Genomic DNA, 283728 nt, shown 5'->3' with positions numbered 1-283728 from the left:
CGTTCATATAATGACATGGGCAGAGTGATGACTTTAACTAGGTGTTTGTTAGTAAATATTTTGTTTCTAACCTCCACCTGAGGCAGGATTGCCCCCCCCCTTCCCTGACCTATACAGCAAGCTCAGGGCTATTCAGTCTCAAAAGCGTAGCGCTGGCATGTAAAGTCAAAAGACAACTTGGAGGGGTCAGTTCCCTCCTGTCACTGTCCCGGGAATCCAGCTTGGATTCCCAGGGTTGGCTGCAGGAGTCTTTACCTGCTGAGCTATCTCATTACCCATCCTTGATTTTTTTTTTTTTTAATTTGCTCCAATCGTTTTACTATTAAAATTAGTAAGTGAATAAACAAAGCTTTAACTAAATCCTACAGCTTTTTTATTCTTTTTGAGATGGGTTATTGCTATGTTGCCTGCCCAAGCTGTAAGCCCAGTTCAGCCAGCTACGAAGCTGGGACTACAGACGTGAGGCCCAGACTTAAGTCATGCACGTCTGAATGCCAGTGGAAGCGTTTTGTTGAAATTTCATGCACTTAGAGAAAACAAAGCAAGCAAGTAAAGTAATTGTTAACTGCAAGGAAATAAGCCACGAGAAGACGCTAGGAAGGATGCGCAGTCAAGGTTGCGAACCGGACTTGCGTAGTAGTCTTAGTTACGACATGAAAGGCTGACTAAGCAAAATGCGCACCTAGGGAAACTGAAGGGATGAGAGAGGGGGAGGTGCGATGGGGCCTGGTGGGAGTGGGAGGGGAGCGCAGGCTCCAGCTTCCCCCGTGGAATGTCAGTAGAGGATTCTCATGAAAGAGGTGGAGACTCGGCAAATCTTATTTAAACATCTGGAAAGCGTTTCTTTCTATTTGTTAGAACAGGGTTTCTCTGTGTAGCGCTGGCTGTCAAATAACTTGCTCTGTTGACCAGGTTGGCCTCGAACTCAGAGATTTGTCAACCTCTCCCTCCCCTCTGCTACTACCGCCAGCCACCCAGCCTGGGGAGGGCTTCTAACACACTCTCATTAGGTAACTAATGCAAAAGTTTTTGCTTTGGAAGTTTTGTTTTGTTTTAACATCATTGCACTCTTTTATTCTTCAGATGGTCAAGACTCTTCCCCCAGGCCACCAACACATACCCTTTTAGTTTCTTGAGACTGCATGTCATGTCATCCAGGATGGCTTGGTTTTGTAGCCTAGGATGACCTTAAAGACTTTGTGTTTCGGTCTTCCAGCCTGTGCCTGCTCAGCGCTGAGACTGCAGTTGTGAGCCACCACGCCTGCTTTTACTATTTATGTACTTACCTTGCTGCTTTGCTTATTTTATTCTCTGTGTGTGGGTACTTTGCCTACATGCACATATATGTATACTATGTGATGCCTGGTGCCTCGGATCCCCTGGAACTGGAGTTATAGACAGTTGTAAACTGCCCTATGGGCCCTGGGAATTAAACCAGGATCCTCTAGAGGAACCGCCAGTGCTCTGAACTGCTAAGCCAGCTCTCCAGCTCCATTTATTAATTTATTTATCCCTAAGACAGGGCTTTGTAATGAAGTCCAGCTATGGGCCAGGTTGCCCATATGGATCTGGTGATCCTTCTCTTACTAACTACGAAGATTACAAGCAAGGCCGGCCACACCTGGCCCCATTTTTATTCTCAAGCCTCTAATGCAATAGAGCCTTCCTAGTGCTTCCATCCTTTAACACAGTTCCTTATGCTGTCGTGACCACAACTAAAAAATTATTTCATTGCTACTTCATAACTGTAATTTTGCTACTTTTATGAATTGTAATGTAACTGATATGCAGCCTCTGTGAAAGGGTCCTTCAGCTCCCCACCTCCCCAAAGAACTTGAGATCCATAGGTTGAGAAACTCCGCTCTAAGGCCTCTAGAGAAGAGTGATTGGGTGAGGGGCCAGGGTAGAGGTGGACCTGCCCTTCCCTGTGTACTCACTCACTGAGCTTCTTAAGATCCACACTTCATGTGTTTTCTTTCCAAAGGTGAAAACAAACAAAACCTATCGCTTCTCGGCCTTTTGGCTAAGATCAAATGTAAAAAACAAACAAACAAAAACCTTAAACAAAATTAGCTCTAGTTTTGCTGGGTGGTGGTGGCGCACTCCTTTAATCCCAGCACTTGGGAGGTAGAGGCAGGCAGATTTCTGAGTTCAAGGCCAGCCTGGTCTACAAAGTGAGTTCCAGGACAGCCAGGGCTACACAGAGAAACCCTGTCTCGAAAAAAAACAAAACAAAACAAACAAACAAACAAAAATTAGTTCTAGTTTTACTTTAAGACAGTTTTTTATTTGTTTGTTTGTTTTTAGTTGGCTGATTGGTTGCTATTTATCTTTGAGACAGGGTCTCTCTACATAGTCCAGACCAAACTCCAACTCACTATGCAAGCCTCGGCTGGCTTCAAACTGGCTGTCCTCTTGCCACCACCTCCCAAGCATTGGGTTGGCTGGCAAGTGCCACCACACCTGGCAAACATAGTGTGTTTATGTGTGGGATTTTGGTGGAAGGTGTTCTCCTTATTTTTTCCTCTTTACATTCCCATTGTTCTCATATACACTTCTGGACATTTGAGTCTAAGAAGTAACGGAAAGTTGAGGTATTCGCCAAAGCAAGAATAAACATTAGGCTGCCCTTTTGTCCCTCTTAACTTACTCATTCGCTACCACTGCGGGGTAGCTTAGCAGGCTGCAGTCAGCTGCTTATCTCTGGAACCAGAAGCCACTCCCTTCAGAGGGCTGCTCATCTTCTTCCTCTGCTCCTGGTAGGTGGTTCCCCTTTCAAATTTAAGAAGCTGCAAACTAGTTATCCTTAATCCTGGATAGATGTGCTGTGTTTCCTTTCATTTCTTTTTGTTTCCAACGGTGGGGCCCTACCCGACAGCCTGAAACGTGCCAGGCAAGCACTCTACCTCTAAGCAACAGCCTGGATAATCACACAGCTTGGCCCTAGCTAGGATGTTGTTCAGGGTAGAATGCTGTCTAGAATGTGTGAACCTCTAAGGTCAATCCCTATTGTACTTGAGAGTGTGTGTGTGTGTGTGTGTGTGTGTGTGTGTGTGTGTGTGTATATGTAGACTCTTGTGTGCACGTGTACACACACACACACACACATATACATATATACACACATAGCATACACACACTCCAAACTTGGTGGGCTAAAGTATGACAGTCATCATGAGTTTAAGGCTAGCCTGGGCTACACAGTGAGTTACGATTTCAGTAGGGCTAAAGTGAGAACCTGCCTTAAAAGAAGTAAAACAAAACTCCTTTTCCTAAATGTATCCTTTAGAACAATCTTCAAAACTTAATTTATTAGCTTTATTAGCTGGGTGTGGTGGCGTACGCCTTTAATCCCAGCACTCGGGAGGCAGAGGCAGGCGGATTTCTGAGTTTGAGGCCAGCCTGGTCTACAGAGTGAGTTCCAGGACAGCCAGGGCTACACAGAGAAACCTTGTCTCGAAAAAAACCACCAAAAAACAAACAAAAAAACTTAATTTATTATTTTTTGTGTGTATGAGCATTTTATTTTGCCTGTATATATGGCTGTGTACCACGTGAATGCAGTGCACATGGAGGCTAAAAGAAGAAGGTGTGCGATCCCTGGAACCGGAGTTGATGGAAGGTTGTAGGCCATCATGTGTGTGCTGGGAATCAAATCTTGGTCCTCCGGAAGAGCAGCTAGTGTTAATCACTGGTACTGGAGGGACGGCTCAGTGGTTTTAGTGCTTCATTCAGTTCCCAGTAGCCATCCCAGGCAGGGAACAGCCACCTGTAATTCCAGGTTCGGGTGATCTCGTGCACTCTGTTGGCCTCTGTAGGAATCAACACACGTGTAAACACATAGACAGATGGATGTACACATACACAGAAACAATAAAAGATTTTTTTAATGAATTGATGACTCAATACCACAAAAAAAGCGAGAGAGAGAGAGCGAGAGAGAGAGAGAGAAGACACTGTATAAAAAGGGCTGGAGAGATGGCTCAGTGGTTAAGAGCACTGACTGCTCTTCCAAAGGTCCTGAGTTCACTTCCCAGCAACCACAAAGTGGCTCACAACCATCTGTAATGGGATCTGATGCCCTCTTCTGGGGTGTCTGATGACAGCTACAATGTACTCATCGTGTGTGTGTGTGTGTGTGTGTGTGTGTGTGTGCGCGTGTGTGTGTAAGAAAGAAAGGAAAGAAAAGAAAAAAATCTGGACTGTCAATAAGCAAAACAAAATCCAAAAAAAACATAGATATAAAAACACAGGTAAATATATTAAATGATAGTCACGTTGGAAAACAGTTTAGCAAGTCTTCAAAAGTTAAACTTTTTTTTTTTTTTTTTTTTTTTGGTTTTTCGAGACAGGGTTTCTCTGTGTAGCCCTGGCTGTCCTGGAACTCAGTCTGTAGACCAGGCTGGCCTTGAACTCACAAATCCGCCTATCTCTGCCTCCCAGGTGCTGGGATTAAAGGCGAGCGCCACCACGCCCGGCTTAAAAAGTTAAACTTTTGAAGTACCTTATAACCCAACATTTAATAGATAACTAAAATCTACCCATATATATAAAATTTATATGTGCATGCATGTGCGTGTGAAGTGTGTAGTATATGCACACATATGCATACAGGTGTGCACGTGCACAGTGACCAGAGGAAGATGCTGGGTGTCCTGCTGTATCACTCTCTACCTTACTCCCCTGAGACAGGGTGTTTGTTTAGTTTTTTAAGATTTATTTATTTTATTTTATGTAATTTAGTACACTATCGCTGTTGCTGTCTTCAGATCTCATTACAGATGGTTGTGAGCCACCATATGCTTGCTGGGACTTGAACTCAGGACCTCTGGAAAAGCAGTGCTCTTAACGGCTGAGCCATCTCTCCAGCCTCTGAGACAGGGATTCTTTCTGAACCTAGATAAAGGCAGTGGTCAGAAAACCCTGAGATCCTCTGAACTTGTGGCCCTTCTGTCCCAGCTTCATTAATAGCTGTCATTACAGGCACATACCACTGTGCCTTGCTGGACACCTTCACATGGTATGTATTTTAGTATCATCGTCGTCGTCGTCATTATTATTGTTTTTAGACAGTCCTATATAGCCCCCGACTGCCTTGGACTTCTGGTTCTCTGCCTCTACTTCCTGTATGCTGTATTCTCTGCCTCTACTTCCTGTATGCCGGGATTCAAAGCACTGACCACCACACTTGGTTTAAATGGTGCTAAGGATTGAACCCAGAGCTTCATGCATGCTTATCAAATACCCTAGCATCTAATCAAAATCTCTAGCCCGCTGGTTATCATTTTTTCAAAGAGTAGATTTTTATGATATGTAAAATGTGTCTCCACAGGAGAGTAGTGTGTGATACAAGCAATGGTAGTAAAAATTCCTGTTGACTTACTATGTCTTATCTATGTTCCCCTATCTACTTGTACACACAAGAAGTTCTTTATTGTCAAGTAGCATATTTAAAGTCCTTTCTACAGTATTTGGCCTGTGACAAACAGCAAATATTAGCTACTAATTTTGAAAACATCATATAACTTTATTTAATCTCACAGTGACCCTGTGAGGTGAATTGAGAGAACACTGTCCACCATTTTACATATGAAGCTATAGACTCACCGAAGGACTCATTTGCTCTGGGTTTTATGTCAACAGTGTCTAGCTGGGCATAGCGGTGCATGGCTGTACCATCTGCTCCTCACAGAGCTGAGACAGGACGATCACAAGCTCAACAAGTAAGCCTAGATATCAAAATATAACAATACACAATCGAAAAAATGTGTATTTATTTTATATGCTTAATCATAGTCCATGAAATACTTTTATTTTAGCTCTGAATATATAGACCCAGCCTGGCTTCACCATGTCTGGGAAACTGTCCAAGGAGTCAAGGAAGCCATGGTTTTTAGGCCAAGGTTTGACCAACACGGGGAAGTGGCTTTAATGTTGCTAATTTTGGAAAATGCTACAAAGTCACAGACAGCCTTGCTTCTGCTCTGGTCAGCTCACCTATATCAGTGTCTCCAAGATCCCCCCCATGTTGTTGGGGTTTTTTTGTTTGTTTATTTGTTTGTTTTAATGGGTTTTGTTTTGGTTTGGTTTGGTTTGGTTTGGTTTGGTTTGGTTTGGTTTGGTTTTGGCTTTTTAAGACAGGGTTTCTCTGTATAGCCCTGGCTGTCCTGGAACTCACTTTGTAGACCAGGCTGGCCTTGAACTCAGAAATCCGCCTGCCTCTGCCTCCCAAGTGCTGGCATTAAAGGCGTGCGCCACGACGCCCAGCTTGTTTTAAGGTTTTACAGTCTAGTTTTTATTATTTGTAAGTGGCCTTCTCAGTGACATGGCTCTGTTAAGGATACAGGGCTGGAGATTAGAGATGGATGTCACAGTCTATAGAGAGGCCATGTGTCTAAGCACTCATTTTCCCATCTCTACCTCTGAGGTATGTCTTGCTGTCCTTGGCACCTGACAGTCACTGGTGGCCTGCTTTATTTAGTTCTCATTACCCTTCTGTGTGCCAACATCCAAAGAGCCATCATGGCAGGATGTGGTTACAAGTCCAGAATCTCTGAGGAACTACAGTTCTAGTCCACCCAGGACTTTGTAGCAAAACACAATCTGAAAACAACAGCAAAGGGCTGGTTGACGAGGGTTTGTAAACCTCAGCCCCAAGGAGAAGAGGGCATCGGATCTCCTAGAGCTGGAGTCACCGATGGTTGTGAGCCATGCAGTGGGTGCTGGGAGCTGAACCTGAGTGTCTGCGAGAGCATCCAGAGCTCGTAACCATGGGGCCATCATCCTAACTGCAACTAAACAAAAAAAAAAAAAAAAAAAAGAAAGGTAATAACCCAGTAATGACAAGAATACAGTGAGGTGGACAGTGGTATACACTTGAACATTCACATTGGAAATTACAGAGAAAAAACGCAAGGGATAAAGCAGGAACCAAACAAAACCCCAACAAGCCACGAGACACTGTAGACGCCCTGGGAAACAGTTTTAAGTCATGACATTCTGGCCACAGTGGGACTCCTTAGGTCAGCAGCCACCCTGGCTGAGAATGTAGTTTAGTGGTATAGCCCCAGCCTAGCAAACACAAGACCCCAGGTTCAAGCCTCACTAACAGGAAAATTAACAGTAGCTCTTGCTGGCTATCAGTCACCATCTCAGCTACAACCCCACCTTCATCTTCGCAATGATCTTGAGATGCCGAGAGTTGTGTCCCCATTTGCCTCTTGGTCCCTGTTCCCTTCAGCTAACTTCAGCTTATGAGCCTCGCCTGAGGGCTGGTTGCTCCCTGCTAGAGTGAAAAAGAACCACTACTGCTGTGGCCCAGATAAGGGCTGCACGAAAACCATCAAGTCGGGTATTTTTTTCCATTTTCCTTCAGGCTTCCTGGTTCCCCTCTATATGACCTTCCTCCGAGCTCTGAGGTGTGGAGGGCTCTAGGATGGACTGAGATAAGATATGCGCTAGGAGGGGAATCAGGAATGCTGACTATGCAGTATTGTCTTCAACAGAGCAGTTATATACCTGGTTCCCATTGGGAACTCTGGGACTGGGTGATCTCTGCTATCTGTAGGGCCAGGCCACACCCGGATTCCCCAGACCATTAAGTTTATCCCAGGCTCTTCCTCCCTAGACTCTGCAGCATTGTTTCTGATCAACAGACCCTATCTTTTTTGTTTGTTTGTTTTGTTTTGTTTTTGTTTTTCCAGACTAGGTTTCTCTGTATAGCCCTTGCTGTCCTGGAACTGACTCTGTAGACCAAGCACTTCTTGCTTTTGGGTTTTGGTTTTCAGCACCCACATGTGGCGACTCACAGCCATCTGTAACTCCAGTTCCAGGGAATCCAACGCCCTTTTCTGACCTCCATGAAATTGTTTTCTTTCTTTCTTTTCTGTTTTTGTTTGTTTTGTCTTGGTTTTTTTTTTTTTTTTAGATATTTAGTTTTATTTATTATATGTGTATGGGTGCTTTTAAAAGTCACAGAGGGGGTTGGAGAGATAGCTCAGTGGTTAAGAGCACTGACTGCTCTTCTGAAGGTCATGAGTTCAAATCCCAGTAACCACATGGTGGCTCAAAACCATCCATAATGAGATCTCATGCCCTCTTCTGGTGTGTCTGATGACAGCTTCAGCAAGTGAGTGGGCCGGAGTGAGAAGAAAAAGTGTCTGAAGACAGCTACAGTGTACTTACTTACATATAATAAATAAATAAATCTTTTAAAAAAAAGTCACAGAATGAGCTCTTTAGCTGATTCAGCAGACAAAGATATTGGCCACCAAGCCTGACAACTACCCTTCAACCCCAGAATCCACATGGGAGGAGAGGACTATCTCCTGTAAGCTGTCTTATGACCGCCACTCATGGGCCATACACACATAGACACACACAAATAAGTAAATAAATGTCTTTTTTAAGTTCCAAAATATACATATTTTCATACAAATGAAGTGATGTGATTTACAAATTTTCTTAGTCAGGTATCAGAAACTGAGCTAGAACTAGTGTTGAGGTGTTAGCTCTCTGAATGTCTCCTTTTTTTTTTTTTTAAGACATTGTATTCAGTTTGTGTGTGTGGGTGTTTTACCTGCATGTATGTCCATGCACCGTAAGTGTGCAGTGTACTCAGAAGCCAGGATGGATCTCTGGGACTGGAGTTAGAGGTAGTTTTGAGCCACCACGTGATTGCTGGACATTAAATTTGAGTCCTCTGGAAGAGCAGCCAGTGCTTTTAACAGCTGAGCCATCTCTCCAGCCCACCGTCCACCGGCTCACTCTGGAACTATTATCACAGTTTGTATAGTCACCGGGTTTGAACTCATCCGACCTCCTTAGACTCGTGCGGGAACACTTGGTCTCCAGTTGGTGGCGCTATTCGGAAAGGTTGTGGAACATTTAAAGATGAAGCCTTGCTGGAGGAAGTATGTCATTGTTAGCTAGCTTTGACTCATGTGTATGAAAGGAGCCTCCTCCTTTTTCTCCTCCTCTTCCTCCCCTCCTCCTCCTCAGCCGTCTCACTGTCCAGGTGACCTGCTGTCACCCACACTTGGCACACAGACCCTTGCTTAGCCTGGATCGCCCTCCACCCATTCCCCCGCTTATACTGTCAGGGTGCCAGCAAGTTAGATCATCCCAAACACTTGCCGTCAAAGTCTCAGTTAATTTCCACCCTCTCCACCTTAGCCTGCTTCAGTTCTCTGTGTCGCTTGAGAGTTACCTGGTGCTGTCCTGTGTTTATTTGTCACTCTTGCGGCAGAATACTACCTTTGTACAGAATGATGCTTTCTGCCCTCGTCTTTGGTTTTGTTTTGTTTTGGGGTGGGGGGTGGGGTGGATGTCAAGATATGTGTTCCTTTGAGGTTATTTATTTATGTATTTATTTCATTTTAGGATTTGGAAATATTTTTGTTTGTGTTATTTTTGTTTTGGATTTTTGTTTGAGATAAAGTCTTACTATGTAGCCCTCACTTGCCTGGAACTTACTATGTAGACCAGGCTAACCTCAAACTCTGCCCAAATAATATATATATTATTTGGCCCTATTGTTGTTGTTATTTTATTGGTTTAAGATTAGTTCTAGTATTTTGATTTATGTGTGTTGTGCATATATTTCTATGTGTATGTACACCTATGTGGATATGTGTACACTTAAGTTTCTGTGGGGAGCAGGGCACTGGGATTCCCTGGACCTAGAGCTTCAGCTGGTTGTAAGGCAGCCATTGTGAGTACTGAGAACCGAACTCTGGTCCCCTGGAAGTGCAGCACACAGTGCTCTTAACCGATGAACGAGCTCTCCACCTCCTGTAAGACTAAAACAGGAGTGATATACTACTAACTTTCAGGTTACGGTTACTGTTTGCAGAAAAGACCCTGAAGAATAAGTTCCTGTGCACATTAAGGTTCCTGTTTGTCCTGTGCAAGTTAATGTTTCTATGCATAACTAAAAATAAGTTCCTGGCCAGGCAGTGATGGCGCACGCCTGTAATCCCAACCCTCGGGAGGCAGAGGCAGGCGAATTTCTGAGTTCGAGGCCAGCCTGGTCTACAAAGTGAGTTCCAGGACAGCCAGGGCTACACAGAGAAACCCTGTCTCGAAAAAACAAACAAACAAACAAACAAACAACAACAACAATAATAATAATTTGCTGTTTCTTAGATCTGATGTAAATTGTAAAGCATGCTTTTCGCCCTACATTAAGTGTGTGACCTCATTTGCATGATGAGTCTATCCTTGCCTTACTCCCTTTCACTGTTTATTTGATTGATTAGTTCGTTGGTTGATTTTTTTTTTCCCCCGAGACGGGGGTTTCTCTGTATAGCCTTGGCTGTCCTAGAACTCCCTCTGTAGGCCAGGCTGGCCTTGAACTCAGAGATCTGCCTGCCTCTGCTTGCTGATTGCTAGGATTGAGGGCAAGTGACACCCTATCCCATCCCCTTCTCCACTCATATTTTTCTGAGACTGTATAACAGCCAATACCCTGCCTCTCACACTTTATCACTCAAATAAAAGAGACCTCAAGAGGCCAAAAGGGGTGGCTTTCCAAAACCCCAGCTTAGGGAGAAGCAGTTGGTCACAGGTGCATCCCAAAATACAGCTTGCTTTACTCAATGGTGGCCTTGTTTTTCTTCTTGAAAGTCTCAGGTAACATCCCCTCATTATTAGTTTTTTAAGATGGTGTAGTATAGCCCAGGCTGGCCTCAAACTTGGAATGTAGCTGAGGATGACGTAAACTCTTGGTCCTTCTGTCTCCTCCTTCCGTGCCCAGTTCTTTTTTTTTTTTTTTTTTTTTTTTTTTTTTTTTGAGACAGGGTTTCACTCTGTAGTCTGGGCAGGCCTTGTATTCTACGTAGCCTAGGCTGGCCCCGATTTTGTAATGTTCCTTCTGCCTCGGCTGCCTCCTAAGTGTTGAGATTTTGGTGTGCCCCACCATTCTTGGCTACTGTCTGTCTGTTTGCTTTATTTTTATTTTTTAATCTTTTTTTCTTTTATCTGAACAGTTTAGTTAATACTAAAAGAAATTTAAGGTAAAAACACCTAATCTCCACTTGATTAGTCAAAAAGCTGAAACACCACAGTAAAATACCCAGTCTTAAATTCTGACTTCCTGTATCTAGATTTTTCTCTTCTGTACTGTGGATAGCACTTGATCTGTCTGAGGCTTGATGCAAATTGTAAAAGTCGAGTGAGTGAAATGATTTCCTCTCCCTATCACATCCCTTTGGAGGGGTCCCTATCCTCCTAGCAAGTCTCTCCTGGCCCCTCCCCTCTTGTAAACAGAGAATTGTTTATTCGACTTTATTTTCCTGATGGCCCAAAGGTCCAGAAGGTAGTTGTGGTAGTCTGAATATAAATGGTTCCTGCAGGCCCATAGGAAGTAGCACTGTTAGGGGGTGTGGCCTTATTGGAGCGGGTGTGGCCTCACTGGAGGAAGTGTGTCCCGTGGAGGGTGGGCTTTGAGATCTCAGAAACTCAAGCCAGACCCAGAGTTTCATCTCTTTCTGCTGCCTGACGATCTGGACATAGAACCCTCCAGCACCAGGTCTGATTGCATGCTGCCATGCTTTCCACCATGATAATGGACTAAACCACTGAACAGCAGTGGCCATGTTGCCTCTTCACAGCAACAGAGCAGTCTTCCTAACAGCAACGGACGCTAAATCACAGAAGGCCAGGCAGCCACTTTCCCATCCCATTCATACTAACTGATACATAAGTGGCTCTGTGACTCTATCAGCCACCCTGCTAACAGAGTTCCCTCCTCCCCCAGAAAGCTGATAATCAAGGACAAGGAGAGAAGTAGCCAGTGGAGGAAGGACAGTAGATGACAAGGAGCCTAAGACAAGGACATTGCTGTCTCGAAGGAAAGAAATCACTTAAAGGCTCCAAAGGCACCTAGCTTGGCTCCAACCTTGCTCATTTGAGAAACAAAAACTCTTGGTTGCAGAGAGGTGTATATGGGAGGGCAATGTGAATGAGCTTAGCATAGAGGCATTGATGTGTGTCAAGGCCTGGCGGAGGGGTCACATTTCAGTTCCGTCCCTCCTGCTGACCACTGTCAGGTCACTGTGTCACAGCTGAGACTGTGGGGACCACCTACTGATCTACTTTTAACCGCCCACATACGATTTATGGGCTGTGACTTTTCTTATGCCCTTCTCTGATTTTTGTCAAATATTTGTGGTCTTGGTATCTTGTTGATCTTAGTTTCCTTTTTGTATTTTATTGATTGATGCTTCGACACGAGTAATGAGACAGATAGTCCAACCAACCAACCTTAAGTATCTGAAGCAAAGTCACTCGAGATTTAGGATGTGCAAATAGGGGCTACACATAACGGCTCAGTGGTTAAGAGCACTGGCTGATCTTGCTTCTGCAGAGGACCTGAGTGTAGTTTCCAGCACCCACATGATAGCTCACAGCCATCTGCAACAACACTTTCAGGGCCTCTTCCAGAACCCTTCTGACCTCTGTGTATAGCAGGCATGCATTCAGTGCACAGACATATGTGCATGCAAACATTTATACACATAAAAATAAATCTTAACAAAATGTATAAATAGAGCTTGGTGGATTGAATAGCACTTGCTTGGTAAACACATGATGATTAGAGTTAGACTTTGGGGGGTTTTTTCTATTTTTTTTTTTTTTAAGGTTTACTTATTTATTTTGTGTGCGTGCTCCATCTGCATGTACACCTGTGTGCCAGAAGAGGGCATCAGATCCCATCACAGATGGTAGTGAGCCACCTTGTGGTTGCTGGGAATTGAACTCTGGGACCTCTTAATGGCCGAGCCAGCTCTCCAGCCCTGCTCTTTCCATTTGGACAGACTGACTTGGAGATGGAGCTAGCACACAGTGGTCAGCTCTAGTCTAGTGTGTAAGAGACCCTAGCCAATCCCTAGCTCCCTAAACAAAGAACAACAGGAATAAGAGCAAGGAGGGAGAGGAAAAAGAAACTCCTCTCTAGGGGCTGGAGACAGGGCTCAAATCTGTCCTTACAGAGGACCCAAAGTTTTCACCTTCCTCAGGCAGCTCATAGTCACCTATACCTTGAGCCCCAGGGCATCTAACAGCGTCTTCTGGCTTGCATAGTCCCCACCCACCCACCCACCCACCCACACATATAACTAAAATAAATAACTGATTTTGTTTGGTTTTTTTGGGGGGGTTGTATGTAGGTGTTTGGTTTTGTTTGTTTGTTTTTATTTATTTCATGTATGTGAGTACAATGTAGCTCTCTTCAGACACACCAGAAGAGGGCATCGGATCCCATTACAGATGGTTGTGAGCCACCATGTGGTTGCTGGGAATTGGACTCAGGACCTCCAGAAGAGCAGTCAGTGGTCTTAACCACTGAGACGTCTCTCTAGCCCTTCTTTTTCTTTTTCTTTTCTTTCTTTCTTTTTGTTGTTGTTGTTTGTTTGTTGGTTGGTTGGTTGGTTGGTTTTTGGTTTTCCAAGACAGGGTTTCTCTGTATAGCACTGGCTCACTTTGTAGACCAGGCTGGCCTTGAACTCAGATCTGCTTGTCTCTGCCTCCCAAATGCTGGGATTAAAGATGTGTGTGCCACCACTGTCCAGCTATAACAATTCTCTAAGAAAGTAAATCTCTTCTTTTGTAGTCCAGAGAAGAAGACCGGAACCAGGATGGAAAAATGGATGTGCTGTACTTTAAACTTGAACTTCCCCTGCAACCCACAGAGCATGTCCTCGGTGTGCAGCTAATCCTGACCTTCTCCTACCAACTGCACGTGAGTCTGTCCTCACATATATGTCTGCATGTCAGAAGAGGGCACCAGATCTCATTATAGATGGATGTGAGCCACCATGTGGTTGCTGGGAATTGAACTCAGGACCTCTGCAAGAGCAGTCAGTGCTCTTAACCTCTGAGTCATCTCTCCTTCTCCTCCTCCTTCTCCCTAGGGAGAGCCACACTGCAGATGGCTCTTCTATGGAAAGTGACTAGGAACTTAACATAGACAAATTGAGTATTCAAAGTAATAGGCCTTTCTGGGCAGAAAGTTCCTGAGTGGGCTAACACACTCATGCCGGGCCTATCATCTTCAGCTGCTGACAAGTGAGTTGTGGACCCCCAGGCTCTTCAGACCTGACAATGTCATCATCTCTCTCCCTAATGATTTTAGAGGATGTCAACATTCGAGATGCAGAGCATGGCCTTTCTCCAGTCCTCCTTTGCTGTCCCTGGGTCACAGTTATATGTGAATGGCGACCTGAGGCTGCAACAGAAGCAGCCACTGAGCTACCGTGGCCTGGACATCAGATACAACGTAAGGATGCCCTTGTAGTCCAGCACCTTCAGGCCTAGGCTTATCACAGCCTTCAAAGGACAAGAAATTTAAGCTTAGAAATATAGCATTTAGTTCTTCTTATGTGTACGAGTGTTCTGCCTGAATGGATGTTGGGCACCATAAATGTGCAGTGCTGGACCCAAGCCCACGTCCTTAGAAGAGTAGTCAGTGCTCTAAACCACTAAACCATCTCTCCAGCCCCATCATGAATTTTCTTTCTTTCTTTCTTCCTTCCTTCCTTTCTTCCTTCCTTTCTTTCTTTCTTTCTTTCTTTCTTTCTTTCTTTCTTTCTTTCTTTTTATAAAGATTTATTTATTATATACACAGCATATATAGTTCTGCATATATATCTGCATGTCAGAAGAGGGCACCAGATCTCATTATAGATGGATGTGAGCTATCATGTGGTTGCTGGGAATTGAACTCAGGACCTCTGCAAGAGCAGTCAGTGCTCTTAACCTTTGAGTGATCTCTCCAGCCCAAATTCTTAATGTAGGAAGGGAGTTGGAGGGCTGGCTCAATGGTTGAGAGCACTAGCTGTTCTTCCAGAGGACCCAGGTCTGATTTCCAGCATTGAGGTAGCAGCCTACAACTGCTTGTAGTTCCACTTCCAATGGCTCCATCATCCTCTTCTGGCCTCCTCAGGCACTGTGCACAGATGGTGCACAGAAACACATATAGACAAAACACACATACACATAAAAAATAATAATTTTTTTTTTTTTTTTTTTTTTTTGGTTTTTCGAGACAGGGTTTCTCTGTATAGCCCTGGCTGTCCTGGAACTCACTCTGTAGACCAGGCTGGCCTCGAACTCAGAAATCCGCCTGCCTCTGCCTCCCGAGTGCTGGGATTAAAGGCGTGCGCCACCACGCCCGGCGATAAAAATAATAATTTTTTAAAGGTTTATTTATTTATTTTATGTATATGAGTACACTGTAGTTGTCTTCAGACACCCCAGAAGAGGGCGTAGTTGCTGAGAATTGAACTCAGGGCCTTTGGAAGAGCAGTCCATGATTTTAACAACTGAACCATCAATCTAGCCCCTAATTTTTTTTGTAGAAGTAAAAAAGGCACACCTTGGTTTATACCCGGAGAGAGAGGGGAAGCATTCTTACTAAAGAACCAAACTGTCTATTGCTTTCAGGTACACACATTCCAAATGTATTCTGTGTTAATTTTTGTCGCTGTTTGTTTGTCTTGTTTTGTTTCTTTAAAACTGTAGCCCTGGCTGTCCAGGAACTTGCCCTGTAGACCAGGCTGGCCTCAGACTCAGGCAGGGATACACCTGCCCTGTTGGGATTAAAGGCATTCATCATCACCAGGCCAACTTCTGCTAGTTTATTGCTTGCTGTGACCATTCCTGACAGAATAACCTGAAAGGGGAAAGATCTATTTTGCTCACAGTTTCCTCCCTGTGGGAGGGAGGGGAATAAAGAGCTCCTCATGCTGTGTCCTGAAGGAAGGAGAGTGAAGCAGCTTGGGACCAGAGCAAGATGCAGCCTGGAAGGACAGGTTCCCGTGCCTTGCTTCCTCCAACCAGATCCCACCTTCCACAGCTTCACACCCCCTTAGCATCCCCCCAACCATCCAATATCTGCTCACATTTTGAACCCATCAGTGGGTCAAACCACTGATCAGCTCTGAGCCCTCCCTTCCTAAAGTTCTCTGGAGATGCCCTGTACCCAGCGGTGTGCTCTACTAACTCTCCTGAGTGTTGCTCAAGCCAGGCAATGACAGTCAATATTGACTGTCACACCTTCCAAGTGATCTCATAAAATGCCTATGTAAATATATTTTTAAAAAATACTAGTCACCATTCATTGAACAGGTGACATATGCCAGCCCAGAGTGAAAGAGTTTGCCAGTGGGTGTGGTGGCATGCCTGTCTTGGCAGCCCCTGCTTGGGAAACCGAGGCAGGAAGATGACTTGAAGCCAGGAAGTGAAGGCTAGCCTGACTAACTGAGCAACACCCCATCTCAAACAGAAATAAGAAGGCGCCTTGCTCCTGTGTCACGCTTTTCAGTCATGTCCATGTAAATGAGCAACGCCTAGTCTCAAACAGAAATGAAAAGGAGGTTTATAAATGTCACGTTTTTCAACCAGGACAGTGACTACCTGAGGCACCGGCTGGCTCGGGGCCCAGCATTGTTTGTTTGAGAGCCCCATGGCCATGGCACATGCCAACAGGACCAGGGGTGGAGGGAATGTGCGGACAACCACATGGTTAGCATAGCCTGTTTTCCTAGAACAGGAATTGGAGAGAAACTGCTGTTTTTACATAAAAGCCAACATGGACACATGGCAGGGGTGGGGTGTGTGTGTGTGAGGGGCCATCTCCCGTGCTTTCCTCATGCCCTTAACCCCACAAGGCAGTCTCTCTCTCTCTCTCTCTCTCTCCCTCTCCTCTGTGCGTGTGTGTGAGAGAGACAGACACAGAAACCGGGCATGGTGGCGCACACCTTTAATCCCAGCACTTGGAAGAGACAGACAGGTGAAACCTGTGGTAGATGGACATTGGCCCTTATTTCTATCTATATAAAAGGTAAACTTGAGAGCAAAATGATTTAAATTACTACAGAGAGTTTACTCATCCTCGAAGAAATGGTTGCTGAAACAGGGCTGGTGAGATGTTCGGTTCCCAGCATCCACACCAGATTGCTCACAACCACCTGTAATTCTTAACTCCAGGGGCATCCGATGCCTCTGGCATCCATGGGCATGCGTGCTCACATGTACGTGTTTATCCCTACCCTCTGACACGCTCACATACACACATAACTGTGATCAATAAAAATAAAGCACTATAAAAGTGATTACTGAATCAGGGCTGGGTCTCTGGGTCAGGGTGGCCTCCAGGACTGAGCCTGGGTGAGCGGCTGGGTGGGGGAAGGAGCAGAGTGCTCACAGCTGTCCTCCTGCCCCGCCCCAGGTGTCCGTGATCAATGGGACAAGTCCTTTTGCCCAGGACTACGACCTCACCCACATTGTTGCCGCCTATCAGGAAAGAAATGGTGAGTTGTGGACCCCGATAATTGAGTTATCTCTCATAATATACCTGTAAAAGAAGTCAGGGACAACTTCCTGTCCTCACTTCCCAGACAGCGGCGGATGGTGTGTAGGCTGGTAGAAGAGAGGCGCCCGCAGATCTGACTGTTCCCTAAAGGAGCAGCCTTAGGCTTGAGTCAGTACACCAGGCTGGCTGGCGGTCTGACATTTTCCCTAAAGGCATCACAACTGTTTCTGGCAGCAAGGCATTCTAGATGATAGACACAGATGTTTCACAAGTGGTGGAAGGGGAGGTTGCAATTCCAGTATTTCTTCTTAATTTTATGCAGTACAATAGCAGCAATAAGCTAGCAATACAATTCCTGAAACTAAATCTGACAACTGCTGGCCTGAAAATCAATTCTTTCCCTCTTTATTTCATTCACTCTTTGTCTGTATATAAATAGTTTCATACAACCTTCATTCTCTTCATTCTCATACATTGTTCATTAAGCCTGATGACATGAGTTCTATCCCTGGGATTCACATGGTAGAGGGAGAGAGCTGGTACGCCTACACACACACACACACACAAACACAAGCACACAATAAATCTTAAAAACAGAGAAGAAACACTTTGGGATCTGTATTCAAAAATATTTTGGGCTAATGACTGTTTGTGTTGCAGTTACCACTGTCCTCAGTGACCCCAACCCGATCTGGCTGGTGGGCAGAGCCGCTGAAGCTCCGTTCGTGATCCATGCTGTCATCCGCTATCCCACGGAAGTCATTTCATATCCTTTCTGTTAGCTGCCCCGTGGTCGCTCATTTCCACTAAGAAAGGAGAGCTTCTTTAGCTACCCCAAGTAGGAACAGATGTGGGCCTCACAAGATAGGAAATTGCTGCAGCCCAACACAAATGACTGCCGTTCCCACAGCAAAGAAAAATCAATTTCCTGTGCCTATTTCTTTCTAAGCAATTCTTCTGAGGCAGAATTAACCATATTTATATCTTAATAATCTCTGGTCATCCATTTTATCTGAAGAGTATTTGAAATATTCTTTCTATTTCCCATCTGACCTGAGCTCCGGGGTAACGGCGTCTTACGTGTAGCTGTTGCCTCCTTCCGGGTAACGGCGTCTTACGTGTGTAGTCTCCTTAGCGCCTTGTACTTACCAGCCAGGGTTCTGGGAGATGATCAAGTTCGCCTGGATCCAGTATGTCAGCATCCTGCTGATCTTCCTCTGGGTGTTTGAAAGAATCAAAATCTTCGTGTTTCAGAACCAAGTAGTGACCTCTATCCCTGTAGCCGTGCCCCAGGGAGAGATACGGAAAGAGCACTTATCCTGAGAAGATACCCCGTCAGGAGCCCGAGGGACCGCGGCTACCTCATTCCTGTCTTCTGAGACCTGCCATCTTACAACATTTCTGCGAAGAGCCCACCGGACACTTTCAGGCCTGCATGTTTCACTTCAGAGACAACGGTTTTTCCAGGGCTGGACTGCACAAAATCCACGCCTTCAAAGCACCGAGGGAACCCACAAACACTAGTTTGTGGAAAGGTCTCAGGGTGGCCGGAGGCTGTGATTTTCGTTTTGTTTTGTTTTGTTTCTGGTTTTGCTTTGCTTTGCTTTGCTTTGGCCTTGAATTTCAGGGAGACAATTACTGTGAGTTCATACATCTTTGAAAGAGCCCCACCTCCGGTCAAGCGAAGAGTCTTTTGAGCTGGGACGCCCTGCGCACTCCTATCTCCTATCATAAGCTAGCCGCTTTCTTAGCCTCCCCAGGGGCTCTCACAAGAAACACGCAAGCCCCGAGTACATTCTACTCCTAGGTATCTACACAGTGCCCATTCAGAACTTTGATTTCCAGAACTGAAGCCTCTTAACTGGAGACCGAAAGGGGGCAGGCCAGGACCTAAATACAAGCGGCTCAGAACCGCGTGCTTGCTGGCGGGTAACTTAAGGGCAGGAGGACCAGACACCTGCCCTCAGGCTAATAGGTGGGGGTCTGTCATCAGCTCAGCTGAACGGCCCTCTGTTCCTGGTGCGGCTGGCTCTGTGCCCTGTTTCTTGCCCTCTGTCTGTGCCCCTGGGATGGCGGCTGGAGTCAGAAGCGCCTGCTTCATTCAGTCCGTCCGCCTACCCCCTCCCTGCACCAGGGGAGGATGGTGGGCTTCTAACAACTGGTTCTTTCTCCCTGGCTCTCACCCAACAGCCTGGCCACTCCTCCTTGATGGCCTTCCCCCTTTCTGAAAGGATGTGGGTGACAGAGGGGTTGTTGTTGGCATTGGCTTCCACTGCCTGACAACCGCAGGGTTTATTTGGAGGCTGAGCTGAAAACTCAGTTGTTTTGCAGTTCCCTTGATTAAGGAACAGAGTACTTAACAGAGGGGAGGCTCTGGGGGAAGGCATGAGGAGGGTGAGGAAAGAGGCTGAGCAGAGCATCTAAGCCAGCCTGGCCATTAAAGGAGTGACAAGAAGCCTAGCCAGATAGCCCTGTAATCTATAGAGGTATGTATCTACAAAGACATCTACTCTGCATCCAAAACTGTTATTTGGCCCCGTTCCTTCCCCTAGCAAGTGTGCTCTCCTAAAAAACTCTGCCACATCATTAGCCCTGCCCTGAAAGGACTTCCCTACCCCATCCCCCATGCCTCCAGGTCTAACCACAAACACTCCTCACCACGTGCCTCAGTTTACCTTGGAGACATCCTTCTGTCAGGCTGAGCAAAGTAAGAATTTTGAAAATAAAGCTATTTTGAGTATTCAGGGAGAAAAACTCTCTGGTACTAGTTTCTCCGACTTAACACAGCTGATTATGTGCCTGAGTGGGGTTTTTTTTTTTTTCTGAAGATATACATGAAAAAAATGGTCTCTGATTTCAATTTCAAAAAGGTTATGAGATGTGGCTCAGTTGGAAGAGCGCTTGCCTGGCACACTTGGAGCCCTGTGTTCCATCCCCAGCTACACATAAACCTTTATGGTGGTGCAAGCCTATAACCCCGGTGCATTGTGGGTGGAGGCAGGAGCAGAGAAATTCAGGATCATCCTTGAGTTAGAGCCCAGCCGGGGACACTTGAGACCCTATCTCAATAAAATAAGGAAATGGGGTTGGGGCATGATCAGAAGTATATTGTATGGAAAAAAGATAGCAAGACACAGAAAGATGACCAAAGATACTTTGCATTAAATTAAACTATCCTGTGCAAAAATTGTACTGAGAACTCAATGATGTTTTATAACTTTCTAATTAAAATATTCCAAAAGAACGTTTCCCTTGGCTTCTGAACGGCAGGGACCCTGGGTGTGTGTGGGGTGGTGACGGTGGAGAATAGGGAGAGAAGAGCTTCCCCGTGGTTCTGACTGACTGACTTTAATAGCCGTCCTCTGCCAGTGCCCTGCCTAAAGACGCTGGCGCTTTTGTTAGGTCTTTGGCAAAAGTCCCCTAGTAACAGAAGATTTTTTTTCATTGGAATCCATATGGCAAGTGGGAGGCTCAGGCTGGAAACTTACAACTGTGTTTGGTGAGTATCAGCTTTTCAGATCAGATGTTGGGTGGTTCTAAGCCTACTTGGCACAGAATGGCAAAAGGAAAAATAGTGGAAATATATACAGAATTGCAGCTGAGCTCTAACCCAGAGTCTGAGTTGATTACTCATCCCGGGAAGGTGGATGGGGAAAGGTCTGATTTTGTCACTTGATCCGTTCAGATTCTGTTTGAGTGAGGTGAGGCCTGGGTCCCCCCTACTCTGTTCATTTCTCCCCCCCCCCCCCCACTTCTTCACATTCATGCATTTCAAAGTAAGTTTTGTACATTTTTGGCCAGGTAAATTCTAAAAGTGTCTCCTGGAGAAAATATGTAAATCTCACGAGCCTCGATTAAACTTATTTAATGTTATGGAAACAGGGTCTTGGAATGTAACCCAGGGTGGTCTTACACTTCAGGTAATCCTTCTGCCTCAGTTTCTCAAGTGCTGGAATTAATTACAGGAATGATTCACCAAACCTGACTTTAAATTTTTGTTTTACTTTTCAAAACAGGGTTTCTCTGTAGCCCTGGTTGTCCTGGCACTCACTCTGTAGACCAGGCTGACCTCGAACTCAGAGACCCACTTTCACATCCCGTGTGCTGGAATTAAAGGCCTGTGCTGCTACCACCCAGCTCTGAAGAAAGTAACCGCCATCTAACTTTACCCAGAAGTTAGTAGACAGCATTCTCTTAGAATGCAGCTATTTATTTATTTATTTGTTTATTTATTTTTGTGCTCATTGTAGCTTCCCCGCCCCCTGTGGTAAATACCACTTCTTTGAAAGTTATATATAAATCTTCATTGTTGGTTTATTTCCTTAAGATAGATTCAGAAAGAAGTTACTAGCTCAGAAAACTCATGGTCATGGTTAAGGATCCTAATTTTATCTTGCCAAGCCGCAAGCCCGGAAAGGCTCCCAGAAGGGACTTGAACCCCCACCACGGATTTACAAATCTCCCACAAAGCCCTGCCTTCTGCATATGCTTGGGCTCTGCCCTATTACTTGTTAAGAGGAGAAATCTCTTTTCTGCGATGTGTCCAGTGTTTATCTGGACCTGCACCTCTGGGTAGAGGCGTGTACCCGAAGGGGATGGCAGCTGCAAAAACTACCTGTTCCCTCGGCCCCTCCCGACTCCGCTGTTGTTTAGGAGGCATCCTGGTCCCCCTGGCATCAAGGTGTCTGTTTGGATAGTTGCAAAGATGCCACCCTCAGAGGAGGGGGCAAGATAAAGATTCAATTTCCTGCACAAGGGCCTTTTGTCCTCTGGAAGCTTCTTCCCTCGGGACAGATATTTTCGGTCCATTAGTGGGGCCGAGCGGTGGCTCTGCCAGCAGGCTTGATGATCCATCCACCCCACCCCGTGGGGGGCGGTCAGTGTTCCGGGAGCCCACCTGTGTCCTCCACCTTCCTGCCCTCGCCCCCCTCCCCCGCCCCCGGGCGTGGCCCACCACGGTCACGCCTGGGAAGGATAGAGGAGCCCTAGGCCAACTGGCTGCCTCCTTGCTCCGATCCCGCCCTGGCTCCCGCCGGCGGCCCCAGGCAAAGAGCCACCACCGACTGAGCGGCTCTTTGTGTGCGCCCTGGGTGCGCAGCGCAGAAGCGCAGCGGGCAGCGCAGGTAGAGCGGGGCCGGGACGGGGGAGGGGACGGGGTGCCTGCTCCAGGGTGGGGGGCCCGGGTCTTCGTGATAACTAAGGTTAAGGATAACTAAGGACTCCTGCACCCCAACATCTCGTTCTTACTGCTCTTCCGGGATTCCTATCTGGTTTTCTCCAAGTGTTTCTTATATGTTAGTACCCCATCGGTGCCCTCTAGATTCCCGGGCCGATGTCACTGGATGTCCCTTCTTCGCTGTGGGATCGTAAGAACGGAGTCTGTCCCCGTGGATTCCCAGGGAAGAAGGACTGCTTGTGGGGTAGAAATCGGAAGGGACCAGTCCTAGGAGTCTTTGTTGAGCCTGGGGAGAGAGCGGTTCTCCTCTGGGCGGCAGGGCCAGTTCGTGGGCAAACTCCAAGCTTTCGGGTATAGATGAGTAATCAGGTCTCCAGGTGGGATGTTCCATTTCAAGGAGGGATTTGGACTGAACTGGAGACGCAGCTCTCGTAGCTCACCGGTCTGACAGCTTAGCCAGGCTTGGTGGCGAGAGTGAATTGTGTATAATGTGTGTCATAGTGACAAGTTATGGTTCGCAGGGCTCTTGGAAATGGTCAGTCCGCCAGGGGCTTCACCCCTCCTTTCCCTCTCCCATCCACTAGTAGTGCATCATTTTAAGCTTGCTCAAGAGCTTTGTCACAGAATGCTGAAGAAAAAAATTAGTTTGCAACCAGATCTAGAATTTGGGTCTAGTGGCTTGGCTTTTCGATGTTCAGTCTTGGACACAGCAGTGGGTTTTCTTGGCCGCAGTATGTGCTGTGCGCACCCCAAAAAATGTTCCTTTCTCTTTCCTCCTAATACATAGCAGGAAGGGGAAACAAATTCAATTCCCCCCACACTTCGGAAGGAGGGCTTAAGGGTTCTGGGATTTGAGGCCTGATTACTTGGTACGGTCCAGGCTGTCACTGTAGCCCAGGGTGGCCTGGCCTCCAACTCATAAATTCTGGGATTACAGGACTGTGTTGCCATGCTCTTAGCTAAATACACCAAATGCTGTCTTTTTTTTTTTTTTTTTTTTTTTTTTTTTTTTTTTTTGAGACAGGGTTTCTCTGTGTAGCCCTGGCTTTCCTGGAACTCACTTTGTAGACCAGGCTGGCCTCGAACTCAGAAATCCACCTGCCTCTGCCTTCCGAGTGCTGGGATTAAAGGCGTGCGCCACCACGCCCGGCTAAATGCTGTCTTTTTAAAGATGAGGGAATTGAGGCTCGAACACGGGGGGGGGGGGGGGGGGGGGGGTAGGGGGGGAGGCTGGGGCTAGGCTGACTGGAAGCCCGGGTGCAGAAAGAGCTACATACAGGGAAGAGAAGACAGTGGGTGGGGTGACTCGTTCTAGTCTCATTTTACGAAGGAATCTGACATAGGCTATGAACCCAAAAGCCAGGCTTCCAGCCATGATTTCTCAGTCTTCTGTGTTGTGTGCACTTGTGTTTTCTCTGCCTGTACTAGCTGCCTTTTGTTAGAGTCAGAGGGTCATCAAAGTCTGTCTGGACTGCTGTGCTAGGGGTTTTCTTATGTGAGGAATTTCTCTTAGGTTCATAGAATAATATAATTATGACTCAGATCACAAGATCACCTGACTAGTGGTTTTGTTTTTTGTTTTTTGGGGTGTTTGTTTGTTTGGTTGGTTGGTTTTTTGTTTGTTTGGGTTTTTTTGTGGTTTTTTTTTGGGTTTTGGTTTTTTGGTTTTTCGAGGCTGGGTTTCTCTGTATAGCCCTGGCTGTCCTGGAACTCACTCTGTAGACCAGGCTGGCCTCGAACTCAGAAATCTGCCTGCCTCCCAGGTGCTGGGATTAAGGGCATGCGCCACCACTGCCCGGCTAAGACTAGTGTTATTTTAAGTGCTTTAGAAATATGAGCATCCCCGTCTTGAGTCGGAGCCCGTAAGTTAGGGATACTATGTCCTCTGTTTTATCAATCTAAAGTAAAAAACAGGCACAGAGAGATTAAGTAACCTGGTCCCTCCGATGGAACAGGGTCCAGCTTCTAGCCTCACTGGAGGACACACGCCATGTAGATTTGCACAGACAGGAGTATACTGGATGGTACTGACAGCCTTCAGCATCACCTAAGACAAGTCCATATTGAAATTTCTCCCATTATCTTTAAGATAGCTTCTAGAGATCATTTTGTCTTGTTTTGTTTCAAATTGAAGTATGTCCTACGACACCGTTTGACTGTTTCAACTTCCTTTCTTCTCAACTAATCCTTTTTAGTGACGTCATTGACTTGGGCAAATACTTTGCTCTTTTAAACATAAAGTCATTTAAAAATTACTCAGAAGGCTGTAGCTGGTCTTTTGCTACTTTTGGGGTTCTTTTCCCCACCCTTCATCCTCTCTGCCTTCCCCAGTTTCAGCCTGAATCACTCCATAGGAGAGAAAGAGAGAGATCCTTGAATCTAATTTCTTTTTTCGGTCTTTGCTCATAGCTGGTCTTTACTACTTTGTGGGGTGCTGCTTTGTCCCACCCTGTATCCCCCACCCCCAGTTTCACTCACTATTGCTAGACAGAAGAAAGAGAGAGAGAGAGAGTGTGTGAGAGAGAGAGAGAGACAGAGAGAGAGAGAAAGATCTTTGAATCTAATTTCTTTTTGTTTCTGCTTGGGGCACGACTATTAACAAACCACAACCAACCCACCTTGAATGACTGCAACCCCCACCTAGTGGAGCTCTAGTGTTTATAGACCCTCTGAAAAGTTCCCAGAATTCCAAACATCACACAATCACAGAAACTATCTGCAGCTGGTTAAACCACGCCCCTGCTAGAGCAGGAGGCAAATCAGAGTCAGCCACTGGGAAGCAGCTCCACACGTGATAGTAAAGCAAAAACACGTTCTGGTTTCTCTCTGGGGTTTGCTTTGTTTGTTTTTCCAAGACAGGGTTTCTCCAAATAGCCCTGGCTGTCCTGGAACTCTGTAGACCAGGCTGGCCTCAAACTCAGAAATCCGCCTGCCTCTGCATCCCGAGTGCTGGAATTAAAGCCGTGCGCCACCACCGCCCGGCTCTTTCTGTGTTTTTTAAAGAGCCTAAAATTCCAGAATTCTCATCTCAAAGGGTTGTGCATGGCACAGGTCTTTAATCTCAGAGACCCGAGCAAGATGAACTGAGTTGGAAGACAGACCACTCACTCCACAGCATAGCACATTCCAGGCTAGACAGAGCTACTGAGTGTGATGCTGTCTCTAAGTAAATAAACAAATGAACAAACAAACAAATATGAATAAATAAATCAGAGAACATTCTAGATGCTCTCTATAAGGGCTCTGCCAAGGAAGCACGGGGATATGTTAAATGTATACTCCCTATATAATATCCTGTGTTGCTATGGGAAGGAGCTTCACAGTTCAGGATCCCTCTATATGATTCTATGATTTTTAATAATTCTTTTTTTCTCAAAGATTTATTTATTATTATATGTAAGTACACTGTAGCTATCTTTAGACACACCAGAAGAGGGCGTCATCTCATTATGGACGGTTGTGAGCCACCATTTGGTTGCTGAGATTTGAACTCAGGACCTTTGGAAGAGCAGTCAGTGCTCTTAACTGCTGAGCCATCTCTCCAGCCCCTAATAATTCTTAAAGATATTTATTTTATGTGTATACATGCATTCCTGAGTGTATCTATAGGCATCAAGTGCATGAAGGAGCCAGGAGATTAAAAAAGGCATCTGATTCCTTAGAACTAAGGTTAGTTCTTCCCTACCCCCCCCCACCCCACCCGCCCCCCCCCCCCCCCCCCGTGTAGTCCTGGCTTCCTGGAACTCTGTAGACCAACCTGGCCTCGAACTCAGATCTGCCTGCCTCTGCCTCCTGAGTGCTCTGGAGTATACCAGCACTGCCTAAGAGATTTTGCTTTCATTGACAATTCCTGACTCAGAACAGCTTCTCTAAGGCAGATCAGATATCATATAAACTAGAATTTCTCTTTTCTCCTCCCAAGTCAGGTCATAAAAGCTCAAACTCACCTTCCCCCCCTCCCCCCCTCCCCCTCCCCCTCCCCCTCCCGCAGTGCACCTTGGAGCTTCTGGTTGTCCAGGAATTGTCTGAGTGCCTTGTCTAAAGTAGACAGAGTATCTTGAGGGGTCTTGCTCCATACCCCATGCCCTGGAGAAAGGAATGCTGCACAGAAAAGTCAAAGAATCTAGACTGACAGGCTCTGCTGGGTTCTGCACACCATGTAGCAGAAGACGTGCAGGGGAGGGAGTGTGTCTAAAAGCGGGAAAGGACAGAGTCCAGAGAGATTACTTGAGGTCTGTGCACCTGGAGAGGACCATGACGTCACTTCTCCTTTCCCACCCGAGATGTATGTTTTTATCTGTATCCTTTGTATGAAAATAAGTCTCCCCCTGAGTTCTGTGAGGCAGTCAAATAAATTAACCGAATTCCGGGAAGGAGTGAGTCATGGGAACTCCAGTCTTTAGCTGGTGGACCAGTCAAGCAAGCTGGAACTTGTTAACACACACCTAAAGAAGAAAGAAGGGTCTCAGAGCATGGTCCTTGAACTTGTGTCTCTAGGAAGCCTGAGTCAGAACTGAATTGACTTCAATGATCCACCGTCTCCTGAAGCTTGAATTGAATTGACTTACAAGAGGCACAGCCACTGCAGGATTGGTCGCTTGTATGGTAGTAGAATTCCCCACCATTCTGTAGGTCGCAGGGGCCTTCAGTGCTGATTGTGATATGAGAATAGGGGGAAAATAAATCAAAATCCAATATTTTTTCTCCATAACGCCCCCCCCTTTTTTTTTTTACTTCTGAGAATGGAACCTAGAGTCCCATGCATGCTAGCCAACTGTTCTAAAACCACTGAGCAACATTCCCAGTCCCAGAAAACTGTTTCTCCAAAGCAGAATTCCAGATGCTCAGAACTAAGGAAAGCAGTGCGTGCGTGCGTGCGTGCGTGCTTGTATGCGTGGGTGCATGTGTGTTCGCGCGCATGTTTGGGGTTGTATGTTTTGGTATCGGCTCAGAAATGCCTCAGGGTCTTGAGGAGTTTTTCAGTAATTGGGATTGAACCTAGGGGTACTTACATGCACGGGCTCTATCACGGATCAACATCCCCGGCTATATCCTAAACTTTGAGGTCTGTCCTGGAATTTGTGATCCGCTTGCTTCAGCCTCTAAAACTCCTAGGAATATAGGCTGAGTCACCAGCCCTGGCTTTCCAGACTGATGCGTGCACGTGTGATGTGTCCAAGCAGAGGCTTATTCATATACCATGACCCACATATAGAGGTCAGAGGACAACTCCAACTCCGGGGAGGTGCCTCTCTCCCCCCACAGTGGATTCTGAGGATGGAACCCAGGTTATCAGGGTTACACAGAAAGAAGCCAGCACTCACACCTGCTGAGCCATCTCCTGGGCCCTTGGCTGAGAATTTTCTGTTGTGAGGTATACAATCATTTTGCTTATCAGTCGATAGATATTTGAGGCGTTTCTGCTTTGAGTTTATCTCGCACGACGCCGTTGTGAAAGTTCCTGAGCAGGTTTTCCGTGGACATATGTTTTCTCTATTATTGGGTCTATAGTCTGGACGGGAAGAACAGCATCATGTGCTGACTCCGTTCAGCCCTCTGAGGAACTGCCAGACTCTTCCACGGCACCATTTTTTTCCATTCTCGTCAGCACTGGATCAGGGCCCAATTTCTCTTATTTCCAGTAACACCTGTAATTTTAAAAACTCCTGGCTCAGCCTTGTAATATCAGAACTAGGGGAATGGACCATGCACTCATAGTCAGCCTTGGCTACACAGCAAGTTTCTAGGCCAACCTGGCTACATGAGACACTGTCTCAAAAAAAAAAAAAAAATTCCGGGTGGGCAGGGGAGTGGGGGTGGGTGGATATGGGGGACTTTTGGTATAGCATTGGAAATGTAAATGAGTTAAATACCTAATAAAAAATGGAAAAAAAAATTCCTAAAAATCCTCCCAGCCCCTCTCCTTGCCTCTCCTCTCCCTCCCTGCCTCCCATCTGGCTTAGTACCACAATCTACTGATCACTCTACTGTGTCCCTAGCTTGCACTATCTATCTCTTTATATATATATATATATTGACAAGCTCTCACTATGTAGCCTTGGCTAGCCTGAAATCAGGTATGTAGACCAGGCTGGCTTCAAACTCACAGAGCTGCACCTTCCTCTGTTCGCAGGTGTATGCACCATGGAAGTCAGAGCCCAGCTATTAGAAGTTGGGTCCTGGGGCTGGAGAGACGGTTTAGCAGTTAAGAGCATTGGTTGCTTTTCCAGAGGACCCGGGATTCAATTCCCAGCACCCGCATGGGTGCTCACAACTGTTTCTAACTCCAGTTCCAGGGCTTCTGACACCCTCACACAGACATATATGAAAGCAAAATACCAATGAGCATAACATAAAAATCAATTATTTTTTATTTTATTTACTTTTTTTTGAAACAGGGTTTCTCTGTGCAGCCCTGGCTGTTCTGGAACTCACTCTGTAGACCAGGCTGGCCTGGAATTCAGAAATCCGCCTGCCTCTGCCTCCCAAGTGCTGGGATTAAAGGCGTGCGCCACCACTGCCCGTTTTATTTATATATATATATATATATATATATATATATATATATATATATATATATATATATAATTTTACATATATATGTAAAACATAATATTATATGTAAAAATATATATGTAAAACATATTATTATATAATTTTATATTTTTATATTTTATATATATATATATATATATTTTTTTTTTTTTAAAGGAAGAGGTTGGTTCTCTTCTACTGTAGAGATCTCAAGGATCGAACTCAGGGTGTCAGGCTGGGCAGGGAGCACCCTAACCCACTGAGCGATCCTGCTGGGGCTTCCCCTGCTCCTTTACCTTAGCAGCTGCCCTACTGGGAGATTTGCATTTCCCTGGTGACTAGGATGTACTTGTCAGTCATTGGTGTGGCTTCTCTGGAGGGGACGGGAGGTCTTCTTAGTCCTTCACAGGAACAACTCTTTACCAGTGTAGGGGTAAGTCGCTTTCTAGATGTTATTTGCAGCTGTCTCTCCTTCCATCTGTTTTTGCAGCGCCCCCCCCCATGCCCCCTGTATCTGTGCATTTTTAACACAATTGGGATCACCTGAGGTTAAGTTTAGGTACACAGCAGCAGGAAATGTGGGCTAAGCAGTCTATGAATCAACCCCCTTTGAGCCTCTGCAGGAGTTGCTAGAGTCCAGGTTCTGACTCAGCTGCTGTGTGGATCCTAAGGTGAGTCTTAATTTCCTAAACTTCAGTTGCCTCCTCTGTAAAATAGGGGCAATAATTGAACCCGCTTCCTCATTTCAAGGATCATATCAGAAAACAGACAGGGCTTGGCCTGCAGGAATCCCTCAACAAGTGGTATTTACTAGGCTGCCTCTTTTTAATACCTATCTATCTATCTATCTATTTTGAGGCAGAGTTTCTCTACCTTGTCCTGGCTGTCTTGCAGATCACTAATAGACCGTGCTGGCCTTGAACTCACAGAGACCGCCTCTCCAGGATGTAAGGCATGTTTCACCATGCCACTGCACTGCCTCTTGACCCACCACAGGTCCAGTTCCGACCCCTCTTTCTTTCATCTCTTAGTTTCCCTTTCTCCTCCATCCTCTTTCCCACCCATCCTTCTCCCTGAGGGACATGCTGGCTCTATCACAGCAGTCCTGCATCGTTGGACATCCTTGAGGAGTGATGTTCCCTGATCTCCTCGCCTAAAAACTGATGTGCCCAGCCACTGGGATTCCTGAGCAGGGCTGGCCTCCAGCTGACACCAAACTGAGAGAAATCTGAGCCTGCCAGTATCATGTGTCACTCTCTTAGATTCCACGCCAGGGCTGGGACAGGCTGGTGACAGGAGCAGCTGTCCGGTGGAGCTTGACTGGAAACTCCTGGGCTCCAGCTCAGTGCCTGCGATGGCAGACACCCCTTGTCTTGTATCTCAGGTTTCCCATCTGTAAACCAGGCAGAAAGCAGCCACCCAGGCCATGAAATAGCCAAGGATGCCTAGGAAACTCCACTGAAAGAAAAGGAGAGGGGGGCATGGCTAAATAATTACTCCTAATTAATTAGACTTGAATGGCGGGTGGTCTGATTTCAATTCAGTAAACATTCATTTATGTCATGGACTCATTTGGACTTACCCCACAACCCAAGCTGTCCTGAAACTCATCATTTAGCCCAGGCTGGCCTGAGACTTGCATTGGTACCCAAGATTACAGGAATAACTGGTTTCAAACCTTCTGGTGATCCTCCTGCCTCTGCTTCCCAAGTCCTGAGGTCAACAGCCATGCACTGTCTGCACTTGTTTTGTTTGAGACCTGGTCTTGTTTAGCCCAGGATGGCCTGGAACTCCCTGTGAAGCCCAGGCTGGCACTTTCTGCTTCTGGCCTTCCTGCTTCCACTTCCCAAGTGCTGGGATCGCAGGTGTGCCTCACCACACTAGACTGATGAACTATCATTGCTACATCCCTGTATTTAGCTCCCATATGGAAAAATAGTATGACCCAGAAGCTCTGTGTATCTGCCAGCACCCACTATCTAACCAGAACTCCTGGTTGTCACAGAAACTCAACTTGCACTGGTTTAAGCGGAAATGGAGTGCTTTCTCCAGTGGAGAATCTGCACCCCTGGCTCCAGAGGTTCAGATGATGCTGTTGGCTTGCTTGGGGCCTTCATTACTTCTCTGGTCAGTTCTCTTCTTTTGGCATTCCTCCCCCACCCCTTGGAGATTGACAGGTGTTCTGTTCCTTTTTAACTTTATTGTTTAGGTTTACTTATTTCATTTTATGTATGTGAATGTTTTGCCTACGGTGTATTTCTATGCCTGGTTCCAGCAGAGGTCAGGAGGGGCGGGGTCAGATCCCCCTGAACTGTAGTCATGGATAGTTATGAGCCTCCAAGTGGATGCTGGGAACTGAACCCAGGTCCTTTGCAAGAGCAACAAGTGATCTTGACCTTTGAGCCATCTCTACAGCCCAGGCGTTCAATTCTTAAGGTATTTCTAGATGAGGCCAGGAGTTGGAAAGGTAAGTATATAGACAAGCCAATCTTGAACTACATGCCCCCTTAGCAACCAAGGAGTACTGGATCAACTGCTTCCAAACTGTTGATGGATATTCTCCAGTTAAGACTGCCTGGGCATGGGTTTAAGCCAATAGAAAGTCTTTATTATCTGGCTGGCAACTACACTCTGGGTGTTGAGGACCCCAGTGTAGCCCCAATCCTTTCTCAGGGTGAGTATTTAAGCATAAAAACTATGTCCTAAGTTGACATACTTCAGTAAACAAGAACAGTTAGCCAGGAGTACAACTACAGAAGCCAAAAAGCAAGCTTAGTACATTGAGAGATGTTCCTAGAACTACAATCCCAGCATTTGGGAGGCAGAGGCAGGCAGATCTCTAGGAGTTTGAGGCCCTCTGGTATGCAGAGAGTTCCAGGACAGCCAGGGCTACACAGAGAGAATCTGTCTTGAAGAACAAACAAAAACATCTTGACTCCAACATTAACTTGTTAGCTTTCTTTCATTAAACTAGCAGTAACCGCCACAGATCTTAGACTGGTGAGCCATCCTATGGCTATGGGACCAAATCATTTGGACAGGTATGTCACAGGACATTTTACACCCCAAACTCGGTAAAGACCCCTTTTGTCTTTTGTCTCATGGACAAACAGATGAAAAGATTTTGAGACATCTGGCAATTCCAGGGCTGGAGCCAAAGCCAGAGCTGTTTTTAAAGCCTCAAGCACATTTTGTTTAGCCTCAGTCCAGATGAGGTGCTCAGTGCCCCGCTTTGTGTTGATGTATAGAGGCCTATCCATAGGCAACAATATCTAGCCATACCTAAGAACTCTTGAATCCATCTCTTGGTCTTTGGAGTCCAGATCTGAAAGAATGTAGCAATCTTACTCTGAGACAGACTCCTCCACTACCGCTGTTTATCTGGTAGCCAAGATAAGTAGCTTTCTACAAAGTTAGCTTTTCTTTCTTCCTTTCTTTCTTTCTTTTTTAATTAGGTATTTTCTTCATTTACATTTCCAATGCTATCCCAAAAGTTCCCCCCATACCCCCCCCCCCAAGTTAGCCTTTCTTTTTTTTTTTTTTTTTTTTTTTTTTTTAAAGATTTTATTTATTTATATGTAAGTACACTGTAGCTGTCTTCAGACACTCCAGAAGAGGGAGTCAGATCTCGGATGGTTGTGAGCCACCATGTGGTTGCTGGGATTTGAACTGCGGACCTTCGGAAGAACAGCCGGGTGCTCTTACCCACTGAGCCATCTCACCAGCCCAAGTTAGCCTTTCTTAACTGACATTTTGTAGCCCAATGTCTGTAATTCTAGCTGCAGTCCCTTAGTGGCCCTTTTATGATCTGTTTTTCCAGGACACCTTTGATGGAAGGACAGGAAGTCTGCATTTAGTGTCTTTAAATCCTGGGGCAACCTGGTCCAGGTCTATTGCCTGCTTCAATCTCACACTGGGTCTGTCTATTTAAAATAGCAAAGATGGGTTGACTCACCTCTGCCAATGGGTGGCTGAGGAACACATTTTATAGGTCTAAGAGGGTATATATAATCTGTTTCTCTAGAAGAAACAGACTCATGAGAATCAAAGGTTCCAGGTACCTTCATAGGTAGAAGAGGCCTGTTCTATGGTGACTGGCAGGGCACCGGGATGCCTGTCTCTTTAAGCCGGGCAATATGGACTGCAATTCCCCTTTTTGTTTGTTTGTTTTTGTTTTGTTTTTTTCAGAGACAGGGTTTCTCTGTGTAGCCCTGGCTGTCCTGGAACTCACTTTGTAGACCAGGCTGGCTTTGAACTCAGAAATCCACCTGCCTCTGCCACCCTAGTGCTGGGATTAAAGGCGTGTGCCACCACGCAGGGCTGCAATTTCCCCTTTTGTTTCCAGGATCGTTGGGTATTCTTTAATCTGGAAGGACACAGATGGACTGGTTGGTTGAACAATCCTGGGGAGTTGGTTTCTACCTATAGCCCTCCTGGGTGGGGAGGGGGGATCTTTTTTGTCTGTTTGAAAGATAAGTTTAATTGTATCCTTTTGATTGAAGGCAGAACTTTGAGCTAGGAGATATTCTCTGGCAGAGAGTAAGACACCAAAATTTTACCTGATGTCTGTTAAGTCTGAGTCAGAGAAGATGCGTGGCTTTCAGTTGCTTGGGGACTGGTCTGGCGCTGTGTATATAAATGCTGAGTTCTGAACCCCAAGATCCGGTTGTCCACAGGCAGATTCTCACAGTAGGTCAGCTTTGTGTAACCTAGAGCTGTCTCTCCGGGAAGCTCGACCCCTTTGGCTCTTGGAGCTGTCTCACCGGAAGTTCAACACCCTCACACCCCCCCCCCTCTGTTCCCGCCGCCAGCTGCCAGCCATTTAGCTCTCTTCCAGTGTTGTTCTGGGGAGAAGCCATCGTTTGGGCATAGACTCGGTCTTCAAAGGCCAAGCCTGGCTGCTAATCTCTGAGGTTAAGCACCTTCCAGCTACCTCAGACAACTGAGACCTATTTATTTTTTATTTATTTATTTATTATATGTAAGTACACTGTAGCTGTCCTCAGACACTCCAGTCAGATCTCGTTACGGATGGTTGTGAGCCACCTTGTGGTTGCTGGGATTTGAACTCCTGACCTTCGGAAGAGCAGTCGGGTGCTCTTACCCACTGAGCCATCTCACCAGCCCTTTTTTTTTTTTTTTTTTTTTTTTTTTGAGACCTATTTATACCTTTCAATTTTTCTTTTTTCTTTTTTTTTTAATTTTTTTATTACGTACTTTCCTCAATTACATTTCCAATGCTAGCCCAAAAGTCCCCCATGCCCTCCCCCCCCCTCCTCTACCCACCCATTTCCACTTTTTGGTCCTGGCATTCCCCTGTACTGGGGCATATACAGTTTGCAAGTCCAATGGGCCTCTCTTTCCAGTGATGGCCGACTAGGCCATCTTTTGATACATATGCAGCTAGAGTCAAGAGCTCCGGGGTACTGGTTAGTTCATATTGTTGTTCCACCTATAGGGTTGCAGATTCCTTTAGCTCCTTGGGTACTTTCTCTAGCTCCTCCATTGGGGGCCCTGTGATCCATCCAATAGCTGACTGTGAGCATCCACTTATGTGTTTGCTAGGCCCCAGCATAGTCTCACATGAGACAGCTATATCAGGGTCCTTTCAGCAAAATCTTGCTAGTGTATGCAATGGTGTCATCGTTTGGAGGCTAATTATGGGATGGATCCCTGGATATGGCAGTCTCTAGATGGTCCATCCTTTTGTCTCAGCTCCAAACTTTGTCTCTGTAACGCCTTCCATGGGTGATTGTTGAGCGTGGTGGCGCACGCCTTTAATCCCAGCATTCGGGAGGCAGAACCAGGTGGATTTCTGAGTTTGAGGCCAGCCTGGTCTACAAAGTGAGTTCCAGGACAGCCAGGGCTATACACAGAAACCCTATCTCGGAAAAAAAAAATTTCTGGGACTGACTGGATGACAAAGGAAATCTTTTTAGCAGCTGTCTTTAATCTCTTTTAAAAGAACCTCGGGGAAAACTTTTAAAGTCTCCCTCCCTGGTCAGTACTGAACAGAAGGGAAAATATCTGTTCTGTCTGTCCAGGCTCTATTGTCTGGCATCTGTCACCCAGGGACTTTTTATCTATCTATCTATCTACCTATCTATTTTTTATGGACTATTTTTTGTTTGTTTTTGTTTGTTGTTTTTTGTTGTTTTTTTTTTTTTTTTTTGAGACAGGGTTTCTCCCTATAGCCCTGGCTGTCCTGGAACTGGACTATTGGTTTAAAGGGTGACATAATTGTAAATCTCGAAAGAGAAAGAAATGGAACTTTGTCTTTTCCTTCGGGCTCAGTCCAGGGAACATTTTCTCCTTCCCCGGGGTTGCTTAGAGCAGCCATGATGAGAAGAGCAGGGACTTCTCGTTGGGGGATGAGTTCTACCTCCCTCTGTGCGGTTTGCTTAGATGGCACGGGGTCCCCCAATTGCCTCACACAGGGGCCAACCTCAACAGCGACAGCGAGCAGGAGCCAAGCAACAAAAGAAGCAAGCACTCCTGCTCCTGAGGTGGGACTGGTGGAGGTTTGGGACGAATTTCTCTGGGTGATCTGGCAGAGCCAAAAGGTTTGGGTCCCCAACAGGAGAGGACAAAGGACTTAAGCTGGGTTGGGGGAGGGTCTCACACTGGACAATACAGGTAAACAAAACTGACAGAAACACATAGAAACACACACACACATACACACACATACACACGAAAGGAAGGAAGGAAGAAAAAACGGTGGCTACCATACCTTCATACATAAACAGAGGGATCCAGTGACATTTCGCATGGCATGGATCCAGCCACATACCTGTTCTTTCGAGTCCAAACAGCCACATACCTGTTCTTTCGAGTCGCCTTAAAGGAACTCACTTTGTAGACCACTTAGCTCCACAGGTGGCAGACCAGGCAACTTTCTAATTTCGGGAGGTGGTGTCAGATCCCTCTGAGGAGTTAGGCAGTGATTGATCAAAGGGAGCCCTGGGAACCTGGACCATCTCCGGCTGCACACCTCCTAGGAGTCCTCTTACTACTGCGTTCTTCCTTGCTTCAAGGGGCTCGGAGACCCTGTGTCTCAAAGTCTGGTCTCTGGCATCTTGCTGGGTCTCCAGAAATGTTTTAGGGTATTATCCACCAGAGAAGACTATTCCGACATAGGTTTAAGCCAATAGAAAGTCTTTATCAGCCAGCCAGCAACTATATTGGGTGCTTGGAATCCCAGTGTAGCCGCAAGCATTTCTCAGGGTGAGCTTTTAATCACAAAAATCATGTCCTGGGTTGACATACTTCAGTTAACAAGAACAGTTAACCAGAAGCAGAACTACAGAAGACCCCCCCCCCCAAAAAAGTTTAGTAAATTTAGAGACTTTCCCAGAACTATGGACTTCGATGGACTAGGTCTTTGTTTTAGTTTTGGCAGGTGGTGCTGTCTGTGTGCTGAGTTTTACAACCTGAATGGTACTTCCATCATGGAGTCAGTTGTGCTAAGGTCTAGGGCCCTGTTACAAAAGCCTGGGCACTTTTGAATGAATGAGGAGTGATTCCTCATGGAAAATCTACAGGTTATTATGTGTCTGGCTGTTTTTCCTCTTTTTGTTTTTGTTTTTTTGTGGGTAGTGGTTTTGTTTTTATTATTTTTGAGATGGTTTCATTTAGCTCAGGCTAGCCTTGAACTCCCAATCGATCCTCCTGCCTCCACCTCTCAAATAGTAGGATTACAGGTACATGCACCACTGTGCCTGGCTTAGAGGCTGTCTTGCAAAGAACGCGTGCCCAAGACATACAGTCATGGCCAGACTGCTCATGCATTGCCAAGCCCCATACCAGATCCCTGCGAACTGACAGACACTTGAGAAAAAAACAAAACCACAATCCCGACCCTCCTCCTGCCTGCAGGCAAGAAGGAGAAATGGAGAACAGCATAGGCAGAGTGGCTTTCCTTGAGAGATGACGGGTAGTAGGTTACATCAGAGGAAGCTGAAATGATTCTATGTGAAGACAGGGCTGGAGACTACAGAGCCGAGGGAGGGTTTGGGGCCTTGGAGCCTGGAAACTCTTTTGACAAACCATGAAGTACAGGATTCTGGATGGGAATTAGCAACATATTTGGAAAGCCAAGCGGCTTGGCACAATCAGATTTAGATAGTCCTGGGGCACCCGTCCAAGGTTTGGCAGAGGCAGAGGGGTAGATTAGTGGCCCTTCTAAGTTTGGATGTCTGGGCCATTCACTGGTCTTTTGATCATCCATAGATGAGTCCATCCCCCCCCACCGTTTTGTTTTGTTTGTTTGTTTGTTTTAGATTGACTTACTTTTATTTTATGTGTATGGATGTTTTGCCTGAATGCATGCGCACCGTATGCATGTGTGGTACCTGTGGAGGCCAGAAGAGGGAGCCAGATCCTGTGGAACTAGAATTATGGATGGTTGTAAGTTGTGAATGTGTGGCCTAGGAACCAAACCCCAGTCCTTGTATGGTCAAGGGCCTTGCAAGAGCAGCAAGTACTCTTAACATTGAAACCATCTCTCTCGCCAAACCCTGCCGGGTGAGTCCTAATGTGCGTAGCTAGACTGTCAACTCCACAGTCGGGGGTGCCTCTGCATTAGACCCTTTGCCCTGAGGATCTGGTTTTCTGAGTTCTTCCTTTCTTTCTGCTTCCCACATTTCTTCTTCTTCTTTTTTTAATCTCTTGCCCCCTTTATTGTATAACTTTACCAGCTAAGGGGCTTTAATACCAAAGAAAATGTTTTGTTTTATTTTGAAAATGGTTTTATTATAGCTTTTATTTGGGTTTTGGGGGTTTTTTGGTTTTGTTTTTATTTTTTTGTTTTTTCAAGACAGGGTTTCTCTGTGTAGCCCCGGCTGTCCTGGAACTCACTTTGTAGACCAGGCTGGCCTCGAACTCAGAAATCCACCTGCCTCTGCCCCCCGAGTGCTGGGATTAAAGGCGTGGCCACCACTGCTTTTGGTTTGCTTTCTTGAGACCAGGTCTCCTGTACCCCAGATGGCCTCAAACAATCAATCCTCCTGCCTCATCCTCCCAAGTGGAAGATTACTGCATGAGTTAACAGGTGCAGCTTTTACTTGTTTTATTATCAAAGATAACAAACAGGCTGGCGAGATGGCTCAGTGGTTAAGAGCGCTGACTGCTCTTCTGAAGATCCCAAGTTCAAATCCCAGCAACCACATGGTGGCTCACAACCATCCGTAATGAAATCTGATGCCCTCTTCTGGAGTGTCTGAGGACAGCTACAGTGTACTTATATATAATAAATAAATAAATAAATCTTAAAAAAAGAAAAAAAAAGAACAGATTATCTTTAAAAAAAAAAGATAGGGCTGGTGAGATGGCTCAGTGGGTAAGAGCACCCGACTGCTCTTCCAAAGGTCCAGAGTTCAAATCCCAGCAACCACATGGTGGCTCACAACCATCCGTAACGAGATCTGACTCCCTCTTCTGGAGTGTCTGAAGACAGCTACAATGTACTTACATATAATAAATAAATAAATCTTAAAAAAAAAAAAGAAAAAAAGAAAAAAAAAGATAACAAACATATTAAGGTGCTAGAGAGATGGCTCAGTGGTTAAGAACACTGTCTGCTGTTCCAGAGGTCCTGAGTTCAATTCCTAGCAACCACATGGTGACTCACAACCATCTCTAATGGGATCTGATGTCCTCTTCTGGTATGCAAGTGTACATGCAGATAGAGCACTAAATAAATAAATAAATAAATCTTTAAAAATAAACATATTAAAAGGAAACATTAAGTACATTGTGTGTTGTAGCTGTTGTACCTTGTAAAATCATTTCTTGTGCCGGGCAGTGGTAGCGCAGGTCTTTAATCCCAGCACTTGGGAGGCAGCGGCAGGCAGGTTTCTGAGTTCGAGGCCAGCCTGGTCTACAGAGTGAGTTCCAGGACAGCCAGGGCTATACAAGACCCTATCTCGAAAAACAAAAAATCATATCTTGTACATTTTTAACACTGACTTAACCATAAGTTATAACAGGCATTTAAGACAGAAAAAAAAAGTATATATGTGTAAAACGGCAAAAGGCCAGAACAGGCTCTAGCTGGTTGTCCCCTAAGCTCAACACTATCTGTGAGCACACAGATGGCCCAATGGTATTTGTTTGTTTGCTTGATACAGGGTCTAATGCCTACCTGGCTGGCCTCTGGCTCTCTGTGTAGGAGATGGTTATACTCTGGTTATACTCTGTTTGCATCAGTTATGAGCTGGTAAGGGCTGGGAGTACAGACATTTGTCACTTACCACCTTGCTTGGGTTATGGGGGCAGGGGAATCAAACAAGAGTCTTGCTTCTTGCTTTTTTTTGGGGGGGGATTGAGGCAGGGTTTCTCTGTATAGCCCTGGCTGTCCTGGAACTCACTCTGTAGATCAGGCTGGCCTCGAACTCAGAAATTCACCTGCCTCTGCCTCCTAAGTGCTGGGATTAAAGGCGTGTGCCACCATGCCCAGTTGTGGTTTAGATCGTGCCCCTCCACTGGCTTTTATGATGGTTCTAGGGATGTAAATTTAGGTCCTCATGCTTGCTCAGCAAGCACTTTTATTAAAATAATAATAATAATAATAATAATAATAATAATAAGCCCTGGACTTATTTTTGTTTTTATTCAAGTGCTGGGCTGCTGGGAATTGAATTCACTTTCTCTACCACCCACATCAGCACCAGGCTCAGCTGAGCACTCTACTGCTCAACTACAGTCCTTTGCTCGTCTTTGCTGACTGGGCATTCCTGTGTCTGAACTCTAGTTGCCTCAGTGAAAACCGATAGGGAGAATTAGCTCCACCTTCTAGGAACATTGAGAAGGGAATACTTGACCGTAAAGATAAAAACCACGTACCACTGCCTCCAACCTCTTGCAGTTAACCTGTGTGGGAACAATGGAGTCCCTAGTCCCTAGGAGATAAGCCTCGTAGGACTTGGGCTCTGAGACACCCTGAGTGGCTATTAGAAGTTCTTCCTCATTCTTGAATTTCAGTACCAGGGTCAGATGGCACTGCTTCTAGTACACAAGCCACTTAAGAAGAACTCCGGCTTTCCTAGAACACAGGTGACAAACACCTTGGCTTGGGTCAAGACGAAGTCCTGGCCAGGCATCTGCCTTTGGTTTGGGAGAAAGCAAGAGAATAATCTGAAGTGGAGTAAACCTTCAGACTGCCATGGGAAGTTCCAGGGACTTCCAAACTGGAGTCCTGAGCTAACCCTGCCTGCATCTCCCCTCTAAGCCTCGAATCCTCCAACTAAACCTCAGAGGTCATAAGGTCTGCTGCAGGGGCAGTTATGTTAAATCAATGGCTGTGCATAAAGCAACAAGTGCTTGCTGGCACATCTGGCGCCTCGTGCAGAGCAGACAGGGGGCGGTTCCCTGTCTTCCGGGTTTTCTAGAGCTGGGTGTGTGATCCAGGAAGACGCCCCGGAATCAGCAGGAAAGACAGCCTTTAAGTGTATTCCAGGAATTTGACCTCTGCTTGCTCTGGTCTTGCTCGCTCCAGCCCAAAGATTTATTTATTATTCTATGTAAGTACATTGTAGGAATACACATGATGGAAGGACAGAACCCATTCCCCCAAATTGTCTTTGTCCTTTGACCTCCTATATACTCACACCCACACTTCCCCATACACACAAAGAACAGAGGGGAAGGGACCAGAGACCGTGTATCTTAGTAAGCTGTGCATCTCAGGCACAGCACAGCATCTTCAGACTCACCAGAAAAGGGCATCAGATCTCATTACAGATGATTGGGAGCCACCATGTGGTTGCTGGAATTTGAACTCAAGTCCTTCAGAAGGGCAGTGAGTGCTCTTAACCGCTGAGCCATCTCTCCAGCCATCCTGTTTATTTTATTTTATTTTATTTTATTTTATTTTATTTTATTTTGGTTTTTTTGAGATAGGGTTTCTCTGTATAGCCCTGGCTGTCCTGGAACTCACTTTGTAGACCAGGCTGGCCTCAAACTCAGAAATCTGCCTGCCTCTGCCTCCGGAGTGCTGGGATTAAAGCCACCACGCCTGGCTTCACCCTGCTTGTTTTTAATAACAAAAATAGTGCTGTTTGCTAATAAAAAAAAAGTCATACAACACGGAAGCACACGGTGTTCCAGTCTTAAACCACGGGTGTTACTACACTCTCCTTCGCCTAAGCTTCATTGAGTCGTCCCCCGCAAATCTTGGAAGCCAGATGCTTGTATTATCCCCCTTTAACAGATGAGTGAATAGAGGTTTAGTGAGATTGCCTGGTCCTACGATCACAGAGCAGGAAGCAAAGAGGCAGGACCCTCAAAAGCCCGGGCAGCTCAGACATGGCCAATCACCCAGCAGTGACTCCGTAAGAGGGATTCTTAAGCAAAAGGCAGGAACTTTGTTTGAAAAACTAGTATTTGCTAAACCAGGTGTGGTAATACATACCTGAAATACCAGCACTTAGGAGCCAGAGGCAGAAGTAGAAGTTTAGGGTCCTCTTGCAAATTCACACAGAGTGCAGCTTGCACTGGGCAGAAGTTCAGGCCACAGTTAACCTTACCCCTCCTTTTTTTTAGGCCCTAGCCAGAGGTATGCGGCTACCCCGTTTCTCCAGCACTGTCATGCTTTCGCTCCTGATGGTACAGACTGGCATCCTGGTCTTCCTGGTCTCCCGGCAAGTGCCATCGTCCCCAGCAGGCCTTGGGGAGCGTGTGCACGTGCTGGTACTGTCCTCGTGGCGCTCGGGCTCGTCCTTCGTGGGCCAGCTCTTCAGCCAACACCCCGATGTCTTCTACCTGATGGAGCCGGCTTGGCACGTCTGGGATACGTTGTCGCAGGGCAGTGCCCCCGCACTCCACATGGCCGTGCGTGACCTGATCCGCTCAGTGTTCCTATGCGACATGGACGTATTTGATGCCTACCTGCCCTGGCGCCGCAACATCTCGGATCTCTTCCAGTGGGCGGTGAGCCGCGCATTGTGCTCACCTCCGGTCTGCGAAGCCTTCGCTCGTGGCAACATCAGCAGCGAGGAGGTGTGTAAGCCTCTGTGCGCAACGCGGCCCTTCGGCCTGGCTCAGGAAGCCTGCAGCTCCTATAGTCACGTCGTGCTCAAGGAGGTGCGCTTCTTTAACCTACAGGTGCTCTACCCGCTGCTCAGCGACCCTGCGCTCAACCTGCGCATCGTGCACCTAGTGCGCGACCCGCGGGCCGTGCTGCGCTCCCGAGAGCAGACAGCCAAGGCGCTGGCACGGGACAATGGCATCGTCCTGGGTACCAACGGCACGTGGGTGGAGGCGGACCCCCGGCTGCGCGTGGTCAACGAGGTATGCCGCAGCCATGTGCGCATCGCAGAGGCAGCCTTGCACAAGCCGCCGCCCTTCTTGCAAGATCGCTACCGCCTGGTGCGCTACGAGGATCTGGCCCGGGACCCACTCACCGTAATCCGTGAACTCTATGCCTTCACCGGCCTGGGTCTCACGCCGCAGCTCCAGACTTGGATCCACAATATCACGCATGGTTCAGGGCCAGGCGCGCGCCGTGAAGCCTTCAAGACCACATCCAGGGATGCGCTCAGTGTATCCCAGGCCTGGCGCCACACGCTGCCCTTTGCCAAGATTCGCCGGGTCCAGGAACTGTGCGGGGGTGCACTGCAGCTGCTGGGTTACCGGTCTGTGCATTCGGAGCTTGAGCAAAGGGACCTCTCTCTGGACCTCCTGCTGCCAAGAGGCATGGACAGTTTCAAGTGGGCATCGTCCACGGAGAAGCAACCGGAATCTTAGAATTTTAGTGGAGAGACCCAGCTATAACATTAGGGTCTATTGGAGTATGATAAAGAAAGGGCTTGGAGAACCCAAAAGCAAGTAGCTGGGAGTGTGAGTGATCTTGTCCTGTACTAGGAAAGGATGGAGTCCAAATCCCACATCTCTTTCTGTCCAGATTGTAGTTTTCGGTTGGGTCTTTTAGGATTTGGATTCCCACCAAGTACTATCGAATGGAAAGCAAAAGCTGTGCCCACTTCCTTCAGAGAGGCAGCCAGCCTCCTACTAAAGCACTTCCTTTCTCGTTGACTCTCTCCCCTCTTTGATCATACCATGCAATCGCAGAGAATGGGGTCCCAGGCCTGCTCTGGAGTGCGGGAAAGGCGCGGCTGTGGGCTGGCTCCTAAAATCTGTGCACCTGCCTCTCGTTGGCTCACCCAGACCTCTGCTCACTGCCACGCCCTAGTATCTCAGTCCATCATAGACTTGGACAGTTATGGGCCTGGTCAAGGAGGAAAATGAGACGATGCTTCCCTCTGTGATTCTCTGCCTGACCTTCTAGAAGGGAATCCAGGCACACACACAACCATACCTGAGGAGGATGGCTTTTTAATGAATCTTTGATTTGTCCTGAGATGAAAGATCCTAATTTATGGAAATAAACATAAATATGCTGCGTGATCCAGATTATAGCCTATTGTGTTTGAAAAGCATCTTAAGAAGTAAGAGGAAGGGCTGGTGAGATGGCTCAGCGGTTAAGAGCACTGACTGCTCTTCCAAAGGTCCTGAGTTCAAATCCCAGCAACCACATGGTGGCTCACAACCATCCGTAACAAGATCTGACTCCCTCTTCTGGAGTGTCTGAAGACAGCTATAGTGTACTTACATATAATAAGTAAATAAATATTAATAAATAAATAAAATTTTTAAAAAAGTAAGAGGAAGCCGGGTGTGGTGGCACATGCCTTTAATCCCAGCACTTGGGATGCAGAGGCAGGTGGATTTCTGAGTTCGAGGCCAGCCTGGTCTACAGAGTGAGTTCCAGGACAGAGAAACCCTGTCTCAAAAAACCAAAACCAACCAAACAAACAAAAGTAAGAGGACTTATTCAAGGTCACATTTTAGGAGAAATGAAGGAAGGAGCTGGATTAGCTCTTTGCCCTGGGGCTGCAGTGGGTAATTCAGGTTTTCATAGCTCTGTGTCCTAGCAGCAATAATCTCTAGCTATACTTTCCCCCTAGAAATACAGCTAGGGGGAACAGGAAATGCTAAGATTCTGGGTCCAGAGCCAAGAATCCAAAGCATAACCTGGAGGAGCCTAGAAGAAGACAGAGAAAGGAGAGAGCTGGGGAGGTCTGGGCAGCAAGCCAAACACAGCCAATGTCTGGGAGGCGCGTGGGGGCAGGTCGTGGGGTGCCTGGAACTCAGGCTTACTAGGAGCTTAGAAGAAAAGATGGCTTAAGGGTGTGTTCTGCCATGCCTTCATCCTTCCAAACAGAGTAAGATTACTTCCTGCAAACCACACCCAGCTCTGACAGCAAAGGGCACATTTAAGGGATGCTGGGCGTGCTGAAAGCTTAGTCCCAGGCTCAGGAGATGAGAGCCAGCGAGCGTAGAGTAAATGTTTAAAGGAAGAGCAGGCTTCCTTCCTCAGGGGAGGGCAAGGGAGTGAGTGGGTTTGAGTCCACATACCAAGCACTCACTGTAAATCACATGGGGGCACACACGGATCCAGGAACTCTAATGCTGTTGCCACAACACTGTCACCATCCTGGGTGCTGGTTCCTGATTCTCAGCATAGGTGTGACCTTCAGTAAGTGGTGGAATTTAGGACAAAGAATAGGACAGATGATCTGAAGACTTCAGACTTTTTTTTGGGAGTTGGGGACAATCATGTTCCCCAGGCTTTCTTGAAACACATTATTTATCTAAGAACTTTCCTATTACCATGATAAGACAACATGGCCAGGGCAACTTATATAAGAAAGCATTTAGTTTGGGGCTTATGGTTCCAAAGTCCACGGCCATCATGGCAGGAAGCATGGCAGCAGACATAGCTCTGGAGCAGTAGCTAAGAACTCACATCTGGAGAAAGAGAGAGCTAACCAGGAAATGGCTAGGGCTTTTAGAACCTCAAAACCCAACCCTCCTCCAGCAAGGCTACACCTTATCTTTCCCAAACAGTTCCACCAAGTATTTAAATATATGAGCCTCTGGGAGTGTACTGGCTAGTTTTGTGTCAACTTGACACAGCTGGAGTTATCACAGAGAAAGGAGCTTCAGTTGAGGAAATGCCTCCATGATATCTAACTGTAAGGCATTTTCTCAATTAGTGATCAAGGGGGAAAGGCCCCTTGTGGGTGGAACCATCTCTGGACTGGTAGTCTTGGTACTATAAGAGAGCAGGCTGAGCAACAGGGGAAGCAAGCCAATAAAGAACATCCCTCCATGGCCTCTGCATCAGCTCCTGCTTTCTGACCTGCTTGAGTTCCAGTCCTGACTTCCTTTGGTGATGCTGAATAAACCCTTTCCTCCCCAACTTGCTTTTTGGTCAAGATGTTTGTGCAGGAATAGAAACCCTGACTAAGACAGGGAACATTCTCATCAAATCACAATTCGTGTGTATGGCTATGGGTGTGTGTGTGCCAGAGCATGCATGTAGAGATCAAAGCACAACCTTGGGTGTCCTCTCTTTCTACATTTTTAAAATGTATGATCTCTGTATGGGAGCTCACAGGTGGAGGTCATAAGTCAACTTTGTAGGTTCCAGGGATCAAACTCAGGTCACAAGCCTTTTGTGTCAAATGCTTTTACTCCATGAACATTTGGGGTGTGTGTGTGTGTGTGTCTTATGTACTTGTTAGTGTAGGTGAGTGCATGTGTTGTGAACCAGCATGCAGGTACTGGGAATTGAACCCATGTCCCCTGGAAGAGCAGACAGTGCTCTTAACCTCAGAGCCATCTCTCTGCTTCTTTAAAACAGAGTCTTAGTTTTTCCATGGAGCACATCAGACTAAGCTGGTCTGTGAGGTTCTGGGGACTCTCCTGACCCTACCTCATATCTCACTGTAGCTTTTATGTGGGTGCTAGAGATTTGAACTCAGGTCCTGTCCTCAGGACGGGCAAATACTAAAAATGTAAAGATCACTGAGCCATCACCACAGCATGGTCTAGAACTCACGATCCTCCTTGTTGTGAGGTGGAGACCCAGAGACCACTCAGCATGACCAAAGTTCGAATTGAGAGTCTGTGTTAAGCTGACTAGTGACTGCCTGGAGACTAGCAATGTGTGTATGCATTCACAGAGTAACCTGGAATGCATACATATTACAGGGAGCTCTTAAAGACGAGGCACACAGAAAAACTGCATTCTGGTCGGCAGTTGCAGGGGGAAGCAGGGAAACGGTTTAAGGATTAAGGAGAACCAAGAACAAGAAGTTACTTGGGACATTTCAACCATGGGTTTCTAGAACAGTGTTGGGTGCTTTCCCAGGGGACTTTGCAGGGCAGGAGGCAGAAGCCAAAGACGGCTTCAGCTGAGGCAAGATGGGAGAAACCTTTGCCCTGTTACACTGCCTTCACCTCCTGAGTGCTACGATGAAGGGCTCTGTGCCTCCACATCCGATTTATGTGGTAGTAGGGTTTCAGACTGGCTGGGCAATTAATTATGCTACCAACTGAGATGTACACACACACCCTTCATCTTTCAAGCTACAGGTCAGGCCACATAGAAATCTGTTTCTGCCCTGATGACAATATGAACATATTTAAAGCCCTAATTTTATCTACCAACAAATCTATCTATTATCAACCTATCAATCTATCTACGTTTGAGGTAGGGTCTCTCTACACAGCCTTGGCTGTCCTGGGTCTCACTACGTAGACCAAGTTGGCTTCAGACTCAGACATCTGCCTGCCTTTGTTTCCAGAGTACTGGGATTAAAGACGACTAAATTCTAATTTTATTAATGAGCAGCTCAGAGAATGACCTTCACCTACTTAGGCAAGAGTAACAAAAACGCCTCAGACTGTACCTGTGTCACTTTTCTCACAGCCATTCAGAAAGAACGACTTAAAAGGGAAAGGACCAGGGCTGGAGAAATGGCTCAGAGCTTCTGAGATGCCGTTTCATTGTGACAGATAAGTTATGGTGGAACAGAGCAGTTCACATCATGATGACCAGGAAATAGAAAGGGTCTGACCCACTTTATGGGTCAGACAAAGGAAAAACCCCGTGAAGTGTTTGTATGTTTCTTCCAGCTAGCTCCTACTTTTTGATGACTTTCCAGTAATTCCATCATATTGGGAGTCATTGAAGTCATTCATTAAGTCAGAGTCGTCATGGTCTAATGGTCTCAGGTAAAGCCCTCACAGATGTACTAGGGGTGCATAGACACACCCAGAGGCATGCTTTACTAATCTCCTACATAATGCCCAACCCAGTCAAGTTGACCATGAAGATCCGTCAGCATAGACAGTGTAACTTATAAGCAATAGAACAGCCTGGAGCGATGACTCAGTGGTTAAGAGCAACTGTTGTTCTTCCAAAAGACCAGAGTTCGATTCCAGCACCCAGATTAGGTAGCCATCTGTAACTCCGGCAACAAGGGATCTGGCTTCTCTGGGCACCTACAGAAAGTGGTGTGTATACATATAATTAAAAGTAATATAAATCTAAGCCGGGCGTGGTGGTGCACTTGGGAGGCAGAGGCAGGCAGATTTCTGAGTTCGAGGCCAGCCTGGTCTACAGAGTGAGTTCCAGGACAGCCAGGGCTACACAGAGAAACCCTGTTTCAGAAAACCAAAAAACACTAGCTAGCGTGTTTAAAGAGAATAGTGCGGGCCAGGGTATGGCGTCATGGTACAGCACTTATAGTCTACACAAGGTTCTAGGATCTCAACCCAGTACTCCCTTCCCACCGCATCACAGAAGAGCACATTTGTAGGCCCAGCAAGGTCGGCTCAGTGGGCAAAAGGACAAAAAAAAGGCCACACACAAGCCTGAGGACCTAAGTCCCATCTCTGGATCCTACAGTGGAAAGGGACGACCAACTCTGGAAGGTTGTCTTCCGGCCTCCACGTGCTCCCTGTGACATGTGGACAACCACACGCATACACACTACCACTAATAATAAATACGTGATAGAAATCAGAAACAGCACTCGGGAGGCAGAGGCAGGCGGATTTCTGAGTTCGAGGCCAGCCTGGTCTACAGAGTGAGTTCCAGGACAGCCAGGCTTATAGAGAGAAACCCTGTCTTGAGAAAAACAAAACAAAACAAAACAAAACCCAAGAAACAAAAAAAATCCAGAACTAAGAAAAACCGTTTCAGGCTCACAAGGGTGGGGTTCCGTGGAAGACAAATCTGTGACAGGAAATGAATGGTGTAGCGTTTGTTTGCAGATCTCCATGGTTCCACCGTGGTTCATGCCTGTGAGGCCAGCAATCTCAACTTCAAGACCTAGTGAGGTCCAGGCCAGCCTGAGCTACCTACAGAGTCAGACCTTGTCTATTGACAGAAAAGGCTGGGTAAAGAAAGTTTTTTTGGCATTTACTATTTTTTTTTTTAAGATTTATTTATTTATTATATGTAAGTACACTGTAGCTGTCTTCAGACACTCCAGAAGAGGGTCTCAGGTCTCATTACAGATGGTTGTGAGCCACCATGTGGTTGCTGGGATTTGAACTCTGGACCTTCGTAAGAACAGTCGGGTGCTCTTACCCACTGAGCCATCTCACCAGCCCGGCATTTACTATTTTTTATTATTACATTTATTTGTTTGTTTTTATTTATTTACTTGTGGGGCACGGAGTGTTGGGGAGACAAGTTTTGGGGGGTCCCAGGATTGAATTCAGGTTGTTGGGCTTGCATGGCAAGTACCTTTGCCCCCTGAGCCACTTCTCTGGCCCAATGGCACTTACTAGTTCTTTTCAGTGTTTACTCAAGGTCTTAACCATGTAACCTTGGAGCCCTGCAACTCCTGTGGAGACCAGACTCACCTGGCTTCGCTTCCCAAGGACTGGGATTAAGGGCCTGCCACTGCACCTGGTGGTATTTGCTAATTCTTAATTGCCTTCAGCTCAAATTTAATGTTTGCATAAGAAACCTCTTTTTATTTTATTTCGTGGGTATGTGTGAGTGCCTACATGTATGTATGCGCACCACCTGGTGACAGGTATGGAAAATCCTTTTGTTCAAACCTCATTTTATTATAGACCAGCTTGCAAACAGGTGACAATGAGTGATGTCCCTACATCAATGAGCGGTACCCTGTTCCCAGAGCCCCGTGTGCAAAGGCTGCCTCCCTTCACCTGGAATCATGCTAATATTGTCCTTGTTCGTGTCTAGGATAGTGATTCTCGACCTGTGGGTCTCCACCCCTTTGGGGGTTGTCTAAGGCCATTGGAAAACACATATATTTACAGTACAATTTGTAACAGGAGCAAAAAACACAGTTATGAAGTAGCAACAAAATAATTTTATGTTGGGGGGGCAACATAACGTGAGGAACTGGATGACAGTATTACAGCCATAGGAAGGGTGAGAATCACTGATCTAGGAGTTTGGCTAGTGAACAGCTCTAAATTCCTAGTATGTGACTGAAGAGAGTACTGGCAGCTCTTGCAGAGGACCTGGGTTCAACTCCCAGCTCAAGACCATCTGTCACTCTAGTTTCAGGGGAACCGATGTCCTCTTCTAGGCTCCATAGGAACTCCACACACATAGTACTCATTCGTGCAGGCAAAACACACACAGATAAAGTAATAAATAAACACATCGGGCTGGAGAGATGGCTCAGTGGTTAAGAGCACTGACTGCTCTTCCAAAGGTCCTGAGTTCAAATCCCAGCAACCACACGGTGGCTCACAACCATCTGTAATGAGATCTGACGCCCTCTTCTGGAGTGTCTGAAGACAGCTACAGTGTAGTTACATATAATAAATGAATAAATAAATCTTAAAAAAAAAGAAATAAACACATCTTTGGGGGTAAAAATGCAGGTCAGATGGCTCAGTAACTAAACCCATTTGCTGTCAAGTTTGGTGAACTGAGTTTAGTCTTCAGCACCCAGGTTGTGGAAGAAGATAACTAGTTCTTGAAAGTTGCCCTCTTGGGGGCTGGAGAGATGGCTCAGTGGTTAAAAGCACTAACTGCTCTTCCAGAGGTCCTGAGTTGGTGGCTCACAACCATCTGTAATGCGATCTGATGCCCTTTTCTGGGGTGGCTAAAGACAGCTATAGTGTCTTTAAATAAATAAATCTTTGGACCGGAGTGAGCAGGGCCAGAGAGAGAAGAAAGTGTCTGAAGACAGCTACAGTGTACTTACATATAATAAATAAATCTTTAAAAAGAATAAATAAATAAATAAATAAAGTTGTCCTCTGACAATCCTCCTAATGCCATGAACATGCACACAAGCATACACACACACACACACACACAAACAACCAAAACCCAAAGCAACACTTCATACACTCTATTGTGATGCAATTGATATACACCAGCTGCACGTTTTAATGTATAAAACTTGACTGGCAGCTGGGCTATGGTGGCACACTCCTTTAGTCCCAGTGCTAGGGAAGCAGAGGCAGGCAGATTTCTGAGTTCGAGGCCAGCCTGGTCTACAGAGTGATTTCCAGGACAGCCAGGGCTATACAGAGAAACCCTGTCTCAGAAAACAAAACAAAAAACAAAACAAAACAACAAAAAAAACAAAACAAAACCAACCAACCAAAAACAAAACAGAACCCAAATACCTCAGTGGGCTGTGCATTTGAGTATAGGAAGTCAAGCCAGCACATTCAGACTCCATTATACGTGAGCTCTTTCCCTATGGCTTCTGGATTTGGTGGTTTTCTCTGAAGTCTTTATCCTGTTCAAGATTATAAGCATGCCTTCATGCTTGCTTCCAGGGGGGTTTAATTTCCCACCAGCAGTCATAACGATATGGAAACATTCCTGGCCAGAATCAAGTGAGAGGCAGGGTTCCCCCACCCTTCCCAGGCAGGCCTCTGTCACACTGCCCTCTAGTGACTGACCTGGTCCTTAGCGTTAGCTTGAACTGGAATCTTCCTGGCCCACTCTTCTACCCCACAGAAGTGAATTAACAGGACCATTTGTTTGTTTGTTTTTTGAGACAAGGTGTCTCCATCTAGCCTTGGCTGTCCTGGCACTAGTTCCTTAGACTAGGCTGGCCTCCAACTTAAAGGTCCACCTGCCTTTGCCTCCTGAGTGCTGGAATTAAAGGTGTGCACCACCACCTCCAGGCTCTAACAATATTTTCTTCTTAAACACAGCCTCACTGTATATCCTCACTGACTATCCTGGAACTCAGCTGTGGATCAAATTGGCTTCGAACTCACAGAGATCTTTGGTCTTCCAAAGATCCTTATTTGGTCTTCCGAGTGCTGGGATTAAAGGCATGTGCCATCAAGTCTCACAAAATATATAGCACAGGCTGACATCCAACTTCTAATCCTTCTGCCTGTTTCTTCAGCATATCCTATGAGTGTGTGTCACCACAACTGACTCTTTATGATCTCTATGCCCAAATCAGATGGGCTGTCCTTACCCTTATAAGCTACTTGATTTAGCTTTAGGTACTACTATCTCCCCATGGAAGGTCTCTCTCTCTCTCTCTCTCTCTCTCTCTCTCTCTCTCTCTCTCTCTCTTCCTTCTTTTCATTTTCTCTATTCCAACTTTATCTTTGGGATGTGGGATGGAGAGATGACTCAGTGGTTAACAGCACAGACTACTTTTCCAGAGGAACTGGGTTTGATACCCAGCACCCACATGGTGGCTCACAGCTGTCTGTAACTCCAGTTCCAAGGGATCTGACACCTTCTGGGCTTCCAAGGGCACCATGTGGTACACAGACATATGGATAGGCAAAGCATTCATACATATAAAAAAGCTATTATTACTGTGTGCCTGCATATGTGTGTGCATGCGTGTGCAAGCACACTTAAATTTATTAGGTTTATTTATTACTATACATAAGTACACTGTAACTGACTTCAGACACACCAGAAGAGGGCATCAGATCTCATTATGGATGGTTGTGAGCCACCATGTGGTTGCTGGGATTTGAACTCAGGACCTTCGGAAGAGCAGTCAGTGCTCTTACCCGCTGAGCAATCTCATCAGCCCCATTTCCTAACTTAAAGTAAGTCAGGCTTTCTGCATAAGTACTGAACCAGTATATGATTTTATCATATCACGAAGGACCAAGGTTTTGTTGTTGTTGTTCTTGGTTTGGTTTGGTTTTTTGTTTTACCAGACAGGGTTGTTTTTGTTTTGTGTGTGTGTGTGTGTGTGCGCGTGCGCGCGCGCGCGCGTGTGTACATGCACGGCTAGTATTTTTCAGAGTGTATTTTTTTTTAAGTTTATTTTAAACTGTCACTGTCTTCAGACACACCAGAAATGGGCATCAGATCCCATTACAGATGGTTGTGAGCCACCATGTGGTTCTGGGAATTGAACTCAGATGTCTAGAAGAGCCATCTCTCCAGCCCAAGCTCTTGTTTTTTAATTTGATTCATAATTGATTCTGGCCGGGCGGTGGTGGTGCATGCCTTTAATCCCAGAATTTGGGAGGCAGAGGCAGGCGGATTTCTGAGGTCAGCCTGGTCTACAAAGTGAGTTCCAGGACAGCCAGTGTGGGGAGCGGGTGTGGCGGCAGTCCCAAAGGTGCCAGGGACTGCAGCTAAGTCATATGACTTGCACCTGACTTCCTCATATAAGACACAAACATCTTGAGTGCTGCGCAGGTGTACCAGGATACAGGTGAATCCAATTTGGTGGAGATTTGCCCCTGCTGCCCTGATTAGCTGAAGCCTCGTGACTGGCGAGGGGGCGTGGCCTGCGGTGCGTGGATGAGAGAGAGTATAAAAGGAGTGAGAGGCCCAGGGTTCGGGGGAGATATAAACAAGAAGAATCAGGACTGAATAAACTGCTGTTAGAAGGACTGGTGGTCGTGTCGTTCTTGCTGGTCGAGAGCGGACGCGACAAGCCAGGGCTACAGAGAAACCCTGTCTCGAAAAACCATAAAAACAAAAACCAAAAAAACATAGTTAATGCTGCATTTGAAAAAAAAATATATGTGTGAGGGGTAGGGGAGGTGAGAGGCATATATGTATAGGTGCTCTCAGAGGCCAGGAGAGGGTGACGGGTCCTCTGGGTTGTTGTGAGCTTCCTGGCAGGTCCTCTGGAGGAGCTGGAAGCACACTTAATCACTAAGCCACTTCTCCAGCCCCCTCCTCAACTTGAGACAGCTCAGGCTGGCTTTGCACTTACCAGTAATCTTCCTTTCTCTTCCCAGATTTGAGATTACAGGTGTGAGCTGTCATACCTTACACTCTTATGCTCTCAGAGCAGTTTCTGTTCCTTAGACTCTTCTTTTGTGCTTATAAAGATATGGAAGGGCTCCATGAATTTGTGTGTCACTCTTGAGCAGGGGCCGTACGAATCTCCACATCATTCCAGTTTTACCTATGTGTCATGCAAGAAGCCACTCCTTTCCTTTCATTCTTTCATTAAAAAAAAAAAAAAAGTAATAGAAGCCAGATATAGGGCTGGTGAGATGGCTCAGTGGGTAAGAGCACCCGACTGCTCTTCCGAAGGTCCGAAGTTCAAATCCCAACAACCACATGGTGGCTCACAACCATCTGTAATGAGATCTGACTCCCTCTTCTGGAGGGTCTGAAGACAGCTACAGTGTACTTACATGTAATAAATAAATAAATAAATAAATCTTTAAAAAAAAAAAAAGAAGCCAGACATAATTTGCACAGAAAGTTGCAAGCCAGCCAAGAGAACGCAGCAAGACTTCATCACAAACCAAACCAAAAAGGTAATAGAAATTGTGGGAGTTTATTCCAAAGGAGAAATGAGAAGATTGGATGACCAGAAAAGGCAAATACTCAAAAGTCTCAAAGTACATTTTCCCTACAAAATATCGATGCTTTGCTTTCTAGGTCCTTCCATTTGGCTGTCAAACCACCAAATTTTCATGTCTATATAGGCAATCTACAGATTCTCCCTGGAAGGCTTCTTAGGGACCTTTGTGAAGTGCTGGGGATCAAACCCAGAGCTGCAGGCATATGAGGCAAGGCGTCTCTCAGAGCTATAACCAACCCAACTTTAACTTCTTTCCTTTGGGAGGGAGGTGAACATCTGGGCATTAATGGATATAGCACACTTATGGGAAAGGGCTGTTGGCATTGTTCATGCTATCCTGTAAAAGCAAAAATCCTACAAAATCTAAAATGCTGACAAGATGTCTAAATATACTGAAAAACAGTTGCTGTAAAAGGTTTTAAAGTTATTGATTTATTATATATGTGTATTAGTCTGGATTCTGCAGAGGGAGAGAACTTAAATATTTATATTTATTAATGAATATGTTAAATTATTTATTGAATGTATCATATATATATATATATGTATATATATGATTTATAGAGTGGCTTACAGGAAGTGGTCCAGCTAATCCAGCAATGGCTGTCTACTAATGGAAGGCCCAGAGTCCAGGAGTTGTTCAGTCCATGGGGCTGGATGACCCCGCTGGTCTTTCAGTATACACTGGAATCTCTAAATAGGTTCTAATGCCAGTGTCTTAGTTTGGGTTTTACTACTGTGAGGAGACACCATGACCGAAGCAACTCTTATAAAGGCAAACATTTCATTGGGGCTGGCTTACAGTTTCAGAGGTTCAGTCCATTATCATCATGACAGGAAGCAGGGCAGCAGGCATGCTGGAGAGGGAGCTGAGAGAATCTCAGCAGGAGAAACTGTCTCCTCCGCACTGGGGTGGAGCTTAAACACTAGGAGACCTCAATGCCTGCCTACCCAGTGGCACACTTCCTCTAGCAAGGCCACACCTCCTAATACGTGCCACACTTCGCATGGGCTAAGCATATTCAAACCGGTAGATGGCGTGGTTCAGATCAAAGGTGGATTTTCCACCTCAAAGATCCAGATTATAGGTATTGCTACTTTAAATCCCTCACAGGTTTCGCCAGCCATTGCGGTTTTAGTTCATTCCAGGCGTCGTCAAGTTTACAACCAGGGAGAGCCATGGCCATATGTGTGTGGGAACCTGTGCAGGTCAAAGGACAACTTGCAGTTATGGGTTCTCTTTTACCACGTGGGCTCCTGAGATGGAACTCAGGTCACAGCTCCTAAAAGTTTCAACTTCTGTGACTTAGAGAATTTCTGGTCCTTTTTTTCTTTTTGGTTTTTCGAGACAGGGTTTCTCTGTATAGCCCTGGCTGTCCTGGAACTCACTTTGTAGACCAGGCTGGCTTCGAACTCAGAAATCCGCCTGCCTCTGTTTTGGTCCATTTAAAAAGTCTTATTTTTGCTTGTTGGTTGTTCGGAAGTTGAACCTACAGTCTTTTGTTTTGTCTTGTATTTGCTTTGGTTTTGGTTTTGACAGAGTTTCTCTATGTAGCTCTGGCTGTCCTGGAGCTTATTCAGTAGAGCAGGCTGGCCTCGAACTCAGAAAGCTGCCTGCCTCTACCTCTTGAGTGCTGAGTTTAAAGGCACGTATCACCACCGCCCAGCGAACCTATAGACTTTGACAGGCTAAGCAACTGGGGTTGGAATCTAGGGATGTGCAGCTAGGCTGGTTCTCTGTCAATACATATTCAGTCCTACAGAGAAATTTGAGTAGGCTAGTGGTCACTTAATTTTTATTTTTGGTGATGTATCCTTGTATACTATTTTAAAATGTATGTGAGTCTATGTGTATGTGAAGGTAAAAAGACAACCATGGGAGTTGGTTCTCACCTTTCACCATATGAGTCCTAGGGATGGAAGGCAAATCCTTCATGCTTGGAGGCAAACACCTCGCCTCTACCCGCTGAGCAATCTCACCGGACTTGTCCTACTTAAAGGTGGCACTAAAGAGGGCAGAGCCCAACACACCCAGATGGAGCAGAAGAAACTTGCCACTAGGGGCGCAGCATGCCGTGGGTTTCTCTAATCGAACGCAGCGCCAGGGGGCGGGAACAACCGTTACCCCGCCCCCTCCATCTGCGGCGCCCTGTGATTGGAAGGAGAAACGATTACTCTAGCAGCGCCGTTGGAGTGGGCGGGAGAAGAGGGCCGGCCAAAGGTGACGCCGTGGCTGCGGAGGTGCGGTACTCCGCGGCGCGGCGGGCGGTGGATGGCGGCGGGATGGAGCGCGAGGGGAGCGGCGGTGGCGGCGGCTCAGCCGGGCTCCTGCAGCAGATCCTCAGCCTGAAGCTCGTGCCGCGGGTGGGCAACGGGACCCTGTGCCCCAACTCCACTTCGCTCTGCTCCTTCCCAGGTACGCCCCGCCCCGCGCCTGCGCACTGCGCACCTGTCGCCTGCCTCCCAGGGCGAGGCCGAGGCAGCCCTGGAATCGCACTTGGGGCGACGGCTGTCCAGTCCTAGTGACTGCTAGTATCCTTCCTCTGAGAGCCTGTGTGCTGACGCTGTCCTCTGACTCTGTCCTACACCCACTTTCCCACCAGCCTGCTCAGACCTGTTGCGGATTCCCCCACCCGCACCTAGAAGAACTTAAGACAGAACTTCTAAATTGCTCTTAGCTCTTACCCGGGCTTCGCCGCCTTCTGCCAGGAGGGCTTTTAAAGTTACATTTACATTGTAGAACTGCTACAATTCAGAAAGTTGTGGAGAAGAGAATGATCCCCTGAGGTTATTAATAAAGGCCCTCAGGGGAGGGCATGATTGCTTTGGGTTTTTGAAGGCAAGACGACAGAGGCGGGGGTGGGGTGGGGTGTGGGGGGGTAGGGGTATTAGGACACTGCCGCAAAGAGAAACTAACCCAGTGACGTTGTAAAAGAGGATGACGGGTGGGATTGCTGACTGCAACCTTCGACCAGACACCTGTGAGTCTCATCTACTGGGCAGCGACTGCCAGGCGCCTCTCGGTGGACACCTGGGACCTGCCTGTGTAGTAGCTGACAAGGTGGCTGCCTTTTTGTTTTGTGGCAGCTGAAGATGTTAGCTTGTGATCCTGCCCACAAGAAAAGAGTCTGGGAGTTCAGATTGTTTCCAGAAGTACTAGTGTCCCACCTGACAGTGATTACAAATAAATACATATATAAATAAACAAACAAATCTGAAAGTGATTACAAATAAGTAAACACACAGACACACAGCATTCTGGCGACCTTCTCCAAAAGATGAAGGGTTCTTTCTTTCCTAGGATTCAGTGAGTCTGTTCTAACTCATTTTCTTACTTCTCTCCCAACTATTAAGGAGATTTCCAAACCTGAGAAGGCGAAACAGAGAATAACAAGTACCCATATGCTTAGTTCGGGTGGTAAAAGTCACATGTCTACTTAAAAGCTGAGGCTCATTAGGCACTTGTGAGACCATCATAGGTGGGGTTAGGTAGGCCTAGATGGTAGGCTAGATTATGGGGCCACAGTTGTATATTTGGCTGGTGTTGATGGATGTCTCATGCAAAGCAGGACTATTCTGGTTTTACAGCCTTGGTCACATCAATGTGCATGTGTGTACACATCACAATTTAACTTCCTGCACTGCGGAAGACGAGACATTAGGATTCTTGAGCTCAAAACTTCTGAACCAGGGATGTGTGTCCTGTCACTGTCACGGTGCCCCCAAGTCAGATCACTTCTAAAATCCATAACACGGATAAAGGGATGTTATTTAAATAGGCCTTATTTAAATTTTTCTCTAGTCAACCAAATAGCTTTTTTCTTAAAAACAAAAAATTGCCGGGCATCGTGGCGCTCGCCTTTAATCCCAGCACTCAGGAGGCAGAGGCAGGCAGATCTCTGAGTTCGAGGCCAGCCTGGTCTCCAAAGTGAGTGCCAGGACAGCCAGAGCTACACAGAGAAACCTTGTCTCAAAAAAAGAAAAAAGAAAAAAAATTTTAAATATATGCATGTGTTTGGGTGTGTGGATGTGAGTACAGGTGCCCACCCAGGCCAGAGGCCGGGAGTTACAGGTGGCTGGGCTATCTGACCTGGTTGCTGGAAATAGAACTCAGGTCCTCTGAAAGAGCAGCAACCACTCTATCTCTGAACTGTTTCTTCTTTGTGATTCTTTTTTTTTTTTTTCATTTTGTTTCTGTTTTTATTTGGTGAGAGAAAGAGTTGTTTTACCAAGAAGGAAAAAAGGCAGATGGCCTGTGAGCTGAGAAAAGGGAGCCGGTCAGAAGCCTTACTGAAGTCCAGATGCTAATCAAGAGTCAGACATGAGCCATAATGCGTCAGCGCTCAGGGCTCACTGGGAACTGAACTCAGATCCTCTGGAAGAGCAGCAGCCGCTCCCAACTGCTGAGCCATCTCTCCAGACTCTCCTGAAAATGCTAATCCGCATGATGTATTTGGGTTTTATTCCTGCTATGGCTGTGACAAGGGTACCATTTACCAGGACTCATTCCTTCATCGGGTCACCCTTCTAGCCGATGTGGGCTCCTGACTGGAGGTATAAACCTGGGTAGGATCACAACAAGCTAAACACTAGGCTAATGCAGAACAGATAGCCCTTGACCTCAAGTTGACCAGAGTGCATCATGAGCACGCCCCATCCCCGCAGTGTCTCATCTTCATTTGGAATTCTGGTTATAATGCGTACTTAAAGGTTTCCCCCTAGTTAGAGACACTAAGGCCCTCTTACTAGGAATCTATTCAGAGTCCTGAGCCTGATTCCCTTTCTACTTTGGTCACACAGGAAAAGTTAACTTGTACTTTATGCTAACTCATGGCAGATCATTGCCCTAAAATATTCTGTGGTTTCTCTACACTAAAAAGCTTTGAATTGATTTTTTTTTTTAAATCCACTTTTGTAATTTGGACATCTAGAGTTCTGCCAGAGTCTCCTTCTGACTTGCTCTGATCTCTTTTGCTGTTTCTTTGTGTTTGTTTGTTTGAGACAAGGCCTCATTGTGTAGCCGAGGTGGCCAGAGAACCTGAGCCTTCCAGGCGTTGGTGCTGAGATTCCAGGCCTGCACCACCGAGACTGGCTTTTAGTTGTCATTTGTAATAATCAGGAATGACATTTGTTCTCTGAACATAGGGTTTCACTAAATTAATGTCAAATTAATCACACCCAAGAATATTTTGATTATGCTGTTGCTGGAGTCAAGAATGGATCCAACTTAGACAAGTCAGTAATACATTTACAGAATATGATGTATCTGTTGAAGGTTTTTTAAAAAATATTTTTTTATTTATTTTATGTATATGAGTACACTGTAGCTGTCTTTAGACACACCAGAAGAAGGCATAGGATCCCATTACAGATAATTGTGAGCCACCATGTGGTTGCTGGGAGTTGAACCCAGAACGTCTGGAAGACATCAGTGCTTTTTTTTTTTTTTTTTGCTTTTTTGAGACAGGGTTTCTCTGTGTAGCCCTGGCTGTCCTGGAACTCACTTTGTAGACCAGGCTGGCCTCAAACTCAGAAATCCGCCTGCCTCTGCCTCCCAAGTGCTGGGAATAAAGGCGTGCACCACCATGCCCGGCTGACAGCAGTGCTTTTAACTGCAGAGACATCTCTCCAGCCCTTAAGGTTTATTTTTATTTATGTGTATGAGCATATGTGTATAGGTGCCCATAGGGAACAGAAGAGGCCATTCAGTCTCTGGGAGCTGGAGTTACAGGTATTTATTTGCCCAATGTGGGTTTTGGGATGTGAATTCCGATCCTCTGTAAGAGCAGTAGCAACGGCTCATAACTGCTGAGCCATCTCTCCAGTCCCATTGTGTTGGGGTCCCTGAGAAAAGGGCCTTGACTGACAAAACAAAAGCCCTCATTTGGATCCCTCATTCTATGGAGACATGGAGAAAAGGACACCATACCTGGGAGAAGCAGGAGAGAGGGCTGGGGCATGTCAAGGGATGGAGCGCTTGTTTTCCACAAAGTGATCAGGTGTGATGGCAGACACCTGGTGACACAGCACTTGGATGGCTGAGGTGGGACAGTTGTGAATGTGAGGCCAACCATCCTGGGCACAGGCCTGAATCCAAGGCCAGCCTTGGCTATTGTTTGAAAAAGAATATCTCTACCTTCATGGGCTCATACGTTTGAATGCTTAGTCCCTGGTTGGTGGAACTGTTTTGGGAAGGATAAGGAGGTATGGCCTTATTGAAAGAGGTATTTCATTGGGGGTAGCTTTAAGGGTTTTTTTTGTTTTTGTTTGTTTGTTTGTTTTTTTGAGACAGAGTTTCTCTCTCTCTGTAGCCCTGGCTGTCCTGGAACTCACTTTGTAGACAAGGCTGGCCTCGAACTCAGAAATCTGCCTGCCTCTGCCTCCCGAGTGCTGGGATTAAAGGCGTGTGCCACCATACCCGGCGGCTTTGAGGTTTCAAAAGCCCACATCAGGCCCTGTCTGTCTGTCTGTCTGACTGTCTCTGTCTCTCTCTGCTTGGTGCCTGTGGATCAGGTTGTAAGCTCTTAGCTACTGCTCTAGTGTCTTGCCTGTTTGCTTCCTACTATGGTGACAATGGCCTCCCCCTCTGAAATTGTTAACATGCTTCTGGTTAAATGCTTTCTCTTAGAAGAGTTGCCTTGGTCATGGTGTCTCTTTACAGCAATAGAACAATGACCAAGACAGGGAGAATCAGGAGAGAGGTGCCAGGCCACAGTTGGTTGTCCAGAGAGTAAATCACTGTTAGAGCCGAGGGGATGGTAGCACCTGGCAGATAGGAGACAGTTGGCAAGCAAGGAGTGTACTATTAACTGATGTAGACTGCTGGGCCAGGAGCATCCAGGCAGCCTAGTACCAGCAGGGAGTCACAGGAGCGGGCAAGACTCCAGTCCTCAAGGGGACAGATGTGATCTGCTTACAACCCCAACTTTACAAAGGTTCACCCAGGAACAGGCGTTTACCCAGCTGTTTGACCTAGGTCACAAGGTTGGAGAAAAGCCAGATGAGAGGATGGCTGTGGCCTGCCCGGCACCCCCATTCCTGTTCTTTTAGACTGGAGCTGGTCTTGGGGCCCAGATGATCCATTTTGGGGAGTTAAAGGCAGAGAGCTGGCCATCAGCAAGCCCTTGTGTTCATTCAGTGTCATTCGGAGAACCCAGCTCTCTACATGACTCTGCTCTTACACTGTCTGAAAGCTCTGTGTGTATGCGCATGTATGTATCTCACTCAAGACTGAACCCAGGGCTTTGATACCACCAGGACCGGAGTTTGAATCTCCAATACTGACATAAATGCTGTGTGAGCATGGTGGCCAACTTGTAGTCCTGGCGTCTGGAAGGTGAAGAAGGGATCCTCAGAACAAGCTGGTTAGCTAGACTGGCTGGATCTGGCTATCTAGACTGGCTGGATCTGGCTATCTAGAATTGGTGAGGTTTGCATTCTGAGAGGCTCTGCCTCCAAAAATGAGGAAGAGAGCCATCAAAGAGGCACCCAATGGCAAACTTTATCTCCACAAGTGTGCCCATACACTTGTAATCATACACACACACACACACACACACACACACACACACACACACACGGGGAGGGGGGCTGTAAAAATGTAAAAAAGAAGGGCCCCCATAGATGGTCTTGGACTTCCCAGTTCACAGAACCTTGAGCCAAAAGATTGTGTGACAGCGGCAAAAAACCTACAATACAACTGCCAAGGAAGCCCCAGCTGATACTGCGCTTGGCTTGAAGTAGTGAACAAGGACATGCCAAAAGACAGAGAAACATTTTTGGCAGCATGTTGAGCCAGGGAAGCGAAAAGAACTCTATATCAATCGATAAATAGCTATTAAACAGTTGGCAAATTAAGGTGCAGTAGATTAAAAAGAAATCACTTAGGTTTTTTTTTTTTTTTTTAATGTTTTATAGATCCAAGTTTGTGATAGCTTTTAAAGTCTCATAAATACTCTCATCCTGAGAGTATTTTTATAAACTACTTGGTTTAATATAATAAAGCCTTTCCCCCCCTCAGAGTGTTCTAAGTGATACTATATGTGGACACTCAAGTAGCTAACATATGGCTTTGGGTGGTGGTGGGTAGGCGGGATTTGGGGGTTCGGGGTGATAGGTGGGGTGGATTGTCCCTGTGTGCTGCTGCTCAGAATGGTGCTGGCCGGATCCTGGTGGCCCTTGGGTAGGTGCTATGCTGCAGGGAGTTAGCATGGGTGAATGTGTGGGTGTTTGTCACAGCCAGGCTGCTGTAACACAGTTCCACAGGCTAGACCATTGAAACAGCTGTTTGCTTCTCCATTCTGGAGGCTGCAAGTCAGATCTGGGTGCTAACCAGCAGTCGGGTTAAGATGAGAACTTCCTTCCTACCTCTCCTGGAGCTGCCTTGATACTGTGTCTACACGTCTTTTTTTTTTTTTTTTTTTTTTTTTTAAGATTTTTTATTATTATAAATAAGTACACTGTAGCTGTCTTCAGACACACCAGAAGAGGGCATCAGATCTCATTTTGGGTGGTTGTGAGCCACCATGTGGTTGCTGGGATTTGAACTCAGGACCCCCGGAAGAGCAGTCAGTGCTCTTAACCTCTGAGCCATCTCACCAGCCCGTGTCTACACGTCTTATAAATGAGTCTAAATAAGTCCTGGTGTATTTAAACAGCTGAGAGCCTGTAAGTGAAAGTTTTTGAACCCTTTAAAAAAAAAAACCACAAACACACACACACAATAAAGCTTAGCATGGTGGCAAATGCCTAAAATACGCAAGGGAGGCAGGAGGATCAGAGTTCAAGACCAACCTCGGATACATACTGAGTACGAGGCTATTCTGGCCACACGATGAGACCCTGTCTCCCAATAACAAAACAAGGTTCTGGGGAGGTGGCTCACAGGTTGAGAGCATGAATGTGCTGCTCTTGCCGAGGACCCAGGTTCAACTCCACCACCCAGCTGGTGGCTCACAACCGTCTATAACTCCAGTTCTAGGAGATCCAATGTCGTCTTCTGACCTCCATGGGCACCAAACATGTACAGCAAAACCCACTAGAGACAACTTCCTGCTGACAAGAATGGGAATAGTGGGTGCAGGGGCTGGGACTGGGTCCCTTGGCAGTGCCTCACTGGGGAAGCTGGTGACTCAGGCTTCGCCTTTCTCTCCCCTCACAGAGATGTGGTATGGTGTGTTCCTGTGGGCACTGATGTCCTCTGTGTTCTTTCATGTCCCTGCCGGACTGCTGGCCCTCTTCACCCTCAGACACCACAAATATGGTAGGTTCATGTCTGTAAGCATCCTGTTGATGGGCATCGTGGGACCAATTACTGCTGGAATCTTGACAAGTATGTTAGACATTAAAATACCGGTCAAAAACGTGTAATGTGGTTAGTCACGTAGTTCTAGGACTCATTTTAGAAATGGGGGCATGGGGTAGGGCTGGGAATTTAGCTTGATGGTAGAATGCTTGCCTGACAAGCACAAAGCCCTGGGTTTGGTTTCTAGCACTGGGAGGGGGAAAAGTTTTGTGTGTGTGTGTTCATGTGCACACACACGCACATACAATGAGTTTTAAAGAGTTAGCTTTTGGGGCTGGTGAGATGGCTCAGTGGGTAAGAGCACCCGACTGCTCTTCCGAAGGTCCGAAGTTCAAATCCCAGCAACCACATGGTGGCTCACAACCATCTGTAATGAGATCTGACTCCCTCTTCTGGGGGGTCTGAAGACAGCTACAGTGTGCATTACATGTAATAAATAAATAAATAAATCTTTAAAAAAAAAAAGAGTTAGCTTTTAAGTGTGGGTCTTATTTTTTAATGATTCCTTTATTGGATTTTATTTTGTTTTTTAACTTTCAAGCTCCTTACCTGGCTAATCTCTTTGGCATTCCAAGTCAGATTTGAAACTCTTTGAGATGGGCCTCTAGCAAAATAAAAGCATTTACCCATGGAAGCCTCTGCACCTCTCTGATCCCATCTCCCTTGACCTGGGCTCTGCAGAATGGTTCACTGATTGCTTCCACTCTTTCGAGTGTGGCTCCTTTAGAGATGGAGACTAAATCTGTTTAGGGAGATAATTGAGGGCTAGGCATGCAAAGTGGCAAAGCTGACTTAGCAAGTCTGAGGCCTGGGTTTGACCCCAGCAATGCACACAAAGGAAGTTAAGTGTCTGATTTGTGTTTTTCAATCCCCTATGTTCCCGGACCCAGACTTCCTGACTAAAGACTGGAGTAACATGGAAATTAGAAACTACTCTTAAACCCACTTCTTTCTTTTGTCTTTGTTTTGTTTCATGTCCCTGACACAACTAGAGGAATGAAAACTTATAAATCATTTTTAAATTTATACTTACACAGAAGCATGTATATTTATTTTCTAGAAATATAAACAAAATGAAAATGAAAGTCATACTGGGCATTAGTAGTCACAAGTTGTATTTTGGTGTGGTTTTTTAAAAAAATAATTATTTTTATGTGCATTGGTGTTTTGCCTGCATATATGTCTGTCATATGCATATATGTCTGCATATATGTCTGAGGGTGTCAGATATTGGAGTTGTAAACAGTTGTGAGCTAGCTCCCTTGTGGGTACTGGGAATTGAACCCGGGTCCACTGGAAGAGCAGCCAGTGCTCTTAATCACTGAGCCACCTCTCCAGTCTCAGATATTAAAAAAAAAGGAATATATATTTATATCATAAAATATATAAATACATAATATATTCATATTATAAAATATATAATCATAAATGTATTTGTAAAACATAGGAATGTAACATTTCTAATTTGTTACCTTATTTTATTTCACTGTAAACTTAAACCCTTGAGCTTTGAGCAGAAAGGTCCATTTGGTCTCTTTGACTGGCTTGCTTTCCCTCTCTTCCTCCCTCCCTCCCTCTCTTCCTCCCTCCCTCATTCCCCTCCAACCCCCCCACCCCCCATCTCTCTCTTTCTTTTGACACTGTTTCTCTGTGTTCTGTATCACTAAATGTTACCCTGCTGTATCCACTCAGAATTTCTGGCCCCTGAGGCAGTAAGGCAGGGGTGGAAGGACCCGACCACACCCTTGAACCCTGAGGGACCAGAGGCCTGTGTGCTGCGGACCTGGCACCATTGTCAGCACACAGTAGCTGAGCACACACTCACTCGTTTCTGTTCCAAGCCTTTCCGGCAGTGTTTCCTCTTCCTGCTCGCTTGGATTTTCCTTCCTTTCCTCCTCTGAATCTTGTGAGGGCCCAGGCCTGATTCTTCAGGCTTCTTTCTTTTCTTTTCTTTTCTTTTAAGAAACTTCAGTTACAGAGACCCCATGAGATTTGTGCTCTGACACTGTGGTGACATTTGATGGCCGCTGGAGACAGTCAAATATTTGTTCTCTGTTTGCTTCTCAAAGCACATTAATAATATCTCGTGTCACTTTTTTTCTTTTTTTAGTTTTTTTTTTGTTTTTTAGTTTTTTTGAGACAGGGTTTCTCTGTGTAGCTCTGGCTGTCCTGGAACTCACTTTGTAGACCAGGCTGGCCTCGAACTCAGAAATCTGCCTGCCTCTGCCTCCCAAGTCCTGGGACTAAAGGCATGTGCCACCATGCCTGGCTTCATGTCACATTTTAAGAATGTTTAGTCTTTATTTTGAGGTGCTGAGAATGGAACCCAGAGCCTTGTACATCCTAAAGTGAATGCTTTGTCACTGAGCCATACCTTCTGTCTACCTATAGATAATTGGATGGCGTTGACTGTGTTTCTTCCTGAGAGTCTCAACAGAGGTCTGGGTGTAGAAGATGCGATAGGGTCTCTGGGTCCGCACCAGTGTTTCTGTGCTGGGCTCCTGTTCTCCACGAGGTTGTAGTGACTATAGAACGGGAAATAGCAACCTGAGAAAGAGAAGGAACCCTTTGTCCTCTCCTTAGTGTCCTTTGAATCGCGTGTTGGTTTCTCCCTCTTTTCTTTCTTGAACGGAATCCTCCATATAATAGCAAGTGGAGCTAGGTTCCCCTGTGCCCTGGATCTGTCTCATTTCTTGATCTGTCTCAGGAGATTGTCATCCATTGCCAAGAATGTATTTGGTGACCATAGGCATGGGGTCAGCTAGCAAGAGAGTGAGGGGAGATGATGGACCAAGAGGGAGCTGCTGTCTTGTCATCTCAACTGTCACTTCAGATCATTCAGTAAATATGAGATGCTCAAGCTAAGGGAGTCCAAAGCTAGATACAGACTTGCAAACAGCATAAAGAAAGTTAGCATGGCCACCAGAAAGGACAGAGAGCACTAAACTGTTCGTTCATTACTAGATAATAAAGTCTATCTCTAGACAGGGAAAATTTTAAATCTTATATTTTTTGTAATGTAATTAATTTCAGGTTTGTTTTTGTTTTGTTTTGTTTTGTTTTTTACTAATTATTATTATTATTTTTTCTCCTTCAACACTGCTTGAATTTGAACCAGGTGCAGCAATTGCTGGCGTCTACCGAGCGGCAGGGAAGGAAATGATCCCCTTTGAAGCCCTCACCCTGGGCACCGGGCAGACGTTCTGTGTAGTGGTAGTCTCTTTTTTACGGGTTTTAGCTACTCTATAGCCTCCGCCCTTTCACTGTGATGGCGTCCCTGAGTTTTATAGACTCTCCTCAAAAGGAATGGACAGTGTCATGGTTTCTTCTTTCCTCAAATGGAACCAGCTAGAAGGTGTGAGAGTGTGAAGACCACCACAACCCTTTCCTCTAGTTGAAGCTCCAGAAATTGAAGACCCTGTGGACGCCCGTCATCCTCCTTGGCATTTCCTCTCTTGAGGCAACTTAAGTTTTACAGGCGCACACTTTCACCTAAGCCAGCAATGCCTTGGAGTCTGCGTCCTTCCTGTGCAAGAATGTATCATTGCCGTTTCCTAGCAACAGTGGAGATTGCTGCTTGATTTCAAGGGGGCAGGCTACACTCTACTGAGAGCTTAGCCAAGCTGGCTTGGGTTGGTTGAGAACAAACTGCTGGAATGTAACAGGAAGAAGAACTGAAGTAGCGTTCAAAGCAACAGCTTTGGTTCCACTGTCAAAAGTAGGTGACCACTGAGAATGTGACATGTTATGGATAACTATCTTGACCTCTGATTATTTAATATATTTCAAGAGATGTGAATTTATCATTTGATCAAAATAAGCTAGCTAATTGAGGGTTTTTTGTTTGTTTGTTTGTTTGTTGTTGTTTTTGTTTTGTTTTGTTTTCTTTTAAAGACATGAAGTCTTGCTTTGTTGCCCAGGCTGGTCCAAACTCCTGGGCTCAAGGCATCCTCCTGCCTCAGCCTCCTGAGTAGCTGGGACAATAGGCATCACTATCGTGCCTAATCGAGGTTCTTTTTCCCAAAGAATGTCCCTGACACCTTGTCATCTTTAACACTATCCATTTTATTTACCGTCTCTGAAAACACACAGACTTTCTTCAGTGGCTTGACTGACTTGAACTTCAAAACCAATTAGGCTGGGACACTCTTTGGACATTCGGGCACAGATAAGATGCTTGCAGGATCCTGTTAGGGTTTTTCTTGCTGGTTCCGTTGATTGGATGAGCCTGTGCTCGTGCAGTGTGCTGAGGGGTCAGTGGCTATTGGTTTTCCTCACACTATGTTTACCTAGCAGTGGCTCCTTAGCCCGCTCATTCTTGCAGTATTTGCATATCCATTCCCAGAAAGTGCCTAACACTTCCTCTTCAGATAGAACCCCTCCGGCCTTCTTATTTTTCTTCCAGAGAATTGATATCCTTAAAGAGTAGTAGTAGTTTTTAACTCAATTTCTAGCTATTTTAATGTTTACCTCTACTTCCTAACTTTGTTTTTCCTTAAAAAGGCCTCCAAACTGTACCTTTGGAAGGAAAGGGGGTACAGAGCCTAAGCACCTGTCATCAATCCAGTGGTTTTGTATAAACTACAATAAAATACAACAGCCGTGTTGTAACCTGTTTTCAAAGTAGCTTCTGGTGATGAACTGACAGTTTTAAAAGAAAATTTTCATTGTGAGATTAAGGCTCCCAACCTATGAGGAAATAAATTTATCTTAAAGCAATATGCGCTCCGCTTCTGGTTAAATAGTAGCCAGGAGGGGCTGGCAAGATCATTCAGCATGAAAGGTAGTTCTCAGGGTCCACGTGTTAGATGGTGAGAACCAACTCCTGCCGTCGCCTCTGCTCTCTACATGCTGTTCACGTCACACATAAATAAAATTTCTTTTTAAATATCCAAGACTCTCTGTGGGCACTTGCACCCATATGCACATAACTTCCTGTCCTCCACGTACACATGATTTTAAAATTTGATAAAACAGCCAAGCAGATCAATTTGCCCAGTAATGGCATCAGGGGAAACTGCAGGGATGGCTCCAAAAATAATTGGCTCTTTCCTTTTGACCACCACTTGTCAAAACTGTAGTGACGATCAGATTTGGTGGGCAACTAAAATGCAAATAAATGGCTCTTCCTATCCCCCAGCAAAAAGAGCAAATCTTTCTTCCAAGGAAAGATTTCCATTTTCAGTCTGAGAGACTTTGAATTTGGAAAACATCCTTCAGCTGGAGAAACTGGAATATTGTACCGGGCCTTGTGGGCGCGGATGGCATCACTGGAAGGATGTGGGATGTAATTTTACACACTAAGCACATAGGTGAATAGGTGGTTGGCTGTTCCCCTAAACAATAACTCGTGAACGTATTCATCCATGAATATTTGTGTTTCTAATCAAGACACACAAGTTCGGGTGTTTTTGTTTCTGTATGTTTCAACGGCTCTAAAAACAAACACTTGAACTTGAAATGTATCTTCAAATTACTTAGTGTTTTATCTATCCCAATATGTGTGAAGCATTCTTTTTTTGGGGGTGTGTGTGTGTGGTTTTTCTGGTTTTTTTTTTTTTTTTTTTTTTTTTTTGGAGACAGGTTTCTCTGTGTGAAAACTTTGGCTGTCCTGGACCCACTTTGTGGATCAGGCTGGCCTCGAACTCACACAGAAGATCCACCTGCCTCTGCCTCCCAAGTGCTGAGACTAAACACATGCACCACCAAGCCGAGCTGTGTGAAGTATTCTTTTGTGGATAAATGTACATAGAGTCTATAGACTGAGCTCTGTGGCTTGAAATGTTTTCAGGAAGAAACCATTTGAATGATAAAGAGTGTGTTCCACTTGGACGCTGTTTCTGCTGTCTCTCTTGCTCTTCTTGTTTCAAACTCGAGTTGTTTGCCACAGTTTATTTTGAACACATCACCTTGAGGAATTTCCTCCCAGTAAGGACTTTCTTGGACCATGATTCCTGCATCTGAGTCTCCCTTCTCATCCTAAGTTCTGAGATAGAGAGGCAACCTCCAACCAAAAGCTGATTTCTTGATGCCTTAGTGGGATTTTGAGGTTAAAATTAAGTTCCTGTGTAAAAGCGTAATGCTTATGAGCAAGATGCTTCTCTGGGCTGCACACTTCCTTTGCAGCAAGATTTCACTTAGGAAATGCAGGAAGTGGCGAGCCAGCAGTTCATGCAAGTAATAGTGTCCATCCTTCCTGCGTCCTTTAGGTTTTTAAATTGTATGTTGGCTTTTGATTCCAATGTCTTTTATGACTGCCCTGGTTTCCTGTAAGTTATTGTGACAGCCGGGACATGCCAACCTTCCCTGAGGAACTCTTTCCTGGAATGTGAAGCCCTGGTGCCATTAATGGTCCACGCGCAGAAGGTTTTGTGAACTTGTATTTCTTTCTTGTGTACTGTGTAGGGCTGGTTATGACCAAAATCAGTTTAACTTTTTATATTAGGTTATTGCACTTAACTGCTATAGTCAAAATGATCAAATCTTTGTACATTAGAGATTTATTTAAATATTATTTTTCTACTGACATTTCTAATGCTAGTATAAATGTTTATTATCAATAAAGAATTACTTTAAATTCTTTGCGTTGGGAACCTTGATTTGTTTGTTTGTTTTTAGATTTCATTTGATGCAATGTCTTGCTATGTATCCTTGGCTAGCCTCCATCTCTTCATGAAGCCCAGGCTGGCCTTGAATTTGTGGCAGTCTTCCTTTCTCTGCCTCTGAGGTACCAGGATTGCAGGCGTGCCACCACACTCGGCTCTGCAGTTGCTTTTTCTTTTTTCTCCCGACTCCCACCCCCCACCCCCCCACCTAGTACTACAATACTACTGTTACCACCACCACCTCTTCCTTCTCCTCCTCTTCCTCTTCATCCTCCTTTTCCTTCTCTTCCTCCTCTTTTTTTTTTTTGTTTGTTTTGTTAGTTTGTTTTTTTTTTTTTTGGGTTTTTTTTTTTCGAGACACGGTTTCTCTGTGTAGCCCTGGCTGTCCTGGAACTCACTTTGTAGACCAGGCTGGCCCTGAACTCAGAAATCTGCCTGCCTCTGCCTCCCAAGTGCCCTCCTCTTCTTAACTTTAGATTTTTCTCTATTTATTCGTTTCTGGACAGGATGTACTGAGCAGCCATGGCTGGCCTGAAACTTGTTTAAGGCTGTTCTGGAGCTGAAATCTGCTGGCCCCAGCTTCCCAAGTACTAGGACTAAAGGCGTGAGCTACCATGCCTGGGTTCCCCCACCTCCTTTAATTTATTTACTGGTCGGAGCAGAGGTTAGAGGACATCCATTTTAACCACTTGGCCATCTTGCCAACGCCTGGGATTATATTTCTATTGCAATCTTTTATAATGAAATTTTATATGTTTAACTGTATCTCTCTTATGTTCAACTTTATAGCTCAATTATTTTTCAGAAAACGTGGTGGTACTGTGCTTAAAGTGAACATCACTCATTAACTCTACTGATCAGGTCGTTTATTCACATCAAGCGGCTTTATATGGGGCCTGGAAAGATGGCTCCGTGGATAAAGGGTTTGCTGAGCCAGCACAAGTCCCAGAGCTCAGATTCCCCTGCCTCACTAAATAAATATCTCGTGAGGAAGATAACTAATGTCAGCCTCTGCCCTCCACATGTATGCCTAACGCCCACTAGAACATCCATGTGTACCATATATGTGGAAAAAAAAGCTATATGACCCTATGGGAGGGTGGCTGAGTAGTATGAAAATAATTTACAGTTTCAGTGGTTTACTGGAAGAACGCCACAGATTTCTATAATTTAATGTCCTCAGTGACTAGTATACCTCTCCTATTTCCAGCAAGTTTGGTCACTCAGTTTGGGGTAATTTATCATCCATTCTTTGGTTTGAGACAGGGTCTCACTATTTTCTCTGTCTTCAAACTCGCTGTGTAGACCAGATTAGTCTCAAACTCAGAGATCTGCCTACCTCTGCTGAGATTAAAGGTGTACGCTACCACACTCAGATGTAATGTGTGTGTTTGTTTTGAGACAGGGTTTCTCTGTGTAGCCCTGGCTGTCTTGGAACTCACTCTGGCCTCAAACTCAGAAATCCTCCTGCCTCTGCCTCCCAAGTGCTGGGATTAAAGGAATGCGCCACCACCGCCTGGCCCAGATGTAATGTTTTTAAGCAGTACATTTGTGTACAGTAAGTACAAGAATGTTGGCTTACAGCTTGGTAATTTTTTACATGTGTGCACTATGTGACTACTGGTCAGATCAAGAAACATGTGTCTGCCGTCCTGGGAGGATACAGAGCATCACATATGGACCATCAGGGTTTAGCCAGAAATCCGCATGTGTCTGCGGACCTGAGACGTATTAAAGGAGCTTCCAGTTTCCTTAAGTGACAACCCACACTTGAAAGTGGAGTCTGGAAAAAAAAAAAAAAAAAAAAAAGCCGGGCATGGTGGCGCACGCCTTTAATCCCAGCACTCAGGAGGCAGAGGCAGGCGGATTTCTGAGTTCGAGGCCAGACTGGTCTACAAAGTGAGTTTCAGGACAGCCAGGGCTATACAGAGAAACCCTGTCCCGGGGGGGAAAAAAGTGGAGTCTGGAAGCTGAAGAGCTGAATTTGGCAGGATGATCCCTTAAATTATTGCCAAGATAACAGGTTGCCCAGCATCTGACAAGAGCTGGAGACTGAGCACTGGTCTAACAGCATTACCCCTGAGTAGAGGGCTTGTCACCTGGCTCTAGCCTATTTTTGTTCAGCTGGATGCTGACCTCATGTCATATTTAATCATTTTTAAATGAGAAGCCGAGACTCTAGACTATTTGAAACCCATCCATTTTTAAGTGCTGACACCCCCCCCCCCTTTTTTTAATCTTTTTTTTATTTTTGTTGCTAGAGATCAAACTCAGAGCCTTGGACTCATACTACCCCCTTGAGTTATACACACTTGAATGTAGAATGCTTCTAGATGGACCAATGCATGTTTTAGACCTGCCAAGAACCACTTTACAAAAGCATCCGGCTGGACGTGGTGGCGCACGCCTTTAATTCCAGCGCTCGGGAGGCAGAGGCAGGCGGATTTCTGAGTTCGAGGCCGGCCTGGTCTACAAAGTGAGTTCCAGGAAGCCAGGGAGGGGGCTTAGTTAGTAAAACGCTTGCTACACAAGCACAAGAATCCAAATTCAGGTCTCCAGCATCCATGTAAATGCTGGGCAGGCTCAGGAGATGGAAGGAGGGGGTTTCAGGATAAAGTAGCTGGCTCTGGGTTCGAGTCAGACCCAGTCCAAAATAAGATAGTGAGATTGAGGAAGACATCCAATATCAACCTCTACTCTCTACAAGTGTACACACACACACCTGCACACCCACACTTACGTGTACACGTGTACATGAGTCTACATAACTCAATAAATAGCGAGGCATGGTGAATCAGGCCAGTGATCTCAGCATTCTGAGCCTGAGACGAGTATTGTCAGTCCAATCTGCCCTGCAGAGGCTCTTTCTTAAAAAAAAAAAAAAAAAAAAGACGTTATTACTTGACACTATGCAATAGTTCTCATACTGGTTGGGAATTTGACTTCCATGCAGTGTTAGAAGAAATGGGGGAGGATTGCTGGCAAATTTCAACTTTTCTTCTTTGGGGAATCCCTGTGTGATGGGCTACACACCCTGTTGGTCACAGGAGTGGGATGGGGTATATACTATCCAAGGAAAGCAAGACCAAGAATAGTGAAATTCAAAAGGCCAGGTTTAAATTTTGCTAATGTCTATTACTTTCAGATAAAGTCTGCTTTTAGGACCAGCAAAGTATCTCAGTGGGTAAGAACACTTGCCACCACGCCTGATGACCTGAGTGCAGTCCCTGGGACCTGCAAGGTTGAAGGAGAGAACTGAGCCCTGCACTGCAGATTGTCCTCTGATCCTGCATGTTTATGATGCAAGCACAAGCAAGGGGGCATACACACCAAATAAGTTTTAGACCCAGTGGCGGCCACGTATCTTTAATCTCAGCACTCCGGAGGCTGAGGCAGGTGGATCTCTGTGAGGTCCAGGCTAGCCCCGTCATAGTTCCAGGACATCCAGGGCTACACAGAGAAACCATGTCTCCAAAAAATACAGAACAAAACAAGCAAACAAAAAGTTTGTAAAGAGCTGGAGAGATGACTCAGCAGTTAGAGCACTGACTGCTCTTCTGAAGGTCCTGAGTTCAAATCCCAGCAACCACATGGTGGTTCACAACCACCCGTAATGAGAGCTGATGCCCTCTTCTGGTGCATCTGAAGACAGCTACAGTGTACTTATGTATAATAATAAATCGTTTTAAAAAATGTTTTTAAAAAGGAATGTCTGTTTCAAGGAATCACAGGCCTAAATGTAAGAACGAACACTCGGATCCCAGAAGGATACTAGGGGAAGAGTCATGATCGTGGCTTAGGCGGCTTTGTTAGAACACCAAACAGACACAATAATAGACCAGGCTTAATCAAAATTAAAAATTCATGTTCAAAAGGAATTACCAAGAAGTGCAAAGAGGCCTGGGAAGGTTGGAGAAACTATTCTTTAGATACCGGGGTGGGGTGGGGGTGGGGTGGTTTGGGGGTGTGTGTGGACAGATACACAGAATACAGAAAGTACTTATGCTGTCAGAAAAACCAGTTGTAAAATAGTCTAAGACTTTGAGGAGACTTTGTGTGTGTATAAGAGAAAGAAGGTCTTGCTATGTAAATCAGACGGGGCCTGGAACTCACTATGCAAACCAGGCTGGCCTTGGAGTCACAGAGATCTGTCTGCTGTGCTGGGGTTAAAAGCTTGTACTACCGCACCTGATTAAAGAGGCTTTTTAAATTTTTTTAGAGCATATACAATGAGCATTAGGGACATGATATTTAACATCTGTTATTGAGGAAATATAAATCAGGAGTATACCCAGATGCTATTTCATAGTCTATGAAGACAGCATAGGGTGTTGGCATGGATGCAGACAAATGACATCCTCATACGTTGCTGCTGATGCTGCTACGTGTTCTCCCCTTGGAAAACAGCCTGGAAAGTTCCCCAGAAGGTAAAATATTATTATAGGAGGGCCCAATTCCACATTGGGACACGCCATGCTAGGTTTAAAAAGGCAAGCACCACAGACCACCTACTGTATGATTCTGCTTGCATAAAATGTCCAGAACAGGCAAATCCATAGATACAGGTGATTGGGTGGAAGCGGGGATGATGCTAACGGAGAAAAGGGTCTTTGCTTGGGTGTGGTGAAAGCTTCCTAACACTGATGGGGTAGGGACCTCTCAAATGAGCTATGTGCTTTCAGCGGGTAAGATTTTGATGTGTAGATTGTGTATCTCTATAAGCCTATTTTCTTTAAAAGTTTGCTGGTACCAGATTACCCTTTAATCGCAGCTATGCCTTTAAATAATTCTAGAAGTGGGTGACCCAGACTCTGTAGTCAAAAGCATCAGCATAAGGGGGCAACTTGGGGTTGGAAACCACGTGCTACTTCACTCAAATAGCCAATAGTCCTCAATGTCTTGCTTGTGTTTGTCTCTGGTTATTGTCTCCCATAGTGGATCATGACTATATTTTAATCTGAAAAGTGGGGCTGGAAAAATGGCTCAGCAGTTAAGAGCACTGACTGCTCTTCCAGAGGTCCTGAGGTCAAATCCCAGCAACCTCTCACAACCACCTGCAATGAGATCCGATGCTCATCAGCTGGTGTGTCTGAAGAGAGCAATGGTGTACTCATATACATAAAATAAATCTTTAATCTGAAAAATGGTAGTTTATATACAGTTTTATGGATTCAGCTGAAGGAAAAGACTAATGTGTCCATGTGTGGTCTAGAACTCGGTAGATTGAAGTTACTTACAGTTGATATGGTAAAAAGGGTTATCTAATGCTGAATTAGAAAATACCGAATGCCACTGGGTCAGGTCTCTGTGAGTCTCTAGTCACTTGTCAGGGGATCAACACACAAGTGTGTGTTAGGTTGTTTTGTTCAGATGCCTTATAAATACAGGACACTTTCTAGTAAATACATTTTACTCGCAGCATTTCGATGTAAGACACTGTCCTGTGCTGAAGCTGTACTTTTTCATAGTCATGAGGTAATGAGAAACAGTATAGAAAGCATGACACAGGCTGGAGAAATGGCTCAGCGGTTAAAGAGCACTGACTGTTCTTCCGGAGTTCCTGAGTTCAAATCCCAGCAACCACATGGTGGCTCACAACCAACTGTAATGAGATCTGATGCCCTCTTCTGGTGTTTCTGAAGATAGCTATAGTGTACTTACATATATTAAATAAATACATTAAAAAAAAAAAAAAAGCTGGGCGTGGTGGCGCACGCCTTTAATCCCAGCACTTGGGAGGTAGAGGCAGGCAGATTTCTGAGTTCGAGGCCAGCCTGGTCTACAAAGTGAGTTCCAGGACAGCCAGGGCTATATAGAGAAACCCTGTCTTGAAACAAACAAACCAAAAAAACCTAAACAAACAAAAAAAAGCACGACACACTGTGCAGTCCTCACAGTAAGTACAGTGGTGTGCACAAACGAACTCCAAGAAAAAAAACAACCCAAAGAGTAAGCACTTAAAACGTTATATATAAAAACATTGAAAGCTCGCTGTTTGCTGGCTCAGCGGTTAAGAGAATTGATCCAAAGATCCTGAGTTCAATTCCCACCAAACATAGGGTGGCTCACAACCAACCACCTGTAATGGGATCCGGTACCCTCTTCTAGTTTGTATGAAGACAGCTACAGTGTACTCATATACATTAAATAAATAAATAAATAAATCTTTTTTTTTTAAAAAAAAAGATTTATTTATTATATGTAAGTACACTGTAGCTGTCTTTAGACACACACCAGAAGAGGACGTCAGATCTCATTACAGATGGTTGGTTGTGAGCCACCATGTGGTTGCTAAGATTTGAACTCAGGACCGTTTGAAGAGCAGTCAGTGCTCTTCCCCACTGAGCCATCTCACCAACCCCCAAATAAATCTTGTATCTTTGTTTGTTTGTTTGTTTGTTTTTCGAGGCAGGGTTTCTCTGTGTAGCCCTGGCTGTCCTGGAACTCACTCTGTAGACCAGGCTGGCCTTGAACTCAGAAATCGGTCTGCCTCTGCCTCCGCCTTCGCCTCCCAAGTGCTGGGATTAAAGGCGTGTGCCGCGATGGCCCGGCTCAAATAAATCTTAAAAAAAAAAAAACAAAAAACAACAACAAAAAAAGTAAGAAGTAAAACAAGAACCAAACCAAACCAAACCAAAAAAACCAAACTTGATGCCGATGTTCGGCCGTACTGCAGGATGCAGAGGGTCAGCTAGCCCACTGTGGCTAACCTGCTCAACTTTGGCTTGCTTCCTGAAAACCAAGGGACACATAGGTGGTGCTTATTCTGCTGGAGAGGAAGAGCGAGACACGTCAGCATCCAGCGGTTCTACCCCAGGTGTTCGGTTCTCGCGGCTTGATGAGGAGATGACGTGATGACGTAAGCATTTTCCCCTCCCTCCCAGTCCTGCCTGAAAATTTGCATCATTCTTTTCTGCTTTGTTTCCTGCCTCATTCCTTTATCTTTTCTTTTTTTTCTTTTTTAATTATTTTTTAAAAATTGAGTATCACAGCGAGGCACAAACCCAAGTCTTTAATCCCAACACTCAGGAGGCAGAGACAGGCGGATCTTTCAGTTCACCGCCAGCCTGGTTTACATAGTGAGTTCCAGGACAGCCAGAGCTGCACAGAGAGACCCTGTCTCAAAAAATCCTACCCCTGCCCCTCTAAAAAAGAGTATTACTATGTAGTGTTGACTGACCTGGAACACTTTATGAAGATCAAGCTGGCCTTGAACTCACAGAGATCTCCCTGTCTCTGTCTCCTGATTGTTGGAATTAAAATCGTGTGCCATCACCACACAGGGCTTTCTGCCTCATTCTGTTAAGCATCTCAGCATAAGGGCCAGAGGAGGTGACATGCTTAAATTTGAGGGCACAATTAAGCATTGGGTCACATTCTTCTACGTCACCTTCCCCAGCCCCCTTTAGATGTATTCCACACTGATATTTTGACGGCTGTGAACTCTTAGGCTGATTCCCATTGCCATCCCATTGGTCAACTCCCACCAGGTTTTACCCACTCATCCAGAGCATTGGTTGGTCCTCCCGATGTCTCTGCTAAAATTTCCTATTGGTTGTTCCTACGGATTTCTCTGCTAAGATTTCCTCATCTTCCTCCTTCATGTGCTCCGAGAGTTCGATTATTCTCAGTACAGTATGCATTATATTCTCATCACAGTTTTAAAAAAATGTGTGTATATATATATATATATAAAGGCGTGCGCCACCACGCCCGGCAGAAGGTGATTTCTGAGGGACTAGGGGCATGGCTCAGTGGGTGAAGGTGCTTGCTGCACTGTACTACATACATGCCTGGTGCCTATTGAGGTCAGAACCAGGGCGGTAGTGAACCGCCATGTTGGGGATGCTAGGAACCAAACCTAGTTTTGCTGCAGAAGCAACAAGTACTGTTAACCTTTGGGCCGTCTCGCCAATCCTCACATACTCACAAATTTAACTGCTTTTCCATCCATCTTTCCCGTTGTTTCAAAAGTGTCAATCTAGCACTTTGTGTAGTGGCTTCCCTCACAGATAAGCGGATTTCCTTTTGTCTTTTAGTGATTATCGGATTGTTGATTCATTAATGCTGAACTTACTGCCAACAGTACTTGTAACTCAGGCCTGAATGTAGCTTACTTAACAGGCCGAGTTTCTCAGGAAAGAGCGTCGCAGTCTTCTTGCGCTTAGAATATTAGACAGAGTTTCGGTAGTGTTCTTGGGAGCAATTTTAGGCAGAAAAAAAAAAAAAACAAACAAAAACAAAAATGCAGGGAAAAGGCACAAAAACTGCATTAAAGAATTCGATTCTAGCGAGAGAATTGAATCAAAAAGGCAGAGCCTCAGCCTTGCTCAAAAGTTGATGGGAACTTTAGCATCTATCTATTCAGCTTTCAGTTTTTACTCGCTGAGCATATCCGGGAGCGACATTTTAATCTCTGATTTTAGAGTTAGAAAAAATATTAGCTTGTGAGCAAATTTCAAAATAAAAAGACAAGTATAAAGAGAAAGTACTATTTCCGCAGATAAGCCATTCTCCATTAAGGACGCACGGTACCGTTGAAAACTACAAGCCCCAGCATGCATCGCTTCTGAGAGGTGGGGGTCCGGAATCCCACAAGGGCCCGGTGAGTGTAGACTGACCAATCGCAGCAGCCGGAAGTGTCGTCTCTGACCACGTGGCACTGCCTGCGCATGTGCGCTCGCCTCTAGGGCGGCCCTAGCTGCTGGTCCTGTACCCCTATGGTCTCGCCCTATATCTAGCTTCGCTATTTTGGGGCAGTGGCCGCAGTCGTGTGGGTAGCAGGCCCCAAGTGACAGCAGCATGGAGGAATTCGACTCCGAAGACTTCTCCACATCGGACGAGGATGAGGACTACTTGCCGTCCGGTGAGCGATTCGGCCTGAGGCGAAAGGAGGGTGGTTTCCACGCTTCACACCTCACTCGAGACTCTCCCGGACGGTCCCCAGGGCGTGGGCCTCGTGATCGCGAGGTCCCCACGGCCCGTGGGCTCCGGAGTTCGGGTTATCAGGACCCCGGCCCTCAGGCGGCCTGGAACACGCATGTGTCGGTTCTGCATAGCTGCTGTCCTGGGCCGCCGCCCCCTCGGAGCGCGGGAACAGGCGCGTGAAGCCCGCAGGCTGAGCGTACTACCTACCTACCGGCTGGTTCTGGAAGCCGACCCGGACATTGGAGATTGTTTTTAGGGAATTGCCAGCTTCCTTCACGTCCGAAACTCAATTGTCCGCCTCTGGGTTCGGAAGGGATCGGCTTGTTAGAAAGTTGATGTGATAATGTGTTTTCCCTCTTTGCAGGAGCTACCCATCGTCCTCTTTTAAGAACTTTTTCAAAAGTTTTATTTTTAGAGATTTTATGGCACGTATATCAGTGTTTTTTCCTGAATGTCTGTCTGTCTCTGTACATCATGTGTGTGCCTAGGGCTTCTGGGACTGGAGTTACAGGTGGTTGTAGAGCTGAGTCGTCTCGCCAGCCCCTTATTATTTTTGTGTATGTATGGCGGTGCATTCAGGTGGCCAAAGAGGACAGAAGGGGGTATCGGGTCCCCAGGTGAAGGAGTTACACTCAGTTGTGAGCCGCCCGACTCTGGAACCAAAGTCAGATCCTTTGGAATGAAGCGCACACTCTTTTTTTTTTTTTTTTTTTTTTTTTTTTTTTTTTGAGACAGGGTTTCTCTATAGCCCTGGCTGTCCTGGAACTCACTTTGTAGACCAGGCTGGCCTCGAATCCACCTGCCTCTGCCTCCCAAGTGCTGGGATTAAAGGCATGCGCCACCACGCCCGGCTGAAGCGCACACTCTTAATGGCCTAGCTATCTTTTTTTTCTTGGGGTGCGGTAGAGGAGCACACTAAGAATCCAGCTTATGCGAGGTCCAGACAAATCTTTTAAACATTTATGTGTGTGAGTGTTTTGCCTACATGCACATCTATTTGTATGTATCTACATGTATATTTAGTGTCTTCAGAGCCTAGAATAGGTATTAATATCCCCTGGAAGTCGAATTATAGACGATTGTGGACCCTTGAATCGGGGCTAGGGATTGTAAGTGGACCCTTTGAAAAAGCAACCCGTGTTCTTAACTTCAGCCAGTATGTCTTTTTTGTTTTGTTTTGTTTCGAGACAGGGTTTCTCTTTGTAGCCCTGGCTATCCTGGCACTCACTCTGTAGACCAGGCTGGCCTTGAACTCAGAAATCCGCCTGCCTCTGCCTCCCGAGTGCTGGGATTAAAGGCGTGCACCACCAATGCCCAACTACCAGTACATCTTAATACCAAAACATACTCCCTTCTCATCTTGTACCTTGCCCTGGCTTAGGCGTTTCCGTAAAGTTATTTATTCCAGTGTAGTTGCTTAGGCGAAAAGTAACTCTAGGCGTTGTGGATAAGAAAGCTAGCTGTGCAGCTTAAGATCCTGAGTTCAGATGCCCAGCACCCACAGAAAAGCTGGAGGTATCTTGTGGGTGCCTCTAACTGTGGCCTTTTGAATGTTGACAGGAGCAATCCTCGGATCTCACTGGCTTAGTGAGCTTCTGTCCAGTGAGAAACACTGTCTCAAAAACATTAGGTAGGGCTGGAGAGATGGCTCAGTGGTTAAGAGCACCGACTGCTCTTCCGAAGGTCCTGAGTTCAAATCCTAGCAACCAATGGTGGCTCACAACTACCCGTAATGAGATCTGACGCCCTCTTCCGGTGCATCTGAAGACAGCTACAGTGTACTCACATATAATAAAATAAAATAAATAAATCTTTAAAAAAACAAAAAAACCCAAAAACATTAGGTGTAGAAAGTTCTCTCACCAGTGTGGCCTAAGGCCATCCAGACACAGATGTTTATATAATAATTCATAACAGTAGCAAAATTAAGTTATAAAGTAGCAACAAAATAAAGTAGTAACAAACAAGTCATAAAGTAGGCATACAACTGAGTTTCAGAGTGGACGAAGCTGGCAATTCCCTAAAAATGTATGGTTGGGGGGGTCACCACAACATGAGGCTATTTATTAAAGGGTGGCAGCATTAGGAAGACTGAGACCTTAAAACAAGATGCCTGCCTACATCTTCCTTTAGCACCACAAACACACACACACATCACACATCATTCTTATCCATCCAATCAAAAAGTTATGTTGTGCCAGGTATGGTGGTATAAGCCTATTATAACCCAGAAACTTGGTGGGTTCTGAGACAGGAGGATTGCTGAAAGTTTGAAAATAGCCTGCTCAACGTTGTGAATTCCGGGCCCGCCAAGATAATGTAGTAAGACCCTGTCCTGGGAGAGCAAATGAGTCTGGGGAGATGCTTCAGTTGGTAAAATGTTTGCCTTGCAGGCATGAAGACCTGAATTCAATTTATAGGATCATGTGGTCAAAATGCCTTGCTGTAAATGCTCATCACGTCCGTATACTATCAGTGCTGGGGAGAGACAGACGGGAGGGTGCCCTCCCGCCAGCCGTCCTAGCCTAATCTGTGAGCTCCAGCCCAGTGAGAGACCTTTCTCAAAAGAGGCGGACAGCTTTCTTAGGGGTGACACTCTAGGTCGGCCTTGGCAGCGCAGGAAGGCATGCACATGAGTGCCACAGGGTGTGGGGTGTTCAGTAAGAACGTTCAGATTCCTTCCAGGTGGTTGTCATGGGTGGGAAATGGAGCTCCACTTCTTTCTGTAAGAGCAGCGAGGGCTCTTGACTGCTAAGCTGATTTTTAAATTGCATTTTATGTTCACGAGTGTTTTGCCTGCGTGTGTGCCTGTTGAGTGTCATGTCAGATATTTAAAGTCCGTTTAAGGAGACTGCTTTCTCCTTCCGTAGTCTGACTTTGCTAGTTTCTTTTGACTTTATTCATACTTAATGAGTTTCTTTTTAGCACTCAGGGCTCATTCTCCTGTTTCCACCATCCATTCTTCAACCTTCAGGCCCTCTCCAATTCTCCTACCTGCCATTGTCCCTGTTTTGATTAGATAAGTAGTCCCTGTTCATCTTCTTGCTGCTTCTATGGGCACCTTGTTCATTGCTGACCCACGTGATTGCTGTAACTGGACTACCTTTCTCTGGTATTAATGAATGTTTTGTTTTACAAGTTGTGTGTGTGCACGTGTGTGTGCCAGGGTGTGCATGTACGAGTTAGAGGATAACATGGAAGGATTGGTTCTCTCCTCCCACCGTGTTGCTTCCAGAGATAGAGCTGTGGTTGTCAGGCTTGGTGGCAATGCCTATTGGTATGTTCACTGTGCCATCTTTCTGTTCCTGTTTTAATTTAGCTGCCCATGCACTTAGCGTTACTTTGACCCTAGGCTTTCAAAATTGCCAAAGTCATCTCCTAGCATACTTAGATTCCTTGGGTTTTTAATCTCCATCTCTTGGAAGTTGATCTCTGCCTTGGCCTTGCTTTATCTTGGTGTGGTTTCTCTCTGCCTTTTGGAACCTTAAACTTTGGGTCTTTCAGTGTCATTACTACTCTTTCAGGTCTCCTTTATTCCTTCTCTGTATTCTCATGTTCTCTGTCTCTCTGTGTCTGTGTCTCTGTCTCTTTTTGTCTGCTGGTCTGTCTCTGTCTCTCCCTCTTTCTCTCAACAAGGTGTCATGTATGCCAGCTGGCCCTGAAGTCCGTATGTAACTGGTGTAACTTTGAGTTCTGATCCTCCCTCCTCCACCTTTGCAAGGATTCTAGGTGTGTGCCACTGTGCCAGCCTCAGATCTCCTTGTGTTTACTGTGCCTGGTCTTGGTTTTTGCTGTGTTCTACCAAGATGAGAAGAGAATATGTAATGGCTTCCTGAGGAAGGATGCATGGCAGAAACATTATCCTGAGACCTGGAATGTCTGAGCATTACCTCAGGCCTGTTTGATGGTTGGTTGATAACAGGATTCTAGGTTGGAAGCAATTTTCCATCAGAATTGTGACCGTGTTGCTTCACTTGCTTGATGCCGGTGTTGCCATAAGTCTGTCTTGTGGGCTGGAGCTGCAGCTCAGAGATGGAGGGCTTGTCTCGCCTGTGCAGCATCATGGTTTGATCCCTAGTGGATCTGTTGGTCTCAGAAGAAATCTCCCCTTTGCTCCCATTTTCCTGATGCTAGAGATCGCTATCATCACCATCCTCAGACACTGTGGCATGTCTTTGCAGTCAGGGAGCCAGCTTTGCTGCTCCCCAGACTTTTGTTTCTGTTTAGTTTCTCTGGAATTTTAGATTTTGTTTTTTTAAAGATTTATTTATTTCATGTATGTGAGTACATTGTCACTGCCTTCAGACACACCAGAAGAGGGCATCAACTCTCATTACAGATGGCTGTGAGCTACCATGTGGTTGCTGAGAATTGAACTCAGGACTTCTGGAAGAGCAGACAGTGCTCTTAACCACTGAGCCATCTCTCCAGCCCTGGAATCTTAGTTATTATGTTGAGCTAGGTTAGACCTCCTGCGCTATGGTAGTTACTGTCCCCTTCTCCCGGTACTTTGCCTCCACCCAGACAGGTTCTCTTAGGGCTCACCTGGCCCCAGTTGCTCCACAGATGCTTGCATGGATTTTGTTGGGCGTTGTACTGAGTCTGTAGGCCAGTTTGGGGAGAATTGATAACTTAACAATCTTTACCAGTCTGTGAACACACTGTCATGTCTATGTAGGTCTTTTATTTCCAGTTGCTTATTGGTTGTTAAAACATGAGAACACAATACTTTGGCATGCTGAAATAAAGTATTGCATTCTTCAAACTTGTTAAGCTCACCCGTCAGTTCAGGAGGGTTTTGTAGATTCCACAGGATTCTCAAGGTAGATAATGATGTCAAGGCTAAATTTCTTGTGATTCTCTTATGTGTCTTTAGCTTGACATGCTGTACTTGACACCTGTATGGTGATGTTGCGTAGGAATGATGAGAAGAAACATTCTTCTCTAGCTCTCTGCTCTCAGCCTGAGGAAGCTCAGAGAAGGACCTCAGTGATTTACCATTTAGTAAGAGGTTAGCTAGTTCCCATTCACGAACACCCTTTGTGTGCACATACCTTTTAAACCTTCACTGGTAACTCACTACTAACTCACACAGTGCTTCAGGACGTGTGCTTTTGCATGTCCATTTTGAAAAGGTTGAGGATCAGAAAGCATAAGCAAATAGGGCCACCAGTCTGGATGCTGGGCGTGGTGGCTCGTGCCTCTGATCCCAGCACTTGGGAGGTAGAAGCAGGCAGACAGAAGGCTCAGAGATGAATTTGAGGCTAGCCTGGTTTACATAGTGAGTTCCAGACTAGCTGGGGGTGCTTAGTGAGACCCTGTTGAGAGGAAGGAAGGAAGGAAGGAAGGAGGGAGGGAGGGAGGGAGGGAGGGAGGGAGGGAGGGAGGGAGCAGCTGAGCTAGCTGAGCAGGCGTTACTTGGGCATCTCCCTGTAGCGCTCCTCACAGGTACCTTGCAAAGTTTGGGAGGTGAGCAGCAGCTGGAGAAGGCCTAGCCACATGTGTCCAGGGCTCCTTTCACGCTCTCCCTCCTGCTCCATGTACACCCTGTGAGCCACAGCCATAGCAATGGGTACCACAGCAACAAGATGAGAAAGGAGCGGAGAAAGAACACTTGTCATAGATGGCTGCAGATGATGAAGATGATTTATGGCCATGCTCCTCTGAGCCCCATGCTTCCTCTGTCGTGGAGGACGAGATGAGGGATGAAAGCTAAACCTTGGGCAGTAGAAGCGGGAATAATGGCATGGGAGAGAACCTGAGGATTCTTGCCTGCATGACATCATGCAGCAAAACTCTTACATCCAGTTTTTAGTTTAATAAGTCCCATTGAGGACATATTGAGAAGATTCTGTCGTGAAAAAGCTGGGGGCAGTGTTACTTGGCACCTGGGTGTGATCCCACACTTCTGCAATCTTAGCATTTGGGAGATAGAGGTGGAAGATCAGAAGTTCAAGGCCAGTCTCAGCGGCATTGTGAGTTTGAGGCCAGCCTGGGGTACATGACTGTCTCAAAAACAAGACCAAACCCAAACAGAAATACTCTTGGAAAGAAGGGAAAGGAAAGAAAGTGTGTAGCTAGAAAGGTGTATTTTATGGTTCCAGGACTTTTTGTTCTTGTCTCTTCATTTGTTCTCTGTGAACGACAGTACTCTTAGCCCCATTCATCATGCTTTCTTGCTGACTGATTTTTTGTTTGTTTGTTTGTTTGTTTTGTTTTGTTTTTCGGGACAGGGTTTCTCTGTGTAGCCCTGGCTGTCCTGACACTCACTCTGTAGACCAGGCTGGCCTCGAACTCAGAAATCCGTCTGCCTCTGCCTCCCACATGCTGGGATTAAAGGCGTGCGTCACCACCGCCCTGCTTGCTGACTGGTTTTATGTCAACTTGGCACAAGCTAGAGTCATTCGGGAAGTGGGAATCTCAATTAGAAAATGCCCCCAGCAGATCAGTCTGTTGGCAAGCCTGTGCTCTTTGATGACTGAGGGGTGAGGTGGGTGGTGGTACTCCTGGGCTGGCGGTCCTGGGTGCTATAAGGGAGCAGGTCAGTAAAACGCAGTTTTCCATGACCTCTACATCGGTTCTTGAACCCAGGTTCCTGCCCTGACTTCCTTCGTGGTGGACTGTAAGTTGTAAGATGAAATAAGCCCCTTTCTTCTTCAAGGTGCTTTTGGTCATGGTGTTTTATTTATCACAGCAATAGAAACCCTAGTTAAGACAGCTTCCAGGATGAATGAAAAATATGTCTGTCAAAAACAAAGAAGTCTACTCTGAGTCTGGACAGATGGCTCAGAGATTAGGAAAGTGAGTTGCTTTTGTGGTAGACCCAAGTTTGGTTTCCAACATCCACATGGGGCAGCTAGCAATCCCCTGTACCTCCAGCATCTGCACTCACACATGCACATAGCCCTACCCCCCCCCCCCACACACACACACACGCGCGTGCGCGCACATAACATTCTAAAACGTCTTTTTAAGAAGTAATGTGTATGGTACTACCTCTAGAGCTTTTGATGTGCCCAAATGCCAGCAATGCTGACTTTTGTCAACAATAAATTTGAAAAATGAATATAATTCCTATTCATATTATCACTTTTCTGATTTGTTATCTGACAGCTTGATATAACTGAAGTTTTTACTTCTCCTTTTTAGAATGTTTTTTTGTGTGTGTATATGTGTGTGTGCTTCTGTGTGTTTCTCTGTCAGAGTTTGGGTGTGTTCACAGGAGTGTAGATACCCACATGGGCCAGAGGAGTTGGATTCCTCTGCAGTTACAGGTGGTTGTGAGCCTGGACAGATCTTGGGAATTGAACTTGGGCCTCCGAAAGAGCTGTCTATGCTCTTAACCTCTGAGCAGCCATCTGTCTCTTCAACCCTCTTTTTTACATAATTATGGAATCTATGATATGTGATCCTATGATTTTTGTTTTCCTTGAGATGTTTTGTTTCGTTTGACACAGGGTCTCTCTACATAGCCCTGGCTGTCCTGAAACTCTCTCTGTAAACCAGGCTGGCCTCAAACTCACAGAGGTACACCTGACACTACTTCCTGGGTGCTGGGATTAAAGTTGCGCACCACTAGGCCCAGCCCTGATTCTTAAGTTTTTGTTTTGTTTTGTCTTTTTTAGACAGGGTTTCTCTGTGTAGTGCTGGCTATCCAGGAACCCACTTAGTAGTCTAGACTGGACTTGAACTTAATATGACATAGTTTTTTTAGTTTTTTTTTGTTTTTTCCCCAAGACAGGGTTTCTCTGTATAGCCCTGGCTGTCCTGGAACTCACTCTGTAGATCAGGCTGGCCTCGAACTCAGAAATATGCCTGCCTCTGCCTCCCAAGTGCTGGGAATAAAGGTGTGCGCCACCACTGCCAGACTAATATGACATAGTAATATGACATAGTTTTAACTAGTGTCCTGACTTCTGATACAGCTGGATGTTGTCTCCACCTTTTTTTTACTTGCCTGAAATAAGCTAACTTTTTTCCTCCCCTCCAGGAAACCCTTTATATTGTAAATCATATTTTGAAACTACCACTTGAATTTCAGTGATGTTCACTGTTACTTCAGTGACATTGCTTCTGCATTATTTAATAAATAACTATTTATCTTTTTTGTTTTGTTTTGTTTTTCAAGACAGGGTTTCTCTGTGTAGCCCTGGCTGTCCTGAAGCTCATTCTGTAGACCAGGCTGGCCTCAAACTCATGGACATCCCCCTGCCTTTATGTCCAGAGTGCTAGGATTAAAGCCATGGACTACCACACCTGGCCAGAAATATTTATCTTAAAAAGAGGATGAAGGTTTTTTTTTGCCCTTTTTTAAGGTTTATTTATTATTTATTTTATGTATATGAGTACACTGTAGCTGTACAGATGGTTGTCAACCTTCATGTGGTTGTTGGGAAATGAATTTAGGACCTCTGCTTGCTCTGGTCAGCCCCACTCTCTCTGGCCCAAAGATTTATTTATTACTATAAATAAGTACACCGTAGCTGTCTTCAGATGCACAAGAAGAGGGTGTCAGGTCTCATTACGGGTGGTTGTGAGCCACCATATGGTTGCTGGGATTTGAACTCAGGACCTTCGGAATAGCAGTCAGGGCTCTTACCCGCTAAGCCATCTTGCCAGCCCTTGTTTTGTTTTATTATTACCGTTGTTTTAGAATTTTTTGTTTGTATGTTTGAGACAGGGTCTCATATAGCCCAGGCTGGCTTTAGCCTCTCTGGGTAACCAAGCACAAGTCTGAACTCCTGGTTCTCGTGCATCTACCTCCAAAGTTCTGAGCATCAGGTGCACATACCTGGCTCAGACTTCATTCTTAATATTTTGTGAAAAATCCTTCATTGCAGTTGTCTGACTGCCCTATTCTTTGATTTCAGGTGGAGAGTACAGTGAAGATGATGTCAATGAATTAGTAAAGGAAGATGAAGTGGACGGTGAAGAGCAGGCTGAGAAAACCAAAGGGAAAAGAAGGAAGGCTCAGGGCATTCCAGCCAGGTGATGCTGCTCTGCAGAGAGTGCTCTCATGACAGATAGCTGTCTGTCTGTCTGTCTGTCTTTTCTGTTTGTTTGTTTGTTTGTTTGTTTGTTGTTTGAGACAGGGTTTCTCTGTGTGTCTCTGGCTGTCTTGGACTTGCTCTGCAGACCTGGCTGTCCTTGAACTCACAGAGATCCATCCACCCCCCTGTCTCTTCCTCCTGAGTGCTGGGATTAAAGGCCTATGTCATCCCCGCCCCTCTCTTCCTCTCCCCCTCTCCTCCTCCCTTCCTCCCTTCCTTCCTTTCTTCCTTAACATTTTATGTGTGTGAGAGCTATAGCACAGGCTGGTCTGTGTAGCCTAGGCTAGCCTCCAGAATTGTAGGGATAATAGGCATGAACATTTGCTCCTAGCTTTATTGCCAGGGTTTTTAACCCCTTCCTGTATGAGGGAAATATTTGTTGATACTCCAAAATTAAAATCAAGGCCTTCAACCAGTTTTAAAAAGTTTTAGGCCTTAATTTAAAAATCACTAAGTAAAATGTGCATGTGGTTAAAACAGTCTTGTTGCTATAAGATATAACCTCTGGTCTTACCCTGACAAGCTGTTACCTTAGATGCTGTCATCCTCAGTGTGGGTACATATTTCCTGCTCTCTCTGTTTAAAAGTAAAAATGGCAGCATATTGTGAATCATGCTCACGCTCACTATTGGACAGGTCTCACTATGTTGCCCAGGTTGGGCTACTCGTAAGCCTCTTGCCTGTCTTCTGAGTAGGAGTGTGATTCCAGGGAGGCCTTACTGTGGCAGTTCTCACTTAGCCCATTGCTTTAAAGGCAGCATGGCAGCCCATTCAACACACCCTGTTCTTTCAGGGACTTTACGAATAGAGCTGGTTTGACTTAACCATCCACTTACTGAGGAACAATTAGATTGTATAGTCTTGGGCTGGAGAGATGGCTCAGCGGTTAAGAGCACTGACTGCTCTTCCAGAGATCCTGAGTTCAATTCCCAGCAACCACATGATGGCTCACAACCATCTTGTAATGGGCATCCGATGCCATCTTGTGCTGTGTCTGAAGAGAGTGACAGTGTATTCACATATATGAAATAGAAATGGCTGGAGCAGGGCTGGAGAGAGAAGGGTCAGAAAAAATAAAATAAAAAGATTGTATAGTCTTTGCTACAGCAAAAGGTTGTAGAAGACACTGTTAGAACATGTTGTTACATACTGGTACAAGTTTTTTTTTTTTTTTTTTTTTTAAGATTTATTTATTTTATGTATATGAGTGCACTGTAGCTGTCTTCAGACACACCAGAAGAGGGCATCGGATCTCTTATGGGTGGTTGTGAGCCACCACGTGGGTGTGGGAACTGAACTCAGTCGGTACTCTTAACCACTGAGTCTTCTCTCTAGCCCATGGTACAAGGATTTTTTTTAAAGTCAGATTTAAAGGTGTAGAACTGTTTGATCTAAGGCTATATAAATTACATTCTTTTCAGTTGAACTTTTAAATTACCTCCTATCCCCAAACAGGCCATGTTCTGAATCACAGACACACAACAAATTAGAAAATCATGATGGGTTATAACTCAGATGAAGGCATCTTCTGTAGGATGCCTGTAGACTCTTGTGTTGCTCTTGTTTCTGTCTTGGGCATTGAAGCAAAAAGCAGATTGCAGTTTTGAAAACAGAGAAAGTGAACATTAAGTGCTATATAGTATATCCACAAGTTGAAGTAGTAGAAATGTACTTTTTATAAGCCCTGGGCCCAGTTCTCTTTCCCTGTGTTAGGATTTTCGTTTCTTTTGCCAGTGGCATGAAATGCTGTATTGTTTAGGGTGTTTGGGAAAAAATGGTAACAGTGAACTTGAGAGTCAGTAGACTTTGTTTTAAATGGAGTGGCTTTTAGAAGTGAAAAATATTTAGCACATATGTTTGTTAAACCCTTTTTCTGAAAAGATTAATGAGGTAATCTTGGGTAGCTGTTGGGTTTTTTGTTTTGTTCTGTTTTGTTTGTTTGTTTGTTTGTTTTGTCTGTTTGTTTTTGTTCTTAGTGTGTAGCTTGGCTATCCTGGAACTCACTCTGTAGACCAAGCTGGCCTCCAACTCACAGAGATATTCAAGCCTTTGCTTTCCTGAATACTGGGATTAAAGGTGTGCACCACCATGCCTACCTCAGGTGTTTCTTAGTAAAAATATCAGTCTAGATACAGGATACTAAATTTAAGTTTCAAGTGAACTCAAACCACTCCATTTTATTTAATATGGGAGCAGGTAATGAAAAGACACTGCTTGCTAAAGAGTTCACACACACAGTGTATACATATATGTTGTATGTCATGTAAGTTCTTCGATTGCTCTCAAAGTACTATACACTTGCAATGCAAAGTAACTCCTTAATGGGGAGTGTCCATGTATGAGTTTCTGAGGGGCTGTTATCTACGGGGAGACCTGAATTTTAAATTTTCATTAAATATTCCTGTTAGGATATAGTTAAACTTTGTAAGTACGACTAGACTCATGTGTTTTATTATTTAAATAAGAATTTCAGCTATCCAGATTATAGACTGAAGATTGAAATATGTTTAAAATAAAATATTTAACACTCCAAGAATGCCTAGGGTATTGATTTATTGTTCCTGAGTCTCAAAGAGTAACATCCCAAGAACTTGAAAACACAGAAACGTGTAGGTATTCTTTTCACTGTATGGTATAGTTCTAAATTGTAACATTGTTGCTGAAAAAACATAGTTAAAAACAAATTTAGTCAGGGCTGCAGAGATGGCTTAGTAGTTAAGAATAGTTACTACTCTAGAGAGGACCTGGGTTCAACTCTCAGCATCTCCATGGTGGCGTGCAAGTGCTAGTGACCTTAGTTGACTTCCACAAGCTCATGTGCTTACATACACACAGGAACACAGACATACACATAAATAAATGAATAAATATCTCTAAAAAAATTAAATCTCAGTTTACCGTCTCCATCTCTCTTACTGTGTTATTAGTAATCCCAGATGTAAACTTTGAGGTGTGTAAGGTGATCCATGGATTGGGGAGAGGCAGTGAGTGACTTGCATTCTGTCTTGTCTTCCTTTTCCTGGGTGGCTGTTGGTGAGTAGGAAAAGGAAACAAAGTGGCCTCTTGTTAGAAGAAGAGGAAGATGGCAAGGAAGACTCTGGAGGTAGTAGCAGTGAAGAAGATGAAGAGGAGCAAGAAGGAGGCCTTGGGTCAGAGAATGCAAGGAAGAAGAAGGAAGATGAGTTGTGGGCCAGCTTCCTTAATGATGTAGGACCAAAGTCAAAAGCAGCCCCAGGTTCACAAACTAAGGTAAGCTTAGAGTTTGGTGGGATAAACACCTTTCCAGAAACGCCCTCACTTCCCTGGGAGCTTCCTATTGTTTTAATTCGCAAACTGACTTGAAATTTGAATCTCAAATCAAAAAGCAAACTAGATGTCTTCACTAAGGGAAAAGCAAAGCATTGCTTTCTTTCTTTCTTTCTTTCTTTCTTTTTTTTTTTTTTTTTTTTTTTTCCGAGACAGGATTTCTCTGTGTAGCCCTGGCTGTCCTGGAACTCACTCTGTAGACCAGGCTGGCCTCGAACTAAAAAAATCTGCCTGCCTCTGCCTCCCAAGTGCTGGGATTAAAGGCATGCACCACCACTGCCCGGCACAAAGCATTTCTTAACAGTTGAAAAAACGAACCGTTTTAATCAGGTAAATTTCCAGCAGACCAGTATAAACCTTTAAAAAATTTATTTGTTGGGCTGGAGATGGCTCAGTGGTTAAAAGCACTTATTGCTCTTTCAGAGGTTCTGAGTTTAATTCTTAGCATCCAAGTCAGGTAGTTCACAGAAGCCAGAGGGGATCTGATGCCTTCTCTGGCTTCCAAAGGCACCAGTAAGCATGTGGCTCACGGACACACACACACATCTAAATAAAAATAAAGTAAAACTTTAAAAAGATTTCCTTGTTATTATTTTAATTATGAGTCTATGTCTGTGTCTGTGTATGTCAGTAAGGTGTCTACACTGGCCAAAGGCATCAGCTCACCCTGGAGCTGGGGTTACAGGCAATTATGAGTTGCCAGACAGAGGTGCTAAAAACTGGGCTCAGGTTCTCACTGAAAGCTCTTCGCTGCTAAGCCATCTCCCTCTCCAGCCACTCCACTATATCTGTTTTATTTTATATTATTTTTTATGTGTATAGATGATTTACCTGCTTGTATGTCTATGCACCACATGTGTGTAGTACCATGATAGCCAGAGCAGGGCATCAGAATTTTTGAACCCACCTATAACTTATGGGTCCTGGAAATCTAACCTGTGTCCTGGAAGAGCAGTCAGTGCTCTTAATCATGTCGTCTTCTCAGGCCTTCCCGTAGTGTTTGACTGATTGGAGATGAAACGTGAGAACAACCCTAAGCAGCATGTTCATGCAGTTCTTTTAGCCTTATGCTTTGGTGAAAGTGATCTCTGGCTGTCTATCTTTTACTTTATTTTATTTTATTTTATTTTCAGGTAGGGTTTCACTCACGCTCAGAGATCCTTGAGTCTCTGTCTCCTGGGTGCTGGGCTTCAAGGTGTGTGCCACACAGGCTTGCTTCCATTTCTTATTATCTTTTTAGGTAGCCGAGGAGACTGAAGAGATTAGTTCGAATAAACCGTTGGTCAAAGCAGATGAGCTGGATAAGCCTAGAGAATCAGAAAAGGTGAAGATTACCAAGGTGTTTGACTTCGCTGGCGAAGAAGTAAGGTGAGAGGGTCCCCGTGGCTGGAAACGAGTGCTTTCTCAAGGCAGTGCTTCAAGTCCTCTTCCCATCTGTCCTTATCCCCACCCGGCTTGCTGTTTTGGCTGCGTACGTGCATTTGGAAGTTTGTGTTTCCGTTGCTCATTGCCATGCTTTGTGCTCATTTATCTCCTTCCATTGCTGAGAGTTAGCAGCCCTGGTGAGCTCCCTTAAGGCAGCCAAGGATGAGAAATTTAGTGTCTGTATCATTTTGTCCCCTTAGTATGGTCTGAGCTAGTTTATGAGTTTATTTATCTTAGTTTATAAAAGCAGCTTATTTTAGAGGCTTCTGAGTCATTCAGGCTCCTGGATGCTTTGTTTAGAGGTATGTAGCCCTTGCTATCCTAGAGTTCACTATGTAGACCAGGCTGGCCTCAAAGTCACAGAGATCCACCTGCCTCTGCCTCCTGAGTGCTGGGATTAAAGGCGTGTGCCGCTAAGACCAGCTTGTTGGTATTTTGTTTGATTGGTTTATTTTGGGGGGAGTTATTTTGGCTGTTTTAAGTAAGAACCACATGCCTAGAATTCTCAGACCCCTCACTTATTTAAAACTATAATATAAAAGCTGTAGTGCTATAATTTAGAGGCACTGAGAACAGAATTCAAGCAATAATTTTATAAGTTTATTTTCTTTGACAGTAACAGGTTAGATTTAGATGTGGTCTGATAATACAGTTTCCTCTGGGTTTATTGCTTTCAAAAGCAGCACCTGTTTCCCAGTTGTTGTATTCTTCCCTCTCTGTGTGTGGTAAGATCATAGAACCCCTCGATGATGCTGGAGTCCTCAAATTCTCATGTCCCATATATAAAATGACACGGAGTCAGTATATAACTGTCTTAGTCAGGGTTTCTATTCCTGCACAAACATCATGACCACGAAGCAAGTTGGGGAGGAAAGGGTTTATTTGGCTTACACTTCCATACTGTTGTTCATCACCAAGGAAGTCAGGACTGGAACTCAAGCAGGTCAGAAAGCAGGAGCTGATGCAGAGGCCATGGAGGGATGTTACTTACCTGCTTGCTTCCCCTGGCTTGCTCAGCCTGCTCTCCTATAGAACCCAAGACTACCAGCCCAGGGATGGTCCCACCCACAAGGGGCCCTCCCCCCTTGATCACTAATTGAGAAAATGCCTTACAGTTGGATCTCATGGAGGCATTTCCTCAACTGAAGCTCCTTTCTCTGTATTGGTTGATCCATAGAATATAATCCACTAATACACAGTGTTGCCTATTTTTGTCCAGTGAAAATACAGGGCAGACTTTTGAAAAATTGAAGTTTTGTATTTTTGGTTTTATAAATAGTATGGAGCACAACTCTTTTTTTTTTTTTTTTAAGATTTATTTTATTATTATACATAAGTACACGGTAGCTGACTTCAGACAGATCAGAAGAGAGCATCAGATCTCATTAAGGGTGGTTGTGAGCCACCATGTGGTTGCTGGGATTTGAACTCAGGACCTTCGGAAGAGCAGTCAGTGTTCTTACCCAGTGACCATCTCTATAGCCCCGGAACACAACTCTTAAACTTTGTTTAGACTGGGTCTCGGTGTAGCCCAGACTGTTCTGGGAACTTTCTATGTATCCTAAAGTGGATGAAGTTGTGATAATCTATCTGCTCAGCCTCCTAAGTGCTGAGACTATGTGCATAAGCTCCCCCGCCCAGCAACACTTATATTTAATTATTTTATGTGTGTGGGCCTTTTGTCTGGGTGTATGTCTGTGTGCCGTATACACACTTGGTGCCTGAAGGTGTCAGAGCCCCTGGAACTGCAGTCACAGCAGTTCTGAGCCACCGTGCAGGTGCTGGGGATAGAACCCAGGTCCTCTGGATGAACATTCGGAGCTTGTAGCTTCGGAGTCATCTCTCCAATACCAAAGTCACTCATTTGAAAATTTTTCTAAAAACATTTTCTTTTTTGAGGTATCTTTAGAGCAGTGTTGTAAGAACAGGATTACAGTGAATGCCCACATGGTGGACACTCTCACTCAGGTTCATCCATGTTCAGTGTTCTGCCTGTCCTTATGTGAAGGTGTGGGCATGCCTGTCACAGCGTGTGTATGAAGGCCAGAGGACAGCTTGTGACAGTTGCTTCTCTTTCCTCCACGGGGTCCTCAGGAGTCAACTCAGTTTGCCAGGTTTGGCAACCTTTACCTACTGAGCCATCTTGGCAAATCTTGATATAAATGATTCACCTTGACAGTTGGACTGTCCTTTTTAATGCAGTGATTATAATGGCTAAGTGTGAATAATGTGACCTGTCCAACTGATGTCCTGATGCTCATAGTTACTGTACCTCCTGTCTTAAGTCAATAACAGGTGGCTTTTGTTTAACAGATAGTTTGAAGGCCGTATTTTGAGTAGATCTATGTATGATTATGTTACAGCCTTTTAGGCCCCAGTTATCCCATTGATAGTCTTTCTAGTTGTTCTCACGCAATCAGGACCCAGTTCAAGATTAAATAATGCATTTGGTGTTTTCAGGGGGCAGACCATTTGTATTGGAGAATCAATTTAGATTATTGCTTGCCTGGCATGTTTAGTTTCCAATTAATCACCTTAGATTAGAAGTTCTCCGCCTTCCTGATGCCGTGACATTAGGAATATAGCTCCTCATGTTGGTGAGACCCTAACCATTGCTACTTCATAACTAATGTTGCTACTGTTATGAACTGTAACATAAATATTTGATATGCAGGATACCTGGTATGTGACCCTGTGAAAGGGTTGTTGACTCCACCTTCCACCCCCAGGGGTTGTGACCCACAGGTTGAGAACCACTGCATTAAACAAAACTGCGCTGGCAGCACTAGCTATTCAGTATCCCAGCATTAGTGTTGAGCTGAAGAACATGGGCAGCATCTGTCAGAACTCCCCATTGTAAGGCACTCCCGGTAATTAGTCACTTTGAGATCTGTCACATAATTATTGATGATATGAATTAGTAATGGATTTTGCCTTTCAAAAATCATACTACAGCTATCCAATACGGAACTACAGAACATTAACAGAAGACCATCAATGTTTAGCAATGGGTCCCAGAGGCTGTGTTGTGTGCCTTTAATCTTAGCATTTGGATGGCAGAGGCAGGCAGATCTTTGTGAGTTTGAGGCCAGCATGGGGTACAGAGTGAGTTTCAGGACAGCTAGGATTATGCAAAAAACCGTCTCAATAAACCAAAAAAGAAAAAGAAAAGGAATGAAGCAAAACTTTTTTGGACATGGCAGGGCATTTGCACATGAGAAAGCGCAGCAGCTGTGACAGCATGCACACAACCTGCACAGGACCATCCAGTCAGAGTCCCAGTGTGGGAAGTGGGTCACAGAGTTGAACTAACTAAGAAGCTGCTGGCCATTGATGGCTGCTGAGAGAGGCAGGGCCAGTTTTCTTTAAGGATGTGGCCCCTGAAAGACTACCTATGTTTCAGTAGGTTCCCTATACCCGGGCTTACATTAGCAGCACTGAGTGGGCTCTCTGGGTTTTAAGAAAGAAAAAATAAATACACAAGGAAGTTGGGAGTGGATATGATAGAGCGGTGGTAAGAGAGTGTCTAGAAGAGAGGAAGTGGGGATAAACTTAGTCAAATCACATTAAATGCCTATATGAAAATGTAGAGTGTATTAACATACCACAGAAAATACAAGTTAAAAGCCAAGACATTTAGAGGCAGAGTTGAGGACCGGCCAAGTCCATAGAGCAAGTTCCATCTAGGACAACAAGGTGAGACTGTCGCAAAGCCTGTGTTGGCTTAGATCACTTCGCACATGTAGAGATCTACAGGACGGTCTTAATAAAGAACAAAATCAGCTGGATTACTGTTGCTTTGAGAAATCAGTAAATTTCTCATGAAATTATGAATTTCATAAATTTGTTTATAAATGTTAACATTTAACATGTCCCTGATTTTCTTTCTTTCTTTCTTTCTTTCTTTCTTTCTTTCTTTCTTTCTTTCTTTCTTTCTTCTCCTTCTCCTTCTCCTTCTCCTTCTCCTTCTCCTTCTCCTTCTCCTTCTCCTTCTCCTTCTCCTTCTCCTTCTCCTTCTCCTTCTCCTTCTCCTTCTCCTTCTCCTTCTCCTTCTCCTTCTCCTTCTCCTTCTCCTCCTTCTCCTTCTCCTTTCTTCTTCTTCTTCTTTTTTTTGATTTTTCAAGACAGGGTTTCTCTGTGTAGCCCTGGCTGTCCTGGAACTCACTCTGTAGACCAGGCTGGCCTTGAACTCAGAAATCCGCCTGCCTCTGCCTCCCGAGTGCTGGGACTAAAGGTGTGCACCACCACGCCTGGCTTGATTATTTTTCTTTTTTGAGATAGAATCTAATGTAGCCCAGGCTGACACTGAACTGAGTCTGGCCTGTTGCTTCCCAGGTGTAGGGATTACATTCATGTGATACTACTCTTGACTTTTTTGTTTGCTTTTTGAGACAGGGTTTGTCTGTAGCCCTGGCTGTCCTAGAACTCACTCTGTAGATCAGGCTGACCTCACTCAGAGGTCCACCTGCCTCTTTGCCTCCTGAGTCCTGGGATCAAAGGCGTGCTCTCTCTCTCCACTTTTGTAAATATTGAAGTACTCAGGGAGCCTGCATGTGTACAGTTTGTCAGAAGAGGGCAGCACCATCTGTCAAATAAAACAGGATAAAAGCACTTTCTTTTCATTAAGTACACACTCAACACATGCATCTTGTTTATAGTTCTTAGTAAAACATAGTCATTTAAAAACATTATATATTATTGAGATTTGTAACAGAACAAGTGAGTGTCTTCTCAAACTCCTTCCCCATAAAGAATACAAAAGCAGGCTGGAGAGATGGCTCAGCGTTTAAGAGCACTGACTGCTCTTCCAGAGGTCCTGACTTCAATTCCCAGCCACATAGTGGCTCACAGACGTCTGTAATGGGATCCAGTGCCCTTTTCTGGTGTGTCTGAAGACAGCTACAGTGTACTGATATACATAAAATAAATAAATCTTAAAAACAAACAAAGGAACAAACAAGAAGACTAGAAAAGCTTGCTAAGGCCCGTGGTGGCGGTCCACTCCTGTACACGAGCCCTTGGGAAGAGGAAGCAGGCCGATCAAAGCCAACCTGGAGCATGCATGTCTAATTGTTATATACAACCGTTATATTATATGTTACATATGTTATACATAGTATATATATTTAAACCTGTTAATAGTTGCTGTGTTGGCCAGACTTTGTTCATTTGGTTTTTTTGAGACAAGATTTTTTTAGGCTGGCCTCAAACTCAGATCCACCTTCCTCTGTCTCCCAAGCACCAGAAGTAAAGATGTGTGCCACCACTGCCAGGCTATTGGCAAGACTTTTTTTAAAAAAGCACATTATTTAAAATACCATAAAGAACTTTCTTGAAGGATCTTAGGAGATTTGAACTTTGACTACCCAGGCACAAACTTGGTGTTTGTCTTTGAGCATATCTTTTAATTTCTTGACATCTTTGTTTCTTTCCTTTTTTGTCATCACTGCATCTTTAAGAAGTATGAGAGAGCTAATGGGAGAAGTTTCTAAGTGTGAGAATGAGGGAATGTGAGCTTGAAGTTAGTCGTCTAGTTTCTCTGACTTTGTTGTCATGTTTTGTTTGTCTTTCCTCAGCGAGAGCTATGTAATTCTTTCAGCCTTGGGGAAGGGAGGAAGATGACCACTCTTACCCTTTTCTCTGGCACAGCCAGCTGACCCTGTGAGCTCAGATTTTCCTAAATGATTCACCTTTTGGAAAACTTCAGTCATGGGGAAGTTCCATCCAAATAAAGACTTTTCAGGAAGTTGAGTGAGTGAAAATGAAGTTAAAATGGAATTTCTATAGAAAAACAGGTGGATTAATTATTGCTAATAATAGCCTTTTCCTATCAGGAGTCCCTCTCATGCATGAGATGATGATAAGAACCATTCTCTTATTTAAAAGTACTGTGATAGCTAAATCCTTTACTGCTTCCTAAAAGTGAAGTTACTTTCTGGCCCCAGGGGAGGCTGAGCACAGGAGCGGGCCAACTTGGAGCTCTCTTTGAGAGCCTGTCTTGGAAAACAAAATAGCAGAAAGAATGGAGTTGCTCTGGGGATGTGACCAGCAGAGAGCAGTCTGCTGTTTCTTTGTGTCAGCTATCAGGGTCCTTAAGAAGTACCTCAGGCTACACAGTGTTTCCCGGTTGGTGCTGTAGACACTGGCAGGGAGATTAAGAACGGCATTCCCAATTGGTGTGTGTCATGGATTGTCGTGTTGCTTTTGTTGTTGCTGTGTTTCTGGACTCTGAGTTTCTAGTGGCAGAAGCCATATCGTGTTTCTTCATGTGTCCCGTTGCATCTGGAGTGCTTTCCAGAACTTGTTTACCTACGCGTCTATCAGTCTTGAGTCTTGTCAGCCCTGCTATAAAACAAGAGTAACAAAGGCAAACCTAAGTTCATGCTTGCTGCTTTCTTCCCTTTGTTACTTGGGCCACTTGTTGTTCATATCCTGGCATTCTTAAAGTTCAGCTGTGATAGTGACCCTTTGAAATTTGCTGTGTCAGTCAGGTATTGTGTGGCTCTCTGCTGAAGCTCATCCTTCAATTCTAGGCTTTTTATTGTTATATTTTTCCCTTTTCCTGAAGTGTGTATTATTTGAATTTAGACTAGGCTGTACTATAGTTGGGCAACAGCTGTTCCTCAGTAGCAGGCAGTCAAGTGTCTATTCCTTGGTAGTACTATGAACACTATGGGTTGGTTAGCACTTGGCCTTGTCCCTCAGCCCTCTGGCATATACAGCCTGTAAAGGTGGTTTTGCACTTAATTCCTTTAGTTTCAGGATGGGGCTTTATTCATCATGCCTGTCCTCCTTTGGAACTCATTTTCTCTGAATGTACTGGATCCCTCAGGATCAGCAGTGGTGGGACACGGCCCATGTTTTGATGTAAGAAAGGCTTTGTTGTTCCTAATGCAGACTTTGAGCTGGTTGTGGCTGCCTGCCTCCTCTCTTCCACCTTTGATCATTAAATTTAATTAGCCTTTCTAGGGTTCTGTAAAACAAATCAGCTTTCTTGTTGTCATCCATTCCACATGGCTACAAGCTCCAGAGATCAGAGGAAGCCGGTTAGTACTTCCAGACTTGCTGCTCTTTTTTTTGAGTCAGAATCTCATTTGCCTGAGGATGGCCTTGACCTCCTGCACTGCTGCTCACTGTCCTTGTGTGAAGATGTCGCAGGCATGTACTACCATGCCCAGCTGGTGTGTTGCCTTCTCAAAGTTATATGGACGTCTTTCTCTGTTGTTCCTCTACTTATTACTGTTGTGGAGTTGGCCGAATTTATTTGTCACTGTTAGTAGGACTTTTGCAGGAAGGAGACGGTAAAACTGTGTTAGTTCTTCATTAATCTCTCTAGTCTTCTCTACAAGACAAGGACGCCCAAAGGATCTATCCTGAGTCTGGTATTTGAGTTCAGCATTAATCCCAAAGATTTTGATGCAGGTTTACTTTGGGTATTGATTTAGCAGAATAACAGATGACCCTAAAATTTACTAGCTTGCATGAAGCAGCTAGCTGCTCTATTGCAGTTTCTCACGGTTCCAGAGGCCTCTAGGTCCAGCTAGGCAGTTGCTCAGCCTCTCTTGTTCCCTTTAGCCAGTGTTGGGACCATCTTAAACAGCACTTCCTTCTTGTCCTGATGCTTAAGAACTCAGATACCTTTATGCTAGGAGTGGTTCCTCAGAATTCCAGGTCTGTGCCTTTCCATGCGATCTGTGCTGTCTAGTGGATGGAGTTCTAAAGATACATTCTCAGGGAAGAAAGGCTGCAGGCCTGGAGTACAGAGTCACTTTACAGCCACTTGCACAGAACTCTCTTAGGTGACAGTCATAAAACCCCATCCAGTTTGAAGGAATTTGCTTGATGCTCTGGAGGAGCACATGGGACAGGAAATGTGTGACAGCCTGTTTGGAAAATAAACACAATCTGTTGGCAGAATTTTCACTAGCGTTGCTGTGTAGACTCCGGAGAGTTGAATAAGTCGAGTAACTGCTTAGATTTCAGTTTTAATCCTTAGGGATGTAAATGAGCTTCTTGTCAGGATGACAGTGCTGTAGGCAAACCTTCCCAGTATCAGCTATAAGCAGCTGTAGGTAAGCATTGGGCTGTTGCTGGTATGTCTCCACTGTTGCTGGTGTGTCTCCGCTGTAGCTGGACTTTGGTTTGTCTCAGCTTGGCTCCACACTTAACTTTGTGCCACTTACAGAACACACAGTATTAAGTACAGCAGAGAGGTAGCCTTTGTTAGGAAATGTATCCTTGAAGGTGGTAGAGACTGGTATACTCTCACAGATGGATTTTATAGGATTTATTCTATCATTTTTGGCTAATCTTTGGTTGCATATTTATAATACATTAACTGTAGTTTTGGATCTGCCTACTGGTAGATTGGAATTTAAGGAAAATTCCTCAAATGTTTTTGTTGCTCTGGCATGTCAAAACAGGCATCACATATTTCTCCTCTTTACCTGGAATATGGGGCACCTTAAGTTTGTTTGTTTGTTTCTTTCTTTCTTTTGAACTTTTTGTGGGATGCAGTGCTTTCAGTTTGAATTGAGGTAGGATTGTTTCACATTCTGACACTCCCTAGGCAGTTCTACTTTGCCCAGTTTAAAGAAAGTGCGTTTTTTGTCTTGGTGTTTTAGGTGCAGGGCAGGAAGGAGCTTCCGTGGGGTATTTCCATTTGTTTGCCTTTCTTCATGAAACGATGGCAGTGCTTTTGTCCCTGTGTCCCATCTCCACCTCACTGTTCATTGGCCGTCTGAGTCAGTGCTGATCTGGGTAGTGAGGAAGAGTGCAGGCAGAGAGTGCAGGCAGGGTCTCTGTAGATCCGTGTTAGTAACCAAGTGACCTGAGACGGGGGTGGGGTGTGTGTGGAGGGAGTCTTCATGCTGGCAGGTGGAATGGGAGATTTGAAGGTGAACATTGAACTACATTTGTTGTTTTGTTTGTTAGTATCAGTCTGGGAAAATGCCTATTTATAGAACTGTTAGAGTGAACTTTAATCATAAGACTCAGTGGCCAGAATTTATTGAAAACTCAGTGGTATGTTCCTAGTTTTCATTTATTTCATTTGCTATAATTTTTGCTTCCTTTTTAAAAAACCTATTAATTTTATGTACATTGGAATTGCTGGCATGTATGTTTGTGTAAGGGTGGATCCTTTAGAGCTGCAGTTACAGACAGTGGTGAGCAGCCATGTGGGAGCTGGGAACTGAACCTGGGTCCTCTAGAGGAGCAACCAGTGCTCTTAACTGCTGAGCCATCTCTCTATCCCCCCAGTTTTTGTTTCTTATCCCATTTGTAAGCTTGTTTCTCTTTCCTTGAACTAGGGTGACTAAGGAAGTAGATGCTGCGTCTAAGGAAGCGAAGTCTTTCCTCAAGCAAACAGAGAGAGAAAAACCGCAGGCTCTTGTCACTTCACCAGCGACACCACTCCCTGCTGGGTCAGGGTGAGTATGTGCCTCCGTCCCAGGTGTAGTTGGCACACTGGGAAAACTGTTAGCTGTGCGAGGACTGGCTTCTAACTGCTGCTGTCTCTACTTCATTGTGATATAGGGAATGAAACTCTGCCTTGACAGAAGTATTTATTTACCCAGATGGAGTTTGCTAGAAAAATTAGCATGGATTACTTATTTAATAATCCCAGCCTGAAAGAAGCTAACCATAAAGCTGAACATGTAAATTGCATACCTAAAAATTATTACTTTTGCATGACAATATTAGCAGTTCACCAGAACGTTTAATACATTTTGAATTGAGTACTTAGTTCCAACCCCCTGATGGCAAAGGAGCATCAGAAGGTCATGTGGGCACAGAGATCTACATCTGTGGTCCCAACTACGTGGAGACTGAGATAGGTAGATCACCTAGGCATCAGAGTGAGCCCCTATCAAAGAAAACAGTCAAAAAATTATTTAAAAAAAAAAAAGTTCTTTTGATCTTTCCGTACAGTATTTTAGTTGAAGATTAGAATTCCTTTCTCTTTGAGAAAGCAAAAGTTCCTACCTTAACATCTGTAAAAAGGAAATAAGAGGCGCCCAAGGCTGTAGGCTCTAAGGAAATGGCCGTAGACTTCATCACAGGGCATCTTTGACCAGCCAGCAGGGAGTTCTGAGTAGGCCAGGCTTCTACTAAAGCTGATTTCTGTGACCTTTTAGATGGGGACTGTCACCTCATTAAACATAGTCACCTTTGTTTTGAACAGGAAAGTTGGTGTTTGTTTGTTTGTTTTTAAGACAGAGTTGTACTGTATAGGCATGGCTTTGCCCTGAGTTAACTATGTAGACCAGGCTAGTGCCAAACTTATCAAAATCTATCTATCTCTTCCTCTTGAGTGTTGGGATTAAAGGTGTGGGTTACCATACCTGGCAAACAGGAAAGTTTTATTTTTTACATTTCTCCCATTAAAAATCCACCAGATTTCCTATTAAACTGTGTAGGTAAATTTCCATCTCTAGCCTGGCTCTGAATAATGGTGTTAAAGTGGTGTACATTGTAAGTGAGGGTACACTTACCTAGCAGAATTGATGACAACGGTATATTCAAGTCATTTATTTATGTGAGAAATGGTTCCAGGGAGACCCAGAGAGTGGGGTGAAAGGAAGAGAGGCCTCTCTCAGATACTGCTAACTAACTGCCTTTTTTGTTACATATCAGTGGTATTGATTGTCCTGAAGACTGGCTAAGCAGACTCTTTCTAAACAAATCTGGGCTGACTGGATATCATCAGCATAGGACAGTCTCTTTAAATTGAAGAGGATTCCTCCCAAACCTGAGCTGTACAGTCCTGGCATAGCCAAGGGTCAACATGGAGGCTCTGCTGACAAAAGGGCTGAGAAGGGTGACTACAGGAGGAGGGAGCCATCCTCAGGCTGCACGGAAGAGCTCCTGGGGTAGAGGGCAGCTGGGGAAAGGTGCTGTCACTGGCAGCTATTCTAGTGACTTTCTTACACAGGGGGAAAATGAGCTCTGACTGTGAAAGCTATAGTGGAATATACTAGAGTATAGAATATCTAAGTGTCTGAGTAAAAGCGCAGGAGTATGGGACATTTAAAATCTCAAGTGGCCCTTCAGGGCAGTCTGCTTGTTTTTCTGACCTGTGTCAGAAAACTGCTTGGAATGCCAAAGGAAGTCATCTGCTTTGGTGATTGAAAGTAGACGGTTTTTATCCTTGAAAACTTGAGAATCTGCAACAGATCCCACATGTATGGAAGGTCTTTTCGAGGGAAGAATTTTCAGGAGTCATCTAATATATAAGAGAAAAGTAATACAGTAAAATGTTTGCTTCCCCCAACCCCTTTGGGAATGGCTTCAGTTTATAGAAACTGTTTTCCTTTTCTCTAAACAGATTTCAGCAACACAGGAAAACCAGAGCAGACGAGTAAAACATCCTGTCGCACGTCCTTCAGTAACAAATATGGACAGATGCAGGGTGCAATGTTTGTAACTGAAAATGCATTTCCTCTGCATGTTTAAAATAGCCTGCTGCTTAGGCTATAAAAAGCCAGCGTTTGTGTGTCAGGAATGGAGCAAACCCTCTTTTAATTAGAGGACAGTATCAGGCTGTTACATTTGGTAGCGCAGTGCACAATGCTTACTGTGTCTAAATTCCTGTGGCTTCATCATCTAAGCCTCTTGATCTCTCTCTTCCTCTGCGCACTGAATTCTGCATCTAGCTTACACCAGCTGGCTGGGCTTCAACCCCACACTTGCTCTTTTCTTCCACTCTAACATGCGTTACTTACCCCGTTAGTCTCATTGGAACTCACAGTCCTTGCGAAAAGCACTGAGTTGTTTTTCCCATGTGGTTTTATCTTGTCTTGCCTCTTGGACATAGAAAAAAAGGCTTTATTGTTGAATCTCAAACAACCTCCTGGTGGTATCAGATTAGGCAGTGTTTGTCCCAAAAACAAAAGATTTGTCATAGATCCGTATGAAGATTTAAGTCTCAAATTGGATAATGGACTGGATAATGGACTGCAATCCTAGTATCTAGAAGTGAAGGCAGTAGGATCTGTGAGTTCAAGGCCAGCCTTGACTACATGGTGAGTCTATGGTCCATCTGGACTACATAAGATTTTTTCACTGAGCCTGGCAGTGGTGGCGCATGCCTTTAATCCCAGCACTTGGGAGGCAGAGGCAGGGGATTTCTGAATTCAAGGCCAGCCTGGTCTACAAAGTGAGCTCCAGGATGGCCAGGCCTACACAGAGAAACCCTGTCTCGAAAAAAAAAGAAAAAAACAGTGTTTTGTTTTGTTTTGTTTTGTTTTTCACTGAAAACCAGCAGTAAATAACACTTGATCCAGTGGTTTGTCAGTTGTCGTTGTCTCTGACTCTCCCAGGAACCTCACATTTGTAGATAGTTTTCTTTCTAAACAGCTAATGTGATCTTTCCCAGAGCCCTCAGAAGTTGGTAATTATGAACTTAGCTTATTTTTAGCTTTTAAATAAGCATAATTATTGAGTTTTGATAAAGAGCAGTGACCACTTCTCTCAAAGTAATAGAAATCAAACAGCCACAATATTGGGAGGAAATGTTTCTGGAATTTGACTGTCTTAGTTTTTTAGGCTTGGTTTTTGTTTTACTTTTGGATATGTTCATATTTTTCTCTCCCATGACATGTTTACAGTTGAATGTATATTAAAAGCCTGCATACACTCTAGAGCTGAGTCCCTTGAGTGGTTCAGTTCAAGAAGCAAGACTTCCAGCAGGGTCCCAACAGAACTGTCTAGGATATCATGAATGAAAGTTTATTGGTACTTACTAACAATAGAGGAAAATAGATACTTTAGCAAACATGACCTCTGATATGAGAGATCAGAAAGTGATTTTTTGTAAGAAAGCAATGCATTGTTTGTTTAGAAGTGTGTACTTGGAATGTTTGTTTGTTTGTTTGTTTGTTTTAATTGCAGAATCTTACTATATAGCTAGGCTGACCTCAAGCCTGTGATCTTTGCCTCAACCTTTGAGTGCTGGGTTACAGGTGTGTGTTACCAAACCTGGCCCAAAACAAAACAAAAACAACTAAAAGCTTTAATGAGACTAAGTGTGACACTATGTAATTTATCAATTTGAATTTTACCACTTATTAGTTTGTGGCATACACACAGGATATATCCATCGTAATGGGCAGCTACAACACTAGACCTGTTACCAGTTACTCTGTCTTTCCAAACCCACTCATGGACTTTCTGGTCCAGGTTTGTTTATTTTAACGTTTCATGAATGGAATCCCAATATTTCCTTTTGTTCTTTTTAGAAGATGTATTTATATAATTTATATGTATGAGTGTTGGCCCACATGTATGTCTGCCCGTGTGTGTATCTGTGGGAGCTAGACTGTTAGAGTCCTCAGAACTGGGTCTATGTGGTGATGAGCTGTCATGTGGGTACTCAGAACAGACCCTCGGGGTTCTGCAAGAGCAGCAAGTCAAGCCCGGTGGCGGCGGCGACAAACCTTAATCCCAGCACTCAGGCAGAGGCAGGTTCGAGGCCAGCCTGGTCTAAGAGCAAGTTCCAGGATGGCCAGGACTGCACAGAGAATCCCTGTCTCGAAAAATCAAACAAAAGGCAGCTCATCCTCTTAACCACTGAGGCTCCTCCCAGGCCCTGTCTGGCTCCACTGACTTCTTAACATAACATCTTCAAGGTTTATTTATGCTTCAGCATCTCTCTATAATTTACTCTTTTTTTAAATCTCCTTTGTAGACTAATGTAATTGTAAGATTGTACTCCAAGCCGGGCAGTGGTGGCGCACGCCTTTAATCTCAGCGCTTGGGAAGCAGAGGCAGGTGGATTTCTTCGTTCAAGGCCAGCCTGGTCTACAGAGTAAGTTCCAGGACAGCCAGGGCTACACAGAGAAACCCTGTCTCAAAAAACCAAAAAAAAAAAAAGAAAAGAAAGAAAAGAAAGAAAGGAAGGAAGGAAGGAAGGAAGGAAGGAAGGAAGGAAGGAAGGAAGGAAGAAAGAAAGAAAGAAAGAAAGAAAAGATTATACTCCATTTTGTTTATGTGGGTGCTAATTAATGGACTTTGGGTGGTTTTTATTTTTGGCTATTGAAAATGTTTTGTGGACATTTATGTACAAACTTTTTTGTTATTGGGTGTTTTCATTCCTCCAGGGTATATCCCTACAAGACTTTGTAGATTAGCAGTAGCTAGAACAAGCTCTATTTTTCTAAAAATTTTAATCTGTGTTTATTGGTGTTTTGCCTGTATGTGTTTTTGTGTATCATGTGCCTGGTGCCCACAGAAGCCAGAAAATGTTACGATTCCTTAGAGAGTGGAGTTAAAGAGATGGTTTTGAGCCACCATGTAGGTTCTAGGAACTGAACCTGTGTCCCCTGCAAAAGCAGTCAATGCTTTTAACCACTGAGCCATCTCCAGCCTCCTTTCATACTTTTAAAGTGTTCTTTAAAAAAAAAAAAAAAAAGGACCTCTAGCTGGGTGTGGCTACTGAAGTCTTTAATCCCAGAGTTTGGAAGCCAGAGGCAAGAAGATAGATTGCTGCAGGTTTGATGCTGGCTTGATCCACACAACTAATTCTAGGCAAGCCAGGGATGTTAGCAAACCCTGACTTAACAAAATAACACAAGAACAAAAGAACTGTGTGTGAAGTCTTCACAAAGTAAAATTAGAGAGCCGGAGAGGTGTGTCTGTACTGTAGACCATGTTTGTTGTGTTCTTAGGTCTGAGCTGTGCTGCACTTCTCAGGGTGTGAAAACACTGCAGTGCTTTCAACAAGCCTTTTTGCATGAGTAGAGCAGGCGTGGAAAGTTACTGCGCGTGCAGAATTCACCCAGCTTAAGGGTGGGAATGGTTTGTGAAGAGAGCACTGTGATCATCTAGAGAGGACTAAAGTCTGCTGGTTAGTGACAGCAGTGAGCGCTGAGCATGCACTAGAGGGCAGAAGTCACCCTGGGAAAGCAAGCACTCAGGCACACCAAGCCGTTCTAAGACTGGACGGTGCTATTTATTTTTGTCTGCCTAATTAGTCTTTGATAAGAGATTTCTTTGTTTTGTTTTCTTTAATATATCTAGATATATTAAATTACAGTTTGGTTTATTTTCAGCTCTGCTTTGGAAAATTATTTTTCCCTCTCATTTCTGTAACACACAGTTTTATTTGTGGAGATTTTTTGTTAATTACAGATAGACATGCTAACATGGCACAGCCGTGAAGGTGCTTGTTGTCAAGCCTCATGAGAGAAGTGTCCCTCACGAGTCGTCCAGTGGCCTCCACACACAGAGTGTGGTACTCATGATCGTCTCCCTCTGCCCCAACAGAAAAAAATAAATATAAAAAAATTAAAGAGAGAAATTGTGCGCCGCCTCAGGGACTGCGTTATTAATACTGATCCTTTGCAAATACTCTGCTGCTCATCCCCGCGTGTTTGTGTGGAAGTTGCTGTACTCATCTGTTCTAATGTCAGGGAAGCACACCGTTCACTTGGAGCAGACAGTCTGTGTCTATGTTCTCACCAAAGTTCTGGTCAAAGAATCTTGGTACTATTTTGTGGATGGTTATGAGCATATAGCAAGACTCACATTTATTAAATTTGTAATTTCTTGTGGATTTTTCTTACAGGAGAGGCTGAGCAGTTGTGTTCTAATTATTTTGGTTGAGGATGAAAACGAGGCTGACCTGCATTCGTTATATCCAGTTACATGGTCCGGGGCTCTTGCCAAAACCCCACTACTCAAGCAAAGCTATTGTAAATGCAAGATGAAACAATTAAAAAAAATGTTTTTAAATGTATTTAATATGAATGCTCAGCTGCATATACACCTGGAGGCCAGAAGAGGGCATCAGACTCCCTTATAGATGGTTGTGAGCCACCATATGGTTGCTGGGAATTGAACTCATGACTTCTGGAAGAGCAGCCACTGCTCTTAACCTGTGAGCCATCTCTCCAGCCGGAAATAATTTAAAACTTTGAAAACAGATGATATAGAAAAGCCTACAGAAGCTGGGCGTGGTGGTGCACGCCTTTAATCCCAGCATTCGGGAGGCAGAGGCAGGTGGATTTCTGAGTTTGAGGCCAGCCTGGTCTACAAAGTGAGGTCCAGGACAGCCAGGGCTATACAGAGAAACCCTGTCTCGGAAAAAAAAAAAAAAGTTTGAGGAAAGCCTCTTTTACTATGGTTAATTTAAGTGTCAGGTGGGTCCCTTACTCCCTTCTCTTCATAAGGCGAGCCCTGATGTTATACCAAAAGCCCCCCAACCCCCAATTAAAACTTGTACTGAGGACGAGTGAGGTGGCTGAGTGGCTGAGCAGGTAGCTGTGCTTGCCATGCCAGCCTGACCACCTAATCCTCAGTGGAAGGGAGAACCGCCTCCATCCACAAAGCTCCCTGGCCTCCTACTGTGCACTGCAGCGCTACTCACCTGCACACACCTACACACACACACACACACACACACACACACACACACACACACGAATAAGTAAGAACTGTAGAAGAAAGGCATCCTTAAACTGGGTAATGGTGGCGCACCCCTTTAATCCCAGCACTCAGGAGGCAGAGGCAGGTGGATTTCTGAGTTGGAGGCCAGCCTGGTCTACAGAGTGAGTTCCAGGACAGCCAGGGCTACACAGAGAAAACCTGCCTCAAAAACCAAAAGCCTCTTTCCATTCCAGCAGTTCCCCCGCACATCCCTTCCCTGTGTACACTGTGCTCTTGCTCATGCGGGCCCAAACCTCAGAGTTCTTCATCCTCTCTGCCCCACTTTGCACCCAGTCCAATAAGTTCTTTTAATTTTGTCATTTTAAAAATCATTTTATTTATTTACATTCCAGATATTGCCCCCCTTCCCAGTCCCCCTCCCACTGTTCTTCATCCCATTCCCCATCCTCTTTGCCTCTGAGAAGGTGCCTCCCTCAGCCCCAGGCACCCCCCTTCCCTGGGGCCTCAAGTCTCTACATGATTAGGTACATCTTCTCCAATTGAGGCCAGACCAGGCAGTCCTCCGATATATATGTGTTGGGGCCCTTGGACCAGCCCATGTATGCTCTTTGGTTGGTGGGTTAGTCTCTGGGAGCTCCCAGGGATCCAGGTTAGTTGATACTGTTGCCATATATATCCCTATAGGGTTGCCATCCTCTTCAGTGCTTTCAATCCTTCTCCTAACTCTTCCATAGGGGTCCCCGACCTCAGTCCAATGGTTGGCTGTATCTGCATCTGTCTCAGTCAGCTGCTGGTAGGGCCTTCTCAGAGGACAGCCATGTTAGGCTCTGATCTGCAAGCACAACATAGCATCAGTAACAGTGTCAGGCTTTGATGCCCTCCTCCCCCACAAGGAGATGGATCCCAATTTGTCCCAGTCACTAGACAGCCTTTCCTTTGCTTTCTGCTCCATTTTTGTCCCTGCGTTTCTTTTAGTCAGGAACAATTCTGGGTCAGAAATTTTGACAGTGGGTTAGTAGCTCCGTCTTTCCACTTGGGCCCTGTCTAGTGGAGGTAGTCTCTTCAGGTTCCCTCTCCCCACTGTTGGGGATTCGGCTAAGGTCACCTCCATTGAGCCCTGGGAGTCTCTCACATCCCAGGTCTCCCCACCTCACCCCCAGAAGCTGCATATTCCAGTCATTCTCCTGGCCCTCTGGCCTTCTCTCCTGTTTCCACCCCCATCCCTTTCCACTCCCCCTCTCCATCCCCACCCAGGCTCTCTCTAAGTGAGACCGAAGCATCCTCATCTGGGCTTTCTTCCTCCTCGAACGTCTTACGGTCTGTGGATTGTACCGTGGGTATTCTGTACTTTTTGGCTAATAGCCACTGCTCAGTGAGTATGTACCATACATGTCCTTTTGGGTCTGGGTTAGCTCACTCAAGATGATACATTATCTTTCAGCTTGGGTGTAGATTTTGTTTTGTTCCTTAAATCTGAGATTTTAGAACTTTTATCTGGCTAGAAAAATTCTCTGGCATTCTGACTATTGCATCTTTTGTGTTCTGTCTCCTGGAATTCCTGTTAGGCAAGCAGGTTTCCTTTCTGTCTGTGAATCGGTTAACTTCTCTTTGACGTCCCGCTCATTCTTTCTGAACTGCTTTTTGCTTGTTTCCTGTGTCTTCACTGTTTCTTCAACACAATCTAAACTTAATTTCAGTAACTGAGTTTTCCATATTTTAGAAATCCCTGTTTAGTCTTCACATTTGCTTTTTCATGGGATCGTAATCTGTTTGTTTTTGTTCAAGACAGGGTCTCTTTGTGTAACCTTGGTTGTCGTGGAATTCGCTCCGTAGACCAGGCTGGCCTCAAACTCAGAGATCCACCTGCCTCTGCCTCCCGAGTGCTGGGATTAAATGAAGGCATCTGCCACCATTCCCAGATAGGATCTTACTCTTAAAGTCTTGCTTTCTGTGTGCCACCATTTTAAGTATATTTCCTTTGTGACCTCTAGCTGAGGGATCTGTATTAGAAGGTAGTTTTGGGTTATGCTGCTATTCTGATTTCTCTTTTATGATGGTGCTCTTTAAGGTGAAGGGTTAATCTGCATTTTTCAAAGCTAGGTATAAATTTATGTCTCTTTGGTGCCCTGGTTTGAACGTTGGCTTAGGCTAATCTTGAATGTAAATTTGTGGTTCAGAATCCCTAGAACCCTGAGGTGCTGTAGTTAAGATTATAGCCTGAATCCCGGCTCATTGCTGACACAGTGCATTGTGTCCGAAGAGACGCGCCATCCTACAGCCCGAGCAGGGGAGCTCTTTCCTGTGCTCCCTGCGCCATTACATGAGCTCTGTCCTCAGTCCATCTTCTCCATGTCGGCACGGCTTAGGCTTGGCTCTCCGGCTCTGTAATACCAAGGCAAGTCATGCTTTGATTTGGCTTACAAAACCCAAGCCAGGAAGTTATTAAAACCCACTCCCAGCCCTCAGTCGTTCTGTCGGGTCCTGTACACTGCTGTGGTTTCTCACTTCCCAGCCCTCAGTCATTCTGTCGGGTCCTGTGCACTGTTGTGGTTTCTCACTTCCTCCCTTTCGTTTTGGTGAGGGTTTTTTTTTTTTTTTTTTTTTTTTTTTTTGTTCTGTTTTTTGGTGTTTCGAGACAGGGTTTCTCTGTGTAACCCTGGGCTGTCCTGGAACTCACTCTGTAGACTAAGCTGACCTCGAACTCAGAAATCCGCCTGCCTCTGCCTCCCAAGTGCTGGGATTAAAGGCATGGGCCACTACTGCCCAGCATTGGTGAGGTTTTAAAATAGCGATATGGGCTGTCATTATGTGGCAAGTATTTAGTTGGTCTTCACCATCCTTCCCAGATACCCTGCTGGTTTTTTCATGTTTCTGAGTTTTTTCTTAGGTTTCTGTTGCTGTGATGAATAATGTCCTGACCAAAAGCACCTTGGGCAGGAAAGGGGTTGTTTTGCCTCTACTTCCATGCCACTGTCTGTCCTGGAGAGCAATCAGGAAGGAACTGATGGCAGGAAGCTGGAGGCAGGGCTGAAGCGTGGGTCATGGAGCTCCTTGCTGGCTCGTTCTCCATGGCTTGCTCAGCCTGCTCTCTTACATACCCAGAGCTCCCTGCCCAAGGCAGCACCATCCACAGTGGTGTGGGCCCTCGCATCAGTCATTAATTGAAAATGCCCTTCAGTCTTGCCTACAGCCTGACATTAGGCATTTTCTCAGTTGACGTTCCTTCCTCTCAGATGTCTCTGACTTGTGTTGACATAAAAACTAGTCAGCACACCGAACAACTAGTACACAGTTGTGAAATTTGTGAAGTGGTAAAATTTGAGGTGATCAAAACAATCTCTCTCTCTTTCTCCATCATACATACATACATGATCTTCAGCATCGTGTTTACACAGAAGCAGCAAGTCAGCTTTTGCCCCTGGAGACTCGCCATCCTTTATGAGTCCTTGTCCTCCGACAGCAGGTTGGTGTGGGTTCACAGCTTGCAGGGCCAACAGTGCGTCGGGATGGCACTTGAGCTGAACCACATAGGTCAAGCGTGGCCATGTAGGCCTTTACTCACTCCACGGGCCGATTTTGCAGTCTCTGCTGTTTCCCTTCTTTCTTGTCAACTCGGCTCGAGGAAGTATTTCCACGGTAACATTTCAGAATGCACATCCTTATTGGAATTCGCAGAAGCCCTGACATGTGCCTAGCAGCCTGTTTCCTAGCCAGGAAACACATGGTATCCCATCAGCCTTTCCTGTGCTTAGCTAGGGCTGTCGTGTGGACAACAGGAAAGCCCTTAAGTTGTTTTCTCCCCTGTAGCACAGGTTCCAGATTAAAGTGTACTGAAGGGGTTTTGATTCGTGGTGCCCCATTACCAAAGTGTTTCGGCTGGGATGAATAAAGTCTTTGGGTGGTACAGCTGTAAGGGACATGAGCTAAAACATTGTGCTGCTTGGTGTGACACTGGGTTTTGCTAAGGCACTGTAATATAAATAAATGCCTGTTTGTAGCTTTGGGGAAAGTTTCTGAGAAGCTGGGACAGGGAGGTGAAAAGTAGGCACATAACTTCTTTTTGTTTTCTTTTTTGAGACAAGTTTCACTATGTAGCCCTGACTGACTTGAAGCTTGCTATGTAGCCCAGGCTGGTCCCTAACTCATAGAGACTCGCCTGCCTCTGCCTCCTGGGATTAAAGGTGTGTGTCACCACGCCCAGGGAAACTTCTCTGTCTTTTCTTTTCAGTTCAAATGTGCTAGATAGCTTCACATTCTGTTCTCTTGAGATTCTTTCCCTAGCCCTCTGTGTTCTGTATCTTCTCATAGCTTCTCTCGCATACTTCATTCTCTCTCTCTCTCTCCCTCTCTCTCTCTCTCTCCCTTCCCTTCCCTTCCCTTCCCTTCCCTTCCCTTCCCTTCCCTTCCCTTCCCTTCCCTTCTTCCTCCTTTTCTTTTTTTAAATTTAGACATTGATTGAAGATAAGGTTTCAGAGAGACAAGCATGTGGTCTTAGTTGTAGTTAGTGTGTGTCATTTATAAATGACTAGTAAAATTGAGGAGATTTGTGTGTGCCCATGGCACTGTATGATAAAAGAAAGAAGGGGAACATTTGAGTGATAATTCTCCATGTTCTGCTCCTCATCTGTATGTAAGCTTATTCATGGTGGACTTGGCAGCTTCTGCTGATTGGTGCTATTTTGGTCTTGTAGCATGTAGCTTTCAAGACAGGAAGGATGTTCCTTATCACAGGGACCCTTCACTAGTTCAGCTCAGTGGGTTTTGACAATTGTGTATATCAAACCCCAGGTGCAATGTTTTATGCCATCACTCCAGAAAGTTTCCTCATACCCTATACCGTGCCTCTGCACCTGGCACCTATGTTAGTTCTCCCTATTTTATAACTTTATGTAAACAAATTGTACCTTATTTTGCAGTTTGTCCCTGGCTTCTTTGACTTGGCATTTCTGAAATCTTCCTTGGTGGTGTATTCGCATTTGTGGAAGTCATAAGACACCTTTAGGGATTTGGTTCTGTCTTTCTACACTGTGGGTCCCAGGGATGGATGGTTCTCAGGTTGTCAGGCTTACTGGAAAGCGCCTTTACCTGCTGAGCCACCTCTCCAGCTCATGGTTATTTTTAAATCATTTTTGGGATGGGGTGGGGAACATTGTGTAACCTTGGCAGGGCAGGCTTTGACTTGCTCTTAAGCTCCTGGGGCATGCATCGCCACACTCAGCCTCCTGGTCTTTCATAGTCAAACATTTTTACTTCATTTGGATAAATACTTAGGAGTGGGCATGGTAAGTCCAGTTAAAAGTGTAACAAACAGTTCTCTAGGATGGTTGTCCCATTTTATTTTGCCATTGGCCCATGAGAGCTCTGACTGACCATATCCTGTCTACATTTGGTGTGGTCTGTCTTCTATTTCAATAAGTATGCAGTGGTATTTCCTGTCATTTTAGCTTGCATTGCCTTGAAATTTTGTACTGATAATGGCTTTTCACATGACTCTCTGGCATGTGTTCATAGGTACAAAGTCTGTCTTCTAGTCTTACTCATCTTTTTTTATTTAATTTTTAATTTTAAAAACATTATTACATTTTAGTGTTATTTTATGTGCGTGAGTGTTTTTCTCCGTGTATGTATGTACACCATGTGGATGCCTGGTATCCCAGAGACCAGAAAAGGGGTCAAGTCCTTGGAGCTAGAGTTGTAGAGGGTTGGAGGCTACCTTATATTAGACCTCTGCTGTCTGATAGAGTGATCTCTAAGCCATGTGGAGCTGTGGAGCGGTGGGAAGAGCTTAGTCTAAAAGAGAGCGAGCCGCTGGAAGCAGAACACACACAGTGAAGCATGATGAGAATAAGCAAGTCTCAGGTTATGATGATGATGAGATTCTTTTTTTATATATTTTTATTAGGTATTTTCCTCATTTACATTTCCAATGCTATCCCAAACATCCCCCTTACCCCCCCCCCACTCCCCTACCCCCCCACTCCCACTCCCACTTCTTGGCCCTGGCGTTCCCCTGTACTGGGGCATATAAAGTTTGCAAGACCAATGGGCCTCTCTTTCCAATGATGGCCGATTAGGCCATCTTCTGATACATATGCAGCTAGAGTCAAGAGCTCTGGGGTACTGGTTAGTTCATATTGTTGTTCCACCTTTAGGGTTGCAGACCCCTTCAGCTCCTTGGGTACTTTCTCTAGCTCCTCCATTGGGGGCCCTGTGATCCATCCAATAGCTGACTGTGAGCATCCACTTCTATGTTTGCTAGGCCCCGGCATAGTCTCTCAAGAGACAACTATATCAGGGTCCTTTCAGCAAAATCTTGCTTGTGTATGCAATGGGGTCAGCGTTTGGGGGCTGATTGTGGGATGGATCCTGGGTGTGGCAGTCTGAGATTCTTGATATATCATTTTAGATGGTATTAGGGTAAGTAAATAATTAAAGATAAGGTTGTTTAGAATGGCTACTGTAGAATTTTAAGTTACATTTCTGTTGTACATTTCTATTCTAGACCTGTGGTGATTTGAATAAGTATAGCCCCATAGACTCATGTATTTGAATGTTTGGCCCCTGGGGAATGGCACCATTGGGAGGTGTGGCCCTGCAGGAATAGGTGTGGCCTTGTTGGAGGAAGTATGTCACTGTGGAAGTGGGCTTTGAAGACTCCTATGCTCAAGCTATGTCCAGTGTGGTACATAGTTGCCTCTGCTGCTGGTGGAACAAGATGGAGAACTCAGCTCCTCTAACAACATGTATGCCTGCTTGCAGCCATGTTTCCCAACACCATGATAACAGACTAAACCTCTGAAACTGTAATCCAGCCCCAATTATTTTCCTTTATAAGAGTTGCTTTGGCTAGGCAGTGGTGCACACACCTTTAATTCCAGCACTTGGGAGGCAGAGGCAGGCGGATTTCTGAGTTTGAGGCCAGCCTGGTCTACAGAGTGAGTTCCAGGACAGCCAGGGCTACACAGAGAAACCCTGTCTCGGAAAAAAAGAAGGAAAAAAAAAAAAAAAAAGACAGTTGCTGTGATCATGGTGTTTCTTTACAGCAATAAAACCCTAAGGCATCTTCCTGTAAGCATTTAGTAATTAATATATATCCGTATGAATTATTTCTATTTCTCCTGCATATTTAGGAGATCATCAGCCACTTTATTTGGAGACGGATCCATAGGAGTATAGATATGTAAGGATAAGCAAGAATAGATGAGGTGAGGGCAGGAAGATGGCATAGCAGGCAGAGGTGTTAGCCATAAAGCCTGACGGCCTGAGAGCTCTCTGTCTAGGGTCAGCGTGGTGGAAGGAGAAAACAGACTCCTGCAGGTTGTCATCTGACTTTCACGTTTACACCATGGCTTGAGCACAGATAGACACATGCATGCACACACGCAAGCACGCAAGTATATAATCAAAGAACGGATATAATGAGATTACTTAGATATTAAGTGGGACCTGTGACCTAGGAAATGTGCTTGCTTTTTCTCTCAGCAAGTGTAGCTGAGTAAACCCAGGTCTGAAGGGGCTTTTAGAGCAAGCCGTGTATGTGGACAGCCGAGAGCAGTGGCTGCAGAGAGCTGCACCCAGAAGGCTGTCACTGTTTCACCTCCAAGCCAGAACTGTGTGTTCCTGGACAGGGAATTAAGCCTGTGATCTGATTTAAACAGTGAGGTCATGAGGTGTTTTCTTTTTCTTAAGTTGATAAGGTTAATTTTCATCTTTAGTTAGCAGTTGGCACATATATTGGAAATAACATGTCCTGGCTGGAGATTGTGTTCTTTCTAACATGTGTTCTGATTCTGGTTGGATCCAGTAGGTAATTGAGCATTACTTCCTTAGAGAACTTATCTGTGTATTTGAAGCCAGCTGACTAGTCTACTGAGGTTGATCAGCAACCGTCGTGTAAGCACGGATGTGTTCCCAGCCCTCAGTGTAAGACAGCCATGTGCACACACACACACAAGTGGTGCTGCCACTGGAGTGGTGAGTCTTACTCACTAGGTTCTTAGTCCTTGTCGCTCTCTAGACTGAAGTCTCGGAGCTGTTGTTGTGGGCCTCTTGGATTTTACAGTAGAGGGAAGAGTATGGTGTTGCTGCTTCCTTTGGAAGAAGAAGGGAGAGTGTAACTTTTGTGCTTTGGACTGGATAGACTTGGCTGGTTCAACTTCGCTTGATTTCTTAGATGAAAAGATGAAATCATAACTCCTAGCATCCTAGAACTGTTGTGAGAGTAAAATGAGATAGAGTATCTTAATACACATTTTGGTCCAGAAGAGCTCAATAGAAAGTACTTTTCTGGACCAGCAAGATGGCTCAGTGGATAAAGGGGTTTGCTGCCAAGCCTGACAACCTGAGTTCCATCCCCAGGAATCACATGGGAGAAGGAGGGTAACTGACTCCTGCCAGTTGTCTTCTACATATTGCTGTGGTACGCACAGACGCACTCATGTGCATGCACATACATACACACAAATAAATGTAACTTTAGTTTTTTTTAAACTGTAAAGAATTATTTTTGTAGTTGGGCGTGGTTGTACACCTATAGCCCCAGCACTCAGGAGGTAGAAGTAGCAAGGTCAAGAGTTCAGGGTCACTCTAGACAACATAATAGCCTCTAGCCTGGGCTAAAGCAGGGGGCGGGAGCTGACTCAGTGGGTCGGGTCAGGGCACTTGTTCCTTAAGGCTGAGGACCTGAATCTGAACCCCCAGCATCCATATAAAAGCGGATGCCATGTAACCTAGCATTGGCAGGCAGAGACACACAGACCCTGGAAGGAAGCCTACCTGAAGTTGTGAGCTTCAGGTTCAGGGAAACCATGTTCTAAGGAGATAAGGGGGTGTGGGGGTGGGAGCTACCAGCACACACATCATATACCACATATACACATTTTTAAAAAAGATTTATTTTTATTTTATGTATATGAATGCTCTGTATGTACACCTGTGTGCCAAAAGAGGACATCCATCAGACCCCCTTATAGATGGTTGTGAGCCACCATGTGGTTGCTGGGAACTGAACTCAAGTGGAAGAGCAGCCACTGTTCTTAACTGCTGAGCCATCTCTCCAGCCCCATACATGTTAATTTTAAGAAAGAATTTTTCCCCCAGTTTCCTGTTTTCCTAGTTAACATTAGATCACAAAACTGGGAGTAGAGTTAGCATGTCTGTGGGATTTACATTAAAACCCATGTGCTTAGTGTTTCCAGCCTCTTCCTACTGGATTGGCCTTGTTGTACTTAGAGAACACTGAAACACTCTAAGGACCCCGCACTGCCTTTCCTTCTCTGTTCATTTGTAGCCGTGTTCGAGTTACTTTACTGGTCCTCCATTAGCTAGCGTTCCTATTGTCTGAGAGGGCAGTCCAAACAGGTTACTGTGGTCACAGTCACTTCTCTCTGTACTCTCCCGTCATAGAAATACATTTGACCTTGCTGTTCAAGCACATAAGCTACTGCTTTATGGCATAAGCTCTTTTTGAGATTAGAGTAACTCTACACATTGAAAACCTGAGTACTTAAGATAGTGTGCGAAGCAACACGGCAGCCTCCGCCTTACAACTTGTGTTTACGGCCAAATAATGCACAGCACTGTGTAGCTACTGGTAAAAGTGGTTTCCTTCACAGCACCTGTTAAAAAACCCTCATAAACACTACCGAAACGAGGCAGTAGGCACTAGTGTTTAGCAGCATTAAAAATGAACAAATGGCCTGGCTTGATGGCGCATGCCTTTAATCCCAGCACTGCGGAGGCAGAGGCAGAGGCAGGCTGATCTCTGAGTTGATGCTAGCCTGGTCTACAAAGTGAGTTCTAAGACAGCCAGGGCTATACAGAGAAACCGAGTCTCAAAACCAAAACTGAAACAAAGAACCCAAACCCAACCGACCTGTTGTAACTTCCGGTCTGTTTCAGTGTGTGATGCGACGTGTGCACGTGCACCTATGGAACTCACAACAACTCTCAGAAGTCACTTCTCCTTCCACCTTCACACGGGGCCATACTCAGGTTGCCAGGCTTACATGGCATCTTGTAATGAGCCATCTTGCCACCTTTCTTGGATGGTTTGTTTTTGTTTAAGGCAGAGTCTCACTATGTAGATCATGCTGTTCTCAAGCTCACAGAGATCCACCTGGGTCTGCCCCCCCAGTGCTGGAGTTAAAGTACTGCCCCACCATGCTCACCGTTTGTGTTTTGACACAAAGTCTCTTGTAGCTCAAGTTAGCCTAGGGCTGCTGATCTTCCTGCCTCTACCCTGAAGTGCTGTGATTACAGGCAGGTGAGGCCTCTTGGCTTAGCATACATGTTGTCAGTGCTTAGGGGCTAGGGAGATGGCTCGGCAAGCATAAGGACTGGAGTTGGGGGTTCACAGGAAGGAAGGCCTGGTACAGTGGCATGCTTTTATAATCCCAGCTCGTCTGGACTGGAGAACCCGTGAAGAACTGTGCCTCAAAACAAGGCAGGAAGATAAGGACAGATACCTGAAGTTGTCCCCTGACCTGTATATACAGGCACTTGCACTCCACACACACTCCACACACACTGTGAATGAATGAATGAATGTGTGTATGCACACATAAGTGCTTAGGTTAGTGTTCTCAAACTGTTCTTAGGTCTCCTTTGTATTCAGATTCAGATTGTTAAGGGCACCTATTAGGACATTTACTGTATTAAGTTAAAATGGGAAAATTTAAAGGATTATTTTGTAATAAAATGGTAAACTCATCCCTTGTTAATGTGGCTAGTATAATTTCGTGTATATTTTGTAAAGCAGAAAGGACTCTAGTATAAAATGTGGAATTTTATATTTTTAAAATCTCCTTAGTATCTGCTTGCATAGAGGATGGCTCATTCACAGCTACCTAGCATTTCCACTAGATGTCAGAGTTATAATATATGCTCTGTGAAAAATGCCAGCATAGCTTGTAAGAGGAAAAGGGAAATATTGTCTAATTGTTGTCACAAAAAGGATTTTAACCTTTTCAACTCCCTGGAAAGATGTGAGGTCTCTGTAGGTCCCTGCAACACTGAGAACTGTAGTAGGTTTAGTGATAGCTCTTGGAGGCCTCATTGAAGGCAAAGGGTCCTTTGCTGGTTCAGAGGCAACAGAGAGTAGAGTGCAGACTCCATTTCAAATACCTTTTGAATATTTTGCTTTGTGTATTAATGGCCATTTTAGGGTTAATTATTAAATAAAAGCTTTATCTTCTGGCAAACAGGTGCTTTAAGTGATAGAGTGATGCTTGTGGGCGTGGTGCTTTGTTGATTTGTTTGATGTTTTGTTTTGTTTTGTTTCGTTTTGTGAGACAGCATCTCTCTCTTTAGCCCAAGCCAACCAGTAACTCACTGTGTAGTTCGGGCTAGTCTCAAATGTGAGGAAGTCCTCCTGCCTCAGCCTGATAAATGCTGAAATTACAACATTGCATCATCAGGCTGGGCTGCAGCCCTTTGTGTGGGTCACAATGCTCCCAGCCTTTGTTCTTCTTTCTGCATAGGTCCCAGATGAGCATTCAGGTTAACTGTGGAAAGTGGCTTCTCGGCTCACTTAAGGTGTGATGTCTTCTGTTCTAAAGATTGTGTGGTCACTTGGTGGGGGTGGCACAGCGCATTGAAGTGGTTTTTCCTAGATGAACACAGTGAACATCTTCCTCCCCCCGCCCCACACTTCCCTCCCTCTCTTCCTTCTCCAGTCTTTAGCTTTGTCAGAGCTGTTATGCAGAACATTTTACCAAGCACTGTATGCCTGGGTACAGGGGGCCTGGTGCTCTGTCTTCTTGTGATTCTTGAGTATTGTAGCTGACATGCCACTGGATTGCTGAAGTCGAGTGGCTGGATTTCAGAGCCAACAGTTTGCACATAAACTGTAAGACTGTTCATTGCCTCAAGACCCACGGCTGCCATAGTAACAGAATCTCAGCTGGACCTTTTGCTGCAGCCTTTGAGGTCCATTGAGAAGGCTCCTGCCCTTGCCTCTGCTTCCATGTAGTATCTTTGTTTAAAAGAAGAATTAGTTAGCACTTATCTATAAAACAGCCCTGTGGGATAGAAGGTTTGCTGTCAGAAGGAAGTGGGATTTGTGTCTAATGACTCAGGCTCACAATCCCAGCGTTCTGGAAGCCCCTCAGTGGAGAATTGACCTGAGTTTGAGGGCAGCCTGGGACACAATAAGACCTTGCTTAAAACAAACAAACAAACAAACAAACATCAACAACAACAAAATACACTCACACAAAAGTATAAAGGTCCCCAGCAAACAACTGTTTCCTAGTAAGTGACTCTTTTCCTTTTGACAGAACAGCACTGTAGCTTCTGCTACCCAACTTTAAGCTCCGGGCACACTGCACTACAGCCACAGCCCCGGAGCCACCCCAGATGAAACACACACACACACACACACACACACACACACACATTTTTAATATGCTTTTTAGCTCAATGGCTGGGCACTTCTAAGCCTGGTGTCCTTACCTCCAGTGCCAGCTCAACACCTCTGAATCTGCCCTCAGCTTAGTTGCCTGGTTACCTTCTCCTTGCTCAGCACCCTAAATCTGCCCTCAGCTTAGTTTGTGTTTCTAATTTCCTGTCTGCTACCCCAGGCCCAGGCGAGAAAGCAGCCAATGGCCACTCCACCTGAGATCTCTCATGGCTGGTGGCTCTCTCTCTCTCTGAAGCAGGGCAAATCCATTCTCCTCCTGCATCTTCTAGTCTTCTATCTAGCCTGCCTGTGGGAACCTGAAAGCCCCTCCTCTTCTGCCTAGTCATTGGTCATTAGCATCTTTATTGATGGATCAAGAACCAATTAAGGAACAGGACCTTCAGTTTCACACCCAGACTCCCTGCTCAAAGCATCAGAGCCACACCCTACCCAGCACCAATACAGGTTTGCTTGTGAGGGAAGAAATGAAGAGCTACAGGTAGTCTTATGGATGGTACTCAGAGTTGTGCTGTGGGCGAAGACTGGCTTTTCTTGTGCTGCACATTTTCTTGAACCAAATGAGCATATTTTCTAAAGCAAAACCATACCTACTTTAACAGTGCCTTTCCCCCATACTGGGATTGAATCCAGGCCTTACTTAGACTAGGCAAGCATGCTACTTCTCAGCTATACCCACAGCTCTTATTTTAGAGTACAGTCTCACAACACTGAGCCCAGGCTGAGCTCACACTCAGATCAGTATGCCATGCAGCACTATACATGGCCCAACCATATCTTTACTTGTTAACTTACTTCCAAATATATATTAATATCAAAGTAATATTACTTAATATAAAAACAAGTCAGCTGGGTGGTTGGGATGGCACACACTTGTAATCGTAACACGCAGGAGGGTGAGGCAAGAGGGTCATACATTTTAGGCCAGCCCAGTCTAATTCCATGAGATCCTGTCTCTAAAACGTTATGCTGTTGATGCAGTTACTAACTACTGGATAAAATTCTACAAGCACAACCCATTCTTAAGAAAAAGTTAGTTTGAGTTTGGAGTGATGGAATGTCAGTTAAGAACACTGGCTGCGGGCTGGTGAGATGGCTCATTGGGTAAGAGCACCCGACTGCTCTTCCAAAGGTCTGAAGTTCAAATCCCAGCAACCACATGGTGGCTCACAACCATCTGTAACAAGATCTGACGCCCTCTTCTGGAGTGTCTGAAGACAGCTACAGTGTACTTACATATAATAAATAAATAAATCTTTAAAAAAAAAAAAAAAAAAAAAAAAGAACACTGGCTGCTCATCCAGAGGACACAATTTCAATTTCCAGAGCCCATATGACAACAGATACCTGTCTGAAACTCTCAGTTCAAGGTTCTTTGTATATCTTCTTTAAAATGACTTCTTTGAGCTGGGTGTAGGTGGCACACACACATTTAATCCCACCACTTGAGAGGCAAAGGCAAGTGGATCTCTGTGAGTCTGAGGCTGGCCTGGTCTACAGAGTGAGTTCTAGGGCTACACAAAGGAATCTTTCTTGAAAAGATGACCTCCTCTCAGAAAACATCTACTATTTGATTTAATAAGAGGTGTGGGAATGATCAGGGGCTGCAGCTCAGTGATGGAGTACTTGCCTAACTCACAAAACCCTGAGTTGAGTGACCCAGCACACCAAAGTGGAGCATGGGCTGGCGGGGTTGGTGGGAAGAGAGGTAGGTTAACCACAAAATAAGTATTTTAATATTTTTGATGATATTTGCTGTTTTTTGAGACAGGGTCTCAATGTAGCCCAGGTTCACTTCAGATTCACTGTGGTGGTCTGCTTGTTTGTTTGTTTGTTTTCTTAGATAGTCTTGCCATATCTCCTGAACTAATCTGCTGTGTGCTGGGATTAAAGGCACCACCACTGCCTGGCTGTTTTTTTAAAGACAGGCTTTTATATTGTTCTCTTGGCTGTCCTGGAATTAGCTCTGTAGACTAGGCTCATGAAGATCCACCTGCCTTTGCCCCCAGAGGGCTGGGATTAAAGGTGTTACACCACCACACAGGGCTCCAGCCAATGCTCTTCCCCACTGAGCCATTTCTCTGGTCCTGCAAAACATAATTTTTAATGGTCCTGACTGTCTAGATTTGCTGGCTGTTAACCCTTGTAGGAGAATCTGGCAGAAGGTGAGTGCTAGAGGTTAGTCTTGGTATAGTGATGACAGCTTACAGGTTATAACTCCGCTGATACTGCAGGAAGGACTGGTTGAGTGGTTTTCAAAATGGCCATTTTGTCCTTCCTGTCTCCCCCTCCCTCTCCTCCCCTGGGTCTTTTTGCAGAGCTTGGTGCTAATGCACTGACTAGAATCTAACACTTAATCAACAGCATAGTTGTTTCCACAGAGCTTTGCTATTTTAGAACCGCGGGTGTGAATTATTCCCTGTTAATAGAACCTGGCTTCCCCTGCTAATGTGTGAGAAGCTAATGTGCACATTGCTCTAAATCAGCAGTTCTGATCTTTTTGTTCTTCTGGCCTCTTTCCACTCTTCAGAATTACTGAGCAGGCTTTATATATCTTATTTGTATTATTTTTAATTATGTATATGTCTGTGGGTGTGTGCAGGTGTGCATGGAGGAACCGCCCAGGTAATGGAACTAAACTCAGGTCATTTGGCAAAGCTGTATGCTCTCTTGACCATTGAACCCTCTCTCAGCCCTTGGCTGAGTTTTAATCTGTTGTTTATTGTAAATAAAATTAGACTTGAGAGAAAATTTAAATATTTGATAACTTTTCCTGTTTGTTCATTTTGCTTCTATGCTCAGCTTGCAGTTCATTTTTAATAATAATAATAAGTCTGTTGCATGTTAACATGATATATTTTTATTAGAAAAAAAACAGCACTGTTGTACACCTCTTTAATGTCTGGCTTACTATGGCATAGCTGGCCTCACATCTGTGTGAGCATGTGATCTGCCCTGACAGATTGCTCTCTGCAGCCAGGTAGTTGAGAAAGGAGCATTTTAGCGGGTTGGATGATGTTGGCAGGTTGGATGATGTTAGCGGGTTGGATGATGTTGGCGGGTTGGATGATGTTGGCGGGTTGGATGATGTTGGCGGGTTGGATGATGATGTTGGCTGTCCTGTGCTGCTCTTCTGATGCTGGCCGACATCACTGGATAGCTTCAGTAAGTAACATTGATTATTATACAGCCAATTTCCTCAGAAAACTGAAGTGCTGGGAGGCTGTCCAGCACACAGTCTTATGTACAAAGTTTTCAGAATGCTAAAGCTCACAGTTTGCCATTGGCAACCAGTGCTATCAGTCATTCTTGAAGTGACAGACTTAGTTCATTTTTGAGAAATGAGAATATGTCTGTCACGTCTCCAACTGTGAATGAGTATAAATTATCTGCCAGTCACTCTTTTAAAAGAAATGGTGCTCCATTGCCTCAGCAGGTAATTCAGCTTACAGCTCTCCTTGGAGACCTCTGTTAGCAGCAGAAATGCTTTTTGGTTACTTTCCATTGACATATATATATATATATAGGTTTGGGTTTTTTTTTTTTTTGAGACAGGGTTTCTCTGTATCGCCCTGGCTGTCCTGGAACTCACTCTGTAGACCAGCCTGGCCTCAAACTCAGAAATCCGCCTGCCTCTGCCTCCCAAGTGCCCATTGACAAATATTTTAAACAAACAAACAAACAAACAAACAAACAAAACCCATCCGGGCGGTAGTGGCGCACACCTTTAATCCCAGAACTTGGGAGGCAGAGGCAGGTGGATTTCTGAGTTCGAGGCCAGCCTGGTCAACAGAGTGAGATCCAGGACAGCCAGAGATACACAGAGAAACCCTGACTCAAACAAACAAACAAACAAACAAACAAACAAACAAACTACTTAAGAATCAAGGTTGACCAGGACAGCCAGGGCTATACAGAGAAACCCTGTCTCAAAGGAAAAAAAAAAAAAAAGAATCAAGGTTGAGGGCCTGGAGAGATGTCTCGGTGTTTAAGAGCCAGCCGTTGATGTTCTTGCAGAGGACACAAGCTTGGTTTTCAGAAGCCCAAAACCACCAGTAATCACTCTGGTTCCAGAGGGCTTCACACCCTTCTTTGGGATTCCACAGATACTCACTCACATATGTACATAACACACATAACATGAATAAGAATAAAATAAGTCTTTTCAGAAAAAGAACTGTGGCAGAGGTGAGTGGAGTTTTGTAAATTCATTGCCAGCCAGGGCTACATGATGAGCCCTGTCTCAAAAACAAAAATAAGTTGAAAGGTTTGAAACAGGCATTGTGGTATAGGCCTTTAATCCCAGCACTTGGGAGGTGGAGGTGGTGGATCTCTGAGTTTGAGGCCAGCCTGGTCTACAGAACAACTTCCAGGCTACCCAAGGCTACATATCAAGACCGTGACTCAAAACAAAACCAAGGTTTAACTAATTGCTTTTTTAAGTTTATAAATTTATTTTCTTACATATGTATAGTTTGTTTTATTTAGCTGTTGTTCTTCATTTCTTAGAGAAACAAGATTTCTATTTCAGAATTACTTTGAGTAAGCATCATAGGTTATATCAGAAAAACATAAAATAAGAAAGTTCCTGAGCGAGTTTACTTAGCTTCTGCATGTCAGCACCTCAAATGGCCGTGGCACTAAATTGTCAAAACTCAGAGATTACCGTTAGGGACAGTTCGGTTACACTATCAGGTTTTCACAAGCATCCTGCTTTTGTTCTAGTGTAGGTGCTCTTGCTGTGGGAAGATACTTTGATTTTTTTTTTTTTTAAATAAACTTACTTACTTTGTGTGTGCGTGGAATATATGTGGACACTTGTGCGGCGACATGCAGATAGAAACCCTGACTAAGACACTCTCCATGGGAATTGTGTTCCTCTGGTCACATAACAGCCTGGTTCCTTTAGTAGGAAAACTTTGAGACGGTGGGGATAAGAAGCCGTTTCCTTCTTGGTTTTACTTCTAGGGCTTTTCAGTTGACTGACAAAAATGCCACTCCTGGCTTCGTTTTTATTTTCTGACTCTAAAAGCAGTCCAGCACTTCTAAACCAGGTTTGGTCACATAAATGAGTCTTATCTTCTCCCTTCTTACCCCGGGAAGAGCAGCAGAAAGGGTGGCAGAGCTAGATACACGTTTACTTTACCTTCGGACACTCAACCTCAGGGTGACAGCGTCAACAGCATCCCTGTGTGACCAGTCGGTATTGGCTATATATTATTTTTGCAATTCTGTTTGTCCTTGAAATGTATTTCACTAGAGATGTACCAGGGACTATGAAAGAGCTTTCCCCTCTTTGTCAGTAATACACTGGATACAGATTAGACTCCTTGGCTGTAGTTTTCCTTGTAGAGAGAGGTGGCTGTTTCCATATAAGCGTGGCTTGTATTTGCCTCCACAGATGACCCTCCTTGTGTTACAGAGCTCCCCCCACTTTGTTTTCTCTCGTGTACCCTGAAGTCACATGATCGTCCACTCACACATTTTCTTACCGGTTTTGCAACCAAGGTGGCTGTGGTATTCTGATAACTTTCTTTCTTAAACTTGGGTCCATTTCTCATCTCTTTAAGACAAAGTAAAGTCCTGCAGTGAACAGACTTATGCTGTGCGTTCTTGTGTTTTCTGGCAAGGATTTCAGTGTGATTCAAGGTTATCTGGTATATGGCCAGTTAAGATAATACTTACTTAAAGAGCTTGCTGTATGTAATTAATTAGGGAAATACAGACCAAACCACAGTGACATTCTACATCACTCCCACCAGGATGGCGCATATAATAATTGGGGGGCTGACAGGCTAAGAGGCCCTCTCCCAGTAGACCTGGGTTGGATTCCCAGCATCCACATGGGAACTACAACATCTGTACCTTTCCCTGGCCCCGTGAGGCACCACGAGGTACTTAATGTGGTACGTAGATGTGCATGCTGGCAAAACACCCATGTACAATAAAATAAAAAGTAAATAATTTTTTACAAAGATGAGCCAGGAGTGGTGGTTCAGTACTTGTAATCCCAGTGTGCTGTAGCCTGAGACAGGAGGATTGTGTTTCAGACTAGTGTACACTACAGAGGCTGTGTCTTAAGGTGAACATAGCAAGAGTTATCCATCCTCAGAGAGGAGATACTGAGCTCCTCATTATATACTGCTGATGAGATGCAAGTATTTTACGGCCTTTTAGGAAAGAAGCTGGAGTCCTCAAAAACAAGCAGAGTTACTGTCCTAGTTAGGGTCACTATTGCTGTGATGAAACACCATGACCAAAGTAACTTGGAGAGGAAAGGGTTTAGTTTAGCTTATGATTCCAGGAAACTTTCCATCACCGAAGGAAGTCAGGACAGGGACTCAAGCAGGGTTGGAACTTAAAGGCCGGAGCTGCTTTGAGTCTTGCTCCTCATGGCTTGCTCAACCTGCTTTCTTTCAGAACTAAGAGCTACCTGCCCAGAAGTGGCACCACATACAATGGGGTGGGTCCTCCTCTCACCATCCATCACTAGTTAAGAAAATCCTCTACAGGCTTGCCTAAAGCCCAATCTATGGGGGTCTTTTCTCAGCTGGGGTTGTTCCCTTCTCTCTGACGACTCTAGCCTGTGTCAAATTAACATAAAACTAGCCCACGTGGCCCAGTAGTTCCACTCACTGTCCCTGTGAGAAATTAAAACAGCCACACAGAGACTTGGTGCACAAATGTGCTGAAAAGTAGTTTGTAATTATTACCATTACTGGTCATTACCAATTGATAAACAAATGCTGTATGTTCATGCATAGAAGAATATTTAGCCATAAGAAGGGTGAAGTAACTGGGGACAGAATAGACCTTCTTCAACCTGATGAGGCCTGTGTAGGAAAATCCCATAGCCAGCACATGTACTGAGAAACCGGGAGGGTACCTTCCAGTGAGATAAGAACACGACAGCACGTCCCCTCCTGCCACTCCTCATCTGCTTCATTCTGAAGCCTCTGGTGCTCTGGGACCCACATGAGTTCTGTCTTGAAGTAAGTTTTCAGATCTCCTGGGTCGTCTTTCTTATTCAGTTTTCTATTTGTAATTAAGATGTATTGCCTTGTGCGGTGGTGCATGTCTGTAATCACAGCATTTGGGAGGCTGAGGCAGGCAATTTCTGCAAGATTGAAGTCAGTCTGGGATGTATAGTGAGACCTTATCTCAGAATAAATACTTAGTTTTGTTAATATGCTTGAGCTCTTCAGAATCCAGGAGACTGTGTGGCTAAAGAAAGCTCTTCAGCCTTCACTGTGGCTTGACTGCTTGCTGTCAGATGAAAGGAGAGGCCGGGTGCACTTTCCCAAGACAAACTAAGCTATCTTTCAGGGTAGGACGTCCTGTTGGCTGACAGGACTTACAGTGCCTTTTTCAGCAGTGGAACAGGGGCCATGTTTTACGTTTATTGAACTACACTCCTTGTAAGCCAGCTGTAACCCATGTTGCTCCACCTCAAGCCACTCACCATAGGGAAATGACCTTGTTCTCCTACTATTGTACTGCTCTACTTGCGGTGGGGGTGCTTCCTCCTGTGTAAACCAATGGGAGACGTTGCAGTGCAATCTGTTTTGTTCTGGGATGAAAAAAGACTCCTGACTTTAAGCCCAGACACCTACCCTCTAGAGCAGAGGTCCTCAACCCATGGGTTTGTACCCCTATGGGGGTTGTATGACCCTTCTCCAAGGGTCGCATAGCAGATATTTACATTATGGTTCATAACAGTAGCAAAATCACAGTTATGAAGTAGCAATGAAAATAATTTTATGGTTGGGGATACCACAACCCGAGGAACTGCATTAAAGGGCCACAGGGGTCTGTGCTATACAGGAGGGGCCAGGCAGAAGACGTAATCCTGTTCTTGCCTTTGACTCCCACCGGATGGAACGTGATGAGAGCAGTGAGTCCTGCCACCTGCCCTCCTCCCTCCCTCCCTCCCCTAGTCTCTGTTAACAGCTGCCAGTGGAAAGGCGCTGCTTCTGCTAAAGCTTTGAACACCAAACTTGCAGCTGTTCTCCAAGGACCGTAGGAACGCATACCAGGTAAAAAGAGGACCAGCAAGGGCAGTTACCCTAGTAGAGAGCAGTTTCTCAGGACGCCTAGGGTTTTCCATATAGTAAGTAAGAAAGTACTACTTTTCTGTGTCTTTATTAAAATTAAGCATCTACACAAGTATGTGTGTGTGTGGCGCGTGCACATGCATGGTCACATGTGTGAGAGCACATGTACATATGTGTCCATGTAGTAATGCAGAGTTGACCTCATACAGCTTCTTCAGTTGCTCTCCACTTCAGTGAGGCAAGTTCTGTTGTTGAATGTGGGGCTTGCTAATTCTATCTGGTCTAGCGAGGCAGTTTGCTCTGAGGGACCGGTATTCTGATTCCCAGGCGCTGACATACAGCCACACCCGCTAGGCCTTTACTTGGGTCTTGAGATCCAGACTCCAGGCCTCACATTTCCACAACAAACAGCTCAGTCATGGAGCCTTGGTTCTCAATGTCTTATAGTGAAAAATAACTCTGGTGTTAACCACGGGCTTGAAAACCTCTAGCACACAGATACAGAGGAAGCATCCTAGCAGATGTTGCAGCATGCTGGAGAGTGGAACCTTCCTGCTGTGGGCTGGGACACCAAGGCTCGCGGTGCATCTGACAGCTCTAAGCTAGAATGTCTGTCAGTTAAAGGCCACGGGACTTGAGGTATAAAACAGACCATGGCAGCTGACTTTTTGTAGGGAAATGGACCTCGGCAAGGCCAAGAACCAAAGCAGAGAGGAAAGATTGAGACAAGTGATTCTTCTAGCCAGAGCTCTTCGCCGTGGGTCCCTGGTGCCTTTTTATTTACTGCTTGAGAAAAACATAAACCAAGCATGGGGAGAGAATCTTAGCCATGAGGGTAAGGAAAAGCGGGCCGAGGAAAAGAACTTGCATTCTCCAGAAATGCTGAGTCCAAAGCCAGGAAAAGTATAGGATTGTTGGTCAGTTTCCCACAGCCACCCCGTCCCCCGTTTCCTGCCCAAACGGCTATGGATATAAAGTTGAGAGAAAGCTTCCTGTCTGTGACTGTCAGCACCATGCTGAGTTCTCTGTGTCCTGTCCAGCATGGAGAGCTTTGTCTAGGAGTTGTGTTCTGGAGTCCTCTGTCTATCTGCCAATCTCTTACTCCAGAGAGAAGCACCGGGTTTTCTCTCAACAGCATGGTGATTATGCAATCCTGAATGGCGTTCTCAGGTTAGATGTTGAGATTCAACAGTATAAAACAGAGCATTTCTGAACGATATAGAAAAACCAGTTGGGTTTCCTTAATAGCCTTGAATCTCACTTTGGAGTAGGAATAGGAGGGTCAAGAATGATAAAGAGGCCGGGCATTGGTGGCGCACGCCTTTAGTCCCAGCACTCGGGAGGCAGAGGCAGGCAGATTTCTGAGTTCGAGGCCAGCCTGGTCTACAAAGTGAGTTCCAGGACAGCCAGGGCTATACAGAGAAACCCTGTCTCAAAAAAACAAAAAAAAAAGAAAGAAAGAAAAAAAGAATGGCAAAGAGAAGAGTGGCTGACGCTGTGCTGTACAGGAGACTAGGATGCAGTTACTGCAACACTTACTAATTACAGCTGTCAGCATGTACACACAATTCATTAAAAGCTGGTGAAGTAAACACAGCCTTGTCAGAACATAATTAACTGCAAAGAGGAGCATTAGAAAGTGCCCTGGGGTAGAAGCCCTGTGCTTGCCCATGATGTCTTGTGGCCAAATGTAACACCAGCCTAAGAAAAGAATAGTCATCGTGAAAGTATTTTCTTTCCTTCCCAGTCAGGAAGCAGGCTCACAATGGAGACCAGAGCCGTCCTGTGCATTTTGAGATGTACAGGAAACAACTCGCATTACCAGCGGAGCTTTTCCTGCTGCTGAATGAACCCTGAGGCCACAGTGACCTGTCTGCTTAATGAGTTCATGAAGAATCTGGTCCTTGCACTGACCCTGTCCTTAAAAGCTTTCTGTAAAGCTGGAACAACGTTCCTTTAATGTACGAGTTAACTCTTACTGAGCAAATGAGATCCAAAAGTGAGAAAAGAATCCATGGGCAGAGAGGTGAAGCCTGCTGAGGAGCCTCTAAGTCTTGGGTTTTCTATTTGAATTTTGATTCCATTTGCAGGGAAATTTTTCATTCCACTTTTTCTCTTTTTGCAGGACCATAATAAAACGGACTTGTTCTTTTTACTGTGCAGTGTGTGTGGTGATCAGACCTAAATGTTGGAGAATTCTGAGGCTAGCATCTACCACTGAGCCTTTTCCCAGTCCAAACTGCCTTCTATTTTATATGGTGCTTTTATCCCATGGCAGTGATTTTTTTTTTTAATTATTCTTTAAGCGTGTCTTACAGTGTGTTTTTATTATATTCACCCCTGTCCCAACTTCCCAAATCTACCCCTCCTTACAGACCCATCCAACTTCCAACTTTAAAAACAAAAAACAGACCTAGCATCAAGACCAATTTGTGCTGCCCAAATACTATTGGATGTGTGGTCATCCACTGGAGAAAACTCCTTCTCTCCCTGCGGCTAACACATGCCAACACAGCTAGGTGTGGGATTCTGTGCTCAGCTCCCCTCTCCGTGCTGGTATCTGGTCTGGTTTGAGCTTGCACAGGGCTTTTGTATGCTGTCACAACTACTGTCAGGTCATATGTGCAGCTGCCCACTGTGGATGGAGAGGCCTGCTCTTGAGAGTCATCTACTGCCTCTAGCTCCTAGACCCTCTCTTCCTCGCTCCCTCGACGGTCAGAGCCTTCGGGGAGGGGAGTGTGGTACTTGTTCCACTGACGGATGAGCATTTGTCCCTCTCTTGTTCTCTGCCCTTTGGCCAGTCCCCACCCACTGCAGGTAGAAGTTTCTCAGATGAGGGTTAGGAGGTGCACTGATCTGGCAGTACTCCTGTTGAAGGATTTCCCTCTCCCACCATTCAGTCAGCAAACTTTCCAGTAGAGCAATAGAAGTGGTTTGTGTTTTATGTAACTATTTGAGTACAGTAGAGGAGGAAAAGAAAGCAATTTTTTTTTTTTTTGTGGTTTTTTGAGACAGGGTTTCTCTATAGCCCTGGCTGTCCTGGAACTCACTTTGTAGATCAGGCTGGCCTCGAACTCAGAAATCCCCCTGCCTCTGCCTCCCCCGAGTGCTGGGATTAAAGGCGTGCGCCACCACACCTGGCTAGTATTATTTAACTAGGTAACTTTCCCGTCCAACAGCAGTCTCCTTTAAACCAGGTTATAGTCGAGGAACCAGAAATTATTTCTTCCCCCAAATCATTTCTTTCTCTTAGTGATTGATTATTGGTGGTGTCCTGTGATTTAAAAGAGGCCATGGGGCTGTCAACGCTGTCTCTCATCTAGGGTCATTTCCTAGTCCTGCAGATGGAGAAAAACAACGACAACAAAGTCACTTAGATTCTAATAAACTGGTTGTGCTACTTGTAAGGCTGCTGTCACAGATCTTTAGAAACCCAAGTAGAGTTGAATCCGACTCTGTGGTTAATGTATTTGCCTCCAAGACAACTGAGTTCAGGCCCCACAGCCCACGTAGGAGAGGAGAAGCCAGCTCCCACGGGTTGGTCTCTGACCACACACACACATGCACAAGGAAAAGCAACACAGAAAGAGAAACCCAGATGTTTGGGGCTGTGGGTTTGCTTCATATTCTAGAATATTTGCCTAGTGTGTACACAGTCCTGGCTTTTAAAATAAGCACTAAATAAGCCAGCTGGATGTCACATGGTTGTGATTCCAGGAGAGGTAAAAGGATCAGGGTCAAGGTCTTTCTGGGCCAGCTAGCAAGTTTGAAGCCAATGTGGAATACATGGGACCTTGTATAAAAAATAATAGTAAAGAAATGGTGAAATGACTAAAAAGAAATACAGTGAGGACTATCATTTCAGAAGTTCCAATATCCAGGCAATGTGAGCTATGGGAGAGTTGGAACGTGGAGAGGAGCAAGAACTCCACAAGAAGAAAAGTTCCCGGCATAGGAAGAGCTGGGCTGGGCATGGTGGTGGTGGTCGCTTGCCATCCTAGCAATGAAAGGGCGGGGTCGGGAGCACAAGATTATCCTTGGCTATGTAGGAAGTTCTAGCTGGAGGAGGGATGGGAAGGAGGTGGGAGGGCCAGGGAGATGAATGTATTCTGAGTTGTCAGTGAGGCTAAGGAAGCACTGGGGCTACACTAACAAGCCCCTGCGTCACACAGCGTAAGGGTGCAAAAAGTGGCTTAGTAAGTGCTTGCTTGTTCAATGGTTTTTTGCTGCTTACATATCATCTTCTGAGAACTGTTCAGCCCATTATCATGTTTAATTGATTGATTAATTAATTTGATCCCTTGCTATTTAATTTTTTGTATTGTGATTTTTATATATTACCATCTGTCTGATGTATAGCTAGCTATATGTATAGATTTTTGTCCCATTCCGTAGGCTCTCTCTTCACTTGATTGTGCCCTTTGCAGTGGAGAAGTGTTTAAATTTCCTAAGTCTTGTCAGTTATTGGCATTATTTCCTGAGTGACTGAACTCCCATTCAGAAAGTCCTTCTTCTGCTTTTCCTTGTCTTGCTTTAGAGGATTTTTCTGGGATTAATTGAGGAGAAGGAGGAGGACCTTTTAAGTCGAGTGACTGTAATGCTATAGAGGTGACGGGTGCTGCACACGTGTGGGTGGAGCCCACAGTTCTGGGCTTTTCCCGAGGGTCTCCAGGTACCTGGTAACCCAGTCCTTCTGTTCTACACAGGTTCTTGTGAAGCCTTAATAATTAATAAAGCTCTCAATGTCTCCTGAGGTAAATTGGTACCTCAGCCACTGAGGGGGACCTGTGCACTAGAGCTTCCTCTAGGGTGGGGCGGTCCACAGAGCAGGTGAATTAGGGGCACAGCCCAGAGCCTTGCCATGGTCACCCCTTTCTCTCACCGCCACAACATTCTTCCTGTGCACATGAGCTTGTGTGTGAGAAGAGCAGTGTGCCAGGTTATAATCAGAGTGGTGCGAAGGCTGTGAGTGCTTCCTCACCTGGCTGGTTTTGCTTTTAAAGCCCCACCACTGTGGTTTGGTGGCACTCTCAATAGCATTTCAGGGCTTCCCTTTTTTTTTTTTTTTTTTAATTGGATATTTTCTTTATTTCTTTATTTATATTTCAAATGTTATCCCCTTTCCTGGTTTCCCCTCCGAAAATCCCCTAGCCCCAGGGCTGCTGCTGCTGCTGCTTCTTCTTCTTCTTCTTCTTCTTCTTCTTCTTCTTCTTCTTTTTTTTTTTTTTTTTTTTTTGGTTTTTCGAGACAGGGTTTCTCTGTATAGCCCTGGCTGTCCTGGAACTCACTCTGTAGACCAGGCTGGCCTCGATCTCAGAAATCTGCCTGCCTCTGCCTCCCAAGTGCTGGGATTAAAGGCGTGCACCACCATGCCAGGCTGCTTCCTTTCTTGATTCCTGTCTGACAGAGGCATCTCCCCCATGTAGTCACCTCTTAGGGGTACAAACTATTTGGCCTCCATTGGAACAAGGCAGGCCCAGAGACATTCAGTACTGCTCCTTTGACATTTCCTTCTCCTTTTGTTTGGAGGTGGAGTTTCACTATGGAGCCAAGGCTGGCCTTGAATTGATCATCCTGCCTCAGCCTCCTAAATGCTGATAGTACAGGAGTGAACCATCACATCAGTGGTGAGTTTGATTTTCAAGCTCCTGTCTCCTGGAGCAGCCCTCATAGATGCAGCAGGCGCTCCCCCCTCACCCACTGAAGTAGCCCTGGCCAACAAGACCAGCTTTGTGTCAAAGAGCTGGAACTTGTTTCAGTTTTCTTGGAGACTGGATGGCTTGCCTGAAAGGCAGCCTTCAAAATAAGAGCAAATGGTGTGCTACTTGGATACAGTGGACTTGAAGTGGACCCGGGTAGTTGTAGAGGGAGGGTCATTGCCACAGATAATTAACCCCTCATGCTCTGGTGGTCAATTATCTAGTATGCAGTCATCTACTAAGAAGTGAGATTCTGTAAAACCTTTTCTGTCAGGCACTGAAAGAATAGGCTAGCTTCTCACTGTTCTTCATTCCAGCACTGGACTCAATGGGAGTATTTCATCCACTTTTAATGGAGAAAGAGCAATAAATTGAGTGAGTTTTCCCTAAAAGTGGATTCGAAGCCAGATATAGAAGATGAGCTGTCCATCCTGGCCACTCCTGAATCTATGCATCCATTGTTTTTAACCTGCCTCTTGCTGGCTTAATGACCATAGCCAGTTATGGCCATTTCCGCTTATGTCTAGACTTCAGTGTTGGGTAACTACTTCTGCTTCAGCAAAGGAAGCAAGATTGTGCTTAAATGCTGGTCCTCGCCCTGTAGTATACGCCCAGTGACGTGTGGATGCTGGTGCTTTCCTCCTAAAGGATGGCTTAGGGAGGAAGAGAGGGCCTAGAGGGGCCACGTTTGAGAATGTTCCTACTCGTATGCACACATATGAAGGGAAAGGGACAACTTGTGAGGTCAGTTTTCTCCTACTATGTGGGCTCTAAGAATGAAACACGGGTGGTCAGGCTTGGCAGCCTTCACCCACACAGCCATCTTTTGGGCCCCAAGTCTGTGTTCTTCAGGGACCCTAGAGCTGGTCCTTAGACTTCTGAGGAACACTAAACAATATGTAGCTGTGTTGGAGGGAGAAGCAGGCAGTAGACATTCTTGGTATTCCATTTATCATGCACTGTCAGAAGCCAGAGCTCCCAGGAACAGGAACCTGGGTACACTGTGTCCCTGGCTGCAGCATGGCTGCTGGCACAGTGGGAAGGAATGCAGGACATTGTGAATGAGCAAATGAACTCATTGAGAAGTGACATGCACAGATGCCGTGAAAACAGCTTCATTTGGGAACTTTGATGCTGTGGAGAGAATTGCAGATCTGTAAGTGTGATATTTAGTAAGATCTAGCAGGGTGCTGAGTACTGCAGCAGGAGAGGAGAAAAGGACAGCCTCACATTAGGCAGATGATGAAGACACATGGGGCTGCCTCCCTAATTGTCCTCTTTTGGTGGATGTTAAATTGAACTCATATATGCCTGGCATAGGATATACCATTGAGCCACACTGCAACTGTTTTTCCCCCAAAAGGGGGCATTAAGGTTAATCAAAATTGGCTATCAATGATTTTTTTTTAAAAAGTTTGTTTTAATATAGGTAGGGTCTTACTATGTAGTCCTGGCTGTCTGGAATTCTATAAACAGGCCAGGCTAACCTTATAGATAACCATCTGTCTCTGCATTTTGGGTACTAGAATTGAAAGTCTGTGCCACAAACTCTACACACACTCCAGTGTGCGTGCGTGTGTGTGAGTGAGTGTGAGCATATGCTATGCATGGGTAGGCTAGAAGGCATAGTATCTTCTGGAGCTGAAGTTATAGGCAAGGTAAGGCTGAGTCCCTGAACTTGGTTACTGAGAAGAACAGCAAATATTCTTGAGAGTGGAGCCATCTCTCCAGCTCCCACTGAATTGTTTTTAAATCGAAATCATATAGTTGTATAGTTTGAAAAGCCAAAATATACCATACCAAGTCGCCTGACCAAAACCTGGCTTCTAATTCCTAGAGGCAGCCACTTAATTAAGACTTGTTATTTCTGCTGTGTGTGTTCTTCCATATTTTAAAATAATGTGCTTCTGTAGTTCTGTTTCTTGTTTTAGAAGTTTTACACATTCTCTGTTATTTTTCTCTAGTTTTTAAGAAGCTCCAACTTGGCTGGATGTAGCTCACTGGGTAGAACGCATGTTTAGCATGCAGAAGGCCCTGGATTCCATGGTCAAGGTAGATGAAGTAAGCAGCTGCTTGCCCCTCCAGTTTGAGACAAGGAGGTTAGATATTCTTGCACTGGCTTCCTCCCTCAGCACCTTTTTTCATAATAGTCATTGTGTGAGTGTTGCTCAGTACCTAAAAGGGTATGGACTGTGTTTCTTTTCATAAATAATGTACACTTTATTATTTGGTTGGTTTTCTGTGTTTCAGTTTTTTCCATATTCCATCAAAGCTTACAGACTACCTGAAGACAAGTTTCTACTAATTTCTACTGTCTTGTCGATACTTACGATAGTCTTATATTCTCCTACATTAGATATTTTAGGTTTTTATGATGGAGTATCAAAGTCAAGTCCTCACAGATGCTAGACAGGTATTCTGATGGAGCCATAATCCTAGCCCCTAGCTTCTGTAATCTGTCCGTCTTTCTCCAGCCCTTCCTTGTTCCCTCTCGAGTCTTTCCTCCTCGATTCTGAGGTCTTTGTTCTGTCAGCCTGCCTTCTGTGCAGCTTTGTCTAGGCCTGCCTTTTCCCCTTTTGTGGAGCAGGGACCTTTCCTACTCCCCTGCCTGTAGCTTCCTCCCTTTTGGTTTGTTTCCCGGTTGTGGTAGACCTCATCCTTCTAGTGTCCTCCTGAGGCCCAGGCACGTGAGAGATAAAGTGTGCTGAGTGACTGCTCCTTTCCCAGCACTGTTGCAGCCCTGCCGGTGAGAAGCACTTCCCTCCTTCCCTCCTTCCTTCCTTCCCTCCTTCCTCCCTTCCCTCCTTCCTCCCTTCCCTCCTTCCTCCCTTCCCTCCTTCCTTCCTTCCCTCCCTCCCTCCTTCCTTCCCTTGAGCGTGGAGGGAGGACTGCTCTGCTAGCCTCCAGTCTTCTGGCTTCCAGGGCTGCCCTTAGAGTGGAGGGCAAGTCAGAATTCCGGGGCTCTTTGACTATGACCTCACATCACCCCTCCTCCTCTGAAAGTTTCTGTTTGTCCTCTGTTTGTTTCTGAGACAAGGTTTTGCTGTGTAGCTTGCCTAGCCTCTAAGTCATGATCATTCTCCATGTTCGGTCTACCAAGGACTAGGATCACAGATCTGAGCCACCATGCCTGGCTCTTAGGAAGTATTTCAGTCTTCTTTTTATCCTGAGACACTTACTGGGCACCAGGAACCCCACCAGTGAAAAACAGCAGTTTCTTTTTGCACCTCTTCCTAGCTAGTGTCATTACCTTTCTTGTTCTGCTGTGCACACAGCTCAAGTCCCCAGGGAATAGGAAGCTAGTGTCTGCAGGAGTCTCTCACTTCAATATGGCCGGGCATAGCTGCAAGGAATGCTCGCTTTTCTGCATGAAAACTTAAGTGATTCTTTCTGGCAGATTCTGACAAATATACAATTGTCTAAGGATTGAGTTAGCTCATTGCTCCGATTATATCCATCAAGTTATATATAACTTTGAAAATAGCCCTGCTTCTCAAAGGCTGGAAGATACAATGTTAGGGACAGAATGCTTATCTAGTGTAATATTGCTAGCAACACATTCTTGTACACATGCCCACATACAACACTCACCCCATAACACACATACACAGGCCCTAGTGCCCCTCCAAAAAACAAGTAGTTCAGCTGTGTTGTCAAAGTGAAAAAGGCCTGCTACAATAAGGAAATCCTCAGTTGGTTTTATGATTGTTATTACAGAGTTCCATTTTCACATAAAATGAATCTACATTTCTTTCACTTTCTGTAAATTCTGTCTTAGAAGAAGGAAAAAGATTCATGGCCTTCCTTTCTACTCTTCCTCTTTAGTTATTGTCACTTATGGGACTGTAACGAAGCATCTAGGATTAGAGTTTATGAAGAGATGGTAAAGCATTCTGCAGACCTCCAGGTGGCACAGGCCAACTACAGTAGATTCCAAGCTGCTGACAACTGTGCAAGAATGTCTGCCATACATTATAATAAACAAATGGGTTTCCTCTGCATATTCGAAGTCCACAGCTGCCCTGGAAATGGCTAAGGATGGACAATTGCTAAGGCCCTAACCAATGCAGTTTTTCTTAAATGCATTTCACTTATGAGAGTTTATGCAGATGTACAAATTTGACATTATTTCCCAAGGTTCTTACATTCTCTTAACAAATATTTATTGAGTGCATAGCAGAACTGGGACGTGTGCCAAGTGTTTAGGTCACATCTGAACAGAACTCATTGGGGACTAGCACATTAGTGCACCATTTGTCTCTAGTGCCTAACAGTATAGATTCCATCCTCAGCAATGAGTTGGGCAAGGAGAAATTGGTTCAGCCCTTGTGGAATTTCCAGTCCTAGAGGGAGATAAAAAGTATGCAGTAAATATATACTGAATAAGTAAATATGTACTGCATAAGTATAAGTAAGTTGTAGGCTTTGCGGTAACGTGCTTAATGTGTGGAGAGATTAGAAAATGAGAAATGGTGGATCCGGAGCCTGGAGCATGAGGATGAAAGCCAAGCGCTAACTAGCGTGGTCAATGTTCTCTCCGTGAAGTGATTTGAACAAAGACTTTAGTGGAGGTTAGGAAGCTAGCCAAAAGGATGCCTAAGAGGAGAGGAGCCTGGGTTGAAGGAGTGGCTTGAGACCTGGCCCATGTGGGCTGGCACCTGAAGTAGAAGTCGAGGAAACAAAAGACAGGGTTTTAGCTAAGATGTGGAAGGTTTCTAGTAGAGCTTGTCTTGGAGACTGCAGTGGGCAGTTGGGTGTGTGATACTAAGTTAGGGAGAATAGTTCAGAATGACACCACTTCCAAGGCTCTCATGACACACAAATAATAGAACTTATGCCTTGGAAGTGATGTCATCCATTGAGTTAGGGGAAAATGTCCAAAAGTTGACTGTCAGAAACTACCAAAGATCTTCAAAGAAACTAAAATTAACAATCAGACCAAGTCCACATAGAAAGCCATTCTTGGAGATTGGGGGCTGTTACACAATAGATGGACTTTTCTTGGTTTAAAATTCAAGATTTTCTCACAGGTTAAATATACTTTGCTGTCAGAGATGACTTACCTCCAAACAGCAGAGCAGGCAACTCTTAGATATTAAGTCCACTAATGTTCCTAGCAGTAACAGTTTCAATCTGGGGACTGGAAAGACGCTTTATCACTTAAATATACTTTCTGCTCTTCCAGGGAAGCAGGGTTTGGTTCCTAGCATCCACATCAGGCTCACAATTGCCTATGACTCCAGTTCCATGGGATCCAACACTCCTTTTAGAGCCCCTCAAGACCTACACAAAATGTGTACAAATGCGGGGCTGGTGAGATGGCTCAGTGGGTAAGAGCACCCGACTGCTCTTCCAAAGGTCCGAAGTTCAAATCCCAGCAACCACATGGTGGCTTACAACCATCCGTAATGAGATCTGACTCCCTCTTCTGGAGTATCTGAGGATAGCTACAGTGTACTTACATGTAATAAATAAATCTTTAAAAAAAAAATGTGTACAAATGCACAAACATATACATAAAAATAAATATTTGAAAAGTTTCAAATTTGTGTGTGTGGATTTTAGAGTGCAGTTTTTGAGGACACACGGAGACACCTGGAGTAGTGTACTGAGCGTTGTGATGCAACCAGTTCTCAGCCACCTCAGATGTGTTGACCTTGGTCCTTCTGCTGCCTCTAGCACATTTCTTCTTGCCCTTCTAATGAGACTGCTGCTGCTTCTCCACAGCCTGCCTTCCTTGTCTCTTCCATCCCTGACTTGCTCAGCTGCACTTCCTGTGCTCAGTTTTTTAAGAAAGCGACTGCTTGTTTGCATATTTGCCTCTATGACTGAGTTAAAGGAGAAGAACTCTGTCCAGGGTTTGGCTCAGCTACGGCATCCCATAGATAAGGGTTTATCAGTGTTGTATCTCTGGGTTAATTGTCATCCTTCAATGTAGTTATTATTACTCTCATTTTACTATTTGGTTACTAGAGATTCAAAAAAGTTAACTTATCCAGAGTACAAATAAATGTATAGTAATTACGGGATAGAGTAAACAATTCTCTTCCTTAGCTTCGAAGCCATAGTAACAAGTGTTTTAAGTATAGATCCAAGGTAGTACTGATAACACCTAGAACTACACAAATAGTCCTCAGGTATTGTGCCATCCTATCCATGCTCACCATGAGAACTTTTGTGGTGATGACATTGCATTCTAAAATTTGATTATGATAATATATTAAAAACCATTGTGTGTAGGCCTGTGTACCAGAGACTTTCCACGGAGATCTCTGTCCAGGCCTGGTGCGAGAGTTCGGCAAAGTGGGGCGAGTGTGAGCAGGAAGTCGTTTTCACTGCCATGCCATCCCAGTTACCCCATGCCACCCTGCACTGAGTCAGGTTGGGTTGGGCTGGGCCAACAAGAGGCAAACTAGCAGGTGAGGAGTGTGGTGGCAGTGGTTCAGGAGAGCAGAGCTCTCCCCAAGTGTGACAGCTCTTAGGACAGGAGCTCTCAGACGATAGAGTCGTTCTTGCACACCTTTAATCTGGGTATGATTCTTCTTTTTTTTTTTTTTTTTTTTGATATGATTCTTTTTCTGTTGTTTTTTTTTTTTTTTTTTTTTTTTTTTGAAACAGGGTTTCTCTGTGTAGCCCTAGCTGTCTGGAACTCACTCTGTAGACCAAGCTGGCCTCCAACTCAGAAATCCTCCTGCCTCTGCCTCCCAAGAGCTGGGATTAAAGGCAGCACTGTCTCAGACCCCTCCCCACTCCCACTCCACCCCACCCAAAAAAAGCATTGTACTGACCACGGTGGTGCACTCCTTTAATCCCAGTACTTGGAAGGCAGACAGATCTCTGAGTTCGAGGACAACTGGGGCTACGTAGGTACACCACATCTTGAACCTCTCTCCCATCTACTCTCCCAAAAAAATCACATTGAATTGTATGCCCTAAGTGGGTGGACTCTAAAGTATTCTCTGAGAATAAGAATGGCTGGAGGCTGGGGAGATGGCTCAGTGGTTAAGAGCACTGACTGTTCTTCCAGAGGTCCTGCGTTCAAATCCCAGCAACCACATGGTGGCTCACAACCACCTGTAGTGGGATCTGATGCATCTGAACTCTGCAACAGTGTACTCACATATATAAAATAAATACATCTTAAAAAAAACAAAACAAAAGGAATTGGCTGGTCATCAGATTTCCTGCCATGGCTTCATAGCATAAGGATAGTAGTTTATATTTGGATGCTTGCCATCATTTTTATTCCCGGGAGAACTTTGTTCAGAGTTATCGAAGCTACGTTTGGGTTGGGTTCTGGTTTTCATGAGTGCCCATGTTTAGCTGTGTCATTCAGATCACTGTGTCAGTGGCCATGCTCAGGCTTTTTCCTGTCTGGACTGTGAGAACATCCATCGATGGCGCTCGCCCAGGTGATCCTCGCGGAGTTACTACCCAGCCTCATGGTGCCAGGGAAAGCAGGTAGCACAGAACCACTGGCCCCCAGGAAAGGGAAGCAGCCATAGTCACCTTCTAGGTGCACTGAAGCTTTGTAGTGAGAAGCCATGAGAGCCCCACTCACTAAGGGGGTATGATGCCACGTTCCCAGAGCAGGTGACAGGTTCATGGGGACAACTGGAAAACTGAATGCTCTGTTCTCCTTTTTGCTTTTTTGTTTGTTTGCAAGACAGGGTTTCTCTGTGTAGCCCTGGCTGTCCTGGAGCTTGCTCTGTAGACCAGACTGGCCTTGAACTCAGAGATCCACAAGGCATGTGCTGCCACTGCAGGGCTAATCACACTTGAATTTTTATAGCAGCCTCTTAGTTGACTTAGTTGTCTGGTGGGTCTGCTAGCTTTGTTTCAAGACCTGCCAGCCAGTGACAGCCTGTGATTGTCAACACCTTTGGAGATGACCATGAATACTAAAGCAGATGCCCTGAGGTGTCTAGATGCAAATGGAACCATCATTCAGGGCATAGGATTTGTAACAGAGCCTCAGAGAACCATCTAATTTGTATAAGAGAAAGCTGCTTTAACATCTAATGATTGGTCAGAGGCTGTGTTTAATCATTTTCTCTTGCTTTAAAGATGGGAATTTGGGGGAGGGGGTCACTGATGCAATGAGTAAACTATCTTCCATTCATTAAAGAAGCAATGTTGTGGTTTACAGATGGCCTGACTGTAGCTATCATCTATGAAAACCGTTCCTGCATCCGACAAAGGGGAAGGGAGAGAAAAAGGGCAGTGAGGGAGAGGAAGAGTTTTCTCCGCCAGAACCAAATTCCATGAGATTATTTCTTTGTTTCAAATCCTTTGCATTTCCTTAGCTGAGTGCCTTGGAATCCCAACTACCTTCCTGGAGTCACTTGCATAATAGATCTTTGCTTCTCGGGGATCCCTTAAATTCAGGATTAGCAGGGATGGCATGACAAAGCAAAAGCTGTTGATGGAACTTTTGGCTTTCTGAGGAGACCTGGGAGCTGCCCTGGGAGGTAGAAGGATAGGTTGAGGTGAACTACATTACAGTTTTCAACTAGGTTTTAGCAGGATTGTGGCTTCTCAAATATATTCACTACTCTAGTAGCAATGAGTAAGCAAGGCATGTTGTAGGTGCTGGCAAAAGGGATTTCAGAGTTGGGCCCCCATAGGAGGAGGGCCAGGCACTTCCTCGTCTAATAAAAGGACTGTGTGGTAGTAGTTCACACCTTAAATCCAAGCCCTCTGGATGCAGAACCGGGTGATTTCTGTGAGCTCAAGAGCAACCTGGCCTACAGAGCAAGTTCCAGGACAGTCAAGGCTACACAGAGAAGCCCTGTCTCCAAAAAAAAAAGAAAGAAAGAAAAGAAAAGGAAGGAAGGAAGAAAAAGAAAGGAAGGAAGGAAGGAAGGAAGGAAGGAAGGAAGGAAGAAAAAAAGAGAGAGGGGGAGGGTAAGGGGGGGTTGGGGGAGTCTAGCAAAGATTTGGGGAAATGTCTGCAAAGTGTATTTGAGTTAGGTCATATGTGTTTCATGCAGTGCCATGCGGTTAGTGTGCCTCCTGTTCCTAATAAGGGGCAGGCTGGCCTGTTTTAAATGAGGTGTCTGTGGTATGGAACTGAAGGGATTGTTTCCGCACTGAGGGAGACCACCTCGTGTCCTGACATTTAAACATGACCTCAGCCTTAGAGATGCCTATGAATTTTAAATTTATCTTATGTTGACATCTAGGTTTTTCATGTTTTTTTCTGAGGATACTACAGTTTAGGCTGCCTCAAGCTGGCTGCCTTTATAGATGGGTAAAGCTGCTCCTCGCTCACCTCAGCATCCTAAGCCCTGAACTGTGGGCGCACACCACTAAGCCTCTCTTTTAAAATATTGGCCAGGGGTTGGTTGTTCAGTGTTCTGTTTGCTTTGAGACAGGTCTCATGTATCCCATGCTGAGCTCAGACTCTGTAGCTGAAGATAACCTTGAACTTCTGGTCTTTCTGCATCCACTTCCCGAGTGCTAAGATTATAGGCATGAGCCGGCCAGCATGCTTGGCTTACTTGATACTGGAAGTTAAACCCAGGGCTTTCTGCATTCTAGGCAAGTGCTGTATCAGTTGAGCTGTATCTTCAGCCTCCTCGGGGTTAGTTTGTTGTAAGGAGACAGAGTTGGGGGAGGAAGGGATGCTGAAAGTTGTGGAAAAAGCAGAGCACCGGAGCTTAGGAAGTATGCCGAGTCCTCAGTAAGCAGACAGGCAAACAACCCACCATTGAGACACATAGGTCTTCTGTTGTACCTCTCACCCTGGCTAGTTTAGAGAGGTGGGTTCAGCCATGTGGTCCTAACAGGAATAATGATTGTGTGAGTCTATAGCTCTGTCCCTCAGACCAGCACATGCCTGACCTTCATGGGCTTGGCAGGGTCACAGCAGAAAGCTAGGCACTGTTCTCCTTGAGAGATCATTGCCTTTTAAACGCCAGAGTCTGGGCTGCCTGGGCTCCTTAGCTTTGTTGCTCGGATCGGCTGGCAGCCCATATGGAATCAGTATCTGGAAAATGAGCTGTGTCTCCCTCCACTGAGCTCCCAGGGCTGTGCAGAAAGCAAAATGTCATCATGGTCTTTCTTAGAAGCTGCCTTTAATAATTTGTTTAAAATTCCATCTCAGAAGTGAAACTGGTGTCTGTTGTGTTGGTCGGCAAGTCATTGTCCAGTTTAATGTGATAATACAAATGAGGGCAGCGGTGGTGTGCACCTCAGGGACAACCCCCCCCCCCCATGCATAATCCTCTTCCCATTAAACTGAATGTCTCCTCTGAAAGACCTCACTGCGTCTCTCCTTTCTTACTGCCAGGCAACAGCGGCATGCCTTTCCCTGTTACCAGGAGGCATCCGTACCCCTCCCCACCCCAATGACTCCAGGGAGGCAGCTGCTGGAGCAGAGTCTGGAATGGCAGTGGGATTACCTTTTCCTGGGAATGAGTAAAGCTGCATTGGAATGGGACTGGGCAGGGGAAACTTAGGAACTGTCCTAGATGTCTGAGAGTCAGAGGCTCTGCCTTCCCTCCAGCTTCACGTCATTCACCCCTCGCCTCTCATGCCAGAGCTTATTACCCTGGAGGTCGTCAGTGTGTTTATCCTAATAGGACCCGTTACTATTCATTGTACCACTCCTGCATTTAGACATGGCTGGGCATTACAAAACGAGGTACTAGAAGAAATAAGCAACCAGGACTTTCTGGGCTTCTGAGAACATTAATCCTCAATAGAGGGAGGAAGTGTAACTCCAGCCATCCCTGACCATAGGAGCCATACTTAGCATCTTCAGCCTGTTCTGACCTTACAGCGTGCACTAGAGGTGCGGCAGCATAGCAGCCTTACAGTAGCACGCTTGGCACAAATGTTTAACCTCCATCTGTCCCCGAGAGACAGATAAACCCAGTGAGCCTACAGTCTATGAGACAGCCAGAGAACTCTTAAAAATTCATAGTGACACCAAGGCCAGGAGGCAGAAGACTGTTGGAGATGGGAATTTGAAAGGAGATTAAGACACCTCCAAATGTGCTGTGCTGCAAAGCTTATAACCAGGGACTTAGCCTTGTTAGAGCTTATATCAGCATTACGTTTCTTCAGAGTAAATGAGGTGTTGAGTTTATGTAGGCATGCCTTAGGTGCAAACTGACGTATTGAGAGGTGCCGTGGTGTAATGATTATTACTTTAAAATAGCTCCATACTATCCCCCCAAAATAAATATATGCTAAAAAAAAAAAAGCATACTTGGCAAAATGTTAATTAGCAAATCTAAGTGAGGCTTATTCAGATGGCAGTGCTGTGTCTCACGCTTTGACATTTTCAAACCAGAAAGTTTTATAGTATTTCCCATGACCTTTCTAAATTATCTTCTTCTTTTTATAAAAACAAGCAGTGGTATGGAGGTGGAGGGCAGCAACCAAAACTGCCAGCTGACACTGGTTCCTGTTTCTTCCTTCTAAGAACTAGCCAAGCCCAGCCCACCTTAGAATCTAAGATTGAGGTCAGGGAACTAGGATAGAGACTGGTGCCCATTTCTTCATTAAGTACCATTATAAACGGTGTGCCAGAAAGCCTTTGTTTCTTTGGTTGGCTGGCTGGCTGATTGGTTGGCTTATTTTGGGACAGGATCTTACTATGTAGCCTTAGATAGACCAGAACTCACTAGTAGACCAGGCTACCCTTGAACTCATAGAGACCTGCCTGCTTCTACCTTCTAAGTGCTGGAATTAACGACATGTGCCACCATGCCTGGCCTAAACGCCTTCTGATTGGCCACATGATAATTCAGTTTTAAGAGACTTTTGTGAATCTGAGTAACATTTGTATTTTAAAAAGTTTCTTTTGTTTCCTTTTATTTTTCCCTGAATGATGAGAAATGGATTGGGCACATAAGTTCAGTGTGTAGAGAAAAGGTTACATTGTCCAGAATAGCTTTACTGAAGGAGACTGTCCCATGGAGAGTAGAGCTAGCTGGCTTCTGGCAGCTTCTCAGGCTTTGCGTCTGGCCGCACAGTTTTAGAACCAGAATCTGGAAAATGAGCCATGTCTTCCAACAGCTCCCACAGAACACTCCAGGGGAAATTCCATTATCCCAGAAAGGAATCCTGCACCCTTTGCTCTATTAGTCAGCTTTTATCGCTGTGGCATACCTGAGAGAAATAGCCCCAAGGAGGAAAGGTTTATTAGCTAAAAAATTGTTTTACGTTTATATGTTTTGTGTGTGTGCTCAGGGGTGATAGATGTGTTCTTTCTTTACACCGTCTAGTTTCTCTTGCTTTATCTCTTGCTGGCCCTTTCCTTAGTTAACTTTGGTGTTTTGTGTTTCCCATCCTGGTTTCAGAAGTTCAGCCTGTGGTTAGCTTACTTTCAGATATGTGACACTGACACGCTTAGGTTTCTATTGCTGTGAGAAAACACTATGACCAAAAACAGCTAGGGGAGGAAAGGGTTTATTTCCTTCATACTTCTACTACACAGTTTGTCATCCAAGGAAGTCAAGGGAGGAAGTTAGGACAGGAACCTGGAGGCGGAAACTGGGGCAGAAGCTGTACTACTCAGTGTCTGGCTCCTGCTTTCTTATACCATCCAGGACCACCAGCCTAGGGGTGACACTTCCCACAGTGAGCAGGGCCCTCCCACATCAACCATCAGTCAAGGCAATGTACCACAGGCTTGCCCACACAACAGTCTGGTGTAGACATTTCTTAGTAGAGGCTCCCTCTTCTAAAATGACTCTAACTTGTGTCAGGTTGACATCTTAGCCAGCACTGGCAGAAAGGCACAGTGAGACAGGCTGCTCACCTCAGTAGCCAAAAGCAGAGAGAAAAGAAAAGGAAGGGTCCAGGGACAAAAATGCATCTTGAAAAGACACGCCTGTCGCTAGATGTGGTGGCACACCTCCGTAAGCCCCGCACACAAGAGGCTGAGCAGGAGGAACATGAATTTGAGTCCAGGCTGAGCAACATAGCAAGTCTGATCAGGTGGGTTTTTTTTTTTATTCTTTTTTGTTTGTTTGTTTTTTCGAGACAGGGTTTCTCTTTATAGCTCTGGCTGTCCTGGAGCTCACTTTGTAGACCAGGCTGGCCTCGAACTCAGAAATCCGCCTGCCTCTGCCTCTCTGTTGGGATTAAAGGCGGGCACCACCACGCCCGGCTCTGATCAGGTTTTTAAAGTAAGTGAAGAGTATGCCTCCAGTGATCCTCTTCCTCTGACTGGGCTCCATTTCCTAGTAGCTCTTTCAGCTATGAATAGATTGACCCATTATCAGGTTAGTGATCCACTTACCTGCCAACAGCACGAATCTGGAAACCAAGTCTTTTTAGTACTTGAGCCTTTGGGGGAGGGGCTGTCGAGAGGGGCAGTTCATATAATAGCAGCCATTGACTGTCAGCTCTCTAGCCCTTTCCATTCCCCTCTATCATGGAAATTCTTAACCTAACAATATTTTTAGTCTGCATGGACTTGCATTTCATGTAAATGGAGTCATGTAACCTGCAGTCTCGTAGACTTGTCTTTCATTTAGTGTAGTACAACACGGTTCATCCATGTTGAAGCATGCATTTAAGGATTCCCTCCTTCCTTTTTTGCTTCCTTTTCTCCTTCCTGTCCCATACTTAGTATATTCCAAGCTAGCTTGGAACTCATCCTGTAGGAGATGACCTGACCATCTGAGTACTGCTAGGATCATAGGTGTGGGCCACAGTTCTCAGTCTCTTTAGTTATTTGACTTGAATGCATCTCATTCAAGTTAGGGTTTGGTTAGGGGCAAATTCAACAACTCAGCTTTGAAGCTACAACCCACACCTGCTTTATACATTTCAAGCATCTGCATGCAAACAGAAACACTAGCTTAGTTCGAATCTTGATCTTCGAAGAACCAAGTCGTCCTCTGTCATAAACTTGCTCAGAAGTGGAAATAGCAGGAAGGTGAAGTGCCATGCCTTACAATTCACGCTCTTGCTGGGAAGTGATGTCCATTTGCCTTTTGCTTTTTGCTTCCCCCCCCCCCCCCCCACTGCCTACCCTGAAAAGAGACTCACTGTGTAGCCCAGGCTGGCTGTCTTCTGCCTTGGTTACTCAGTGCCAAACACAGGAGCATTCCATCTCCTGGCTTATCCTTCTGTGTTAAATATGTGACACAGGCATGACAGGCGCTGTGTGTACCAAGAAAGAAGCAGAAAGGGGGTCCAGTCTGCTAACACTTGGTCAAACTGAGACTCCCTCTAAAAGCTCTAAACTAGGCAAGTTAGTAAGCACAAATAATAGATCACTCTTTGTGTAGATGCAGACCCACCGAGTTGGTTGGTCTCAGAAGGGAAGATCAGCTGAAGACTCCTCTGCACTGAGGAGAGAGGCATTAGCTGTCTCCTGGAGTGTGGTGACAATCCAGCAGGCCACACATACTGGTATCACTTGAGAACACCCAGGTCCAGGTAAATGTCCCCAAATTAACGGCCTGGTTACAGCAGAATCCAGGAGACTGTGTGGCTAAAGAAAGCACTTTTGCTGCTTTGGGGAAGGTGATTCATGTCACTGGCTGTAATCAGATGGCTCTTCCTAGGGGGAGCTCTTTATTCCAAATGATCCCCAGTCAGCTACAATGACATTGTTCTCTTTGGTATTGCCAGCTGAGAGTCCACAGCAGGACAGAGCAGACCTCCCCACTTAGCCCATGGAAAGGGGCTCATAGCATTGTTTTCTGAAGAGACGGGAGTTCAGGGCTTTTGCTATCAAAATAATCACATATTTTAAAAATCTGAAGCCAGCCTGGACTACAGTGCAAGACCCTGCCCCAGGGAGAAAACCAATCTGAAATCAGACCACACCGACAAACGCCTTCCCTCTTGGGTTATCACCAGGGCAGGCAGTCCATCTGTGGACCACGGGGCTAGTGTGCAGCCAAGAAGCTGCAGATGCATGCCAGCTTCCTTCTCACCGTCTGCTGAGGGGAGCCACGCTTTTCCTGGTGTTCTGTCAGCTTCAGTAATGCAGAGGCCTCTGGGGGTCTGAACCCATGAGGTTCTTTAGGGCTTCCTCCGGACTTTTCTGCTTTCCAGTGTCAGTGGTGAGAGAGGTGCGAGTGGTGAGGGAGACTTGTGACACTGGCTCAGGTCCTCTACGTGAGTGCTCAGCTCTGATGCTGGGCTTTGAGGAAATGAGTTACCAGGTGGGTAGTAACATCAGCCAGGGATTGGGTCGTACTTTTCACTCTTACAGACTTCAGCTAAATCTAAGAAAACCCAAAGGACCAGCAGCCCCAAGCCCTCAATGGGAAATTCCCAGCTTGAGCTTTCTTCACCTTCGTACAAGGTGCCAGACCTGTGCATGGCCCTGGGAATAGTTCGTGTGTGTCCCTCCCTTGTAAACAGATGACAGACACTAAGGAAAACATAAATCTCTGCCAAAGAACCTAGTTGCAGATGATTTGTGTATTAGTGGTTCTGCCAGTTTTGATATGAGAAGTGGAGACTTGAGCCCAGCTCTGAATGAAGAAAGGTCACTTGTGCTCCCAAACACAACCCTGTCCTTGCTGGTCCAGTTTTGGAATTAATTTCCTAATCTATCATTTCAAGCATGCTATTGAGTCTTTTTGTTGTGAGGGGAAATTGTTTAACTGTGCTGTCAAATCTGGGCCTTGGTCAATTAAAACTCTAACACTCCTTTCACTCTGAGTAAGCCTCCCTGTGGGTGAGACACAGTGAGTAAGATGGCAGGGTGTGGTGGCTCACGCCTTTAATCCTAGCACAGGCAGGTAGTTCATCTCTTGAGCTCCAGGTCAGCTCTGTGTACAAGAGCAAGTTCCAGGCTAGCCAAGGCTACACTCAAATAGCAAAGGGGAAGGCATGGATCCTGTACGCAGTGAGCTCCAGGGCAGGTAGCCACTTCTCCCCAACTGAGCAGTAGTAGAAATTGGAGTGCGCGCAGCTACAGGGTTTGTGTCCCTGTTCTGTGAGGTCCAGCACAGCAGCTGGGGTGTGGAGCACTGGACTTGTCCCGGGCCCACCACTGTGGACTATGGCAGGTTTCTACCTCCCTGAAGTGGAGTTTGATTAATGCAGGTATGAGATAAGGTTAAACAGCCCCTCAGCAATGTCTTCTTTGGGGTCTTTTAGTAAATGGTCACAGTTTGTCTATTTGTTACCCTTTTCGTTAATTTCTTTCTCATAGCCAAAGATCAGGCCTTGTGGCTCTTTTGTGTTCCTACTGGGAGCACAGTGGGGCTGCTGTCTCTGTTGAATGATTGTAATCAGGGGATGAAAAGATGATTCTAAATAACCTTTTCAACCCAAAACCTCTTCTGTTGGTGCCTGGTTATTGAGATTGGTGTTAAAGATTACAGGGAGTGACGGTCTTGTGCCTTCTCACAATCCTACTGATAAGTTCTACCAGTCACTTCGTTAGGAGCCTCCTCTTCAGTTCCTTTCCAGGCTTCTTATAGACAGACAGGTAGCCCAGGGCCTCACAGGCATGCAGCAGCAGACTCTTTCTACAGAGAGCAGTGAGTCAGAGTCCCACTGAGGGCACAGAGCAAAGTAGAACATGGAACGCGTGTATCCTTAACCAGACAGTAGTTACCACTCAGTTGTAGGGAACTTTGTCATGATTACAGAAGGTCAGTACTGCTGCACATAGAGAACCAGGATGATGCATACAGTGCATTTGGCCTAATTTAGAATTATCTTAAGCACAATAAAATTGCTCATAGAAAACTCAAACAGCTTCTCATCTTGGAGATACTCAAGTCCTGCGGTCTCACTTTGTCCTGAGTCTGTATTTTCTGCTGGTTTGACCTTTGTTGTATTTTTTTGTTTAGCCTCCCTGAACTTTGCTTATTTATCCAGCTCAACACAAGGACAGTGATACCTGCCTAGCCATTCAGAATTGATTTTAATAGTAAACGAGCCCAGTGTATCCTAATACACTGGATGTGACCTAGACAGGGACGCTAACATCCTCTGGACCAGTGTCACTAGAATGAGAATGTACCACTCCCACGTCTTATGTCTGGTGTGGGCACTGACCTGTTGGCCTAGGACACAAGTAGCCCACGGTCCATGGTTTCGTGATGGGTTAGAATGATACCAGGTCAGCTCAGAAACATTCCACACTGACCTGAGCAGGCCACCATAGCTACAGCAGGCCAAACTCAAGGCGGATGCACAGAGGCTGAGAAAGCTCTGTGAGAGTCAGAATGGCGTTGCTAGCCTATCTCTGTGAAGCAGAAAGGAACCTCTGGTTTCTTCCAGCGGAGAACTCATTTACTTTCATAAAGCCAAAAGCAGGCTGGCAAGACGACTTGGTGGGCAAAGGCCTTTGGCACCCAACAACAGAAGCCTATAAGTCTGGTGATGCTGCCAGAGAGAGAGAGAGAGAGAAAAGGTAACAAAGTTGTCCCATGGTCTGCACATTCCTGCCCCCAGCCCACAAAAGATAGGGGTTTTGTTTGTATGTTTGTGTGTTTGTATGTTTGTTTAACCCATGTTCTTTCTATGGCTTCTTCTCCTCATGTCACCTTCTTACAAACTCTAGCCGCCTTCTCTTTCCCTTATCTCGTTCGTGTAACATTGACTGGAAACATTTGACCTGCCAAGACTTGACTTTGGCATTTGGAGTTTCTCGCACAGCCCATGGTAGATAGCATCACCAGCACGCAGAGCCCAGGCTGTACAGTCTATGCTTTCGGGATGCTCTCCGCCTCCTGGGAAAAACCAGGCCCCAGCTTACAGGAGTTGAAAGGCAGTTGCCTTTAAAAGTCACAGTGCTGTGACTCCTTGCTCATCTGTACTGGAAACTGTTTCTTACTCTGTGGAAGAGTCCCCTGGGGCTTCAAAGCACAAACGAGGACAGTGATTCACAGTGGCCGGCAGTTAACTGCACCTTGACCCTATGCCGGATGCTGTGTTGGCTGTTTGCATGGACAGTTCCTCGCCATCCATGAGTAAGCATTCAGTGTAGGTTGAGAAATCAAGGCACATGCACTTGAACAGCTAGCCTTGAGTCATTGGGGCAGAGCTGGAATTCGAGCTTGTGCCTGTGTGTGATTTCAGAGCCTTACCTGAAGCCCTCCATTTTCCTCCCTCCCTGCAAGCAGGGACCTGCCACCCAGTACAAGGGGGTCTGAAGGGGTGAGGGCTCCTGTCAGCGGTGCAGCTAAGCAGGCATGGATGTTAGGCAGGAAAGGCGTATTAGGATAATGCCCTGTCTATAGTTGCTACACAGCAAAGAACATACCCTAGGTATAAGCATGGTTTCTGTTGAGACAAATGGCTTCAACCTGGGACCCTCATGTACACATCAACAACAGCACACACGGCCAGTGCAGAAACCAGAGTTCTCATAGTCCCTTTTCTTCCACAGGATAAAAAGAGCAAGTGGTATGAGCAGCCTCTTAGGGAAAATTGGAGCCAAAAAACAGAAGATGAGCACCCTTGAGAAATCCAAACTGGACTGGGAGAGCTTCAAGGAAGAAGAGGGGATTGGTGAAGAACTGGCCATCCATAACCGAGGGAAAGAAGGGTAAGAAGGGGGTCTGTCCTCCGCAGCCTCAGAGCTCTGCAGCGGCTTGTTTCAAACTGTTTAAGCAAATAGGGCTTCCCGTGCTTCAGTTACTGGTGAAGCTCTGCTCTAAGCGGAGGCAGATCCCATCCCTGAGCAGCAGTGTTCCCAGGACGGTTAGTGAATTACAGCTTCAGTGAACTGTAAGTTGCCTGGTTTATTCACAAGACGGGGTCTGGCTCACCGTGATTGGCTTGTTCTAATCTGAATCACTTGGCCGTCAGATAATGTGGTCTAGTTCAAGTGCCAGGACACTGTCACATTATCATGAATGGTGTGGTGCTAGTTTGTTCCATTGTGTTACTGTAGTCCTGTGCGTGGTAGGACTGTTTGCTGCATGCAGCCTGTATGACACATAAGAGGCCATTGCTATACCATTTCCCATCCACTCCAGAATACAGAGGATATTCCATAAGCCAAAAATGATCATTCCTGTTAGTGTTTATTTTGTTTTGTTTTCCCTGTGGGGTTTTTGAGAAAGGATCTCACTCTATAACCTAGTCTAGCCTCACAATCATGGCAATGCTCCTGTCTCAGTCCTCCAAGTACTGGGATCACAGACAAGAGCCACCACATCCAGCTCTCATGCATGGGGCATTCTGTTTGTTTTTTGTTTGCTTTGTTTTGTTTGTTTTTGTTTGCTTTGTTTTGTTTGCTTTGTTTGGGATGAATAGAAGAAAATGGAGCTCATTATGTGCTTAGGGAGTGCAAAAGAAACATAAGCCCGTGGCTTCAAGGCAGCATTTCTCACCCCTGATGTGTGTGGCCCTTCATATGGTCTGGGCCTCTCATCAACCCTGCTCCTCACCAGTAAGATCTTCTCTCTCAGCACAGCAGTTATCTCAGCTCCTTTGCCAGTAAAACTGGGATAATCTTAGCCTTCACTCCAGATGTGCGGATCCTATGATGTAGCGCAGAATGCATGCATTATTTATAGGGATGTAATGTGCATAAAGCACTTTGAAGGACACTCGTCACTCACATAATAAGTATATGCCATTCAGGTTGTTAATTAGCCTAAATTAGCCTTTAATCTCAGCATTTGGGCGGCAGAGGTAGATAGGCCTCTGAGTTTGAGGCCAGCCTGGTACATAGTGAGTTCAGGGTAGCAAGTTGAGACCCTGTCTAAAAAATAAATAAAGATTTAAAAATCTAAATAAACAAACAAGCAAACAGATTGGTGGGTGGGCAAATAAACAAATGCATATCCTAAGTTATAATAAGAACAAGTGGGGGGGCTACTTAGGGCCTGTTTTTCTTTTTCATAGAGTTTCACTATGTAGCCCCAAGCTAGCCCGTACAATCCCCTGCCTCATCCTCCCTAGCACTGAGTGAGATTATAGGCAGGCATGTTATACCCAGCTCTTAGTCTCCTAAGTAAGACCTTAACATTATTTGAAGCAACTTAGGAGCATTTTGTTTTCCGTGTTTTGCTGTTTGGTTGGTTGGTTGATTTGGCTCTTTTACATTTATTTATGGGGGAGGGCGGGCACATGATGGGTTTCAGGCCGTTCCTTACATAGTAGGTCTCAGGGATTGAATTAGGTCATCAAGCTTGGCAGCAAGCATCTTTACACATTGAGCCATTTTGCTGGCCCTGGAAGAATTTATTTCTAAATATGTCTTAATATTATTTAAATCAACCTGGGTGCTATTTAATATGTTTTACTTTTATTATGAGGTTGCTTAACCACTAGATCCAGGTTAGACTATTTAAACTGTTTAATTTTGCACAGGGATTTAAATAGCAGAAGGACCAGAGTGCACTATACTGGCTTGCCTCTCCTGAGAATTGATTATGTGGGTTGAAAACATTCACTGTGTTCAAGCAGATAGAGGTCTGTTAGAGATGAGGGAGTGTTGGTAAAATACAGCGAAAGAGAAAAGAAGATTTAAAACTAAAAGATTTAAAAGACCTACACAGGGCTGGAAAGATGCTTCATAGTTATAGCACTGGCTGGTCTTCTAGAAAACCAGTTAAATTCCCAGGTCCTGCATGGCAGCTTTCAACAGTCTGTAACTTTAGTCTCGGGGGATCTGATGCCCTTTCTGGCCACCTGTGGCACCAGGCACACATGGTGCACAGATAATGGTATGCCCAATTTGCTAGACCCCCAAGAAGACCACCAAGGACTTGGGATTCAATGCAGACACACAAGAGAATTAATTTGTGAGCTCACGCAAGCTTGGACTGCGATCATCCCTGAAACAGCAGGGTAGGAGAGCAGTGGAGAGGTTCGGGCTCAGGGCATCGGGGTTCATAAAGGAAAAAACCTTGGCTTTATGTGATTGGGAAAGTAGGAGAGGGGAGTGAGCCAAACCTCAAGGGGTGTTTCTAAATTAAAAAAAAAAAAAAGAATTACAGAATCAGGTATTGATTTTCTGGCTGATTGATCAGCTACAAGTGCCCCCGGTATAGTGGATTCAATTGGGAACATACATCTTGCGGTTGTTCTTTAAACTGGGACATCCAGGGACCTGAGGGGCTGGAGAACTGGAGGGCCATGATAACCACCAGTTTCCTCTTTCATTCTTCTTTGAACTGGGACTTCCCTGTACCTGGAACTGGAGGGCCATGACAACTGCCAATTTCCTCTTTCAGTATACTTTTTTTTTATTTATTTATTTTTCGAGACAGGGTTTCTCTGTGTAGCCCTGGCTGTCCTGGAACTCACTCTATAGACCAGGCTGGCCTCGAACTCAGAAATCCACCTGCCTCTGCCTCCCAAGTGCTGGGATTAAAGGCGTGTGCCACCATGCCCGGCTCAGTATACTTTTTAAAGATTTATTATATATGTATGTATGTATATATGTATACTGTAGCTGTACAGATGGTTGTGAGCCATCATGTAGTTGCTGGGAATTGAATTCAGGACCTCTGCTCACTCCAACCCTGCTTTCTCCAGCCCAAAGCTTTATTTATTATTATATGTAAGTACACTGTAGCTATCTTCAGATACACGGGAAGAGGGCATCAGATCTCAACCATGTGGTTGCTAGGATTTGAACTCAGAACCTTTGGAAGAGCAGTCAGTGCTCTTAACCACTGATCCATCTCTCCAGCCCCTTTAATATACATTTAAGCAAAACACATAAAATAGTAATAAAAAATTAAAGTTCTCTACTTAGTGAGGTTGTTTCAGAAACTGAGACGGGGTATAGCTCATTTGGTAGAGACTGGCCTGTTTGGCATGAAGCACTTTGGACGTGGAGCAGAAGGATCAGAAGGTCAAGGCCCAGCCTTGATTACTTAGGGAATTCTAGGCTAACCTTGGACCAGCGAGAAAAATAGCGCATAATAGGATGGGTTTAGGGTTTTCGTTTTATTTTTAATTATGTCTATGTGTGCCCTATGGATGTGTACACATGTTTCAGATCCTCTGGAACTGGAATTACAGGCAGTTGTAAGCCACCCAGCGTAGGTAGAAACAGAATTTGGGTCCTCAACAATAGCAATACTGGCTGAGCCATCACTCTAGCACGTAGGATGGTAGATTTAAGACTACATTTATTAGATTATTCACATTTTTATTTAATGTAAATAAACTAAATATTCCAATTAAAAGTCAGAAATTAACGGATTAAATTTTTTTAAATCAAACCGTAATTTGCTGTTTTAAAAAGATTGATGTGAAATGTGGAATGAAGAAATGTTGAACATAAAAAGGTTAGAAAAAAGATGAACTATGCAAGTACTAACCAAAAGAAAACTGATACCCTGACATTCATGTTAGACAAAGTAGATTTTAAACAAGAGTATTACCAGTTATTAAAGAGGCAGTCTCTTCATGTGTTAAACATCTGAGAGGTAGATGGTTAAACTGGAAAGCACCACTTACTGTGATCAGCTCAGCATTCTTAAAGTTAGTCACATCTATAATAATGGTAATGTTCATAATTCAGTTCACTTTTAATTTTATTCCCTGGAGAACTGCAGGTATGTACCAACAATATGAACACCATCCAAAACAAGGAACAACCCAAAGGTCTGTCAGTAGTGTTACAGTTAAATCAAATATCATCTGTCTACACCATGGGCTACTGCCTAGCAATGGGAATGGACGTAGATAAATCCCAGAAACATCAACACATAGAGTAGGAAGCAGGCTGTGACTCTACTTAAATGAAGGTCAAAGCAGGCAAAACCAGTAGATGAGTGTTGAAAAAAGCAGATCACAGAAGAGTGCACAGAAGAGACGTCTATTTATGTTGGAATCAAAAATAGCAACAGCAACAACTAGAGGTTAATGGAGGTACCAAAAAAAGGATGTAAGTAGGACCAGAGCTGCTTCTGTGGTTTAAAGTGCCTGCTGCTCTTCCCGAAGACCGAAGACCGGAGTGTAATTCCTAGCACACACACTGGGCTGCTTATAGCTGCCCACGAGGTCACGCCCAGTCCAACAAGTCTACACCTAATAGTGCCACTCCCTGTGGCCCACCATTCAAACACAGTGAGTCTGTGGGGATCACAGCTATTCAAACCACCACCCCTGTTCCCACCCCACCCCAGTGTAATACACCTTTAATCCTAGCCCTCTCATTCAGATCCTGCCTCTGGGTGCCTGCCTTGAGTTCCTGCCTTGGCTTACTCTGTAATGGACTCCTACTTGTAAAACAAACAAACCTGCTGCTGTGGTTTATCTGCTGGCTGTGGTCAGTGTTGCCTCAGCAACAAAGAACTAATGAGAGGCCCTGGCCCCAGTTTAGTCAACTGTACAGAGGGAGCCTTTCCCTGTGCCTCTTGGGGTATTAGGGGAGTAGAACAAATGGACAAAATGCCTGCCTCCTCCCAGGCCTCTGCTTATAATTCTTTTCTCCCACTTAACTGATCATCCCCAGACTCAGACCCTACTGGAAAACTGGATGCGTTATTCATTTCTGTCTATCCAGCTCTTTGGGAACATTTTCCACAGTGGTGTGCAGGATTGCTTGGAGGTATCCCCAAGTCTCTCAGGTGCCTTTTCACTTCCTGTTCTCTTCTTCCTCCCCAAGCAAACACTGGTTCTGAGACTTACCCACCATTTTCTGCCAGTGACTCAAAAGAAAAGGGCCTTTCCTGCTGATCTCTGTCAGCTTCTCCAGCTGCTTGCTGCAATCCAGCCTTAGAGCCCCTCCCTCTGTAGTGTACCTCCCCTAAGAAAGCTAATCTGGAATAGCTCCACCCCTTAGTCATATCACCACTGTTAGGTTTTATTACTGTGCAGTAAGCCCCCAGAGAAGATACACACCACTGCAGTGTCTAAATGCCCGATGCGCTAGCTAGCAGATGCCCGGCTTTGTCCTGCAGCCTGGCAGTATCAGAAAAGTCCAGCGTAACAGATGAGAATAGGGTTTGTATAGCATTTTTAGTCAGCAGGATGAAGTGCTATCCCAGAGACAGGTTGTTAGCTGAGTTTGTTCAAGTGTTGAGCATGGCTTTCTCCAGCTCTGCTAACTAACCACACAGGTAGCTTTCCAAATAATGCCAAGGCAGAGGCCCCGCATGGAAGAGAGAGAATCAATATATAAAATGCACAGTGATGAGAAACACTGGCTCGGTCTTGGCTGCTGCTCTCTGTCCAGTTAAGCCGAAGGTTACAGAGCTCAGTGATTTGGAAATCAAGTATTTGATCATTTGGACAATGCGAAGGAGGGACTGCTAAATTTTATTCTCTGAAGAATCTATCAGGAGTCTGTCTCCCAGGATCATCGAAGCCTTGCAGTGATATGAGATATGTTGGCTTCAGGGCCAAGCCCAGGCCTGGCAGTTTGCATCTTTCAGTTGCATTCCCAGAGTGGAGAAATCCTGCCTTGTCGGGGCTACCCCAGGATGTGCTGAGTCTTAGCACTTCTGTTACCCACCAAGAGCTGAGGTTGATGGATACTGAGCCGTTTGTGTGGCACCAAATACACGCAGGCGCCAGCACTATAGCACAAGTAACAGTGCCAGCCGTGACACTGGCCAGGCGTGGGTCTCTGACAATAGGTGCTGACATCTTCCCTGATAGTACTCCCTGCTCTTCCTACCCAGTGTCCTGAATCTCGGGGAAGACTGGAAAGAGGGCAGAGCCTCCTGTGTATAACCTGACTCTGAAAAGGAAAACTAGAATACCACCTAGGGTTTTGATGCTATTAGCATATTTTGTTAATGATAATAAAGATTGCTTGCTTTGCCAGGTGTGGTAGCCCATACCTTTAATCCCAGCACTGGGGAGGCAGAGGTAGGCTAATCTTTATGAGTTTGGGACCAACCTAGTCTATATAGGGAGTTCTTAGACAGCCAGAGCTATACAGAGAAAGCTTTTTTTTTTCTTTTGAGAAAAGCCTTTCTTGACTGACAGATGGACAGGGATTAGAGAGATGGTTCAATGGTTAAGAGCACTGGCTGTCCTTAGTTCAATTCCCAGCACCCACATGGTGGCTCACACCCAATGGGATCTGATGCCCTCATCTGTCATGCAGGCATACCTTCAAATAGAGTACTCATATGCATAAACAAGGAAATCTTTTGTTTGGGGGGGGGGGTTGTTTTTGTTTTTGTTTGCTGCTGCTGTTGCTGTTGTTTGTTTGTTGGTTTGGTTTGGTTTTTCAAGACAGGGTTTCTCTGTATAGCCCTGGCTGTCCTGGAACTCACTTTGTAGACCAGGCTGGCCTCAAACTCAGAAATCCACCTGCCTCTGCCTCCCGAGTGCTGGGATTAAAGGCATGTGCCACCACGCCCAGCTAAGTAAATCTTTAAATTGATTAATAAATCAATAAAATAAGAAATCTGCTGCTACTTAAATGGGCCATAAAAGCATAACAGTAGAGGACGCCCACCCCTTCAGCCCTAGGTTTCCTTGTAGGTCAGTCTGATTGAGGGTTGGGCACGGGCCAGAAAGACAGCAAGAACCATAATTCCCATCATGCTTGTCAGCCAGCGGGGCTGTTCTGGAACTGCGGCCTAATTAAAGTTCCTGGAAACTCCCGTGGCCCAGTTGAAGTAGGTGAACCCTCAGGTGGCCTTCAGGCAGCCTTGGGAGCATTTCCAGGCTTGGTCTCTATTCCAAATCTCCTGTCTGAGGCCTTGCAGGAAGTGGGTGTGATTACATTGATGAGAAGCAAGAACCCGAACCCAAAGCCGCTCATGTGGCTGTCGCTCCCGTGGCTGTCTTCTAAGGCACTTCTCAGTTTCATTGCATCCACGGAAGAGCATTTACATTTTTATTTCTGCTTTATAGAAAAGAAAGAAAAACCACAATAAGTTCAAAAATTAACACCTCTCCCAAAGCACCGAGAGTAGATATCAAAGTCAGCCTCGCCCTCAGCGCCTTGTCGGCTTCTGTGCTTCAGCAAGTCCATGGCCAACGAAAGGTTTGTCTCTGGTTCACCTCTTGGATATAGAGCAAGCTGTCACAGGATCCTCTTAGCAGCTGCCAGTGGCTGTCTTGATCTTCAGTGGACTTCCTGAGAACTGAGTTGCATCTGTGATTGTAACTTGTTGCTGCCGCCCCCTTAGCATCTATTCTGGACTTTGCTCTTGGTAGACTCCAGGTCCTGTGGACACACACAAGCCCTTATCCATACATGGTAAACATCTCAATGTAAGGATCTCTTCTTCTCTGACCTGGTCTCCTAGCAGATAGCCTGAGAGCTCTGTCCTCAAACACCCACGTGTGATACTTACACAGCACTGCCAGTCCTGTGGGTCCAGATCCAGGGTAGGGAGTCAGTGCAGACCTCAGTTCATTTTCTAAGCAGCCATGCCTGACGGCCTCAGGCTGCCACATTGTGTTGTTTGTGTGTCCACACCTCCTCACCCAGGTCCCCATTCTGTGCCTTTATCTGAAGGAGCATATACAGTATCTGCCCCCACTCTCTGCGAGGGAATCTGAATTTCAGATCTAACTGGGTCTCCTTTATTTTCACTGACTAAATATAACAACTTTGACCCAAGAGACTTGTGTCAAACCTAAGCACAGCATTATTGTGTGTTCCTGCTATTCTGGCCTTGTTGACAGTTTTGACACCACAGCCTAATTCCTGATCCAGACCAGATGGTAGTTACTAGTTTCAGACGGCACACATCCCAACTTGGGCCATCTGCTGTCCTCGGGACCCTGATGGAAGCTGGCTGCCTAAAATCATAGTGACAGTCTTAGCTGCCACTTCATTGGATCATGCTCCATACTAAGCATTGTTGATACACTATTTCATTTACTCCTCATAGCAGCCCTTCAGTCAGGAGGGTTAGGCTTTCTGGGTTTGGGTGCTTTGTGCTGTTTTCCTAAGGCAGTATTTTGGGATCTGGGGATATGGTTGGTATAAAGTTTGCCTAGTATGTACAAAAGTCCCAGCATCACATGAGACAGGCACGGGGGGGGGGGGGGGGTGCTGGCGAGATGGCTCAGTGGGTAAGAGCACTGACTTGCTCTTCTGAAGGTCATGAGTTCAAATCCCAGCAACCACCTGGTGGCTCACAACCACCCATAATGAGATTTGATGCCCTCTTCTGGTGCATCTGAAGTCAGCTACATTGTACTTATATATAATAATAAATACATCTTTAAAAAAAAAAAAGACAGGCACAGGGGTTCATACACATAATCTTAGCCACTACGAAGGTAAAGACAGAAGCTTGTGGCCTGAAGCATATGCAACCCTGTCTCCAGAAATAAAAAGTAAAAATGTAGGAGTGGTCTCTAGCCCAGGCTGGTCCCAAACTCACATTGGTCTTATTATCTCAGCCTCATCAGTACTGGGAAGTGAGTGTGTGTGTGTGTGTGTGCAAACACTATACATACATAACTTTGTTAGAACTGCTAAGTTTATACTGCACACACAGTGAGTGACAAGATTCTAATTTAGCCCTCTGGCCTAAGAACCGTTTTCTGACCAGTCCTCGTGTGGATTGTTAGTAGCCACAGGCTCGGCTGGCAAGCAGATGCAATAGACTGTGCTTTCTTCAGGGTGCTGAAGGGCAGGCAAACAGGGCCTGAACCCGGTGAAGAACACAGGTTCCCGGAACTGGTTACACTCTCACCGTGACTGTGATAACCTTGTAGTGACAGATGCACATTTTCCATGGTGCAACAAAGAAAAATTAGTGCAGAGATTCAATTATGTCTTCCATTTTTAATGACAATTTTGCTCCCTCAGTAGATTAATTAGCAGCATAGAGTTCCTCCCTGCAAACAAATCACGGCACACTTTATGGCAAGAAAGGCACATTGAAATGCAGCTGTGTCTCATTAAGCAGCCGTGCTCCCTTCTGACCAGCGTGCCTGCCAGCGTAGGCTGGCTCCCTCCCACCCTGTCTGGGAAGACTGAGGGAGACCTCAAGAGAGAGCTCTGACCTTGGCCTGAGAGCCAGAGCAGAACCAGAGCTCCCGCTTCCAAGCAGGCCCTGTGTGTGCCGTGGTTGCAGCCTGGCCCCAAACTGGGTAGATACCCAGGGAAGGAGCAGAGGAAACAGACTAGCACTGCAAACCTCAGCTGCCTCCACTCTCATGGCGGCCCTTGGAGGTCCTGGAACTAACTCTGTGGACCAGGCTGGCCTCAAACTCCCAGAGCTCCACCTGCCTCTTCCTTGCGCGTGCTGGGATTAAATGTGTGTGCCACCCCTCCAGCTCAACCTTCGTCCTGCTTCTTCCGTGTTTAGGGGTAGTTTTTTGTGCCTTTGAGATACACAAAAACATAGACACAGAAACTTTGTGAGACACCTGCTGGGAAGCTCAGCAACCTGCGTTCTCAGTCCCCAGGACCCAGGGCGGGGCGGGGCGGGGCGGGGCGGGAGGAAAGAAGCTCCCTGCAAGACAGTTATCCTCTGCCGGCCACAGTGCCCGCCCACACACACACACACACAAGCACAGAACGCACCTTCTTAAAAAGAATATGTTCTTTTACCTGCCAACTCCGTATGCCTCTGAGGCCGGAAAACAGTCATCCTGCTGCTGTGGACTGCTGGGAGGCTCAGAGAGGCAAGCAAGCTTTGACCAGAATTGCCCAGGCCGTGTTTACCAATATAGGGTGTGAACTAAGGCGGCATTATTTCTCGTTTCCTCCAAGTCCTGTGACAACGTTGAATGCTTTGCTAACTCTCGTTTACTTTCTCCTTGTAAGATGTTTTCTCTCCTTGTGTGCTAGTGCAGACCTTTAATCCCAACATTGAGGAGGCAGAGGCCCTGAGTTTGAGGCCTGCCTGGGCTACAGAGTGAAACCCTGTCTCAAAACAAACAGAAAACCCATCCTTTTACGGTGTAGTTTCATTCCTGGCTGAACAGAATCATCCTTTTGTGGACAGAAGGGAAGTGGTTTGGATAGAGTGAGAGCATCCTGAGTAGTCACCTGAACACCAGCCTGGCTCACCGGCTGGTTTGCCCAAACCTGACTTACCCTGGGGTTGGAGCCATGCCGGGAGGCCTCTCCTGCCAGGTTGTACTAACACTGTTTTTGTCTTTATCCAGGTACATTGAGCGGAAAGCTTTTCTGGATCGAGTGGACCACAGGCAGTTTGAAATTGAGCGAGATCTCAGGCTGAGCAAAATGAAACCTTGACATTCTGGGAAGGATTCCTAGCAGCTGAATCCTATTGACAATGTGAGCTCCTCTGAGTGTCTGTGAAATACTTCCAGTGTTCCTCATCATGTTTCCAGCAAGTCCCTTTTTCTACGTTGCAGTTTGTTTAATGTATGTTAATTTCACCTGGCTTCATTCATTTTCCTTTTTAAAATTTGTCTTTTAAATAAACAAACAGAACCCTCTGTGAGGTTGGTGAGAGTAAGGGTGCCGTGCTCCTTCCCTGTGCTCTGCCTCTAAGGCTGAAGGCCAGCAGGCCCAGCCACCACATCTCAGACCTGTCTGTGATGGTCACAAGCCTCTTTAAAGTCAGCCTTTCCTGGAGACTCCTCGGGGGCTTCCTGGGGTGGCAGCTAACACTGAGTCTCTGGGCATTTGTTCTCAATGCATTCAGCTCCTCTCTTGTGTGAGATTCGTAAGGTGGGGACATTGGGATAAATTAACGCTAAGTGGCTTTTTGTCTTTTCCTATTCCCCTTTCTCCTTAAAAAAACAGTCTACTTCAGATATATTTTCTACCTCAGTAGTTCTTCAGGTTTTGGTCAAGGGACATTCTTTCCAGTAATGCTGCACACACCTAGAATCCCAGTGCAAATGGAAGACTGGCAAAGAACTGCTACAAATCTGAGGGCAGCCTGGGCTACATAGCTCCAGACCAGCCTGGGCTGGAGACTGAGAAATGGGGATGGGGAGTATATAAAGACCTCATGTTCTTTCTGCTCCTTAGGAGACTTCCCCACTCAGACTTCCTGCCTAGGAAGCGTTGAACACATTAAAGTCCATCGCTTGTTCCAAGAGCATGGGGACTGGGGAAAGTGGGCTTCAAAGACAGCATTCTGTTTCCTGCTCAGACCCAGCTCTGTGGCCTTACCACAGCTTTGTTTTCTGGCCTGTGGATGGCGTGAGTCACATCAGTCTTTCAGAGGGCTGAAGTGAGCTGATGCCAGCCTAAGGCCAAAGAACACTAGGTCACAGTGGGCTTCCTATCTAGGCCTTGGGTGTGGGGGCAGTATTTGTAGCAACCAAAACTGAATTGGTGACACCAGATGGCTAGCATCTCATTACCCAAAAAGGAAGTTTACAAGCTACATTTGAACTCCTGGTCTGTTCACATCCATCTGCAAAGGACAGTACAGGGGACACAGAGCATACCAAGCTGGCATTGCGGCAGATGGTCTCTTCTGAGACTTGGATGATGAAGGAGGTCCTTTAACCAGAACCAGCCAGAACCCCATTGGGATAGGACCTCCATGCCTGTAAGACAGGGGCCCACTTGTGTTCTGCCTGGCATGTCACCTGCTGCACTGGCCTGATGCTTCTCATGCTGTGTTGTGGTTGTGTGTACCCCAGCATCCCATCTCTGCAACCATGGCATCAATAGCTCAAGAGCCAACTCTGCCTGTATATGTAGATGCTCTTCGACCCTTAGGATAAAGGGCCATGCACTCATGGTAACTTGGGTTTTCCTCTCAGCAAAGGCCTAAGAGATTAAGAAGTCAGTGGATCAGTGAGACTTGTCTATGAGTGTCAGCCCTGCCAGCCCTCAAATAGTCTTTTCCATTGGTGGCCTGTTTTCAGTGTTCGTCACCTCTCTAGAAAAGGCTGTCTCTTTCTCCTGGGTGTGTCTATTCCCAGCTGGGCATATGTAACCCAGGTGATACTGGTTGGACTGACACTCAGGTACATGCACAAATCCAAATGCATATACCAATGTGTGTTAGCATCAGTAAGACGTAAAGTGGCCCCACAGTAGACCTGGGTCATCACACCGCTCTGGCTGCAGGGGAGGCTGCAAACGTGTGCATGTAGTGTTTCCCTCTCCTACACTGACAGTCTTTTCTAAAGCTGTCCCAGGAGAGTCAGGAGTTTGGAGATGAAAGCAGGTGGCCGTGTTTGGTGGTGGCTGAGCCTGGGAGAGGAGTGTGCACAGCCTTCTGTTCTTCGAAACGTGGATATGGACTTCAATTTTTCATAATAAAACATTTTCTAAAGTTGTCCAAGAGACACAGAATTGTTTTCTGTATAAGGAAGGGTTTTGAAGTGCTTCAGGCTGAGCCAAAACAGGGTGAGCAGGCTCCCAGCACACAGCCCTCTCTCAGGCCTGCAGGAGCACAGGAGAGGGGCTGTCTGTTGGGGGGACAGAGAAACGGCCAGCAAGACAGACAGACTGCCTGAAGTGGATGTGGTTATCCCCTAAACAAGTGACTCTTTCTCATAGGCATAAGCCACAGAGGCGCTAGGAATCTTTTCGGCCCTGCCTGGCCACACACTGGGCTGAGTATGAAGACTGCAGAATGGAGGCGGAGAACTACACAGGCGGGCACCTACAGGGACCCCTGAGGCAGATGTGGGCCACTTTAAGCTTTTTCTCTTGGTCAGTATGTACTCCCGTGCGAGCACATCAGAGTTCTTAGTGGGAATTGCTTTCTCAGCCACATTGTTAGCTGCCCTGCCTCACTTTCAAAAGACTAAGCCACCTTGGCCAATACCTGGCCTTCCTCTGTGGACCCTTGGTTCTGACCCCAGAACCTCTCTTCCCCACCAAAACCAAAAAAAAAAAAAAACAAAACAAAACAAAACAAAAAACCCAAACCTCTTTTCTGACAATTTGTTCAAACAGTGGCAGAACTTGGTTTGCATAGGAGGTGGTGCCCTTTATTCAGGAATTAGGAATTGTTAAGGAAATGCTTGTGGGGATGCATAAAGAATGAGTCCTATTTGTGGATGGTTTGGCGCCCTTTGTGGGTCTAATGGTCCAGTGCTCTCCTGGGCCCTCACCATGCTGCCGCCACCCCACCCCATCCGTTGGCTATGAGGTTTAAGAGCACTCACTGTTCAGCTGCTCTCCTGGAGCAGACTCTTGGGACCTGAATTCTCTGACCCTGCCCTGGCCTATCAGTCCTTTGTCTTCTCTCTGTCCCCGGTGGGTGTGTCAGAATTCCAAAGTATCTGGTACCTTCTATCTAATGGGAGGGGGTGGGCAGAGTGCCCTAAAGTAGTTTGAGGTCAAGTAATAAAACAAGCCTCTTTCTGTACCCTACTCACCTATTTCTTGGGGAACTTGGTGCTCTAATTAACAATTCTGCATAGGGCCTCTAGGGCCTTACAGAGACACATTAAGAAGTAACCTTGAGTGTGATATACACAGCTAAGGCAAAAGAAAGACATTGAGGCCCTGGCCAGCACTTAGCCAGGCCAGGCCTGTCGAGCATGAGAGCTGGGCCATGCGGCCAGTGAGCCAGATGGCCAGTACCACAGCAGGACCAGGACATCTTTGGAGAGACGTGGAACCAGGGTGCTTCCTCCGGACACAGTTGGGACTGGGAAGACGACTGAGATGACAGGCTCTCCAGATACTATGCTGTCTTGTGGTCCGTGAGGCAAACCGAATGTGTGTAGCTCGATCGCTGTGCTGTCTGTCAAGGGCAGGACACAGTAGAATACTCTAGCATGGGGGCTGGAGAGATGGCTCAGCAGTTAAGAACACTGACTGCTCTTCCAGAGGTCCTGAGTTCAATTCCCAGCAACCACATGGTGGTTCACAACCACCTGTAATGGGATCTGATGCCCTCTACTGTTGTGTCTGAAGACAGCTACAGTGTGCTTACATAAAGTAAATCTTTAAAAATAAAAAAGAGGGCTGGTGAGATGGCTCAGTGGGTAAGAGCACCCGACTGCTCTTCCAAAGGTCCGGAGTTCAAATCCCAGCAACCACATGGTGACTCACAACCATCCATAACGAGATCTGACTCCCTCTTCTGGAGTGTCTGAAGACAGCTACAGTGTACTAACATATAATAAATAAATCTAAAAAATAAATAAAAAAGAAGGGCTGGCGAAATGGCTCAGTGGTTAAGAGTGCCGACTGTTCTTCCGAAGGTCCTGAGTTCAAATCCCAGCAACCACATGGTGGCTCACAACCACCTGTAATGAGGTCTGCCGCCCTCTTCTGGTGTGTGAGAAGACAGCTACAGTGTACTAACATATAATAAATAAATAAATCTTTAAAAAAATTATAAGAAAGAAAAGCAGGCGTGGTGGTGCACACCTTTAATCCCAGCACTTGGGAGGCAGAGGCAGGCGGATTTCTGTGTTTGAGGCCAGCCTGGCCTACAAAGTGAGTTCCAGGACAGCCAGGGCCCCACAGAGAAACCCTGTCTCAGGGAAAAAAAAAAAAAAAAAACATTTTGGAGTATAGTATTGTGCCTTTTGGCAAGTTCCTCATAAGAGCTAGAAGTACTTAGGTGTACTGATAAGACATAGCTCATAGTTTGCAGCACACAGAGCTGGACAGGCAAGAGTGATTTGAAAATGATGCGCCAGCAGACCAGAAGGACCCAGTGTCATCAACAAACCATTGATGGTACCTTACTGTACCATCTCAGTCACCTGCTCCAACACACATGCACACACACATATTTATTTGCACATGACCTCTTAGCGATGCCTCATTTTCCACAGGAGGAAATTTGCCTGAAGTCACCAGGAAACTGACCAGGGCGCATATCCATCACATGGCTTCCCAGCACACTGAACAGCCTCTCAGTTCATACAGCTCCTGCAGCCATGTTGTTTGTGGGTGCTGGGGAATTCCTACTGGGAAAGGACTAGTGTCACAGGGCCAAGGAAGCTCTGAATATAGGCATGTCTGGGGTGAAGGGGACTGGCAGCTGACACTGCAACGGCAAGACTGTAGGAGTCACTTCCCTGAGGCCGCCCCAGCCGGGCCAGCATCTGAGACTGCTAAGGAGGTGTGTTGCTGTGATTCCTGAGTCTTGCCTGGGCTAACTGGTAGCCAGGTTTGCTCTCATTCCAACTCCACTATGCTAAGGGTAGGAGCTTCCGGATGTTGCCTGGCTCTCAGGAGTCAGGAGGGTGAGACTGGGACGCTAAGGAGAGTATCTTAGTGCCACTGCATCCTGCTTTAGAGTCCTCCGATTCAAAAACTTGTCAGGCATGAGTACTGACTCTGCCCACCTTATATGTTGTATTGAGTGAGACCCTCCCTCCAGGAACTGAGTTCCTGCAGTTAATGTACCTGGCCCCTCCTAAGAAGGCCAAGATTAAGGAAGAACACTTGAGCAATGCCTAAGTCTTGAGCAGAACTGCCTTTGATATGTGACTCTTTTTTTTTTTTCCCCTCGAGACAGGGTTTCTCTGTGTAGCCCTGGCTGTCCTGGAACTCACTCTGTAGACCAGGCTGGCCTCGAACTCAGAAATCCGCCTGCCTCTGCCTCCCTCTGCCTCCCGAGTGCTGGGATTAAAGGCGTGCACCACCACCACCAGGTGATATGTGACTCTTTTGGGTTCCTTTTTTTTGTTTGTTTGTTTTTTAAAGATTTATTTATTTATTATATGTAAGTACACTGTAGCTGTCTTCAGACACTCCAGAAGAGGGCACCAGATCTCGTTACGGTTGGGTGTGAGCCACCATGTGGTTGCTGGGAATTGAACTCAGGACCTTTGGAAGAGCAGTCAGTGCTCTTACCCGCTGAGCCATCTCTCCAGCCCTCTTTTGGGTTTCTAATCCCAGACAAGCACCAGCACTGGCGCGAGAAGCCAGAATTACTGATAATCATAAAAACCTGGAGATTGTGAGCTTTCTTCTCTACCTTCAGGGTCTGCCACTAAACCTGTGAAACTAAAGTAGACTAGATTTAAAGGAGGGCAAAGGAGGAAGTACGTTCAAGTTCTAGATGCTATAGTTACATGAATATGGAAGTCCTCACAAGAAATGTGCAAGATGCCCCGGTGTGTAAAGGCATTTACCAGCAAACCTGATGACCTGAGTTCGATCCCCAGGAGTCCACATGATAGAAGGAGAGAACTGATTTCTACGAGTTGTTTACCGACAAGACACATCCACGCATGTTATATGACACATGCATCATGCACAAATACAAATAAATGGGGAAAAAATGCCTTAAAATGTGACTTCCCAAGAAAGTGCTTAAGTACTGAATTGGAGCAAAATTAAATTATGACCGTGTGTCAAGGCAGAGGGGCCTGGGCTAGGTAGAGTTGGGTGGAGAGTGATGGAGGGTTAAGGGTTTGTCCAGACTTGGTCTATACTGATGATTAAAAACGGCTGCTTCTCATATAGGAAGGATACATTTCACAGAGACTCTCATCTCCTGCTTTTAGGAAAAAGGACAGAATTGGGTGTGGAGGCATATGCCTGTGATCTTAGCACTCAGGAAACTGAAAAGAGAGCTGGAGACAGGGGGAAAGAGGACGGGAGAGAGTTCAGGTACCTCGACTGAAAGTAGAAATGCACCACAGTGAGTGTCTTTAAATTTTCTTTTCTAAACTCTGCTACCCAGGCCTCAGCCAAAGGATGTGCTGTGGTGAAAGAAGCAATGACCAGTGATTCAGTAGAGTGAGGGGGCCTCATGTATGTACCTCAGTACACAGGACACAGGGGCCTTGCACAGAGCAGGAAAGAAGAGACCTAAGGAGGTCCCAGTGATGATGGTTGAAAACACACGTGTTCATGTTCATCATTGTGAGGATGTCACATAACAAGGAACTTTGATCCCCATTATCAAATAGTTTTCTGTTCTGTTAATTTCACCTCTTTTTTTTTTTTTTTTTTCTTTAGTTTTTCGAGACAGGGTTTCTCTGTGTAGCCCTGGCTGTCCTGGAACTCACTTTGTAGACCAGGCTGGCCTCAAACTCAGAAATCCCCCTACCTCTGCCTCTCGAGTGCTAGGATTAAAGGCATGCGCCACCACTGCCTGGCATAAAAGTTAAAAAAAAAAAAAAAGTTATATAGCTAGGAGCCAGTCAGTGGCTGTGCACACCTTTCACCTTTAATCCTAGCACACCCAGGAGGCAGAGACAGACAGATCTCTAAGTCTGGGGCCATTGCGGTTGACAGTGCAGTATTCCAGGACAGCCAGGGCTACATAGAGAAACCCTTGTCTTGAAAAAACAAAAGCACACAAAAAAGGTAGCTAGATGTAGTGGCAGTATTGAGAAGGCAGAGGCAGGTGGCTCTCCCTGAGTTTGAGGCCAGTCTGGTCTACATGGCAAGTTCCAGGACAGCCAGGGGCTATATAGAGAAACCACGTCTTTAAAACCTAAAAGAACACGCGCGCGCACACGCACTCACACTTTAGAAGGCAGATTTGAGGGGCTAAGGAGATGGCTTATCTGCCCTTGCTGCTGATCAGAAGCCCCAGATCCAAATCCCAGCACCCACATACAGGCTAACAATTGTCTGTAACTCTAATGGATCTTATGCAGGCACCAGCCATGCATGTGGTACACAGGCATAGCGTGCAGATAAAACACTCATACACATAAAATTAAAATAAATTTTTAAAATTTCAGAAGCAGACCTGAGGGGCTAGGGAGACAGCTCAATGGGTAACCAAAAGGACCTGAATTTGGATCCCAGCACTAACATAAAAGCCAGGTAAGACAGCTCATATCTGGATCTGAAGTATGACAGACAGACAGGGAGGGAGGGAGGGCCAGGCAGTTTCTGGAGCCCAGTGGCTAGGCTGTTTTTAAGTTGGCAAGTTCAGTGAGGCTGTCTCCAAAACTAAGGTGGGAAGAAACTGGGGAAGAAGATGTTACATGTCAGCCTCTAGCCTCCCTACAACGTGAGTGCACACTAGAGCACGCAAGCACACACTAGAGCACGTGAGTGCACACTAGAGCGCGAGAGCGCACACGCACGCGCACACAGGCAGGTTTAGGGCTGGCTGAGGATGCTGCAGAGACTGGGCCAGTCCAAGTGCCCCTTCCCAGAACAGCTGTGTTAGAATGTGTGCTAGTCAGTGGTGTGAATCCTGCCGAGTTGGCCTCCCCTTGCTGACAGCCGTGACAGATGTACAGAGATGGGTCATGAACAGCCCATATGTTAGAAAGATGCTGTAGCAGGCCCCGGCTTGTTAGATGCAAAATAAATGGTTCCTGACCTGGATAAATGAGTTTCAAATTTGCAGATGCCAACACGAATCACAGTCTGTCTAATTTTTTTTTTTCTAGCAGAAGTTATGTATGGAATGGTCTGTATGCAAACCCTACCAGGTATCCTAAGCTGTCCCCAGGCCCCTAGGCCACCAGTATGACCTGAGGCTTCCATGGGTGCCCTCTCTCAATGGGAGGTATGGCAGAACTGACTAAGGGGACAGGAATGTCACTGTCCTTTGTCCCAGTCCTATATAGGAGGGCGAGAAGCTGTGCCCCCTCCTCCACTGAACACAGTTGCCCTGAGAAACGGACCGGCCAAAGGAAGATGCTTTGTGTTCTCTTCTACTTTTGTTTGGGTTTTATTGTTTTCTGTTTGAGACAGGATCTCCTGTAGCCTAGGCCAGCCTTGAACTTGCTTCGTAGCTGGGGTGACTTTGAACTTCTGACCCCTGCCTCCACCTCCCATATGCTGGAATTATAATTACGTGCCACCAGCTTATGTGGGGCATGCTCGTCCCACCCAGGGCTGCGTGCGTGCTAGGCTAGCACTCTAGCAGCTTGAGGTACAGTTCCCTGTAACTCCTAGCAGGCCTGGACCTCTCTGACTGTGTAGTCAAGGGTGACTTTGGACTCCTGGTCCTTTGGCATCTACCTACCAAATACTAGGATTACAGATGTATCATCATGCCTCATTAGAAGGCATCTTAAAATTCTGGGTGTCTGAAGGTGTCATCTCAGACGACCCCTTTTTTTTTTTTTTTTTTCTGCAGTTAAAAGTTAACATCATCATGGGATTTCTGAATGTGAAATTCACGGGGTGAGATACAGCCCTTCCACCCTTTTTTTTTTTTCTTCCATTTTTTATTAGGTATTTAGCTCATTTACATTTCCAATGCTATACCAAAAGTCCCCCATACCCACCCACCCCCACTCCCCTACCCACCCACTCCCCCTTTTTGGCCCTGGCGTTCCCCTGTACTGGGGCATACAAAGTTTGTGTTTGCAATGGGCCTCTCTTTCCAGTGATGGCCGACTAGGCCATCTTTTGATACATATGCAGCTAGAGTCAAGAGCTCCGGGGTACTGGTTAGTTCATAATGTTGTTCCACCTATAGGGTTGCAGATCCCTTTAGCTCCTTGGGTTCTTTCTCTAGCTCCTCCATTGGTAGCCCTGTGATCCATCCATTAGCTGGCTGTGAGCATCCACTTCTGTGTTTGCTAGGCCCCGGCATAGTCTCACAAGAGATAGCTACATCTGGGTCCTTTCGATAAAATCTTGCTAGGGTATGCAATGGTGTCAGCGTTTGGATGCTGATTATGGGGTGGATCCCTGGATATGGCAGTCTCTACATTGTCCATCCTTTCATCTCAGCTCCAAACTTTGTCTCTGTAACTCCTTCCATGGGTGTTTTGTTCCCAATTCTAAGGAGGGGCATAGTATCCACACTTCAGTCTTCATTCTTCTTAAATCAATACGGTCTGCCCAGTGACAGAGCCAGCTGTAAACAACGGGGCCGCGGGAGGGGCTTGGTTAGTCTTTTCAAAGCCAGTGGTGTTTATGAACACACACAGACAGACAGCAAAGAATATCCCTAAGTGGCATAACAAAACAAAACAAAACAACACAACAGGATTGGGTTACTACTTTCCTATAACAAGAGTTCCTGAAAAACCTTGGAATTTGCCCTCTTCTGTATGTTAATGAAGGGCCCATGTGATTGGAAAATTGGAACTTTGAACCCTTCTTTGATCTCCAGACAAGAGAAAGCGCCTCCCCTTAGATCAAGTGTAGTCACCAGTGATCTGCCCAGTCCTAACGAGTAACGAGAAGAACATTAAAACCCGTTAACAAGGTTCTAGAAGTTGGTGACCATCCACATGCCAAGAGAGCGTGAACTCCTAGGTGTTTGGGGAGAGACTCATGTGCTGATGACCTACCAAGCCCTTACCTCCTTTGTTTGATTGCCTCTTTATTTGCATTCTATATAATAAACTCTATTGTAGTGAGAAGTTTCCTGAGCTTACAAGTTCTAGAAAATGATCAAACAATAGGGAAAGGGGTCATGGGAACCCCCAGATTTACAGGCGCTGGGCAGAAAATGCATAGCCTTGACATCTCATTTGTGGTTGGCATTTGGGACCGACTTGTGGGACCAAGCCCTTATCGTGTGGGTGGTTAGGGTCAGAATTGAATCAGATGGTTGGATATCCGGTTGGTGTCGGGGAGAACTGGTTAGTTTGGAGAAAACCCACATACACCTCAGTTTTGTCTAACTCATTCCTTAAATATTACATCCTTCCAGGGGACTCTGTGATATGTAAACATACCTAAATTTAAACTTAGTTCGACTGACAAGCCCTCTGCCTCTTTTGACCCTATTTCTGCATCTATGAAGGGGTGCACTGAATAATCTCTAGGTAGAGTTTGGTTTTGTGGTTTGGGTTTCTGATTTTTGGTTTTTGTTTGAGAGACAGGGTCCTAAGTAGGCTGCTCATGCTAACCCTGGATATTGGGTTCCAGTCATCTTTCCTCAGCTCCTCAGATGAGACTACATGTGTATCCCGGCCATTCAGCCCATCTTGGAAGTGAGCGTATGTGCAACCAGAAGAGAAATGTATTTGAGAAAATGACATCTCCTTTTACCCTTACCATTCTAAATAATCCATGTTCTTAAACTCCTACCACATCAGCAAAACCACAGTGAGTTGAACCAGCCATCCCTGGTCCCTCCTACCTCCGCTGAGACTTATCCTCAAGATGATCTGGCCCTTTCCTAAATCCTTGGAGGTCCAGCAGAGAGCTAAGCGGAAACCTCCTTAGTTCTCAGGACCCTAAAGAAGCGGCTAAAGTCAGGGCCGGGAAGCAGGCAAGTGATATGAGCAGCAAAACTGACACTCCCAACCAGCACAGCTGACGAAGAAACAACACTCTGCTGCCAGGGTGGCAACAGTTGGTAAGACCAACGTGTGTGCCCCAGCTAAGCTGAGTGCGGAGTCTGTCTGCTACGTTGCCCTGCATTTGGAGAGTGACCCAACCACCAGATGCCGACCACCCCTATCAAATGAGCAGTCCATGGGTTCCACTCCTGACTGGTGTAGGACCAGCCTGAGGTTGCCTGCCATTTCTCCTCCTGATGCCCAAGGTGACGTTTACCCTATTGCTTTGCTATTCTGATTATAGGAGGAATCTCTTCATTGAAACTTTGAAGACAAGGGTCTGGGGGTGGAGTCTGTTAAGACACATACTTAGTGTTCTTGAAGTTCTAGATTGAATCCCCAGCAACCCCTCCCGTGCCCAAGAGAGACTGAAAACAAAAATTAAAGAATATAAATCTCACATTATCTTGTAACAACAAAAAGCCTATAGACTTTAGGACATTTTTTTCCAGTGTTTTCCATATCTTTTAATATAATTGGGGTCTGCTGTCCTTACTTGACATAATACAGGCAGCACCAATCACATGTGGCTATTTACATTTTTTATTTATTTTATTTTGAGTTTCAGTTTTGTTGTTGTTGTTGTTGTATTTGGTTTTCTTGTTGTTGTTTTTCAAGACAGGGTTTCTCTGTATAGCCCTGGCTGTTCTGGAACTCACTCCATAGACCAGACCGGCCTCAAACTCAGAAATCTGCCTGCCTCTGCCTCCCAAGTGCTGGGATTAAAGGTGAGCGACACCACTGCCCAGCCCTTATTTTAAAAATTTAAGATTAGGTGGCAGGAGAGATAGCTCAGTGATTAAGAGCACTGACTGCTCTTCCAAAGGTCCTGAGTTCAATTCCTAGCACCCACACCGTAGCTCACAACCATCTGTATTGTGTCTGAAGACAATGATGGTGTACTCACATACATTAAAAATTTAAGATTAAAAAATGCATCATTGGTGGTATATCTCCATGGTACAGCATTGGCCTAGCTTTTATTTGTAAGGACGGCTCTGGGTTCAGTTCCCAACATACACACCACAGACCCCCCACCCCCAACACACACACACACAAATGGAAGTTTGCAATTCCTTAAAAGCACTTTTGAAGCCAGAGACTGAAAACGCCTGGTGGTCACATGTACTCTGTGTCTGTGTGGGAGCCATTGCTGTCACTAAGGAATTCTGTCAGACTGTACCAACACATGCCATTTTGACAGTCTTGGTTATTTATTTATTTATTTATTTATTTATTTATTTATTTATTTTTTCCGAGACAGGGTTTCTCTATATAGCCCTGGCTGTCCTGGAACTCACTTTGTAGACCAGGCTGGTCTCAAACTCAGAAATCTGCCTGCCTCTGCCTCCCAAGTGCTGGGATTAAAGGTCTGCGCCGGTGGTTTTTTATTTTTATTTTTGTTTTTTCAAGACGGTTTCTCTATGTAACAGCCCTGGCTGTCCTGAAACTCACTCTGTAGACCAGGCTGGTCTTGAACTCTCAGAGGTCTGCCTGCCTCTGCCTCCCAAGTGCTGGGACTAAAGGCATGTGGAACCATGCCCGCCCAACATTCTTGTTTTTATGTGGAGCTGGGGATCCACCAGGTATGCTAAGCAAGCATTGTACCCGGAGCCACATCTCTAACTCTCAGGTTTTGAGACAAGGTCTCACTATATAGTAGAGCCCAGGCTGGCCTCAAATCTCTGATGAAAACTCCATTTTTAAGGACTACATATGGTAATTTATTTTATTGATCTTCTAGTCTTAACCATTTAGGTAACATGTTTTTGTTGTTGTTGTTGTTGTGGGGTTTTTTTTTGTGTTTTTTTGTTTTGTTTTTTTTTGTTGTTGTTTTTGTTTTTTTCTAGACAGGGTTTCTCTGTGTAGCCCTGGCTGTCCTGGAACTCACTTTGTAGACCAGGCTGGCCTCGAACTCAGAAATCCACCTGCCTCTGCCTCCCGAGTGCTGGGATTAAAGGCATGTGCCACCACGCCCGGCTACATGTTTTATTTTTAATAATGTTGTATGGAACTGTCTTGTCAGCTCCTTATCTGCCCACCTAGTTATTTCTAGGTGGCTTTTACAGGGTGGTATTTAGTCAGGGAAGGGATGTATTTTCAAGGCTTTGAATAGAATGCCCAGTTCTTTCAGAGAAGGGCCCCACCCCACCCCCTACCCCGACCCCCCCCTCTCTCTCAGCATACATGACCCTCACTGTGTATGTCAACCCTCTAATACAAAAAACAAAAACAAAAAAACCTGTCTGCCTGCCTCCGAGCGTACATCCAGCGACTTGGGTAAGCCCTGCAATGATCTAGGAAGATAAAGGCCACCCCAGCAGCAGGCTAGACTGTCCGGCTTGGAGTTCCAGAAACTTCTGCTGCACCAGCTCAGGTCTGCGTCTTTTGACCAGCGTGGGGTTCTTTACCAGCTTGGGTGTGTGGCCCGTTGCCCAGATCACACCCCAGGACAGGCAGAGCCAGACTTGACCCAGCCTTTCCTATAAGGTTCAGCTTTCCTAAGCAAACACACTCAGGCCACTGGCCTCTGGGAGGAAAGCCACTACCTAAACTGACTTTCTGCCCAGGGAGGACCCCCAAATTCTTACACTCCCGAAGCTCCTATTGCAAGGCTGCCTACTCAGGAAACCCCTGCCACTTCCAGCAGGCCAAGCGGAAAGCACGGGCATCTCTGGTTCCTTCATCAGGATCTATCGCCTCGTCTCTAGACCCCACATTAATAAAGCCAGTCGCCACCCCAGAGATGCAGGATGCCCTCTAGAACCAGCACCCTGGGAAACGTGTAGCTTTCTAGGATCTTTCCTGGACATCCCCTTGGTTAAACTTTGAGTGTTATTTGAAGAAGCTGCTAGAGGTCACCCAGGGATGCCTCTGGTCCTCATTAACCTCCCTTCAGTTAGCCCATCAGTAAACACAGGGCATCCTTCCAGAACACAAGAAGGAGCGCCAACTGCTCTTCTGAAGGTCATGAATTCAAATCCTAGCCACCACATGATGGCTCACAATCATCCGTAATGAGACCTGATGCTCTGTTCTGGTGTGTCTGAAGACAGCTACAGCAAACCAATTTTACATATAATAAATAAATAAATCTTTAAAAAAAAAAAAAAAGAACACAAGAAGTGGAAAGTTCATGGGGGCCACAGGGCAGCATAAACAGAGAAACTGAGTCAAATACGATTCTGATAGTATTTCCTGCTGTCGTGCCAGCCATACTCACCGTGTCCTAGTGGTTCAGAGTAAAGCAGACACTGACCTGGGCCACCGTGTCCCTTATTATCACAGAGCACATCAAGGATGGAGCCCCATGCACTGGTGACAGACCTGGGTGATTTATGAAAAACTCGTCTGACAGAAGGGAAGAAAATAGCCTTTGAAAGTAAGATGCCATGCAGGAGTTCACAGAGAGACCAAAACCCAGGCCAGCCCCACCCCATCCTGCCCTGATAGTGGAGGTCAAGGCTGACAAGCACCACTGGTTCTTGCCAAAATACAGACCTTGCTCTCTACATCAAGTTCCTTCCTGTTTTCACAAAGCAGTCTCATTACTTGGGAGGATCAAAACTTTCCCAGTACCCTACCCCCTTCCTAGGGAAGACCCTTGGCCTTGGACAGGATCACAGAGCCTCTGAAGGAGGTGCCGGGTGATCTGCCCTCACTGACAACATGACACTGTGGCTTGGGGAGGACCAGTGACCCCAATGTGGCAGCTGCTGCTTGGGGGCCCTTTAATTATTTAGAGAATGTATACTATTCAGCTCCTTGGCTCCATTTCTGAGTTCAGAGAGGCAATGCCCTGGCGACTGTTTCCAGTGAAGAATGAAATTCCTACTTGTCACGGTCACCGAAGGTGAGAGCTGTTCCTGGAGGTGGCCGTGGTCACCCAGCATTTGCAGACATTGTAGAAGGGTAGGAGGCCAGCAGACAGTGCTCTGGGGGTCTGCTCAGTGAACGTGCTTCTCCCATCTCCTTAGGAGTGAAGAGGGTTGACATGTTGAGTCCAGGTTTCATGGCTCAGTTACATCCCCTGTCTTTTTATCAGTGTTAGCCCGGTGGGGGGCCGGGGGAGAAGACCCTTAGGCTAGGTCCCAGAGGATCGATGGGCTCTTCCCAGGGCAGCTTGCAGTTCTTAGAAATCAGTAGTTTCATTTCTCTCAAAACTTGTTCAAAATCAGCTGGTTGTGATGATGCACCTCTGCTGTAATCCCAGCAGCACTCAGGAGATGGAAGGATTAGGAATTTAAGGCCATCCTCAGCTACATAGAAAAATCTGAGGCCAGCCTGGGCTACATGAGACCCTGTCTCAAAAATAAACTGTTTTAAAGCAGAGGCCGAGTATAAAAGTAACTTTTATTCTGTAATAATTGTTGTCTCCAAGGCTTAATGACTCTGTCTGCTGACCTAGGTCTAGCCCTGGAAGCTTCTAACCTCTGTACAATTTAATCTAGGCCTAGAATGTTTTCAGCCTCTGTTGAATAAGCTCACTCTTTCTTGTTCTTTCTGATCTCTGGCTGGCTGGTTCAACTCAGCTGGTCTGGCTCAACCTCCTCTCCCTGATAATTGATTCAACCTAGCATCTCTCTCTCTCTCTCTCTGTCTCTCTCTCTCTCTCTGTCTGTCTCTCTTGAATTGTTCTGCTTGTGGTAGGCTTGGATTTTTTTTAAAGATTTATTCATTTATTATATGTAAGTACACTGTAGCTATCATCAGACACTCCAGAAGAGGGAGTCAGATCTCGTTATGGATGGTTGTGAGCCACCATGTGGGTGCTGGGATTCGAACTCCAGACCTTTGGAAGAGCAGTCGGGTGCTCTTACCCACTGAGCCATCTCACCAGCCCCGGCTTGAATTTTTTAAAACCTATTTTTTTTTTTTTTTAAAGATGAAGAGGCAGGGCTGGAAGAACAGGTATTTTCCATTTTGTACTGCCTCTGAACCTTCTTTTTTTTTTTTTTTTAAGATTTTTTTATTTATTATTATATGTAAGTACACTGTAGCTGTCTTCAGACACACCAGAAGAGGGAGTCAGATCTTGTTACAGATGGTTGTGAGCCACCATGTGGTTGCTGGGATTTGAACTCTGGACCTTCGGAAGAGCAGTTGGGTGCTCTTACCCACTGAGCCATCTCACCAGCCCCCTTAAAACCTATTTTTAATAAGGGTTTTTAAATGCCTTGACACCACCCTTCTCGACCAACATCCAAAAGTAGGAGAGAAAAGAAGGTAATAGGACAAAGGGGTGTGGGCCTGTTTAGAAGTAGTTTCTCGAAGCACTTCCAATCTTTGTCAGGAAACCAAACACGAATCAGCAGCAGCGGCAGTCTTCTGCTGCAGAAATGGCACAAGTCCAAGGCAGCGACCAGGACCGGCCGAGGCGACAGAAAAAAGGTCTCTGCCATGCCTCTCTCAACAAAGTAAAGATCATCGAAGATGAAGACACGAGGCCAATGAAGCGTCGTGACGCAGGCTACGCAAGCACACTGCCGCTGTCAATACTCTCCAGACATCACGTGTCCTCCCACGTGTCTCGCCTCAGCAAAACACCATGTGAGTCTGTATCCCCTGACCTATCCAGAAACGTCCACTTCAGCTTGACCTCAAACTAACTCTGGCAAGCTGTTCTAATCTCTCTCCTGGCTCCTTCCCATTCTCTGGCTTCTCTCTTCAACCTGTCTCTATAAAACTCTCCTGGTGGAACTGCCTCCTTCTCTCCATCTTTCTTCTCCTGAGAGTTGGGTATATCCTATTCTATCAATTCTTTCTCTGATTTGTCACTTTGTCTATTGTAATAGAAACACCCGACTAGCTTACAAATAAGTGAGACTCACACTGGGGTTATTTTATTTGGCTTTGACAATTACTGGGGGCCACCCCTAATCTACTCTTCTAACTGCAGGCCTGGCTACCCCCCTAGCAGTGTACCCCAGATACTTGCAGTTTCTCCTGGCCATGTGCTCCTGGCTCCTCTCCCCTCATGGCAGCTTCCTCCTCCCTCTTCCTTTATCCTCCCTCCTCTTCCAGCCAAGCCATTCCTAACCTGCATACCTCTAATCCCTCCAGTAATTGGCCGTAACCAATTTTATTTAACCAATAGTTTTAAATCAAGGAGCAAGGTTTGTACACAAAAGTGGGAAGTCACTCATAAGCCTAGATAGACCTTTGGCTATAGAATTTAGCGTTACCATACATAGCAATAGACCAACCCAACTGTCTGCCTCTCAGTTAGACATTGCTTTCAGATTAGGCTGCGTCCTTCTACAAACTAACTTTGCCTTCATTGTTTGGGATTAAAGGTGAGTACTAAGGGTGTGTCTGTATTCCAGCCAGAGGGATTAGTGGTGCGTGCTAAGGGTGAGCCACACCACACTAGAAACAGGTTTTTTTTTTGTTTGTTTGTTTGTTTTTTTTAGTAATAACACAATCTCAGGGTTCACAGAGTGATCAAATATCCTGCAACAGCAGATGGATCTCTGAGAGTTTAAGGCCAGCCTGGTATACATATCAAATTCCCAGGCAGCCAGAGTTATGTAGTAAGACCTGACCCAGTCACAAAAAAAAAAAAAAAAAAAAAAAAAAAAAAAAAAAAGAAAAAGAAAGAAAGAAAGAAAGAAAGAGAAAAGGAAAGAAATGGAAGAAAAGAGAAAAAAATAAAAAGAAAAGAAAGAGGAAAAGAAAAGAAGAGAAAAAAGAAATTGTCCTTAGAAAGTTACACTTGGAAGCCAGGTGTGGTAGCGCACCCCTTTCATCCCAGCACTAGGGTGTCAGAGGCAGGCAGATCTCTGTGAGTTTGAGGCCAGCCTGGTCTACAGAAAGAGTTCCAGGACAGCCAGGGCTGTTACACAGAGAAACCCTGTCTTAAAAAACACAAGAAAGTTACACTTGGGGGCCCATAACTCAGGGATTGAAACCATCCTCTGCTTTCTCAGGTGTGGGGCTAGAGAGATGCCTCAGTGGTCAAGAGCACTGGCTGCTCTTCCAGTGGACATAGGCTTGAGTCTCAGCACCCACACAGTGGCTCCCAAGCTTCTGTAACACCAGTTCCATGGGGTCAGAAGCATGGGCACTAGGCACAGATGATGTGCACAGAAACTCATGCAGGCAAAATGTCAATGCACAAAAATAATAAAAATAATAAACTGCATTTAAAAAAAAACAACCCAACTTACACTTGGGCTGGAGAGTTGGCTCAGTGGTTCAATTTCCAAAGCCCAGAAGGCAGTTCACAGCCTTCTGTAACTCTAGTGCCAGGGGATCTGACACCGTCATCTGACCTTCTTGGGAACCAGGCACACACGTGCTCAGCAGTGAAGAGCACAATTCTGCCCTTTCAGAGGGTGTGAATTATGTGTTCAAACATAAACCACACACACACACACACACACACACACACACACACACACACACACACACACAAACCACATTGTGAGACAACCACCATTGGCCAATTCCAGATATTTTCATCATCCTGAATAGAAGCTCTGAGCTCATTAAACAGGAACGACCTCCTCTCTTTAGCTCCTGGCAATGACCTCTGCACTTTCTGTCCTTTTGGCTTTGTCTATTCTCATTCTCAGCTCCCTGTGTAAGTGATGACATCATACACTGTTTAGGTGACATCATATACCATCTTTTGTTGTGCTTTGCTTGTTTCACTTAGCATTGTATTTTTAAGTGTAGTGTGTGTGTGTGTGTGTGTGTGTTTGGGTTTTTTGTTTGTTTGTTTGTTTGTTTGTTTGTTTTTATGGTTTTTCGAGACAGGGTTTCTCTGTGTAGCCCTGGCTGTCCTGGAACTCACTCTGTAGACCAGGCTGGCCTCGAACTCAGAAATCTGCCTGCCTCTGCCTCCCGAGTGCTGGGATTAAAGGCATGCGCAGCTTTTAAGTGTAATTTTTAAAAGTTTTATTTTTATTATTTTTAGATGTGTATGTGTGAGTGCCTCTGTGTATGTGTGTGTGTGTGTGTGTGTGTGTGTGTGTATGTGTGTGCGCGTGCGCCCGTGTGCCTACGAGCACCATGCGTGTGAGTGCAGGTGCCTGCAGAGATACTGGATTCTCTGAAGCTGTAAGGTTGTGAGCTGCCTGGAGGAGGTGTGGGGATTTGAACTCGGATCCTCATGCTTGCACAGCACACACTGACTAAGCCATCTCTCCAGCTTTCAGGGTCCCACAGAGATTTGGAATGTGTTTAATACCACTGAATTGTATGCTTAGCACTGATGAAAATGGCTAGCTTTGGATTGTTTTTATTTTGCCATAATTTTTTAAAAGTATTTACTGAATAAAAAAAAAAGCAGCATAGATAATAAATGAGCCCAAGAGAGATTAGAACACAGGAGCAGGAGAGACGCGGTGGTTAAGAGCATATGCTGCCCCCACCCCAAAAAAAAAGCAGGGCAGTGGTGACGCACGCCTTTAATCCCAACACTTGGGAGGCAGAGGCAGGCAGATTTCTGAGTTTGAGGCCAGCCTGGTCTACAGAACAAGTTCCAGGACAGCCAGGGCTACACAGAGAAACCTTGTCTCGAAAATAAAGTGAACTTGTCAGTGAACATTGAGAAAAGCCAGAAGAGACTCCCTTTCTGGGCTAGCATGGTACCCACTGCCCACCCCCACCATAACCACAGTTGGTCTCTTCTTGCTCCTCCTCTACCCCCCACCCCACCCCACCCCCCACCCCGCACAAATGCAAGATGCAAATGTCAACTTTGTGCAAGCAGGAGAACTCATTTCCTTTTTCTCCTGTTACAGAAAGCTGTCTGCATAGTTTCCTGCCATGCTGCTCTGTGCTCAGATTCCGAGGTTCGGTGTTCCCATTGTTGGAACATGGTCCACGAAGCTGTGTGAGGTTTCTGAGACCCTGTGAGAAAACTCCAAGTACAAGACAAGAGTCCTGTGGTCTCTGCTCCTTCACAGCATGGGGTTTTCTTGGAATGCGTTTTTGTGTTCTTCCCAGGTGTAGGGGACAGGAGTGAATTTACTTCGACTGTTGTTATTAAGATTCCTCTATGGAAAAAAAAAAAAAACATGTTTTTGTCACTTGTGGCTTGTTCTTCCGGATTTTACACTCTACTCTCTTGGGTGACTCTTCTTTTTTGTTTTTGTTTTTTGTTTGTTTGTTTGTTTTTTGTTTTTCGAGACAGTATTTCTCTGTGCAGCCCTGGCTGTCCTGGAACTCACTCTGTAGACCAGGCTGGCCTCGAACTCAGAAGTCCACCTGCCTCTGCCTCCCGAGTGCTGGGATTAAAGGTTGGGTGACTCTTCTTAGCCCTCAGTAATATAGATGGTCTGATGCTCTCAATAAAGTTGGCTGTTGCTTGAGACTTTAATCTACCTCCTTTTAGGCCCCAAGTTCCCATTGCCAGTTAGAGCAGTAAACAGCCACACCCTGTTTAACCGATACCCATTATTGAACATGCAGGTGCTAAAGTTTCAATGTTCATAACCTATGGCTTCTTGACAACTTGTGGGAATTTCTTAAATGTAATAATTCCTGGAATCTGGGTGTCAGAAGACTGTTCAACGGGAAGTCATGTCGGGTCTCTTGTCAGGTTACCCATTACAGCCCTTTATTTCCATTAGAAGGGAAAGACGATACTCAAATTAAGCAAAGGACTTTTACACTCGCCAAACCAGGGTAGGAGTTCAGGCATGCTGCCTAGTGAGGGAGAAAGGGTTGCCCTGTGCCTGCCACTGGGGCTGCTTAGGAGTGAGTCATCTGTCTCTTAGTCAGGGAATGACATGTGTCTGGGACAGGTTTTCTGAGGGGTGCATGGGTGACACACTGAGTGAAGATTGGCCTTTGTCTCCAAGAACAGCAAGGGCAAAGCCTAAGTCCCTGTGCTCAGCTGAATATGACCCTGGAGTTCACTCTCAGTCTAATCTCTAGAATCTATTACCTAAGAAGGGAAAAGGCACTTTGTGTGCGTGACTAAGGATTCTGACATGGGAGGAATTTCTTGAATTACTGAGATGAGTTCAATGGAACCACAAAACACTGATGAAGATAACTAGTTATTCATATTTTGCCATAATTTAAAAAGTGTTTACTGCCCCAAAGAAAAAAAGCCCAGCATAAATAATAAATGAACCCAAGAAAAATTAGAAAATAAGCTGGGCGTGGTGGCGCACGCCTTTAATCCCAGCACTCGGGAGGCAGAGGCAGGCTGATTTCTGAGTTCGAGACCAGCCTAGTCTACAAAGTGAGTTCCAGGATAGTCCCAGAGAAACCCTGTCTGGAAAAACTCAAAAAAAAAAAAAAAAAGAAAGAAAGAAAGAAAGAAAGAAAGAAAGAAAGAAAGAAAAGAAAAGAAAAGAAAAGAAAAGGAAAGAAAAGAAAAGAAAAGAAAAGAAAAGAAAAGAAAAGAAAAGAAAAGAAAAGAAAAGAAAAGAAAAGAAAAGAAAAGGAAAGAAAAATTAGAAAATAGGAACAGGAAAGATGCGGTGGTTAAAAGCACTTGCTGTTCTTCCAGAGAACCGGAGTCTCCAGCAACCTGTAATCCCAGCCCTTGGGAGGTATGGGAGGTAGCAGCAGGAAGATCAGAAGTTCAAGGTCATCACTGGCTACATTGCAGTTTCAGGGCCAGCCCAGGACTCGGGAGACCTTGTCTCTAGCAACATTCATGGGCCCACATGATGATAAGTGACAGAGGTATATAAGAGAAGAGGCAAACTCTCTCACATGGAAAGTAAATTCCAAGTGATTTAAATAAGAGGCTCTAAAGGAGGTGGAGCACAACTGGACACTCCTCAGTGGGCCAGGGCACGCTGGCTTCCTTCCAAAGACCGCAAACACCGTGGTGGAGCACGGCCTCGGTCAGGAGATCAGAGCCCATTATCAACAGCAGTGAGCCATGCTGACGGCATGTGCCCTGATATGATGTAATAAAAATGGCATTTTACCTCTGTGGTCTCCTCATCAAAACTATGACCCCAAAGTAACCATGAGAAAAATGTCACGTGAATACGGAAGCAGGAAGCAGGGGGTGGGGGTGGGGGTGTCTACAAACTCCCTGACCCGATACACCTCAAAAATGTCAAGGTTATCAAAACAAGAAATGTCCAAAAAAGGGGGAGGGGGGACTTGTCCCAGCTTGGAGGACTTACAAAACATGACAAGTAAGTCTGATGCGAGGTGCTGGATAGGGCTCTAAAACAGAAAAAGACATTGGGGCAAAATAAGATCTGATTAAAGTGTGGACACTGGTTAATTATAATATGCAATACAGGTTCACTAATGGTGACAAAGGTACCATGCTAAAGTAAAATTGTCACACTGCATTTGAAAAGACTCAATGGCAAGACTCAATGCATTCTCTTGGACCAGAGGCTTCTTTGGATCACGGAGGTTCCTGACTAAGGAAAGTAGCGGGAGAAAGAAGCTACCTCCCCGGGCCCTCAGTCCCCTAGTGATGTGGCAAGGTCCAGGGAACACAAGTCTGGACAGCTGGGTATGTTACATCCTCCCTGTGGTCCAGAGGGAGTGCCCTCCACTGAGGGTCCTGGGCAGCTCTCAAGGACCCTCTAGTATGGCGCCTTCGTCAGGCAGCCCAGCTGCTTCTGGTCTGGACATCCCCACAGGCTAGTCTCTGAAGAACTCGGTGAGTCATTGTGGAATAATTTGTCTGCAAGGCTTAGCGAGGGAAGAGCAGCTCCGGCCTCTAGGGATACAGGATAGTCAGATCCCCGAGGGAGCCTCCTCTAGTTGCTTCACACCCTATACCCAAATCCCTGATCTCTGCCAGAAGCAAAGATCTACCAGGGATCTGCCTTTTCCCTGTTTGTGCGCGACACGCTGGAGGACTAGCTGGCTTCCAAAGCCAGACCCCACATGCACTATCCTCTGAGACCCCATTTCTCTGTACCCAGAGTGTGGAAGGCATATTTTACCTACTGCTCACTCATCGTCTTCTAGCCTGGACACCTAGAATAAACAGAAGCTAAAGTCCTGCGCTTTTCCCAGCCAGAGGAAATGAAAAGGGAGGAGGAGCCTGACTTGGAGGGGCGGGGCTCCGGGACCTCCGGCGCGTGTGGCCTAGAGCCCAGGCGCCAGGCTGAACTGCTGTTCTCAGCTCAGAATCCCGGGTGCCAGCTGGGCGCGGGCGGGTGGGCACGGGTAGGGCCATGTGCCAGACACACACAGAATGCCCTTTGAGGAGATGGCAGCTGTCGGCCCAGGCACCCCTCTGGTTGTTGTGGCCTTGTCTGCCCTCTCCTAGCAATACCTTGAGAACATGTATTCAAGAGGTACAGGGGCAACCCTGTTCAAAGTATCGAAGACCCCCTCATCAGTCCTGGAATCAAGACCTGGCTCTGGTGGCTGTCCTGATGTCCCTCTTTCTCAAATATCTTCCCTCATTGTTGAGTTCCTTCTCAGAATCTACCAGAGGGTTGAGGGGACTAAGGTTGCCCCCAAGACCTCAGGAGAAAAAAGTTGGGGGATCAGAGGCCACCCCTGAGCCTCTGAGGAAGTTAGAGACCCACCCTCACTCCATCTCCAGTCACCCGGCCCTCCAACCACTGTACATCTGGAAGACAAAAAAAAAAAAAAAAAAAAAAAAAAAGCTTGTCCCTGGGACGGAGCGCATCCTCTGCTCTCGCAGAAGAGCCAGGTTTGGTTTCCAGTACCCACATGGCTGCTGATAATTTCCATAACTCCAGTTCCAGGGGATCCCATGCTGTCTTCTGACCGCTGAGGGCAGCAGGCAGGTACATGGTATGCACACATGGATGCACAAACACTCACACACGCAAAATAAAATAAACCAGGCGAGGAGGACGGGGAAAAGGAGGGGGGAGTAGGAAGAAGAGGAGGAAAAAATGGAGGAGGAGGAAAGGAAGGTGGTGGTGGGGGTGGTGGTAGAGAAGGAGGAGAAGGAGGAGGAGGAGGGGGAAGAGGAGGAAGAGGAGGAGGAGGAGGAGGAGGCAGCAGCTTCGGGTCACAGCAGCCTTGTCCCCAAGTACTATATACTAGCTAGCTGAAGCTCTCGCCCTCTCGAGGTCCTCTCAGGAGGGAAGGCTGCTGCCAATCAGCTTTTCGGAACAGGTTCCCTTAGGAAAGCAGTAGGCTCCTAGACAAAGCAAAGCCATAGAATCCATCTCCCACTTGATGTAGGTTTGCACTCTCCTTCTCAGGCCGTGGCAGCCATTAATTACCCTGGGTCTGGCCTTACCCAGGAAGAGGTCCCATGGAGCAGTGACAGGTTATATGTGGTTGGGCAGCAGGACAGACCCCTGGGTCTTATGCCCTTGGTAGCTGATGGAGCTCAGAGCCTCAGTGTACTGAGAGGGAAGGTGAAAGAAGCGAGGGCGTGGCAGTCGGAAGACCGTGTGCCCACTGCTTGCAGGTGCATGTTTGGGCATCATACCAAGTGTGAAACAGCTGAAGAAATTAGGGGTGATTAACATGGAAGAAAGGAAGACCTGAAGGCCTGCTTGTCTTCCAGCCTTGGGCAGGAGGGCCCATTATGGGTCCCTCCCTAAAAGCCACTCTAGATTTTATTTTCAGGGGGATCCAGTGTTAATCAGGCTGCTTCCTGGGGGTCTGGGGCTCCCTGGGGGGATGGAGTGGGCTTTGGCGGAGACCTAAGCTCATTCTCAGCTGGGCTCGGAGGGCAGAGGAATTCTGGTGTAGTGCTAGGCTGATCTAAGATCGCCTTCAGCCAGTCTAAACTGCTCCCAAAGTAGGGTTGTAGGAGCCTTGGGACCCGCACTGAGGGACGTGATGTGAGGGGGTGGGGGTTCTGGATTCCAGAACCGGGTGGGCGGACCGGATGGGATTGTCTAATAATAAGTCTGGAGGTAGCCTTTGGAAGGACGTGCAAGGTGTGGGAACCCAGCCTCCTCGACCAGTTGTGCCGACAGAAAAAATCCCGGGGTCCCGGGTCCTTGCCTTTAACGCGGCCCGCGGCGGAGCAGGCGGGAGGGGGAGGGGCGGTGCGGGCAGCGCATGCGCGGCGCGGGGGGAGCGGCCGGACTGTCCGGTGGCGGCGGAAAGCAGCCGGCAGGACAGCGGAGAACGCCGGGACCCCGCGCCGGGGGCTGTGAGCGGCGCGGGCCCACCGAGCCCGAGCTAGCCCGCGCCGCTGCTGCAGGGCTCCGGGGGGGCGGCGGCCAAGATGACCGTGCCGGTGAGTGCTGACCGCCTGAGAACCCCGCGCCCCCTACCGCAGGCCTGGGCCATCGGGGGTCGCCGGAGGTTCTTTTCAGGCCGAGGTGGGGGTCAGGGTGGGGGCGCTGCCCCAGAGCCGGCTTCTCAGACCCGGCTTTTCCAGCCTCTTCCAGGACAGCGGACTAGGACGGGGGGGGGGGCGTACTGGCCCCGCGGGGAGCACCCCGGCACGGCTGGGTTGGGCAGGGGGTGTTTGGGAGCCTCTTGAGAGCCTCTGGGACTAGTGGGCCCGGTGGGGTCCGTGCTTTTTCCCTATCTCCTACCAGAGTGGTCAGGCCTACGGAGAAGAGGGCTCTGTCACTCCTTAGAAGCCCATGGCCAGGTCAGCTGCGCCGAATGAAGGGTGGGAAGGTCTCTACTGTTCCCCAGAAAACTCCCTAGGAGGGCTGCCCTATTGTGCTGTCGGGTCTCTACCCGGATGGCCAGGAGTGGGGCGGGGTCTGTTTTGTCCCCGGAGACACCCTTACCCCAGAATGGTTGGCTTGGCTGGCTGTTGGAAAATAGCGTACCTCCCCCCTACCTCTGGTTTGTACACTCACTTTGTGGGAAGTTTTGTTGGTCCATTGAACCCCAGGACCTTCCGACTAGCAGCTCCTTTCTGTAGGGGCTTCCCCGTTTGCTTGACATCCCATCCCGGTCCTCTGTCTTCCTGATCCACCAGGCAGACTTGAGCAGCCCTTGGGCCAGTCCTTAACACTTGGGTCTCCTCCTGAGGTCTCCATTGATTATTCTATGGACTCAGGTACAGGCATTAACCCACTTTACAGATGGACAAACAGAGGTGTGAAACCACACCTTCATCCTGTCAGCCCTGGAGTAATGGCCTACAGCCACCGTTTCTCTGCTGACTCAAGCATTTTTCCCGATGACAGGAAGGGGCAATGGACCAGAGCCATGCCTAGCCTGGCCTGGCCTTATGCTGGAACTGCTCTTCATCCACTCAGGGGACTGGGTTCTCTCCGTGATGCAGACAGTCAAGCGTCCTGGCAGGGCAAGTGGCCTCTTAATTAACCACCGTAGGGTACAGAGATTCCTGGAGAAGAGAGGGTTCTGTAAGCGCAAAGCATTGTTATTACAGAATTAGAGAGCTCAGCTCCTGCCCGCCCCTAGAAGCGGTAATGCTGAGTTACAGATGAAAAAATTAGGGCTTCCAGGCAGTGCTAATGGGAGCCCCCCACCCCCATCTCTTCTGGTTCAAAGCATAATTGTCTCATCTCTAGGAAGAGAGAGCAAGCCTGCCAAGCCTCTCTCCTCTGTTGTGCTCTTGCTGTTCTGCAGAGCTCAGAGTTTTCTCTGGCTTGGGGCATAGGGCACCAGCCAGCTCCGCCCCTGTGGACACTGGTCAGAAAAACAAGGCAGACCTGCTGAGTGTGCTGGAGGGCCAGGGTCCCCAAGGCAGTAATGACCATGGAGTACCCCTCTGGACAGGCCTCTGATTAGGAGGGCCAAGATTGGTTTAGTAGTCCATGCAGGCCCTTACCTCACAAGATTTCAGGTCATGGCTCTCTGCTCTGTGCCGCAGTGGCACCGTCTGTAACTAGAGAGGATAAGGGGGTTTGGTGAAACTTGCACAGATAAGAATCACTGTGAAGAAGTGAAGGTCTGTCCCCACCAAGATCCACTCCGTCTGATGTATCTCCCATTCGCTTGTAGCCACAGCCCTCAGTAATCTGCATGGTGTGTAGCTAGGCTGCCAGTCCATTGTCCTCTCCCCTGGGACTTTGAGAGTATGTGAGGTTGTGGGGCTATGGAGAAAGTTCATTTCTGAAGCAGAAAACAGCTTTCATTTGCTGGGAGCCCTGGTGAGCTTCTAGAAAGATTTGCCTGCTCTGGGAGCCCAGAATGGTGACTGGCCATGTGGTACTTAGGGACACATTTGAGTTTTATGCAACACCCATTCATTTGGGCAGTCTTTTCCTGGCTAGAGCTGACGCAGGCACTTTGGCCCACAGAAATTACAAGATGCTAACAGCCGGCGATGGGAGATGACGATGGCAGAGAGAACTTGGGGCGGACGAGGTTGAGTTGATGTGGTTTCCTGGATATCCAAGTAGGATCTGAATAGGGTTTTGTTTTAGTTTTTTGAGATAAGATCTCATTGTATAGCCCTGAATAGCCTGGAATTTACTCTGTAGACCAGGCTGGCCTTGAATTAATACAGAAATCCATCTGCCTGCGCCTCCTCCAAGTGTTGGTCTAAAAGGTGTGCACTACCACTCCAGCTGTGCCAGGGGTCTTAGCTCTGTTATTTGACCCCCATGGGATATAAGGTTCAGAGGGAGGGAGGAACCATGACAGCCCTGGCTGCCAGCTTATGCTCTCTCCTCTGCTGAGAGCAGAGGTACCTGGGCAGTACCTGGCTACTCATTTCCTGGCTTCCTCTGACGTCCGCCTTCCTTCTGGGCATGGCTGGCCAGTGCCACAGGCCTATCAGGCAGTCTGACCTAGCTTGAAGTTTGCACTTGAAAATGACTGTTGCCATGCCAGACCCACGTTCACAAGTGACGAGAGGTTGGCTGCCCTGTTTCAGTAAGGTGACGAGCAAGTCCAGAGCAGAGCAGCCCCACTGCAGTATGGCTTTGCCCACTGCTGCTTTTCTGTGAAACTGGGTGGCTCTTCTAGCCTCTACCGTGCCCCTTCTCGGACGATGGGCCCTTTTAAGTAGCACAGATGCTGCCCTGTGTAAATATGTCCTATGTGCTGGGCCTGAGGGAGGACACAAGTGGCCATAGTCATGTGACCCACAGAGGTAAGGCAGGGTAGGTACCAAGCCTGACAATATTCAGTGTGGTAAAATGGCCAATGTCCTGTGTGGTCACACAGATTTCAGGGCTGCACCCCAGAGAGCTGTTGACAGCTCCCTGTGGCTTTCCAAGTACGACCTACCTACCTACCTACCTACCTACGTACTGTCTTCTCTTTTGCTATGCTAGAGAGCAAACCCAGGGTCTCTGTCGTCTCTGCAGATAGCTGTCCTGGGTTCACAGAGGCCAGGCAGCTTGCCCAGGGCTGGGCAGCAGAGTCGGTCTAGTTTTGCTTAATCTAGCAGCAGCCAGTGGAAATCAGTAGGCACTTGATTGAACCTGGATGACCCTGGGGTTCACTCTGTGCTTGAGAGAGTTGGCCAGGGAGCCAGAGATCTGAAGCAGGGCTTACAGCTGACCCGGTATCCAGCTGCAGCCTCGTAGGACAGGCACAGGGGATGGGAGAAACTGTGTCCAGGCCCTCACCTCACTCCCCAAAGCCCATGCCGTGCCTCCTCCCATTACTGTACTTTGTCCTTCTCGGCCTCCTCCTTGCAGGAACTGGTCGCAAACCTTGAACCCACTTTACCAGGCAGGTCAACCCTGCACCCACACAGCTTTCCCCTGGACACCTCCTGGCCCCATTGCCATTGTGTATTTGAAGATGGGATTGTGTGGCTGCTAGCAGATTCTGTCACAGGACTGCAGGCTTCATGTGACCCTCTGTCCCCTTATGCTACCTTGCTCATTCTCCCCCTCCCCCTCCCCCTCCCCTCTTTGGCCCAGCCCAGCCACCTGCTGAGGGTGTGGAGCTCTTACCTGTTCTCTCTGCCACCATGGCTGGGCAGGGAATGCCAGGGCCCTGCCAAAACCTTAAGATTGCGTAGTCTCTTCCCAGGCAGCTTCACTGAAGGCCAAGTGGGGATTAAAGAAGAGGCCACTTCAGGATGGGCGGATGTTTTGGTAGGAAATGTCAGGGCTAAGGCTCCAGAAGAGGGGTGGAGGAGTGTTACCAGACCACTGGGCCCTGGCATTTGGGAGGAAGTCAACACAAGGGATGCACACAGCTCTTCATGAGAGGCTGGGCGGGGCTGCTGCAGGGAGACAGTCTCTGCTCCCAGCCTCTGGCGGCAGGTGGCAGGTACGGTAACCAAGCACCCTTTGCTGACCCCTGCACGTCCTCTGTGGTATACCATCTCCCTCTGGTGGTTTTTCTTCGTGGTTCAGTTTAGTTCCCGTTATGGAAGGCCTTAGTGGTGAGATGGGCCTGGCCTCTGCCCTGCTGTGCACAGCCTGTGGGATCCCATCTTCCTAAGCCGTCCTCACTACTCTGGTAGTGGCCTCTGACTCTGCTGTTGGCTAGCCCACCACATCTCGGGCCAGCCGGGCGCTCTGCTATGCTCACTGCAGTGGACAGGGTCATGTGCGGATAAAGCTACTGATGTGCGGGCTTGTCCTCAGCCGTGGTCTGCAGCAAGCAGTGTGGTTCAGCAATGGAAGGATTGAGGCCTCAACCCCAGTCTGCAGCTCTCAGTACCTTGAAATGCTAGTCTAAAAAATGCTAAGTGTTTTAAGATGCTGATGCTGGTGCTGGCTGTGGAAAGATGAGTGGCCTGGACAACTCCAGGGCACTCCTCATGGTCAGCTTTGCCCCCTCCTGCTACTGCCCTAAGGAGCTTTCCACTCCAGCCTCAGCCTCTTTCTTCACAGCTGCTTGCTTTCCTTGTTCCCTGGACACACTTCATTATTTATTAATTTCCTCCCTTCCTTCCTTTCTGTGGTCATTGTTGGCATTATCATCACGTGTGCATGTGATCTGTGTGGGCACATGTGCAAGGGTAGAGGTCGGAGGATGATTTTGCCAGGCCGGTTCTCTCTTGCTTTTCTGTAGCTCCAGGGATGGACTGAAGGTGGTCAGACCTGCCCAGCAAGGGCCCCGGTCCTCTCTGGCCCCACTCCTTCTGTGTGCTCTTATACTCACTGTTGGTTGAAGCGTCAGCTTCTTCTTCTCCCAGGAGAGCCAAGACCTCCGAGGTGAGGAGGGACACCCGCTCTGGCAGGAGAGATGGTCACAAGTCGTGGCTCTAAAGTTAATCGCTTTTCTAGGGGAGAGATTAGAGGCTAAGGGGCTTTTCCATAATTTTATTATTAAACCCTGCCAAATTCCAAGAGGGATTTGAAACAGATTATAGTGGCAGACACGATAGTCTGGGAACATCAAGACTTCCAGAGCTATGTAATAAATGAGGAAAGGTGACTGTTGTCTGAGTGATCACAGCAACTTAACTGTACCCAGTTCCCTAGGTAGCAGGGAACTTACGAAAATGGTAGCTTAGTGGGTTAAGATCATGATACCCCCCTGGGGGTCTTTCAGAATACTACTGTCACGCCGTTCATCCTTGTGAGCTGTTTCATTTTCGTCTGTTTAGGGAGATTTTACACTGAGGTAGATTTTTCCATGTGTGAAACATGCAGGTACTAAATGTACCATGAATAGGTTTGGGCTAATGAAGAGCTCCGTCAAGATAAGGAATGTCACTATCTCCTCAGAGCGTACTCAGAGGTCCCCAGGAGGCAGCCCCTACTCTGTTTTCTATACTGACTTAGATAGACCTCTTCATTCTATGTTAGTTCTGCCTTCTTTCATTCAGCAAAATAGTTTAGAAACTGCCATCCACATGGGCATATGACTGGCTTGTGCCTTCTTGGTTGCCGAATAATATTCTACTTATGAATATACCACAGTGCGTTTAACCTACCCTCTCTGGTTGATGGATAGCTGTCTCTTTTGTTTAATGTGGATTTTAAAGTATCAGAACACTGATAAATTGTTGGTATTAGAAAGACTGATATCTTGTCATGCAACCTTGGGTCATGCCCTCAACTACTGTATCTCCCAAAATGATCTGCTCAGACCGTGTTGAGACCACAGTCTTCCCCGTTCACAGCCCTCCATCAGGCCATAAGGGTCAGTGTTCTCTCACACAGTCGTTGCAGGTTAACATTAGGCTTTTGTGTCATTTGTGATTTTTTTTCCCCCAGGGTCTCATTCTGTCCTAAGAGGTTCTGGCTGGAGGGGCTCAGGGGAGCACATCAGAGATCAGTTCTGGACACAAGAACTGTGCCTGGTTCTTTTCACCTCCCCAGCCACTCCGACTTGGTGCTCCCACTCACAGCCACTATGAGAGCCCAGGTCCAGGATACACCTTAACCCTCCAAGAAGCCAGAAGCCGGTAGCTAGAGCTGGTACCAGCTTGCCAAGAGTCCCCTCCTGCGGCACCTTGGCCCTTAGTCTACTCTTCCATTCCCAAGCTGCTCACTTGCCTGCACTGTTTATATCAGCTTTCACTGGTATCGATTGATTGATTGATTGGCATCACGAGCCTTAGCAAAAGATGCACACCTTACTCACATGCCTCCTCCTTCAAGAAGTTCCACACACCTTGTGTGAAACAACCCTTTACCCCTGCCACCTTCATTGCCCTCCTTGAGTTCTTGTCACCACAGACAGGTGTGATTGCAGGTCACACCCACCTCCCACAGCCCAAGTGTGAATTCTCAGAGGAGGGGACTCCTTCCATGGCAGTGTCCTAGTGCAACACAACACTTGACAAGCATTTGATGCTCAGACCGTGTGTGCAAATGAGAGAGGTGGATTCCATAACTTGTCACCCCCAGCATTAGCTGTGGATCTGGGGCAGCTGCATTCCAAGGAAGAGCTGCACCCAGGTCCTCAAGCGGTGTTTTGAGGGAACTTGGGGAACCTTGGAGCATCTGAAGACGGAGGAGGGAGAGCAGTGAAGGCTAGGAGATAGGTTTAGAGGTGTGCACTTGTGTTTGTGGGGGTGGTTCCTAGTGGGTGGAACTTGATGTATGGCGGTATGGGATGCTGGCATGGAGACACACCATAGTGCCCTGTGCTTGGTACAGCCCTGTGTATGTCCATATCAGTGCCTGAGTGTGAGTCCAGATGCTGGTAACGGTTGTCCTTACCACCTAAAGGGCAGTGACCAGCTGAGGGTGCCACAGCCAGCTGGAGTCATTTGTGTAGGCTTAGTCTAGAGAAGCAAATGGGCCCTGCACTGTAGGCTCATGTGGGATCCACTCTGTATATGATTTTTTTTTTTTAACAAGGGAGGAGCTGCTTTTATACTCTCTGGAGACCCTGTGACCCTGCTGGCCCTGCAGCTCACTGACTCCAGCCCCCATGCCTGCCAGCCCTGTCCGTTCTCTGCCCATCTGGGTATCTGTGGGTGTGCACGGGTGCTCAGTGGAAGCTGCTGAAGGCGTGTAGCAGATGGCATGTGAAGTCACCCCTCCGACTGAACTGCTGGTTGCCATGGGAGAGGGAGAGCAGATGGCCCAGCTCGGGAGGTCTCTTGACCACACCCTGTCCCTGCCCACCCAGCCTAGCTGGTGGAAGCAGGGCAGCCACTGGAGTTTCCCCTGGGGACAGGGACCTGTCCGTGTCCTTCTCTTCCTTGACAGGTTTCTTGCACTACTCTGACTCCTCCCTAATGCTAAGGGGACGAGAGCCAGATCCCAGAAGCAGCTTCAAGGGCAGGCACACAAGGCCTCAGCCTCTGGTCCACACATGAAGCTGCGGTGCTCAGGTCTAGCCTGCTCTTGTCTGCCAGCACACAGTGAGGCCTCTGCTGGAGGGAGGTCCTGTCTGAAATAGGCACATCCCTGAAGGCACCCTTACTGCAGGAAAATGTGAAAGGAGGGGTGCCCTACCCCCCTCCCTTTGTCCCAGAACCACACCTGAAGGGAGATGGAGCAGCTGAGAGGGGGTGCCGGGCTTCCTGGGAGGCCTGTCAGTTTGGACCCTTCTCACCCCTGGGCTCTGTCCCTCCATAGCAGGTAGCATTGCCTTCCATCCTAACTCTGTATCCGTCCAGGTCCATAAGGACTTGCCCAAAGGATGACATGGGGACCTGACCAGGAAGAAACTGGCTCCAGGCTGTAGGCCCTGCCCACCTTTCTACAGAGTCACCACTGTAATGAAGAGTGAAGGCTCTCATTGCCCATTCCAGCCTTAGAGTACAGGCAAGCTCTTTATGGCTAAGAACTCCTAAGAGTGTGTGCTCTGCTGTGCGTGGGGGCTGGCGGGGGTGTCACCTGGGATGCTTTAGGGACATGCTTAGAATGCTGAATGGGCAGTTACAGATGTACGCTCTCCTGCCACTTCCTGTGTGAGCTGGCGGAGCCACTGCCCTCTGAGCCTCTGGGAGGTGCTATTTTCCCTCTCCTGGTCCCCACAGTGGTGAGGATTAACTGATGTGATAGGCTGTGTCCTAGGTCCCTGTAGCCTTGCCCAGGTTTTGAGCTTGACCCTGTGAGTAGTCCTCTCAGAAGGAAAGAACAGCCCCTGTGGCCATTTAGGGACAACACGTCTTCCTGTCCCTGGGGCTTGCGACGCTTACCTCCGGTCTCAGGAAATCCTTTCCCACTGCCACTCCCAGAGCTGGCCATCAGCTGACCTGTCCAGCCCAGGCTTCAGGAGGGGAGAAGCTGTGCGCTTTATCTTGTGCCGGTTAGTTTAGGCCTGCTCTGTTCACTCTTCTTAGTCATAAGCCAAAACTCCTCTGTATAATTTGCTCTTTGGAAGTGGTTCTCCGTGTGGTCTTTCTTCTTGGAGGGGCTGCTTCGTCCAGCCATTCCACTAGAGTGGGCGTTACAGGGCATTAAGCAGTGATGGCTCCTCTGTGGGGCCTGCACTGCTTCTCAGGCCTGAAAGGCCAGAAGGCTCCAACCCTCTCCCCTCAGAGGGGTCCAGGACAAACCGCAATAGGCAGGAGAGGAGTGGTCTACCATGTTTACTGTGCAAACGTCCCTTCCATACCCCCGAGGACAGAGATATCCCTCTGCAGCCTGTAAGCTCATCTTTAACCTGGTAAAGAGACTCCAGGCCACTCCTGGGATGACTGTCACCTGTCCTGGAGGGTGGAAACTGTTGTCTGGCCAGGCCTGTGCAGTCTTTCTCCAGCACCGCGTCTTTGAGCTCTTCCTCTGCCTATACACCTGTGCATGCTCGGCTCTGTCTGTGTGTGTTGCACCTGTACTTACGTGAGCTTGTCCCAGTGTGTGCTTGTGCCAGCACATGCTGCCTCTGAGTGTGCCTGTGTGTGTTCAGGCATGATTAGGGCAATATTGGACTTGACCTTCCAATATTTTTGAAACTCAGCCAGCTCTCAAGCCAGCTCTTTCCACAAGAGTAAGCACTTAGGTTCCACCCTATTTTACACACTCCTTATCCATGAAGCTCAACTTCAGAGGAGGCTGGCTCCAGTGCTGGGTGCAGGCTTCTTGTTGTTGTTGTTGTTGATTTTTGTTGGGGAGATGGAAGAGAGGTGGTTTCTTGGGTCTCAGACCCCTGTCCTTTTGGAGTCAGTTTGAGTGTGGCAGAGGTCTTTAGCTCTGGAGTGTCATTGTCCCTAAGTTCCCTTTCCACTGCAGAGAAGTCAGTGAGGGTTAAGGTGTAGTATCTCCACTGTCCTCCTCTGGGTGTCAGCTCTGTCCCTCCTGGGCACAGATTGTGTGGACCAAGACAAGGGCCCCTGGACTGTGTCAGTCTCATCACTGTAAAGAGGCCAGCAGGAAAGTGTGTTGTAAAACTGCTGTGGGCATGAGTCCCTCTGCATCATGGAGGTCGGGTCGGTGTGGGGGAGGGAGGACTGCATCACTGAGCACATGTGTCCAGGCCAGCACAGACCACCGTGTGTGTGTGTGTGTGTGTGTGTGTGTGTAGAGCATCCCTGTCAGCCACCACCCTGATGGGTGCTTCCTCCCCAATAGCTTGGGAAGGGGTACTCCCCTAGCACAGTGGGGTGTCAATCCTGGGGTCTTGTTTCCAAAGCGGAAATGCCATTCCAAGGTTCACAGGCTTGGGGGGTAGTTAAGTGGAAAAGGAGCAAATTTTTGAAATGCCTGAGCCTGAGCTCAGCTCCCTTCCCCCACCTCCACACTCACCCTTAGCCCTCCTCTGAGAGAGGATCTTCCTTTCCCAAGATCCTAGCGAGTCAGCTGCCTCTCTGTGGTGCCTTCCCTTGGCCAGGGGTGGAATAGAGGCTTTGAGCATAGTCTTTTGTGTTCCTGTCCATCCTGCAGAGACCTCCTGGGTCTCTGGGTCCTGCTCCTCCCCTCCAAAGTAGAGAGACTCAGTGACACGTTATGGACCCTTCAACCCCAGCACAGTGGGACAAATGCTTAGGCATGTTCGTTCCCACTGGCATAGGGCCATTGAGTAGCTGGATGGAGAGGGGGGTGTAGGAGAGAGAGACAGGGGGTAGTAAGTGGTGACCAGCAGGAATGTTCCAGGTGCTATTACAGGACACTGAGTCAGTTCTCCTTGCTCCCCACCCCCTCATACTGTGAGCTCTGGCCAGTGGTTCATAAGCCAGAAGCCCCAGGGAAATGCAGGTGTCTAGCTTTTCAGGAGGGTTAAGACCCAGGAGTCTGGTTTAACCAGGTGTTCACAGGACTTGTGCGCGCTTTCTGTTCTGCTGTAGCCTAGCTCCTAATGAAGGAGCTCTGGGCAAAAGCCTGCCCGGTGCCTGTCAAGTGGAGGTTGGCTTTGAGCATGTGTGTGTTAGCCACTGGTCTTCAGAGCTCTGCTGAAATGAAGTGTGGTCTGGCTCACTGCTTCCTTACCTCAGCAGCTGCCAGGCAGACAGTGTGCAATGGGGGTCCTGTGTGCTCCCAGATAAGTTTCATCCCTGTTTTCCCGGCAGTCTGTGCTCAGAGACTCTGGCATGCACATTTTGCTGCTTGGGATGACATTACTGAACTGCAGCCTAGCAAGGAGCAAGCCCTGAGGTGAGCTGAGGCTCTGTCCACTGCTTTCCCGGGTGCTTTTTCCTTCTCTGTCTCTGCACATTTGGACGGTGCTGAAACAGACAAGCTGGAGCAGGTTTCTGGAAGATTGCTGCTGGGCACGAGTTTTATGTCTGGACAGGACTGACTCAGGAAAGGTGGAGGGGCGCTCCTAGGGCATAACTGTGACCCGAACATGGGCAGCCTTCTTCCAGATCTTGGATTCACTTCAGTGGAGAACTGGTGCAAGACTTGGCAAGCCTCTGGTGCCTTGCTTATTAGTGCCAGAGGCATATATGGAGTGGACATAGTTAGTCCTAGCTTCACTCCCCTGGGCTTCAGGGGACCAGCTGGGATCCCCAAAAGTCCAGGAATACAAAGCGATAGGAGTTGGTGCTGCCAGTGAAAAGCAGCAGGCCAGAGTGTAGCTGGCCAACCCTGGGGTCTGTTTTGTTTTGAGACAGGATCTTATCCTGTCACCCAAGCTGGCTTCCTGCCTTTGCCTCCCTGTTACTGGAATCTTAGACATAAACCATCACTCCGGGTTCCTGGGATCCTTACACAGTAAGGCCTGTCTACAATAGTCTTACACAATTATTGTTTTCAGTAATTGCTTTTGGGGCATACTCCCCCCTCCCCAATTGCGTAGGAATTCAGATCTGTATCACATGCCGCGAACACACGTGAATACTCCCGTGTTGGTGGGTAAGGAAGGCAAAAGACCAGCATCTGGAGGGGACGGAGGGGCTGCACTGGAGCTGAGCGATGGGGCTGGGCGGCGTCTTCTAAGGACCTTCGCTAGCAGGGCCAGCAGCCGCGAGAGGCGGGGATGTCCACAACTGGCAGTAGCCAGCTCGACACGCCCACCTCGGCGGCTCATTTGCATGGGGGACCGCGGCGGCCAATGGTAGCGTGGCTAGGCATGCCGGGAGCCGGGCGGGCGGAGCGAAGTGGACCGGCTGCGGGCAGCCGAGGCGGCGGCTGAGACGTGAGGCGCGGGCGGTACGCGGGCAGCGCGGCCTCTGGCCGGGGAGCACCATGAAGTACCTGGTGAGTGTGGGCGCCGGGCGGGCGGGCGGGGAGGAGGACGATTCCTGCGGGCCCCGAGCGTCCTGCCGGCTGCAGAATTACCGAGCAGCTCGGCGCGTAAACGAGTCCCTCCCTCGGTCCGCCTTTCGAGTCCCCGCAGCCCACGGAGCTAGCGTGTCGCCCTCCGCATCCCTTGGGTCCTGACGTCCTCGGGCAGCCGGGCCACGGGCCGGCCGGGCTGCCTGAGGCTGAGCCCGAGGCGGTACGCAGAGGGACTGGAAAACCGAGATTTGCTGAGGATTGCTTACCGGCGGCGAGCCGCGATAGGTCAGAACCTGGGGGGGGGGGGGGGATTGGGGAGTTGAGAATCGCAGTGAAGGCGGCAGCTTATTTTCACGACTCTGGATTGAAGAAAGGTCTAGGCTGAGAGACACACCCGAGCTAGGTTTGCTGTGAATTTGGTCACCTATACATAACAACCATGTGTCTGTTCCTTGCTAAGTGAGAAAGTTTCCGATTGTCTTGGGCCAGGAGACACGCCCTCCTTTCTCCGGGTGGAGAGTTGGATGGTGACCGGCCTGGGCTGACGAGCCAGAATAGCAGGTGTGGATGCCTAGAGGATCAGGAGCCAGAAGCCAGGTGGTGCCTCAGGGAAGGGAGCCCTTGGGAAGTAACTGCCGGCACACCCTCCTGGCACTGTACTTACCTCCCCTTTGCCCTGAGCAAGGAAGGAACCCATTGGAAACTGGGTGGAGACAGCAGGGTAAGACAGCCCTAGGTTGTGCCAGTAAAGTCACCTTTGCTCAGAGGAGGAAGAATGGAGCTCCTGGCCATTGGTGGTTGGTTGTGTTGAGCAGGAGAGTGAATGCAGTGCGATCTCCCTGGGTCTAGCCCTTGAGGCCGGTGCTGCTCCCCATCCTGGTTGTAAGGTTTTAAGTGTGGAAACTGAGGCAGAGAGCGGGAGCCATGTGGTGTCTGTGTACTGTACCATTTAGGCTCCCTGCTCCATGCCTGGGCTGAGGGAACTGGCCTTGAGCTGTCAGGCCCTACTGTGGCTCTCTGCTAGCATCCATTCTTTTAGGAGGCTCCACTACAAAATTTCCCCAAGTCCGAACAGCTTTTTCCTCTGCCCACCCTCTAACCCAGCCTTCTCAGTCTGGGAGGCCTTTAGAAAAAGGTCTTAGCCAGGCTTGATACTGGGGAGTGGGGAGTGGGTGGTGATCATTTTCCAGCAGATGCACTGTGTGAAGGGGTGGTCTCAGACCCAGACAATGGGGCTGTGCACTCTTGTCTGGCCCTCTTGAGCTCTAGGGAGAGTCAAGGACCCATGTTTTTCTTGGTGAAACTTTCTTACCTGTAGGTGAGACACAAAGTCAGGCCTTGTGGGAGAGGTAGAGAGTGGAGGGGAGCTTTGTGTGCTGGAGAAGGACGTTTCTGTGATACTGTCCCCTGTCCCTACGTGGGCCCGCTGCATTAGGAGGTAGTCATATAGATGAACTACATTACGAGCTGCGGCTCTATTATGTACATACAGTTCAGGATGTAGAGCGTCAGAGCTCCAGGGGCCTTAAGACCTGAAGGTGCATAAGCTAAGATCCTACAGTCCTTTGCTCTGATCTCTGGATCCAGCCATGACAGAGTCAGGGCTAGGGATTGCCCTTAGTCTGGGCCCCATGTTGTCCTTACAGTGAAGGGTCAGGGCCAGTCTTATACTGAGCTTTGCTAAGGCTTTTTTGCAGATCACAAAAGTGGACTAGAGCCCACCCACTTATAGTTTCACCAATCCTCCATTAGAATCCTAGGGTCAGGGAAGGAAGCAGTGGTTATCCCACCCTACGTGGTGTGATGGGGCTTGCAGAGGCCGTTCTTCAGCAGGAGGATTCCTTATGCCGCTTCACCTCTGCCCAGACTCCCCAAGGCAGTATCTGACACTGTGGCAGGAGTTGAAGCAGGAACCTGCTTCCAGTCCATAACTGGGTTTAGACACAGTCATTTGCTATTGCTACTAGAGCCAAGGTCAGCATCTGTGTGTGAGGGTGAATCTTTGGCAGATTCACTGCTTCCTTTTCCAGACCTTTGCCCTGGCTATGGACTGCCAGACAGTGAGCTGGGAGCCACCTATTATGCATGCCTCCCTGCCTGTGTCCTGGACGTGCTCTCCTGAGGGAGGCTGAGCTGGAACTGTGACTCCCTTGAGCTGGCTCTGGAATGTGGGGCTCGTGCACAGGCCATTTTGAGCACCAACTCTCATACTCCTGTTCCTTATCAGCATATCAGGGACATGAACTGGCTGCTCAGTTGTCCATGGGAATGCTAGGGCAGGATGCTGCCAGACCTCTTTTGTCTTAGAATTCCACCCAAGATAACAGGACAGGGAAGGGCGGGAAGAAGTGTCTCTCAGGGCTCCGATGGACCCTGGATTGGGGCGAGGAGGGCTGCCAGGTCTCTAGTCTAGTCAGTGGCTTATGGCTGCATGTTGCTCCAGGTGGATGCCTGAGCGTGAGTGAAGAGGAGTGTTGAGTGTGTCTGCCAGTTGGGCACACAGTCACTGGGCCTATACCCATTGGCCACCACTGAGAGCAGGACTCTTTGGGACAAGCAAACAGAATATCCCAGAAATAAACTTGGCTCACATTTGCAGTGGTTCTGAGTATGAAGGGAACCAGTGTTTCTTTAGTGCCTGCTGTGTGTGAGGCTCTGTGCTTGGGGTGGGTGCCTGTGTGTGTGTATGCATTGGGGGTGGGACTAGGAAGGGTAGGAAAGGCTTGTGCCACTAATGCTCTGGATTCTATGAAGCTCAACATGTCCCCCAAATCTCCAATTCCATTTGTATCTCAGAGCCCTAGACCTGCCTCTGGAAACCTGTCTTGTCTTTGTGAACCTGGGTGAGACAGGTGTACCCATTCTGAACTTCCACTTTCCTTTGGGCAAGATAGACACAATTCTGATTGTCCTGGGCCATTCTGAAGATTTAGTGAGATGATCATGGGAGGAAGGAGCTTGGCCTATGGCCTAGGATAAATTCGCTGTTCTTGTCCTTAGGAACCTGTCAGTTGTGTCATGTTGCCCAGTTCCTTTTCTGATTCCCCTGGTTCCCACCTTGAGCTGGTTTAAGGCCGCTGAGAACATGATTTTCTGTATAAATAAGTATGAACCAGTTGAGGAACTAGGCATACCTACAGAGGGTCCTCTGGTTAGTGGGCTCAGACTGGCACTGCTTGAAGGTTCTGTGGAGAGGAAACTGCAGTGTCTTTTCTCAGTACTCCAAGCCACCAGCTTGCACCCTGCCGTGTTGTCAGGTTTGGGAACTCGCACAGCACTGGAGGATTCCCCCAAGGCAGCTGGAGCTAAGAAGAAGCCATCCTTGCAGCTGCTTGCCCTCCGCTCCTCTGCATTGCAAGGTTGGCTGCAACCCTGCTAGGCCTGAAGCTTTCTCAGGCCGCAGTGCAATGAGAGTCATTTGCAACCAGACAGGCTGTGGGGCTGCTCTCTTGGCTCCTGTGTACAAGGATGTGTGTGGATCAGGGAGCACTGGCATCTGGGTGCTAAGGGTTTCTTTTGGCTCTACTCACCCGGCAGGCACTTGCTGTGGCATCTCTTATGGGCCAGCCTGCTGCTCTAGCGCCCAGGGGTCTGCTGAAGGCAGACTTGTGCCTTCCGTGCTGTGTTAGGAAGAAGAATTAGGAACAAGAAATACGGGTATGTGAGGTAGGCAGAGGGGAAGTGGGCGTCTTAAGATGGACATTGGCCTTCCTGAAGGAGAAAGGGTGATGGCTGACTGGGTCCTGTAGGTGAAGGATGCAACAGAAGGTTCCCAGAGTGAGATGACCAGAGATTGGCAAGTCAGGCAGCAGCCTTCATGGTGTTGTGTGTGTAACTGGCAATATCAACCTTCCTAATGCTGTGACATTTTAATACAGTTTTATCATGTCATGGTGACCCCCCTAAACAATTTGCTATTGTTATAAATCATAATGTAAATATTTTTTGGAAATAGAGGTTTGACAAAGGGTTTGCAGCCCACAGGTTGAGAACCTGTGATCTAGACAGATCAGTGTAGCCTGGCTCTGCATCCCTTAGAGTCCCAGTTGTACCCATTGTGGGTTTGGAACATAACATATTTAGCACATTATAGGTCATACAACTGTCCAGCTGACGGAGACTGGGAAACTGGGCTTAGGGGATGACTCCTTTTCCAGCTTCAGTCATGACACTGAATCCCTGTGATCTTCCAAACACAGAGTCCCATGGCAGACTGCTAGGGCCTGAAAGCAGTCCACAGCAGGAATGCTTGGCTGTGGTGGACTTTTACCCATCCGGGCTTATTTGGCTGTGGAGAGCCACTATTTGGATGGCATTTATTGGCTCTGGGATGATAGAGGGATAGATAATCTGTGGCGTCTAAAGAGCAATCAGCCCCTGCCTACCCGCCATTCTGGAGTCACAGAAGTCTCTGTGTGTTTGTGCTTAGCCAGTTAAGTCAGCTACAGTATTACTTCCTTGGAAAGTCACAAACATGCAAAGGTCTTGTCCTTCATTATTTCTGCTACCCCACTTTCCCCTCCATCTTGGGAAATTATCAATTTCATGAGCTTCACATAAGCTAGGCACTGAGCTACACTCCTAGACATGGCACATTATGGCTGGATGTCTTTCTGCCCTGCTGCAGTGGTGAGCTTTGTGCTGACCTGGCTTCAGGAGGATAGGTGGACACTGGCTTTAGGACAGTGACTCTCAACTTTCCTAATACTATGACCCTTTAAAACAGTTCCTCATGCTATAGTGACTCCCCAACCATAAAATTAGTTTGTTGCTACTTCATAACTGTAATTTTGCTACTGTTGTGTATGTTATGTATTGTAATGTAAATATCTAATCTACAGGCTACTGATAAGCAACACCCCAAAGGGGTTGTGAGCCACAGGTTGAGAACCACTGCTTTAGGAGTTTGGCAAGAGCAGGAACCAGGGTAATGTTGTTAAACAAAAGGACACTCTTCTGCCATCTTAGCTTCCACAGTCTGGCTGTTTAGGGGAGAAGGGATTTATCCAAGGTCACACAGCAGTAGGAGTGAGAGCTAGACCTAGTCTGGGGCTGAGCTGTTGTCACTGTTGTCTAGTGACAGGAGAGAGGGAAGGAGCAATGTGGCCTTGAAGAGTAGCTAACCGGGGAGGCAGAGAGACTGAAAGCCCTTTGCTTGGCCAGCTAAAAAAGTTGATAGGTCGGGCACTGGCAGTGCTTAGGACTTGGGTTGGGCAGGAGCGAGGCTGCTGCAAGGGCTCTGGGCCAGAGCACACCAGCTGACACAGGCAGAGCCCCTGGTGCCAGGCTCTTGATGCCACGTGCCCAGTCCATGAGGTGCTTCCCTGGCTCCAGCTGCCTTTGACTGTACAGTTAGTTACAGCCCTACTTGGCCAAGGCGTACTTGGCAGGCATTCTGTGAGCTTGTGCTGTAGGTAGGGTGAACAGCTCTGGGAGGCTGGAAGCCCAAGTGGCTCCCCTAGACTGGCCAGTTTCTGTCTTGCATGGTTTGTCACTGAACCCTTTCCTCAGCAGACCCTTGTAGTTTTCATGCTTTCACTCTCTCTCTACCAGTGTTCCCAGACCCACCCAGTGGGGCCTCTTGATGAGCCTGGGCAGCAATCATAGAGGTGAGGGGACTCAGTAGTGGGGCCCTTCTGTCTACACTTCCACCCGCCTTTGACTTGGCTAGAGGGAATTTCCCTGTGACTCACTCTGCTGGCACTTCCTGTGGTCACCAGGGCTGGGGCCAGGGGGACCCAGCCAGGCAGCTTGGTGTTCTGGGGTCACTGAGGGAGGGTGGGCCTGGTGATTCCCGGAGGCAGGCTGCAGACCATATTTGGGAAATTGGTTTTTCTTGTCTGCAGCTTGGGGTTGGGGCCTCTGAGCCTGGTGGGCTGTAAGGTAGTTCCCACCCAGGCCTGCTTGTCAGAGCTCTGGCCTCTGAACAAACTAGCTGCCTGTCTGTCTGTGGTCCATCCTGGCCCAGAACCTGGAAGGTGGTCCACTATTTTCTTTTTCTGGATAAGTATATTTTTCCTTCCCTTTAAAAAAATTACATTTAGAATAATAGTGTTTTTAATGACACTTTTATACATATTTAATTTTGATTGATTCCCCCTCAAACATACCTTTTTTCAACTTCAAAATAAGGAATACTTATCAAATACAAGTTGGAAAATTCTATAAATAAGAAGAGAGAATATCTATCCCATTGTCTTGGGTGTTTTCAGTGATATTCTGACACCTTATTTTAAAGTTTCAAATGATGTTTTATGAAGGAGGAGTTTTTGAGGGCTGGGGATATCACTATAGACTAAAGTAACCTAATGGAGTCCTTCTGCCTCGGCTTCCTGAATGCTGGAAGTGCTGGAATACTCTATGCCCAGCTTATTTAATGCCCTGTAACTCTTCTGTAACTGGTGTGAGCAGACTTCAGGGCTCTGCCTTCTCTAGGTTGCCTGCCTGCCTTCCTGCTTGGCTCCTCCCTAGGGACTTATTCTGTCCCTGCCTTTTCTGAGACTGGAGACTGCAAGATGTCCTAAAGAAATAGCTCCAAGCCGGGTGTGGTGGCGCACGCCTTTAATCCCAGCACTCGGGAGGCAGAGGCAGGCAGATTTCTGAGTTCGAGGCCAGCCTGGTGTACAGAGTGAGTTCCTTGACAGCCAGGGCTATACAGAGAAACCTTGTCTCAAAAAACCAAAAAAGAAATAGCACCCAGCTGTTGACTCCTGGAGCACTCTTCCATCCAGTGCTTCTGACCTGTGTGGCAGGACTGAGAGACATTGCAGAAGTAGCCCTGTGGGACTCCTCTGCTTCAGAGCCTAGACTCCCGCTTTGGATTTTTGTCCCAGTGATGTGGCCCTTCCTGCTGCTTGGAATTCCAGCTCCTAATTGATTCCATGAAGGAGCTGGAGTCCGTAGGATGCTGGTGGGTTTTGATGTTTGGTTGGTTTAGCTTTGGCTTGATTGCAGGTTGTGTACCACCAGCCTGGCCAGGGGATGGTTTTACTTCTTGAGTCTAAGTAGCCAAGGACACACAGCAAGTACCCAGAGCCTAGTCCCATTTCTAAGTTCAGATCTCTCTCTGTCTTCAGATCCAGGAAACTTAGGAGGGACCTTGTAGCTCACCCATAATTAATGTTCACCCGATGGCCAGAAGAGTGCATCTAACCTTCTTGAGTGCCCAATGGGGGTCTCAGTCAGCTTTGCTGAGGCACACAGTCTTCTGATAACTCTAAGAGGACAGATGTCCTAGCCACACCCAGACCAGATTCTTGCCTTCTTCCTGCCCTCCGCCTTGTCTAAGGCCCGCTCCTGGGAAGGAGGCAGTAAGAGCAGTGCTGCTCGGGTCACAGTGGCCATTTTGGAGCTTCCCACTCAGTCCTGTGCCCTCTGCCCTGTCTACCATCCTGTTGTCCTCCTGCTTCAAGTCACACAGTCCCAGCACAGGCTACTTGGCTCCTGGGCCACATGAAGTGCGTTCTGGGAGTATCTCCCCATTATAGAAAGGCCATTGTAGTACCCATTTCTTATAGCATCTGGGACAGTTGACAGGAGCGCTAATAAAGGTGAGGGGTGCTCTTCTTCCTTTGCCTAATGCCTCTGTTTTTCCTGTTGCATCTTCCTCAAGCCCCAGAAGCACTCACAGTAGTAATATGTCTGGGATCTGCTTCTGGATAATTGTGACAACTCAGGAGGGAAGGGCTGACCTGTACCTCCTCATTGCTCCCCTATGAACACTCACTCCTGCCTGCACCACTTCCTTAAACACCATAAACACCCGAAGGACCATGTGGCCTGACCCCTCTGTGTCCGTACTTGCTGGTACTGAACATCCATCAGCAGCTCTTGATCATTTGTTTTCCCTTGGATGACCTCTCTGTCTACTGTAGGTTTTCTGTTGGTCTTGTCTTTTCCTCTTTGATTGTATGAACTCCTCCAAATTCCTACTAACCTGCTTTGCCCAGCACTAGGCCTTTTGTATTTGATTTCTGATTGGTAGTCTGTGGTGCCAGGTCAGGTCCATACTGGCTGCCTTCCTACAGTGAATTTCCTACATTCGCCTGCTGTAGGTTCTTAGCCCTCCCCCATTGCTTCCCAGCCCTTGTCCTGCCCCATCCCTGCTTAGAGTTGTCCTCATAGCTAGGAAAGAGTACATGTGCCTTTTAGAAATGCTTGTTCATGTATTGACCTCTATTCCTCCATTTCATTCTAAAAGAATTCCTCAAAAATAAAGTAAAAAAGCCCTCTGGCATAATAATTTGTGATGAATTATTATGATGCTCTATTAAATTATCTGAGTTCACATTATTCTCCTCTCGGTCTTGGGTACATTTTAAGACTTTTCCCAAAGAATACCCCAAAACCTCACATTAGTATTGAGCGCTCTGCATACTATGTTTTTTCAGTAGGTGTTTGTCTGTAATAGGTTTTTCTGTTTGTTTGTTTGTTTGTTTGTTTGTTTTTGTCTGAGACAACCACATATCCCTGGTTGGCCTGGAACTCACTATGTAGACCAGGCTGGCCGCAGACTCACAGATATTATAATTGTAATACATTATTATAAAAGTTAAGCGATTGGTCCCGCCAAAACTGTAAATTAGTAACTTTAGCCTTTTCACTTAGCAGAAGCACCTTTATAGCTTCTTAGGCAGATTTGAATGATATCAGAGTTGCTGCTCCTATGCTTAGGAACAGGGCAGTGGGGTTTTCCTGAGCACAGTAAGCCCTAGAGTAGCTGAGTAGGTCTGACACTCCAGATTGCTACCAACTAACTAGCAAGCAAGAAGCACATGCATGGTGGATGCACTGGTCCCAGGGCAGTGGAGTGGAGTAGCAAGAGCTTTCAATATGCTTCTTAGAATTGCCTGTTCTTTCTGGAATTTTTTATTTAATAGTTTTGTGCCATGGTTGACCATAGGTAACTAATGAAAGCCATGGAAAGTGGAACCATGAATGATGGGCAGGTGGCTGTCCTGAGAGAATGTAAGACACTGACCTCCCATTACAGAGGCAGGGCACCCCACCCGGAGCTTGGTGTGGTTTTTCCTTCTGCTCAAGTTTTTACTGGAGTAATAAAAACATTTTGTCCTCTCCAGTCTTGTGCAAGGTCTATTGTTCTATGCATGTTGTGACGTTTTCATCAGTTCTTGATTCTTTTATGAAGATGATCACATGGTCTGCAGATGATGAGATATGTGTATTCCTCTGCCACCCATCATTTTTTTCCTCTGGAAGAATTGCAATACCCTGGACACAAGGGTCTGAACCTTGGCGCTGGAGTGGGAAGAACACCTTGCTGCTCAGGCTAAGGGACTTTCTCCCCACATCTGAGTTTCTCCATTCGTTCTTTTTTTTAATCCTCAGTGTTTTTATCTTAAACTGTGGCCGGGCAGTGGTGGCACACACCTTTAATCCCAGCACTCCGGAGGCAGAGGCAGGTGGATCTCTGTGAATTTGAGGCCAGCCTGGTCTATAAAGCAAGTTCTAGGATAGCCAAGGCCGTACAAAGAAACCCTGTCTTGAAAAATAAAGGGAGAGAAAGAGACAGAGAAAGGAAGAAAGAAGAAAATAAAGGAAACTGGGTAGTTTTTTTGTTTTTTTGTTTTTTGTTTTGTCAGTTTGTTTCTCAACTCTACTGAACTGTGTTCATTGGCAGCCTAGTAGATGAATTGCCATATTCTTTTTTTTTTTTCCATTTTTTATTAGGTATTTAGCTCATTTACATTTCCAATGCTATACCAAAAGTCCCCCATACCCACCCACTCCCCCTTTTTGGCCCTGGCGTTCCCCTGTACTGGGGCAGATAAAGTTTGCGTGTCCAATGGGCCTCTCTTTCCAGTGATGGCCGACTAGGCCATCTTTTGATGAATTGCCATATTCTTAACCTGTCACATGACTTCAGACCTCAGGAATATTTTAAAGATTTTATTTTATTTAAAAATGTGTGGTGTGTATGCTGTGTCTGCATATATGTGTGAGTATAGGTGCCTAAAGAGTCCAGAAGAGTGTGTTGGATCAGAGTCCAGAAGAGTGTGTTGGGTCAGAGTCCAGAAGAGTGTGTTGGGTCAGAGTCCAGAAGAGTGTGTTGGGTCAGAGTCCAGAAGAGTGTGTTGGATCAGAGTCCAGAAGAGTGTGTTGGATCAGAGTCCAGAAGAGTGTGTTGGGTCAGAGTCCAGAAGAGTGTGTTGGGTCAGAGTCCAGAAGAGTGTGTTGGGTCAGAGTCCAGAAGAGTGTGTTGGGTCAGAGTCCAGAAGAGTGTGTTGGGTCAGAGTCCAGAAGAGTGTGTTGGGTCAGAGTCCGTTAGAGAGTGTTGGGTCCCCTGGACCTGGGCTGTGAGCATCCACTGTTAATGCTGGAGACCAACGTCAGCTCCTCCGCCATAGCAGGAGGCTCCCTCTTACCTGCTGAGCCACCTCTCCAGGGATGGTTTTTAGTAACACATTGAGGCCATCTCTGAAGTGCTGGTGGCAGGTGCTGCCTTTGCACATTGGAGGGGCCCCAGCTCAGCTGAAAGATTGACTGGGGTCAACTCCACTTTGCTCCTGATGATGGACAGGACAAAGGTCCCCTGCTATTGCCAGATGTGACCTAGTCCCCTTTGAAAGCCAAAACTGGTGCTAACTGATTTCTAGAGTGGGTGGAGCTGGTGAGATCTGTGCCCGTCCTCCTACCTTCATGACCACCTGTGTCTTCTCTCCCCAGAACGTGCTGGCCAAAGCCCTCTATGACAATGTTGCTGAATCCCCGGATGAGCTCTCCTTCCGAAAGGGTGACATCATGACAGTGCTCGAGCGGGACACTCAGGGCCTGGATGGCTGGTGGCTCTGCTCACTGCATGGGCGCCAGGGCATTGTGCCTGGTAACCGCCTCAAGATTCTGGTTGGCATGTATGATAAGAAGCCAGTAGGACCTGGACCAGGCCCACCTGCCACCCCACCCCAGCCCCAGCCCAGCCTTCCCCAGGGCGTCCATGCTCCGGTACCTCCAGCTTCCCAGTACAGTCCCATGCTCCCCACTGCGTACCAGCCCCAGTCTGACAATGTGTACCTGGTACCCACTCCCAGCAAGACTCAGCAAGGTCTCTACCAAGCCCCTGGGCCCAACCCACAGTTCCAGTCACCCCCAGCCAAACAGACGTCCACATTCTCCAAGCAAACACCTCATCACTCATTTCCCAGCCCAGCCACGGACCTTTACCAGGTGCCCCCAGGGCCTGGAAGTCCAGCCCAGGACATTTATCAGGTGCCACCTTCCGCTGGCATAGGGCATGACATCTACCAAGTTCCTCCATCTCTGGACACTCGCGGATGGGAGGGAACAAAGCCACCGGCAAAGGTAAGGCCAACCTGGTAGAGCTGGAACCCCCTGGGGTCAGCCTAGGGACCTGGCCACCACAGTGCCCACACTCTAGTATCATTATGTATTTGGTCTGAGGTCCAGGAGGGAGGTATCTGGACAAATGTCTCCATTTATTTGATGCAGGTGGGTGAGTAGGGACACCAAGGTGGCCATAGAGGAGGAGGAAGTCTTCAGTAGGCTGCCCTGAAATGGAAAAGGTTAGTCACAGGCTACAAGACAGTCTCTCTCAGGGCCTGATAGCTGAACCTGAAGGGGAGGAGCTCGGGAGGAGGAGCCTGCACAGCCACATTGAGGTCAGCTTACTCTGGCGTGAGTGGAAATATGATGTGAACATAAAGCCTGTGGGTGGGCCAGGAAAAGCCTCAGCATGACAGCACAGGGAGAGCTGAGAAGAGCAAGGCATCTCCTCTTGGAAATTGCATCAGAGGCTGGGACCAGAGAGACTGCCCACTTCCTAAGGAGCTGTCTTGAGGGTAGTTATGTCACTCGGTTGCCTTTGTCCCACCCAGCTGCCTGGGAGGCGAGGTGTGAACCTTGTCTGGTGTATGTCACTTAAAGGGACTAAATGAGAACCGAGGATCATGCCCCAGAGGCTCTGGTAGAGGCAGCCGACTGTGGTGGGCACAGCAGCACATGCTCAGCTAAGGCAGTTTCGTGTTCTGATGATGTCTCGTCCAGAGCCACCTATGTCTGCTGAGACATTGGCCTCGTGCATGCTCAGTTATGGCACTGAGCCTTTGTCTTCAAAGCCACAGAGGGCCAAGGTGAAAACTTAACTGATACCAGCTAGAAAGCAGGTAGTATCGCCCCATGCCTGCCCACAGAGACGCTCGGCATCTAACTGGCCTGAGCAGGCCTGCAGAGGATTTGATTCCTTGGATCTGACCACCAGCCATCGCTAAGTCACTGGACCCACTTACTGTACAACCTGCCTCTTTAGTCACGTGACCAAGGAGACGCAGGTAATAGGGGCTGTCGAGATGGCGGGTGAAAGCATTAACTGCTCTTCCGAAGGTCCTGAATTCAAATCTCTGAAACCACATGGTGGCTCATGCCTTTAATCCCAGCACTTGGGAGGCAGAGGCTGGCAGATCTCTGAGTTCTAGGCCAGCCTGGTCTACAGAGTGAGTTCCAGGACAGCCAGGCCTACACAGAGAAACTCTGTCTCAAAAAAAAACAAAAAGAAAAAAGAAAAAAAACCACCCATAATGAGATCTGACGCCCTCTTCTGGTGTGTCTGAAGACAGCAGCAGTATACTTATTTATAGTAATAAATAAATCTTAAAAAAAAAAAAAGAAAGAAAGAAAGAAAAGCTGGTCATAGAAGCCTACCATCAAATCAAGGCCCTGCCAACTGGGGGTGGGGGGTGAGGTGGAGAGGGAGGGGTGGGGTATCCTGTGTCCAGTGAGCCTTGAGACAGGCCAGAGTTCATCCCCTCCACACTCACTCCCCACATATGAGTGCAGTGCACACCTATCACACTCGTTCCCAGTCAGTTCCTCACCTCCTGCCCTTGCAGTAAAGCTTGGTCAGCTGTTCGTCTGGGCTGGAGGAGGAGGAAGCCCTCACCACCCAGAGGCTCACCAGCTGTGTGTTGCCTGCCTTTGCTGTTCCTGAGACTCTGACAGCCGAGGAAGAAAAGCTTTGTCGTTCCCGGGCTGAGCAGCCATGATGTCTGCTTTTATTTTATGAACATGAAAGAAATGCTTGTTTGCCATAGAAAGTGCACAGTGTATGAGAAAGTCTAGAGAGAATTCCCTGCCCGGGATAATCACTGAGAAATGTTAGCACGTTTTGTCTAGCATCTCCTCTCTTTGTCTTTTACAGATGCATATATATAGTTTTTTGCTTCATTTGGTTTTTCAAGACAGGGTGGGTTTCACAGTAGCTCTGGCTGTCCTGGAACTGACTCTGTAGATCAGGCTGGCCTCAAATTCTCAGAGATCCACCTGCCTCTGCCTCCTGAGTGCTGGGACTAAAGGTGTGTGTGTGCTGCCACCACCACCTGGCTTCTTTTCTTTTCTTTTCTTTTCTTTTTTTTTTTTTCTTCTTCTTTTTCTTTTTCTTTTTTTTCTCTCTTTGTAAATTGTACAGCTTGATTTTATTACAAAGAGCATAGCGGCACACACCTAATGTACACGTTTGTGCCTACATCTTCAGGTCTTACTTTCAAAAACCTCTGGCCCTCTGGTATCTGTGAAACTATGACCCCTTGTTCCAGGCGCTGAGGGGACAGTGCCATAGCGTGTATTACCTGTGGGAGTAAATGATAAGGGTGGACCTGGGAGAGCTCGTTCCTGGAAGAATGGCCATCTGCAGTGTAGGTGGAGGAAGCAAGGTCCAGAATCCCCAGGAGCCTCTGCCAAAGGCTGAGGGACAGAGCCTAAACACGCAGGGAAGGCATCTGTCTGTCTGCAAGGCCACTTTTGAAGGAACGTTCCTGGGTCAGGAACTACGCTTGCCAGGGGAGAGAAACGCAAGTAACTAAGGTGTGTCTGTCTGGGCAGCAGCACCTCCTGGCCAGCAGAGGGTGGTGATGCTCAGCCAGGTAGGCACTTGTCAGGCCCCTTGATGTCCCTTTGGCACTCCATTCCCAGAGGAGGGACAGAGAGTGAGCAACCAAGCCAGCAGCTGGCGTGCTCGGGAGATGTTGTCCGTTTTGCAGTGGGAAAGATAAGCAGCCAAACTGTCTGGAGGGGTGGGGCCCCAACCCAGAATGAACAGCCAAGAGAGACTCCTCTTGTCTTTGTTCCCCCTACTTGACTCCTGCTGCTTGGATTCCTGCCTTGATCCCTGTAGAGTCAGGGCTACTCGGGAAGTTTCATCCCCATTTAGAACCAGCAAGCTGGGATATGCTTCTGGGTTCAGTCTTCCTCTTCCTTCAAACTTGTGGGGAGGTATAGGCTAGAAAGAAAAACAGCTCTCTCCAGCCCAGCCTAACGTGCGTTCTGTCTGTCTGTCTGTGTGTGTGTCTGTCTGTGTCCTCCCTCCAGGACCTGCTAATGGGGCATCAGGTGCAGAGAGCAGTGGAGTAGTGATTAGCTGGGCTCAGGAGCTCTCTGATGAATCCATTTCCATAATGAGCTGCTCTTCTTCCCTGCTTTCTCTGTTGAGCAGTAGCGAAGCCTTTGCTAACAGAAAATTCCTAACGGAAAAATGTTAGCTAGCCAACATAGCTGCTTACTGTCACCTGACTCGGGTGTAGGAATAGGAGCTCCCTTTGACGTTAGACTAACCACTGGGGGCTGAGGTGAGAGCCTCTGGCCTGGGCTTGCAGCTCTGACTACACAAGGCCCAGATGGCTGCTGGCAAGGCAGGGGTGCTCCTGGCTTGCCTCTGAGAGGTGCACTGTCTGCCCCTTTGGGGTTTGAATTCCCACCTAGGAAGCTTTGGGCCTAGAGAAGCCTCAGGCCTTGCCACAGGCTTCTCTAACCTGCCACGTCCCTCCAGCTCCAGTCTGCTCTGCCATGGGCAGGTTCCAACATCTAAAAATAACCCTGGAGGGGACTCAAGGCTGGGGCCTGAGCAGGGAGATGAGTCTGGAGAGGCAGCTGCAACTCCGCCCCCAGGCCCTGTTATTGGTGGCTAGGGACACCACACAGAGGAGACCCTGAAGCTGCTACAGTGGCGCATATACCAGCCTGCCAGGCTGTCTGCCAGGAGAGCCCAGAAAGAAGCCCAGCTGGCCTGAATGTCAACTGCCTAGCTCAAATGTGCTGCCTGGGAGGTTGTCAGGCCTGGGTCTGCTGAGTGCCCCTGTGCCGTGTGGGGGCTGGGAACGGGGAGATGGCACTCGTGTGCCTGCCGAAGCTTCAGTTGGCTCCTAGGATGTCAAGCCTGAAGGAGGCAGGGTGTGTGTGGAGGCCCTGAGTCAGCCCTGTCCCAGACATCCCCTTTGATTAGAAAACAAAAGGCCTTTCTGTGGAGAAGGCTGAGCAGGGAGCCCCGTGGGGGAGGTTACCCTGAGCCTGCCTGGAGAATCTTGTGGGGGGGAGGCTGCCTGGCCCATTTCCATCCCTACCAGGCTGAATGCTGCTGTCAGGGGACAGCATGGTCTGGGGTTAGTGTATGAGCATCCCAGAGTATACCTCCTGACCCTGCTTCTTCTCCATACAGAGCCCTAGCTTTGCCATGGATCCAAGGGTCAAGGCCCTGGGGAGGAAGCGGCTGGCTCTCTCTGACCAGTGATTCCCACTGAGGGCTTACCCTTTCAGGTGGGCAAGGCAGCCATGGGTGTGGGTACAGAGAGCATAGGGTTGTGGTTCCACTTAGAATCCCTTTGCCATGTAGCTGACCTTATATTCTAGCCCCGTGTGTCTTTTAGTCCCACCAAGTATGCTGTGAGCAAGGGAAGGCTGCTTGCTACAACTGCAGGCAGCATTCTTTGCCTCCAGAGTCTAGAGGTGATGGTGATTAGGTCATTCTCGTGCTGAGCAGAACTTTCTGGGGCAGGGCAGCTAACAGGTCATATGTACCAACAGGCATGACACAGGAGCCCTGACATGGGGTCCTGCTGTGCTCAGGACTCCAGTGCAGGCTGCCCCTTGCTTGCTGGCATTGCCTCTGGAGCCAGGTCTTTGTACCCTTCCTGTTCCATTTTGTCGACTGTGTGTAACCATACTTGCACCCTATTCTGTGGAATCTACTGGGTTGTCCAACCATAGAGACTTCCTGTTTCGTGGCCCAGAACCAGGGAGCTCTGAACAACACCTAGGGGTGTCATTATAATTTCACAAACCCTGCATTTCACTGCAGAAAAGGAGCTCCCAGGGAATGAGAAGCAGGGCCTCGACGCCCACCCTTGCAGAGCCGCCTGACCCACCTCTCCAGGGATCTCCTGAGGGCCTGTGGGTGGATCCTAGGGCCAGAGGGACAACGGCCGGCTGTTTGTTCCCAGGTGGTGGTTCCTACGCGAGTGGGACAGGGCTATGTGTATGAGGCCGCTCAGACGGAGCAGGATGAGTACGACACCCCACGCCACCTGCTGGCCCCAGGTCCCCAGGACATCTATGATGTGCCCCCTGTTCGAGGACTGCTTCCTAACCAGTATGGCCAGGAGGTAAGCATTGGGGATCAGAGGCATGGGAGAGGGTGGGGACTGGGCCTTGGCCTTGCTCTGGGAGCTGCATTTTCTCAGCCTAGCCAAGGCCTGCGTAGCACAGCAGCCACAGCCTAGGCCCCTAAGGTGGGTTTCTAGGTTTCTGGGACCCACTGTATCCACTAGACCAGGTGCCCCTGATAGTGTGTCACTGTGCCTTCTTTTGTGCCCTCCAGGTATATGACACGCCCCCTATGGCAGTCAAAGGCCCCAATGGCCGAGACCCATTGTTGGATGTGTATGACGTGCCCCCTAGTGTGGAGAAAGGCCTGCTCTCGTCCAGCCATCATTCGGTAAGGATCACTGATGCTGAGGGCAAGGCTGAGCGTGTGCACGGGGCTTGGGCTGCTGTCTGCAGACCCTGGCTCTGCCCTTACTTGCTCTAGGGACAGATGAATGCCCAGGCTGTAGAGATGGTTCCGTGGTCAAAGCACTGTTTGCTCTTCTTGAAGACCCAGGGTCAGTTCCCAGCATCCATACAGTGTCTGGCTATTCTCTGTAACTGCAGTCGCTGGTGATCCAGTGCTTCTTTTTGACCTCTTGTCACCAGGCATGTGTGTGGTGCATAGACATACACATACAATACATAAATTAAGTTTAAGAAGAAAGTTGCCCTTCTGCGCCTCAAACAATGGCCCATTGCCAGGCCTTATCGTTTTATATGCTCTGAGAGGAATGAGCAAAGAAACCACAAAATCTGTCTTCCAAACTAGGACACTTGGGATGTGAAAGGGACCAGTAGTCATGTAGAGTTGTCTTAAGAGCCGAGTGGGCTATAACACCACGCCCAGCTAAGTGCTAAGAACAGGAAGTCCGTCAGTTCCTGCGAGGCCAGGTGATGTGGTGAGAATGGCAGAGGCAGTGTTGGCAGTATGGTAGCAAGTCTCCCCTATGTGTCTGCAGGTAAGAGGTGGACACTACACCTAACACAAACAGCCCTCATACTGTGGGGGAGTTTCCCATCTTTTAGATGAACAGCCAGGCACAGAGAATGAATTAGTCATCTAGCCCAGAGCTAGGCTCTTGACATAGTCGTTGTAGCTACGACTCATGCTCGATGTGTGCACCAGCTGCGTCTCGCATTCGGTTCCATCGCTGGACAGATGGACAAAGGCCTTAACCAGTACTTGGTCCCCTAGGTGTATGATGTTCCTCCTTCTGTGAGCAAGGATGTGCCCGATGGCCCACTGCTGCGTGAGGAAACCTATGATGTACCTCCTGCCTTCGCCAAGCCCAAGCCCTTTGATCCCACCCGACACCCACTGATCCTTGCTGCGCCTCCTCCCGACTCCCCAGCAGCTGAGGATGTATATGATGTGCCCCCCCCTGCTCCCGACCTCTATGATGTGCCCCCTGGTTTGCGGCGGCCTGGCCCTGGAACACTGTATGACGTGCCTCGCGAGCGCGTGCTCCCTCCTGAGGTGGCTGATGGGAGTGTAGTTGACGATGGTGTGTATGCTGTGCCCCCACCAGCCGAGCGAGAGGCCCCAACGGATGGCAAGCGCCTGTCGGCCTCTAGCACGGGCAGCACGCGCAGCAGCCAATCGGCATCTTCCTTGGAGGTGGTGGTGCCAGGCCGGGAGCCCCTGGAACTGGAGGTTGCTGTGGAGTCCCTGGCTCGGCTGCAGCAAGGCGTGAGCACCACCGTAGCCCACCTTCTGGACCTGGTGGGCAGTGCCAGTGGGCCTGGGGGCTGGCGTGGTACCTCTGAGCCTCAGGAGCCTCCCGCACAGGACCTGAAAGCCGCAGTGGCGGCAGTTCACGGGGCAGTCCATGAGCTCCTGGAGTTCGCCCGCGGAGCTGTGAGCAATGCCACCCACACTTCTGACCGCACCTTGCATGCCAAGCTTAGCCGGCAACTACAGAAGATGGAGGATGTGTACCAGACACTGGTGGTCCACGGTCAGGTCCTTGACAGTGGCCGAGGAAGTCCAGGATTCACTCCGGAAGACCTGGACCGCCTGGTGGCCTGCTCTCGGGCTGTGCCCGAGGATGCCAAGCAGCTAGCTTCCTTTTTGCATGGCAATGCCTCGCTGCTTTTCAGACGGACCAAAGCCCCTGGCCCAGGGCCTGAGGGAAGCAGCTCCCTGCACCCAAACCCCACTGATAAAGCCAGTAGCATCCAGTCACGCCCTCTCCCCTCACCTCCAAAGTTCACCTCCCAGGACTCTCCAGACGGCCAGTATGAGAACAGTGAAGGGGGTTGGATGGAGGACTATGACTACGTCCATCTGCAGGTGGGTGTTCACCCTGCCCAGTGCCAAGAGCTCTTGATTCTGCTACTGTTGTTGCGAGGACCCTAATACCTCAATCCCCCTCTCATCCCACACACAGAGGTCTGTGGTCAGAGGGAATTCAGACTCCAGGAGTGGCCACTGGTGAACCCTAGTGCCCTCCCTGTATCTTGCCCCATTTTTGGACTGATAATCAACATGGCTATGTCCCTGAGGATTGAAATGCTAACCAGATGGCTCCAGAAGCCTTGGGGATGGGCTTCTGTGGTGGCCATAGATGTAACTCATTCTGGGTGTAGTCATTCCAAGGAGACAGACACTGGGGTCCAGGGGAGTAGACAAGGGGAATGGGGAGGTGGGTAAGAAGAGACAACTGCATCCCACCTGCGTATGTGGGCGAAGGGCAGAGGTTGGGTTTGATTTCAGGTACGGGAGCCATCCCAGGAGGGCCATGGCCTTGTGGAGTGAGTGCATCCTGTGCCAGGGAGCCCTCCTGGGCCAAGCTGCTCCCTTTAGAAGCCTCCTCTTCCTGGGACTGGTGCACCTGCACTGCCACCTGGTGGTTTTCCAGCCCTTGCACCCGTGGGACCTGCTAGTTAGTGCCTCTGTCCCAGAAGAGACTTCTCAGTCCAGGTCTTCTCTTTGCTTTAGGGGAAGGAGGAATTTGAGAAGACCCAGAAGGAGCTGCTAGAAAGGGGTAACATCATGCGGCAGGGAAAGGGCCAACTGGAGTTGCAGCAGGTGAGGCTTCCGCTCTTCATCTCTCACAGTGATACCCACCAGGGATAGAGCCCTGTTTGCCTTCTGTCCAGCCAGTCACCATCCAGCATCATGGCCATCGCTGGCTTCTGGCTAATTAAAGATGTCAGTCTCGCTGTGTTGCCTCATCTTGAACCTCCGGAGCTCAACACCTCCCACTGCACCCTCTTTGAGTGGCTGGGACCACGGCTGGGCACCACCCACTCAGTCTGATGCGGCTCTTTTTGAAGCTGTCAGCAGAGAGCTGAGGCCGTAGCAGTTGATTCATTACAGGCACAGCAGTAAAACACAGATGTAGTTAGTGTCAGTAACGTACCTCGTAGAGAGCACAGAGCACTGTAGGACTAAACACTGGCAGCCAGAGTCACAGACGCTGACTTCCCACTAGTCAGCTGCTCTTCACAAACTGTGCCTCCCTGTGCATGCTGGAGATGACACTTGTGAGCTGTCACACTCTCCGCCAATGTTGTTCTTAACTCCTTTTTATAGGCCACATAATGCCTATTGTTGAATGTTTACATTGCATCCAGTTCTCTTTACAAATAACAGTGCTGTGTTTAGCCACAGTTTTCTACATATTTTGAATCCTTTCTCAGGGTAAGAAAGTATTTCTGAAAAATACTAAAGAAGTTCAGTTTTGATTGTGAAGATAACAACACAAAGTCAATATGAAAACCTCTCTCCCTGCTCCTCGTCCAGGTGTAGAGAAGGAAGGCCAGGGGTGGCGGCCAGGGGTGGCTGACCCCTGAGCTGGGCGGCTCACTGGGGGGCTTGCGGTTGGTAGGTGCTTCCCAGATGTGATGGTGGAAGTAAATGAGTCCTGTGTGAACTGCTTGGGATGTGCGTGGCACATAGCAGGTGACAAGGAATGCATGTCAATTAAAATAAGCCAGGCACACACCTGTAATTCCAGCACTCAGGGCCAGCCAGGATATGTGGCAGAATTCTCCTCCCTAATCATAGTTGAAATAGCTGAACATGTGTAGCCATGGAGTGCCACGTTTGAAGCCGCTGGCAATGCTGCTGCTGGTGATGCTGTCTTTCCTGTGCACTCCCAGCATGTCCTCAAGTGGCGATGCTGCGGATACTGGTGCTCGCTCTACTTTGGTGGAGTACTCTGCAGTCATGAGTACAGATTTTTGCACGTGTCTGTCTGCCGAGAGCCTAACCTTGTCCTGCCTCCCACAGCTGAAACAGTTTGAGCGACTGGAGCAGGAGGTGTCTCGTCCAATAGACCACGACCTGGCCAACTGGACACCAGCCCAGCCCCTGGTGCCGGGCCGGACAGGGGGCCTGGGGCCTTCAGACCGACAGCTGCTGCTCTTCTACTTGGAGCAGTGCGAGGCCAACCTGACCACACTGACAGATGCAGTGGACGCCTTCTTCACTGCGGTGGCCACCAACCAACCACCCAAGATCTTTGTGGCACACAGCAAGTTTGTCATTCTCAGTGCCCACAAGCTTGTGTTCATTGGGGACACACTGTCACGGCAGGCAAAGGCAGCTGATGTCCGAAGCCAAGTGACCCACTACAGCAATCTGCTGTGTGACCTCCTGCGTGGCATTGTGGCCACCACCAAGGCTGCTGCCCTGCAGTACCCATCCCCTTCCGCTGCCCAGGACATGGTGGACAGGGTCAAGGAGCTAGGCCACAGCACTCAGCAGTTCCGCCGCGTCCTGGGCCAGCTAGCTGCTGCCTGAGAGCAGAGGACCAGGATGTGAGGCTGGGGATGGGCAGCGATGCTCTGAGCTACCCAGCATTCATTCCTCTTGAAAACGGAGCTCCTGCAGGTTTGGGGACAGGTAACCCCAGCTCTGCCTTGGGCCTGGTGCCCTCAACTGTCCAGGGATTTGTACATATTTATATCAAGGCAGGATGTGGGATGCCTCCTCGGAGAAGCTGAGGAGCCCAGTAGGAGTGTACCGTGGGCTGGGGATCACCAGGATTGGTGCACATGGGCCCCAAACCTCAGGGCTCCCTGTGACAGGCAAGTACAGTGTGGTGCACACCTCTGCACCAAGAAAAACCCTAAAGAACTATTTTTCACTATTGATTTTTCCAATCATTTGACTAATAGTCTACATTTAATAAAATTTTAAAAATGCAAAGGAGCCTACAGAAATGCTTGAGACTGCCTCTAGGTGGGAAGGTGGATGTCTTTGACCCAACAAAGTGACTAGACGTGGTGAAGAGTTATGAACAGTAAAGTTTCTTCCCAGAATGTGGGTCCCTTCAGAACAAAATCAAGGCCCAAGGGACTGTGGGGAAGGCAGGGAGCTGGTCTGGCCAGGCAGTGTCCTTTGTGCCTGGGAGCATGTTATAGATTCAGGGCCTGAGACCCAGAGCAGCGAGATACCTTCTGGGTCTCCTGTACCCCAAGGAGAAAGTTTACAAGCCAAGGTACTGCACAAAACAACCTCACCTTCCAGTCTTTATCAGACTTAGCTGGGACACCCAAAGAGTCTTCCCTAGGTTAAACAAGCTGGTTTGAGACCTACAACAGTGTGCTGGGAGTTGTGGCAGCCTCTGGCCCAGAGGGAAGGCCAGAGTATATGGTTGGCATCCTGGTGGTCTCAGCTTAAACCACTGTGCATAGGAATGTGGGCCTCAGATTCATTACCCTATGTGAAGGAGGAGCTGGGCCTGCGAGATCTGCCACCGAGGAGCCCCATGGAGGGTGCCCAGTCTCCTACCCCATAGCTGCTGGAGAGCAGAATGGAAGGCACGAGCCGGGCAGTGGTGGTGCACACCTTTGATCCCAGCATTTGGGAAGCAGAGGCAGGCGGATTTCTGAGTTCAAGACCAGCCTGGTCCACAGAATGAGTTCCAGGACAGCCAGGGCTACACAGAGAAACCCTGTCTCGAAAAAAAGGCTGGGGGAGGCACAAGTATTTAAGTCTCTGGGTGCCTCAGCAGGGGAAGGGTGTGTAGGATTTGGTAGTGTTTGTACAGTTGCTTGGTTTTACTCATTAACTCAGGTCTAGGTTCAGTGGTAACCCCGTCTCTAACTTGTAGCCTCCTAAGGGACTGGGCAACCTCTATGATCAGAAGGCTCACCCAGCTGCCCTCCTGAGCAGAGGCTCCTCCCAGGGTTGTCAGCACCATGTCTTTCTGGTACACTAAGAAGGGTCAAGGTTCAGTAGAGGAAGCCAGGGGAGCAGGGAGCCTGTGGTCCTTCTGGCCAAACAAGGTCTCAGCAGGTTAGTGAGTGGAGAGGGCCAGAAGCTGTGTCATGCAGGAGGCTGGAGATCTCACTGCCCCAAAGCTTGCAGGCAGGAAGGGTGTGGGACACACAGGGCACAGCCACCCAATGAGGGTGTGTGAGATCTTGGTTTCTGAGGCAGAGGGAGTTGGGGTCCCAGTCACAGACCACAGTTCTGGGTCCTTAGAAACATCTGTGGAACAGCTGCTGTTAGGTTCTACCCCAGGCAAGAGCTGGACCTCCGGCAGGGCTGTCACTGGTCCTACACTCTGGGCAAAGACCCTGGCACTATGGTCACAAGCTGTGGCCCTCTGAGGTGAATGGGTAGATGTGCCTGGTAGATATAGAGGGGACTTATCATGTGTCCCTTTTCTGGAAACCTCTGTCAGTGATGGGGGACAGGATCCATGGTGAATTGGGTAACACAACTTCAGAATCTATAGACATGCTTGTGCTAACAGGGACAGTCTGGGACTGCTTACCCAGAAGATTCCCAGCTGAGGGCCAGCAGTGGTGACACACCTGCCTTTAATTATAGCACTTTGTGAGTTTGAGGCCAATCTGGTTTACAGAGCAAGTTCTAGGACAGCCAGGGGCTATACAGAGAAACCTTGTCTTGAAAACAAAAAACAAAATCCTCCCAGCTGAGACCACAGGGCAAAGCTAGAGACGTGCCACTGGGGGCCCACAGGCCGTCCAGCAGGCTTCCTGGGTGGTTGGCATCTTCTCTGCAAAGCTTTCTCCAGGACCCTGTTACTAGTTTTTTCTATTTGTGTTTGCTGAGTTTGGAGTTTCTTATTTATTTGCCCGTTGGGGAGACTGTTTAGCCCAAGCAGGCCTCCAGCTCAGCCAAGGGTGACCCTGACCTCCAGCTGTTGTTTGGTGGATTTTAAGATTAATTTTTAACTATGTGTGGGTGTGCGTGCCTGCATGTGGTGTGGGCACCTGAGAGCAGATGCCTGAAGAGGCCCGAGTCACAAATTGTGAGTCCTTGACGGGGTGTTGGGAACTGAACTCCGTCCGCTGTAAGACCAGCAAGAACTCTGAACTGCTGAGTCATCTCCCAGCTCAGTGGAATTGGTTTTTTGTTTGTTTGGTTTTGTTTTGGATTGTTTATGTACGAGTGTTTTACCCTCATGGAAGTCCTGTGTGTGCTTGGTATCCACAGAGGACATTGGACTTCCTGGAAGTGGAATTACATGAATTAAAGATTTATTTATTATACATAAGTACAGAAGAGGGCATCAGATATCATTACAGATGGTTGTGAGCCACCATGTGGTTGCTGGGATTTGAACTCAGGACCTTCCGAAGAGCAGTCAGTGCTCCTAACCACTGAGCCATCTCTCCAGCCCCACATGATGTGGGTTTTTTTAATACCTTATAGATGCTGGGTCCTTACCAAGTGCTCTTAACCATGAGATATTTCCACAGACCCCGTATTTGGTAGGTTTTTAATTTAGGGGATTTTAAAAAAGTGGGAAATAAAAAAATCATGAATACTTTTGGAATTTGGACCCCTAAACAAGACAGAGCTCATCTCTTTTTTGGGAGGGGATGGGGGGGGGGTTCGAGACAAGGTTTCTCTGTATACCCCCGGCTGTCCTGGAACTCACTTTGTAGACCAGGCTGGCCTCAAACTCAGAAATCCACCTGCCTCTGCCTCCCGAGTGCTGGGATTAAAGGCATGTGCCTTCACCGCCTGGCGAGAACTCATCTTCTAACAAGCCCGAAGGGTGAGCTGATGTGGGCAGGCTCAGCAGAGAGATGTCATGGTGGACAAGCTGGTGTGAACACGGGCATGCAAACAAATCCTTTGGGACCAGGCTGGGCAGACCTGAGTGGAGGATGCCCAAGATTCTGGGAAATGGCATAGAGATGAAGTGGCTTTGGTGCCACAGGGACGATGATACACAGGGATGTTCAGTTATGTGTGCATCATGCTTCCCAATAACAAGACAGGCTTATTTATTTATTTATTTATTATATGTAAGTACACTGTAGCTGTCTTCAGACACTCCAGAAGAGGGTGTCAGATCTTGTTATGGATGGTTGTGAGCCACCATGTGGTTGCTGGGATTTGAACTCAGGACCTTTGGCTTATTTATTAATCTAGTTTGGAGATTCAGCCCAAGGCTTTGTACACACCAGGAGAACATTCTATCACTGAGACTCGCCCCAGCCCAAACCACACACACACACACACACACACACACACACACACACACACACACGACAGAGAGGGAGGGAGGGAGGGAATGCCATGTAGAGGTGCTGGTTCCTGGAGAGATCAAAAGAGTGTGCTCCCCTGAGCTGGAGTTACAGATTGTTTCTAGCTGGGACCTGGGAACTGAACTGAGGGCCTCCTATGACCAATGCTTGTAGCCATAGCCAGCTCTCCTTCCCTGGTACCTTCTAATCAGAAGCAGCTGTCTGTATGTAACTAGAGTGCTGTAGGCACTCATGTGCAGGCCCTGTCCCCAAAGACCCCTAACCTACCTTACCTTGGTCACACAACTACCTCATCTGTCCCTCGGCACCCAGACACTCCTGGACAGAGCCAGTGTCAGGTGCTCTGGCTGCCATAAGGTGACTCTCCCTACAGAAGTGTGCTGGTGGGGTGAGCCACAGCTTGACCACCCTTACCCTGGGTCTCAGTTTCTGTACATGCCCGTGAGGATGACGGGTGACCCCACTGGATAGGTAGGCGTCTCTAGCAGACTGCTATCCTGCCTGCTACTGGGGGATGGCTCGTCCCCAGCCTGTGGTCTCTCAGATCCTTTTCCTTTTAGACACTGTTTTGACTGGAGTTAGAAATGTGTCATTCCCCGACTCCCAGAGGATTCCAGCAGCCTGTGGCAGGCTTCATTGAGACCCCCCCATCCCCTCCAGTGAACAGTAGTGACAGTCCAATCCTTGATGTTCCCCTACAAGAGACAGACACTGCTAATTCCAATGAGAAAACAGGAAGTCACAAGTCTCAGCTGAACACTCTTAACTCCAGAGTAGCCACTACATGCTCAGAACCCCCACCTCATGTTCAAAGATACCCGCCAAGGCCAGGAGCCAGGGGCAGCATCCTCCCGAGTGATAATCTTAAGGGCTAGTTCAGCATGTGGATATAGATGGGCATAGAGCATGACAGCCATGGCCAGGGTGGCTAGTGAACACGTTCACAGCAGGCCAGAGCAAGGACTTTGGGGCTCCAGACCGTGTAGCCCCCTAACATTAAGGTACTTGGTCTCTCCAAGATCCTTAGCTCTGCTCAACCCAGCAACTATCCTCAGAGAGCCCCTGTGTAGGGGAGGGGGCAAGAATTCAGGGCATCTAAAGTTGGGGCCTGGGGCTAGGAAGCCAGGTTCAGGAGCTCCACAGTAGACAGTCTCTTCCCAGCTGTGCACGTTAGAGGAATGCCATCCTGTTAGAGCTGAGTCCTAGGACACGCTGCTCCCGAGGTCCTAGCTGCTATGTTCCAAAAGCATGTGTCAGGAGAGAATTGAGACTCCTGTGGAGACAAACCAAGGAGGCTGCCCACATCCACCGGGTGACAGGGCTGCCTGAACATCAGACAGGCAGGGCTTGAAAGCAGTGAGGGGCTTTGTGGCTGGCTGAGTAGATGGACAAGATCAAGGCAAAAGGGGGACCAGGGTGCATCCACTTGAGTTTAAGACTCCCCGGTAAGCCAGGCATGGTGGCACATGCCTTTAATCCCAGCACTGGGGGGTTGTGGGGAGACACATAGAGGCAGGTAGATATCTTGAGTGTGAGGCCTGGACTGCAGAGTGAGTTCCAGGACAGCCAGGGAGTGTAGAGAGAGCCTGCATGAGTTGGCCTATCTGACTACCAGGATGTACGAGCACCCCACCAGGATAGGGTGGGGCTCTTAGAGCAAACAAGCCCTTGCACCATTCCCCTGCCCTCTCCACTCCCTGTTGCTGGGCCTTTGGGCCACACTAGGTAGGTGTGACCTAGGCTTCCCAGCTGTGTGCACTTCTATCCACGAAAGCTGATAGCTGAGAACCACCTGGAGCAAGGTCACCCCCTGGGTGGCTGGGAGAGCCCCACCTGATGGCCTTTCTGTCACAGCCTGCCTCCACATTTCCCCCTTATCACAAGTCCTTGGTCTGATAAAGCCGGTGACTCTAGCACTGGCTTGTGAAAGCCAGGGCCTGGAGAGAAAACTGTGGGGAAGAGTCACAGAGCCACAGGTGTCTGAGGCCATGCCTTCTTCCCAGCTTGGGGCCCCTGAGCACACCAGCAAGCAACAACCCTACCGCCTTGTGGGTAGAGGAGCCAGGCTGACCTGGACTCCACTCAACTAGATCCCTCCCTGTGACATTCAATTTCATCTGCCTGTGTCCTGCCTTACTACCCTCTGGGGTGGTGGAGGTGGGGATGAGGACCGAGAAGAGACCCTTCCAGACACACACACAACTTGATCTGACCTTGTGCAGCATATCCCAGTGAAGCTTGAAATTCAGGAGCAGAGTGTAGCCCTGCAGGCCCCCAAACAGAAGGCAGACGTTGACTCACACGCCATGGTTTGCTGAGGCTTCATGGGCGCAGAAACACTTGGCTCAGTTGGCTGCCAGGATCTGCAGCACCTGGGCATAAACACTTTGGCATGGGCACACATGGCAGGCATGAAGGTAGAGCCGGTGGCACTGCCTTAGGACAAGAGCGCAAAGGCCGGGCGTGGTGGCGCACCCCTTTAATCCCAGCACTCGGGAGGCAGGGGCAGGCGGATTTCTGAGTTCGAGGCCAGCCTGGTCTACAAAGTGAGTTCCAGGACAGCCAGGGCTATACAGAGAAACCCTGACTCAAAAAAAAAAAAAAAAAAAAGAGCGCAGGCTCTATCCTTGATCAAGTGGCCACCATAGATGCACTGCTGAAAAAAGGGAAGGCGCTTTGATCTGGCCATCAGGCAACCGAGCCGCTGAACATGACCCTAGACCCTAGGGCTAGACCTGACACCAGTAGATGCCATACTCATGCTTACTAGGTGAATTTATGAAAGACTCCAGTTCCCGGGTGGTCTATGTCCCCGGAGTCAGGACTACCTCCAGGGCAACATATAACAGAAGCTCAATGGAGCCGGAAGTGGGGCTAATCATGGGGCCACTGGCAGAAGGGAAAGACCTGGGCACCTTCTGGAGTCTTTCAACCTACCCCTGTCCCTCAGCTAAGGTTACCAATGACCCGACCGGATTATGTTGGGCAGGTATGTCCAGGGGAAACTGAGAAGGCCCTGCAGAAAGGCCTACTTAGAACCGCTATCACTTTCTCTGCCCAAGTCCTGGCCTGAGGCTTTTACCTGCATCTCCAGCAGGGTGGGAGGGGAGAGGGTATGGGAAGAGCCCAGCCTGGGAGGCAGTACTGTGCAATGGGTGGCACCACTGGCTCCTGTGTAGACCAACTCATCTATGATCACGCTACCCCAGAACTCACAGTAAACGGTAGACACCGTCTCAGAGAAGTGCACAGGAGTGGCCAGCTTCAAGCAGGAGAGTGTCTTTGTGGGAAGTGAACATGGTGAATGTCACCAAAGTGACGATACCAGCTACGACCTGGGACACGCGGGCTGTCAGAAAGGAGACAAGCTTCCGAGCCTGGAAAGAGAATCCCAAGGCCAGTCTCGAGCACACTGTACCCCATCCTTCAAGCAGCCAGGGGCCATCTCCTCCCTAGGCTTGCTCCCCCATCCCTCCGTGAGCCCCTGCCTTTTCAGAACCAGGAGGTTTTCCACATCAGAGTCCTGGTCGAACTCCGCAGCCACCCTCATGTCAGACGTCCTAGACACTGATACATGGGGGATGGTGGTGATGGTGATGACGAAAAATAGGCCTGCTCCCTTCCTCCACCCCAAATGGAACAAAAACCAGAGCCTCATGGCAACCCAGGCCTCACTTGACTCTGCAGTGGGTAGCAGTAATTGCCCAATCTGCCATGATGAGAGAGCCCCACAGAAACAGACACCCGTGCTATCCTGGGCAGGAGAAAGAGGGGGCCGACTCCTACCTTTGCAGCAATCTCAGATAAACAACACCCCAGAATGTGCTCTCAGATTCCCAGAATCCCCCTCTCACCTGTAGGAGGGACACCTACCAGAACCAAGAGCCTGGGACTGCAGCCTCCCCAGTGACAATTCTGCACAGCCTGGGAGTGGAGGGGGAACCCAAAGTTGACTCCAAGGACTTCTTAAGTCTTGCTTCTTTTTGCCCCCTGCCTCTTTTCCACCTGTGACCTATCCCAGGATCAGGGACCCATGAAGACTGTCTTCAGTTCTCCAGCTGAGTGTTGAGAGCCCAAGGGAGCCTGTTCTCCCGAGTCTCACCAGTGCTACCTCCAAAATGGGGGTGTCAGAGGGTGACTCTAGGTCACACACCCACTGTGAGTCTCAGAATCGCCTCAGAACCTAGCGGCTGCGGGTCCCACTCTCTTCCCCACACCCAGCTAGTCTGAAGGCTTCAGGAGAGGAGGCTGGTGTTCTTAGGGCTGAGCCCAGGCTTCGCATTTGGAGGGAGCGAAGATTCTCTTTTTGTTTGATTGTTTGTTTTTGGAGACAGGGTTTTTCTGTGTGGCCCTGGCTGTCCTGGAACTCACTCTGTAGACCAGGCTGGCCTCGAACTCAGAAATCCGCCTGCCTCTGCCTCTCAAGTGCTGGGATTAAAGGTGTGTGCCACCACTGCCCGGCACAAAAGATTCTTTCTCTTAACGCTGGGAGATAAGCATATAGGTGCTGCTGGCTTGGCACATTTAGGACCTTGCTATTTGGCCTTTTAAATGTATGTGCTTTGGGGATGGAGACATGACTCAGCGGTTAAGAGCACTAGTTGCTCTTCCCGAGGTCCTGAGTTCAATTCCCACTAACCACATGGTGGCTCACAGCCATCTATAACGGGATCCAGTGCCCTCTTCTGGCACATAGACAGACAGGAAGACAGAGCACTCAGATACTTGGTTTTGTTTTTAATGTCTTTGCTTTGGTGTACATCAAGAACAGCATGAGAACTCTGTCACTCATCTGTCACACGTTTTCACACCTTGTCCTGCATGCCAATCCTGTGAAGCTGGCAGGGATGTGACCATTACTTCAGTTGCTGACACTGAGACTCCGTGCTAGTCCAAACCCCAGACCTACTACCCTCTTCACACTCAGTGACTTGCCAGGGCTGAGGAGCTAGCGGGAGTCTGAGTTATCATGCCAAGCGCAGGTCACTCTGAGTTAATCCCCCAAGGTGAGCAACTTCTCAGAGGAGGAGGAGGGGCCTGGGATTGGCTGGGCATGAGGGAGAGGATGAGACGAGTAGCTGCCAGCTTCTGGGTCTGGGGCCGGGCATATGATTCAGAGCCATCCTCCTGCAACCCCATTGTAGAGACAGCACTGGGGAGACTCAGAACAGACTCCCTTGGGCTCTCAACCCCTTAGCGAGCAAAGCCTAAGGGAATTGGCCTGCCTGCCTAGGTCATGTTGGGCATCTACCAAAGGTGATGCAGAAGAGGGCCCAGCAGGAGAGGAGCCACAGGCAGACCATGGTGCTATAGACACAGACGTGTACTGTGCTTGTGTGGGAGGCTGGGAGAGGTTTATTATATCCTTGCCTGCAGGCTGGGCGATATCACCTTAGATACTGAGGTGAGGACCCTTTCTGTGGGCTTGCACCTGGGTAGACAGGATATTCCAAAGCAGGGCTGACGTGGGAGCCCGGAAGAATGGCAGCTGCGGGCTACAGGTTGACCCTGGGACCAAGGGCAGAGGGCAGGGCTGAACCTGGGTCTCTGTCTCCTAAGCCTGAGTCTAGACGTTCTGTGGTCTGAGCCCTAGCCTGGTGGCTTGTGATCTGGAGGACCTTGGACAAATGATTCAGTCGTGCTGTTTGTTCAGTCACCGTCCCCCCTTCCCCGTGACAACCAGGTGTTGAGGCACACACCTGTGATATACCTGATGTACCGTGCTGGAAAGTGGGAGCTATTAGCAGTTTTCCATGCTGATTATCTAGAAGTTTCTTTTAATAGCAGTACAGAAAAGTTCAAACCCTGCCCGGCTCTGAGAATCACATTCATGAAAGTTCCCTGTTTCTGAACAGAAAAAAAAAAAAAAAAAAGTGGGGGCTTACACAAGACTTGGGGCCCTTGACACAGTGTGGTGTAAATAAGCCTAGCTACTTGCTTCTTTGCCTAATCCCTTCTCTCCCAGGTTGATCTCTAGCTAAGTGACTTTAGAGAAATGTCCGTGCTCCTCGATGAAAACATAGTTCACCCTGAACTACCCAGAGATCCCACTGTAAGCTGTCTCCTCTGTGGCCTGATCAACACAAAGCATCCACCTACCTTATCGCCCACACTTTTTCTTATATGCCCCTGTGTATAACACATTTGGAACCCAGGTACTCTGAAGGTTTAGACAGGAGGGTCCCAAGTTCATGGCCAGCCTTGGGCGTCTTAGTGAGTCATTCTGGCTAGGCCCTGGGGACAGCTGCCCTGGGCTCTTCACCTCCCATGTGGGCCTCCTAATGTTCTAGGGACACACACACAGTGCTTTTATGTCCTGCTGTTCTGATGGCCTAGACGCCACCAAATCCAGAGATTCCTTCAGTGTCCCTTTGCTCGTAGGCAGACTGTCCTCTTCAGAGTGGGTCCCTAGCCTTTGTATCAAATAATGATAAAAATAATGAACTTCTCAATCATGGTGATGTATATTTAACACACACACAAATGTGTGTGTGTGTGTGTGTATATATGCATTTATATATGGTAAATACAATAACTTGCCTGCACCTGCCTAATACCCAACCTGTGCGAAGAACAAACATATCACCACCATCAACACCTCAGATGGAACACCAGGGACTCTCTGTGTTACCAACTCCTGTGTTCCTAAATGAATGCTTCACACTTAAACTCAGAGAGCTACCTGCTTACCAAGACAAAAGGGACCTCTAGTCCCTCCCTGATCTAGTTCTCAGAAGAGGGTATGGTCATGTGACCCAGGTTGGAGAATGGCGTGTCTCATGTTCTCCACTTTTAGACCCAGCCCAGGGAAGTCTCCCAGTGTGGCACCTCCATTATTTATTTCGTCTTTCCAACTGTCTCTTGGTGCCAAAGGAAGCCACCATGCAGATGAATGCAGAACTGCAGAATTGCAGCCAGCCTAGAACCCACCTGCATAGCCTGCCCTGGAACATCACAGTGTGGGTTTCTTTTGGTGGTTGCTGTCAGTACTGTGGAAGCCAGACTGTTACTCTTTTAAGATTTATTTGTTTGTTTGTTTGTTTTCAATTAATGTATTTGTATTTTATGCGCATTGCTGTTTTGCCCACATGTATATCTTGTGTGAGGGTGTCAGATCTTGGAATTACAGACAGTTGTGAGCTGCCATGTGGTTGCTGGGAATTGAACTCAGGACCTCTGGAAGAACAGTCAGTGCTCTTAACCACGGAGCCATCTCTCCAGCCCTGATTTATTTATTTTTATGTATATTGGTGTTTGGCCTGCGTGTCTTTCTGTGAGTGCACAGTATTACATGGGTGCCTGGTGCCAACAGATGGCATAGGGTCCTTTGGAGCTTGAGCTACAGGCAATGGAAGCTACCATGTGGATACTGGGAATCCGGCTTGGTTCCTCCATAAGAGCAGACAGTGCTTCTAACCATTGAGCCACCTCTCCAACCCCATTCATTCAAGATACTTGAAGAAGAATATTTTGTTCCAACTTTTCTTAGAGACTCTTTAGGTCTCTAGAAAATCTGTTAAATTAGGCCTGTGATCACCCCAAATAACTATTCACCTAGTTTTACCAGCAGAAGCTGGACTCTTGGCTACTTTGTGGATTCTTTTATCTTCCACCCTTTCAAGCAACTAACATTAGGAAGGAGAGAAAAAAGGACAGAGGGGAAAGGGGCTGTCAATCTCCTTAGACTGCCTACTGCTGCTTAGAGGTGTCAAGTTCCTTAGGGCAAGTTTGATTTTCACCCTCAGGCCACCTAATTTCTTTCTCTTTGTCTCTTTGCACACACTACTTGACAAAAACACAACCAGCCAGGCAACCAACCCCTGGGGGGGGGGGGGCTCTAGCATTTATATACCACAGCTGCAGAAACTAGCTGCAGGAAACAAAGCCACACCCCTGCTAGAGCACGAGGCAAATCACAGCAGCTGCTGTGGACAGTCTGAAGCAGCCCCACACCCCACACCCCACACCTGGGATTAAATGAAAACATTCTTAGGTTATTTCTCTGTGTGTGTTTTAAAGAATTACTTATTTATATGAGTACATTGCAGCTGTCTTCAGACACACCAGAAGAGGGCATCTGATCCTATTACAGATGGTTGTGAGCCACCATGTGATTGCTGGGAATTGAACTCAGGACCTCTGAAGAGCAGTCAGTGCTCTTAACCACTGAGCCATCTCTCCAGCCCTGTTTCTGTGTTTTTTAAAGAAACCAAAATTCTCACCACAACCAGCTAACGTGTTTTGACACACGTTGATACACACAGATTGACAGCATCTTACCCTGTAGCCTTGACTTCTACCATGGGGGTCCTGAGACTGAATTCAGGTCATTAGGCATGGCGACAGGCACCTTGACTGCTGAACCATTTCACTGGCTTAAAAACGCACCTATAGGGCTGGTGAGATGGCTCAGTGGGTAAGAGCACCCAACTGTTCTTCCGAAGGTCCAGAGTTCAAATCCCAGCAACCACATGGTGGCTCACAACCATCCGTAACAAGATCTGACTCCCTCTTCTGGAGTGTCTGAAGACAGCTACAGTGTACTTACATATAATAATAAATAAATCTTAAAAAAAAAAAAAAACGCACCTATGTCTTAAGTCTTACAGGGTTTTGGATTGGTTTAGTTTGGGTTTGTTTGTTTTTTTCCAGTCCTGGGAATCAACCTTGCTACTCCCCCACCCCCAACCCCATCCAGCACTGGGGGAGAGGGAGGGCAGTGCAGGAGATTGAACCTGGGTTTTCATGCATGGTAGCAAAAGCTGTACTGCTGAGCTATACCCTAGCCCAAATATTAGAAATCTTACCTACAGGATGGATGTCTACTTGAGTGCACCCTTTAAGAGCAAGTACAAGAGGCTATAACAGGAGCTCAGCGCTAGAGGACCTACATAGCAAAAGCACCGGCCCCCAGAGCTTGGAGCCTACGGTCAATTGCCATCAGAACAGTATTAAGAGATGGGACCTTTAGGACCCCTAACCTGCCAAGGTACCTTTACCCTAAGATCCGAACATGGGTATCCTGCTGTGGCAGCGCAAGCCTGAAGCAGGAACAAGCTAACACAAGTGGGACATCCTGCCGGCTTGTTTGGGGAGGGGTGGGGGTGGGGAGAGGTTGTATTGAGTGATCTCTCCCCTAAATCAGAAGTAAGATGATTGGGAAGCTGTGATGGTTTGAATAAGAATCGCTCCCATAGACTCATTCATACATTTGAATATTTATTTGGTCATCAGGGTAGCAGTACTTGGGAATGGTTAGGAGGTGTGGCCTTGTTGGAGGAAGGGTGTCATTGGGAGCGGGCTTCGCGCTTTCAAAAGCCCAAGCTTAATCGGGCGTAGTGGCAGTAGTGGCTCATGCCTGTAATCCCAGCACTTGAGAGGCAGAGGCAGTCGGATTTCTGAGTTCGAGGTCAGCCTGATCTACAGCGTGAGTTCCAGGATAGCCAAGGCTATACAAAGAAACCCGGTCTTGAAAAAAAAAACAAAAACAAAAACAAAAACCAAACCAAAACAAACAAAAAAAACCCCAAAATAACAACAAAAAAAAAAAAAAAGAAAAGAAAAGAAAAGAAAGAAAGAAAATAAAACACACACACACACACAATCCAGGTATTTTATTTACAAGTCATAAGCCTAGACTAGGCAGGTTTGGAGCTCTATTAAAATATTCCCCGGGAGCTGGAGAGATGGCTCAGCGGTTAAGAGCACTGACTGCTCTTCCGGAGGTCCCGAGTTCAAATCCCAGCAACCACGTGGTGGCTCACAACCATCTTCTTGTGTGTCTGAAGACAGCTACAGTGTACTTACATATAATAAATAAATCCTTTAAAAAAATATTCCCCAGCTATAAAGTCCCTTGTCACTTGCCATTTTTCCTGGCCACATGGCCATGGTCCATCTCCTCCCTTACCTCCATCTCCTTTTTCTGCCTTCTCTCTCCCTGCAACCCCTCACATCATCCTCAAGTCCCACCTTTCTCCCTCCATTGCCCAATCACAAGCTCTAGCCTTTTATTGACCAGTTAAACCAGGGAGCAAGTTTTCCATAGCATCACTGGGTGTACGTACGTTAGGATTCACTTGAGAGCCAGCATCTAGCAGAGAATACAAACAGCATCAGACCAACCCACTACAGTTAAGAGCACTGACTTCGCTTCCAAAGGACCTGCGTTCGATTCTCAGCACCCATATGGTGGCTCATAACCATCTCTAACTCTGGTTCCAAGTGAGATCTCAAGCCTTCTTTAAGGACATATTAGGATACCAGGCACACTTGTGATACACACACACACACACACACACACACACACACACACAAGAAAAACACTTCTACAGATTAAATGACCCTAAAAGGAGCACAAAATTTTGCCCGTGGGGTTAAGGCATTTGCTGCAGACCTGATGACCTGAGTCTTCCTTTGCCACACCGCCATCCCTTCCCCTCTGAAGAAGTCAAGCTTCCTCTGTATTAACTCTTCTCAGAACTGCCCCCCGCCATGAGTCCCCATCTCTCACCCCCTCCACAAGAGTAGATCCTGAAGGAGACTGGGAAATGGACCCAGCTCTTTCCACCTCCTTGCCCATAGTTTGCCAAGAAACGATGTATAGACCGTGAACACAAGGAACAGTGGATAAAAACAGAATCTGGCCTCGAACTTAGAAATCGGCCTGTCTCTGCCTCCCAAGTGATGGAATTAAAGACGTGTGCCACCACTGCCCGGCTTTGGATTGTGTATTCTTTATACGGGCTAGCTAGAATTACAAGTTCATTTTATACTTAACTGCTGAGCCAACTCTCCAGTTCTGAAAAGCTAATGCTCAACTTGAACACACAGATTAGGTAGGGGGTTTTGTTTGGCTTTGGTTTATTGGTTGATTTAGATAGGATTACACTATGTTAACCTGTCTGACCTGGAGCTTGCAATGTAGACCAGGCTGGCCTCAAACTCAGAGATCCTCCTGCCTCTGCCTCCTGAGTACTAGAATCAAAGGTGTGCACCACCACGCCAGACTTCAAAACTTCTTTTATTTTTGGTTGTGAGCCTAGCTAGCCCTTAACAGTTGAGCCACCTTTCCAGCCCAAAACTTCTTTTGATCACTATGAACAGAAACTCTACCCACTGAACCCTAACATCCAATTTTAGTCTTTTTTGTTTCTGTAATCCCTGCTAACATCTAATTCCCTATGGGAACTTCTCGCTTCCCATATTTCTATAAGGGACTCCTATAACCTCCTTTGTCTTTCTGTTTTCATGACGTATCTACATTGGCTGGTGGCTCTGCCAAATTTCTTCTTATAACTGATTAGTATTCGATTGTGTGTTCATTCTGTATTTTATGCATCCAGCCACTCATTGTTAATTGGCTACCACTGGCTACTGTATGTGAACACTACTGCTGTGAGCATCTGTCTGTGGCTGTTTGTTCAAGTCCTTGCTTTTGAGGATTCTCCACCACCACCACCACCACCACGGAATTGTTAGGTCATTAAACGATGCTATTTTTAGCTTTCTGGGAGCTCGTGAGCTCTTTCTCAGCAGCTGCTCCTCTCTCATTCCTTCCCAGTCTCACCAGCATTCCTTCTTCCTTCCTGTGTTTTTTTTTTTTTTTCATTCGTTTGTTTTTTTTGAGACACTCCATCAACAAGCCACATCCGCAGACCCTGTTTTGTGCTTTAAATTATAGGCTAGTCATGGCGGCTCATGCCTCTGATTCCAGCATGGAATTCAAGGCCAGCATGGGCTACATCAGCCTTGGGCTACAGATTGAGACCCTGCAGGCATCCCAGTAGTCAGGAAGTGACGCCTCATGCTCTGCTTTGCCCTTTGGTCCTTGATGGCCTTTCTCCATCTTTTCATGTATTCATCAGGTTACCCTGGGCTACGGCCTGAGTTCCAGGCTAGTCTTTTTTGTTGTTGTTGTTTTTTGTTTTTTGAGACAGGGTTTCTCTGTATAGCCCTGGCTGTCCTGGAACTCACTTTGTAGACCAGGCTGGCCTCGAACTCAGAAATCCGCCTGCCTCTGCCTCCGGAGTGCTGGGATTAAAGGCGTTCGCCACCACACCCGGCCAGGCTAGTCTTAACCACAATCTGGTCTCCAAAAGCAAAGACAAAAATCTCCAAGTAATTGGAGGAGGATTTCTGTTTGGTTGAGACCAACAATACCCCTGACTCCTCCTCTAGCATGTTGGAATTGCAGGTGTGAGCCACCACGTCAGATCTGAAAACATTACTTTGATTTTATTTTTATTATATATATATATATATATATATATATATATATATATATATATGAGTGTTTGCATGAAGGTATGAGCACCATGTGTGTGTCTGATGACTTCAGGGGCCGTTACAGACAACGGTAACACTGTAACTGAAGTCACAGACAAAGGTTAACACATGGATGTTGGGAGCTGAGCCTAGGTCCTCTGAAAGAGCAGTGGTGCTCTTAACTGCTGAGCTATCTCTCCAGCCCCAAGAGAGCATTATTTGAAGAGTCACAGCAGGATAGACAGATAGAGGAGACCTTAAACAAGGCTATTGTTACGGAGGTGGGTGAAGTTTGTGGAAACCAGCAAAAGCTAGTGAAACCCACAGGAGCATAGACCTAATGCTGAAAGGGACAAGGTAGGTCTGCAGAAACCCTGTCTCGAAGAAAACAAAAACAAAAACAAAAAAAGGTAGGTCTGGAGAGAAGGTTCAGCGATTAAGAGCACTGACTGCTCTTCCGGAGATCCTGAGTTCAAATCCCATCAACCACATGGTGGCTCACAACCATCTGTAATGAGATCTGATGCCCTCTTCTGGTACTGTCTGAAGACAGCTACAGTGTAATTACATAAAATAAATAAATTTTTTTTTAAAAAGAAAGGGACAAGGTTAGTGGTCACTACAGAACACAAAAAGAATGGATAGATAGTAGAGAGGACCTCCTAAGGAGAGAGAGACAGCCATCTTAGGAGCCAGAGAATAGATTCTCCCTTCTCCTGAGTCAAACCAGCCTTACCCAAAGTCTGGTTAAAGTCTTATCAGCTGAGAGTCAAGAATCCCATTACAACAGACTCTGCAGAGGTTGCCTGCAGAGACAATACTCTCTTTACATGGGATGTTTCAGAGAAGGGTGTTAAAATAGGAGTGACTCATAATGAAGACTCATGCATACATGAGACTTGTCCCTCCCCAGTAGTAAACATGCAGGTTTCTGGGAGTCTCAAAAAGAAAGAAGGAAAGGGGGAAAAAAGGAGAAGAAAATCCCATTTACAGTACAAGACATGAGACATGTCCCAGCTCCCTTGTGTAACCCTTGTGACCCACAACTTTATCTTATCAGATTGCAACCTGTCCAAGGTACCCTATAATCTTACTACTTATCAAAAAGGAGAAGCTAGAGATTAAAGAGAGACTCCACAGCAGCCCTTTGGGATGTAGCCTAGAGCCTCTTTTCCTGTCTAGAGCCAGACGACCCTTGTCCTCGAGTCTGGCGTGAGTGGCTCTCACAGAAGCCAGACAAGCCAATAATTTGGAACTGCCTTTTTCTTCTGCTCTGGAAAAATCCCCTAGGCACGCAAAGTCCAAATGGGGCCACCTGCTTGGAAAGGCTGGCGAGAGAAGTATAGCATTTGCTAGGTTTCCTTAAGTCACTCTGGCCTGGAACTGAAGCATGGATTCCTCACATCAAAGTGGCTAAGGGTCACAGCCCTGGGCAGCTGCACAGACACTGCTACAGTGGGGCTGGGGGTGGGGGTGGGGCCTTAGCAGCAGCTGGGCTGCTGGCTCAGGGTCTGTAGGACCCTCCCAGAATGACTAGACTGTTGCTCTAGCTGCTGGAGATCTGAATGTCCCGGAGGAACATCTGCTCACACTGAACCTGTGAGTTGAAGACTAAAACAAATTCAAATGAAGCTTTGCAGGCCCAGAGACACGTGTCCCATGACTCAGATTCAACTCTGCTACTGTCTTGCAGACTTGATGACCAGAGGGCCTCAGTGCCTTAGATGAAGTCTCCTCTACAGTTCCTGCCTGCTTTCTTTCTTTCCTTTCAACATTGCTTTTTTATTTTTACACATGATCTCCAATCCAGGCTAGCTACAAACTTGCTATGTAGTCTAGGTTAGCCTCTGAATATTTTTGCTTTTCTTTGTGTGTGTGTGTCTGTGTGGCTGAGTGTGGCTGTGTCCAAGAATGTGCACTTACATGTGTACTCAGAGGGCAGAAGAGAGGGTGTCAGATCCCCTAGAGTTAGAGCTATAGGTGTTGCAAGCCACCGGACAAAAGTGCTGGGAATAAAACTCTGGTGCCAGACATGGTGGCACATGCCTTTAATCCCAGCACTTGGGAGGCAGAGGCAGGCAGATTTCTGAGTTCGAGGCCAGCCTGGTCTACAAAGTGAGTTCCAGGACAGCCAGGGCTATACAGAGAAACCCTGTCTCGAAAAAACAAACAAACAAACAAACAAACAAACAACAACAAAACAACAACAACAAAACTCTGGTCCTCTGGGAGAAGAGCAAGTGCTCCCTAACTACTGAGCCACCTCTCCAGTCTCTTGTATAGTAGTTGAAAAGCCATAGCTGAGACTGGGGATAGTCCGTAGGCTACCCTCAATCTGCAGGTTTCTATATAGTGCTGGGATATCATAGGCATGTGTCACTATAGCTACCTGGACTGGAAGGCCTGTGTAACACCCTCTCCAACAGTCCCGCCACCAAGATCCTTAGCTTGTCCCTCTTGTCTCTGCCTCACAGTCTCATTGAGTTAGTGTGCCCTCTTGTCTTGGGCTTCTCTGCCCACACAGGCAGAGGCACCATTTGCTGCTCTGGAGCCTCAGCCTGGAACGGTGCCTGTCCACAGGACAGAAGGGACTTGTGTGCATTCTGTTGAGAATGTGTTCAGCTGTATTTCCTGCTCGTGTGTTCCTCACACCAGCCACAGGTGCACCATGCCATGCATGTGTGCCAACCCCCATAAGTAAATGCAATTTTTAAAAAATGCGTGTTGGCATTTTACCTGCAGGTCTGTCTATGCCTCCCGTGCATGCAGTGCCCGAAGAGACAGAAAGAGGGAGTCAGATCCCCTTGAACTGGGGTTCCAAACTGTTGTGAGTGGCCATGTGGGTGCTTAGACTTAAACCTGGGTCCTCTGGAAGAGCAACCAGTGCTCTTAGTCTCTGATTCATTACTTGAGTGCAGTAAATAAACTAAAGCTTTATACAAAGACAAAAACTTTCTCCTCTTTTTCCTCCTCTTCTTCTTCCTCCTCCCATTTCTCCTCCTCCTCTTCCCATTTCTCCTCTTCCTCCTCCTCTTCTTTTGAGACAGGCTCTCATGTAGCCTAAGCTAGCCTAGAACTCACTATGTAGCTAAGAGTAGCCTTGAACTTCTGATTCTCCTGCTTCCACCTCTGGAATGCTTAGATTATAGTGTATACTAGTATATTTGGTGTGTGAGGTGGTGGGAGCTGGACCCAAGGCTTCATATGAGTTAGGCAGGCACTCCAATGACCACAGCAGCCTCACAGGGGTTACTGTCCTATTGCTATAGGCAACATTCTTGCTTCTCCTCTCCATACTTAGACTGTTTGGTTGGGACTGGAGACAGGGTGTGTGAGCCTTGGATAGTTCTGACTGGCCATGTAACCCTTTGTTTTAAATGAGTGAAACATTTAAAACATTAAAGCATTTGTGGTCATAGACCATCAACTCACTTGGGCCTCCAGCTACCATCTTCTTTGAATCTATCCTGGGACTGCCTTCTGTTAAGAGCTGGGAAGCCTTTCTGTGTCATCAGGATGGCCACTGAGTCTCCTAGCCCACCTCCCAGAAAGTCTGCATGAGCAGGGCTTGGCAGCCCGTGTGCTCCTGTGCCAGAAGGGCTCTTGCCCACAGAGCCCTGGGGATGCTGGCCACTACCAATGTTCATGGGCACTGTTAATCAGAGCAGCTGTCCTTTTCCCATGGGTTGGGCAATGCAGGCTAAGAGCCAACAAGACAGTGATAAGGAACTTGGTCCCCACTTCCACCCAAGGTCTCTGGATAACAGGGAGGGGGGCTCTTGGACCTTTCTGGTTGGATGGGGTCATGGGGGTTAGGCGGGGCTTGAGGACCCTAGGGGACATAAAAGAGCCTCAGAGTAGGCAAGCTTCATTCCCTTCACCAGCACCATGGCATTCCTTTGGCTTGTGTCCTGCTTTGCCCTTGTGGGCGCCACCTTTGGTAAGTGCTGGGACTCACCTGGCCTAGCCAGGCATCATCAGAGGGGAAGAGGGCAGAGAGGGTTTATCCTGAAATAGCTGATCCCCCACCCTTCCTGTTTGAACCTTATCTGAGGACCAGTACCCTGGAGCCCCAGGAAGGACTAGGACTTTCTGGGTTTATGCCCTACTTCAGGGGCAAAAAGACCTGCCTGGTCCAGCTGTGGTGTGTAGATCCAGATGTGGCTAAGGTAGGGGCGTTCTGGTGGCCCAGCAGGAGCCGGCTGGCAGATGCTAAGAGTTTTGTTTTATTTTTGATGTTTTTGTGTTTTATTGTTTGAGACAGGATCTCACTCTGTAGCCCAGGTTAGCCCAGAGTTTACTATGTAGCCCAGGCAGGTTCAGACTTCCGTTCCTAAGGTCTCCTAAGTGCATGGGTTAAAGACTTATGCCACCACATCCAGCTCACTATTTTGCTTTTCATTTATAAAAAGATGAAAAGCAAAAGGGGGGAGATTAGCTAGGCTACAGAGCTAACCTATAGTCCTAGCACTTGGAAGACAGATGTCCCTTACAGAAACAGGGTCTCTTTTAGTCCACCCTGATCCTCCTTGCCTCCATCTCCCATATGCTAGGATGCCAGGCATGTCTTCCCCACAGTCAATTTCAGAGGCACATACACACACACACACACACACACACCACCACCACCACCACCACCACCACCACCACCACCACCACCACCATTTATTTTTTATTGCTGTTGCCATCTTACCCTGTTGCTCAGCCTGGCAACTCCTGGGCTCGAGCAGTTCTCCAACTTCAGCTTTCAGAACAGCTGGGACTACAGGCATTTGCCGCTAACCCAGCCTCGGAAACTTTGTTAAGAATGATAACCCAGATTCAGCCGAACTTCTGTCTGCTCCCTCCCTGGGCCCGTTCTGAGTCATTTCAGGCTTACACAAATGCGCCCCATATTTATAAATCCATCAGCAGAGAGCCTCAAAATGACACAAATAGTGGTTGACTCTGTCATTTTTCCAAGGTGCTCTTTTCCCACTCAGAGTGTGGTAGATCCAGCCACATCGCCATGGAGAGCCAGCTCGCTCACTTAAATACACTCCGCTATGAGAATGCATCACTCTTGTTTCTCATGGTTGGACTCAGTGGTCCAACTTGTTTTCTGTTCCTTCTCCTGTGACATGCCTGGCTGGGGGTAGCTGTGCCTCTCTTCATCCCTCGGGGAATAACTGGGGTCAGGAGGGTCTGTGTGTGGGGGGACCCAATGTTTCCAGGGGAGGTGGTATGGTCTCAGCGGGGTCCGGGTTGGCTGTGACAACATGACTACCACTGTCTCCCCAGGCTGTGGGGTCCCTGCCATCCAACCCGTGCTGACCGGTCTGTCCAGGATCGTCAACGGAGAGGATGCTATCCCTGGCTCCTGGCCCTGGCAGGTGTCCCTGCAGGTGAGAGGAGGATCTGGGAACACGAGGGCCTGTACTGGGGTGCTGCCAAGGTGGGAGGCACTGACATTACTTTTCATCCCCCCCCCCCCCAGGACAGAACTGGCTTCCATTTCTGCGGGGGCTCCCTCATCAGCGAAAACTGGGTGGTCACTGCTGCCCACTGCGGGGTCAAGTGAGTCCCAGGCTACGTTGGGGTTCTGCTTCCAGCCTTGTTTGGGTATGGGGAAGGGATCAGACCCCATTCTTCGTCTTCACCCCTATGTGTCTCAATGCCTAGGACAACCGATGTGGTGGTAGCTGGAGAGTTTGATCAGGGCTCCGATGAAGAGAATGTCCAGGTCCTGAAAATCGCTCAGGTACACAGACTGATGGATGCGTCAGGGGCTCAGTTCACAAGATGGGCGAGCACGCCCGGGAAGAAGCCCTTGGCTCCTTAAAGGACAGGAACACAGTGGAGCTGGGGCCGGTCTTAGAATTCTCTTTCTTATTTTTGTTATTTTGGTTTTTGGTTTTTGGTTTTCCAAGACAGGGTTTCTCTGTACAGCCTTGGCTATCCTGGAACTCACTCTGTAGACTAGGTTAGCCTTGAACTCAGAAATCTGCCCGCCTCTGCCTCCCGAGTGCAGGATTAAAGGCGTGCGCCACCACGGGCTCTTCTCGATCTCTTCTGATGGGGCCAAAAGGGAAGAAGCTTGTCCCCTGGAACCCAGCAGAGCCCAGGTGTCCCCTCCCCGCGCCCCCAACGCTTAGTTGAGCTTCTTGTCCCCACAGGTTTTTAAGAACCCCAAGTTCAACTCCTTCACCGTGCGTAATGACATCACCCTGCTGAAGCTGGCCACTCCTGCCCAGTTCTCTGAGACTGTGTCTGCCGTGTGTCTGCCCACTGTTGACGATGACTTCCCTGCTGGGACACTGTGTGCCACCACTGGCTGGGGCAAGACCAAATACAATGGTGAGTGTGGCCTTGCCCAGCGGAAGCTGTTCTTGGGTCATGCTGCCCAGGCCGCAGGCTCTTCCAGTTGTGACTCCCGCTGTCTGTCTGTCTGTCTGTCTTCCTTCTTTTTTAAAAAAACAATTGAAATTAATTTATTTTATTTTGTTTATATGAACAAACCGTTGCTGTCTTCAGACACACCAGAAGAGGGCGTCAGATCCCATTACAGATGGTTGTGAACCACCATGTGGTTGCTGGGAATTGAACTCAGGACCTCTGGAAGAGCAGTCAGTGCTCTTAACCAATGAGCCACCTCTCCAGCTCTTCCTTTTCTTTCTCTTCTTTTTTTCTTTCTTTCTCTCTCTCTCTCTCTCTCCCTCCCTCCCTCTCTCTTTTTTTCTTTCTTTCTTTCTTTCCATTCTTCCTTTATTTTGATCTAAATTCCAATAATAATACGTCTTTCCATTTCTTTTCTTTTCTTTCTTTCTCTCTCTCTCTCTCTTTTTTTTTTTTTTTTTTTTTTTTTTTTTTGAGACAGGGTTTCTCTGTGTAGCCCTGGCTGTCCTGGAACTCTCCGCCGGCATCTTTCCATTTCTTTTTTTTTAAGATTGATTGATTGATTGATTGGTTGATTTATATGTAAGGACACTTTAGCTGTCTTCAGACACTCCAGAAGAGGGCGTCAGATTTCATTACAGATGGTTGTGAACCACCATGTGGTTGCTGGGATTTGAACTCAGGACCTTTGGAAGAGCAGTCGGCGCTCTTAACCACTGAGCCATTTCACCAGCCCCCCCCCCCCATCTTTCCATTTCTTAATTGAAATTTGTTAATTAAGGCTGGTCGTGGTGGCACATTTTAATTTCCAGCACTTGGGAGGCAAAGGCAGGCAGAGCCTGTGAGTTCCAGGCCAGGCAGAGCCAAATAATAAGACACTGTCTGAAAAGAAAAATTATTAACTAGTAATCTATAAAATTAACAATTATTATGTGTCAGTTAAGACTTAATATTTAAGACTCATCCAACACAAAGGGTTGCTGATAAGATGGGGCCTGAAGGAAGCCCTTGGGCTCAGCAGGAGGGATTCTCTCTGAGCCTGGACTTGATTGTACATCCCCTCATGGGTCTCTTAAGACTCCCGCAGGGTGGAACCCGCGCTCTCTTGAAATAAATCTTCCACACTCACTGCCCATGGTCACAAGGGCCAGTCCCTGCCTGTGGTGGAACCTGACAGCAGCTCTCCCTGCCGATGCCTGAAAGGACCCATGCTGGTACCCAGTAGGCTGGTGGGCCTAGGGACCCTGACTCCATTCCCTCTATCCCTGCAGCCCTCAAGACCCCTGACAAGCTGCAGCAGGCTGCCCTGCCCATCGTGTCCGAGGCTAAGTGCAAGGAGTCCTGGGGTTCCAAGATCACCGATGTGATGATCTGCGCAGGCGCCAGTGGCGTCTCTTCCTGCATGGTACAGCCTCCTCCCACCCCCGTGACCCACTCACAGACCTGCCTAACCTGATCCGGCTAGCGGAGAGCACAGGGCCCAGAAAAGGATGGGCTGAGGCTAATAGACACCCCAAGGAGGCATCTCTGCCCAGACGGGCGTTGTACTGCCCGTACAGAACCCACTCAACCTGTGAGCTGTCTGTGTCTCTTACTCGCAGAGGGAAGATAAGGGTGTAGGTCTTCCCCAGGAGTACAGGAGCACAACTGGGGGTGCCAGTGAACCCCAAGGAACTGCCCTACACTTTGCCCCGCACCCCACCGGGTCTGGGTATCCTTGTCAGGCTTGAAGACAAGTCCTTTACCTTTCTCTACAGGGTGACTCTGGTGGCCCCCTCGTCTGCCAGAAGGACGGAGTCTGGACCCTGGCAGGCATTGTGTCCTGGGGCAGTGGTTTCTGCTCCACTTCCACCCCTGCCGTGTATGCCCGAGTCACTGCCCTCATGCCCTGGGTTCAGGAGATCTTGGAAGCCAACTAAGTACACGGTCCTTTCCTCTTCCCTCTTCCTCCCCCTCCGTGCATCTACAATAAAAATCATCTAATTAGAACATTGACTCTCTCCGTGTCTTTGTGGTCCAGAGGACAGGAGACTGGAATGATCCCTGCCATCTACCAAGGGAACAGATTACTGGCCCCTCTTTAAGCTACATATACCCTGGAGGCCCTTCTTTCTGCCTCCCCGCTTCTTAGAACCCCACCCTAGGTCAGAACTCCGGCTATTTCGATTAGAACTAGCTAGACCCACGGCGTTCTCTGGAAAGCTGCGTAGTCCTTGGCCAGGCTATATATCATCCACAGACCTGAAGGGTCAGTCATCTAACGGTGGTGAACCTTGTGCTGGAGACATACTTCTCTGCCTTTAGGCTCCCACTCCCCATATCCTATCGGCATCCTTCCTGCTTCAGACCACACCCCTGCCTTTGCTCCAGACTCTGAGCTCCTCATCCCAGCTCTGGATGTTAAACCACCACCCTGTGGCTTCCACCCTCTCATCTCTCCCTGTTCGCACTATTTTCTGCCCTTAGGGAGTTTAGAGGTCGAATTAGCCCCAGGGTTCAATCTCTTTACCTGGTTGCAGATGGAATGGCTCCCCCTTGTGCTAGGGCTGCTTCCTGTGAGGGTACCTGACCTTAGCAGCAATTATCTCAAAAATGATAACATTTCTTTCTAGAGTATTCTTCAGTAGGGTGTCCCCCTCTCCCACCCGCCTGTTACATAAGGCCCTAGTGCTGTGACTTCACACAGAGCACACTGGATAAATGTTTATTCCTTTATCAGTTTTAGACATGTTTTCTTTACTGATTATAAGACTTTACCACGGGACTGGTGAGATGGCTCAGCGGTTAAGAGCACCGACTGCTCTTCCAAAGGTCCTGAGTTCAAATCCCAGCAACCACATGGTGGCTCACAACCATCCGTAACAAAAATCTGATGCCCTCTTCTGGAGTGTCTGAAGACAGCTACTGCGTACACACATATAATAAATAAATTAATTTTAAAAAAAAGACTTTACCACATTCACTTAGTGTGCACTGGAACGCGTGGGTGGGCACGTGGAGGTCAGAGGGCAGTTTGCTGGAGCTGGGTCTCTCCTGTCACCAAGTGACTCCTGGGAATTGAACTTGGGTGGGTTATCGGGCTTGGCAGGAAGTAAGTTACTGGGCTATCTCACTGCTCAGCTATCTATCTATCTATCCTTACGGCTTGCTTTCTATCTATCTGTGTACTGGGAATTGAACCTAAGGCCTACCTGCAGGTAAGCACTTGTTTGTTTGGTTTTTTATTGTTGTTGTTGTTGTTGTTGGTGGTGGTGGTGGTGGCTTTTTGTTTTTTTAAGACCCATTCTCTCTCACTGTGTAGTTCCCCCTGGCCTCAAATTTAAAAAAAAAAAAAAAATCCACCTGCCTGTGCCTCTGGAGAACTCTGGGTCAAAGTGTGTGCCACTGCTACAGGCCTCCTTGTTGCATTTAAGAGGGGTTTTGAGTTTTCTTTGGATGCTTTCAAGACTCTGCGTGGCTTGAGCCTGTTGGTGTTTGGTTCTGTTTATTTGCTGCACTAGGGTCAGAACCTGGGGCTTGTGACTATCAGGCCAGTACTCTGTCCTCTGTCTCTGAGCCATGTCCCCTGCTCATTGCTTTCTTCTGTACTTCATTCTTCTTTGAATTTGTGTGTGTGTATGTGTATATATGTGTATATACACACACACATATGAGATATGATATGTAGCTTTGGCTGGCCTGGAACTCAACTATTCAAGTTTGTAGATGAGACTACCTTCAAACTCAGAGATCTGCCTGGTTCTGAGTCTTAAACTGTGGATCAAAAGACAGTTGTGAGCTGAGCGGTGGTGGCGCACACCTTTAATCCCAGCACTTGGGAAGCAGAGGCAGGCAGATTTCTGAGTTCGAGGCCAGCCTGGTCTACAGAGTGAGTTCCAGGACAGCCAGGGCTATACAGAGAAACCCTATCTCCAAAAATAAACAAAACAAAACAAGACAGTTGTGGTGCTGGTGAGATGGCTCAGTGCTTGTCCTGCCTGATGACCTGAGTTAGCCCTGGGGACCCATGTGAAATGGAAGGAGAGAACCCACTCCACAGAGTTGTCCCCTGACCTGTACAAGCACGTGCTGGCATATATGTGCCCCCCCCCCATACACACATGCAATAAACCGAAATTAGCTGGGTGTGGTGACACTCACCTTTGATCCCAGCACTCGGGAAGAACAGGCAGGTGGATGGATCTCTGTGAGTTCGAGGCCAGCCTGGTCTACAAAGCAAGATCTATGACAGCCAAGGCTACACAGAGAAACTCTGTCTTGAAAAACAAAACAAAACAAAACAAAAAAAATAAAGAACTTAAAACATCCAAAAAGTTGTTTACCTTTTAAAACCTGTTTCAGAAATTTTCTCAGCCATCCCCTTCCCAATGCTGCATCTGCTTATCATTGGCTGCCTTCGGGACTCTGCTAATGTATATGATAACGGGTTAAATGATTGTCTAGTTATGCATATTAAAAACAGGTTAGGGGGCTGGAGAGATGGCTCAACGGTTAAGAGCACTGACTGCTCTTCCAAAGGTCCTGAGTTCAAATCCCAGCAACCACATGGTGGTTCACAACCATCCGTAATGAGATCTGATACCCTCTTCTGGTGTGTCTGAAGACAGCTACAGTGTACTTACATTAAATAAATAAATAAATAAATAAATAAATAAATAAATAAATAAATAAATAAATAAAATTTAAAAAAAAAAAAACAGGTTAAATGATGGCCAACAGGGACATTTCATCTTTGTGTCTGGAACTTATAAATGCTATTTCGTAAGGAAAAAAAAAAGTCTTTTGTTGTTGTGTTTGTTTTTGAGACAGAGTCTTGTATGTATCCCAAGTTGGCTTCAAACTTTCTTTGTAGCAGAGGGATGGCCTTGAATTTAAAATTAAAAAAAAATTATTTTCTTTATGGGAGGAGAGAGGGAGCCCAGGAAGTAAGGGTGGGTGGGTAGTAATGGGGTTCAGAAGAGGGCATCAGATGCCCCAGAGCTGGAGTCACAGGCAGTGGCTAGCTGCCGGATGTGGGTGCTGGGATCCAAACTCATTTTGTCCGAAAGAGAAGCAAGCTCTCTTAACCTTGGGTCTTAGCGTCAGCCCCAAGCTTGAACTCCCACTTCACCTATGCTCTCTCTCGGAACTGGCTTGTGCCACCATGCTGCTTGTATGTGGTGCTGGGGAGGGAAACAAAGGGCTTCAAGTGTGCTAAGCGAACACATCAAACCCTGCCAGGCTTCATTGTACGATGTACTGGTTAGTTTTGTGTCAACTTGACACAGCTGGAGTTATCACAGAGAAAGGACCTTCAGTTGAGGAAATGCCTCCATGAGATCCAATGTAAGGCATTTTCTCAATTAATGATCAAGGGGGGAAGGCCCCTTGTGGGTGGGACCATCTCTGGGCTGGTAGTCTTGGATTCTATAAGAGAGCAGGCTGAGCAAGCCAGGTGAGGCAAGCCAGTAAAGAACATCCCTCCATGGCCTCTGCATCAGCTCCTGCTTTCTGACCTGCTTGAGTTCCAGTCCTGACTTCCCTTGGTGATGAACAGTAGTATGGAAGTGTAAGCCGAATAAACCCTTTCCTCCCCAACTTGCTTCTTGGTCATGATGTTTGTGCAGGAATAGAAACCCTGACTAAGACATACGATATGATTCCATCACAGATCTTGGCATGAGTAGAGCGGTTTGAGTCCGATTTAGGACCACAAGGCTCCTGAGAGAGGTTGAGGGAGATGAGACACAGACAAGGTGGAGGTGTGAGGCTGTGACCAGCCAAAGAACACCATTGGCTAGAGGCTGAGCATGAGGACACGCCCCCTCCGGTCTTCTGATGCAGGGATCTCAGCACAGCGAGCTCACTAGGGAGCTTCCAGCCCCCAGAACCGGGAGGGGATGGGTGCACCGGTGCTGTTTTTAATCTCTGTCCCAGCCGATTTGGGAAACAAGCACTCTGAAGATTTGTTCTTGTTTTAATTTCTCCCAAGGAATTCTTTTATTTAGTTAGGGGTTTGTTTGGTTGTTTGGTTTTTGTTTTGATGGTAAAAGATACCATTTTCTGCCACGGTAAGGAAGCTCTCTCCTCCGAGTCTCACTTCCCTGAGTACCTTGATAATGAAGTTGAATTTTGTCCCAGGCCCCTTCTGCATCAACTGTTTTTGTTTTTTGTTTTTGAGGCACGCACGGTTTCTCTGTGTCACCCTGGCTATCCTGGACTAGCTCTGTAGACCAGGCTAGCCTCAAACTCAGAGATCCACCTGCCTCTACCTCTGAGTGCCAGGATTAAAGGCATGCACCACAGCCTAGCTCTTTTATGAGATTTTTATATTATAAAGACTTGAATAAAAACATGGAAGCAGGGCTGGAGACATGATTTAAGAGCACTGGCTGCTCTTCCAGAGGACCTGGGTTCAATTCCAATACCCACATGGCAGCTCACAACTGTCTGTAACTCCTGTTCCAGGGGATTCAATACGCTCACCCAGACACAAGTGCAGTCAAAGCATCAATGTGCATAAGATTTTTTAAAAAAAACATGAAGGAGTAATATATTTTTATTTCTAAAGTTATAATCTGTCAAATTTGCTCACACCAAAGAAAGAAAGAGAGAAAGAAAGAGAGAGAGAGAGAGAGAGAGAGAGAGAGAGAGAAAGGAAGAAAGAAAGAAAGAAAGAAAGAAAGAAAGGAAGGAAGAAAGAAAGAAAGAAAGGAAGAAAGAAAGAAAGATACATAGATAGATAAATGTGTGTAAGCTGACATGTGGGTACTAGGAATTAAACCCAGATCCTCTAGAGCTGTCAGTCCATGGTCTTAGCCTTTGGGTCATCTTTCTAGTCCTTTCTCTTCTTTCTTGAGACAGATTTTCATGTGGCCCAGGCTGGCCTCAAGCTCTATATGTAACTGAGGATGTCCGTCAACTTCTGATCCTCCTGCCTCCGCCTCCCCAGGGCTGTGATCTCAGGCACGAGCTACCACACCTGGCTCTCAGTAGGATACCATCTCTCTCTGAGCTGATGGTGGTAAAGGATAGATAGCGGCATCCTCTGCCACGGTAAGGAAGCTCTCTCCTCCTCCTCTCACTTCCCTGAGTGCCTTGATAATGAAATGAAGTTGGATTTTGTCCCAGGCCCCTTCTGCATCAACTGAGATGGTCACGTGACTCTCCTCCTTTCGTCTAATGACTCGGTACATTACACTGATGATTCCCTCAGTCAAATCGCCCTCTGCACACTTGGGACCAATCCCGCTTGGTCAGGGCATATAATCCTTTTAATGTACTATTGGATTCACTCAGCTGTGGTTTGCCGAAGATTTGTCTTCATTTGTATCTATGAGGAACGTTTGGTCCGTAATTGCCCTTTCGTGTGATGTAATATTGCTCTCCCCAATTCACTCTTGAACACCCAGTTTATGGGATGGTGCGGATTAATCTGAGGATTATCCTACCAGCTGAGCTTCATCTCTAGACGATGTGATGTGATGTGATGTGTGGATGCTCCTTCCAGAATATGCCGAATATAGAGAACAAAGGAGACTTTCTGATGTCGTTCTCTGACACTCTCCACTTTAATTTGTTTGAGACAGGACCTTCTCTCTGTGAATTGAAATTTGCTGTTTCAGAGAGTATGGTGGGCCGACGAGCTCGCTGGAGCCCCCTGTCCTCTAAAGCTGGGATTACAGGCATGTAGGGTCATACCTGCCTTTTAATTGGGTCCTGAAGATTTTAACTCCTGTTTCCCAGCGACCCCTGCTAGTTACCTCTGAGCAATCTTCCCCCTCTTGCTCCGGTGCACGTCTCAGGGGAGAGCAGGGTGCACAGCTCAGGAATGTGCAGTTTGAGGAGGGCTCCTACCGCGAGCACACAGGCTGCTAGCAGAAGTCCCGGAGCCGCCCTGTCTGTCTGCGGACTCTTCCTGAGGCAGCCACTGCGCTGATTTCCCACCACAGCGCCATTCCTGCAGCCTGTGGCAGCATCTGGGGTAGCGTGAATTAGAAAGCAGTGGGGAGGGCTGGCGAGATGATTCAGTGGGTCAGAGCACTGACTGCTTCTTCCAAAGGTCCTGAGTTCAATTCCCAGCAACCACATGGTGGCTCACAACCATCCGTAATGAGATCTGATGCCCTCTTCTGGGGTGTCTGAAGACAGCTACAGTGTGCTTACATATAATAAATAAGTTAACCTTGAGAGAGAGAGAGAGAGAGAGAGAGAGAGAGAGAGAGAGAGAGAGAGATCTCGGAGCATTTGCCATCTCAAATGTGTGTTGGGCGGGGTTGTTTTATTTTGTTTTGTTTTTGTTTTTGATATCGGATCTCGCTGGGTTGCCCAGGCTGGTCTCAGCCTCCCAGGGTCACTCTGTCTCAGCCCCTGAAAACTGGAACTACAGGTTTACAGGACGCCAGCCACCTGTTTTACCTCTGGGTAAACTGAATCTTTTCTGAAATCTGAGGAATGTACCTCCATTATTTCTTCAAATGGAGATTTATATCTCTTTAACTTTATACTCGGGCTACTTGGCCTGCAGTTATCTGAGTGCTGGCATCTGATCTTACACATCACTTGTCTTATTTTCTCTCTCTCTCTCTCTTGTTTCTAAGAGCATTCCTTACCCTGACCCAACTCACTAATTTCTCTGAAGCACTGATTTTATTATGAGCGGTCACCTATTATTGTTACTGCAATCACAACAGACTGTTTTTGTTGTTTGTCTGTTTTGAGACAGAATTTTACTCTGTAACTTAGGCTGGCCCTACACTCACTATGGAGTCCATTCTGTACTCAGAGTAATGGCAATCCTCCTGCTTCAGCCTCCTGAGTGCTGGGATTATAGGCATGTGCTACCTACCTACCATTCCCCTGACAATAACTCTAGTTTTGACACCTGGATTTTTTGTTTTGTTTTGTTTCTGTTTGGGACAGAGTATTATGGCTATTCTTGGTTGTCAACTTGGCTACATCTGGAATGAACTACAATGTAGAAATGGAGGGCAGGGCACACCTGTGAGAGATTTTCTGCTTCTCCATTCTAGTCTGGACCTTTGAGGAAGGAAGGCACACACCTCTCTCCGATCTGGATCTTGTTTGTTTGTTTGTTTGTTTTGTCTTTTGTTTTTTTAAGACAGAGTTTCTCTGTATAGCCCTGGCTGTCCTGGAACTCACTCTGTAGACCAGGGTGGCCTCGCACTCAGAAATCCTTCTGCCTCTGCCTCCCAAGTGCTGGGATTAAAGGCGTGCGCCACCACTTCCCAGCACCCTACTGGATTCTTTAATGGCTTTTATTACTTGATCACTAATATCTTTTGTTTACTAGGCTTATTTTTGCCTGTTTTGAATCTTGCCCACGTCCACCAATGTTCCTATTTCTAACAGAATCTGTAATCCCAATGAGTGGGCTTTCTTTTCAAGTATTTTCTCATTATAACTCTACTAGAGCAGAGGGAAGGGATCCAAGTCTCAGAATCAGGCAGATGGAAGTGGTGGGTGAGCCCGTGGAAGAGCCCCACAGGCCCGAGCACCAGGGAAACACTTCGTCTTTTCATGACATCCAGAGGAGACTTGGAGGAACAGGATGGGAATCAGGGGGTGTCCTTCCCATTGTCCCTGGCTCCTCACTTGCACCTGACCCCCGTATTCTGAGGACGAAGAAGCTGTTTGAGGTGGGCCTGGGGCCGGCACCTCCTACCCAAGGTGTCAGAGTGAGGAGAAACAGCAGGTTCAGGCCCTTTCCTTCCCATTTGATCTTCCCACAGCCCAGCCTCAGCCTCAGCCACTGGCCACAGCCCTGACCACAGCTCCTGGTTCAAATCGGCTTCCTCTCCATTGTCTCTGGGTCGTTCTGGGTGAGGCAGCCAGAGTTATACTAGCCCAGCCTGCTGGTAAGCATGGCTGGGATCCTTTCTGCATTTCTCAAAGTTCTTCACAATACTTTTTCTCTTCCCTGTAGAATATTAGATGTTTTGATGGTATGGCGTTGAGGCGAAGGCTGCCAGGACAACTTAGTCACTCAGGACATGAAACAGCCTTGGTTTGGGGTGGAATTTGTGAAAAGTAAAACAAAAGGTGAAAGGCCAAGCAGAGAAGAAGCAAGACTTGAAATAAGGCACCTCAAAGATCACAACCAGGCCAGGTGTAAGGTGTAATTAATATAAAACCAGAACAGCAAACACAAACCTAGGTCCATTTCTCTCCAGGCAAGGTCCTTCTGGCGGAGGCTGAACATAGCAGTTCTGAGATAGGGTTGCCACCTGGTGGTCAGTATTAAAACTGCAGTCATTTTCTAACCCAGTTCTGTACTTTATCAAAAAATAGGTGACCTGCAGGGCGGTGGTGGTGAATGCCTTTAATCCCAGCACTGGGGAGGCAGAGGCAGGTGGATTTCTGAGTTCGAGGCCAGCCTGGTCTACAAAGTGAGTTCCAAGACAGCCAGGGCTACACAGAGAAACCCTGTCTGGAAAAAACCAAAAGGAAAAAAAAAAATAAATAGGCGACCTAATTTTAAAAATGTATTTACTCCAATATACTCTAATATCATCATTTCAACATTAAACCATTTGAATTTTATTTTGAAATTATGAATTTGATAGTTTGCAAGAGAGTTCTTTGACCCTGAGTATAAGTTGTATCTCTAACACATCTATCTCTATTTACCTGATAACTTCTCATCAAATACACTTGCTCTGTACTTAACTATTACAAAACTTACACTTGGAAGGCAGAGTTGGGGTGGTTGTGGTGTCTCATGTATGGAATCCCAGCACTACAGAGGCTGAGAAGGGTGAGGGGAGTGGGGTTTAGTTGAGCCCAGATTACCCTGAGTTCAAGGGTAATCTGGGGCTGGAGAGATGGCTCAGAGCACTGTGCCCTTCCACCAGACCTGAGCACCCACATGGGGACTCACAACTGTCTGTAATTCTGGTTCCAGGAGACGTGGTGCCCTATTCTGAAGTCAAGGCCAGCCTGGGGTATGTAGGCTGGAGTTACAACATGAACCTGTCTCAAACCAGAAAAAAAACTCAAGGAAAAGAAAAAACAGACTCATATTCCCAAATTCATCCAAATATACATAACAACTAGGGAAAAAAATACCGGCTACCATGTGCACACCTGTAATCCCAGCACTTGAGAGGCAGGTGGAATTTTGTATGTTCGAGATCAGCCTGGTCTAAATAGTAAGTTCCAGGACAGCCAGGGCTAGAGAGAGATCCCGTCTCAAAAACAAAACAAAACAAAACAAAACAAAAACCAAACAAGCCAATTAGGGGCTGCTGTGACTGGCCTGCCTGTTTCCAGTCAGCCCATGTTAATCAGGCCTCGCTCTCATCCCCACTCAGGTGACCTTGCTTTCTACCAGCTGAAAATATATAAACCCAGCAGTCAAGCCTTATCCAGGAAGCGCCTGCGTTCACCCAGGGTACGATGTTACAACAGCGGCTCCTGTACAAGTACTGCAGGAGGTGGAGCTAGCTGTGTTTTGTGGGTGGCAGAGAGCCTTCCGCTGGCCATTCTTTTAAAGAGAATACAGCTGAAGGGCCTGGTCTTGGGCAAGGTCCCACCTCCCTCCTCTGCCGTCAGTGTACAGCAATTAGTTTGTGAGAACTCAAGGACCCTGGTCTCTCAGACTCAAACCCCCGACCATGTTGAAACCTACTTTGTTTCTCTTTGCCTGCCTGGGTTTCTGTTCCCTCCCTCCCTTCTCCAGCCTGGAGCTTAAGATTTCCCTGGTAAGTTTCCTGCAGGTCTCAGGCTACTTCCTTCAAAACTTCAACCACCATGGCTGCGAGTCTCTGGAGCAAAACTACTCAAGACTACGGTAAGGCGGGACTCGGGGCTTGCATGGCTGACTGTGTATGTGGCTCCAGGTGCCCTCCCTTTTTGTGGGGGAAGTGTTGGTAGCTTAAGGTGGCGCTGAGCTCGTCGGATCTTTCCACTGCTGAATCATGATAGGTTTTATTTTGTTTGCTTTGTTTTTCAGACAGGATCTCTGTCGTAGAACTCAGAATGGCTTCCTGCCTCAATTGCTCTTAAAGAGGACCCAGGGTCAGGTTCTTGGTGCCCACATGTCAGCTTACAACCATCTGTAACTTCAGTTCCAGGGGCTCTGGCGCCCTCTTCTGACGTGCAAGGGTACTGCATGCAAAAGGGGCACAGACTTACTTGCAGTCCACACACCCCCTACACATAAATTTTTTTAAAATTAGGAATGAAGTGTGTGTGTGGCGGGGGTGAGAGCATAGATGTGTTTGCAGGGGCCTGACAACCTGAATTTGATCTCAGGAGCACACAAGTCGTAGGAAAGAGCAAATTCCTGAGTGGTCTTCCCTCCGAATGCTTAGATTACCACACCCAAGCCAGGATCCAGACTCAGTGGTGTAAAATTCTGGGTTGATGTAGCCTGAAGCCTCAAGCCTTCAGAGTAGTTGAAAGTGTACCCCTTTTCCCTATCAGAGGCCACGCCCCTTCCCCAGACACCCAAGGACATGCACACCAGCTCTGCGTCTGTGTCTTAGTTCCCAGCTGTCGTAGTGATGTTGCAGGATATTGCAGGATATTCGATCACACCGGATGCCTTTAATCCCCCCAGTACTTGGGAGGTAGAAACAGGTGGATCTCTGTGAGTTCAAGGCCAGCCAGGTTAACATAATGAGCTCCAGGCCAAGCCAGGGCTGTACATTAAGACCTTGACTCTTAAAAACAACAACAAATCCCCAAAACAAAAACAACAAAATGTGCACTTGGGAAATACATGCAAAGGTATGGCGACTTCAAGGTCAGTCTCAGTGTCACAGTAAGACCTTGTGTCAACAAAACTCCATGGCACCTCCCATTTGTCCGGGCTGTCCTTCACTATGGCCAGTCCTGGACACTCCCTCTTGTATATAGCATGGGCAGCAGGTCTTCTCCACTCCATTGCAATCTCCTGCCTATAAAGTCTACTCCAAACCAGTGTCCTGGAAAGCAGTGGGGTTGGTTATGGGTAGGGGCCCTGCAAAAACTGCTGCTGCAGCAGCTGGGGCTCACGAGCAACGCAAGCTCTCCAGGCTCCCAGGCCCAGCCCTGGCCTCCAGACTCAGAGGCAACAGGGGATGGGACTAAGCATCACCTCTCAAGTCCTTTTGGTTGTTCTTTTTTAAATCATGTGTATGTGTGCGTGCACATGTGAGTGCAGGAGCCCTCAGAGTCCAGAAGGAGGAACTGAACCCTTGGAGCTGCAGTTAAACGTGCTTGTGAGCCACCTGACACGTGTGCTGAGAACCAGGGTCCTCGATAAGAGCAGCAAATGTTCTCACCGCCACCTCTCCAGCCCTGACTTAGCATTTTAGGTGTGTGTGATTCGTGCACAGGTTTGAAAATCGCTGACCTCCATAAGAACAGGGTACCTGTATTCCTCAGTGAATTTTTGTGTAATTGTATCAGTGTTTGGTAGAGTGTTGCACTCTCCCATGTCCTTGGGATTTGCTGCCCCTGAGTCGGCTTCCTTCTTGTTGAACTCTGCAGGCTTGTAAATGTCTTCTGAATTGACCCCGCAATCTGCCAGTCTTCTGTCTGAAAACACCGTCTTCAAGTTTACTTTAGATGAATCATGTCTTCCCAGTCTCTGGCTGTGTATTATTCTCATTCTCTTACTTGACATTCATCTTTTAAAAAGAGACTGTGCTGTGTATATAGTTTGGTATTTAAAAAAAAAACCACTTGATTTAATATGGTTCATTTAGATGTATCTCATATATAGGATATATATGTGTGTGTGTGTATATATATATATATATATATATATATATATATATATATATATGTCCTACATATGGAAAATAAAAATATATATACACATTTTGAGACAGGGTCTCACTATGTAGACCAGACTAGCCTTGCAGAGATCTACCTGCCTCTGCCTCCCAAGTGCTGAGATTTAAAGGTGTGCCCACCACACCCATTTTTGAGGCAAGTTTTTGTTTTTGTTTTTGTTTTTTTAGGTTTACTTCTTTATGTCTATGAGTACATTGTAGCTATCTTCAGACACACCAGAAGAGGGCATCAGATCCCATTACAGATGATGCTGGGAATTGAACTGAGGATCTCTGGAAGAGCAGCCAGTGCCATCTCTCCAGCCTCCTTGAGGCAAGTTTTTAAGGCTTGGCCAGTGCCTCAAGCTGACATGAGTCTGGCTGGAGTTATGTGTATACTGAAAGACTACTGGGGGGTGGGGTGTATAGGGAAGACAGGCCTGTCTAAAAGGAAGGTGCAAGCAGCCCTGCAGCCCATGGTCCAGGTAAGCTGCTGTGTAACTAGATAGGGGAGTTCTTCCGTAAGAGGCAAACAGGTACTGAAAGTTTGCATGAATGGGAACTCAAGAGAAAGCATGTAAAGGTGGAAGGGTCTGGGATGCGTCAGGACCACAGCTTTCCCTGTGGCCCTCAGGCCCTGGACCACCTTATGAGATCTACCCAACAACTGTAGTGTACTAAACAGCCCAGCAGGAAAGACTTTAGCAATGGGAGGCTGAAAGTCTTTTGGTACTTCGGGCTTTAAAGAATAATGAGGCCTTCAAAGAAAATTTTAGGATTCTCCAGGACAGTGTGACAGGGGTGGTTTCAGTCAGTGTCCAGAAATGAAGGTATTCCAGACTTTGGGCAAGTACTTACTGAGTGAAGTACAGGGTCCACCAAAGAGGTGACAGGAAGGGCCTTTGAGGACCTAGACTGCTCTGGGCCATCATTCAGGACAGACCGGGTGTTGGAGTGTCATGAGAGACTCTGGAGTTTCAGAAAGCCTCAACTCTACAACTTGCCTTTGGGAGACTCAGCAAGGACCAGAAAAATGGAAGAAAAGATATTTATCATAGAGATCACATAGGCCACAAGGGGGTAAAGTGGGTTCCTTGGAGCCTGCTATCAAGAACCAGTGAGATAGTCTGGGGACTGGGCGAGACAGGAAAGGAGAGTGATGGTGGAAAAAGGCACTATCAATAAGGGATGTAATTTTGGCCCCTATCACAGCTGAGCGGCTGAGTGTGACATCCTCCGGTGGAGCTGGTCTGCTCTCACAGTGAGAGGGACGTTGTTACTTTCAATGCAGCTCTACTGTGTAGACTGGACATGGTCCCAGGAGAGGATTGTAGCCCAGCATTTTGGGCATCCTGGTTGACAGGCTGACAGGCAAGAGCCCTCAGATGGAAAGTTGAGTTTGTCCTTTTAGACAAGGACTGGGTGACTGTGAGAGAGCACTGGGATTTCCTGGGAAGTGCCTGGCTCAAGCAGTTGCTGCAGCCACATACAGACAGGACCGGCCAGTCATCATTCCTCTTGCAGTTGGAGCCTTTTAGATTAGAAAGCTCTCGAATATTAAAGACCTTGAAAGCTGTGTTTAACAAGCGGAAGTGAGAGAACCTTGGGTCCTAAGTTCGGGAAACTTTATCTAACATTTGGAGAGGGAGCTTCCCTGGTTTATGAAAGGTATAGCAGGGGCAGCTTGCTCCTGCTGTCTGGATGCAGATTCATACACTTGTGCAGTGTTAACTAGCTAGATTTAAGGAGTATAGGCTTCTTGGAAACTCCGTTGTTTGTGGTTATCTCCTTTAAGCAGGTCATCATATGGTCTCAACAGGTCCTTTCCCCTATTGTTTCTGATGCCAGTAGTCTGACTGGACCAGTGGGACTCCGTACTAGACATAGCAATGGAGCCTGGCCTGACTGTACCTGGGTTGAACAGGAACTTCCTCGGTTGAGACATGAATAGAACTCTATCGAGCAGACGTGTGTGTGTGTGTGTGTGTGTGTGTGTGTGTGTGTGTGTGTGTGTGTTAAGTCAAAAGTCACAGTGATGCTGATGCTAAGGGACTCTGGTTAGATGGTGGTAGTTTAGCCTGTATATTTGGGACAGGTCAGACACAGGGAAGAGGATATGTACCCAGATGGCGTTGACACCCTCATTAGCCACGTGTAAAGGGGAAGGATGTTTTCTGAGAGAGGGTATGGCTTTTTAATGCTCTCTGGGTTCTGGGTGAAGTTCTGGAGCGAGTGTGTGAGGGAGACTACATAGCAACATGTTCTTTTTCCACTGTTTTGATAAATGCCACAACCAAACGCACTTGAGGTTTATCTCGATTATACTGCCTGTTCACAACCTACCATTGAGGGAAGTCAGAGCAGGAGCTTATGGTGGAACCTGGAGGTAGGAAGAGCAGCAGAAACTACAAGTCTAGTGGCTTGTACTCCCTCTGGCTTGCTGCGTCTCTTTCTACAGCTTTGACTCACCTAGGGAGAGCGCCACCCACAGTGGACTGAGACTCTTGCGGAAACTAGACATTAAGAAAATGCCAGCCGGGCAGTGGTGGTGCACGCCTTTAATCCCAGCACTTGGGAGGCAGAGGCAGGCGGATTTCTGAGTTCGAGGCCAGCCTGGTCTACAGAATGAGTTCCAGGACAGCCAGGGCTATACAGAGAAACCCTGTCTCGAAAAACCAGAAAAAAAAAATTAAAAAAAAAAAAAACCCAAGCCGGGCGTGGTGGTGCACGCCTTTAATCCCAGCACTTGGGAGGTAGAGGCAGGCGGATTTCTGAGTTCGAGGCCAGCCTGGTCTACAAAGTGAGTTCCAGGACAGCCAAGGTTATACAGAGAAACCCTGTCTCGAAAAACCAAAAAAAAAAAAAAAAAAAATGGAACAGCTTTTCACAGGTTTTTTTTCCTTTAAAGTCTGTGAATGTATCATTTGTGAGTTACGTTACATGGGCATCCTAACCACTTTTTTTGGAAGGATAATTCATAAATCATTAAGACAGAAACATACAAATAGTTTTCTGGGGTGCAGCTTATTTTGGGACTAGACATGCACGTGGATGTGAACGCCTCGGAGAGAGAAGAGGAACATTAGAGTGGAAGACACCCAGTGCACAGCACAGGCCTGTTCTGCAGTGCACCCCGAGTCAGAGCACACCTGCCTCCTTTCCCTGCCTGTAGATGTGAATTACCTCAGACCTTTGCACATTTACATAAATGCTTTAGAAACTCTCCAGACTCAGAGGCAGGTTGGACTTGCAACAGTACTGCCTTCTCTTTCGTGACTAGGCAGCTCAATAGCGATGGCCACACTGACACGGATGCGGCCAGCTGGAGAGGGAAAAGGGCTGCGTGCTACTTTAAGGTCCGTCACGGTTTTCCTTTGGATGCGCTGGATGGGAAAGGTACTGAGGCACACATGACGTTGAGTTTGGAAACCGTTTGCTGTGATGCAATTATCATAGGTGAGAATTTTAGATTTCCAGTAGCAATTTAACTTACATAAACAGATTTAAAACAATTTGTGTTTTGTGGCATATCCTTACATAAAAATTTCTAAGGTACTGTCTATATATGCTTCATAATTCCTCTTAGAATATTCAAGTCATTCAAGATTTTTAAAAATTCACGGAGGACTGCAGATATAGATCAGTGGTTTTAAAAAAAGAAAGCATCTTGTCTGGCACAGATAAGACCCCAGATTTGATCCCCAGAAGCACAAAAAGCCAAAAACACTCATGGAAACAGAGCTGGGTATGTCTATTTACAATTGATCTGGATATACACATACTGAGATACATACATATATTTGGATATGTACTCTTTAGCTGGATATTATAACTTTCAGTATAATCTTTTTTTAAAAAATTATTTATTTTATATGAGTACACTGTCTCTCTCTTCAGACACCAGAAGGTGGCATAGGATCCCATTACAGATGGTTGTGAGCCACCATGTGGTTGCTGGGAACTGAACTCAGGACCTCCGGAAGTGCTCTTAACCGCCGAGCCATCTCTCCAGCCCTCAGTATAATATTCTTAGGTATCCTTTTTTTTTTTTTAATTTTTTGAGATTGATTACATCTCAATAGAATTTCCCAAGTTCCTTCAGCATCTTCATGAGGGCTTCCCCCTTCACTGAAGAATTCTGGCCTGACAGGTTTTCTGCAGCAGCCTGCCTGAGCCTCAGGACTATGCCATGTGAACCCTCTGGTGGACGCTGAGGCGAGACTTCCTGCTGAAGGCTTTCCCACACTCCGCACACTCGTAGGGTTTCTCTCCCGTGTGGATTCTCAGGTGCAGCCTCAGCGTTGACCTCTGGCTGAAGGTCTTGCCACACTCGGTGCACTCGTAGGGCTTCTCCCCAGTGTGAGTCCTCCTGTGGATGATGAGCTGCGAGTTCTGGATGAAGGACTTCCCGCACTCGCTGCACTCGTAGCGTTTCTCCCCCGTGTGAATCTTCTGATGTATGATGAGGTTTGATTTCTTAAAGAAGGTTTTTGCGCATTCGTTACACTCGTAGGGCCGCTCTCCTGTGTGAATCCTCTGGTGTGTGGTGAGTTCAAACTTCTGAGCGAATGTCTTCCCACACTCGCTGCATCCATATGGCTTCTTCTCCATGTGCGCTCTCTGGTGAACGATGAGGTTTGACTGGTGGGTAAAGGCCTTCCCACACTCGGGACATTCAAAGGGCTTCTCTCCGGTGTGAATTCTCTGATGTTTGATGAGGTTGGCCTTATGGGAGAAGGTTTTCTGGCACACATCACACTCATAGGGCTTCTCGCCCGTGTGGATCCGCTTGTGGCTAACGAGCAGCGACTTGAAGGAGAAGGTCTTGTCACAGTAGTTACAGACAAAAGGCTGAACCAAGCTCTTAATTTTCCGATGTTTAAAGATGGCATCCTTATGGCTGAGAGCCCTTCCGTTTCCATTATATTCTGAGTATTCCAGTCCAGCGTGGGGTTTCTCTTGCTTCAGGTACAGAAGTGGTTCCCCAAATCCACCACACCCGTCTCCTTTCTTTCTTACACAGTTTCTACTGCTAAGTAAGTCTGAATTGTACTTCAAAGTTTTTTCATATAAATCATATTTATAGGGAACTTGTCTTAATGAAACAAAGTCTGTGTTCAGAGTTAATGTCTTTCCAAAACGACTGCCTCTTTCTTCAGTTGGTGGTTGGTTCTTGATGGTTGTAAGTGACCCCACCTGCCTCTGCAGGTCTCTGGGGTCCCTCTCCACCTGGCCATCAGCCTTCCACACTTCTAGGACAAAGCACAGTGAAAGGTTCTTAAGCTCTCTGTTGGAGTGGAAAATCCCCACAAGTGTGCCCACCACAAAATCCCTACTGCGAGCCGTCTTCATCGCTTAAGCTCTGCTGTGTGTGTTTCCCGAGGACAAAATGACCTTAAAGTGGGCAGAAAAAAGCTGGGTAGTGGTGGTGCACACCTTTAATCCCAGGACTCAGGAGGCAGAGGCAGGCGGATCTCTCTGAGTTCAAGGCCAGCTTGGTCTTCACATCAAGTTCCAAAACAGTCAGGGCTTCATAGTGAAACCCTGTCTGGAAAAAACTAACCAATGAAACTAAAAACTGGGCAACAAACACCCCCCTCCCAAAATAAAAAAACCCAAACAAAGGTGAAAGCTTCCAGCTCATGCCTGTAATCCTAACTAACACTCAGGACGCCTGAGTTTAAACCCAGTCTGGACTACACACAGAGATCCTGTCTCTTCATCCCTGTGGTCACAATCAAAAATAAACTTAAGTGTAAGATGACATAAGAAAACTAGCGGGCTGGTGAGATGGCTCAGTGGGTAAGAGCACCCGACTGCTCTTCCGAAGGTCCAGAGTTCAAATCCCAGCAACCACATGGTGGCTCACAACCATCGGTAACGAGATCTGACTCCCTCTTCTGGAGTGTCTGAAGACAGCTACAGTGTATTTACATAAATAAATAAATCTTTAAAAAAAAAAAAAAAAGAAAGAAAACTAGCAGTTTCAGGGATGAAGATTTCCCAGTACTCTCAAGGACAACAAACAGCTAGCCTAGAAACCAAGAAACACTGTAGGCAACACTGAGTGACCAGGAAACACTGTAGGCAACACTGAGTGACCAGGAAACACTGTAGGCAACACTGAGTGACCAGAAAACACTGTAGGCGACACTGAGTGACCAGGCCTGGGGAACAGAGGATAGAGACTGACGCTTCATCCTATCTAACAGTGACCCTGGTGTCAGTCTTCTCTGTGCACCTCCATTATTCTTCCCCCTTTGAGACTGGGTTTCAGTATGCAGACCAGACTGGCCTAAAATTCCCAGCTATACTCTTTATTACAGACATTTGTTTTAACTACTGGCCCCCAATTAACTTTTTTTTCAATATATGTGGGTGTTTCGTTTGTATATATGTATGGCTGTGCACCGTGTGTGTGCCTAAAACTCACAGAGGCTAGGAAGAAGGTCCCAGATTCCCAGGAACTGAAGTTGCAGGTGGCTGTGAACCACGATATGGGTGCTGGAAACTGAACCCAGGTCCTCTAGAAGAGCAGCAAGTAAGTACTCTTTTTTCTTTTTCTTCCAGATTCTCTATAGCTTCGGCTGTCCTGGAACTCACTCTGTAGACCATGGAAGCCTCAACTTCACAGAGATCTGCCAGCTCTGAGATTAAAGGCATACGCCACCACTTCCCAGCATATAGGATAGCATACGCCACCACTTCCCAGCTGCAGTAAGTACACTTAACCACGGAGCTACCTCTCCAGTTCTGACTTTTAAATCTTTTTGATTCAGGGTCTGCTAAGGAATCAATCCAGTCTAGGACTTCGTGTATGCTAGGCAAGCATTCTACCAACTGAACCACACCTCTTACATCAAAATAACTTAAAACAATAACGGTTAGGCATTACGGTCCACACCTGTAATCTCAGCACAACTTTAATCCAGGCACATGGATCTCTACAAGTTTGAGGCTAGCACGGTCTACACAGTGAATCCAGGCCAGTCAGGGATACACAGCCAGACTCTGTCTCCAAAAAGAAACAAAACATGGGGAGAGAGGAGAGATCAGAAGACTCTACAGAGTCAGGTGTCTCTCTGACTTTTCCATGGGTTCTAGGGTTCAACTCAAGTCATGATGTTTTTTATGGCAAGGGCCCTTTATCCATTGTGCCATCTCACTAGCCCCCAAATAACTCAAAACCTTTCCTTTTCTCATGTGGTGTTCAAGTCTCTGGAGACACCTCTCAAGTAGATAGCAAGATCTCTGAGTTAGCTAGGCAGGGTGGCACACACCTTTAATTCCAGGACTTGGGAAAGAGACACAGGCAGATCTCTCTGAGTTTGAGGCTAGCCTGGTCTACACAGTGAGTTCCAGGACAGCCAACACTATGTAGAGAGACTGTCTCACATACCAACAATAAAGATCCCCGAGTTCACTGTATTGAAAATGGAAAGTCTGGGTCCTTATGACACAATCATATGCTGGGTTTACAGCTTTTCTTACATCAAGGCTGCTGAGCATGGTTGCGTTTTCATCTTTCTACTGTGGCCCTACTTTACCTGAGCAGATTTAAGAGTTTGTGCTCTGCCTTGGTCTAGACCTTTAAAAGCCCTGATGTATACTAGCTACTCCTTAGGATCCTGCTGCTGTCTAAAACCATCTCATTTTTGTATTGAAAAATCTGTGCCCATTCCCACGGGTTAAATACAAGGTCATCATTCTGGTAAATTGAGAACATAACTAAAACTCCCAGTACTAATGTGTCAGGCAAGCACTGATAAATCTGGAGAGAGGAGTATTTGGAAGTGTGCCAGGGATCAAAACTACAAGCCATCCTGAGCTCTTAGTCATCTCTAAAGGTTTTTGGAATTGAAAAATAGTTCCAGGGCTGGAGAGATGGCTCAGAGGTTAAGAGCACTGACTGCTCTTCCAGAGGCTCTGAGTTCTATTCCCAGCAACCACATGGTGGCTCACAACCATCTGTAATGAGATCCTACGCATTCTGGTGTGTCCAAAGACAGTGACAGTGTACATACATACATACAAATAAATCTTTAAAAAAAAAGAAAGAAAGAAAGATAGTTCCAAAGGAGGCTGGAAACGTAGCTCTGTTAGCAAAGTGCTTAGCTACCATACCTAAAATGCCCTGGGCTCCATCCCAGCACCACATAAAACCAGGATAGCAGTGCATGTCTGTGATTGCTTGAGAGTCCAACTGGGAGGATCAGGAACCCTACACTCGGCTTACATACAGAGTTCAAAGCTAGGCTGGGCTAGATGAATCCTTCCACAGTGTGCATCTTTTGCCCAGCACTGGGGCAGGAGGGTTAGAGGCTAATGATCTCTGAGTTCAAGACCAGCTAGGGCCACATAATTGAGATCCTGCCTTAAAAACAAACAAAATCCTGTAAACCTCAAATGTACTCAAACTGTTCAAAGCCTCAGATATCACATCTGCCATTTTCCTTCTGTAGCTCCCTTGGAGAATTCTGAATTGACCATTCTAACTACACTGTCTACAACTCCTATCATCCCCAAAGCTGTCCTTACCCACTGAAAGTAAGTTGCTGTAGTTCTCCAGCATTACATCCATGTACAGAATCCTCTGCGAGGGGTCCAGTTGCTCCCACTCCTCCTGGGTGAAGTCCACAGTTACATCAGTGAATGAAACGGATCCCTGAAATGACACAGTTCCTTCTAGAGTGGTTAGCTTTGGGAGATGGAAAGGGCACAGGGAAAGTTACTCTGGCCATGTTCACAGTCCCAACTGTGCTACTTGTCCGGTGTTTGTCACGGCTCTCAACAGTGAGGACATTACTCAGGACAGGTGTGGTAGTACACACCTTGAACCCCAGCACTTGGGAGGTAAAGGCAGGGGGATCTAGCTGAGTTTGAGGCCAGCCTGGTCTACATAACACATTTCAATCTAGTCAGGGATCAAAAATAAAAGCTAGAAAGAGACAAATCCACACTGATGCAGAGGCCTACATCAAATGACAAAGGAAAATGTTGTGGTGACCCCAAACCATAGTTTTTTTGTTGCTACGGCACAACTGTAATTTTGCTACTGTTATAAAATCTAAGTACCTGGTATGTGACCCACAAAAGGGTTTGAGACCCATAGGTTGAGAACCACTGCCATAAAATGACCCAGTCTTTAAAAAAAAAGGAAAAAGCAGCAATAAAACAATAATTCAAAAAAGGAGAGCCGAGGGAAGTGTCCAGAGTTTGCAAAACAGCAGCTACTCTAGTGACACCAGGCTGGTCTAGTATGGTTGGGAGGAATTTGAAAGCAGGCATTTTAAGGCCTAGCATCAAGATCTTCGATGCCACTGTACCAGATTTTAACTCAGCCTATGTGCAGATGCTTTTTTTTTGGGGGGGGGGGTTTCAAGACAAAGCTTCTCTGTATAGTCCTGGCTGATCCTGGAACTCACTCTGTAGACCAGGCTGTCCTCGAACTAAGAAATCCGTCTGCCTCTGCCTCTCGAGTGCTGGGATTAAAGGCGTGCGCCACCACGACCGGCTCTATGTGCGGATTCTTACATGTACTTGCTCTGGTCTGTCCTGGACATGTGCTAACTAAGGACATTTCTCTCCTCCTTCTACACCAAGATGCCTTGGATCAGGTAAGGATACTCCATCCATCTAACAGATCTGCCTGCTTTTAACCAACTCCCGAGAGCTGGCAGTCAAGTGGTAGAGCCAGAAGCAGAAGATAGAGAGCATCTGCCTCATCAAACAGTGCTGTCAAACACTGAGCACTGGATGCACACTCTGACCCGGCCTGACACACCAGCAGCATTGAGCCCTGTACTTCCTATCCTGACCTTGCCAGTGACTTTCTCAGTGAGGGTTCTGTGAGCTTTCGGGAAAGCTACAACTAGACTATGAGCCACAGCTTAGGTAAGTATTGCTGTCTGCCAGTAAGACTATCCCTTATACTGCCACCAGCTAATGCAATCTGAACACAAAGGGCCAATGAGACAGTTACCTGGGTAAAAGGGCTTACTGTCAAGCCTGAAGACTGAGTTCCTTACCATGTGGTGGAGAAAACTGACCCTTGAAAGTTGTCCTCCGACCTCCAGGAGTACACTATGACACACATCCCCTAAGCCCCCAACCATGTGCACAAAACTTTTAAAATGTAACTTAAGAAAACCCAACTCCCCAAGAAGGGCTCAACTGAGCTGGCATCGCAGGGAGCTGGCAGCCGCTTCTTAACCCAGGTATGCACAAGCGCTCACACTGCAGACCGTTTCTTTTCTGGGTTTGGGGTGGGGGTACTAGAGATCAAGCCCGAGGCCTCAAGGATGCAAGGCAAGTACACTATTAGCAGAGTATATCCCTCCCTAGTACTTTACTGTGTACACTGTTATTACACAAGGCATAAGGAAAGAGGGCTGGCAGCTTGACTCGGTGGTAAGCCAGTCATCAATGCTGACGACCTGGGTTCAATCCCTGGAACTCACATGATGGAAGAACCAACTCCTGAAAGTCAAGGCTCAGATGCCGTAGCACACACAAAACGGGTTTTAAGACCGTCTCCTTATGTAGCACTATCTGGAGCTGAATTTACAGAGGCTACCTGCCTCTGCTTCCTGAGCTGCTGGGCTAAGGGTGTGGACACCATGCCCCTTACAACATTAATGAGAATGAGAGAGTTTTATGCTCTAATAAATCCAAAAGATGTCATTTGCTCTGCTGGTGCACACCTATAATCCCAGAACTTGAGAAGCTGAGGTAGTACCATGATTTCAAGGCAAGCCCCAACTACACAGTTTCCATGTCAACACCAGCTATACAGCAGGATTCTCTCCCCCTCACCTCCACAATACTACTAAACAAAACAAACCCAGCCAGGTGGTGGTGCACATCTTTAATCCCAGCACAAGAGAGGCAGAGGTAGGAGGATCTTGAGTTCGCAGCCAGCCTGGTCTATGAGAGTAGAGAATTCCATGATAGCCAGGGCTACATAGAGAAACCCTGTCTAGAAACAAACATACAAACAAACCCAAAAAACAAAACCAAAGTTAACCCCCTGAGTAATCAAAAAACAACCAAAAAAACCCCCAAAATACAGTACAGACTAAGAACATCTTTGAAAAACACTTATCTGACAGAGCTGAGAGATGGCTCAGTGGTTAAGAGCACTGGCTACTCTTTCACAGGACCCCAGCTGGATTCTCAGAACCCACTTGGCAACTGACCACTGTAACCCCAGTCCCAGGGAATCAGATACCCTCTTCTGGGCTCCAATACACCAGGACACATGGCAATGCAATATTCTGAGAATATCTTACATTCTAAGAGACTGGAACTTCACAGCTAATATATTTTAAGGTCCCTTAAAATTTAAGACTGTCAATGTTACTGTACCCTCGAACTTTAGCCTGCCTTTAAGAGAACAATGTGATAACAAACATTAGATGCCTTGGGTGTACTAAGTCATCAACTTTTACAACCTGAGCTAATGCACAGCTCTAATCTTATGTATTTTAAATGCCCCGACCCAGGGCAATGCATGTGTACCATCTGCCGAAAGCAGCAAATACTCCCTAAAACCCACCATAATGTTAAATAATCATAATCTCTAGTTAATGTGTTATCTGTCAGCTGGAGTCAGCTCAATTCAGGGACTGAATCCCTTGTAAAACTTAGATTTCAGTAAAGTTCCCCACTGCCATGTAGTGCTTTCTGGGCTGCCCAATAGAGACAGAGCAAACCCTTTGCTAGGGACAGACCACTCCCACACATAAGACACATATTGCACATACAGACTCTACACACACACAGGGACAGGCAGGCCGAGAGAACCCCACCTGCACTCACTCTGGCGACATAACTCCAAGGGGACGTGCTTTTTTTTAGTGTGATATCAACGCATTATTGGTAACTCAGTTAATCACGAATGTCCTTCACTAATCCCATAAGATGCAAAATGGCAAGAGGGGCACCAGCACATTTGATAAGCTTTGTTGTTGCCCCTTTCCTTGCGCCAGGCCTTAGGGTTGGGGATGTTGCTGCTCAGTTGGATGAATTGAATGCAAGTTGACCAGGCCTGAGTCTAATCAGGCCCCCAAGCAGAAGCAGCAGGTGGCAGCACTGAGTCACCAAAGACAAGATGACTGTAGTTATAATGGGAAGCACAGGCAAAGCAATGTCCATATAGGTCTAATCTGTGGTGAATTTTATAATGGCATAACTCTCATGGACCTTTGGTGCTGGTTAATCAACCATGGTACTTCTGGCATGAAATGGTAAGAAGCCTACTGCATTCTTTTTTCTTTTTTCTTTTTTTAAAGCAGCTGTACAAATGGAAAATCTCTTAACAAATAAAAGAAAGGCTACACTGGATCATGGCAAAAGGGGATCTCTGCCTGTGAACTGATTCCCATACTTGAGCCAGTTTGCAGACCCAGAAGTCCATGGATGAAGGATCTTAATAAAATGCCTAAAAATGTTACTCTTAGCCTTTCTCCAGTCGTTCCCCAGAGGGACCTATGGCCTTTTACAAGGGGAACTGTACAGTGGGGGAAAGGAAGCAATCAGATTATCTGGGTCTATTGGTGGATACTGATTCTTGCTGATTGCGGGAACCCCAAAAACATTGTTGTCCTCCAATTAAAGTTAGAGCTTATGGAGGTCAGATGATTCATGGAGTTTTGGTTGAAGTCCAACTGGGTCCCCAAACTCATCCTCTGGTTATTTCCCCAGTCCCAGAATGTATAACTGGGGTGCATATACTTAGAAGTTGGCAGAATTCTCACACTGGTTCCCTGACCTGTGGAATGAGAGCTATTACTGTTGGAAAGGCTAACTGGAAGCCTTTAGAGTTGCCTCGGTCAGGGAAAATAGTAAATCAAAAACAGTAGCACATCCTGAAGGAATTGCAGAAATGTGTGCCGCCATTAAGGACTTGAAGGATGCAGGCAGGGGTGGTGTCCCTGAGCAGATTAACACATCTCCTAGCACACGGTTTGCAATTATTGGTCTATTAAATGCCCCTTTTCCTAGTACCTGTCCATAAGATCACCAAAAACAATTTCTTTTCAGCTGAATTTCCAGCACCCGAGTCAGAGGTTTCTCTGTACAGCCTGACTGTCCTGCAATTTGCTCTGGAAACCAGGCTGGCCTCAAACTCACACCCAGCTGCCTCCAAAGCACGGAGATTAGATGTGCCACCATGCCTGCCTGAAGCTTTCAATTGGATCTTGATCATCAATTTCACAAAATATCGGTTCACCATATTGAGGACATGCTGATTAGACAGAGTGAACAGAAGGTAGCAACCACTTCAGACTTGTTGGTAATACATACATACATCAGAGATGGAAAATAAACTATAATCCAAGGGCCTTCTACCTCAGTGAAATTCTTGTTTGTTTGTTTGTTTTTGAGACAAGATTTCTCTGTGTAGCCCTGGCTGTCCTGGAACTCACTCTGTAGACCAGGCTGGCCTCAAACTAAGAAATCCACCTGCCTCTGCCTCCCAAGTGCTGGGATTAAAGGCGTGCGCTCAGTGAAATTCTTGAGAGTCTAGGGGTGCGAGGCCAGCAGAGACATCGGTTCTAAGGTTAGGGATGCATTACGCAGCGGCCCCTCCCACCACCAAGAGGCAGCACAGGGCTTAGAGGGTCTATTTGGATCCTGTAGACAGCACACTCCTCACTTGGGTGATTATTCCCACTCATGTATCGGGTGACTCAGAAAGCTGCGAGCTTTGTGTGGGGCCTGGAACACAAGGCTCTTCAACAGTTCCAGGCTGCCCTACCACTTGGACCATATGACCCAGCAGACCTGATGGTATATGAGTTGTCAGTGGCAGACAGGGATGCTGTCTGGAGCCTCTGGCAGGCCCCTGTAGGTGAATCACAGGAGAAACATTTGGGATTTTGGAGCAAGGCTCTACCTACCATTATCTGCAGACAACTATTCTTTTGAGAGACAGCTGTTGGTCTGCAATTGGCCTTAGTGAAAACTGAACATCTGACAAAGGGATACCAAGTTACCATGCGCCCTGAGCTGCTGTCTATCATGAGCTGGGTGTTATCTGCCCCACTGTGCCATAGTAGGGCAGGCACAGCAGCAATCCACTATCAAATGGAAGTGGTCTACACACGATCAGGCCTGAGCAGGTCCTGAAGGCACAAACAAGGTACATGAAGTTCTCCAAATGTCTATGGTTTCTACTCTCATTACAATACTATCTACTGCCAGGCATGCGCCTATAGTCTCATGTCATGTGCCCTGTGATTGGTTTGAAGAGAAGACTAGGGCCTGGTTTACTGATGGATCTGCACCTTATGCAGGCACCACCCAGAAGTGGACAGCTGCAGCATTACGACCCCCTCTGGGACAACCCTGAAAGACACCAGTGAAGGCAAATTGTCACAGTAGGCACAACGTCAGGCAGTACATGCCATCATAGATTTTGTTTGGGAAGAAAAATGGCCATGTTCACTGATTCATGGGCTGTATCCAATAGATTGGCTGGATGGTCAGGGACTTGGAAAGAGCATGGTTGAAGAGATGGTGAGAAAAAAACACTGGGAAAGAAGAATGTGGACTGACCTCTCCAAATGGGTAAAGGGTGTGAAGATTTTTGTGTTCTATGTAAATGCCCATCAAAAGGTGACTTCAGCAGAGGAGGCATTCAGTAACCAAGCAGATAGGATGACCTGTGCTGTGGACAGTCAGCCTCTTTCCCCAGCCAACCCTGTCATTCCCCTAAGGGCACATGAACAAAGTGGCTATGGTGCATACCTCACCACGGACTTCACTCATCAAGGCTGACCTGGCTACAGCTGCTGCTGAGCACAGCCAACAGCAGAGACCAATATACGGAGCCCAAGATATGGTACAATTACCTGGGGTGACCAGCCAGTGACCTGGTGACAGACTGATTACACTGAACCACTTCCTCTGTGAAAAGGACAATGCTTTGAATTGATACTTATTCTGGTTATAGATGTACCCTTTCCTGCACATAAGGCTTTTGTCAAAACCACCATCTGTGGAGAATGCCTTATCCACCATCGTGGTATTCCACACAGTATTGTTTCTAAGGAACTCACTTCACAGCCAAAGAAGCATGACAATGGGCCCATGACTTGGAATCTACTGGTCTTACCATGTTCCCCACCATCCTGAAGCAGCTGGCCTGATAGAAAGATGGAATGGCCTTTGGAGACACAGTTATAGTGCCAATTAGGTAGCAGCAGCATGGAGGGCTAGGGCAGGGCTCTCCTAAAGAGAGTGTATGCTTTGAATCAGTGTCTGATTCTGTCTTTGAATCAGTGTCCAATATATGCTAGGTTTTTTCCCAAAGCCAAGATCCATAGGTCCAGGAATCAAGGAGTGGAAAATGGAATAGTTCCACTTACTGTCACCCCAGTGACCCACTAGGAATTTTTTTGCTTCCTGTTCCTATGACCTTAAGTTCTGCTGGTGTAGAAGTTTTGGTTCCAGTTGGGGGAAGTTCTCTAGCAATGAGACACAACAAACATCTCACTCGACTGAAGCGCAGACTTCCTCCTTAAGGCTTCTGATGCCCCGAAGCCAGCAGACTATGAAAGAAGAGTTAAGAGAGGTGACTTATCCAGATTACCAAGAGGAAATTGTATTGCTCCTCCTCAGTGGAGGTAAGAAAGATTTTATCTGGAGTGTAGGAGGTCCTTTAGAGCCTCTCTTGTTGCTACCATGTCCTGTGATGAAAGTCCGTGGGAAACTACCCCAACCTAAGGCAGGCAGGATGACAGAGGGACATTCCCCTCAGGAATGGAAGCATGAGTCACTCCTCCAGGAAGAGAGCCGCGGCCTGCTGGCTGAGAGTGGAGGAAAACAGTGCTAAATACCAGCTAAGGCCTCCATGACCAGCTACAGAAGAGATTTTGATTGACTTGAGTGTTTCTGCCATATCTTGTTAAGAATGTGTTTTTGTTTCCTTCCTTATTTTCTTTATTATATAATGTAACAGCAATGATCAGTGATTATCTAAGGTACAGATACTAAAACAATGTCCCTCAAGAGCCTCTGCCGCCCCTTAAAACATGAGGTCCTCCCCGGAATGTCAAGGGCAGATGGGGTTCTCACTGACCATGGAGTTAAGACTCTAGAAAGCTTCAGCAATCCTCCTGTCTCTGCCCTTCATAGCACTGGTGTGGGGCAAACCCCACTATGATCCACATTAAGGTACAGGAAGGGCTTTCTAGCCCTGATCTAACTCATTATGCTTTCTGGTTCATTTTCTATAAATATAACATTCCAAGAGTGAAATGAAACACCAAATGAGTACTATGCAGACAACTCACCTGGGACCCCATCATTTTCTGGGTTGGGGTGAAGGCACAGAAGCACAAAGGCACAGCTGGAAGAAAAGAAAAGGAACCTTGTTATTATGGATCTGACCTGCTTGATACCCGAATGGTCTGCTCAGACTACTACCCCCTCTTCAGAAAAAGCATGCTGGCAATACCTGCTTTCAACCAAACATGATGAGACACACACACAAAAAGGCAGGAATAAGACATCCCATCTGCCAGGTGGCAGTGGTACATGCTGAGGAGGCCGAGGCAGGCAGATCTTTGTGAGTTTGATTGAGGCCAGCCTGGTCTACAGAGTGAGTTCCAGGACAGCCAGGGCTACACAGAGAAACCCTGTCAAAAAACAAACAAACAAAAAACCCAGCCTATCATCAAGAGAAAAAGACAGAACCCAGAACCCCAATTCCTAAGGCTGCTATCAGCAAATTAAAGCAACTAAGAGCCCCACACTAGTCTTTAATGGCAAATATGAATGAATAAGGAACTTCGGCAAAGATGGAAATTACAAGGAAAAAAAAAAGGATGAATGCTAAGGGCTTGGAGTACAGCTGTCAAGGTCTGGCAATGAGGTGACCCCTGAAAGGCTCAGGAATCAAAGGCTTAGCCCCCAGGTCCTTCCCTCACCCCTGCCTCACATTCAGTCACTGATTGAATCAGGAGAGCTCCCCCTTCATTCATAGATTAATCCCCAATGGACTTTTATGGTAGCCTTAGTGGAAAATAGGAGGTGGGACATAGAGGAAGCAGGTTGCCAAGGCATGACCCAGGAGATAAAAGCAATCTCCAGCCCTTCCTGTCTTCCTGCTTCCTGATTGCCAAGAAGTGAGAGGAGATAGGCAGTCTGTAACACACTGTGATGTTCAACTATGTCCCACTGTGATGTTCAGTGTCACCTTAGATTTAAAAACATGGGATCAAGGGGCCGTTTACTGAAACCAGGAGCCACACAATACATCCTCTTTTGACCTGTTTCTCTCAGGCATTTACCACTGCAACAAAACACTAACTGAAACAAAGAATTCTTAGCATGCTTGACTGGATCCTTAAAACAGCTCCCAGCAAGGAATTAAGTAACAATGAGAATATCTAAGAAAGAGCAACTAAAGCAATTAAGAGAGAGTTGCTGTATACACTAACCTGCTCCTCTTATTTACTTTTTGAGGTAGGATCTCATCATCTAGCCTAGGCTAACCTCAATTTTGTGATCCTCCTGCCTCAGGCTACCAAGTGCTAGGGTGGCAGGAATGGATACAATCAATACCTGGTGCTATGAGTTTTCAGTTAATGACCTTAGCTCATTCCCACCCTAACCTTGAGTGCATTTAACTCAAGGCAAGCCCCATGAGGACAGAAGCAATGAGGTGAGAGCAGAAACCAATCTCAAACAGGAAACACGTTGGAATGCAATGGAGCCAAAGCTGCTCCGAAGAAAAATCAGTCACACCAAAAAAACTAACCAAACTGGCCAAGAAAAAGGGAAAGCAGCTGGGTGTGGTGGTGGTGGTGGGGTAGTACTTGACGGGCTATGGCAGGATCACAAGTTCCAGGCCAGCCTGGCTATGTGGCAAGACCTTGCCCAACCAAACAAAATTCTAAAATGAAGCAAGGAAGACACAAATTACCAATATCTAGAATGATCCAGGACACATTATTATAGTTGCTTGTCTTAGTCAGGGTTTCTATTCCCCACAAAACATCATGACCACGAAGCAAGTTGGGGAGGAAAGGACTTATTTGGCTTACACTTCCATACTGCTGTTCATCACCAAAGGAAGTCAGGACTGGAACTCAAGCAGGGGAGAAAGCAGGAGCTGATGCAGTGGCCATGGAGTGATGTTCTTTACTGGTTTGCCTCACCTGGCTTGCTCAGCTTGCTCTCTTATAGAACCCAAAACTACCAGCCCAGAGATGGTCCCACACACAAGGGGCCCTCCCCCCTTGATCACTAATTGAGAAAATGCCCCACAGCCCGATCTCATGGAGGCATTTCCTCACAACTGAAGCTCCTTTCTCTGTGGTAACTCCAGCCTGTGTCAAGTTGACACAAAACCAGCCAGTACATTGCTGCAGGTGTTATTTTCTACCCCCTTTGGGAACTAGAGAGGTGCCGTAAGAACATCCACTGCTCTTCCAGTGGACCAGAATTCAATTCCCAGCATCCACATGGTAGATCACAACTGTCTGTAACTCCAGTTCCAGAAGAGCCCTCAGGCACCAGGCAGTGATGCTCAGACATACACGCAGACAAAACACCTATCACATAAACTTTTTTAAAATGATAAAAAAATGGAGGGGTGAAGAAACTCAAGGATTAAGAGCATTTCCTGCTCCTCCAGAGGACTGAAGTTCAGTGCCTATCACCCACACCAGGCATTCACAACCACCATAATACCAGCTTCAGGGGACATGATGCCCTCTTCTGGCCTCTGCAGGCACCAGCGCACATGGAGCATACATACAAGACAAACTAATACATAGATGAAAACAACAAAAATTAGTATTAAATAAAGGACATGGGCTTCCCAACCATAGGCCACACCAGCTCTGAAGGAAGACAACTCCCTCCTGGACCAGAAGTCACACACCCCGCCAGAATTCCTGCCCCTGACTCGGGCAAGAGACCAAGCCAGCCACCAGAAGTTCCAGTCCTCAACGTGGGCAGAGACTCCCTGTTCAATCACAGGTCACACAGGGCAGAAGACCACAGAGGTGACAGAATCCAAAAAACTCCAACACAGCTGAAGCACAAGAAAAAGATCTTAAAACCAACGTTATGAAGATGACAGCGGCCTTAGAGTGGCAATGAGTTAACCCAGTACAGAAAGCCAGGGAAACAAGCAGGTACCAAGTGCTCAAGACCTGAAAACACAAAGGGAGGAACTCTGGAGACAGAAAGTCTAGGTAAGTGAACATGAACTACAGATGCAAGCATCACCAATAGAATAAGAGACAGAAGATCTCAGGCACTAAAGACACAATAGGAGAAACAGATACATCCTAAAACAAAACATCCAGGAAACCTAGGACACTATAAAAAGACCAAGCCTAAGAATAATAGGAATAGAGGAAAGAGAAGAAAACCCAGCGTAAAGGCCCAGAAAATATTTTCAACAAAATCATAGCAAATTTTGCTAACCTAAGGAGATGCCTCCTATAAAGATACAAGAAGCATACAGAACACGAAATAGATGGACCAGAAAAGGAAGTCTGCTCGCCACATAATAATCAAAACGCTAAACATACAGACAAAAAAAGCACATTAAGAGCCACAAGGGGAAAAGAACAAGTAACATATAAAGGCAGACCTATGAGAATTACACCCACTTCTCCTCAATACAGACGCTAAATGCCAGAAGGGCCTGGACAGATGTCCTGCAGACTCTAAAGGACCAGTTGCTAGCCCAAGCTACTACACCCAACAAAACTTTCAACTACCATAATGGAGAAAACATTTCATGATAAAGTCAAATTTAAACAACACCTATCTACAAATCCAACCCTACATGGGACAGGAGAAAGAAAACTCCAACCCAAGGAACTTAACTATATCCATGATAATCTACACTAGCAAAAGCAAAAGAAGGAAAGCACACACATCTACTACCACCCCCACTAACAAAGTAACAGAAATTAACAATCATTGGTCAGTGATATCTCCCAATTCCCCCCAAAAAGCCATAGACTAACAGAAAAAACAGGATCCCTCCTGCTGCTGCATACAAGAAACACACTTCAAAAACTTCAAAATCAAGCATAGACCTCAGAGTAAAGAGTTGGAAAAGACTTCCCTAACAAATGAACCCAAGAAGTAAGCTGGTGTAGCCATTCTAACATCTAACGAAATAGAATTCCACCCAAAACTAATCAAAAAGACAGGGAAGGACACTACATACTCAAAGCAAAAATCCACCAAAATGGCATGCCAATTCTTAACATTTATGCCCCAAACACAAAGGTGGAGGTGAGCAGGCCTCTGCTGGGAAAGGCACATGAGTGTAATGCAGGCTGCTCTCCACACGGCAAGGACCTGTGGGGATATGCATGCAGTATCTTGTGGTCTTTCCTGAGGGAACGCTTAGTTCACCTTTGCCTTGTGTTTGCATTCCTGGCTTTGCTAGTGCAAGTCTTTACCTTTACTCTGTCTATGACAGATGCTTGCCCAGAATCAGAAAAAGGAAGCTTGGACTGTGGTTCATTCTTGTTTGTCGCTGAGCATCATGGGAGTGGAACAGATCACTACTCCTCTGATTGTTAATGATGGTGATGTGGTTGAGTCAACACAAGGCCCTGGTCTGGGTACATCAGCTAAAGTTCAGATGTTTTCTTCTGATGAGAACTTAGTTCTGACAGCAATCTGCCCACCAATTTGTCCAAATAACAACTAGATGATTATTAAAAGGTGAGAAGGGAGCATTGGTTCCAAGACTTAACAGGAGTGTTCAGAGGCGAGCCAAGCAAGGACCAGGAACTGATTCAGGTTACTAATCTGCCGAAAGCTTTGAGCATTAGAAGAATTCTATCTCCTGATTAGGATATGAGGAGATGCTTGGTGCCAATAATTAAATCAGAATTTCCTGGGTATGTAGTTTATCATCTCTCTAGACTGTAACCAAAATTAATACCGACCACGGTCACTTGGCTAGTACCACTGAGCTGGGTTAGATAGTAACTGCTTGCTGAAGCATGTTTCTCCTTTCTTGGTACAGTTTATGGGTTAGAAGGAAACCATGGAGACTAAGGAGAAGGAGGAAGGGGAAAGTCCAGTGTGCACATTATTGTTATACAGAGGAAGTTCTTCAAAGAGACTGTACATGAGAAAATGGATGTAAATAAATAAAGGTGGCCTGAGGTGTCTCAGTGCCAGGGTGTGTGAGCTGCACTTGTTGGTTCAAGTCTTCTTTCCCCCATTCCACACATCCTCCTTCAGGTTCTGAGCCCCACTGTGCTGGACCATGATACAGTGGTATCCACATTTGTAAAAGAAACAATAGTAAAGCTTAAATCACACACTGACCGTCACACACTCAGTGGAAGGCTTCAATACCCCATTTTCACCAAAGGACAGGTCATCCTGACAAAAACCAAACAGAGAAACCCTGGAGTTAACAGATGCTATAAACCTAGTAAACCTGACAGATACCTACAGATGCTATACAGATGCTATACAGATGCTATACCAAGATGCTATACAGATGCTATAACAGATGCTATAAACCTAGTAAACCTGACAGATATCTACGGGAACATTTCATCCAAACACAAAAATATACCTTCTTAACACCTCGTGGAGCTTTTGGAGAACAAAACTGATCACATACTCTGTCACAAAGCAAGTCTCAACAGATACAAGAAAATGAAAATAACTGACTGCATCCTATCAGACCACCATAGATTAAAGTTGGCCTTCAACAATAACAGAAACAATAGAAAATCTACAAACTCGGGGCTGGAGAGATGGCTCAACGGTTAAGAGCACTGACTGCTCTTCCAAAGGTCCTGAGTTAAAATCCCAGCAACCACATGGTAGCTCACAACCATCTGTAATGAGATCTGATGCCCTCTGCCAGGGTGTCTGAAGACAGCTACAGTGTGCTTACATATAATAAATAAATAAATAAATAAATCTTTAAAAAAAAAAAAGAAAATCTACAAACTCGTGGAAACTGAACAACCCTCTACTGAACAACTATTGGGTCAAGGCAGAAACAAAGAAAGAAATTAAAGACTTCCTAGAACTCAATGAAAATGATTGCACAACATATCCAATCTTATGGGACACAATGAAACCAGTGCTAAGAGATAAGTTCATAACATAAGTGCCTTCATAAAGAAATTAGTGATATGCTGGAGTTAGTAATAGACAGCAGGAAATAATTAAACTGAGATCTGAAATCAATAAAATAGAAACAAAGAAAATACAAAGAATCAATGACAAAGAGTTGGCTGGTTCTTTGAGAATATCAAAAAGAGGGGCAAACCCTTATCCAAACTAATTAAAAGGAATAGTGAGATTATCCAAATTAACAAAATCAGAAATGAAAAGGTAGACATAACAACTGACACTGAGGAAATCCAAAGAATCATTAAGTCATACTTTAAAAACCTATACCCACAAAGTTGGAAAATATTTAAGAAATAAATAATTTTCTTGCAAAGTTAAACCAAGATCAGATAAACAACTTAAATAGACCCATCACTCCTAAGTAAATAGAAGCAGTCATTAAAAAGTCTCCCCACCCAAAGAAGCCCAGGGCTAGGTTTTAGCAAATTCTACCAGACTTTTTTTTTTTTTTTTTCTTCGAGACAGGGTTTCTCTGTGTAGCCCTGGCTGTCCTGGAACTCATTTTGTAGACCAGGCTGGCCTGCACCACCATGCCTCGCCCCTTTGCTCTTTTAAGAGTTAGAAATACTCCCTAAAAGCCAGGCGGTGGTGGCGCACGCCTTTGATCCCAGCACTTGGGAGGCAGAGGCAGGCGGATTTCTGAGTTCGAGGCCAGCCTGGTCTACAAAGTGAGTTCCAGGACAGCCAGGACTACACAGAGAAACCCTGTCTCAGAAAACCAAAAAAAAAAAAAAGAAAAAGAAAAAGAAAAAGAAATACTCCCTAGATGAAGGAGTGACTCCTTATGTAATTATGTGAAGAAGACCTCCTAAAATGTGCCCTAGACTGAAGTCCACATTAGTTGCAGAAATATCTAACCAACACTTACTCTAGTCTGTCCATGTCCTACAAAAGACCCAGGACAATGTGTTTTCCCAGTTGAGAGCTGTGTACGCCCTTGCCCACTGTCCTGCATGGTGTCCAGTTTGGTGATCTGGTCAGGGCTAAATGGCTTCAAGTGGACTCTCTGACTCCCTACTTGAAGGGTCCTAACAAGTTGCTATCACCCCACCCGATCACACCAATGACTGTCAAGGTTGATGGACTTTACTCCTGGATTCGCCAGCCCCGCCCCGCCCCACCATCCTCACCCCAGGGCGGCGCTGGAGGAAAAAGACCCTGGAAGACCCACTGATGGGACTACTTACTCTGCGAGACCCGCTAAAGACTAGCCAAATTTTGATTCTTAGCTGTTGGGTTTTCAAATCCCTGTCTAGCCTAAACTACTGTCAGCTTAAGGTTTATGACTGAGAAGTACTGAACACTCAGACAGGCTCCATTATAACCAGGGTGCTACGCGTGCCCTAATGAGTCCTTCTAGCTTTTAAGACAGATCTCTGCATATTATGGGCTGGATTAGGAAACTATAGGGCCAGTCCCAGTGCCTCACTATCCTGGGCCTCAGGAGTTAGAACTACTTGGTATGGTTGTAGAGATTTGGAGTTTGAAAGGTCTCTATAGGGATCATCTTTTTATGTATGTCCTGTGTGAATCAAACTGAGTGAGCAAAATGGTATCACTGTAAAAACTGGGGTGTGAGGCTTGGTCTCCCATATGTCTGTTAACAACCAGAGAACTAGACAGACTCTTCAGCTGAAGTAACCCTACAGAACAGAAGATTAGCGTTGCTGCTCTATAGAAATGGGGACTTTGCAGGCTTTGGGAGAGGCTTATTGTTTCTATGTTAATCACTCTGGAGCCACAAAGGATGCTTTAGCCAAGGTCAAACAAAATCTACTGTAGAGAGAACAAGAAAGACAATGAATGGTCCTAGAATTGGTTTCAAAACATGTTTAATTGGTCTCCCAGGCCAGGCAGTGGTGGCGCACACCTTTGATTCCAGCACTTGGGAGGCAGAGGCAGGCCAATTTTTGAGATCGAGGCCAGCCTGGTCTACAAAGTGAGTTCCAGGACATCCAGGGCTACACAGAGAAACTCTGTCTCAAAAAAACAAAAACAAAAACAAAACAAAACAAAACAAAACAAAAAAAGGTCTCCCAGCCTAAACTCCCTATTTATGACCCTATCTGGTCCTCTGACTTGTCTGTCTTTACTCCTCCTCACAGGGCATATAATCAATGCCCTTATTAACCTCATTCAAGAATGAATAGGATCTATTAAACTGACGCTCATAAGAATACAATATAACCCTTTGTATACAGAAGGTGATCAATGGTTTGATCTACTTACATAAAAATGGGGTGTGGGCGATGAAAGATGAAGCTTGGCATGAGTGTTGCCATCTTAAGCCAGACACCCATTTGCTAGGGCTTGAATATCATTTAAGGTCAAGCCAAGGGCTCAGATGTGTTCTGTTTCTTTTTTTCCCCCAATTCCTTCCATGTTCCAACCATAGAAACCATGACTCACTTCTTACTCCGTTCCCAGAAACCTATTATTAAGAACCTGCTATGGTTCCTTTCCTGTAATATTAGATGATCCACCTGATTATGATTTTGATCTGTCTTACACATGCTGAGCATGAGTTCTGAGCTTAAAACCTGCTCAACCAGAACAGTAGGGGTCTTAACTCCCAGCAGAATGGCACACTATGTTCTGGTTACAGCATAGGGTTTTCTAACCCAAAGTTCCAAATATCAGCTCCTGAGTCCATGCTGCATCCCTGGATGGTCAGTTTGTTGCTCAAATCAATAAAGTTGCTCTGGCTAAGAAAACTTGGTGTCTTGGGGGCTGGAGAGATGGATCTGCTCTGCCAGAAGCCTGAGTTTAATTCCCAGCAACCACCTGGTGGCTCACAAGCATCATGGGATTTGATGCCCTCTTCTAGTGTGTTTCTGAAGACAGTTTCAGTGTACTCATAAATAAAAAACAAATCATTAAAAATGGGCATGCCTTTAATCCTAGCACTTGGGAGGCAGAGGCAGGTGGATTTCTGAGTTCGAGGCCAGCCTGGTCTTGAGTACCAGGACAGCCAGGGCTACACAGAGAAACCCTGTCTCGAAAAGAAAAAGCCAGGCAGTGGTGTTAAATGCTTATAAAAGGTACTTGTTAGTGAGGGGGCCTGGAGGCCACCATGGGCTTTGATAAGCTGATAGGTGTCACAGGTAGCCATATGACCCTCTGCCATAGGTAGGAGAAATTACTTTGGGCAAATGGGAACCAGTTTCACAAGTTCCTAAGAAATATTGACTTTTATTTAACTTCCAGAAATCCTCCCATTGAGCAGGTTGAGCTCATTTTTTGACTATTTGGACAATCTTTTGGAGTTTGAAGAATTGGAGTTTCCTTTGATCCTGACAACCTTCACGGCTTCCCACAATGGCCACTCTGGTTGGCCTCAGCAGCCTTCTACAAACTTGCATGAGCCTCCCGGAACCCTATACTCTTGCATCTATTACCTTTACCACAATGTCAAAACTTGCCTCCAGCTGGAGAAGTAGCTTGGTCCCCTTGGGCCATACTTGAGTCAGCCTGCCTGCCTTCCAAGCTTATCTGGAGGAAACACCTCCCCAGGTGGTGGTTTTCAAACAAAGGACTCCTTCAGTGGCATCCTTAATTTAGGGTCTCTCCTTTTAGGTGATCTGTGCCTTGGGACAAACAGGAACTTCTCTTAGGGCGGGACTTAGCCCCTAGAGCACTTTTCCTATTGTCTCAATGCAGAGCAGGTCTCCTTTAAATGATGCTAGTCTCTAACAATTGTAGCTCTTTTCTATGCATCTGCCTTGCAGCCTACAACTTTAAACTCCC

The 283728-nt window shown here is 46.7% G+C and overlaps 7 protein-coding genes, 3 long non-coding RNA genes and 1 other non-coding gene across 28 annotated transcripts in view, besides 1 other annotated feature; 8 read left to right on the top strand and 3 right to left on the bottom strand.

Moving 5' to 3' along the window:
- Tmem231 (transmembrane protein 231) overlaps nucleotides 1–20562 on the top strand; it is a 21807-nt gene extending 1245 nt beyond the window's left edge. Inside the window, exons 3-9 of one of the 4 annotated variants that reach the window (XM_011248362.3) lie at nucleotides 4770–5020; nucleotides 5644–5723; nucleotides 13613–13741; nucleotides 14135–14278; nucleotides 17231–17312; nucleotides 17975–18080; nucleotides 18460–20558. In XM_011248362.3, coding sequence (XP_011246664.1) covers nucleotides 5667–5723; nucleotides 13613–13741; nucleotides 14135–14278; nucleotides 17231–17312; nucleotides 17975–18080; nucleotides 18460–18637 — 696 coding nt within the window. In that variant the 5' untranslated portion in view covers nucleotides 4770–5020; nucleotides 5644–5666 and the 3' untranslated portion in view covers nucleotides 18638–20558. Of the gene's footprint in view, nucleotides 1–4769; nucleotides 5021–5643; nucleotides 5724–13612; nucleotides 13742–14134; nucleotides 14279–17230; nucleotides 17313–17974; nucleotides 18081–18459 lie in introns of all 4 variants that reach the window. The other 3 variants (NM_001357348.1, XM_011248363.3, NM_001033321.2) reach the window with 3 other exon arrangements.
- Nucleotides 3508–18463, bottom strand: Gm36531. 2 transcript variants are annotated; one of them, XR_388035.3, is made up of 4 exons: nucleotides 18368–18463; nucleotides 17357–17557; nucleotides 5608–5729; nucleotides 3508–3812 (listed from the first exon to the last, which is right to left on the bottom strand). It is a non-coding gene; the product is annotated as a predicted gene, 36531 (long non-coding RNA). The 2 variants fall into 2 exon arrangements; XR_879201.2 differs by lacking the exon at nucleotides 17357–17557.
- Nucleotides 20563–22369: 1807 nt separating the features above from the next.
- Nucleotides 22370–43434, top strand: Chst5 (carbohydrate (N-acetylglucosamine 6-O) sulfotransferase 5). Its single transcript, NM_019950.2, has 2 exons — nucleotides 22370–22437; nucleotides 41568–43434. The coding sequence occupies exon 2, from the start codon at nucleotides 41583–41585 to the stop codon at nucleotides 42768–42770; it is 1188 nt and encodes a 395-aa protein (NP_064334.1). The 5' UTR covers nucleotides 22370–22437; nucleotides 41568–41582; the 3' UTR covers nucleotides 42771–43434.
- Nucleotides 43435–55822: 12388 nt separating this feature from the next.
- On the top strand, nucleotides 55823–69531 carry Tmem170 (transmembrane protein 170). Of its 2 annotated transcripts, none has more exons than XM_006531291.4 (3): nucleotides 55823–56066; nucleotides 62811–62912; nucleotides 66073–69531. In XM_006531291.4, exons 1-3 carry the CDS (start codon nucleotides 55934–55936, stop codon nucleotides 66201–66203), a joined length of 366 nt encoding a protein of 121 aa, XP_006531354.2. In that variant the 5' UTR covers nucleotides 55823–55933; the 3' UTR covers nucleotides 66204–69531. The 2 variants fall into 2 exon arrangements, with proteins under 2 accessions (XP_006531354.2, NP_080057.1); NM_025781.2 differs by having other exon boundaries at nucleotides 55894–56066; nucleotides 62811–62981; nucleotides 66073–67671.
- Nucleotides 69532–78231: 8700 nt separating this feature from the next.
- Cfdp1 (craniofacial development protein 1) lies at nucleotides 78232–165887 on the top strand. Of its 5 annotated transcripts, none has more exons than NM_011801.2 (7): nucleotides 78232–78425; nucleotides 87358–87475; nucleotides 90579–90786; nucleotides 92084–92211; nucleotides 101580–101699; nucleotides 153160–153318; nucleotides 163782–165887. In NM_011801.2, exons 1-7 carry the CDS (start codon nucleotides 78362–78364, stop codon nucleotides 163870–163872), a joined length of 888 nt encoding a protein of 295 aa, NP_035931.1. In that variant the 5' UTR covers nucleotides 78232–78361; the 3' UTR covers nucleotides 163873–165887. The 5 variants fall into 5 exon arrangements, with proteins under 5 accessions (NP_035931.1, NP_001355265.1, NP_001355264.1 ...); NM_001368336.1 differs by having other exon boundaries at nucleotides 78232–78429; nucleotides 87364–87475; NM_001368335.1 differs by having other exon boundaries at nucleotides 78232–78429.
- An 11970-nt stretch (nucleotides 165888–177857) lies between these two features.
- On the top strand, nucleotides 177858–184072 carry Gm39252. 2 transcript variants are annotated; one of them, XR_879199.3, is made up of 3 exons: nucleotides 177858–178605; nucleotides 180046–180302; nucleotides 183503–184072. It is a non-coding gene; the product is annotated as a predicted gene, 39252 (long non-coding RNA). The 2 variants fall into 2 exon arrangements; XR_003947595.1 differs by lacking the exon at nucleotides 177858–178605 and having other exon boundaries at nucleotides 179799–180302.
- Nucleotides 183670–190923, bottom strand: Gm51589. Its single transcript, XR_003947596.1, has 3 exons — nucleotides 190402–190923; nucleotides 189461–189954; nucleotides 183670–183757 (listed from the first exon to the last, which is right to left on the bottom strand). It is a non-coding gene; the product is annotated as a predicted gene, 51589 (long non-coding RNA).
- On the top strand, nucleotides 188720–222095 carry Bcar1 (breast cancer anti-estrogen resistance 1). 2 transcript variants are annotated; one of them, NM_009954.3, is made up of 7 exons: nucleotides 188720–188880; nucleotides 211238–211870; nucleotides 216793–216954; nucleotides 217170–217286; nucleotides 218133–219230; nucleotides 219879–219968; nucleotides 221175–222095. In NM_009954.3, exons 1-7 carry the CDS (start codon nucleotides 188869–188871, stop codon nucleotides 221685–221687), a joined length of 2625 nt encoding a protein of 874 aa, NP_034084.2. In that variant the 5' UTR covers nucleotides 188720–188868; the 3' UTR covers nucleotides 221688–222095. The 2 variants fall into 2 exon arrangements, with proteins under 2 accessions (NP_034084.2, NP_001185768.1); NM_001198839.1 differs by lacking the exon at nucleotides 188720–188880 and adding an exon at nucleotides 200433–200530.
- Nucleotides 214187–216364: an enhancer, noted in NCBI's record as "VISTA enhancer mm1686". NCBI's record gives its function as "enhancer in: midbrain (mesencephalon)[7/7]" and the evidence as "EXISTENCE:transgenic organism evidence [ECO:0001131][PMID:17130149]".
- Nucleotides 222096–241558: 19463 nt separating the features above from the next.
- On the top strand, nucleotides 241559–246059 carry Ctrb1 (chymotrypsinogen B1). The gene is made up of 7 exons (NM_025583.2): nucleotides 241559–241628; nucleotides 242969–243072; nucleotides 243165–243244; nucleotides 243350–243428; nucleotides 243844–244024; nucleotides 245335–245468; nucleotides 245821–246059. Exons 1-7 carry the CDS (start codon nucleotides 241577–241579, stop codon nucleotides 245980–245982), a joined length of 792 nt encoding a protein of 263 aa, NP_079859.2. The 5' UTR covers nucleotides 241559–241576; the 3' UTR covers nucleotides 245983–246059.
- Nucleotides 242895–242968, top strand: Mir7076 (microRNA 7076). The gene has a single exon (NR_106044.1). It is a non-coding gene; the product is annotated as a microRNA 7076 (primary transcript).
- A 15401-nt stretch (nucleotides 246060–261460) lies between the features above and the next one.
- Nucleotides 261461–283728, bottom strand: part of Zfp1 (zinc finger protein 1) — a 27666-nt gene continuing 5398 nt past the window's right edge. The window contains exons 2-5 of one of the 7 annotated variants that reach the window (XM_030243420.1): nucleotides 279154–279210; nucleotides 274128–274183; nucleotides 266365–266449; nucleotides 261461–263078 (exon numbers count right to left, since the gene is read on the bottom strand). In XM_030243420.1, the coding sequence (XP_030099280.1) occupies nucleotides 262009–263078; nucleotides 266365–266449; nucleotides 274128–274142 (1170 nt within the window). In that variant the 5' untranslated portion in view covers nucleotides 274143–274183; nucleotides 279154–279210 and the 3' untranslated portion in view covers nucleotides 261461–262008. Of the gene's footprint in view, nucleotides 263079–264730; nucleotides 264838–266364; nucleotides 266509–274127; nucleotides 274184–279153; nucleotides 279211–283728 lie in introns of all 7 variants that reach the window. The other 6 variants (XM_030243418.1, NR_156445.1, NM_001358993.1 and 3 more) reach the window with 6 other exon arrangements.

Source organism: Mus musculus, chromosome 8, assembly GCF_000001635.26.
Source record: "Mus musculus strain C57BL/6J chromosome 8, GRCm38.p6 C57BL/6J".
Taxonomy (NCBI): Eukaryota; Metazoa; Chordata; class Mammalia; order Rodentia; family Muridae; genus Mus; species Mus musculus.
Note: the sequence above shows the minus strand (reverse complement) of the source record. Positions and strands in the feature narration are given on the sequence as shown.

Coding starts and splice junctions, on each gene's coding strand:
- Chst5 (NM_019950.2), top strand. CDS start 41,583: ATGCGGCTACCCCGTTTCTCCAGCACTGTCATGCTTTCGCTCCTGATG.
- Tmem170 (NM_025781.2), top strand. CDS start 55,934: ATGGAGCGCGAGGGGAGCGGCGGTGGCGGCGGCTCAGCCGGGCTCCTG. Junction 56,067..62,810: donor TTCGCTCTGCTCCTTCCCAG/GTACGCCCCGCC, acceptor CTCCCCTCACAG/AGATGTGGTATGGTGTGTTC. Junction 62,982..66,072: donor TACTGCTGGAATCTTGACAA/GTATGTTAGACA, acceptor AATTTGAACCAG/GTGCAGCAATTGCTGGCGTC.
- Cfdp1 (NM_011801.2), top strand. CDS start 78,362: ATGGAGGAATTCGACTCCGAAGACTTCTCCACATCGGACGAGGATGAG. Junction 78,426..87,357: donor TGAGGACTACTTGCCGTCCG/GTGAGCGATTCG, acceptor CTTTGATTTCAG/GTGGAGAGTACAGTGAAGAT. Junction 101,700..153,159: donor CCACTCCCTGCTGGGTCAGG/GTGAGTATGTGC, acceptor TTTCTTCCACAG/GATAAAAAGAGCAAGTGGTA.
- Bcar1 (NM_009954.3), top strand. Junction 216,955..217,169: donor CTAACCAGTATGGCCAGGAG/GTAAGCATTGGG, acceptor TGTGCCCTCCAG/GTATATGACACGCCCCCTAT. Junction 219,231..219,878: donor ATGACTACGTCCATCTGCAG/GTGGGTGTTCAC, acceptor TCTTTGCTTTAG/GGGAAGGAGGAATTTGAGAA.
- Ctrb1 (NM_025583.2), top strand. CDS start 241,577: ATGGCATTCCTTTGGCTTGTGTCCTGCTTTGCCCTTGTGGGCGCCACC. Junction 241,629..242,968: donor CCTTGTGGGCGCCACCTTTG/GTAAGTGCTGGG, acceptor CTGTCTCCCCAG/GCTGTGGGGTCCCTGCCATC. Junction 243,245..243,349: donor GCTGCCCACTGCGGGGTCAA/GTGAGTCCCAGG, acceptor CTCAATGCCTAG/GACAACCGATGTGGTGGTAG.